General features: G+C 34.6%; 1 protein-coding gene and 1 pseudogene across 2 annotated transcripts; one reads left to right on the top strand and one right to left on the bottom strand.

Annotated features, from left to right (window-relative positions):
* Positions 1-12,871: 12,871 nt before the first annotated feature.
* Positions 12,872-214,142, bottom strand: COL11A1 (collagen type XI alpha 1 chain). 2 transcript variants are annotated; one of them, XM_044238784.1, is made up of 67 exons: positions 213,730-214,142; positions 191,249-191,416; positions 185,472-185,685; positions 180,025-180,187; positions 149,299-149,427; positions 143,793-143,945; positions 143,512-143,604; positions 141,423-141,677; positions 140,425-140,487; positions 138,937-138,978; positions 137,131-137,193; positions 136,277-136,351; positions 135,113-135,196; positions 132,952-133,008; positions 129,602-129,655; positions 126,801-126,854; positions 126,629-126,682; positions 126,397-126,450; positions 125,131-125,184; positions 124,974-125,018; positions 123,691-123,744; positions 122,720-122,764; positions 122,415-122,468; positions 121,913-121,957; positions 116,454-116,507; positions 114,832-114,876; positions 114,589-114,642; positions 114,464-114,508; positions 109,415-109,468; positions 107,764-107,871; positions 104,696-104,749; positions 99,776-99,829; positions 99,599-99,643; positions 99,396-99,449; positions 99,225-99,269; positions 95,061-95,114; positions 88,698-88,751; positions 83,919-83,972; positions 80,784-80,891; positions 80,295-80,384; positions 79,989-80,042; positions 65,048-65,155; positions 59,106-59,213; positions 58,129-58,182; positions 56,801-56,854; positions 56,202-56,309; positions 51,267-51,320; positions 49,570-49,623; positions 48,513-48,566; positions 45,040-45,093; positions 44,344-44,451; positions 43,997-44,050; positions 43,326-43,379; positions 42,275-42,328; positions 35,462-35,515; positions 35,234-35,341; positions 34,719-34,772; positions 26,842-26,895; positions 25,853-25,960; positions 25,290-25,343; positions 25,149-25,184; positions 24,995-25,048; positions 23,289-23,538; positions 19,650-19,762; positions 18,139-18,207; positions 15,823-16,056; positions 12,872-14,583 (listed from the first exon to the last, which is right to left on the bottom strand). In XM_044238784.1, exons 1-67 carry the CDS (start codon positions 213,833-213,835, stop codon positions 14,437-14,439), a joined length of 5,457 nt encoding a protein of 1,818 aa, XP_044094719.1. In that variant the 5' UTR covers positions 213,836-214,142; the 3' UTR covers positions 12,872-14,436. The 2 variants fall into 2 exon arrangements, with proteins under 2 accessions (XP_044094719.1, XP_044094718.1); XM_044238783.1 differs by lacking the exon at positions 143,793-143,945 and adding an exon at positions 144,213-144,329 and having other exon boundaries at positions 213,730-214,141.
* On the top strand, positions 62,015-62,196 carry LOC122901463 (annotated as a pseudogene).
* Positions 214,143-288,358: the final 74,216 nt, after the last annotated feature.

Consider the following 288,358-nt stretch of genomic DNA (forward strand, 5'->3'; position numbering starts at 1 on the left):
ATGTGGACTGACCTCTTTCAGTCTGCTGAGGGTCTAAACAGAATAAGAAAGCAGGGAGGGGAGAATTCTTTCTCTTGGCCTGACTGCATGAGCTGAAACACGGATCTCTTGGCATTGGAGTAGGAGTTAATACCATCTAAACTCTTGCTTCTCAAACCTTTGGTCTTGGACTAGAACTTATGCCAATGGTTCTTCTGGTTCTATTCCTCTAGAGAACACTGAGGAATGCAGTTTTTTATTATAATGCCATTATCATGTGGGGTTAAGCAGGAGAGGATAGCTTTGTAAGGATAGCTTTGATGGGGACTATTATAAAAGGAATGGCCCACTCTCTAAATTCATATGTTGAAGTCTCAACTCCCCAATGTGTATTTGGGGATGGAACGTTGGAGAGGCAACTAAGGAGTGCTGAGGTCAAGAAAAATGAGGCCCTTATGGGAGGGCTGCTGGCCTAATAAGAAGAGACCACCAGAGGGCGCCCGGGAGGCTGTCTTCCACTCACCTCATGATTCTGGGTCCTGGAATGGAGCCCTGGTCAGTGGGAAGCCCACTTCTTCCCTTCTCTCGACCCCTCCCCACTGCTCGTGATTCTCTCGCTCTTCCTCTCTCCCACTCTCCCTCTTGTGAGCGCTCTCTCTCTCAGATAATTAAAATATTTTTAGAAAAAGAGACACCAGAGAGCTTCAGCATGTAAAGGTCCAGTGAGGCAGCAGCAGCAAGACAGAAAGAGGGCCCTCACAGGAAACCAAACATGGTGGCATCCTGATCTTAGACTTCCTACTTCCAGAGCTGTGAAAAAATAAATTTCCGTTGTTTAAGTCACAGTCTGTGATATTTTGCTGACTAATTATTAGAGCTAACTAATGCAGAGACTTTTACTCTGATAAGTTCTTTCTAGGTTCTTGGATGCCTTCTTTCTGGTTGAAAGAGTATAAATCATCCCATAATATAGCCCATTTTAGCTCCTTGCTTTATGTCTTACCTCTCATGACATCTGATTCCCTTTCCGTGATACCTGGGTAATCTTTCCAGTTTCTCCAGAATTAATTAATATAACTGTGTTAGACCTTTGCTTCTTGTCTGGACAATGAATTCCCTCTCTGGTCAATATTTCCTAATCGCCATCCTCCTTCGCCTCTTCTTGTTCAGAGTGTTGGTAGTAGGTTTAGGACTCAAATGAGTAGGAGGGCCAGCCCACAGGAAGCGAATGACATAGAAACAAAATAACGGTGCCTGCTAGCAAAGGAGAGAATGCGTGCCCCTGTTGAAAAGATGCAGTTGGCACTGATTCACATTCCATCAGATCCTCTTATTTTCAAGAGCATACAGAAATTCAAGTTTTTAAAGGTTAGCAACTAATTTTTTTAAAAAGCTACAAAGGATGGATGTAGGCCAACGTTATTCAGGCCAAACAACAACATAGGTCTGAGCAACCAGGTTTGGTGCTTTGGCGCCCAGTTGAGGACTTCTAATCGCTTTAATGATTTCTCCCAGGGGTACTAGGGCTTAGTATGTAAATAGTTCTCCTGGTGGCTCCTCGTAATATCCCTTAGCTGGCTCTGGAGATCAGGCCAATTGAAGGCCTGCTTGTGGTGGAATCCTGGTGTATGTCTTTTTTTAGCTCCGTCTGGCAAACAGTTCCCTCTGACTCAAAGAATCGCTGCCCAGCTGACTGCTGGCAGTAGAGCAGGGTTCCTCCGAAGGACAGGACCCAGGATAACTACCCAAATGTCTCTGTCCTGGGGATGAGTCTGTCCATATCGAATAGTTTATGACACCGCCGCCACCCCTGCTGAGCGGGCGAGGGCATCTGTCGCGCAGAGCCTGCAGACATCAATACTATTGTTATCTTAGGAACCAGGATTTTATTTTCTTCAATACTTTATTTACTTCATTGAACACTATTGACTTTTCTTCTGCCCGAGTTAGGCTCTGAGACTAAATCATCAGCAGGTGCTTTAAATCGTTCTCTTGATGATTGCTTGTTTCTATTTCTGGTATCGTTTTATCTCTGAAGTAGATTTTCAATTGAAGATTTTCAATTTTGGTGGTCAGACCCGTGTTACTCTTCACTGCAGAAGTTTCTGCAAGTCTCTGAGGCATGTCTTACTATTTTAGTGCACGTTTCTAGTGTGTCAGATTGGGCAGCCGCCTGCGGGAGGTGCTGTCCGGAAGAAAGTTGCAGAACCACATGGAAGAACTTGATGGTATGGGAAAGGGAAGAAGAAAAAGAGATCAGTTTAACCCCTCTCCAAAGGAAAAAGAATCATGCTTAGGTTTTTTGGTCTTTCAAGATTTTCTTTTTTGCCCAGATTCACGATACAATCATTCTAGTTCCTTTAGTTAACACACTTCCTCTCTTTCACTGTCATTGAAATGGATGATTTCTATACATTCTTTGGGTTTCATTTGCTCACAGATACTTTCCTGGGTTCCTAATCAAGGTTAGAACCCCTGCCATAGATGACCTCACTTCCCTACATTTTGCCTATTGCAAAATTAATTACCCATTGTTATTATTATCAATATTACAATATTTAATTTTGTTAATATATGGCATACTTTTAAGGTCTCAAAGGAGGTTATGTTGGTCTCATTCACTGTATCTCCACAAGAAGAAATGAGTAGTATATGTCTCAGCTGAATCTATTCCACATTCATAGAACTTTATTCATATTCAATTTTTAATTTCACACAGCTTAGTAACATTCAGATTCTGTTTGCCAACTATTATTCCATAGTTATACAGAGCAAAACAGCCCACTCTACTTTCCAATGCATTTCCATCTATTTGTGTTTCTTCTTGTATATGAAATATAAGGTAGAGAATTTAGTTTAACAATCAAAAGTTTAATGTTGGGTGATGCACTCTAAAAACAAAACCCCTTGCTTTGTCTATTGTGCATGTGTGATCCAGAAATTTTAAGTTCCTAGGAATTCAGTCAAATTTCTCTTGTTCAAGAACATAGAATTAATAGTTTATACTTATGAGCCTATCATCTATTCAATCAGACAAATTATTCATTTAATATCTCATTTTGGTTTACTATGCCTATTCTAACAAAGTGCCACAAACTGAGTGGTATAAATAACAGAAGCTTATTTTCTGAGAGCTGGGAGGGAAGGATCTGTTCTAGGCCTCCTGCCTCAGCTTGGTTATCTTCTCCTGTGTCTCTTCACATTGTCTTTCCTCTCTATCTGTCTCTCTGTGTCCAAGTTTCTCCTTTTTATAAGGATAATGGTGATAACTAGATTAAGGCCCACCCTAATAACTTCATTTCAACTTGATCACCTTATCTCTAAATAGGATTACATTCTAATGAACTTTGGTCAGGAGTCCAAGGTATGAATTTTTGGAGGACACTATTCAACCCATAACATACCTATTATATGATTAGAATTAATTTTTAGACTCTAAGAAATATGCATTTCATACTCTTGTGGGGTAGAACAAACCAATGCACATTAAGAAAAAATGTGTGATACAAAGAACTATGTAACCAGGGCCAAAACTGTGTGGAAAGTAAGTTTATGCTGTAGGAGTTAAAAAATAAATAAATAAAAATAGCAGAGTGTACTGAAGTAATCAGGAAACATCTAAAACTCTAATAAAAATAAAGGTTCAGTTTAAAAAAAAGCTGGACTTTAATAAAACAGAATTTAGATGAGTATAAGAGATGGAAAATAGCATGTAAGGCAGGAGATAAGGATAATCTACTAACTCACCCACCTGAGTTAGGAGATCAAAAGTGAGCAAGAGTGCAGGACATATTCATGTCATAGTTAATAGATGAGCTGGGGCTGGTGGAGAAAGCATGTTGAAGAAAAATAGAAAAGAAAGTTAAGTGGGAAATGAAGGTTAGGCTAAATGGAGGAACTTAGTGTATTTGAAATCTTAGGATCAGAGTTTACAGTTGATCAGTTATGAAACAGGTAGTCACTGAATGTTTTTGAGCCGTAGAGTGACAGTGATTGTGATAGAATGAAGAAATCTTCACAATCTTCTACTCTTTTCCACATTCATGAACTTTCTTGTGTAACTTTGCAGGGCCTTCCATTAGGAGATGGGTGAAGACTTTTTTCTCTTTACAATGAATATGCTGGTCTGTGATTTACTTTCACTAATAAGATGTGGCCCAATTATACCATAACAGTTTTGACCATGGCCTCAAATTAGTGGCTGTGTAGTCTTCCTCTCTGTCTCTTTCTGTCCCACTGTCTCTATCTCTTCCTTGTGATCACCTGTGAAGAAGCTTAGTGTAGTCTCCTAGAGGATGCCGTGTGAAGGGGGCCTTCCACAGACAAGGTCATTTTCGATCACTAGCCCTCAGAAGACCATTCAGTTGCCTGCAGAACATGCAGGACCTCGCAAGCAAGATCAGCCTAGCCAGATCTAGCAGGCCAGAAAATCCTTCCATCTAACCCATAGACTCATGAGCAATAATAAATACGTAATAAGTAGAGGTGGGCAATTAGAATAAAGAGTAAAAGTTAAGGGATTGATCTAAGAAGGAGCTCACACTAGGATACTAGTAACTGAGTTGTATAGTTAAAGGAGTCATGAAAAACATTTTGAGGAGAAAACTGGCAAGGTTTGTGAATTTTTAAAAAAAAGAGGGAAGAATTAAGGAATTTTCTTTGACTTTCTGATGAATACTTAGATAAACTTTGCCATTTCCTTTAAAAATAGTTCTAAAGTGATTTTCTGTGGCTCACATGAGAATTTCCCTCAGGCTATTTCTTTCATCAGTTTGTCAAAATAAACGTAGTCATTTTGGGGTTCTAAAAATGGTAAACTCTATCAAATATATGGCCACTATTAGACATTTTACTAAAAGAAAGTCTTTGGTGGGGGTGATGGGTTTAAAATATAAACACTGAAGATACCCTGCTTCTAGGAGAGAAACTTGACTTTTTGTTATGGCAAAAGCTAAGAGGTTGCAGAAGAAAACTTCGGTCTTTCAGTTAGTAAGATTTCCACATGCTCCAGTCCCAGAGCATGTTCAAAGATAAAGCCAGATGAAACAGTCACTCAGTCAGTTAAGGACTGCCTTCGGCTCAGGTCATAATCCCAGGGTCCTGGGATTGAGCCCCACCTCATGCTGGTGGGGAGTCTACCTCTCCCTCTTCTCCCTCTGCACCTCCCTTCACCCCTACTTGTGCTCACTCTCAAATAAATAAATAAAAATCTTTTAAAAAATTTAAAAAAAGAGAGAAAAACATTACACTTGGGTAAAAATTAGTGAGTGAAGAGAACAGTTAAAGAAGAAACCATGTCTTCTCTGTTTTCCTTTGGTTCTTTAATTCTTGGAGTTTTTTAAAGATCTATATCCGTACATCGGCTTTACTTTTGTTTAACAGATGTGTTGCTTAATGGTGACAACAACGTGGAGACATGAGGAATCCTTGTGTTTCAGATGATGATGCATATGACAGATACAAATTTGCATCACTGTGAAGGATTCTTGCTGAGAAGCCTCATATCCTTAGGAACAGATGCCAGGGTACATACTAACCTAGCACCGAGCCTGCCTCCACATGCTCTATTTGAATGAAGTCACTAGAATTAGCTCGAAGATCTTCTGTTTTTAACTTTGGGTGTTTATGATTCATCTTTCCTTTTTGTTACAAATGAGAATTTTATGTGAAAATAAATACTTGCCATGCCCTTTCCTGATGACAGGACCAGGATATCTGTGCAGATTGTTCCCAACATGTGACAATTAAAAAAAGAAAAACAGGAAGAGCAGAAGCTCCATTTACCTCCAAAATGGGAAAAATCATCTATCAAAGCTCATACTTTCTAGACTCTTGATTTTTTTTTTTTAAAGAAATGGGGACACCTGGGTGGCTCAGTTGGTGAAGTGTCTGCCTTCTGCTCAGTTCATAATCTCAGGGTCCTGGGGTCCACCTCAACAGAGGGTCCCCTGCTCAGCAGGGAGTGTCTCTCTCTCTCCTTGTGGGCTTGCTCTGTCTCTCACCCTCTCTCAAATAGATAAATAAGTCTTTTTTCTTAAAAAGAAATACATTAGAAACAACATCTCTGGTGTCATTAAATCTTCAAACAATGACCTTAACAAATGTATCATTTAATCTACAAATGTATTATTAACTTAAAAAAAAATCCCTAACAGTGTTCATTTAGATTTTTTCTCACTTTTCCACTGATATTGGATGGAGTATTGCAGTGAACATGCTTTTAGGTAAAACCTTGGTATATGTAACAGGATTATAAAATTTAGCTTATATGGTGTTGTCAAGTCAGAATGTCCTTAAACAGGTGAAAATAGAGTGAACCGCTCTGGACAAAGCCCAACTATCTTGGTCTCTCTATGCTCAGGTCTTACAGAATGTGGCTCTTTAATGTGAACTTGTCCAAGGATGAGTGTAGAAAAATAGGGCAGCATCTTATAGGGTCTTGCTCAACGATATAAGATGTTTGACCTTTATACTATTGACCAGTATTTTTAAGAGTAAATAATTTATCAACCTAATGGATATAACTGATATTTTCTGAGATGAAATAAAATACCATAAAATAGAATATTACAATCAGGGTTCATCAATATAAGTTTGCAAAATGTTGTTTCAGTTTTATGTGAGATGCCTGTGGGTAAAAGAGAGGGGGGGGGGAGTTGGAAATGTGTTTTTCATGTGTAGTAAAATAAAACAAAATAAAATAAAAAAGAAAGGCAATATTATAGGCCATGGAAAGCCATAGAGAAATTTTACAACTGGGAGTGATCTGTCTGTCTCATAAGACTTTTTCTCAGTAAGGATATTAGATATTAGTAAGGATATTCCAGTAAGGTTATCTGGAAATAGGGAATTATACCAACCTATTAAAATTTTGCACTAAAAAAACATTACTACGTGAATTTAGACAGTGGTAATGAAGATGAAGGTGATCCACAGGTGTGAATGATATTTAGGAAGGAGGATTGACAGAAATAGATGACTGACTAGACAGAACAGCAAACAATTCATTATGATTCTGAATGTCTTTGGCCCAGGTGACTGTGTGAACAGAGATGTTATTAACTGAGATTAGGAGCACTGGAAAGAGAGCCAGTTCTGACCCAAAGAATTGTCATTTCTGGAAAAAAATACGTCCAAATGCCAATACACACAAATCCAATAGGATTTGATGAATATTCTAGTCTTTGTGATGTTAGAAGTTTCAACATGGCTCAGGCTATGACTTCAGTTGTGCATCCTCTGTGTTGAAAAGTAAATGCCAGATAAGAAAGTGGAAATTTAGTGTTTACAATTCACCTATAAGAATTTCCACCTTGAGGGGCACCTGAGTGGCTCAGTCGGTGAAGCATCTGCCTTCAGCTCAGGTCCTGGGATCGGGGTCCCGGGATCAAGCCCATGTCCGGCTCCTTGCTCAGCAGGGAGTCTCCTTGTTCTTCTACTTCTGATCCTCCCCTCACTCATGCACTCTCTCTTTCTCAAATAAATAAATAAAATCTTTTTTAAAAAGTTCCACTTTGAAGGGCAGGCAACAGAGGACATATAGATATGATTTCTTCATTGGTCTATTTATCTGTTTAAAGATATATTGTGTGCCTCCAATGCCCTCATCTTTTTACAGCTAGATAACATTTTTCATATGACTTTATATAATTATTTCCGTATTACTTATTCTTTACGTCCAATGTTTACTTAAGAAAATTTCAACATCAGAAGACACAACTATACAATAAGTTTTAGCGGTTGATTTCTCTGTAAATGTATGTTTTCTGTGGTTGATAAAGTACATGATAAAGTACATGAAGTTTTATTTATGTAGGATACAGGTGCTTGCCTGTTGTATTGTAGGCATGTATTGTTTAAGCAATAACAAGTTATTTTGATATGTATTCTGCAATAGTATATGAGATATGATAGGAGATACAAAGCCAATTGATAGAGTTGTGCCAGATGTCATTTGTTTCACAGGGACCAATTTTGGCTCTTCAGATTTTAGTAAATATAACTTCTCTTTTCTCTGATTTTATGATTTATGTTCTTAAAGGCGAGGCAAGTATAGCTTATTTTAAGATGTATCCAGCAAATAAATGAATTGGGAAAAAAAAAGATGTATCCAGTAAATGGTTCTAGAATATTTTAAAATAGTAAAATATAGTAATTTCTTCTTTTCAATTATTTTATACTGACCCTTCCTTTTAAATCATGCTGGTGTTATTATTGTAATCCAAATCTGTATTATTGCTCACTTAAATTTCAGCAACAGTCTTATGGCACTGGGTCCCTATCATCTGACCCAATTTACAGATCCATCCAGCATAAAATGCCCTCTATGCAACTATGCAGTTCCAAGAAACTGCCAAAAGAGACATTCTAAGCAAGACTTTCATTATGACTTTGCCTTACTCAACAACCAGCATTCATTCTTTATTACCTACTGCATAATATGCAGACTCTTCTGTCTGATTATAACCCAACCCTAAATAAAGGACTCAGCATTACACCATGCCATTTGGGCTGTACCAGACTCCTTGTCCTCTTCATTTTCCACACTCCTGTATGCTTCTGGAATTCTCTCCTGGATTTCCTCCATAACGTGGTCTTTCTTCTCTCCCTCATACACACACATCCAGACTCTACAGACATTTTGTGGACCTACCATCTTTCTCATGAAGCGTACTTACAAACCAACATTTATTGTTCCTTCAGTTCTCCAAACATCTCTGTGTAGTCAGAAACTTGATAATAAATTGTTCTTTTAGGTGTGATGGTTTTCTTTCTCTTATTAAACTGTAAATAGGACATAGTACCAACACTTCATGACATAATTCTTTCATAATATTGACATATATCTTTGGTAGAGACCTGTCCTTAGCATGGTGCTGGATTATATACTTGGTCATTGCTTAATTGATAATTATATGGCTCAAGATTTCTGATATCAGTATTTCATGGTTTAAAACCACTTGACTTTATCTTTAGAAAATATCTACTTGCAAATTCTACCCCTGTGTCCTTCTTGGCCAACTCCCTCTTACCCTGTCATGTTCCCCCTCCCTCCTCCCACTCTCTTCCTGGGTTGGGGGTTGAAGGGCCAGAGTGGGGGTGGCAGGGTCTGGAAGTTCGGGGGTCCCTGCACAGGGAAAAAAATCTGGTGAGACTTTCAATTCTTTCATCAAAAATCTAAAATAAAATATTAACTTACCTAGTCATATCTATTTTCTACTTTTAGTTAAATAGTTAATACCTTTAAAGTTTTTGTTGCTGTTGTTATTACTGATTTTCTTTTTCCACTCTTATTTTTCTCAGTAGTGACGTAAAAATCTCTACAGCTATGTAAAAACAACTGGTAATATTTTATCTAACATACAAACTTTGTTTTTTTATAGCTAAGAAATTTTACTTACTTAAAAATACAATTCAAGCTTTTTAAATTACATTTTACCTTATAGAATATTAGCTATGATAATTTTTACTCAGTAATTTCATCTTCCTGAAATAGATAAGATGCCAAAACTCATGATATTAAAGAATTGGTTACAAAGACTTTTCCACCATGCTGGTCTGAGGGACCTGCAAATTTATTTTCCTTAGAAGACTTGTTAATTTCATTTAATTCAATCTGACCATCCCACATAAGGTAAGCACAGAAATGTATGTTGCTTCAGGAGAAAGTGTCTTTCTTTCTTTCTTTTTTTTTTTTTTAAGAATTATTTATTTATTTATTTGACAGACAGATTGCAAGTAGGCAGAGAGGCAGGCAGAGAGAGGGAGGAGGAAGCAGGCTCCCTACTGAGCAGAGAGCCCAATGAGGGGCTTGATCCCAGGATCCTGGGATCATGACCTGAGCCAAAGGCAGAGGCTTTAACCCACTGAGCCACCTAGGCACCCCTGGGAGAAAGTGTCTTTTTGCCTTGGACCTACTCTTGAGCTGAAAAAAGAGCAGGCAGACATTTTATTTATACTAAAGACCCTAAAGTGGTTAATCAAGCTGGAAGACTCAGCCTATTTCATGCCCTAGGCTGTCACTAGAATAAGATCTGCTTCTAGGACATACAGTTTGCTCTTCAAAATCTTTCCATTCTGAAAAAAAAAAAAGCCCACTTCTTTATTTCTTTATAGACATTTATAGGTAATTTAAAAGTAGGAATGTATTCTTCAGTGTTTTTGTGTAACTTCATATAAATAATATTAGAGGTAGAAATGCCATCATAAGGTTAATATAAAATAAGTCTTTGTTGTTACATAAAACATTTCTGATGTTATTTCAGTTTGCTTTTATAAAAGATTTTGTTTATTCATTTGAGAGAGAGAGACAGAGAGACAGAGAGACAGAGAGCATGAGCAGGGTAGGAGAGGCAGAGGGAGAGGGAGAAGCAGACTCCCCGCTCAGCCTGGCGCTCTATCTGAATCTGGGATCATGATCTGAGCCGCAGGCAGATGCCTAACCAACTGAACCACCGAGGTTCCTCTCAATTTATACTTTTAAAAAGAAAGCATAACCGTGGTTCTGTAACTCTTTTCTACTTCTGCTTTGATCCTGACCAATCTCCTTATAAATACTGACCACGGATTTACTTGCTAGAAGGTAAATGAGGATTCTGCAAGGGTTGCTATATACTGATTCTGAACATGAAATGCTTCTAGCAGAACATACTTCTGCAAGATTTTCCATTGTAAATAATCCTGTCATCTCTGGATCTCTGAGAAGCAGCTGCATGATGAATTATTACTTATATGACCATTATAGCCATAGAGACCTAGCAATGGGTAAAATTTTGGGAGACTCTAAAACCTACTCAACTCATCCTTCTGGAGAGCAAAACACATGCTGGTAAAGGAGGATTTGAGAAGTTCTGTCTGATGGATGTGCCTGGGTATTTACATGGTTTATGTTGCCGCTCCTGTTTTGTATCTTTTGTGACTCGTTTGTAAGGCTTGGATTTCACAGGATCCTATTTGCTACTTTGAGCCTCTGTGATCATGCAATTTGTGTAATGTTTTCCATTTTTAAAAATAAATCTTTATAAAAGTTATGCGATGTAAATAGTGCATGTGTTATTAGCTATGATTTAGAAAGGAGCTTACGCTAGGGTGATGACAGTAGCAATAGGAAATCCAGAGCAGTAGCAACTATTTATTTAGCTGTTAGTGTGTATCAGTGTGCCAGGCCCTTCATTAATTTATGTCACAATTACCCAGCATGCAGAAGACCAAGCTTCAGGATCGTTGTCTTTCATGGACCCCATCTAAGCCCTTGAGAGATATGCTGGAAATAGATTCTCAAGGTCATGTCATTGGTGAAATCTGCCCAAGTAAGATCCTTTAACTGTGATCTGTTAAGAATATTATCTTTCCACTCCAACTTCTCTTTGGCATTTTTTCTTGCATTGTGTGGTGTGAAAGGAGGCAGCAAGGAGGAACTTCAATTAGGGATTCATTTATCCAGCGTTTATAGATTTACATGGTAGGGTGTAATTACATGGCTTATAGTTCATATTTATGTAAAATTGTTGCCAGTAATCCTAGTGTAGGAATGGTTTTCTGGAATAATCCTCTCACCCACTGTGTTATAACATAACAAGTAGGAAGACAGAGTTTGCATGATGGCATGCATCTGTCTTACGGCACCCAGAGACTGAAATCTATTGGTAGTAGTAAGAAAACAAGGTATAAAAAGTACAGAAATCAGAAGCTAGCCTGTGAAAAATTCTCACAAAATTATAGTACATATATGAGACAAATGTATAGAGCTTTTCTTAAATTTAAAATAACTTAAAATTTTAAAGTACTTACCAATAACAAGAAGTGAAATTGAAAGAAACAGCTCTAAGCTATTGACAATAAGAATTATTTTTAATCTAACATGTTAGAGAAACTTGTTCTTTCTACTAGAAATTATAAAATTCTCATTTGAAGAGGCACTCAAAGACTGAAGCCAAAAATAAACACACAGAATAAAAGTATTACAAAGACACTTAAGAGAATTAAAGAAAACATTGATTTTTCCCTCTCCCAGATTATCTGATACTTTTGGTATGGGTTCACTTATAATTAAAAATTTCTTATAATGCCTTTATTCACTTAAAAATGTAAATTTTGTAATTTTTTTTGTTATTTGTAATTTTGTATTCTGTTTTTTTAAAGAGTAAAGCCAAATTTTGTGTGCATCTGGCCCAGGATCCATCCATGCCAGGATCCATCTGGGGTCAACATTGTTCTCTAGAGTTTACACTGCTTGGGCCAAGACTAGAACGTCATATGCTTTTTCCTTTCCACTAAGCTTCTTTTTGTTCATATTAAATCAGATGTAAGAGAGAGGAAAAAAATCCAAAGCAATAGAGAAGACCATATCCATATGTGCAAGGAATAGAAAAGGATAAGTAATTCAGTTATTTGTTCATTAATTCTATGGAGTGCCAAATTTGAAGCTGTTTTGTTTAAATGGGCAAATAATACAGCTTTCCCAAGGCAGGTCAATATGCAAAATATTCTCTTGTATTGCTATATATTCATTAAATTGCCTGAGGTATGGAATTTCTCTTGGCAAAAAATATTAATTTATGTATAATTAGAGACTATGTAAAAGTTCTGGAAATATTTCCAATGCTGAAATTGTGAACATATGTTTGAAATTTTGCAAAATGTTTAATTATGAAAAATATCTTTCTGAAATTTTAAATATAGCATACCTTAATCTTGTAAATAGAGCATTACCATGTGGTGATTTTATTTTAGACACGTGGGGAATTCAAACAACTTCTCTCTGAAGGAAAATATTCCTTTCCAAAAGTATGAAACTATTCTAATCTGGATGGTCAAGAAACAGAATGGAAAGCCTTTTCTGCAATAGAGAGTAAACTGGAACCTATTTAAGAAAGAGAATGACCAATCCAGGTAGACAAGACTTGAGTTTATTTATACGATTCATATCTCCCTTCTTGAAAGGACATTTACAAACTTGATTTCAAAATAAAAGAACTTCTGAATGACAAGTGTTCACGTTTTAATTCCAGTATTACAGGTATGGTCTTTTGTGATAAATTAATCAGTTGCAAATGTTCCAGTGAAATCTGGTATCAATTAATTTAACACTTCATATAAGAAATAAAACATTTATTTCCAAGTCTTACATATATTACTTAAAATAGATACAAAGTTCAATTTGTAACTTTAAAATTTTATTGCTGTATCAAGCTACCTGGAAGAAAATTCCTTAGTGGAAAAATGTTTTGATTTTTTTAATAAGTATGACTTTCAAAACAAGCACTGTTAGTAACGATCCACCCATATACTATTTAGAAATTAGGCAGGTCAAATAATGTTTGATATTAATTTGAAAGAAAAGATATAGTATTTGTTGGAAAGGTGCAGGTAAAATAGTATTTGAAGACTATTATAATATGCAATGTGGAATCAAATTCAAGAAATTGATTGATTAAAAAGTATAACATTGAACAAATTCATAAACAATTGCTTTGTTCCCATCTTTTAATATTAATCTGGATGACTGAAGCACACTGAAAACAATGAGATGAGATAAGGTAGTAAAAAATTTGTACATCTAATTGTTTGCTTGATGGAGGCATCGATTTGTTAAAATAGATTCTCATACATATTTTCCTGTCCAAAAATATAAACTTGCTTATTTTCCATATATACAAGGATCCTGTGAAATCCTGGACTCTGAAAAGAAGAAGCTGAGGTATAGCATTGAATGAAGCATCAAAATGCATGATATTTTTGGCTGAAATTCACCAAAGTTACTGTCAGTAGAGAAGAGTGGATCCAGTGTGCTTCCGTGAGTCTTCTAGGTTTTTGCCCCTCTGAGAAATTTGTTGGCGACATCAAATAATCGAACTCTTCAACATCAATATATACAAAGGCATTTTATTATTCATCAAAGAAAGGGAATTAGAGTCATCAGAAATTACAACTTTATTTTTTCATAATACATATATTTATTGCCATCATAGTTCTGCAATTGTCATAAAATTAGAGTCAGATGGAATCCAGAGACACGTGCAAGTTTTGGAAATGGACACATAGATAACAGTATAGAACTGTACATAAAATAATTACAATTTATTAAACACACTGCTTTAGTACATCCTTGATGGATGGGAATGAGCACCATATCTTTTATGAAATATATACCGTTCTCTTCTTTTTTCTACAGCACCAAAGAAATCCAAATAGGAAAAGGAGAGATGAAAATTGGGAATCAAGAATAAGGCCTGTTTCCATCTCAGCCACACTAGCTTGTATTTTTATGATTTTTGAAGCTTTTGTCATGCAAAGATTCTGTCCCCTGCAAGGGCATCGATATTTCTAATCGGTACAAATATACGTAGCAAGTTGTTTTCTCTACCATCCTTATTCAAAACTTGCATGTGGCATAAAATGGGTTGGTGGCACCAAGGTATTTTTTTCTGTTGATTTTGTATGTTCTTCATCCTAATCTTAGCCAAGGAAACAAACAGGACCAACTTCAAATCCAAACTTCTGATTCTGATCACCAAAGTCATTGATCATTACATCAACAATAGGAACTTGATCAATTTTCGGGGTATTGATTTCAATCACAGTTTTTTCATAGCCTTTTCTGGACTGTAAAATTGAGCAGAAATACCAAGTTACACAATCATTTCATAGTTTTAACATACATGTTATTTTTTTCTTAAGCCTCTGAATGGAGGTGAGAAAGTAAGAAAGAAGAGAGCAAGAAAGAAATTTGTCATTATCTTTGTGTGATTCCCTCTTGCTGGTGTTACTGATGTCGTATGTAGTTTTAAATTTTGAATGTTTAATATTTAGCTGTTATTACCCAACTATAATATTCAGATATATTGCACAGTTGAAGAGAATCTTATTGAATTGACAAATACAGTTTAATATGAAAACTGATAATAAAATTGGGTCAGGCTCCTTCATAATAATCTATTCTTACCACTGTAATCATACTACATATATATCAAGATTTTAAGATACAGTATAGAAATTATAGTGCACAAAGTCAGAAGTTAAAGCATGTCTGCTGCTATATCTTAATTTTGTGAATGATTATCAGTATAATACTACTGGGAAATCCAGACACTTGCTACTTTTAATGTGTTTTATTTTCTCTTCTTTGATCTGTGAGTACCCTACCTACTTGGTTGAAGGCATGGGCCTCTTTCTTTGTAACTATGACTTCTTTAATCATCAGCGAAATCAATGAGGTTTTCAGTGTGGTCTCTGGGCCATTTTCTTAAATCAAATTCCCATTGTGTGAAAAGGATAGTTCCAGAAGATAGAAATAACAACAACAACAAAAAATGATAATAACTGCCTAAACAGGTGGTAATACAGAAGCAACGAGAAGCACCTTACAAACAAAATACAAGGGTAAGAATTATCTATGGTATAAATGGTACAATGCCAATCCCTTTATCTTTCATTTTAGAATAATGCTGATTCCTTTATCTGTCATTTTAGAATCATGGATGAAGGAGACAAATTAAATAAAGTTTTTTGGTTTTTTTTTTAAATTTCAAGAATAATGAGCCACAGTAGTTTTCAATGATCAGGAATAATTCCATAGAAATAGCATATGGTCTAAGATTACCTTCTGTTATGGCTTTTAGATTATATGTCTATTTGTATGTTTCAAGTTTGTGTGTGTGTGTGTGTGTGTGCATGTGTATGTATCAGTGGCTTCTAAGATACTGTGTTTTAATGCCAGTGTTGAACATCAGATCTTAATAAAAAATGACATCCAATTCATGAAAGAAACGTGGCTTAAGGCCAAACTGAGGTGGTTACACACTGCCTCCCACCCTGAGAAAGAAGGCAAGTGATTATACTCACCGCACAGCCATCATATAGTGCTTTGATGTAAGGGTTGTTGTCATAGGACATCTCCTCATCATTTGACCCCAGGAACCGAAGTGCTTTGTCGTAACTTCCCGATGACACATCGTACCAGGCTGCTGACTGATGGCATGTGTAGGTGAAATTCTGCCGCGCAGAGGCAGTCAGCAGTTTCAAGAATGTCATTTGCACCATATTAATGGAATTTCCTTCAACATCCAAATAGGAAAGCTGGGAATAAAGAATAAAAAGACACATGAAGATTCTTTGGCTCTTTTATGTTATAAAGGGATAAAAATCACTGCTGACAGTGAACTGTGATCCCAGAAGCACGCGGATGCATCGAGTGACCCATTTTCACGTAGGGGAAGAAAGTAGGCACGGAGAGGCAGAAGACCCAGAGTCAGGATTTTATGAAATCGTTCATGTACTCCCACCTGAGTTACTGCAAGCACTATTTATCTTTGAAAAGAGTCACTTCATTTCTATGCTTCATTGTCCTAACCATTAAAAATTTCCCCCCAAAAACGCTTTTGTTTCCAAGAGATCTTTCATTATATTAGTGTACCTTTTAAAGTAATTTAAATAAGTTTAAATTATAGATTATGAACTCTCATTGTGTTTGTGTATCTTTTTAAATAGCGAAACAGTGGGAACTGAGAATCTTGGTGCAATGCAAAGGTTACCTATCTTGATTTTTTTTTTTTTTTTAGAAAGAGTGCATGTGAGTGGGAGGGGAGGAGCACATGTGGAGGGGGAGGGAGGGAGAAGACTCTCCAGTAGACTCCCATCTCTGCTAAGCACAGAGCCCATGGTAGCTGGATCTCTTGACTCTGAGATCCTGACCTGAGCTGAAACCAAGAGTCCTCAACTAACCCACTGAGCCACCCAGGCAGCCCCTCCCCCATTTTTTAAAAATTTCACCTACTTTTTTAAAAAATTTCATAGTACATCCCACCTGGCCCAAATTTTAAACAAGTTCTTGCAGTTTTTATTTTGGGGCCATAGTTTTCTAAGGTGTTTGGTCTTCTCTTTACTTCACAGACCGAGACCTACCTCTTTGTTCATTCTTAGATGATATACTTACTCACCACTGTGTCACCACCACTAAACATAACGCCTGAGGTGATGAAAGTGAGTATTTGTTGAGTCAGTAAATACTTATTTTGTATTTAGAGCAGGAAGATAATTGAAAATTATTAAAACCCTTTATTAAATTAATAAATTGTTTTATTGGGTACAATCGAAATACTGAGGACTACTGAAACATAGAAACCTAGTTTTTTTTTTAAACATGGAGTAGGAAAGTTACCTAGAATATAGATTTAGCCCATGTAAAGATAGTTACCTATGACTTTCTTCCTTATTGTTGAATTTATTCACTTTTTACTGACTAACGGCCCAGATAGTGAGGAACCTTGTTTGGTTGAAGAAAAAGAAGGAAAACAAACCAAAACAACAAAAAAATGACACCACACACACTGTTCTGTGTATGTATTTTTAACTTCTACACATGTGGTTAAGATGTCACATGGATATTTAATGTAACTTTAAGACTGCAGTGAAGAATTATGTGGAGAACTTCACTAATGTTGTTAATTAATTTGTGTATATTCCCATAGGATAACTACAAAATAGCCATCACTGGAAAATAATAGCTTTTTTAAGAACATCAAACAATTGAATAATTACCTGGATAAATGAGAAACTTTCATTTAAATACATTCTTATTAATATTTTAAACACACATATATTTTTAAACACCTTTTATTATGTCAATTTAGTTTTGGCACCTATCTTAAAATACCTGTAACAAATTATTACTAGTGAACTGGTCATTGTATGAGAAATATATACAAGAAATACCTACGTGAACTTGTGCTCCAATCCAAATAAAAGGTCAAGTCAGTCAGTTCACTTTATAGCCACATGTAGCAATCAGAAAAAACATCACACTTTCCAAAAGTTTTCATTGATATAGAGAACAAAAAATAATTTATGTATTCTCTATACCTGACATTTCTAACATAATCTATTTTTATGATGTCTAGCAGGTACTCAGTGAAATGTATACTTTATCTGATCACATTATTTTGGTAAGTATAGCATATTTCCATGTATTCTGATACAAAACATTTAGACTTCTCTAAAATACCACAGCAGTCTAAGAGATATAGTTGGAGAAAGCTGGAGAACACACGGAATCCTGGACACTACAATTTAGACTTTCACAGTCAGGACCTAGAGATACATAATTTGAGCTTTATTAATGAAGTGTAAGATAAACCATTTCATGCGGAGGTAATAACATACCAGTTTTCCTCTCTTAAACTCACTAAACCAGCTTCCTGGTTTCTCTTTTGGCCATGATGATATTCTTACCTGTTGCAAAGGAACAGGAAGTTAGAAAATAGGTAAAAATTATGAACAATATTGTTTATGTACATACCAGTAATTTTCAGTAAGACTAAAATGCCATAGAAGTTTTAAAATAGTCTATCCTAAACTATAGGCAATGAGATAAAGAGCAAAATTTGAGAGTGATCCTGTGAATTCCCACTTAGTGAAAACGGATTCATTTTCTTCCTGTTTTTTGTTTTTGGGTTTTTTTTTTTTAATTGCTCAAAAAAAGTCAGAGGGGGGCATAACCTACTGACAGTATATTAAGAGCTGAGGGGACACTGGTGGAACTCTTAGGCAAAACCCCTTCGTAAAGGAATGCCTCATAATACCAGCTGGTATCAGCCATCAAGACAAGTACCATCAGTATTTCCTAGTGAAGGGAAGCATCCTGAAAGCATTCAGCCAGTAACTGAGGGTGCCATGCTCTGGAAAAGTCCTTGGCAAGAAGCAAGCCTAATCATCTCCTGCTGGGAAGAATGTTTAGAATCTTTAATAGATCTGCATTTATTGTTTTGCTTTGCAAACATCAGCAAAACATACGGGTATCTAAGTCCTCACTGTAGGGAATTTGAGTTATCAGCGTAAGGGGAGGCATTTTCCATGTTCCCTGGTTTCTTGGGGGGCTACAGGAATTTTATTATGCTTCGCCACAGGCCACGTTTGGTTGGGAATCAGAAGTTGCTTTGCCTCCTGCCACTGCTACCCACCCTTTTCTCACAAACTTCACTTCTCTCAAGAGATTAGACACACCTAAAGCTACTTGTCATGCCTTCACGACTTTCTGTGCCTCTGTATGCCTATACCATTTACTAAGAAGAACGTGATTTATTACAAGATTACAAACAAAGGCAGCATCTATCACCAGAAACTGGAGAATACAATTATGCTAGTGAGAGATCTTTCCCTATATTAGTAATTTGTCTTCATAGCTTTAAAGATAGAACTCAAATGTATGGATACTGCTCGGTAAAAATCAAGAAATGTTTTTGAAAAGACTAAACATTTAAAAAATATGCAAATGCAGACAATACTTTTACTTTATGTAAGATTATAAATTGTGTATTTTGAACATCATGTACAGCTGCGAGTTCTATCGTGCGGTAATTGGGATGAAGAATCCTATGCACGCACTAAAATTTGAGAATCAGCTGTGCTGTGTCATGGAAAAGCCATAGAATTTTAGAGCACAAGCAGGTGCATAAAGAATACATCTGGGTAAAAGATAAAGGAGAGAAGTATTTGTTAACTCTGTGCATCACTTTGGTGTCTTATTCATGCTTATGCAAATGAAATGCTCTAATTACCCTGTAAGAAAAGCAGATAAATGAAAATATGACAGTATAATTTTCCTGTTTAGTTCAATATTGCAAAAACATGGCAAGAACTGTCAACAGTCACCACCAAAACAGACTGGTACTTACTCCCTCAGATTTTTTGTCTGGATAAATGCAAGTCTCACCACCAGACGTGAAATTACAGTAAACTTTGAAGGAATCTCCTGAGCATCCTTGGTTAGGATCAATCCAATATTCACCTAGAGGTAGAAAAAAATATGTCATATAAAAATACATGCATCAGAAAAATGATTGCATTAAATATCAAAGTTTCTCAGCGAAATAAAGAATAGTTAATATTGTTGGGGATCTTTTCCCATGAGAATCACTTTATGTTCCTGGTCATATTGGGGTATGCATTTGAATAGTTCAAGAGTGACCCTTTGCCTTGCCTGAATCAAAGCTTTGCCCGTACAGTCTGCCCGGAACACTCTGGTTCCTAGCACGTTTGTTACTTTTAGATTTCAGCTTAAATGTCACCTCCTCAAATATTAACATTCAGTTTAGCCATTGTAAGTAAATTGCATGCATATTGGAATCAGCTAACTTAACCCTAAATCTCATATGTTTTATTTACTACTTAAATAGTCTGAGTATAATAATCACTGTATTTTTCCTTGGTTTATTCATCTGTAACAATGGAGCTGATAGTATCTACGTAGCCTCAGGGATCATACTTTTGCATTACTTTTATAGCATAAACTTCTTGTAGTAAATGTACCTCTCTTTGAATTAGATGCTAAAAAGTAGGTCTATTTTTATATACTTAAATGTAGCTTGCTATTAATGTCATCATCTAAATGGTGCAGAGCAGATTTTATTGTGTGAATGACGGTGACCATTAAATTAGTAGTAGATGAGTAAAGATGGTAAGTAGTAGGAATAACAAAATTGTTTTAAAATAATTGACAATATGGTTTTTGTTGCTAACAGCTATTGAGAGATAGCATTGAAGTACATCTGATGACACTTTGCTTCCCTCCTACCATTTTCTATGCTGCCACATCATTTTAAATATTACTCTGAATTATGTGAATCTACTGGTTATTAACTTTTCACATTCCAAAATCTCTTACTGCTTAGCTTGTACTAGAACTCTTAAAAACCTAATACCAACCACTTTATCTTTTACTACTACTGTATATAAACAGGGAGAGTACTCTTAATAGTTAATTAGCTTCTACTGTATGTCAGATCACTTGAAATATTTATTTAACAAAAAACATTTAAATTTTTTCTGATTGCACCATTTATAGATTCGCATCTGGAACCAATTGAAATCCTCAGGAAAAAAAAATATATATAAAAAAGGTTAAAATCCATCAGGATTTTACTCATCAGGATAACCACTCTTAATGTTTGATACATTTTACAGTTTTTAGAAATTCTGTGGTATTTTTTTTATGTTCTGTTACCTTTTTTTTTTTTAATTTTATTTTTTCAGTGTTCCAAGATTCATCAGTGGTATTTTTTCTCTTGATTTAATCTGCTAGTATTGCCATTAAGTGTTCTTCAAATAACATAATAATAACTTAATTACCAAGACACCTTTGTTCAATAAATTCTGTATACTATGGATACCATGTACAATTTATCTCAAATTTATTCATCTATTTTTACTATCAGGTCCCTAAATCAAGTCACCACAATTTCTTGCCTAGATTATTCCAACAGCTCCTTAACCAGCTTCTTTGGATTCTACCTTGCTTTTTTCCAAATTACTTCAAAGTCATTTTCCGCTTTGCTCACTACTTTTTAGACATGGAGACATTCGGTTTCTCGAACACACCAGAACCTTGTCTTCTTCAAGGCTTTCAAACTACCCATATCCTCTGCCCAGAACACCCTTTCCATTCTTTGCATAACTGGCTACCTCTTTATAGGTTTCAGCTTAAATGTTACCTCCTTAAATATTAACATCTTATTTATCCAAAATCGAATCATCCCTTACTTATCTACTCATTTTTTCCACAATATCTGTCATAATATGCTATAAATACTACTTATGATTTTTATGTCTCCATTGTTTGATAATAGTAGCTCAAAGGCATTATTCCTTCCGCATTATCTATGAATCTCTGTCTGAAGAACAGTGTCTGGCACTGTTTAATTAATTAACTAATATTTAATTGCAATTAATTAACACATTGAAGATAATAATACTCGTTATTATATGGAAACCACAGGGAACTATAGCTCACGGTGAACTCTCCATTTTCCAAAATTTACAAAAATTTTTCTTGACTTCTCAGATTCTAATTAATCATATCATGTTTTATAACTCAGTACATGTTGTAATCTTTTATATTTGAATTTCTTTTTTATTTTTAAAGTTTTTATTTGTTTATTTGACACATCAGAAGTAGGCAGAGAGGCAGGCAGAGAGAGAGAGAGCGAGAGGAGGAGGAAGCAGGCTCCCTGCAGAGCAGAGAGCCCGATGCGGGGCCCGATCCCAGGACCCTGGGATCATGACCTGAGCCAAAGGCAGAGGCTTTAAACACTGAGCCACCCAGGCACCCCTTCTATTTGAATTTCAATAAAGTATGATTATCTTAGCTAGATCAAAGTCTGAATCATTCTTATAAATCACTGCTTTATTACTGAACTGAATATATCTTTTTCACATACACATATTATACATTTGAAGACCTTGGTTATTAGTCTATATGGAACCCTTAGTAGCTACCTGTGTTTTAGTTTCAACAGGTTATTCTTGATTAAGAAAAAATTTTATGACATTCTTCCTTTATGGTGGTGGCTGTTTCTGAATCACATTGAAATTTTCTGTCTGTATTGAATTATTTAGATCTCAGTTACAGCATTCTTATATGATTGACAGAGAAAAATAATATTGTCCCAACAGTAAAAAGAGTGATAAAATATTTACACGTAAAGTGGGAGATTTAAGATGACCTTGTTAGTTTAATAATTAGGTGAGTTTCTTAACTAACTCAAGATACTTGAAACTATTGTCCTCCTAGGATGGGTATGTAAATGTTTATGTTAAATGGTAGGTATAGGGGCACCTGGGTGGCTCAGTGGGCTAAAGGCTCTGCCTTCGGCTCAGGTCATGATCCTAGTGTCCTGGGATAGAGCCCCGCATCGGGCTCTCTGCTCTACGGAGAGCCTGGTTCCTCCTCTCTCTGCCTGCCTCCCTGCCTGCCTCCTTTATTTTTTAAAAAATAAAATCTTTTTAAAAAATGGTAAGTATAATAAAATATCTAGATTATTATTACAAATAAATTGTTCACAGCTCAATTATTTGTGGATCCATTACACAAATTTTTGCCCCAAGCTATCTGAATTCTTAAATATTCTATTAACCAAATGACTGCTAAACTGATAGGTCAAATACCATTCAGTTGAGCTCTTAATCATGTTAACTTTATTCATATCAATGTAAAATAACTTAGGTTATAGGATATAAATAATTATATACTAATGTACACATGCATGCACACAAAAAACCTGTTCTATGTTAGTACAGGGAAAATGCATTTATGTTATCTATAATCATCCAAAAATGGCAAAGGACTCTCTGAAGCAGATCTTAAATTGCACAGTGTAAATGACTTTTTCTGTCTACAAGATTGGAATGAATAATCATTTGCTTTAGTTTTATTTAGATTCTATATTAAACATTTAACTAGAATTAAAGAGCTGACAATGCATCGTCATAACTTAGAGGTTCAGTACATTTGCTGTGTCATTGTATTATTAACATACCATCTGGGAAGTCAGGATGGCTGAGTTGCAGGTCTTTGCAAGTTCGGGCTGGGTTAGTCTGAGTACCCATTGGAAACTTCATATGTTCGATGTCTTGTTTCAGGGAATTGAGGGAACCGAATATTTCCTCCATTCCATCTGAGTAATCAAGAATATTATCACCTGCATCTGCTTGCATGTTTTCAACATGTCTTCTTGTTTTTTTGGGTGACAAGATTGGTAAAGGCTGAATGACTTCGCCAGGTGGACCCTGGGAAAGAGATAACGTGCATGTAATTGCTTCTGAAGATAGAATATTCTGCATAATTATCACTAGTTATGTCACTGTTATAAGAAATTACAGTTGGTTTAGATTTTCAATGTTTTTCCTATTTTCAATGTTTTCTCTAATTGCTAATATAGATAGATAGATAGATAGATAGATATGTAAACTTGGTAAGTTTTTTAAAAATAATCTAGTAGGGATACTAAAGTAGACACCAACTCTGATGATATCTGGAACTTTTTCTACATAAGTAATGTAGCAAAAGATTTGTGTGAACATATGTGCATTACCTGATTATTTATTAATTAGTCCTCATTTACCTGTCTTATCTCCACAACTAGATTTTAGTCTCTGAAGATTAAAACACCATTTTTAGGGTTCTTATGCTACTTAATGAGTTGTCTATTGTGCTTGATAATAATTTATATTATGAAATGTTAAACTTTTAAAAATGCACATTAACTTATTACAAATAGAAGTTAAAACTGCATAAATTTTTTAAAAAGCTTAGAAAATGCAACCAGACTTGAATTTGCATTTATGGCAAGAGTAGAACTACAGCAAATAGTTAAATCCATACTGGTATGGATTGTGTCACAAAAAGTTCTCTGTAGAAGTCCTAAGCACCAGTACCATAGAATAAGACCTCATTTTGAAATGAGGTCTCTGTAGATATAATTAGTTAAGTAAATATAAGGGCATTAGGGTGGATCCTAGCTCAATATGACTGGTATCCTTATAAGAGGAAATTTATGGGACACACATAGAAGATGATAGGAAAAGATAGGAGAAGACGGCCATTTATGAGCCAAGGAGAGGACCATGGAACAGACCTTCAGTTCCACAGTCCTCAGAAGGAACCGATGCTTCCCACAGTCTGATCTAGGACTTGTGGCTGTTAGAACTGTCAGACAGTACATTTATATTATTTAAGTCACCTTGTTTGTGGTGCCCGTTATGGCAGCCCTAGTAAGGTGGATCTCTCACTTAGTAGTAATGTGAAGCCTGGAAAATGTCAGCATTAATAAATGTTACAAATTGCTATTGCTTTTTGGTTGATCATTATATACAGTAGGAAAACAAATGCCAAGTATCTAAACTCTTGTCTTTATTCCTAGTGTGGTCAGACATATATATATATATATTTGTGGCATACAATCAATTGCTTTCATAAAAATGTGACATAAAAAAGTATGTCATTTTCTTGAAAAACAAATAAAAACAAGATTATCATAATATATAGTTAATGTATCTTTATATATTCAATTAAAAGAAAACCTTGGCATGGCGACCTGATTACGTAATATAGTTGCTATTTCCTAGAAAAATCAGCACTTTGAGAAAATGTCTTTTTTTCCATCCTTCTTATAAATTCAGAGAAATCACTGGCAGTCTCAGGATGCTAACTGCCGGGACATCAGTCTTGTTACTCTGCACTTACCGGAGGCCCAGGAGGCCCTGGAAGACCACTGTCACCCTTCTGGCCGGCAGGTCCCTGTGGGGGGTGGGGTGGGCAAAGGAACAAGATAAATGAAGAACAAGGCATTTGAGTGGACTTCCCTGAAAAATGAAAACCCAAATGCAAAAGTACTTACAGCAGAGCCTTTGGTACCCTTTGGACCTTGAGGGCCCTAGAAAAAAGCAAAGGCAAAAGGGCAGATAAAAATCTGGAGAATTCATGACTCTTTGGTCTATTTATAAGTTTACTTTACAAAATTCTTTTGTCTCATACTTACTGGTAAGCCTGGGGGACCAGGCGGACCTATGGGACCAGCAGGACCTGGAATTCCCTGCAGAGAGAAGCATCCAAATTAGAGTTTTCCTCAGCTAGTTTATGCATAAGATTAGTGCATAACACCACAACTGCAGGGTTTCGATTCTGCAGAAATATGTAAGAATAGCCTAAAACTTTTCATTGTGAATCTAAGAAATAACCTTTGCAAGGTAATCTGTACTTTTTTCCCCATTTGCTTCAATGTCTGTATCTTTATAGATATAAAGCAGCCTTCAGAATAATAACTTGTATGTTTTGGAAATTCGATAAATTTTTGTGTAATTAACTACTGAACTATAATTTTTGGATTTCTAACTTATCATGTTTTTAATTTATTACTTTAAGATTAAGCAAATTTCTTTTTGAAAACATCACTGACTTAAAGAGATTAAAGATACTCTAAATCACCCCCTTGGTCATGTTTATTGGAATGTGCACATGTGCGAGTGTGTGTGTGTGTGTGTGTGTGTGTGTGTGTGTATACGACTGGAAAGGAGTAGGAGAATAATTTATATCTTTACTCACTCCATCCCCCTTTGCTCCTGGAGATCCTTGAGTTCCAGGGAGTCCTCTGTCACCCTTTTCACCTTGTTCGCCTGGAGGACCAATCAGGCCAATTAAACCCGGATGTCCCTTTAGAAGGCAGAGAAAAGAAATTTAACAATATATAAATTACAACCATCTACTAAACTACAGTCATAAAATAATTGCACACGAAGTTTACAAAACATAAAAGTAAAAAAAAAAAATAGAAACTTTAACCCTTTCTGAATGATATAAAGGATTAAGAACCTGCTTTTCTCTTACCTAACAGGATCATTTACTGCTTATATCAAGGAAGAATTCTATTGGTGGGGAGGAATTTTAGGAAACAGAATGCTTTCTAAAAATATCATCTTTAGTGTTTCATTTACTTAAAATGAATTCAACACTAAGAATTATTTCATTGATGAAATAACTGAAAAGTCATTATTTTAGTAAGCATATTTTATATGAAATTATTTCTACTTTTCAGAAATTCTATAGTCCTTAAGAGACATTTGGAAATTTAAAAGTAATCCAAAAAACATTAATGGCCTTCTAAAAAGGCGTATTTTCTTTAATTATTTGGTGCAACTGAGCATACATTCTGGAAGATCAAATTACTACTTCAAAGGTATTATAGCTTAAATTTTTCATTTTCATGTTTAAAAACATGAAAATGGGCATTTTGTTATTCCATCTGTTTATTTTCTGAAGGGTTATTTTAGTATAACCATATGCTTTCTCCATATGGTTCCAACAAGGGGACATTGAAAAAACATAACACTGAATTCTGATACATTTTTCACTATGACTTTGTATATTTTCTCTCCTCTAAATTCATCTGGGAAACAGAGGATTGGCAGCTTTTTCCTTGGTTAGAAGGACAAAGATATTCTTTGAAATTTCCTTTTGAGTGATTTTCATATGAAAAATTATTGTCTCTGCTATTGGGATATCAAAATTGTAGTAACATGTGTTTTTACTCTCACCTTCTCACCCTTGGAACCAGGGTCACCTTTGAGACCAGGTAAACCAGGAGGTCCCTAAATAATAAGAAATAATAAACATACATAGAATAGGTATGAGTTAGAGAATCATATTACTACCCACAGGGCAAGTCTGGTTTTGGTAATATGACAGAGTTCAAAAACAATTAATAATGATTAGTGCTTACTCTTCAGGATTCAAAATAATTTTGCTTGTTTAAAACTCTATGGTTTAATATTTAACCACAATTATAAAGCATCCTATCGACAAGTTGGACCACAGAAATGTGAAATTAGAAACAAGGCATGGTTTGTATGGTCTTTAAACTAAAAAAGGATAAATTTTTAAATAATTTTAGAAGAAGGGATTTCCAAATTATACATCAAATCAAATATTTCGCTTGTCAAATACATTACAAAGTCAAATACATTAGAGTATTTCCTGAAAAATTAAAAAAAATTCCCCAAATATTTTTGACAGTCAACTGACCTTTGATAACCACTTTTCCTAAGCAAACTCAAACAGTATTTTTAACCGTAATTCCTGCAGAATCTTTTATATAAATGTTTGTAAATTAAATAATAAAACAATTAGCTTTTTCATATAAACATCTCTATTTTACCAGTTAACTATTTTATGGTCCAAGGATAACACATTTATCCATTTATGCTAAATTATATTTTTATGAAAATCATGGCATGCCTTCATCAACTAATTCTTAGTTCTGACCCCTGCCCATGGAATTATTCATAAATGACTTTGTAACAAACATTTTTATATAAAAATCAGTGTATCCCATATTGAAGGTAATACAAAGTATGACCCTTGTTTTGAAACTAATGACAAATGAAACTGGCAAGTGTTTCTGTCAGAAGAAGTGGAACTGACACTAAAAGATGGTTAGTAAGGATGTGATTGATGAAATCAGAGTCAAGATAAGGCTACAAAATGTAGGTCACTACTACCTGCAGTAGTAAGTCTGCCAGAAAAACAAAGCAAAATATTTCTACAGTTTCTCTATGAATTTGAATTATTTATATTGAATTGAATTTTAAAATTATAGTTTCAGTAACGTTTTTTAACATGGCACTTAGGAAGCGAATTGTTTTAACTTTTACCAAACTATACCATTGTATATAGATACTATTGGATCTTCTTCAAGGCTACCATCAGCAATTTTTTTTCTCTCTACCCAGACACTTTGAATCTTCCATGTGAAAGAGCACGTTAAGTCTCAGTTCATCATCTTTGTGAATTTAAAGTATTAAGAGCCATGGATCTGACCCAAGTAGTTTGATGTAATTTAAAAAGTATGGGCTCAGAATAGGATAGACTTGGGATAGAAGCCAGCCTCTCTTATTAGCAATTTAAATCAGCTAACCAAAAAGAGCTTCAGTTTTCTCATCTATAAATCGAGGATTGTAATTCCTGTCTCCTTAGATTGAATAGATGAGCCTTTTGGATTCCTTAATTACTCACATCTGTACCTTAAACCAAATCCCTGATCATCAGGGGAAAATAAGAACAGGATTCGTACAATTAGTACTGTGTAACAATAGTATTTAGGACTAATATTTATTATATATATTTGTATTTGTTTTAATTTATGGAAGATTTGAAATTCTCTAAGTATATTGATATAGAAGTGGGCAATTTCCATACCTCATCCCATTACCTATAGATACAAATTATTTTCATGTGCAATCTTAAATGTGAATGTGCCTAATAGTGATCTTTTTAAAAAAGATGTTATTTATTTATTTGACAGAGGAAGAGAGAGCACAAGCAGGGGGAACAGCAGAGAGAGAGGGAGAAGCAGTCTCCCCACTGAGCAAGGAGCCCTACGTGGAGCTCGACCCCAGTACCCTGAGACCATGACCCGAGTCGAAGGCAGAGGCTTAGCCCAGTGAGCCACCCAGGCGTCCCTAATAATAATTCTTCTAACAAGGAGAAAATTATTAATCCTCAGACATAAATTTATACTAATTCAGTTTAGACTTTCTTTTGTATAAAAATAATCATGCCACTTTGTTAAATCCCTTACAGACAAAAAGTAGATGACAAAGATATTACCAAATTTACCTACAAGTATATTCCAAGGCTGGGTTTGAAAACCGAACTTTCATCGTATTTACTAACACCCTATCATAGTGGACCTCAAAGTGTCGTCCTCAGAACAGCAGCATTAGCATCATCTGTGAACTTTGTACAAGAAAAACAAATTCTTGGGCCTCACTCGGACCAACTGAATCTGAGATTCTCCAGTTAAGAGACCAGGGATCTGTTTCGTAAGTTTGATACTCATTACGCTTTGGGAGAGATGGTTCTGTGGTGTTAGGTCCCAAACAGGTTAAATCAATATGCAAATCAGAATAGCATAAAAAATCTCATTTATGTTCAAATAAAAGCATTACATATTTAGTTCTACTAGTTTAATAAATTTTAAGTTAAGGGAATATATTTTACGACTACTATTTTCTGATTTTATCAGAAATGCATGATGAATCATGAGGAAAATAATGTTTCCCTATAACACATTTTAAAAGGCATAATATCAATGAGTAATGGAATCACTTAAATAATTACTTGAGACCATGTCACCCTTGGGATAAATGCCAAAGACTCTACATGTTAGAACAAGGTGGCATAAAAAAGTATGAAAAAAATGGTTCTAGTAAAAACATAGCTGCATGAAAGAACCATGTGCTTGTACCAGTAGTAGAAACCTTTTAAGAATATTGGTTTAACCTGACATAATGTCAATTAAAAGTAAATATATTCTCCAGACTAAAAATACAAAACTATGTACAGGCTAGATTTTTTTCTTTCTTCACTTCTCATTCTACACTCAAACTTTTTTTGGGTGTATGATATACTTTACAGAAATTTTGCTCTAAGTGGGAGATCTGGTAGGGATGCTGCTTGCCAAACATCAATATTCTAATCACTGCTTCATTCAGAGTCTCAGGTCTAACCACACATTAGTTGGGTGACCTTGGAGCTATCACTTATTATCTCTGAGCTTCACTTATGAAGATACTCTAATAGTAATAACTGAATCACAGTATTGTAATAATGAAAGAGAAATCAGACCTACAAAAATACTGTATAAACAATGCAGTGGAGCATTTTTTGAAAAATTACAGTTATCAATCAGGCTTCTCTCCACATTCTTCTAGTATAAGCTAAAATGGCAAAAAAGGAGAAGGAAAAGGAAAAGGAGAAGAGGAGGGAGAAGAGAAAGAGGATAAGGATGAAGGTGAAGAAGTACTGGGATTCTAATTACTCAGGCTTAATGTGAAATATACCAGACATTGTGTTCACGCATTTTAAATCATTTCTATAAATGTACATAAAAGAGCTAGAGGAAATGAGGATTAATTCCTCTAAGCTAATAATTTCTTATGAACTTGCAAACATTATCTGAGGGCAAATGTACCAAGCAAAATAAGTTTCCTATCATTTTCATCAGGTGGAAATAGAAATTGGTAAAGTTATGATATTGATAGCAGTTATAAATAAGGCTCTGAACTTGGAATATATAAAAAATATCAATTCTGCATATAAAAATGCTATTCCAAGTACATATTTTCTATTTCCTATTTAGGATATTGCAAATTGAAAAACCCTAGGGAAATGCATAATTCATAAGTAATAAGTGAAAAGGAAAACAAGGATAATACATTCTTAAGTGTCTAGAATATACAATCAAACATTTTCCCCTGCAGTATTATGCTTTACAGAATATTTGCTTTGATATGCATCTCAAAACTCTAATGCATTGAAGTTTAAAGAAACTGTAGATCCCACACTATATTTAGAATGCAATATCGTGAAATAATATTTAATTTGGTGAAAAGCAAATGCTTTACTATTTAAACCAGGTGAATCATTTTGGAATGCTACGTATCTCAACCCTGCCTACAGAAAATTCAAAGGTAGCATAAAAAAAAAAAATCAAACTGCATTCAGTAAGCCATCCGACCAGTTTTTCAGGCACTTATGGTTTGAAAAATAATGCTATCAGATATTTTATTTATCAGTATGTGAATAGAAGGAATGTCTGATTATATTATGGTAATTTTTCATCTCTTTTGCTTGTTAACTACCTGAAAATTTGATTCAACTTAAAAAATGCTTTTATTATTCTTTATATAATCTCATCATTGTCCTTAGCTTTCTGTTAGCTCTCATATGTACTAGTTAATCTATCCTCGGTTCCATATGGTGATTCTAAATATATATGTACATAAATTCATGCATTTATAGAAGTTTAATTTTTACTATGAGAAATGTCTAACTTTTAAAGTGAAAAATAAATACTGTACCATATCTGAACTCTAGTAGAGCTGATTACAGAGTAGGCAAGGACCAAACACGTAACATTTTAAAAGTTTTAAAAGATCTGTTTCACTCTCACCCCGAAGAATTTCCATTTTAAAGGTTAACATAAATTTGTATATAAAATACCTATAAAATACCACTTTAAGTAAAGTCAGTGTATAAGGAAGTGTATAAATGCTCTCTGATAAAACAAAAAGCCAGAGGAAAAGGCATGGCATCCATACTGCTGAACGCTCTGTTAAAGCACGATCATCTACCTGGGTAGATGGCTATCTGGAGTGATGAAGGCACATTAAGTCCTACTTACTGAACAGCTAAGTTGTATTTAAAAGTTGGGGAAAGGGGAATGTTGGGTGGTATTGTCTGACTAGTGGACCCTACAGCAGGAAGTTTCAGGCAGCTTCTAGAAGGGCAAAAGAGACCCAACAGGTAGCTGCGGAAATACGGTGATAAACAGGCTTCTGAAACGTGTGCAGACTGGGATGTGCATGTGAATATATTTATAACTGTAATGAGGAAAAACACATTATGGAGAGAATATTCAGATGAATTTCACATGGATTAATTTCAGAGATGAATGCAAATTTGTAAGAGTTTTGAAATCTCTTATTTTTACCTCCCACATTTTTAAGCCTTCCATATACACATTTAAGCCTCTTTTTTTCCTCCTTTAATAGTCTTACCATACTTCTGAGGAGGGAAAGGTCCCCAGAGGAAAGGGCATTTTAACAGTCCTACTCTGAATACAGTTAGCATTCTCTACTTGATTCTATTATAGTACTTACCTACTTTATACTCTAACTGCTGTAAGCACAATTTATTTATTGGTCCTTTTCATTTGTTTAACAATCAGTGTCTTTCAAACAAATTTAGTTAACTTTTTTTAAGTAAACTCTACTCCCAATGTGGGGCCCGAACATAGAACCCCAAGATAAACAGTCACATTCTGTACAGACTGAGCCATCCAGGCACCCCAAATTTAGTTACTTTTCACAAAAACATGAAATTGTTTATTTTCAAAACATCATTTCGTTCTATTAATAACTCTTTATCTGGTGCTCCTAGCGCCAATTAATGGTTTAAGTGTTTTATGTATAACTTATTTAATTAACATAAGAATCCTATGGGGTAGGAGATATTAATATCCATATTTAATTCATTTAAACGTCATAATATCCCATAAGATAGATGTTATGATATTCTAATTTTACAGATGAGGAAACTAAAGCTAAATAAATAAATAAATAAGTAGCTTTCCTAAAGTCCAGCACGTAAGTGGTAGTGTTTGTTCTTGAAACTAGGGAGCTTGCTTGAGAGTCCATGACCTTAACCATTAACCATAATCAAAAATATACACTAAAATAATTTGTTCTTAGCTGAGTTGAAAAGCTCAATAAATTGCCATAAAAAGCATCCTGAAGATGGTTTCTCCGCCCATCCTCACTTCATGAGAACCAACTAATTTTCATTAAAATTAAATATCGTCAAACTAATTGATGAAATTAAAACTTTAATTTTCATTAAAATTAAATATTGTCAAACTAATTGATGCTATGAACAAGCTAAGGTCTATTCACATTATAAGTCCTCTCTGGTTAAAAAAAAAAAAAAAAAAAAGGAGCCAGAGAGAGGCATGGTACCCATACTGTTAAATTCAGATATTTTTCACTTCACTCTGCCTAAAAGGGTTTGCGTTGTTCTGCCCCTTGCTCAGTAAACTCACATTTACCTAAGAGTCAAAAATATAAATAAACTTTTACAAGCTGGAGTCAGGTGGTATGTCTGATGGTTTTATTTTTAATATTATCGGAAGGAAATCTTCAGCATGATGTTTTTTATTTCATCTGGAGAAAGGTCAGAATACTTATTGGAAAATCTGAAATAACAAGAAAAAAAATCTCTGGCAAATTTTAAGGTGACATTAAGGTGAATTATTTTTTTTCCAGGCTCTGACTCTTCAGTTAGGAGTTTACCATATCTAAGGAGAATATTCCCTATATAGTGGCACAGATATGGAGCCCACTGGGCTTCAGCCAGGTCCCTGTTCTGATGCTAATGGGGTCATGTGCAGATTTGATAATCTCCTGCCTGAGGTCACTCAAAATTTGATAACTTTTATCCTCATGCAAAAATAAATGATCTTTAACTTTTCAGTGAAAGTTTAAAAAGTTATCTCTGTAACATGAAATATTTGCTTTATTTTGTGACATTTTTACTAAAAGGAATGGCCAAAATTCCTCCACAATAATTAAGATTAGGAATCCCAGTTTTGATGGCATTCTGGGTATGTAATATATTTATGATAAGAGGTATTTTTGTAAAATGTAAATTGCTCTACAGAAGCATTTGACTATTTGAACCAATACGCATCATGTTTGCATAATGCTGTAGGTATTATTAGCTATTTTGATTAATCCCTTTACATACAACTATTTTGGGACAATGAATTTCAAATGCCTCTACGATAAAATAGAATCTGTCACTAGAAAAAATGATTTTTTTTTAAAGATTTTATTTATTTATTTGACAGAGAGATCACAAGTAGGCTGAGAGGCAGGCAGAGAGAGAGAAGGAGGAAGCAGGCTCCCTGCTGAGCAGAGCACCCGATGCGGGGCTCGATCCCAGAACCCTGGGATCATGACCTGAGCTGAAGGCAGAGGCTTTAACCCACTGAGCCACCCAGGCACCCCGAAAAAATGATTTTTTATTACAGTTTTTATTTGTTTATTAGAGAGAGAGAGAGCACAAGGAGGCAGACTGGCAGGCAGAGGAAGAGGGAGAAGCAGACTCCCCACTGAGCAGGGAGCCTGATGTAAGGCTCGATCCCAGAACCCTGGGATCATGACCTAAGCTGAAGGCAGACTCTTACCAACTGAACCACCCAAATGTCCCCAGAAAACAATGACTTTAAAGGCAAGACTTAGATTCTCACTTCCGCCTAGGTTCGGTAGCAGCTTTAGCCTTGGCACCTATAATGAACTCCTATCTATGAACAGTGTATGCTGGTCAGATAAATGCTCTGTTGCATAGCTCAAGCATTTTTGCACATAGGGTTTATGATAGTAACCAAACTTCAGTTGTAATAATTATGCCTTTCTTCACTAATGGAGGTTAATGTTTTATCTTTCAGCCTGTTTCAGAACAATTTATTTGGTGAAGGAATCACTATGTGCCTGTGCCAATGTCATTCTTTTAAATGAAGTGCCAGGAAACGAAGTGTAATTGCACGCATTTGGGGAACTGTCCGCATTTGGAAAAGAACTGGCTGGACCATTAGTGGCATTTTATTCAGAGTGGAAATATATTTTTTTTTATCCAAAGGACATAAGAAAGGAAAGATCTGATCAAGTGGCATATTTTCCAAATAATCTATCATTGAGGATTACTTTCCCCTTTTTAAGTCTAAGTAGTACACTTCCTTGAATATTGTACAAAATATAAACTAATTTATAATATAAAACATCAGAAATTCTAGCTTATAAACAATTTTGTTTCTGGATTTCTCCCTTTCTAAATAACAAAAGATCAGACTTACCATGGGACCAGGAGGCCCATCTTGGCCGGCAGCTCCAGGGAGACCTTGTTCTCCCTATAGAAAATAAACATAATTGATTTTTTTAATTAACAAAAGCATAGATTTATTTTTAATTTCAGTTTTGGAAATCCAAAAAGAGAGAAAGCAAAAACATCACTTATGCATCCCATCACATGCAGAACATCTACAAATGTTATAAGCAATTTTGAGTCTTTTTACTTTGTGTATGTCTATACAGATGTATGTATAGAAACTGTACATCTTTGAATTCTTAGGGTTCAGTTTCTATTCTGCCTTTCTGTGTTGGAATTTCACATTGCACTTATTAAATAAATGACATATTTAGGTATTTGAAAAGTATCTGGCTTTAATTCCTGCATAATATTTACTGAATTCCCATAAAACAGCCACACAATACCTTACGAAATGATGCTGACATGCACATTTTCATTTGTAATTTTTTGGGGGGGAAATAAAGTATTTCCAAAATGGCATCTTTTAGCAGAGATGCTCACCACTGGGCCAGGGATGCCCCGAAGACCCTCTGGACCAGGTTTTCCAGCAGGTCCCTGAGGGCCAACTGGGCCAGTTTTTCCGGGAGGACCTTCGGCACCTGCTTCTCCCTGTTAGAAAATGAAATGTGTGAACATGTTGATAATGAGAAAAGATTTTTTTATATTATTAAAAGTACTGAAATAGATGTTGTTCAATGTGTCCATAAGACGTTCAAACACATATTTTACCTTAGCACCTTTTTCACCTTGTCTTCCCTCTGCACCTGCAGCTCCGGGAGGACCCTATAAACAGAAAATCGCACTTAAAACTCATATTGCATGTAAAACTAACATAACTGAAGACTTATTCACAAATACTCCAGTTTAAACTGTAACAGAGTCTAATAAATTGTGGCTGTCTACAGCTATTTAGTTTAAAACACAAGGAGAAAAATCAAAACCCTTTTATATAAAAACTTGCAGTTAGAATATTAAATGATTAACAGATAATCACATCATATCAATGTAAAGAAACAGTAATTTTTTTAAGAAATACTGTTGGCTTAGTCACCCTTACTGTGTTAAATACTCAGGTATCATTTTTTTATATTGTATAATTTAGAATTAGTTGCATGTATTAGATTTCCCTTCCATCCTTAAATGTGTTTTAAGATTGGCTCCTTTCTCAATCTTAGAACATCCATATGTTATGTATTCTTATAGGATCTTGTTCAGACTAGGGAAGTGCACATTTAAAATCTTGACTGTCAGCAGAAATTTTATTTTCATTTTCCAGAACTATGCAATTCACATAAATGAGTGACATAAAAATACTTATCACCACTTTTTAAAATCTAGTATTAGAGCAAGAGCAGAAATAAATATCTTCATACTCCATATGTCATCCAACAGCTCAAGAGAATATTCTGGTGTTTGCCTGACTTCTGCATAGCTGCATAGATTGCTATGGAGAGATGCTAATTACTAATTTGTTTAAAGCTATTTGTAATATTACTCCTCGACTATATATGCATCTTTGTAAGAAAGCTGTCAAAGTTGGATAGTTCTTTTTTTGTTAGCTTTGTGACTTTTAACAATTTATTAGTATTCCTGAATTTCCATCCTTTCATCCATAAAATATTACCAATAAAAATCCTCTTGCTCGGGGCACCTGGGTGGCTCAGTGGGTTAAGCTGCTGCCTTCAACCCAGGTCATAATCCCAGGGTCCTGGGATCGAGTTCCGCATCAGGCTCTCTGCTCAGCGGGGAGCCTGCTTCCCCCGCCCCCTCTGCCTGCCTCTCTGTCTACTTGTGATTTCTGTCAAATAAATAAATAAAATCTTTTTTTAAAAAATCCTCTTGCTACAGAATTGTTGTTAAATTTAAATGAGATAACACATGTAAAAGTATTTTTCAAGCTTTCCGGTGTAGCGGTATCAAATAGAGATATGGAATCTGGTGCTTAAGAGCATAAAGCCTGGACCCAGACTGTCTGGCCTCAAATCCTGGCTCTGCCACTAATTAGTTCTGTGATCTTTAGAAAGTTATATACCATGTCAGAGGTTCAGTTTACTTCTCTGTAAAAGGCACAGAATAATAAGAACTATTTCCCAGAGTCATCATAAGAACTCAGAGAGCTGAGAAATGTAAATGGCGTATAACAGCACCTGGGACATAAAGACACACTGAGCAAACACTGGCTCTTGTTACTTTTGTTATTAAGATTATTAAATTTTTTTATAAAGTATTTCCTATATTTTTCACCATGTTGGCAACCTGAGACTCAGATCAAATAAAATAAAACAAATTACTTTTTCCATACATGCTGATTATAATACCTGAAAAATATAAATTCCATGTTTGAAACTACTTGTTTTTTTTTTAAACTACTTGTTTTAATTGGATAATTGTGAGTTGGCTAAAAAATAGATTTACCATGATCCTGTAATATAAAATCAGATTTTGACATCTGATATTCATATTTCCTTCTTACATTTACATAATCATCTGTGAAATACAAAGCATGATATTTCTAAATCTTATAATAAAATGAGAAAAGAATCATTTATAATACAAACATAACATTCAAGGTATCAAAGAAATCATCAATTTTTCAAGCTAAATACGAGATGTTATAATTATCATTATATCTCAATTTTGTTTCTATTAATTACATTGCCTCCTCACACCATTTCTTAGTAACTTCCAAATCAACAAAAGCCGGACACTTGGGTTAACAGCCCAGTAAGAACACAATACAATGCTTTTGACCTCTAGAACTACCCCCAATACATTTGCAATAATTTATTCTAAGACACATAAAATTTACAATTTTATTATAAAGTATTTCATGTCCACTAATCAACTGAATTTTTACCATTACTTAACAAGCATTAAGATTCAATCTAATTTTGAAATTTTCTGCACAAATTCAAACATACATACAGTCTGAAAGAGAAACTCTATGATCTCTAAGAAATTACATTTCATTTTCTCCCAGACTCTCTTGTTTTCTATCTGTTTACTTCAATTTTTGCAATGAATTGTACTCAAAATCAGCAACCGAGATTGAGGTTGGAGGTTGGGGAGAAGAGTGGAGATGGTGTTAATTGTTGAAAATAAGGTTAGGTAGAAGGATGACTTTCTCTTCTCCAGAAGCCATATTAATATGCTAATGGTGAGCACTTGCTAGCCTTTCAAACGGTCTTTTAAATCCACGTTTGAAATGAGTATCAGGCACTTCATCAAAATCAGAGTATTCTGTGAATTCATTTATCTTAGAAAGAATCAATGAACACAACATTGGTTATTATTTTCTCAATATCGTCACTGTAACGCCATACATGATCAGGCACATATTGTGCCTCAGTCCAAAGAAGAAATGTACAAATTCTGAAACAGTCTCTTGAGGCAGCAGTATTATGTTAACAATAATATATTCTTAAAACTTAAGTTCTTCTAGGGTTGCCTGGTTGGCTCAGTCATTAAGCATCTGCCTTGGGCTCAGGTCATGATCCCAGGGTCCTGGAATCCAGCCCCACATCGGGCTGTCTGCTCAGCAGGAAACTGCTTCTCCTTCTCCCACTCCCTCTGTTTGTGTTTCTTCTCTATCTGTGTCTCTCTCTTTCAAATAAATAAATTAAATTAAAAAAAAAAACCCTAAGTGCTTCTTTTTAATTTCATGTTATTTATGCAAGAGGATTTCTGCATGTAAGCAAGCATCAGCTTCAAATAACTCCTAGTGTTAAAATGTTGTCATAAATTATTTTAGTATGATATTTAAAATATTAGCATATGCAAACCTAAACAACCATAACGACTGCGATTTTGTAAATAGAAATTATTTTCCTTATTCTATGAAGGTTTTCCTTAAACTAGTGACATCCGGGTATGCAGTCTTCTCAAAGGATCGCATTTACACACATCAACATTATAGAAGATTTATAAATATCTAGATCTTTAAAAAAGCAAATCATCAGCTCTCTAAAAATGTAACAAAAATAGTGCTTTTACTGCAAGAGAGAAAAGAAAATCTGAGTCTGAAGAGCTTAGAGAATCTAAACACAAGTAAACTACAACACACACACAAAATTGCAATTCAAATAGTTTCTCCATCCCAAAAGAATTTCTTCCCTCTTTGAATGAATACCTGACATCTGTCATGGTGGAAATCCATATTAAATGGATTTTCTCTGTTCTTTATCTCATTTTTCCCATTTCCTTTTTTCTCTCTCTCTCTTTCTCTTTTTTTTTTTTTCCTAAGGATTTTATTTATTTGTCAGAGAGAGAGAGAGAACACAACCAGCAGAAGAGGCAGGCAGAGGCAGTCTCCCCTCTAAGCAAGGAGCCTGATTCGGGACTTGGATGCAGGAGTCGATCCTAGGATCATGACCTGAGCTGAAGAAAGATACAACTGACAGAGCCATCCAGACATCCCTGTTTCTTATATTTTTTTCCAGATGGCACAGATTCTTTGTTAAAAAAGACATGGATAAAAACAGATAAACACACTTTTTCTAGAATAGAAAAAAATTAATAATGCGTAAAGACAAATTCTCATCTTAGTCATTTATTTCTCATATATTTACATAAACAGATGGTCAAAGACTTAATCTAGCAAACTACTGGCTGTAATTTCATAAACTAATGACTGTTCTTATTGGAAAATGCCTCCTAGAACATGAGACAATAAAACAGACTCCAGTTAATTTTCTACCAGTAAACACTGTTACACGGAATTTTTTCACCATGAGAAATATACTTTATATAAAATACATAGCTTAAGCCTCTCCCCACTAGTCACATTTTATAATATTAATCTATAATTTATCTATTCTTCCATTCATGTAAAGAATATTTAAATTGTCTTTATGTGACAGAAATGTGCTGTGTGTGGATAATACACAAAAAACAAAAACAGAAAAACCCCTGCGAAATCCTAAGGAGTTCATGAAGTTTAGTTATGAAGATAGACATCAAAATTAACAAAGACAGTACATTACAAAATATGCTAAAATGAAGTAGGTGTATAAAGTAGGCATAATGTTCTAGTTTGACAGTAGGGAAGGCTTTCCTAAGAATCTAATCTTTGATTTGAATCTTTGTGTGGGTAAATATGGGACGGATGTTTCCTTCTAACACTTTATCTTTTGACCATCCACATTCATGCATAAAAGCATAGGGGTGGAAAGAATATATAATAAGAATATATGCACATATATAATAAGAATATATATACATTATACAGGGTGTGTGTGTGTGTATACACAAATATATATATATATATATATATATTTCTCTGTATTTCTACCAATTAATAATTCAATTATTTTAATTTTTTATTGTGAACTTTCCTATGGCAATATGAGCTAGAGTCTTTAAAATTCCATTTAAGGGGCGCCTGGGTGGCTCAGTGGGTTAAAGCCTCTGCCTTCGACTCAGGTCATGATCCCAGGGTCCTGGGATCAAGCCCCGCATCAGGCTCTCTGCTCAGCAGGGAGTCTGCTTTCCCCCCACCGGCCTGCCTCTCTGCCTGCTTGTCATTCTCTGTCTGTCAAATAAATAAATAAAATCTTTAAAAAAAATAAAATTCCATTTAACAGGTAAATTTTGTGCATTTTATAATGTTTCAATTATTTTAGTGACTTCTTGGAGTTTTTTCAATAAAAGAGCATGGAACTAGCTCTTGGTTTCAAATAGCTATAATGATAGCTTGAGATTAAAATTCCATGGTTTATTGACATAAACTGTACAATCTTCCAGTGCCTTAAGGAAATGTACATTTATTCTCCCGTATTACAAATACATGACAGAATGTACATGTACTACAAATGACAACTTAATTTTCCTACTTGTTCAATAACAGTTAGAATCTTGTTTCTCAGTATCACTGCCACTTGCAACACTCTGATCAATATTCTATTAGGAAGGTTTATTATCATTTACTCATCCATCTAGAAAGTTTTAATGGCATTCAGACTGCAGGCAAAAATAGGCAAGAGATCTCAAAAATCATGTTACATTTTGTAATTACTTTCTAAGAATAACAGCCCAATGGTTGTTTTGTAATACATTTTTTTTCTACCAAGATCATGCTTTGGGGCTGCCAATGACAACAATAAAAGCAAAACAAAATAATAAGAATCTTATCTAGGATGTTGTTAGAATATAAGAAGGGGGAAGGAGGAAGGCAAAAAAATCACTTGGTCAGTGAAGAGAAAATCATACTCAGAAAAGGTGTTTAATATAGACTAAATTCATTTCTGGCAAAGACAAATGTTTGTAAATATTGACTCAAATTCATATCGCCCAGGGACAAAATTAAAATCTGTTAGTACAATATGTAAATGAGGATGTGTAGTATGAAAATCCTCCTAAAACAAACCTACCATTAGAAAACAACAGTGAGGGGCGCCTGGGTGGCTCAGTGGGTTAAGCCACTGCCTTCAGCTCAGGTCATGATCTCAGGGTCCTGAAATCGAGTCCCGAATCGGGCTCTCTGCTCAGCAGGGAGCCTGCTTCCCTCTCTCTCTCTCTGCCTGCCTCTCTGTCTACTTGTGATCTCTGTCTGTCAAATAAACAAATAAAATCTTAAAAAAAAAAAAGAAAACAACAGTGATCCCTGGTCTCTGTGCCCTTGCATTAATTACTGAAAGGGGGATGAACCTAAGAAATCTATTTTGTTTGCAGAGAGGTCAGAAAATAGACTAAAGGTGATGCAGGGGACAATGTATGTTGATATAAATGCTGGGAGAAGCAGGTCAATAGACATAGTTTTATTATGAAAATAGTACAGTCATAAGAAAAAGACAGTTCAAGTGAATCTCCTAGGATCTACTGGAGGCAGTATTTTTTTTTTCAAGATTTTATTTATTCATTTGACAGAGAGAGATTACAAGTAGGCAGAGAGGCAGGTAGAGAGAGAAGAAGGAGGAAGCAGGCTCCCTGCTTAGCAGAGAGCCCGACGTGGGACTCGATCCCAGGACCCCGAGATCATGACCGGAGCCAAAGGCAGCGGCTTAACCCACTGAGCCACCCAGCCGCCCTGGAGGCAGTATTTTTTAAAAAATCTCTTTATTTCCATTTTCCTGTCATCTTTTGTTAAAATCCGGCCATGTTCCCAAATCAGAGAAGCTTGATAAGGTAAAGCAAGCTAACAGGACTTGCGGACTGATTCCTGAGCTCTCTCTAATGATATCTGCATTCAGGTTTTTACCATGTTTTTAGCTAGTATTAGGCTTTGGCATTCCATCTCCCTCTACTGCCCCAAGAGTTGAAGTTCAGGGTTCCATCCATCTTTTGTAACAGCCTCCGTTTGTACAGAGGGGAGACCTTAGCAAAGAGAAGTAGGAAACTACTTCTTATTGTGACAGATTAAATCTGTTGAAGTGTATTCTATTTTAATAAGAATTTTGACAATTGTAAAAAATTACCCTGTTCTCCATGACTTACATCTTTCAGCATCATTGTAATGTGCTGCCTACAGCTTAAGAATACTATGTAAGTTTATATACACAGTAGATAATGAGTGGATGTTTCAAATAAAGAATTTTAAAAACTTACTCTTTTTCCAGGAGGACCTGGTGGGCCAGCCTCACCAGATGGGCCAGGAGGACCCTACAAAATGTGAAAAATACTTTTTAAGCAATTAAGCATCATTTTAGGGCTCACAACATTTTTCTACATTTGGACTGAAACCAAACTTCTTTCTTCATCTCCCTACATCTACCTTCCCTGGTACCTAGGCTTTCTCTAGATATCTATTATTAGAGCTAGTAAATTCAGATGGAAAACCTTTCTACAGCTGGAAGAAAGTGAATCAAACTCCTTCTTCAAATTGTTCCTTTAAAAAGTGCTAACTTCTATCTGACAAACATTCAGTAGACATACTAATGAAGAGAATCGTATGATTAATAACTTTACTCATATTACATACATTTATGAAACCATAAAGCTGTTACCTCTCAATTTCTTCTTGTACAGAACTAGCATTTCTATGCCAAGGAGTACTCCGCACATTGGAATAGGTAAGTCCTATCTACACAGAATAAGCCTACAAATATCCAGTGGAGACGGCTCTAGAGACACAGTTGTGTTAGGGGTGAGATTTGTTTGGTTCTTACTTAACTTAGTGCCTTCCTTTACCTCTCTCTAAATTACCATAAGTGGCCAAAGCCTCTACTGAGTCATTCTCAAATTAAAAAAAAAAAAAATAGTAATAGTCCAATACAATGCTGAATTCATTTAGATTGGTAATTGCAATACAATCATGCTAAGGATAAGCTGATAACATAGCTGTCTTCATTTCAGGCTTATTTGTGTTTTTAAAATAACTTTTTATTTAATACAAATAGATAGCTATATTTGACATTGTATGACAAAATCATTGCTATGATATTACCACATTTTTTATTATGAAGGATACTTACATTTTTAAAATCACATCAAGTAAGAAACTCTATTTAAGTTTGACTTTGAACTGAAATTCACATATAATTGATAATCCTTTTGGAAAAATGTATACCCACATAGCTATGTTTTTGAAAGGCTGATTGTTTTTTTAAAATGTCTTGAGACTATGTAAAGATCTAATAAAAACAGTGTGCTTACTTACCGGCTGACCAGGATCTCCATCTTCACCCTTGTCACCACCAACGCCATCTTGACCCTATCATAGGCAATAGAAAGTGATCCCAGATATTTCTCACTGTGAGTTCACTTTTATTAAAACAAAAGGTATGATATATTCTCTGACTCCTTGAGATAAATTATTACGAAATGGACAAATAGAAGTATTGCTAAAATCTTTCAGTTATATTTTAAGGATTGTGGTATCTCTCACTCTTTCGATAAAGATTTGTGAAACTGCCACCACATTAAGTTTAAAATACATTATGCTGTTAATATAAGAAAAGAAAGAGGATGTAATTAGCATACAAGGCCAGTGCATCCTTGCACCATGAACAAATACGGCACACTTTGAGATAGGATTTACAGCATAGGAGAAACTGAAATAATAGCAATGCTGCTATTCAGATAGTTTGTACAACCCAGCAAAGTGAGGAAAACTAACCCAAATGAAGAAAATAATCATGCAACAGAGGTCTAATTGCCTTCAGCTATAAGGATTTAATTGTTGTAGCTGTGACTGTAGTTTACATTTTGTTTTCTTTTCTGTTTTTGGGGGATCTACTGAAGGAATCAAGAACTTTCTTTAATTATTAATAATAGAGACACTGAAACCACCATATCAAAATAATTCCTTTCTTTTCCCATAATACTTACTGCAGGGCCAGGTTCCCCAGGAGGACCAGGATCTCCAGGAAAACCAACAGGACCCTAGTACGATGTTTTTAAAAGAAAGAAGATAAATAAAAATATTTTTTAAAAAGTCATGATATTCTGATGTTTAAGAGCTAAGTCATGGCAAAACCATATGCAAATATTTCCCTTCTTCCACTAGAAAAATCTTTAAAAATAAAATTGATGGACAATGCTAATGGATATATGAAATGACGAAGAGTCAGCTTCACCAGATATGGGCCAGAGTTTCATGATTTCTAACCTTTCTATAAAAGCTCCTACATGACTTTGACATAGATGCCACTGTAAGGGGGACCAAGCTCACTTACCGGGTTACCCTTTGGGCCATCGTCACCTGGTGGTCCCTTAGCACCAGGAGGTCCGGCAGCACCAGGTGGGCCAGCTTCTCCTTTCTCTCCTCTTTCTCCTTTGGGGCCCTACAACCAAGTTAGAAAAAGAATAATTATCTTATAAGCTTTAAATCAGAATTTCTTAGCCTCAGCATATTGGAGCAGGCAGCAGAGGAGGGGCCGTCCTGTGCTTTGCAAGACGTTCAACTGGTCTCCACTAATTTGATCCCAGGGAGTGACATCAACAGTGACATTCCACCATCTGTGATGTCCAAGAATATCTCCAGACATTGCCAAATGTGTCCAGGGACCAAATTCACTCCAGGTTTGAACCAATCTACATTAGAATGAATACTATTCTAATACAATTCATCCATGTTTCTTTGATGTAGCACAGTTTGTTTCTTTTGTGAAAGGGCCCACCAAAAAAGGGCCACCAAAAACTATAAACAGCTTATAGTTTTTATGTTCTAACTTATGTCTAACAAATGTCATATTTTTTTCAATTTCCATGTAAGTCAAAAAATGCAATTTTTTTGTTTATTAAACAAAAAGGTTCTGCATTTGTGATTATTTTTAATGGAAAGGGAAAAGCAAATAACTGAATTACAGCTAGGAGTTAAGTTACATGTTTAATATGTTAACACCCTACATTGATAATAAGCTAGCACTTACGCCTGTGCCTGCTTCCCCAGGAGGCCCTGGGTTCCCTGCTTCTCCAGGTTCACCCTATAAAGAGAAAAGCAAATGAACTTCAAAACATAAAAATGACAAACACAACAACAACACAGAAATGATAATTTCACATTGTAAAACTGCCTTCTATTATAACCATGACATTTTAAACTAGACCTTATACTGGTTAAAAGGCAGTAGAATACTCTATTAAAAGGAAGGAGTGTATCTTATTACTGACCTCAGTATTTCAGTGAGGAGGCACAACTGGGTAGACTGAAAGCTACAATTCTCATCAGTTTGTCAAAAGAGCATTAACCTCAAGTTACCACCAAGCCATACAAAACAGAGACCTGCATGTTTCCTAACAAATTTTGTATTTGTGTTGTATCAGTATTCATATTACAACTTAGTTTGATTAACGAACTTTCATTTCTTATTAAAATATTAGCTCATTTTACCTTTATAATAACAATTAAGCAAATCATGTGGTAGTATTTTGATAATCCTATAAAATTTATTTAGTAGAAATCTAAGAACATAGAAAAATACTGTATTGTAAGATAGATAAAGATACTTAGATACTAATTAAAATTACTCCTTTTGAGGATATGTGTATTATAAATTCATTAGCTTCTTTGTTCTCCCTGTATAACTCTAGATGGCTATTTTCTAGTTCAGCAGACAATAAATAAACCTCCTAGACTAGTAGGTTTTAGTTATGGAAGTCTGTTACTAATGTAACAGACTTGACTTTACTGAGAAAAGCATAGTATTTTCTCAAGTACTCATCTAAGTGAAATAATACAGTATATTCATGTGCCATGTTTCTACACAAAATCAGTGGAACTAGAATTCTGAAGTGGAAATTGTTTTAAATTTTTAAAAAAATGGCAGGTCTGAATTCCCTTTAATTTTTAACTCTATTATTCCCAATAATACTGCTTTAAACCCATCTCTCATTAATTGGTTTGAAGTGCATTATATTAAATATAAACATAACTCCAGGGGGTAGGTTATTCAGTGTACCTAATTTCTGATTCTTTGAGAATATGCACATATTTTAACTTCTTGAATTATCTGCATAATGATGGAAGATATCAAGTATTTTGTAGGAATTTATTAGTAGTAGTATTGTGTATAAATTATTTTCTCTCAAGATGAGAAGCAAATACTACCTGTTATTTTAGATAAACCTTACAAATAAAATATTACCTTTACATTATTTACAAAGTAACAAATCGACCATCTATCTAGATTGATGGAATAATATATAATATTTTTATGACCTATTATTCATATCTCTGAAATTAGACTAAAGCAGTTTGCCACTCAAATCAACTATAAAATGTCCAATTTAAATGTTTTTATTTAAATATACACAATATACTTCATGATCTCACTTATATGTGGAATTTAAAATAGCCAAACTCATGTAATATGAGAATGCTGGTCACCAGGGGCTGAAGTGTGGGGGACATGGGGAAATGTTCTTCTTAGTTTACACAGTTTCAGAGACAAAAGATTAATAAGATCTGAAGATCTCATATACAACAATGTGAATGTAGTTAACAATATTGTATTCTCTTAAGACTCAAAGTTAGCCAGGTGTTACCAGATAGCCTTTAAACAAATGAAAATAATATGGAAGAAGAGTTTCCCAAACTCCAAACCTCTGGCATCCATGTTTACCTTCAAGAATAACACAAGATGAAACCACAGCAGTAACTGAAGTACTTATACTTGTTCCTACTGAACCCGAAAGCTTTAGGAAGCCATAAGAGAAGCTGGAAAGGCTTTCAAACTTAGAATTTATTTATTAAGAATTATTTCAGAATTTTCTAGGTGGACAAAACTAAAACTAAAGACTAGTTCTCACAACTATCTAGTCAACATTACAGCCAAAGGGGGATGACGCCAAGGGTAGAGGAAAGTTGAGAGTCTGTCTTCATGTGTCTCCTACAGTTTTGCCATCAGAGACCCGTTATCTCTACTGCTATTTTTCCTATGACAACTGTACTCAATGAAAAATGTTCTTTAAATTCCACCCCAACTCACTTGCACGTTTTCACCACAAAACATTAAATTTAAAAATATAAACAAAGAGTCAGTAAAAAATACTTGACTTTATGCAGTAAGAATTCGATAATTTTTAAATGCTTCTAATTTAGTAAGGAAGAAACTCTTTACATGGTTGACCATATAGAATTAATTATAATAAAAATGGCAGCATGTGTTCAGCAGATATATACATCAAAATACTATATTCTAATCCTCTCACATTTCTTTTTTCTGAGGGTTAAATCGTCTACTTAAATTAAATGCAATATATGATATGTCAACAATCTTTCAGACTAAACAATAGAATCATTCTTATATCATTTAATTAATAACTAAAAAACCTATATTTTTTCACTATATAATATTTTATGGTATGAAATTTAATTCTTATTCCTCAAAACTGGCAAATAACTTATTTTTTTTAAATAAAGCAAATACCAATGTTAATTTTCTTAAAAATTCTATTAAGAAATGAGCATGAAGGCATAAATAAGAATTCAGAGAATCATTTTGACATTTTCACACACACAAAAAAGATGTTTTAAGTGAAATCACTTTCATGAGAAAACAAAGCTACTCTGAGCCCAGATATTATGGCACATGGCAAGTATTTTGAAAAGTGCCAAAGATGGGTCATATTATTAGCAATGAAAATGTAACTCCAAATATGACAAAATGAAAGATTAATTCTTTTGTAATTTGAAGGATTCCTTTTTCCTGTTTAAGTCAGTTACATCAACCAATCTCTTTTTTTCAGGAATGAGTGTTATTAGAGACACTTAGTCTAGTCAGACATACATGGGAATAGATCCTGACTTAGTTTCTAATGACAAAACTTTGATGAAATTATTTAAATTCTTTAAACTTCAGTTGTTTCAGCTTAAAAATGTGGATAATAATACCATCATCAGAGGTGACTGTGTTGATTAAAGGAAATAACCTATGTCCACTAATCACAATACATAGCAATAAAAAACACAGTATCTCAAAATCATATTACCACTAATTATTTAACTACTAAAATAGATGGGCTGCAATTCATATAACTATATGTAAAATACTTAGAAAGACAGAACTGTTAGAAGCACTTAAAGTATCAGTCAATATCATCAAAGTCCTCAATTCTTGATGTGTCAAACTGGTACATCACTACATTCCTCACCTCTTTTTGAAGATTTAAATTATTTATTTATTTATTTATTTGAGAGAGGGATAGAGAGAGTGGAAACAAGCAGTGTGGAGGGACAGAGTGGGGGAGAGTGAGAGCTTGAGAGAGGCAGACGCCCTGCTGAGCAGAACCCCCCCCCTCCCCAAACCGATTGAACAGAGCTGGATCCAGACCCCGAGATCATGATCTGAGCTAAGGGCAGATGCTTAACCTACTGAGCCACCCAGGTACCCCCATTCTTCACCTTTTCTCCAACACCACCAACTGAACCAATGGATCCTGGGGGTCCTTGTGGTCCCTGCAATGTAGGAAAAGGAGTATACAGTTATCCTTATTCTTATAATAAAAATAACAAATTCATAAATATATATCTAGTAGTTCTCAAAGAAGGAGGAATATAGGCAAGAATATTCCAAGTCAGTTGAAGGATGGGCCAAAATGATGCCTTTTATTGGGCTGCCAGATTTACTGGACAGCAAATAATTTAAGTATATTAAATTGATTTTCAAATTCACCAGAACTTTGAAGATATGACAGAAGATTTTCCAACTCTAGTCATGCTGGTTGATACTCGGAACATAATTTCAATCTCTTTGTCCATCAAATAGGCCAGAATAAAGGATAATTTTATAGATTTTTGGAGTACATCAAAGTATGACTCTGGTTAAGAATTATGGAATCCTTGCAAAAACAGTATGAACCATCTCTTAGCCTTTATATTAATTAAGGGGAATTAAAACCCAAAAACTCTTAGTACATCTGCTCCTAGTCGATTTTACCCAGTTCCGGCCTGACCAAATTAAAAGCAGGCATAACAGAAAAGCAACCAAAAACAAGAATAAAATACTTTTTCATTGTGAAAAGGTGAAATCAGAAGAGAGAGATCAAATTTTATACATCTGTTAATGGTAACAGTAAGATAAATATGACATTGCATTTCAAATTCTGTAATATTGGAACAGTGGGTCAATTACTAAGCATGGAGGAGACTGTCTTTGTGTAATTGAGAGGAAACATTTTACACGGTAAAAGGTGCACATATTATCATGCACATAATTCTCTAACATATCAAATGTGAACTTTGAACTTCTATAATATTTGTGGTGACTAGTTCCCTATAAAACCTGTTTATTTCCCTGTGAAATGAAATGTAATGAGTAGATTATTTTTGAGCTCTTGTCCATTTACACATTTAACAATAGTGCAATCATACCCATTGTGTTTTAGATACCATCTGCCATTACATGATACTGACACTTAAATAACTTCACAATGATTAACATATATTTCACAGTTCTTACATCAGCTCCATTGGGACCTTGAGGGCCTCTTGGGCCTGGAGGACCAGGTGGACCCTGTAAGAGATGAATATTAAGGTGTATGAGGCCCAAACACAACTGCATTTCTGGTATTTTCATTTTGAGATCAAGAAAACTAAAAGAAGTTTCGTGCTATAAAATCATAATCAGTGATTTGATTTTGGATACAACATCATGTTAGCAAATGATTCTCTATATATAGCTATGGAGAAATTAGGACTGCAGGCAAACAATTTTATTAAAAATTAGAAAATTAGGCTATTACTACTGTCTAGTACAATGAGTTCATAATACAACAGAAATATGTTATACTAGAATATGCAAGAATGTTAAATTAAAAAAGGAACACAAAGTTGCAATAAGAAATGGTGCTTGAGTAGATTTAGAATTTATTAATTTTATAAAAGTATTTTTTATCTGTATATTCTTTTTGTGTGTGTGTCAACTTTTATGTTCTACATGATAGAATTGAAATAAGATTAACTATTTAGTTGTCTTCCTAAAACAAATGTTCTTCTCCCTGGTTGTGCATTAAAATTACCTTCAGGTACTTTTTATAAAATACTGATGGTCAGAACACCTTACCTCAAGGTTGTGATTAAATTAGTCTATAGTGAACACCAGGGCATTAGAATTATTTCTAAAGGTCACAGCTTGTTCTAATGTCATTGCTGAAAACTTCCTTAATAATAGCTATTACTAATATGTCAGAGAGAAATGTATTAATAACTCAAGGAACCTTAGCAATCATATCTAGAAAGGAGTTCTCAGTGTACCTGATGCTGCTTAGAGAATTAGTCAGTTCTTTGAGTCAGCATTATTTATTATGTTCCCTGCTTTTTAGTTTAATGTGATAAAAAGAATGATTCCTTATTTGAAGAAAATAAAATCTAAAATGCAAGTGCAAAAATATCAAAATATATATTCTGAAGGAAATAAGAACGGGGGGCAATGTTTATTGAAAGGAAGGAATGATTAGGAAATATATTCATTACACTTCATTATAGATTTCAATTACCTTGGATAATTGTTTCCTTATCCAAGGTAAGGCTCAATAAACAAATATACATATATATATTTCAAAGTTTCAGTGAACTCTTAGATTTATACTTAGAGCAGAAAGCCAGAATCAATAAGTGCAAATTATTTGGTTGTAACATTCTAATTCAGATAGAATTCCTTATTAAACTAAGAATTTGCTACAAAGAACAACTAAAATTTAATACCATGTTAATGTTAACATTTGCTAATTATCCAAATCATGGGTGACTATTATCTACTCTTTACCTGGTACACTTCAAAGTCTGGAGCTAAAAACGCATAAATAACTTAAGTTTGGCAGGTTATCTACATGTCAATAATATATACACTTAGAAATAAAAATATGGGTAACAACATATCAACCAGTAATGCCAGGTATGCACATAACCTTACTCCGAAGTGAGAAAGAGAACAGGAGAGAGATGTTTGCTGAGAGAGGCTCCAACGGTCACAGATACCGGTTGGGCAGGGAAAGGGGAAAGCATCGATGTGAAAAGTCATGGCCTTTAGGACTACTTTGTTCATCTTACTAAACCTGAAGAAAGATATCAGTCAAGAATATGAAATATTCTTGTGAAATATTGTGAATATTGTGAAAATTCACAATATCCATAATATCCTAAAAGATATAAACTTACCATGGGACCAACATCCCCATTTTCCCCTTTTTCACCAGGTGGGCCCGGCAGACCCTAAGAAAAAATGATAAGAAGACAGTAAAAGTCATGCATGTATTTGAAAAGAAACTTTTGGCCAATTTCTAGTATAAAACCAAAATCAGATATTAAGCCAAATAAAAACATGAAATTAAGATTCAGAAACTGTCATCTGTTAAAATCTTACAATGCAAGTACTAGCTACATTTAATAAAATCTTATACCTATATTTACAAAAAAAATTTATGCTTTGTAAAATGTTATGCTGTTTGATTTTAGTTAAAAGAACTAAATATATAATTTAATCTGGTAATTTTTGGACACTTAATCATTTGCTCCACCTTTTATGAATAGTGTATAAGACTGCCATTGTACGGATTTTCTGAAAAATCTTGCCCCAGATTATTTTTGAACACCCTATCCAAGTGAGGTTTTTATAGTTATATAGCAATTTGGCAAAACTCTTTTGAAAATAAATATTCCAGGAGCACCTGGGTGGTGTAGTCAGTTGAGCAGCTGACTTGATTTCCACTCAGGTCATGATCATGGGGTGCTAGGATCCAGCCTCACGGGCTCCCTGCTTAGCCAGAAGTCTGCTTCTCATTCTCTCTCTGCCTCTCCCCCTGCTCTTATGCACTCTCTCTCTCTCTAATAAATAAATAAATCTTTTTTTTTTTAAAGAAAACAAATATTCCAGGGTTATTCCAATACATTTCCGGGGCTACAAATGCCTTCTGAATTTTTAACCTGTTACTCTGACTTCTAGTTCTAGAAATCTACAAGGTCATAAAACCTAGTGTATTGTACTTCCTTTTTTCTCTCAAATTCATTTCCTTTATATCTAGTTGCAGTGTCAACACTTTAGGAAGTGTTCTGTGCTACAGAACAAACTCACAGAGCAGGTGACACTCAAAATTCATCTATGTCTTTATGGAAAAATTATTTTACTTCATCTTAGTCTTCTTAATAGTTCTTTCATGCAGAATTGTTTATATTTCTTGTTTCATATCTCAACAATACATTGCACATATTTGAGTTGTATACCTAAAAACACAATGAGGTCACTTATTTCTGTACTTAAATCATAAGCTTTGGCGTAGGTGTCAATTTTATCTCTAGCAATTAGCTAAGGATCAGGTAAAAACTAGGATTTCAATAAAATGTTTAATAAATGATGAATAAATGAATTCTAAGAAAGTAAATCAATAGGAAAAACTATAAGTAATAAAGTGTTTATTACAACAGGAGCTATGACAATTAAAATTCTCGATTATTCCAAAAGTTTAATCATAGAAAACACAGCTAAATTAATTTGGTTACATAAACTAAAGGAATATATTTTTTTAAGATATGATTTATTTATTTGAGAAAGAGAGAGAGTATGAAAAGGGGGAAGGTCAGAGAGAGAAGTAGACTCCCTCCCGAGCAGGGAGCCTGATGCAGGACTCCACCCATGACTCCAGGATCATGACCTAAGCCAAAGGCCGTCACTTAACCAACTGAGCCACCTAGGCACCCAAGTTAAAGGAATATTATAGGACTATTAATAAGATACTAATACTCTAAATATTGAACATATATAAATGACTAATAAAGTACAAATTTAAGTAAATATGCATAGTATAAATTTATCTGTGAAATACGTGTTTAAAATAGGTAAGGTACTTATTGGACAGAAATAGTGAAAGTGGCAACAGTTTTTAATATGGTAAGATTACAGATTGTTTTATACCATTATTTATTTATACCTTATACACTCTACATGTATTTTATTTTTATTATTTGTACAATAGTATTTCAGATATAGTCTAAGAAATAAAAATACACAGAACAAAAGCTCTAAATCTGTCCTGGTATTTTAGTAAAATTATTGACGTGGCACTACACTGCAATGGTTGCAAATTATTTGACCATGACCCACAGTAATAAATATATTTCACCTATTATCCCCTAACTGTGCCCATGCAAAATGGCTGAAAGATGAGTTTCAAAAAATAATACCTTTAATGCACAGATGATGAACTTTGATATTTTTATTTTGTTTTACCTTATCCTGTTATATTTCATTTTTTTAACCCTGGTAATAACCCATTAAATTGTTTTTATGACCTACTAATTTCACAAGACTCTCAGTTTGGGTGCCTTCTCAGAGAGGATACTTTACTGAGTATACCTGTAAACATTTTTTTAAAATGTGGCATATACTTATTTTTATGACAAAATCTTAATAACTGTTTTGTAATGGACAACATACACCAGTATATCATTTCTTTTTTCTCACATGTCACTGGGACGTCTAGGAAAAGACTCAGTTGTATGTACTTCCCAAATGGTTAATATCATCGAATAGCAGCTTCTAGAGTCACTAGAGAAGTTCCTGGGAGGACACAGCCAGGCAGTAATTTAGATTTTAGCCTGCCTAAATACTACCTGGGAAAGATGGCTAAAATTTCAGATTCCAAGATGCACAACCTCAGAAATTATAATTCATTGATAGAGCACACAAACTTAGATTATTGAATAGGCAAGTAGATTTTAACATTCAATATTTCATTTTAAATAAATTTTCTTAAGTATCATGCATTACAACTTACACATATGTTTAAGTTCCTATAAAGTTTGTAAATTCTAAGTATTTGTAAGTTTTTTTTAAAGATTTTATTTATTTATTTGACAGAGAAAGAGAGAGTGCACAAATAGGCAGAGCGGCAGGCAGAGGGAGAGGGAGAAGCAGGCTCCCCCCTGAGCAGGGAGCTGGATTCGGGACTCAATCGCAGAACCCCAGGATCATGACCCGAGCCAAAGGCAGCAGCTTAACCAACTGAGCCACCCAGGAGTTCCTTTATGAGTATTCCCGATATTAGCTCAATAGAGACCTCTCAATAGAAAAACACTGAAATATTTCTTTCTTTCTGATGAAGTCTGGTTATAGTTTAAGCTGATTAAGACAGAATGTTCTTATCATTAAAATTAATAGAGACATAATGAGTCAAATTCTTTTGTTGCTGGAAACCAAATGCGCTAAGTGGCACTACAGTGTTAATCAGTTTTCATATGCCCCAACTTTCTCCTAAGGAATAATTTATGCATGGAGATATTCTCTTTAAAGGTCTGTCAATTGAAAATCATTTGCCACTTAAGTGATAAAATATAAAAAATGAATTTAAGCCAAAAATGAGCATTCTATATGTCTCCTTCATATGCAGATAAATTATAAACATCAAATTGAAAAATCAAGTCACTCACCAAGAATATTAGATTATTATTATTTATGTATTATAACTGCTAATATCTATTCTGCCATGAAGACTCAATTAAAGGATGCAGATGCAATAGTGAGCATGTTAATTACATTAGCATCTTTTCAGATTCCTGATTTAAAGAGGTAGCTGTGGGAAAATATAATCAATTTTGCAGTGAACTAATTTCTTGAGTCACCCTCATCAAAGAGCACATTTCTTACATTGTGGAAATGAAGGTAATTTTTCATTTAATATTTTATAAATATAAGCTACAAGGCATCTTCTTTAATCATGAGAACTAAACCCCTAAATTACAACCTTATAGAATCAGAGTAATCAGTTAAATGAGAAAGCAGAAAATGAATGGTAATATATCCACTGGTAATCTGATTTTGAATGCCTTGTTGTTGTTTTCAAATATGTGTTTCTCACATATGTTGATATTTTGTACTCATGATTGCTCATTTATTTTTGTCTAATAAATATAAAAGAAGTAAACAAATATGATCACAAAGTTTTTGCATTTCCCAAGTCTATAAAGAATTACTTTGGCATTAAAATAAAAGCAGAAAATTATAATATCACGTTCACTGGGAAACATCCTTTAAGTGTTATAACAATAGTAACTATGTAACTATGATAATTGTAACTAGTAATTATGATATGATAATATATAACTAGTAACTGTGATAATAACTATGATTAATAGTAACTATGATAATATAATTAATTATATTACAGTATAATCTGTATCTTACATATATAATAAAACTATTTAATATTAAAAACAGTATTCTGTGACTTATGAAAACAGAGATAAAATTAAATTTATATTTAAATTTAAATTTACATAAATTCAACTTTCATTTGCTCTTCTACAATTTCATAAATGCTTAAGGAGAGTGAACTGGATGGTTTAATTTAATCATTTCTAAAATTGCTAATGTGGCATCACTCATATCCATATGGTACCACTTAAAACAAAATTTCGTAACCTTCCAGAGGATCACTAGTAGGTATAGAAAGAAGAAAACCAGGTGTTTCCAAAGTTTTTAGGAAGCAGTGAACATCACGTGGAAGAGTGGAAAACAACTGAGAATAGGGGTTGTCTGCTGTGCACATGGCTGCTTAAAGGTCTAGTTGTAAGACGTAGTTGAAAGAAAATTTGAATGATTTGCAACTTCATATTTCTATTCCTGAATATGCTTCATGAAATGCAATCATAATTTAAAACAAGTTATTTTAAATGATCGAGCCATTGTTAATTATGTATTTTACCTATTATTGTTTAACATTTGCTCTTGGCAGTGTCTGTTGGTAGTTGTGATGGGCAGTTTGCTCTTTCTTAAAGAAAGAGAAGTTTTTAATTGTTGCTAGCCATCTGAAGTACTAATTTTCTTGCTATGAGACCTACAAAAGCACCCTTCTAACCTCTCACTTTTAATGATCAGCCTTAAATTAGGTTGTAGTTCATTTTTAAGCAAAATGAGAATGAAGAAAGGAGGCATGATACCTAAAGTGGGGCTAACAATGAAGTAAAACATCATTATGGTTAAACATCTTATTCAAGTTCCTACACAGAATAAGGAAGGCTACTTGGTTTTATATCCACCAGAAAAGCTGATGTGAGAAGTAGGTGGACATGACTAAGTACACGATACAGGGAGCATCTTACCTGAAGACCTATGGGACCAGGAGGTCCTGGGAAACCTCTGGCACCCTCGTCACCTTTTTGTCCAAACATCCCTTGCTGACCTCTGGGACCTGGCTCACCATCACCTCCCTAGAGTAGAACAATGAAAATGATTGGAAAAATCAAGATTCTGATATGTCATCATAAAAATATAGCTATTTCTAATTTAATCAAAGCTGGTCTATTTAAAAGTAACCAAGTAAAAGGATTAAATTTCCATTGTCTACTATAAATACACCATTGTTTGCGGACTTTACATTCTTTGTTTCTGGAGTATGGTTGATTTTTATTTTCTCATGTATGCCAAAGGATGTAAAAACTGTCTAACGAAGGAGAAATGATGTTCAGAATTTATTACAAATTAAGTACTTTCAACTGGTTATTAATTTTTTTCAGATGAAGTCATAACATCTTTTGTTTACAAAGATCAGCTTGGTTAGCTATAATAGATTATTTAAACTTGATTCAATGTTAAATATACAAACTCATCACTGCACAACATCAACTGGTTATATGACAGTTCATAAATTTAATCAGGCAACTGTGAGTATATAAATTTGCTGAACAAGAGGAGTACTTACAGCAATTCCAGGGGCACCAACGGGACCCTGAAGACCTGGAGGACCAGGAGGACCCTGGGGTGATATAAAAATCAGTAATTTTGCAAGTGAAGACAGAAGAGCCTCAGCTATAATAGCACAGATCATTTGGTTGATCAAAATCTATTATGCATCTTTACACTTCTATGGAGAAGAAAAGAAGCCTTTTGCATTTAGTGCAGTCAACCATTATTTGTTTTACTTCTTGAGACTCAGGCTTGCGTATTTGCAATCAACTTTAAATTGCTAGTTATTACTTAAAGCACTCTCATCTGTAATGTGGATATTTAAAAATGGATTTTTATGCTAAGATACTGAAATTTCACATTTGAATCTTTTCAAAATGCCATATTTCTTTACTGAGATGAGCATGAGTCAGAAAGAGCACTTAAAAGATTTGTCTAGGGTGCCTGGGTGGCTCAGTGGGTTAAGCCTCTGCCTTCAGCTCAGGTCATGATCCCAGGGATCTGGGATCGAGCCCCATATGGGGCTCTCTGCTCAGCAGGGAGACTGCTTCCCTCTCTCTCTCTGCCTGCCTCTCTGCCTACTTGTGATCTCTGCCTGTCAAATAAATAAATTTTAAAAATCTTTAAAAAAAAAAGATTTGTCTAAACACTATCTTGTAAATGAATATTGGGATTGGGGGATTCTATATAGACAGAATGTATATGATATATGAAAATCTGCATCTCCTTCCTAGGAAAACACATGCAAACTTAGTTTATATATTAAGTATATCAGACGCCTTTTTTGAGCAATAGATTTCAATATGATTATGAGTCTTACATGCATAAATATTTCTTCTTAACTGCCTTTCTTTACATAAATAACTCATCAGTCACTATAAAAGATCAGAGCACTGAAGAAAAACAGTCATTGTTGGTAATATCTGCCACCTGTTGGGAAGAGTACTTAAAAGATTCTGAAAGCAGGCTTCATAGACCATCAGGGTACCTGAGCCACGCTCAGGTTTCCACCAGGTCAAAATCCTTTTCATAACCACACTAAGACATGGTTTTTCTTTAAACCACAGGGATATATAAACTCATGATGCAAAAGTGTTGGAGGGTAAACTTGCTGGTGACTTAGCCTCACTGTGAGGCTTTCAGGGTTGGAATTATTACATACCTTAAATATCACATCAGAAAGAGGTTTAATAGAATTGACTGAATCTCAACTGTTAGTTGCCGAAGAGGTAATATAGTATAGATATTACAAGTACGAAGTACTATGGAAAAATATCCGTGGTTAACAGCAACAACAAAAGGGTTGAATGTATAATGCCCCTCAGTAAGAACTAGGAAACTCACATTTTCTCCTTTGTCACCCTTGCTGCCCTTCTGTCCCGGTTCACCAATTTCACCCTGTATTGGAAAGATTTAAGTTAAAGTTTGTTTCTAAGATGTTGTGCCTGCATTGTAACTGTCATCACTATTATCCCATTATTAAATCTTACTTTAACGTACGTATGTGCTTGTGTTTAATGTCATTGTTTAAAATGTAAAATCCTGGGTTTTCTCTGCTTCTCTTTCTTAGTGTTGACTAGTATACAGACAACCAAAGTCAACTGAACTTTGAGGAAAAGCGCAACTGGGTTTTTAATTCACAAAATCAATTTTGTCAAAAATACCATCACTATAAACTGATAATGGAAGTACACTGATTTATACAAATATATAATTATGCATTAATCAAAAATTACTTAATTTTTTTCTCCTGGTCTTCAAAATGCTAAAATGTCGCACATTATCGGATTTCTGGTTCATAAATTGTGTTGTGGCATTTCACAATATCAGAGGACATTAAATTCATACACATAACAACACAGCCCTACATTCAGACTCAAGAGTTTAGAATCTTTATTTACATGTTGGCTAAAAGAAAAGTACTGTTAGCAAACAGGTATGTGACTCATTCTTAAGTCTTCCTTTGCAATATCCACGACATAAGTCCTAAGTATATACAAATAATTAATTTAATTAGTTTCACATTTATTTCAGAAGCTATATATTTGAAAATAAATAAGCAATTTTGGCACCTGCTATTCCCCCAACCCCCACGATTGTTTTTGTGTTCCCTTTTTTGTTTAGATCTGACATACTATTTCGTGGATAGATAGTATTACTCACACTAAACTGAAATCTTCTGGCACATGGAACATGTATGAAACTTTGTAAAAGCCATCTTAAGATTTGTTATCTAATCTTCAGAAGCATTAAATCTAGGATTCTTGAGAAAAAAAAATAAATTTTCACAGGAGGTACTAATATGAATAAAGAATACCAACCTTGTCTCCATCTTCTCCAGGGGAGCCCGCAGGCCCAGCAGGTCCTGGGAGACCCACAGGGCCTTGAACTCCATCTCTCCCAGCGGGACCTTGGGGACCTTTTTCTCCCTGTATTGAAAACCCAGCAGACCATTACTTCGCTGTAAGAAACCTATAAATTAGCTATTTATTACAATTTTTGAGTGCAACAGTCATACTCTGGGTTTCATATTAGAGAAAGAAATTAATGTTACCAAGAAAAAGTATTGTCAAGTAGCAAATGATGACACAAAAGATCCCTACATTCTTTCCTGATTAAGAATACCATCCTTGTTAACATTTTATAAATCTCAGGCTATGGTCCACAAAATTAACATTCAACTTGGAATTTTTCCTTCAAACACATACTTTCTAATCAAGTATTGTATATCGATAAATCAGATGCTTGATGTTGATGAAAACTCACTGAGCTTTTATTCTTCTTTGGTGAGGTTACTGAAATAGCTGGGCCAAAAAAAGCCATAAATCAGAAATCACGTATTTGCTCATATTCCCGGCTTTATAATATGCTTTATGCATCAGCTTTTTCTCTTTTTTAACAAATGTGTCATAGATTTTCCTAGATTCTTATATTTTAATTCATTGCTGCTTTTACTGATTCAAAATGACAAAGCCATTATTTTTTGACAATGGCGTTATTTTCCCGTTTTTAAATTTACTTCTATCGTGTAATTAAAGAAAATAACGCCTAGATAATGATGACATTATTTTCCATTAACAGCTCTTTCAGGATTTAAAATAAATTATTTCCTGAAAGTTAAGATTTCCTCAGTTTTGCCTAAGGTATATATATACCTGATTGCTCTCAGTGACTCATTCTTCTAGTTCCAGGGTTTGGGAATCTACAAGTCATTAGCTTCTGGCTTTGTCTTCCGCTTCTCCCAACACCCCCCTTCCCTCATCACTTACTATCCCATCACAAGGATTAAGTTTTATCTGTTTTATCTCTTGAATGTAGTTACTTCACTTTATCTCTACCACTAACACCTTATCCCAAAATACCAGTAGCCTTCTTTTGAAGGGTTGAAATAAACTTTTTTTTTCCTTTCTCACATCTATTCTTATCTCCAAACTATTCCCCCTGCCGTAACCAGGGAGACAATCAGATCGTCTTACCAACATTCTTCAGTCAATTTACTTGTTTACCATTCCAAAGATAAAGACCACACTGCTAGTGGGGCCTGCCCTGCCTCCTACTACCTGCCCAGCAGCATCTAGCCTCTCCCTGCACTTGCTCTCTGCATTCCAACCCCTCTAGAACTTTTTTCAGTGAAAGCTGATTCCATGACCCTCTTGTTACTTGGCCGGAGGATGCCTAGGAGGACCCTTCACCTATTATTTATCTTCATCTTTTACATTCCATCATCCGTGTGCTGTCCAAAGAAAAGACCCGATTCCAGCTCAGTTCCCTCCGTTGAACAAGCTTACATACACCAGTACATTCCTTTCGTATCACTAACCTGCGCTTGTAATTATACATGTAGTGATTCTTTGCTTATTATCGAATTGCCCCATCAGACAATAAATCGTATGAGGGCAGAAACGATGTCTGTTTTTGCATTCCATTGCATCCCTTTGTCCTGTGACCCAGAGTAGGCACTTCGGGAATATTTGTTGAGTGATTAATGGCAACAGAAATAACAACATATCCATAAAACAAAGTTAACTTATAAACTCTGATTTATTCATTTCCTAGATTCCACAGGCTCTTCTTTCAACACTATGCCCTAATTATCATTTAAGACGTACCCCTGATGTTACCTTGTAGACTTTTTATTTCCTTTAAATCAAATATTGCAATATCTCAAACCTATTTATACTCATAAAATGTGCTGTGTTACTCATAGTGAATTTCATCATTTTAAACACATCAGCTGATTCAGGTACTTTTCCTTAAATTTGGATTTCCTTTAGAGTCTAAACTCCAAAAATCGATTGTCTTATACAAGAGCACTCGTAAATAAGACAGATTAGTTCCCATCTGCCTTCATTACAGTATACACGATCTCTAGCCAAAACCACCTGCCATTTATTTTTTCTGATTCTGGTCTGCGTGGAGTCAGGAAAAATCTTTCAACTGCTCTGCACCCCACTAAATTTAGATTCTTCATTTACAGCTCTGCGAGATGACAAAGTCTTCCTCTATTATGTATGCATCTCTCGGCCTGCAATCCACAGGACTATCAGAAACATCATCCATCTTTCTTTAAGCACTCTTTATTTCATTCCTTCTACCTTTTTCACTAATGTTAATGGCTGAAACTCAGCTTAAAATTTTGATAGAAGCAGCTACTCATCCCCATATCCTATGTTTGACTTGGCATGATCTTGCATTTTGCCTGCATCCTTACCCTCAACTTTTATTATAATACACCAAATCCATCCCTCCTTATTCAAAGCCAATTTATGCATCTATCCATCCTTTTTTATGACAACTCTTGTCCAGACTTAAGATTATGGTGGTTCACTGAAGACTTATTATCACAATTTTACAAAGTAATTTAGGACTTCAATTTCATCTAATCCTCACAAAACACTGTGGTTAACTTCTTTTCAGAGACATTGGGGTGTTAAATAACTTCGTCAAAATCATGAAGTAAACAAATAATAGACTTGAATTCCCAGTCCAATTCCGACTGGCTGAAGCTGACAACCCTAGTTTACTCTGACACCCTTAACTTCCATAATTCTCACTGACACTTTTATTATTTTCTTACTATTAGTTAAGCAGACAAATGTGCATCATCATCATAAGAGGAAATGCATTCAATTCTCCTTGTACTTTTACCTACTGCCCCTCTATTTTTAAGCCACATGGCCTACTGGGTTGCTCCACATGTACCGATCCCATTCCTTTATCACTAGTCTTCTTTTGAACGCAGTGGCAGTATCGTAGCCAATGAGGTTTATCCGAGGCGCGATTATTGCTAATTGAATCCCACTGAAATTACCCAGAGGTCACAAATGGCCAACAGGCCAAGTACCCATCCCTCTTTTTGCTTTTACTCAACTTTCAGTATTCTTGATCTTTTACATCATTCAACAAAGAAGAGTCTTCACTCTCAGGCCTATATGATGGTGTGCCCTGGATATATTTTCTATCACTCATGGGTGCTTTCTTTTTTTTTTAGAGTTTTTATTTAAATCCCAGTTAGTTAACATACAGTATAACATAAAGTGTAATATTAGCTTCAGGTGCACAGTATAGTGATTCAGCATTTCCATACATCACCCAGTGCTCATCATGACGTTGCCCTCCTTAATTCTCATCACCTGTTTAACTCATCTGCCCCCACCTACCCTCTGGTAACCAACAGTTTGTTCTCTGCAGTTAAGAGTCTGTTTCTCGGTCATGGGCTTTTACTCTATCTCTCTTACTTGAGTCTTTCAAAATGCCCACCATTATGATTTCCCCTAAAGGACAGTCCAAACCTTTAATCCCCTCCCTCAAGATTGCACCACATGGGAATTCAGCAATATACCTCCTAACTTTGCTCTTATTCTTTTTTTTTTTTTTTTTTTAACATTGCTCTTATTCTAAATAACTCAGATTCACAATCCTGACACTGATTGATTAATTTGGAGATAGAGATTAGAGCACAGTTATTGCCATAAGTAAGTCATGTGGATATTTCCGGCTCTTGTTTTTTATTTTCTTCCTTCTAGGAAGGTGGATTGGTGGTTAAGTTAGCCAAGGAGTTGCCTTCCACAGACCCTCATCTTATCTTTTTTTTTTTTTAAATGCACGACTTAGCTTACTAATAATTATATAATATTTTCATAACACAAGTTGCTCAGAGGAGTTAAGATCCCAAACTTATATTTGGATTTAGGAAGAAGTAAAAGACTGCACTTAACATATCAACATATTAACTGCACAAAACATAACTTAACATATTAGCCAACATTTTCATCAGTTTCATCAGTTTTTTAGACCTCTGCATGGAGGTCTATGGGTACCCCTAACACTTGTATAAACATTTTATGCTACTATCTCTAAATAGAGAACTCCTTCAAAAATATTAACTATTAACTAATACAGTGCACTGCACTTAGTTCTTAATAACTATTTATTGAACAACAACAAAAAAAGAATAAACATCTTGGAATTTTTGTTGGTGGAGGGAATAATTGAGAGAGGACAAATGGGCAGAGGATCTCTTTCCCCTTCTTAGTCATTGTGTCATCAATCACCAGTGAAATTCAAGCCCAAATCTTAGCTCTTACGAGGAAGGCCTTTTGTTACTAACATCTCCTCTATTTCACAAAACTAATTTCTTATGATCACTTCCAGAACTTTTCCATATTCTTTTCTTTGATTCAAAATTTTCCATTTTTCTTCATAAAACCAAGGTATTAAACCACTTTAAAACGCAGCATTTCAATATATTATCTTACAAAATCCTTGACTTCTCTAATTGGTATATTTCCAGTTTGTATAAGAAGAAATGTGTATCTTTTTATTCTATATGCATTCTTCACTATGTTGTGCCAAGATATGGGTACCCTGGATTTTTGAGTGAACTTGTATGAGAAGGCCTAAGTCTGTCTCTTCCATCCCTTTCTCATGCATGTCATACTAGAAAAGTTGGTGGGAAGTTTGTATGAAGGGGCAAAGAATAATTTTTTCATAGTTGTTAACATCTCAGAAAATAATGTCTACATTTGCAACATACTTACTAAGTTGGAAACATATTGCTTTAAAATTTCTCTCAGAAGGGGTGCCTGGGTGGCTCAGTGGGTTAAAGCCTCTGCCTTCTGCTCAGGTCATGATTCCAAGGTTCTGGGATCAAGCCCCGCATCTGGCTCTCTGCTTAGCGGGGAGCCTGTTTCCCTTCCTCTCTCTCTGCCTGCCTCTCTGCCTACTTGTGGTCTCTGTCTGTCAAATAAATAAATAAAATCTTTAAAAAAAAAAAAAAATTTTTTCTCAGCAATTAAATGTGTTTTCTTTTTGCACCAAAAAAATCTATCTACAGGTGGTATGGCCCCATTCTAATATTTCTGAAAGGTAATAGATCACAGAGAACAAGCATTTTAATTGGGAAACATTTATATAATATCACAAACGGTAATGAGAGAAAATGCATGGACAATGAAAGCAAGCTGCTAAAACTAAAGTCTTAGTAATGAATCAATATTTTATAAATTATAGCTTTAAATTAGGTTATATCTATTAAGACTTAAATGTATAAAAAGTATTGAACTCCTATTTTTATGTATTATGGTCAACCATTTCATCCACATTCATTGAGTGAGTTTGTGTTTTAACCTTGGAGGATGAGAATTTTTAAAGAAAATTAACATGACTAAATCAAAAGCAGAAACAGAAACTTAGAAGAAATCTTGACAAAGAGACATAAGCCTAATGAATACAATATAGCCTACAATCATTTAAAAATAAAATTTTTAAATCCAATAGATGTAAGATAAAATAACTGGTTAGATGTTTCCCATCTCACTCACTGTAGATCAAAACTCAAATTACATGAGAAGGGCAGCCACTTTCTGTGGGTTTCATTTACAGACTTTGGAAATACTGGATATGATGTTGTAATACAAGAGGAGTGAAAAGTGCACACTTTTCTAATATAAAGCAGCAAAGTATAGTTTTAATCAAAACTCCAATTTTATTTTTTAAAAGGAGCAAAATCAGAAGCCTTTTACATTAATAATATCCAACTCCCTCACAGGTCTTAGAGTTTCATAAAGTGTGGGGAAAATGTCATCTTATTTAATTGAATTTGAAATTTTCTCTATTATAAATATAAAAAAATGTGTGTTTATATGCCCGGCACATATGCAGAGAGAAGGCAGTGGAGTATGAAGAGCTAATATCCTTGAATAAAAAGTAATAACTTGTGCAGAATGGCAGTATAATATATTTTCTCCTTGAAATTACTTACAGGAGCACCTTTTTCCCCAGCTGGACCAGGAGGACCCTGGGGGCCTGGACGTCCTGGCAAACCAATTGGGCCAGCGGTGCCTGCTGATCCACGTTCTCCTGGTGAACCCTAATACATAAGAAAAAGTATTTTGTTATTAGTGTCGGGAAAAAAGTGATACTGGCTTAAGAATCACTTATTTCATAGTGGAATCTTAAAGCATAGTAAATAACGTAAAAGTCACTTTCAGACAATTGGGAGATCTCAACTGGAAAAAGGTGTGCTCATTATTTGAATGATTAATTTGTAGCCCCAACATTAAGCAAAGATACTGAAGTTAGGAAAATATTGATAAGATGAATAATTTTAATTTGTATATCCTTAATATTTTACAGATATCATTCTATATTAAGTGTTCGCAACTGTTCACAATGCTTTGTAAGACATGAATCCAATAAATTACTTATATGATTTTCTCCCTATATTATTACAGATTGGCAGAAAAATTTTCTAGACTAGTTTTTCTCAAAGCAATTTCTGGGACTCACTTTAAACTTGCTGAATAACAATTTCAAAGTCCTAAAAATGAGTTCAGAAATTGTCACCGCATTAGACTATAAATATAATTTTTTTTACAAAATAAAGTTTGATAATCAACTTTCTCCCAGAAAAATGGTCCCTAAGTTTATCTTAGAGTCTGACAGGGGTCATTGGGTTTTATTACGAACACTGCCAATATAATTCAAATAATTAGGTATGTCCAATTGAGTTTCAAAGAAGATGCCATATATTTTCAACTAATTTGCTTTAAAAAATAGCTAATATGCAAAATTAAAAAAATAAGTGTGGATACTGCCTTCATGTTAATTCCATCTATGAATAATTTAAGAAATCATTATTTAAAGGAAGAATAAAAGAAATGCAAACACATTTACTAAGTCATGTAAAGCTCAGTTATAACCTATTTAATATGTCCACTTTTATTTAATAAAAAATAACAAGAATTTTGTCTTTGAATTTGAATTAGATTCCTAGATGGGTGGTTAAGTTACAATTTAACATTTTCTTTCATGATTGACCTAAATCTGAAATATTAGAAAATAGGATTATTAATAGTTCACCTATAGTTCTTTTATATATAGAAAACACCATTTCAAAACTCATAGTAGAAATGACTTATAAAAGCTGGAAAATAGAATATCTTAACTTTTACTTTCTAAAATTATACTTCGCACATAATTGGAAATCTTTTTATTATACAAATATGAATTACTGACTTTGTTCTCACTTATATTTTATGAAGTAGAGAACAAATTACGTATAAACACAAGAACTATGATAATAATGACAATTCATACTAGCATAGTGCTTGACAATTTACAAATCCATTTCACATTCATTTTGTTACTTTATTCCCAGAAATGCTCCATAGAGTTGATAGTGCAGTTGTAGCCCATTGTTTGTAAAGGTGAGAAACCTGTAGCTGGTCATAATCATGTAGCCAGTCAAAAGAAACTTTGCCCTTGGGCTCCTCTTAGTGCTTTCTCTACAAAGCCACTGCTTCTCTTTAATGGAGACATCAATGGCTCTGGGGGTGTATGTGGGGGTGTTATTTAATCAGAAATTCTTTAAATTCAATTTTATTGAAATATTCATTGATTACAAAAATATTTATTACTCAATTTCCTGATATCATTTTCTCCCGGCTAAATACACAAGGTACATAGAATAGCTTTTATTTAACCAGGTATCTGAATGCTTACGCAATTAAAATGAATTAAGAGAGTACAGATTCAAGACTACTGGTAATTTAAAAGTGACACTAGAAAGAGTGATTTTGTATTTCATTCTTTTTATTTTGCAACCACTGTTGTAACTGTTTAAATTTTAGGGTATCTTAAACTTAAGAGAGAGAAATAATTTGGAGAAACTTTACTAAAAATATGTTTAAAGAAATATGAAATTTAAACTTGATATAAACAAAAGTGGCATTTAGTACTATAATAAGTATATATCTAAAAACAAACCCAGGAATTGCTCCTCATGTTGCATAATAATTAACCAAGAACTGTGTGAAAATTAAATTTTTACCAATTACATATTTCAAATACTAAAGAACAAACAAAGGGCAGTTGCCTGAGTGTCTCAGTGGTTTAAGCCTCAGCCCTAGGCTCTGGTCATGATCTCAGGGTCCTAAAATTGAGTCTTGCATAGGCTCTCTGCTCAGCGGGGAGCCTGCTTCCCATCCCCCACCCCACCCCGCTTGCCTCTCTGCCTACTTGTGATCTCTCTCTGTCAAATAAATAAATAACAACTTTCAAAAATAATTCAAAAAAGAACAAAGGAAAATTGTAGTTAGTATTTTTTTAGGTAATAAACATCTACCTGTTGTCAAAAATTTTTTTGAAGCCTAATCAAATATTTTTATGGAAAAAAGTCAGCTACAAGTAGTGTAAATGTTAACCAGGTAAAGACTGGATGAATGATTTCAGAAGCCAGTGCAGAAGAAAAAAATAATAGAGTACTCAAGTGTTTTTGCATTCAAGAGGAACTGCCATAAAAGTAAAAGGAATGTAAAGATTTATCTCCATTTATTAGAGAGAGGGAGGTCAGAAGGGAGCCTAGAGGTTGAGGTTGAAGGCAAGGAGAAGGGAGGGAGAGAGAGGTGGGTTAAAGTAAGGAGCAGCAGAGACAGAAGAGAGGAGGAGGAAGAAGAGGGAGAACAAGAGGAATAAGAACAAGGACCCCTGAAATTGAGAGAAATGCAAAGGTGTTTCCTTAATTACAAAGAAAAAAAAAGGTTCAGTAAATAAAGCACTTTTTTCTGGTAATAGAAAAATATCAACAATAAACAGTATACGATGTGACATCCCTAAATAGAAATCTCTACTTATCTGAAAAACTGGTGTATACATGATTGCATTACATTTCCGTTTTAACATTTTACTTGTAAAATCTCAGAAAAGGATTACTACCCATTAGTGTTATCAAATCTAAACTAAGCATCCAATTTAAGAGCTGAGATACTTTATTTGTAATTGACTATACAAAAAGAGATGCAATTTTGATTTGTCAGGCCGTGAAATCTTTCTCTTTAATTCTGTGTTACATTTAAACCCCAACTGTTGGAAGACTACCAGAGGAAGATGTCACATTAGACTGTGTTAAGGTCAACAGCTAGGAAGCCGAAATGTATATTAAAAAACTTATTATTTTCCAATTATCAAGCCTATTAAACAATTATTGTCTAAGTACTCTGTGGATGCAATATAATCTATTTCTAATAGAGTTTGCTTTTTTTTCAGATAGAGGCCATAAGGGCCTGATGTGCCATGATCCATACAAAGATTTTTTTCCTAAGCACTGAGTATTTCATAAATAAATGGTGAGAAAAAAAGAATCCCTGATTGTTCGTGCCATTATAATTCGTATTTATTGTTCTAAATTTTAGTAAGTGGAGAAACATAGCCATTTAAGACCACGTCTCTCAGAATGAGCTCCTATTTATTGAACACCCTCTAAAATAAGAAAACCTGAATTTATGGCAAGAGGTAGGTCCTTTGTCCAAATAGTCATTCTCTATCATTGATATCGTTCATTTAAACTTCATTAAACAATTCATTAGAATCTTTGCTTTTTATCACTATTGCTTACAAGTTGACTTTTAATTTTCAACAACAAAGAATTGTTTTCAGTTTTGAGACTTTTTCATTATGTTCCACCTTTGGTTTTAGAAGCTCACTCATCTTTCTTATGTACAGAATGCGAAGCAGTTTGGGTTAATGGTTCTTTTTGAGAATGTATTTATCCTTGAAATTCCCACCAAAATACTCATATATACACACACTAGGAATTTTTTTTACTTCATATTTTAGTATGTAATGTGCAAGTTATTTTCTCTTAATACATCATATCTCCCATTGTCCCTTTAATACAATATGCCTGCTGTTACCTCTTAGTGATGGTTCACTTTTACATTCTCTCTTGGGAAGTCTTTGGTCTTTTCCGGTACTATTAAACGTTTAGCCATTCTTTAAGCCCTGTATAATAACCATCTTTTCTAAAAGTTGCATTATTCTGAGAATTTAAATCATGAGACATCCTTCTAAATATTCCTTACACAACTTACCATAGTATGCTAGATTTTCTACCATTATTTTCTGAAGGAATTAATGTAAGATTTGGCCTGAATTTTGTCCTGTAAATATCACCATGCTTTCTTCATTGATATTTCCAAAGCATAAAATATTTATTATATGCATCAAATAATAATAAATAGTAGTAATAAATATAAGAGCATGATAATAGAATTAGAGATATGCACTGGTCTTTCTACAAAATATATGAACATGATAGATATGTTAAAAAATTTAAGATCTAAATGTATTTATGTGTAGTCAATACAAATTTCCCAAATCTGTGGGAGAAAGAGCATCATTTGAATGTATTTCCCTAGAAAATGTGGTGTAAGAATTGACAGAAATATGTATTTCCTTAGCTGGAAACACTATGCTTGACAAGTTATATGAAAATAACTAATAGCTTTTACTTAAGTAAGGAATGCTTATTAATTTTCCAGCAAAGTATGTTTAATATTTAAAATTAATTAAAGTGTTCTTGTATATCAAATAGAATAAGAATGCTGATGTGAATCAATGACAATGTTTATAGTTTGAAGATATTATATGCTATTTTTTATGGCAAAGCTTAACTATTTTAATTACTCCCTTGGAGCATTCATAAGATTAAATTTTAGATTGTCATCTTACTTGTGGAAACTGCATTAAAATTAACAATAAAAACATATTACTTTCCTGCAGTTAAAATATTGCTCATGATCTTGTCACAGCTCATTAACTTTGAAACAGTGGATGAAAACAATAAGAAGAGACTTTTTGGATGTATATTTGTGGCCTAAAGTATAACTGTGATTTCTTTTTCCATTAGTTATTTCAAACATTCTGTAAGTCTAGATATTTTTAATAACAGCATGGTCTGCAATGATCTTCTTTTATACTTCTAAAAATGAAAAGTGAAAATCTCCCCACCTATTAAGCGAATGATCTTGCAAACACGCAAATCTTTTAAAAATATTCCTAGGCCAACTTTTAAAAGAATAAGTCTTGTGAATTCTTTAGTTCTCAACTGAACCACTAGAGAAATCTCATTTAAAAAAAAAATTTAAAGCCTGTATAAAAAAGAGAACCCATCTGCACATTCCACAAAAAATATAGTTAAAATCTATTTTCTTGTGACACTGACTGGGAATACAAAATATATTGTGGTAGGTAGGAACCCTGACAGACTCATGGTGGACATGCATTTTTTCCCCATAAGGGTAGACATTTACAGTGATAGAAAGTATTGCATAGCTCTATAGCTGACTATAGTAAAGAGCAGAGAGCTTTACAATTGTCAGATAAATAAATATTTACATTTTAAACAAATACATTTGAATTTACACACAGATTAAATGGATAATGATCAGCTCCACAAGGCTAGGATTTTTGCTTACTTTTTTCACTGACCTCCAGAACTTTTGAGTAGTTACTCAAACATAGCAGACCCTAATAAATGTGTCCATAATATGTGTGATATTTCCAGAACCACTAATTCTCATCTTGAGCAAATTGACTAACCACTCAAAGGCTCACATTTCTCACCAATAAAATGGGGACAGAAATAGTCTGTCCCCAGGTTTTTGTGGTATTTAATGTGGTAATACCTCCAAAGTTCTTTGAACTATGTCTATTTTAAAAGTATGAAAGCAACATATCTTAGAGAACTGTGCATGAACATCCATATATGTCAAAAATAGATATGCAATTTCAAATGAGTATAGAAGTAAATTTTTTTTTTAAAGATTTTATTTATTTATTTGACAGACAGAGATCACAAGTAGGCAGAGAGGCAGGCAGAGGGAGAGAGGAGAGAGCATACTCCCCGAGGAGCAGAGAGCCCGATGTGGGGCTCAATCCTAGGACCTGGGATCATGACCAGAGCCGAAGGCAGAGGCTTAACCCACTGAGCCACCCAGGCGCCCCGAAGTAAAATTTTATAGAAGAGAAAACTAAAGTCTAGAAGTTTACATGGTATATCTAAGGTTATACTGTTAAAAGAAGGGTAGAGAGTTTTCCACAGAGTATCTTTAATCCTAATTTAAACTGTTGGTATATTCACCTTTTACACCAATGACGAATATTTTACATATCAGAAGTGCTAACTGGAAAAAACTCACAGAAAAATAGAACCCATAGAAATAGCATTTTCCCACCCCGTGATTTAAATAACAATGGGGACATGGCAAATTAAACGTTTTCCAAAGGCATTCAGTAGGTTGTCTTTTTGTTTTATTTTTTCTTTGCCGTGCAAAAGCAAAGGCAGTAGTATATGTTGACTTGAGTGAATTATTTGGACTATGATATCATAAAATCCTGTTATTCATTCATTCATTCATTCATTCTGTTATTTTAAAACTAAATATTAACCACTACAGGTTACGTGTTTTCAACTGAAAGGTAGAAACATAGCTGCTTCTAAAAGGGAGAAATTAGCATTTCTCTCTATCATTAAGTAACTATATTAACTTTATCTTAGCTTAATCCTCTTCTACAGCCTCTTCCTCTAAACTTTACAGTGAAAATACAAGAAGGAATAGCATCAGTTTATGTTCTTGGAGCAAAGAGAACAGCGTGGTTATTTCTTTAACTCTTCTCACACAGAAGAGCAAACAGATGAATAGTTCCTGTTATTTTCACTAGGTGTTTCATATTCTGAAGAGCATTTGTAAAGTAAATGAAAGTGGTAAACAGAGGAATCATCTCATCAACATTCAGTTAAAAGGCAGCCCACAAAAAGAGAAGTTTTATAGAAGAGAAAACAAAGATCCAGGTTATATGGTATATCTAAAGTCCTACTGTTAAAAGAAGGGTGGAGATTTTTTCCCACCCTTTTTGTATTTAGAAGCATAAACAGTAGTTTTTAAAAACAAGAGCTATTCAAGTAGAAGGAGAAAAAAAAATCTGCCCTTTCTTTTAAAGCCAACTTAACCTTCATGACAAAACAAATTGAGGAAATTCACACTCCCCAGATTACATATATTTTAGATCATACAAGCCAAAAAGTCTGATAAAATTATCAAGCATTACAATAATTTAAATTATAAATACTGAATAATTAAGTCTAACTCCTATAATATCTCAATCTTTGGTCATTGATCCCCACCGCCTCTATACTTTGCTCATCCCTGGTTGGATGTCTTAACCTGGATTCCAACAGAGAAAATGTGCTCTGTCTTAAAGAGGATAGTATAATGAATTAGTCAGGAGACATAATCCTGCTTAGAATTTATCTATTTCCTGGATCAAGGACTAGGTAAAAGCCAGTAAAAGAAGGTACTTTGGAATAGGGTATAAAAACAAAACTAGAAAAAAAAAGAAATTTTGAGAGGAAAGACATATAAACTCCTAAGAAAGAAGTGACAAGAAAAAATAATAGCACATAAAGAGGAAAAGAGTCAGAACAATCTGGACATAGTCGTGAAACAAGTCATAGCATAAGGGTAGAGTATGTAAGTCACAATTTTAAAATCTTGGACATTTCCTTTTAGAAGCGAGATGTCTGGCCCCCTCTCATACATTTTCTCCATATCAACTCCTACCACTCTCAGGGAAAAAAAATGTGTAAGAAAAGGGGTTGTAAGAAAAGGTAGGTGTTTTTACTAAATGCACCATTCTATTTTAATCTCCTTATTTTTAGAGAAAGAACTATTGGCAAGAAGGTGGTTTCATATCAGAAAAAAATACACAGAGGAGAGATTATTTAGGGAATGCATTTTCCTTGATCTTGTTTCATGAAAACGTAGGTGGTAGGCACAATCTGAGAATTTGTTTGCATCATATGTTTATATATATTTTGTGTTTACATAAATACAAAAAGTTTACTCGTTTATGTTCAACATGTGAGAAAAATGTTTCACTGTCTTCCTTTCTTTTTTTTTCAGTCCTTTGTTGCTTTCTGCTTTGTGTGTGTGCATCGAGACATCCACTTAGTGAGTAAACCCCCTAAGATCAGAAAACATGCCTGTGCTTCGATTGGCATCTATTACCAGCTCTTGTGTACAACATCATGCATACAGTGAGCACTTGATTTTTGCCAAACTTTAAAAGCCCAAAGTCACAGCATCCTGTTGGGTTCATTTTGTTTGTATTCAGTGGGAGCACGAGACACTGTTTCTTAATACACACTCACTTCAAGTAGCACAACTTTAGAAAACTTGCTTTTCACAGATAAAACTGATTTTTATTTATAGCTAAAATCAGAACATTAAAAAAAAGTCATTGTTCCCATCTTGTCTTCTTTGTGCTATATTTTAATGTATTACTGTTTATTTATTGGGTTATTTTATCTACTTCATATCTGTCTTCCTCAGATATCATAAGCTCTTTTAAGGAAAATTTAATGAATCTATATAACTCGAACTTAATAGACTGGTATAGTCAGGTATTTATTTATTTATTTTAGATTTTTAAGTTTGTTTAGTTGATAGAGAGAGAAACAGTGAGAGAAGGAACACAAGTAGGGAGAGTGGGACAGGGAGAAGCAGGCTTTCCGCAGAGCGGGAGCCCAATGTGGGGCTCAACTCCATGAGATCATGACCTGAGCTGAAGGCAGAGGCTTAACTACTGAGCCGCCCAGGTCCCCCCAGATATTTATTAAATTATAGTTTTTCTGTAAGAAAAGATTTTGGCAGCTTACGGGGAAGACATAAAATATAAGATAATACAAATAAAAAATAGACAAGAAAAAAAGGGATAGACAAGAAAAGTAGATAAGCAAGTAACTTTTTATTGGCAAAAGATAGAAGCAACAATATTAGTAATCAAAAATGCATACAACAGGGGCGCCTGGGTGGCTCAGTGGGTTAAAGCCTCTGCCTTCGGCTCAGGTCATGATCCCCGGGTCCTGGGATCGAGCCCCGCATCGGGCTCTCTGCTCAACAGGGAGCCTGCTTCCTCCTCTCTCTCTGCCTGCCTCTCTGCCTACTTGTGACCCCATCTGTCAATTAAATAAATAAAATCTTTAAAAAAAAAAAAAAAACTTACAACAGACCAAGGTTTTTTCTAACTTCAGGCCATGATCTACTCATGGATTATGAAATCAATTTAATGGGTCCTGTCCATTTTTTATTTAAAAAATTATCTATTTAAATAAATAATACATAAATACATAAATAAATTATTTATAAATTTATAAATTATTTATAATTATTTATAAATTATTTATTTATGTATTTATTTAAAATTATTTATTTAAAAATAGTTGTAATAAGATAATAGGTAATAATAAAGTACATCACATGTATTTTTTGATAAAGTTGAATTCAGAAAGTTACAAAAAACAGTCATAAACCGAAACAGAGGGTTTTTTTTCTCTTTTTTTCAATTGGATCTCAGTTTTAACTCCGCGATTTTTGTAAGTCAAAGTCAAAAGAGAAATGGGTTTCACAATTCATAACAGTTGAAAAGAAAAAAAAAAAAAAGCTAGCTAACTGCTCAAGAAATTACAAAGATTTTTAAAGCCATGATTAGTAAGAGATTTCTTCTAAGGATATTCATAACAAGGGCTCTGCATCAGGCAATCTCCCACATCCTCCAAGAACAGAAATTCTGTTCCTTTTGCTTTGTATAACACTACATATCATTGTTTCTTCAAACATAAGCCAATGACATCACAGCTGGACCTAGCAGAGTTTCAGTAAGCCCACTTCTGTAGGATGTCACAGCAATGCGACAAAGCCAGCCTGAAGTATATTTCTACTAAATGGATTATGAATAAAGAGGATGGATGTCAAAAATATTTATAAATAAAGATAGGCCCAAGGATGGATGGATGACTGAGATACTATATTTTGCTTTGTATGGATCAGAATATGTAAAAAATAGTGTACAAGGTACATAATTGTGACATATACAAACTTTAAAAATCTCACAGTGAACAAGAACTGTTAATTGATAAAAGCCCTACTTCGAGCTTTTAGTTTTAGTTCGTCAATATCCTGTGCAATGAAGGAATTTATTTCTCTAGTAATCCAGAAACACACAGTACACCTAGGCTCCTTCAAAACTGTATTCTAGGATTAGGAAGCTGAAGATTCAATAGTGTACTGAAGAAACATCTATAGTCATTAAAGATTCAACTGTACATCTGTTTAAGCAGTTTGAACTTCCATTCATTTAAATTAAACTACGGTTATAAAAACCACATATAGGAATACAAATGCTAAAGTCAGTTAGCTGTGATATTAACTCCTGTAACTTTCTTCCTTTTGAAAAAACACTGTTCACAGCAATAGAGAAAGATCAAGAGGACTTGGGAAAAATGCAGCTGGGGGGAGTGAAAAAGTAAAGAGGTAGAGAGAGGGAGAGGTAGGGAGAAAGAGGGAGAGGGAGAAGAAGAACACTTAAGCAGATTCTGCAGAGGGAGAGAGGTATAAATATCTGGAAATGAGTTTGTGTAACGTATCATGACTTTTTGTCTCCAAAGGACTATGAACTCAGGTAAGTTGTTTACCTTCTCCAAGCTCCAGATCCTTTGCCTTTAAAAAATGGAATGATAATATCTACTGAGTCTGGCAACCAATAATAAAATCAAATAAAGATTATAAAGTTCCTAGCATTAAGAGTTGAAAGAATAAACACTTCTAACATTACTTCATTTCCCTTTCCTATTTCCTTTACCCTTCACATTCTTTATTTATTCACATTCTTCCTGCAGAGAATCCATCACCTTAATATTTTCTTTAATGTGAATAGCCAAAATCTCTATCCCTCTCTGTTCTTAAGAATTTCAGTCCTACACTTACCATGGCTTGGTCAATATCTCAAAGGCAAAGTTAATATAGATGGATATAAACTCAAACCCATCCACTAAAGAATCAAGAAGTTTTACAGGATATTTTTGTATAACTTTATCCCTTATGACTTGGAATTTCATTATCTCTCACTGAGTGACTAGGTATATTCCTCTGATATTTGATGTCACTCTTTGTTCATTACAAAATATTCTATTTTGTTATCTTTCATGCCAAACACACCATTCCTGATTCCTTGTGTTTACTATCAACTGGAAGGTAAAACCATACAAAGTCTTGAATCCCAAAAGATAAGAAATAACATGAACAGCTTTCTGGGTAAGTTATGGTTTACACTTAGAAAATCAACAGTTTTTCTTTTAAACTTTTCATTTGGAATAAAACTTTCCTAATCAACCTTCACATGCACATAATTGCTTTAGATGGAGTAAACCAAGGTTTGTTTAAAACTTGTTACCAGGTAAAACAAAACAAAACAAAACACTTGTTACCAGGGGTGCTTGGGTGGCTCAGTCAGTTAAGCATCTGACTCTTTATTTTAGCTCAGGTCATGATCTCAGGATTGTGAGATCAAGCCCCATGTGGGACTCCACATTGGATGTGGAACCTGCTTAAGATTCTTTCTCTCTCCCTCTTTCTCCCTCACCCTCTGCCCCCACCACACAAAAATAAAAAGATAAAAAACTTGATATACACTGTAAGACATCACCATATAATTCTTTACTATAATTTATAGCAATTAAAGCAATAGCAAAAGGAACCAATACATATGAATGATGTCTTTAGTTGTTTCTTTTGCATCAGCTTTAAGGAGAATTTCAATTAGTTGATGCATACAGAACTGGATATGTGAATTTATTATAACAAGGGTACTAACTCAAAATAAATGAACTCACAGTGAGCCTCTGTGGAACATTTCTATTAGCAAAGTAGAAAAGCCTGTTAAAATCTCTTGTGACGGCTGAGAGGTTTTGGGTTTCCATGTGGGGAGAGTGTTTTGTCTTTGTTGTCGCTGCTCCTGACCAGGTAAAATTGCTCCAGGCATGGAAGGCATCAATAAACTGTCACTCTCACAAGGACACAAGCTTGAGGTCATCAGTCAGCTTTCATCTTTCCTCACTGCCCACATCTAATCTTAGTAATAAATCCTCCTATCCTGCCTTCCTCATGTTTGTTACATCCACACCGTCCTTCGACTTCCCATGAGCCTCATCGCTGGCTCACTCCCATCAAGACAGTGAGCACTGAGCTTTTATGCTCATCGAGTCTCTCTCATTTCTGTTATATGTTACACCATAATAATGTTATTTTCCCTAAAATTAAGTTTTACTCCAAAAGATTGCATTTCATTTTTTTCTCCACTTGCTTCAAAAACTTCAAATCTTCAAATGACTTCAACTTACCATTTTAGAACTTCAATAATCATATGCCATATAATATATCTGCTTTAGCTTTAAATTACGTAAATGCATAACGGAGTGCCTGGATCCTAGCAAGAATTCATCCAATTTTAGTCCTTCTCCCAATGTACTCCGCTTTGGTATGATCAGATACTCCCTAATACCTTTTTTTTTTTTCTTGCCCTTAAATGATCTTACAATCTTCTGCCCTCTGTGAAGCCACCTCCTGCAAGACCTTTTCTGCTGCTTTCTCTTCTTTTTCTCCCTCTCTTGCAGAATTGATATTTATTGTGTGTATGTCATTAGGGATTTAATCATCAACTGTCCTTATAGTGTCGTTTAAGTTCTGGTGTTTTTCTTTCGAAATGGTTTATCTTAAAGCCACTTAAAGGGATATATTCCATGGAACTTAATTGCATATAGGGAGGTAAGTGGCAACTGCCAAATAAGTGGTGTTGGAGCCAACTAAATAAACACTGGATTTTCATAACATATTTAATATGTCATTTTCATGCGGTCAGATAATTGCTGATTACCATTCTGTTGAGTGTATCTCTTATATATACTGTGCACCTTACAAATATACAGATATGAACTGCTGCAAACACCTGGAATAGCATTATTTGATTGGACCCTAAAAGATAAGTTTAAACAGTATAATCCTTGTAGTCATGATTCAGTTTTCACAGATACAATAACTTGATCTTAAAGTATACATACAAGTTCTTAAAATGAACGCACTTTAGATACTGAAGTTCTGATTAAATGGATTGCATTGTGCTGAACAGTTTGAAAAGTCTATGCTCAAATGAAAAATTCTGTCATATTCAGCTGTTGTTTCTGCTAGTGCTACCAACCCTAACTTATGAGGATGTTTTTAAACATTCTACAAAATTTTATGCAGATAGAAGGTCAAATATAGCTGCTGAACTGCTTATTTTTCCTTCTAAAAAATGTCTACTATATGTCCATACCTACCTTATTCATTGTAACATGACATTTACATGATTTGCAGATTAAATATGTTATTCAATCTGCCAAAGTTTATCATGCCATGTTCTCAGTATTAGTTATGCTATATACACTTAACTCCAGTATCAGGCATTTGGATAATTCAAATAGATAGATGTGGAAGGATTCCTGTCTGTCAGGCACTGTGCCTTGAGGTACTAAAATAACATAGAAGCTCACATTCTACTGAGAGAGACAACTGTTATATTCCAATGTAATTTCTAAAATACAAACCACAACAAAAATCACTAAAGGTGAAGAAATTTCACCCATAAATGAAATGGAGGCAAATTGTCCAGAGATGAATTTACAAAGATTTAACATTTCAGCCTTATCTTTTTGGAGTGAGTAGAATTTTGGTGAAGTAGAGAAAGGGAAAATTGAGGAAAGGGAAAAGTAAGTAGTATTCTCTCTGCAAAATATAAAAGATAGTGGCAGTTTGAGAAGGATGAAGTTCAATGCATTAAACTGGGTAGAATTAGAAGGAGTCAACAAGGCAAGTAAAAGACTATGGTGAATGGGACCAAGCTGTGAAGACGACTCATTAATCATTATATGGAATGTATTTCTGAAGGCAATGTGGGATCATGAGCTGCCGAAAAGCAGAAGGAGGGCATAGATAAGGATGTGTGCCTGTATTCTCAAATCAGTGGGCAAAACTGGAGAAGCTAAGGAAATGGAATCAGGAGCATGAGGTAAGACACTACTGAGCAAGGAGAGAGTCTGAACAAATGTGGCAGCAGTGGCAATCAAGAAAGCGGGACACAGGGGCGCATGGGTGGCTCAGTGGGTTAAAGCCTCTGCCTGCGGCTCAGGTCATGATTCCAGGACCCTGGATCAAGTCCCACATTGGGCTCTCTGCTCAGCAGGGAGCCTGCTTCCTCCTCTCTCTCTGTGCCTGCCTCTCTGTCTACTTGTGATCTCTGTCTGTCAAATAAATAAAATCTTTAAAAAAGAAAGAAAAAAGAAAGCGGGACACATTAAAAAAATACTTTGGAGGGGGTGGAATATGACGTAAACATTTCTTATAAGGATTTAAAGCCACTTTCAGCTTTTCAGCTAGATGAAATATGAATGAGAAGAGAATGAGATGAGGCCACTAAACCTGGAAGTTTGGCTGTTATTGGTAACCTTTCCGAGTAAAGGTAAGAACAAAGGTGAACTCATGGGCAAAAATGAAGGCTGTGTTCAACTGCTTTCAGAGGGATTGATCTATATCTCTAAAAGGAAAAGGTGAAGTAAAAATCTGGTATTTGCTCATTTGCTAATTACTTCGTAAGGTTACATTAACTAAATAAAGCAATCTGGATAACACAGAAATGAATATATACCTTTCCCACTTAGGAGATTTTTTTTAAAAGCATTGACAAAATTCAAGTCTCATCAAGTACTTACAATAAGACAAATTATGATTTATTTCCTTGGGTATTTAAGAAGCAAGCTAGCTCCTTTTACCTTCTGACAGCAACGGTGGAGTAAATATTTCCAATCGTCTAAACTCCTCTGTTTCTGCACTCATTAGTGCATGCAATTAGTAGAAGCCAGGCATTGACTGATTTGATTGACGTGTGTTTATTTTCTCTCCTACACACCGTGGGATCACAGCATGAGAGTGATGAAAGAAGAGCTATAATCTGCAACCAAGGGTAGCATGGCTATTTATTATAATCATACTTACAACTGGACCCGGTGGGCCCTGGGGACCTTCCCCTCCTTTCAGCCCAGGTGCACCCTGGGAAATGAGAATAAAAACAAAGAAAATGAATCAATGTGACTTGAATATAAATAGGAGGTGTATGATTGATAAAATGGAGATGGTAAGAAGTGTTTTAGGCACAAATATACATTGTCATATATATTAGGATAATCAATGCTTATGCTGACGCATCTCCCCTTAATGACTTATGCATATTTAGTTAAGTCTGAGAAACAGGCTTCTGAAAAGTAATCTCATTTACATGCTTTATCTATATGCTGAGTATACCTGAGCTCCCGGAAGACCTCTTTCACCTGGGAAACCACGTAGTCCCGCTGGTCCGTCCTTCCCTGAGACACCTTGAGGACCTGGGTCACCCTAAGGAATATAATACACATCAGTCATAGAGGGTAATTTCTACATGTTTCTATACGCAAAGCTGTGACTGCCTCTAACCTGTGAGTGAAACCTAAAGGTCATTCAATAATGAGAATATTGTGTGGAATGCTGTAGACATTAAAATGAACTGACCACTACCTATGTTTAAGACTGTGTATAAATGCACAGCTTCATGGCCAATGGACCCAAGTGGTCTTATGCTATTGTTCAGTCACACCTTAAAGTACAATAAGCTGGATATTTTACTGATATATTTTTCTGATCTATTTAAAAACTATGCTAATCTGTAGAGACCCTATGGACAAGTGAGGAGAAGCCAGAGTGAAAAGTAAATGGATGTTTTCAGCCAAGACGTTCGTTTCCTTGAGTGTGTCATACCTTTGCACCTTCTTTTCCGGCAGCACCGGGAAGACCTTGCTCACCAGGGGGCCCCGGAGGGCCAGGATGTCCTCGTTCACCTATTGGACCAGTCTCACCCGTCGGTCCCTAAATTGAATCAGCGAAATCTCATTAGATTGCTCTTTTACTTTTGATAAGGATAACACAAATCCCAAAGAAATAGCGCTCCTTTTCACAGAAGGTCATCATTTTCACTTATTTCGATGCTTTCGTACAAAACAGAAAAGCACCGTATGTGGGAGGAGTCTGAAGAGAAATAAGTGTCATCCTTCGTTAGGACCTGATTTACGCAGGTAAATTCACAAAGCTATTTTCTTTGTTCCATACCAGGAGTGTTTCAGAGCGAGGCCAAAGTATTGTTTAAAACTCTGGTTTTGGGGCACCTGGGTGGCTCAGGGGGTTAAAGCCCCTGTCTTCAGCTCACGTCATGATCCCAGAGTCCTGGGATAGAGGCTTGTGTCTGGCTCTCTGCTCAGCAGGGAGCCTGCTTCCCCCTCTCTCTCTGCCTGCTTCTCCTCCTACTTGTGATCTCTCTCTCTCTCTGTGTCAAATAAATAAATAAAATTAAGAAAAAAAAAAAAACAACAACAACTGTGGTTTTAACTAGTTTCATCCTATTCCCTCTTTTTATATAAGAAGTTGAATGAGTTTAGGACTAAAAGAGCCATCAGTACCACATCGGTAGCTACTCAATGAATCACTGCTTGATAATAAGCCTCCGTCCCCTGGAACCCAAACAGCCAAAGAGGTTCTCCTTGGAATTTCCATGACTGGAGATCTCTCTACAGTTAATCTATATTCATTTGACAAAGTCTAGGGAATGTAGCAGGGAGATCCTGCAGGCCTCGAGTTTGGGCTGGCAGCTCCTTCCGGCCAAAGGCTGTAACAAACAGCCCTCTCCCTTAAATTGCTGCAAATGCCAAAGTGAAAAATGTCAGGTCATTTATGTGTCCCCTGAGTGGTGCTGTTCTGTGGTGCTAAAGTTTAATGAGCTTTCAAGTGTAAATAGAGAATGGTGACCAGTTGCTCTGTATTTCCACTTAGAATAAAGCAAAATGAAGGATTTAAGTTAAAGACATATAAAGGGAAAGTTTCCAGATGCTAAGGCTGTTAAACAGTGGAATGTGTTGCTGAAGGTGTTTATGCATTATCATTCCCTGTTGTTTCTCTAAAAATGCAACAGATTCTTAGCCTTTAGTATAGGATAAAGAATGCATCTGCCTTATATTTGAGTGTAAATTTCTAGGTTTAAATTCTTTTAATTGTATGTTGCTGAAAGTCCCCAATTTATCATTAATGTACAAACATACACTCCACAGAGGAATTTTTCTTGAATATCTGATCACTGGAATTTCAGTAGCAAGCAATATAAATTGATCCAAATTTAATGGCTATCGCCATTGAGACAAAAATGAGCAGTAATTCACATGACTATAAAAAAAACAGAATAAATATGAAATATCACAATCAATATTGTTCCTATTAAATCACTTCTTTTGTCTTAACCTGAAAATTAGGTTACTGAAATCAGGAATTGGATTTTCTCTCTTAAAAGAACCAATGAAGAAAACTAACCCAATGGAAATGCATCCCCAGTAAAACACCTGATATTTTAACAACAACAACAAAGATCTCAGAAGCCAGGTGTCTACATTAGGTAGAGATGAATTTTCAAAAGGGGTAAGGTCCTGAAATAATCAGTTAAGCCCCTTGATGTTTGCATGCTAGTTGGACTTTGATTTCATTTCTATTCACGGATATTGAATGTAATAGGAATCATTCTTTAAGTTATATCTTTTCACAGAAAACTGCCCCGAAGTTGCTTATAATGAAAAAAAAATAGTAAGAGTAGCTAATTATTGAGGGAGTATTTTTTTTTTTTTAATTAGAACTGATAAGCAGTTAAGGATTTTTCAGTACAGAGTTACGTGGGTGGCTCAGTAGGTTCAACAACCAATTCTAGACTTTGGCTCAGGTCCTAATCTCAAGGTTGTGAGGTGTCGCCCCGCATGGGGCTCCATGCTCAGTGCAGTCTGCATGAGTTTCTCTTCCTATATCCCTTCCTCCACTCACATGCATGCTGTCTCTCTAAACAAATACATAAAAGAATAAACAGCATTTCCCTTGCTTCAGGATTCATCTCTGGAATTAAATGATTAATCATTTCAAGAATTCTTCATTTTTGCTTCTGTTACACATATTCCTAGAAAGAAGATGCGGTTTTTTGTTTCTCTGCTTATCGTTTGTGTGTTTGTGTGTGTGAGTATGTGTGTGGGTGGATCTGAGTTACAAAGTCTTAAGAACTAATTATAGGCTGAGAAAAAAACTATTTAAAGCAATTAAATAATTAAAACACTTATTCAACTGCTCTTGCTCTTTTGCTATTATTTGTTATTAGCAGGGGTAAAATTCCGCTGAGTAAACTAAATGTGTCCTTTTCATTCAATGACACTTTTCCAGAATAAATATTTCCTATTCTCCAAATTATTCTATAATTCAACATATTGCATCAATTTTTGAGACTCTTCTTGCCACCTATGTTGAACAAACTGTCTTTGTCATTATTTAGGCATATTCAAAGATTGCAACTATTTTATCATTGATGGAAATCATTGTTATAAAGACAAAAATCTTAAGAAACATGCAATATACTACAAATATTACAATTTAAGGGAAAAATCTGTGTTCAAAGCTTTATATTATATTTCTAATGTATTATACATCTAAATCTAATTTCTACTCAGAAATCTGAAGTCATTTTGTAATTTGAAACACGGGGAAAACATGATGGTCAACCTTTCTAATAAACCATTTTGGTGGTTTTAGCAGATTGGTACTGTGTTCGGGGTTTCATGTTAACTTCTTTGTGAATTTTCTGACTTAATCTTCATTATTTGTTTTATTCTCTTTTATTTTTGCAGCCAACTGAAAAAAAAAAAATCTCTCCAGCTAAGATTGCAACTATTTTAAGGTCAGTTGCATTTATTTAAATGTGATGTAAAATCTCAAATACACCATTTTGGATCATAATAAAATGGGCAGATTTTAATAGAAAAGATGAAAATATAAACAGGAAAATAAATCTTATTAGAAAAATAAAGTAAAGGGACATACCTGTGGTCCAACGACACCCCCTGGCCCAGGGGGGCCAGTCTTGCCTTGAAATCCCTAAGGAAAGAAAACATAATCTGTTATGAAAAACATGAAAAAACATAAATTAAAATTTGGTTAAGATGACTCGCATTAAAAGTCACTTTTTGGCTAAAAATACTTATTTTAAAATTTATTTTATTTTATTACTTTTCTTTCTTTCTTTCTTTCTTTTGGGGGGAGATGAGCAGAAGAAGAGGGAGAGAGAGAGAATCCCAAGCACGAACTGAGCATGCAGCTGGACACGGGGCTCAATCTCACAACCTTGAGATCAGGCCTTGAGCCAAAATCAAGCCAGATGCTTAACTGACTGAGCCACCCAGGTGCCCCTAAAAATACTTATTTTTAAATGCTTAAATATCAGTTATTATATTCTAGTTTTCTTTAAAATTCTAAATTTACCACCCTCATTATTTCACATTATAGTCCAAGAATTACTTTCAATAAACTTAAAAAAGAAAAGAAGACCATTGGATGAAGATGGAGGGAGAATGTATTCTGAGCCTTTTCTACCTGGTCAAACAATAGTGAGAATTTTAACATAGCAATGTTTGTGGATAAAATAAATGATGATTTAGACATTCTTGAAACAGTCCACTGGTTCTATATACAGACATAAATCTATGGTTTGTGATACTAATGCATTTTCCTTTCCTGCATTCCAACATAAAGCAAAGTAAGAACAGAATAAAAAAACAAAAACAAAAACAAAAACAAAAAAACAGGATGTAGAGTACATTTATAAAAAGAACACTGCATGATTGGTAATCATGTCAGCATTTTATCAGTATTCTTTCTTAAAGTTCCCCCAAATACAGTTACAAATGTACCTTGTAAATAATGCAGCCATTAAGATAAAATCTGCGAGATGTAAGCAGCGGGTAGTCACTAAACAAAGCCTTTGAGCATATCTTTCGGTGTCTTTATTTCTCTAGACTCCTGGGTTAGTCATTCTGTATGACTGTTCCATAACTGGCAAATTTCCTTCTCATGTAAGTTAATTTACATTTAACAGGTGGACAAGTAGCTTCAAAATATGGGGAGAAAAACCTTCAGAACTGAATTAAAACAAATGGCCTTTGCCGAAGTATCGACGGCAACATGAGACTGAAAATAATAAGACTGAAAAGCGTAGGGCAGAAACTGTAGTCCTGTGTTTATACAGCAACCACCCAGATAACGGATTGAATTAATATTAATTCAGTAACTGAACAGAATAGTAACATAATTTTTATAGTAAGGAAAAGGAAAATAACCTATATTTGTAATTACTTGAATTGACATTTCAGGGAAAGAAAACATTTCTTTTACTTTTTAAAATCCATTAATTCTTAAGATCAACAGGGTTTCTCTTGAGATCCCACTTTCAATAGCAAAACAGGGGCATCTGGGAAGCTCAATCAGTTTAAGTGCCTGCTTTCAGCTCAGGTCATGATCCAGGGTTCTGGGATCGAGTCCCACATCGGGATCCCTGCTCAATGAGGAGCCTGCTTCTCCCTCTCTCTCTGCCTGACACTTCCCCTGCTTGTACTCTCTGTCAAATAAATGAGTAAAGTCTTTTTTAAAAAATCTTTAAAAAATAGCAAAACAAACTAATACAAGGGGACTATATCATAGAATATGTTTTACATTCTTAGCCATGCTGATTTTCTAACACTTCTCTGAATATAGCCATACACCACGTACTTGCATAGCCTGTTCCTTCTGTCTGGATTACCCTTCTCCTAATTTCTGATCGCTAAGTTTGACATGAAGATATAAATGCAATACTGAATGTGAAAAAAAAAATTAAAGTCTTAATTTTTTTTCCTTAGTAACTGTAAGAGCAAGAACAGCACACAAAAAAATGCTTATAATAATAATTAATGAAAATCAACTGATTAAAAATCAATGCTTAATTGAGGAAATTCTGTGAAAAATGTGGAAAGAGAAAACCTTGGGTGCTAGCACATCTGACTAGGTGACTGATTCGGGAGGAACTGGAGGTCAGCTTATTTATGTTTGCTCCTCTAATACATTCAGAGTATTTGCGAATATCCAATAAATGTAACAAAGACCTAGAACAAGAAAATTATATAGTTCACAGTGGAGTGTGCTTGTTAAATACTGTCATGTAATAAGACTACACTTGCCATTTAATTTTAGAATAATAAGTTAAATTGTGTTTTTCAAAGTCCCTGAAAATGGCGATAGCTTTGCTATGTTGGGTCTGCTGTAAGACCCAGTAAAAATGTTAACTTCTATTCTGATAATCTGTAGGAGACTAAGTTAATTTTAGGATGACTGTAGGATTTGGTCAGTGTGTTCCTGAGACAAATTTGGGTTGTTTCAGTATAACAGAAATTATTTTGAATTATTGCGAGTGACTTAAAAAACTTTGAATTGTAAAACGGGAGAATGACACTTCAAGGAATTCTCACTGGGGATGAATCTCAAATATAACAAAAGAATTTTCTCCTTGAAAATAAGGTGACACATATATAGCAGCATATGGCTGCTCTAGATTCTGGTTCTTTCTGCACAAGGCAATCCTTTGAATCCCAGTCAGCACAGAACAAAGCGGGAAAGAAAAGTTCCTGACTGCAGGATGATGCACTCTTGCTCTTCAACGTGGATTTGAGGGGCGCCTGGGTAGCTCATTCGGTTAAACGGCTGCCTTCGGCTCAGGTCATGATCCCAGGGTCCTCGGATCGAGCCCCACAACGAGCTCCCTGCTCAGGCAGAAGCCTGTTTCTCCCTCTCCCTCTGCCTGCCTCTCTGCCTATTTGTGCTCTCTATCACTCTGTCAAATAAATAAATGAAATCTTTAAGAAAAAAAAAAAAGTGGATTTGAATCAGAAATACAATTTTCCATTTTTCTATGAGAAACTACTGAAGGAGAATATCTATCTTAGAATCACTAGTTAATACGCTATTTTAATATGCTTTGTTTAAATTTAAATGTTATATATAATATAGTTCCTCTGGGTAGAAACAGAAGATCTTGATTAAATTGAAGACAAAAGGGATTTTATAATGCCTATTCTCTAGGTACCCCCTTTTCAAAAGACAGTTTGAAAATATTCTAGAGTTACCCCCACAAAACTACACAAAGACTTAGTTAAAAATGATTGACTGCAAGATTTGAATGAGAGTACATTTGCAAATCGGAGTATGGATTCTCCACTAAAGAGTTTATTTTATGCTCCTCATGCAGATGTAATTCCCGGGAGGAAACCCAAACAATTTTACTCTTTGGTCTCACTAAATCATATTTGATTCTGCTTTTGAAATCCAAGACTTTGAAGTTTACAATCTGACTAAAACGAAGAAGCTGTTACACTAAGCATCATCACATGGTTAGCAAAACAGGAATTGAGTTGTTGCTGATAGACTGTTTATCCTACGCAAAAAGATCATCCTGTTTTCAGATTTGTTGCTGTGTGTGCACTACAGTGCAACTCCAAATGTGTCTTCATGCTGGCTGTGTGCCCTAAAATGACTTCGAAACACATCATCAAAGCTAGTCTGTGTTGTGATTTCCTTAGGAAATCTGGATAAAATTAATCAATGGTGAGATCCAAGAATTGAGTCCAAGAAAATGTGCTAAACTATGGTAACTTCTGATGAAACTAACATCACCCTGGAAAAGCCAGACACATGGTTTGGTAACACTGGCAGAATAAATAAACAAACCCACTGGGATTTTTAAACCATACTTAAAGTGCCAGTTTCCCCCTTGCCCAAATCACTATTATTCATAGAAGGTATTCAGACAAATTATTTAATGTTATAGTCTCATAATTTTAAAATAAAATTCAGGGGCGCCTGGGTGGCTCAGTGGGTTAAGCCACTGTCTTTGGCTCAGGTCATGATCTCCGGGCCCTGGGATCGAGCCCCGCATCGGGCTCTCTGCTCAGCAGGGAGCCTGCTTCCCTGCTCTCTCTGCCTGCCTCTCTGTCTATTAATGATCTCTGTCTGTAAAGTAAACAAATAAAATTTTTAAAATAAAATTCAGTTACATTTTTCATTTTTATTTTCTCACTTGAGGCGAGAGGATGCATTCAACACAGTTATAGATTGATGTTGATGATGTTCCAACACCAGGAAATATTTCATCCTTTTGTTCTGGATAGAAGAATGTATTAAATGCACAGCCTAGTGTACATGTTTCCTTTAGAGAGTGGACGTGTGACAGGGTTGGACAGAATATATCCTTAAATAAATACTTCTTTGAAAAGGTCAAGGTTGACAACCTTGGAGAGGTGTCCAAAAGATAATGGGCTCTTCTCTGTCAGCTCAACCCTCAAGTGCTGTTCTTGACAGTAAAGACAGTAAAATCAACCCCATATCCTCAAGTATATTCATTTGTGGTGGGATACAGATTTAGGTCAATTTATGTATTTTATATATACATTTTTTAAATAAAAGTTTCTATGAGAGGGCGCCTGGGTGGCTCAGTGGGTTAGGCCACTGCCTTCGGCTCAGGTCATGATCTCAGGGTCCTGGGATCGAGTCCCACATCGGGCTCTCTGCTCAGCAGGGAGCCTGCTTCCCTCTGTCTCCCTCTCTGCCTGCCTCTCCATCTGCTTGTGATCTCTCTGTCAAATAAATAAATAAAATCTTTAAAAAAAAAAAAAAGTTTCAATGAGATTAATTTCTCCATTGTCCAAAACCTAGTAACCCTCATAATAAAGTAGCTTTTTGTGAAATGATGAGGTACTAGAGATGGAAAATTTCAGGCAAAAGGGTGGGGTCGCTTACAGTCTCTCCACGTTGTCCAGGGTGTCCTGGCAGGCCATCCTTCCCAGGTGGTCCCTGAAATCACAAATATTAAATACCACAGGTCATAAATATTCCTTGAAATTGTTTATACTTTAAACGTTATCTGTTAGACAATTTTCTCATCATATTTTCATTACGTATCATATTTTGATGTTCTGTTGATTTTATATACAATAGTGGTATGTGTCTATAATCTCTTTAGGATAATTCTATCTGTAACTGTGACCAAGAGAAAATTGTTATTACTCCCTTATGAACATTTTACATTTATAAATGATTTCACTAACATCTATTTTTAAAAAACACATTCATACAGATCTGTGTTTTTAATTTTACAAAAAGGTTTAATTCTTCGGTAGTTGACAAAGGAGTGTTTTTCCCCTCTTTTTTGGTGATCTGTTCCTAACTCAATTTCCTGTGCATCAAGATTTGGATAGCAGAAAGATGGTGTCCTCTAGTGGTGGTCTGAGCTTCTAACTGATAAGAATGAAAAGAAATACAAACTTAGAAACAAGGGCAATTCGTCTTTCAATTGCTTCAAATAAAGGGAAAAAGGTCAGGTCTATGTTCAATTTTAGAAGTCGTCAGGGCCAGATTTTCCCAGCTGGTTTTCTTAAATATCCTCTTGGACACATAATGTTTGTTAAGCCCTGGACAGCCGCTCTACTATGTACCGCTTTCTCTAAAGGATGCTGTCTGTGTCATGACTGAAGAAATAAATGAAGCAATTAACTGAGTACTTAAAGTAAACAACTCCGTGTGGTTCCTGTGTTTTAGATACTTAGTAGAACTATAGATTGCTTCTTTAGTCTGCACTATGGATTAGTCATCCTACTCAGAAACCATTAAGTATTGGGGTCAGATTTCAAAACAGGTTTAATAAGTAGATGCAGAAATATTATTACCCTCCAGATAAACAAAGAGAAATGATCATTTTAGTAATATTTTTAACCATAACAGATACACCTCTCACACCCTGTTAATCATTTAAATCTACTTATTTTAAAAATACATTATTTACAAAAATCTATTTTCAAATATCAATTATTATTATACTAAGTTAGAAAATAAGGCTTTCTTTCAAAAGAAGATTATTTTCACTGACTGCTTTGTTTCACTGGAGTAAGGTTTTTTGACTTTGGCTTCAAAAGCTCAGGAGAAAGGCCTGACTCCAGTCCCAGCTCTGTTCACTGATCTCATCTCATCCCGGGCTACCATGTGAACTAACAGCTCTGAATTAATGACTATTCTTATGACTCTTCACAAGATTATCGCTTACTCAGTGATCTGCTCATGGTTCCCATGATCACCTCAGTGAGTCTAGTGTCAGCCTCTGAAAAGACCAAAACTGGAGTGTTTTTAATCAAGGCCCCCAAACATTTCTTCTTTCTTAATCACATATTACATATTTTTATATATTAGGCACTAGATAAGCAGTCATATAAGAGTTAGCTCTGCTCTCAGTTTAAAGGGGAAGCACAGAAATAAGTAGTTAATTGATAGCAGACTTCATGTAAGTTCAGTAATTCAAAACAGTAAACAAGAAGTCTATACTGTATTATTATTTTGATACATATAGGAATAAATGTATTATTTTGATACATATTGGAATAAATGTACTGTCAATCGAGGGCAGGAGTTTTAACTATAAACACAGAGTGGCAGCTAAAGGATAGTAAACAGGAATGGGGCATTCCCCCCACCCCCAGTACTAAAAGGCCTCTCAAATTATGTGTTTTGCCATCAGCATAAACCATTTACACATTTTCTAACAATCTGTAAATATATATTTCAATATCTCATTACATTTGCTGATTTGAGAAGCACAGGTTACACTTTTATTGCAAAATATCATAATCCTTTAAAATGGTGATCTTAGGAGTGCGTGGGTGGCTCAGTGGGTTAAAGCCTCTGCCTTCGGCTCAGGTCATGATCCCAGGGTCCTGGGATCGAGCCCCGCATCAGGCTTTCTGCTCAGTGGGGATCCTGCTTCCTCCTCTCTCTCTCTCTCTCTCTGCCTACTTGTGATCTCTGTCTGTCAAATAAATAAATTTTTTAAAAAATCTTTAAAAAAATGGTGGTCTTAAATCAAAACAATGTCATCTTGGTATAAATACAATGTGATTTTTAATGACTTTCCCACATATCGTGAGGGAACAGCATTAATAGACTACATAAAGAATTCATATCATTATCATTTTTTGATTTAAGTATATATTTCAAATATTAAGTGATTAATTCTAAATAATTATAATGCTCCCACACTACTATCCAATAAAATAAAGCAGAATGATTACCAAATAATTTCACAGCATTAATTTTAAAATAATTTTATTGGTCAAAATAGAATGCATCTTTGATGTTGTTGAAGGGTAGTGGCAACAAATTTACCAAAATGAGAGTGTACAAGGCAATCTGTGAAAAAGACACTTATAAATAAGTGTTAAGGATATTTTTTTCACTTCCCACTAGAACTGAATTTTTATTTTTCCTCTTCTATAAATAGAATGTATCTCATAATAGTTGTGTTATAAATCTCAATCATCTCGAGTTAAAATTCTTCTTCATGGGGTAACTATATCCTGACACTGGCATGAGATTAAAAGACTCTAAACATGAACATTCCAAGCATTCGATACATAATCCATTTGTGCATGTGTATAGGTGTGAATTTATATATAAAAACATACACACACGCATGCACACACACATTTTCTGATTACAAGGAAGATGAGCCGATTTATTGGTAGGAAAAGGAGTTTGGCTCTATCCCTCCAACTGAATTGCTTCTTTCCATATGAAAGAGATGAAGGCATTTCTGTCCTAAATGTTATAAAACTGCATACCAGAGAAATAATAGGTACTTTTAGTTCATGCTCTGATGTTTCACTTGTCACAGAAACAGAGTACTAAAATCATTTTGTTTAGCAGTGAAAGCAATGTTCCTTAACAGTGTCCTGCCTCTCCAACTAGTCTGCTTGCTTCTCAAATGTAGGCACTTATTGTGCTTCTAATACTTCTTAGAGACAAAATGCATGCATGATTAATGGCTCAAAACTTGTTGAAAGATACATGAGAGAATGGACTGAAAAAGTCTGAGGAAAAATGGGTCAAGCGGTTTTCCTTGACAATAAAATTACATTACATGAAGAAAACAATTCTTAGCAATATGTACAATATGTACAAATATAAATGATATGATAATGTGGTACTTAATATATATCACTGGATTTTATGTTCCTAAACAATGATCTATGCACACAGCTTCAAAATACTTATGAAAAATGTCTTATGGGGGCGCCTGGGTGGCTCAGTGAGTTAAGCCTCTGCCTTCAGCTCAGGTCATCTCAGGGTCCTGGAATCAAGCCCCGCATCGAGCTCTCTGCTCAGCAGGGAGCCTGCTTCCCCCTTGCTCTCTGCCTACTTGTGATCTCTCTCTCTCTCTCTGTTAAATAAATAAAATCTTTTTTTAAAAAATGTCTTATGAATACATTTTTGGAACTGTGTTTTCACTTCACTACATGTGTAACTTTGTGTGACTATATTACATTTTGAAGGGAACTGAGATGGTGGGTAAACAACACTAAATACAAGTAGTACTGATACTATCCTATATTTAATACTAACTATTTGTTAGTTATTTTAAAATACTATAATATAGATAACAATTCTTTTTTTATATGTTTGCAGTAATAAAGCAAAATATTGTTGAAAATAATATTTTAAACACAGTGTCTAAAAATCGTTGCCAGGGCACCTGGGTGGCTCAGTGGGTTAAAGCCTCTGCCTTCGGCTCAGGTCATGATTTCAGGGTTCTGGGATGGAGCCCCATATCGGACTCTCTGTTCAGCAGGGAGCCTGCTTCCTCCTCTCTCTCTGCCTGCCTCTCTGCCTACTTGTGATCTCTGTCTGTCAAATAAATAAATAAAATCTTTTAAAAAAAAATAAATAAATAAAATAAAAATTGTTGCCAAAAGAGATGGTGTCAACATTTAATATTTACTATAAGTCAGTATTTCATGATAAATAATTCATATTTTGAAGATGTGAGCTAAAGTCACACTTGAAAGTTATCAGTAAAATTGAGAATTATTCACTTCAATAAAAAATTGGATGGATGCCCATATTCATTTAGTTATAAATTGTTTTTGACATATTTAAAAGTATAATGTAATCAGATGTAATATTTATTTAAAATTTTAACATCCTAGTTCAGAATTTTCTGAATTGTTTCTTTATGTGAGATTGTTACAGGGCTATATTTGGTTAACTATAATAATTTGAAAATAGAGAACTGGGATATACAATTTTTGAAATACTGGCATATATAAAAAGTCCCATATAACCTCCTCATACAAGGTGAATGTTGTGGTTTTGTCAAAAAGATTCAGTTCAAAATCAATTTAGAATATTCAGTTGAAAAATGTATATCAATGAGCCCCCAAAAGAAAATATCCAGAATGTGAATAAAACTACTAGTAATGATTTAGTTATCTGTATTATTGCAGTGAAAAAACATTTGGTTCTCAAATTATTGACTGAAAATTTTAACTATACTTAGCTTCCTGCTGAGTTGATAATAGCCAAACTACATTGGTTTTATTTTTGGTCAAAATGTTTTTTATCTTTGGGACGCCTGGGTGGCTCAGTTGGTTAAGCGGCTGCCTTCGGCTCAGGTCATGATCCCAGCTTCCTGGGGTCGAGTCCCACATCGGGCTCCTTGCTTGGCAGGGAGCCTGCTTCTCCCTCTGCCTCTGCCTGCCACTCTGTCTGCCTGTGCTTGCTCTCGCTTCTCTCTCTATGACAAATAGATGGATAAAATCTTAAAAAAAAAAAAAAAAATGTTTTTTATCTTTGTTACTTAAAGTATGGCCCATGGAGCAAGCAGTAGCATTGACATCACCTGGACCATTGTCAGTAAGGTCAAGACTCAAGACTCACCCCAGACCTATTAAATCCAATCTACATTTTTAACAAGGTGCCCACACAATTTGTATGCACATTAAAGTTTGCACAGCATTATCTGGTGTAGACTGGAAGAGTGGCTCCAAATTTTAGCGTGCATCAGAACTATCTGGAGAATTTACTAAACACATGGGCCACTCTCTTGGAGTTCTGACTAGCTGAGCAAGGTAGCATGTCTAAGAAATCTCCAGTGGTACTACGATGCTCTGACCCAAAGAGCACACTTTGAGAACAACTTCCTTAGACACATGGGTGTTACAGCCTGAAACTGTGTTGAAATGCATGTAGAAATCCTAAGTTATACGTTGAAATTCATATACTGAAATCCTAACCTCAGAGGCGATGTTATTAGTCCCTTGGGCCTTCGGGAGGTGCTTACCTCACGAAGATGAGAACTTCAGGAATGAAATCAGGGACATGAAAGCGGCCCGGGAGAGCTCCCTAACCCCTTCTGCCACGTTAAGATACCATAAGAAGTCTGTTACTTGAAAGGGGGCCCTCACCTGACCACACTGGTATGCTGATCTAGGACCTCCAGCCTCCAGAACTGTGAGAAATAAATTTCTGTTGTTTATAAGTAGCTGGTCTCTGTGTGTGTTTTTTTGTGTGGTTGGTTTTGGCAGTTTTTTTTGTTATTGGAGCCAGAATGGACTAAAACAGTGGGTAAGTTGATTCTAGTTCTCATAAATAAACTGAGTAGACTGCTAAGAAAAGAAGCAGAAAACAACTGAGCGCTGAGCATGTCCTATGTTTCCATGAATATTTAAGTATGAGAATAAAGGATTTCAGTTAACTTTGTGAAGCTCTTTGAATATCTCAGCAAATTATATAAAAAGGGGGTATAAATCAAGAAGGGTTAGCATTACATTGTTTAAAAGAATGCATTATGGAGACAAAAATAATAAATACAAATAAACAAATTATAATGAGATGTAAGTAATGTCAGAATGCTAGAGAATATTTAGGAAGTGACATTTTGACAAATACATTGGGTGATGGAAAACAAAAGAGAAATACTGATAAAATAAATATTTAACAATCAGTAGCAAATTTTAAAGCCATCAGTAATATTCATTGCAGGAGAGGAGTATTGGAGAGAATAACAGCCATGCATGTTTTTTCCATCTTTAATATACTTTTAAAGGATATTTACTAAGATATTTTTGTATTACATCAGAAACACTCAATAAACTGAAACTGAATAAGTTAAACAAATTGAAAAATGTACATTCTTTGACACTATGAATTGCAATTTTGTTTTTATTAGAATTTTCATCAAAATTTATATCTAAAAATTATTTAAAATAAAACCATGACTCTCAAAAATTTGGAAACATTGTCCAATGGAGAAAGATAAAGAAAACCTATGGCACTTACAGGAGGGCCTTTTGGTCCAGGGAATCCAACTGGACCCTGAGGTCCTTGAGGGCCCTGAAAAGAAAAAGCAGTGAAGAAATTTAGGAATATGCATTGAAAGATACATCTTTATACTTACTGTTTATTTCTACAGATGAGCCAAAACATAACATATAGCTTCTTCACCGTAATGACAGAACTGAGGCAGTGCAACAGGCTATGCTAATCTAAAAGCTAAATGCATGATCCTTCACATTATTCAGTACGTAAAAGCACACACATCAATGGTCTTAAATCAAGAAAACTGTAAACATTTATATTTTATTTACAATTCATATTAAAAGTGAACTGAGGGGCACCTGGGTGGCTCAGTGGGTTAAGCCTCTGCCTTCAGCTCAGGTCATGAGTTCAGGGTCCTGGGATTGAGCCCTGCATTGGGCTCTGCTCAGCGGCAGGCCTGCTTTCCCCTCTCTCTCTGCCTGCCTCTCTGCCTACTTGTGACCTCTCTCTCTGTGTCAAATAAATAAATAAATAAACTTTAAAAAGCTTTAAAAGAACATAGATGAACATAGATGTATCAAGAAGTTCCACAGATGCTGGACGTTTTCCCCCCAATTTTATTTTATTTCTTTTCAGTGTTCCAAAATTCATTATTTATGCACTACACCCAGTGTTCCATGCAATACATGCCCTCCATAATACCCAACACTAGACTCACCCAACTCCCCACCGCCTTCCCCTCCAAAACCCTCAGTTTATTTCTCAGAGTCCACAATATCTCATGGTTTGCTGGGCTTTTAACATTAGTTGGAAACATCCCCAAACAGAGAGTATTTCGATTCCATAGCCCTCCCCCAAAAAGTTATTTTTAAAATTGACTCTATAAATGTTCTGACTCCAGACAAACAAAACTAAAAGAAAGAAACAAGTGGCTAATTCAGAAAGACCTTTAATTCATTTCTATATTTAAAATTTATTTTCTGAAAATGTGAATATCTCATTTTACTCACATATAAACTTCTTTGTAGACAAGATAAAAACATATTGCATCATCATTCCCATTAACATTCAATCCAAGTATACGTTTATAATATTGTTCTTAACTTGATGTTTAATTAACTATATTATTCAACACTCATATTTACACATCTTTAAAATGCAAAAAGTAAACTTTACTAAAGAGACAGCAAAATAATTGCTAAAATAATCCTTTCTGTTCCCAGAACATAATAATTATATTCCTAAAATAAATATATATAAAATGGAAGAAAATATAAATAAGATTTAATCAACTCAACTAGAATAGGATTTATTTATATTTAAATAAAAAATAAAGATCAATAAAATTAGTGTTTAATAGAATTTATTCTTTTCAATTTATCAGTTTAGTTCTTCCAAGGGAAATATTACCATTTTTAAGCCAACACTAGTTCAGAAATCATCACAAATTATTGTTATTACCAGCATCTCATCTTAAAATCAAAAAGGAAGTTCAAATTTAGACATGTCATTAAATAAATAGATATCAATGTGTTTCCTCAAAATGCTGGGCAACTTTTGGGACTCACAGATTTTGGTATTCTTATTAAAGTACCAAACTATAATTCTTCAGTATCTATCATAATAGCTTAAGAATATTATAAACACAATTTTATTTTAAATACAAAATTTTAAAAGTATTATTTTTTTAGGTCATGTAGCACGCTCAATTTTTCTAATTTCTTAAAATGTCATTTCTTTGCTTTCCATATTTTGGTTCCTTTTCAAATAAAATTTGATTTTGAATTTAAATTTTTTTAATGAAAAAGCTTTCAAAAACCACTTCTCTAGAGAATATAAAGAGAAAGTTGGTCTTTATAAAATTCCACAAAAACTATTTATATGTTCTGTCTGTATTAATCAAAATAGTTTCCAGTTGAAGTGGAAAATACATACTCAGTATAAAGATACTATTGGAACTCAATCAGGGTTGCCAGATAAAATACCTAGTGTCAGTGAGATTTGAATTTTAGATAAGTCTATCGCCATACCACCCTGAATGCACCCGATCTCATCTGAATTTTAGATAAATAAGGAATAATTTTAATATGTCCTAAATATTGCAAGGGACATGCTTAAACCCAAACTATTCTGTTATTCATGTAAAAACTGAGTTTCTTAGTTCTTTTCTTTGTTTTTGTTTTGCTTTTGCTTAATTTGGTGATCTAGACCCAAATAAAAGCTATGAGCTAAATCTTTAATAACAGACATCCACGATCTGCAAATCATGAGTACGAGGAATTATATTAAATTGCAGAGTATCCTAATAAGTGTGTGTGTGTGTGTGTGTGTGTGTATTCCAATATATATATAAAATATCCTAAGCCATGTATATAATATGTACATATAATACTATGTATATTTATAAACAAATATATTATTAAAGAAGTTATGGGCAAAAATAGGTATTTCCATTTCTAGTCTAGTTTCGAGGTACTACAAAACCCCTCTCTCTAAACTTCCCAAGTCATATATTTTGATGATGTTATTTCTATCATTTATCAACTATGCCTAAGACATAACTAAATAGTTTATGACAGGTAAAATCCTTTGCAGAAAATTAGGATATATTAGGGATAAAATGTTGCATCAACTACACAGAACACAGGAAATATGTTCTGTATATTTAAAATGTATGAATGCTATCGAAAATGGTTACCAGCTTAAATTTTTTTTATACTAACCTTTACTTTCATCCTCAAAATACACTTTTCTTATTCTCAAAGTATTTTTACAATTACAAATAATCATGCTTTTGGGTGGTGCCTGGGTGGCTCAGTAGTTAAGCGTCTGCCTTCGGCTCAGGTCATGATCCCAGGGTCCTGGACTCGAACCCCATGTCAGGATTTCTGCTCAGCAGAGAGTCTGCTTCTCCCTCTCCCACTTCCGCTGCTTGTTTTCCCTCTCTCTCTGTCTCTGTTTCTATCAAATATGTTAATTAATTTTTAAACAATCAGGCTCTTGGGCCACAGTGTTTTGTTACAAAATTGTAAATACATATGGTTGCTCGTGATATTTTGGAATGCATAAGCAAGATACGAGCATAAAAATTTGCTATAATTTATAAAATAATTCTATTCCATTTAATGATTTAGCCATTTTAACTAAACTACATCTTCTTATTAAGATGACTTTGGCCATAAAATTTTTCAAATGTATATATTATTTATGAACTCAAAATATACAGAACTGAATCAATTTGGGAATAGTTTATCAACAGTGAGAAATATTTAGTAGAAGTTTAATTAAATTAAATATGAACTAAAGCCTTGAAACAACCGTAATTAAATGTTTATTTTTGTGTCATACCTACTGACACTTCTATTACAAATAGAAACTATGTCCCCTGCAAAATTACTTATTCTCAGTTTTCTTTGTATAAATATCACAAGATGTTTCTATTTTTCTTTTTGTGAAACACCTATTACCAATTTCAAACAATAATATACAAAAAATATCACTATGACTGTATAATCCCGAACATTGCTATAGAATATAAATAAGTGAATCTAATTTCTTTAAAAGTGACACAGAATTAATATTTAAAATTATTTAAAGAAGATAGCTTTCAAAAACTCTGGCTACAAAAATGCTGTATTTTGCCAAAAGAAAACAAATAAAGGGCATGCTTCCTCATGTATATTTAGCTTTATTTTATATCAATTGAAAATCAATTTACTAAATAGTTTTTCTATTTACTGGAATAGATGTTTTATCTTGATTTGAATGTGTATCGATTGTGACTTAATGGCTACTGGGAGCTTGCATTTTACCAGCACAATGCCGCTTCCAGAGCTATGGACAAAATGAATATCAATAAGGAAAGCAAGGGGAGTGAAGTAGAAGGTGCAGGTGTTCTACAGATACCTTAAAAAAAAAATTGTTTTGGCTTGAGTTTAAAAGTGACATCATAGGGTAATTATGCACAATATTACTCTCATTTCGATAACAAAATTAGTAGTACATAACGGATTCTGTTTTTCTTAAAAAGAAGTCAAAGAAAAACAGAGGAATTTTTAAACTCTGACTAGATTTTGCAAATCACTGTGCTCATCCATTTGCAGACACGAGTACCTTTTCCCAGAAATGTAAACACTTGCAAACTATTAATATTAATTTTATATTATGTTACTGTGTCATACTTACTCTTTCACCAGGAGGGCCTGGAGGGCCATCACCGCCTGAAGTGCCCTAGCAACAACAACAACACCAAAAAAAAAAAAAGAAAGAAAAATCAGTTTTGATTACTTCTCCTAGCTTTCGTCCTCTGGAAGAGGAACGGAGAACAAACCCGAATGGAAGGAGTACTCAGAATACCTTTGGGCCAGGTTTCCCAGTGGGACCTCTCGCGCCTCTGGAACCTCGAGGACCCTGCCCGGGAGAGCAAAAGATGAAAACTGATCCGGTGCCAAGTACAACCAAAAGCAGAGGACCCGTGTGTATTTTTGAAGAGAATTATCTTGGAAAATTAAATCCAGACCGAAAAATGAAAAGCATGATTTTTAAATCAAGGCACCCACCGTTGGACCACGCTGACCCCGAGGGCCTGGTTTGCCAGCAACACCCTGCCAAAGACAATTTAAACAGTTTCAGTATGTAGCAAATCACAGTCCACTGTGAGTCGAGTGCCGAGTGATAGGTACTCATGTGAGATCATTAAATTCCACAGTTTAAGGGAATATGCTTATATATCATACCCGTGCACCTTTCTCTCCATTGGCACCTGGAAACCCAGGAAATCCAGTGGAACCCTACAAGAATAAAAGCAAGAAACCATGAGCATGGTAACTAACATTTTTAGCCATAGGCTGCAAACCTCTTGGAACACACTGAGTCTCACAAGCTGGTAATATTTAAATGAGACACAGAATTTTAAGATACTATACAACTTCTATGAATCTATTTGAAAATGAACTTACAGTGACATCTGAGATCCTAGAAGCATTGAAAGCATGAATTGATAAAAAAAAATTTCAGTTTTTAACTTTAAAATAATTATTCAGATATCATTTCTCATATTAGAAAATAGCAATTAAAGGACATTTTAGATAGAATAATTTTGACTTACAATTCCGTATCATGATCATGAATAATTAGATGTTAAAATAGGATTTTTATAAAAGTTTTCCTGAATTAACATTATTGTATTTGCATACTTATCACTTTTTAGTTTATTTTTAATACCTTTAGAACTAAATAAAATCATAAAGACTAACAATCTTCTTCCACCTTTTCCGTTTGATGTTTGACTGTGGTTAGATCTAGCTGAGAGTCTAAGTCAGGAAGCCTAGCATTAAAATCCTGTTTTTGAAATTCCAAAGATATAACTTCAAGACTTATGTTTATCATACATTCACCTATGTAAGCTGGGTATATTACTTATCCTCTTTGAGCATAGTCTTTTATCATGCAAAATGAGGGCACTTACCCACATCTTATAGGCACTTTGAATTTGTGGGAGGTTGGGATAAATGAAGGCAAGGTATAAAAATGATAATAGTAGATAACAATAAATACTGGTTATTTAGAGATGTAATAAGCACAGTAAAGGCATCATGTCATTTCATCCACAAACAGCCACATTTTACAGATGGATTATAATTCTCCCATTTCACCTAGTGCCTATGTCCAGATTTTCATCTGTTTTCAGAGATTCCTTTGAACATGACTGTAATTGGTTTGCCCCATCACTGAATCATGAAATAGAACAGATTAAGGGTCAGATCCTTTCTCCTCAACTTGCTAACTCTGAGATTCTGGAAAGGGTGAGAGGGCTTCCAAATACTCACGTTTCCTGTTCAGACCACTACACAAATTAAATGCAATAACGTGTAAAGTATCTAGCAAAGAGTAGTAGACACTTCCTCACATGTTAAGGGAGATGTAACAAAGCTTTTTTTGACTTGAATCCATTCCCTGCATTTTTATCCTTCCATTCATTTGGATTGAATTACACCTAAAATAATATTTCTCCAAGGGACATGTGGCCCCTCCATAACAGAATAATCCAGAGTGATTCCATACTATCAGGATCTATCTCTCTGGCAGTAGGATCCAGAAACCTGCATTTTAAACCGTTTCTCAAGGTGATATATACAACAGATACCAATTGTATTTCCTCCACAAGTCAGGAAAATCGTATGTGAAGGCTTATGGGAGCTGATGATCAAAACAATAACCCCTGGTAGTCACTGCTAACCTTCTTCTTATGACCCATTGCCCAATATATTCTAATTCATGTCTATAGAGATTACTATGTGATTCACCTGAGGACAATTGTTAGGACATGTAATGTTCACATAATGGGGAAATAATATCTGCAAATTATATTTTTTAAAGGGCTTTCAAAGCCATTGCTCTTTCTCTACGGAGAATCAGAAAGTTAGATCTGGTAGAGCATTACTGTGTGCCTACTCTAAGAACCTGACAAACGACTATAATCCAACATGGAAATAATCTATTCTATCAGATTTTATTTGAGAACAAATACTCATTTCTGTCTTGAGTAGAATAGATAACTAATCATATTTATAGAGACTCAAAACAAATTGCTCTATGCATCAATTTTATTTTTTTTAAGATTTTATTTATTTATTTGACAGACAGAGATCACAAGTAGGCAGAGAGGCAGGCAGAGAGAGAGAGAGAGAGAGAAGCAGGCTCCCTGCTGAGCAGAGAGCCCGATGCGGGGCTCGATCCCAGGACTCTGGGATCATGACCTGAGCCGAAAGCAGAGGCTTTAACGCACTGAGCCACCCAGGCGCCCCCATCAATTTTATTTTTAATAAATTTATTTTCTTACACAGTTTCTGCTCTAAGCGACTTATAGGAAAAGAATAAAAATGCCCAAACCACCAACTAAACAGTTTATAATATATGGGCATATTCTTCCTCTTTTCTCACATAAGGGGTTACCACCAAAATATACAATTCCCATGAAAAGGCATTATCATGCTTTTAAATGGAAAGAACAAACACAAACAAATGCCCAAAAATCAAAGGTTAATGACGAAATTGGCCCACCAACTGTGAAGCTTTCAAAGTTATTTGAATGCTGTTTTAAATATAAAGAATCCTAAAAATAAATAAAATAAAATAAAATAAAATCCTAAAATAAATAAAAAGTTAAACTAGATTTTACTTTTTGAAGTAACTATCCTTTTAAAGTACTTACAGAGGCGCAACTCTCAAATACCCATTGTGATTTATATTGTTAGAAAGTTATCAAATAAGTTATATTGTCTAATTATAGTCCTTAAATCGCCTAAAAGAGATTAGCAGCCAAATTTCACTTTTAGTACAATACAGATTTAAATCTATTCAAAATTCATTAGTTTCCACATAGGAAAAAAATGTAAAGCTATCTTTGATCTTTGATGACCCCATTATTTTTTGTTTTGGGACCAAGAAACATAAATCATTTTTTGATAAGAAAGCTGTTATAGTGAAAAGTAATATTAAAAAAATAAAAACCAAAGTTTCAGACATTTTGGCTAAAGAGTAAAGAAAAATGTTTGATTCCTCTAGGAAGAAACATTTCTCTCCAGTTATTCTGTTGCACTATGTTAATAACAATAACTCAAAGAATATTGAACAGAGTATTGTCTTAGGAAAAAAAAACAGAAGAAAATAAGAATGTCAAATAAAGGAATATTGTGTTCATTCAAGTAATATGACTGTTTTCTGTTTTTAAATCAAAACTCCACAACTGCAGTTCAACGTGGTAATTAGATCAAGAACTCTTCAAGCAATCTAAGGATAGGTTAAGGTTGTGGATTTTGCAGGGAATGTCTTTTTTTACAGAATACTTTTGAAAATGCTTGACATTTGAGAGGAAAGAAACTAGGAAACAGAGTAGTGTATTAGAGACAATATTTAAAAGGTAAAACTTACTAATCAATGTTCTAAATGTAGCTAGAAACCTTTAAATGATGCTCCTGTTATTCTTAAATCACAAATGAATTGACTCTCATTTTAGAAGAGCTCAAGTATATGTTTACTTCTTACTCTACAAGGAAATGCATATTTTCTAGAAACCCAATGGAAAAATTATAAAACAAAGCCACACACAGCAAGCCTAATATATTGTCATCAAAGACAACGAGCAAACACAAATATTATGCAGTTCACATTTGTCAAGAGGAAAGACATTCTGGTTTCCCAATGACTATCTGTGAAACTTATTAATAAATATGTTTGGGGATTATTATATAAATAGGATTTATCCTTATGTACTATACCTGTCATGCATAAATGGGTCAAACAGAGAGAGGAAAAGGAAATAGATAGAAAGATAGAAATAGATAGATGATAGATAGGTAATAATCTCATGGGCATTTATCCATCTTAACAGTAATAACCAAAATGTATGTATTAATTTATTTATTTAACCACTTTTTTTGTTTAAGATTTTATTTATTTATTTGACAGATGGAGATCACAAGTAGGCAGAGAAGCAGGCAGAGAGAGACAAAGAAGCAGGCTCCCTGCTGAGCAGAGAGCCCGATGCGGGACTCGATCCCAGGACCCCGGGATCATGACCTCAGCCAAAGGCAGAGGCTTTAACCCACTGAGCCACCCAGGAGCCCTTTATTTGACCACTTTAATTAACTAGTCAATACATGAAGTGCAGCCTTGACAAAGTTTTAGGATTAGCTTGAGGATAAGTAGTACACCAAAGTAAACCTATTTTTAAAACCATCCATCTTTATGCTTAAAATATGTATATTTCAAATAGTTAAAAGTAATGCTTGAGTTCTGTCATAGATTGAATGGTGGTCCCCAAATCAATATATCCAATATTCAAATCTCTGGGACTTGAATATTGCCTTATTTGGAAAAAGAGGTCTTCATAGGTGTAAATTAAGTGAAGGATCTTGAAATGAGATCATCCTGGATTATCCAGGTGCTCCCTAAGTATAAGGACAAGTGTCTTTATAAGAGACAGAAGAAAAGACATAGAGAGAAAAAAAAAAGGTTATGTGAAGGCAATAGAGATTACAGATATGCAGACACAAACCAAGGACCACCCTGGGCTACCAGAAACTAGAAGAGGCAAAGACAGACTCTCCCCTAGAGCTTTTGGAGGGGCTGGGGACCCTGCTGACACCTTGATTTTAGGCTTCCGGTCGCAGGAACTGTAAGAGAGTAAATCTCCATTTTTTAAGTCACCAAGTCTACAGAGATTTGTTACAGTAGCCTAGGAAACAAATACTGTGGAAATGAGGCAAAATAAAGATGATGAAACATGTACTGCAATTCTTTTTTTTTTTTTAAAGCTACAAGTGGAAATTCCAACCCTTAGGGTACTGGAAATGAAATCAAAAGCTATTCTGCATCACCTATCATCCCCATTATAACTTTTAGATATACTAAGGATGTCACCCTGGAAGTAACTGACTATGCTTTCCTTTCATGACCCTGCATGCTAAAATCCTCCAATCCTCCAATCCATAATCACCTAGGCTCTCTGAGCTCCCTGCACACCCACATACCCCATGTCTTTCCCTTATGAAATTATATTTTAAGGATTTATCATCTTTAGGTTACAAACTGAAAGGTAATTACGTGTGATTAATTTCTACAAACTTGGAAAAAAATCAAGCTAATTGTTTTACCTTTGGACCTTGTCTCCCTGGATATCCTGGTAATCCTGGAACGCCGAGTTTCCCCTAAAGTTAAAAAAAAAATAATAATGACAAATAAAAATTCTAAGTTGAATTAAGTTCCAATTATGAGTTTAGCGATTTTTCTAAAAGTCAGAACCACATATATGAATATCAGAAAGGAAGGTTTACAAGTTATCGCCATAGTTTACTTGCATTATATTTTCTCATTTGAATAGGGAAAAATTGCTTTGGACATATTTCTAATTCTATACTGTTTGCTAACTTAACTTCTGTGTAAGTGACTGTGCCTTCTTTGGGGACACAGAACCCTGAGATAAAGAGAATTCTAGGGCTCTTTCTGAACTCTCAAGCAGGAATAAAGAAAAAGTTTTTCAACTTGAGTTTTTCAACTCAAGCAGGAATAAAGAAGAAGTTTTTCTTTTTTTTTTTTTTTTTTTAAAGATTTTATTTATTTATTTGAGAGAGAGAGACAGTGAGAGAGAGCACGAGCGAGGAGAAGGTCAGAGAGCGAAGCAGACTCCCCATGGAGCTGGGAGCCTGATGTGGGACTCGATCCCGGGACTCCAGGATCACGCCCTGAGCCGAAGGCAGTCGTCCAACCAACTGCGCCACCCAGGCGTCCCAAGAAGAAGTTTTTCAACTAAGTTTTTCAACATTAAAACTATTTTAAAATTAGTTGATGTAGTTAGAACTACATTTAGATTTTATCATTTCAATTAAAGTGAATCTTCTTGATAAAATTATTTCATTTCTCATTGTAAATATAAAGCAAGCAATCATGAGTTATTTAATTATTTCTCACTGAGTAATTTAAATAACTACAAGAAATTCTGACCTAATTTTTGAGCAACGTTTCTTCTTTTATTAAAAATTTTGGATAAATCTGGGTTAATAGATATATCAAATGTTGCAAATTACAGCTAAATAATGATGACTTTTGTCGAGCATTAATTCGTGCAGGTGAGGACTTAAATGAACCAAAATTTTGTTCCAGTTCAATACTGCTTTTCAATCTAAAAGTGCTAAAACAAATGGTGAATTACAGCAAATTCCAAAGAGGTGTAACAAATACTAAGAGGTTTAAAGTGTTACACTAAGAAAATTGCTCCTAGAACAAAGCATTAATTTCAAAATATAGGCAGAGAGAAAAATGAATTAAATTGAATGACTTGAATCAAATATGTTTGTGGAATTTTACTGTGATTTATTTTCCTCAAGATTTTATAAAAGCGCAGTTCATATATAAAATATTATTTACCAAACTCTTAGACATTAGTAAGCACATAGTATCACTATTTCCAATATATATTTAAACAAAATAAGAACAAAAACAAAAATCCGGATAACTACAGATAATGATAAAAGATGAACAGTAACTTTATAAACAATAAATATTTTACTAGATGCATCAAGGCAAGAAAACAGGAATATAGTTTATAATCCTGTTACTAGAGATTGAACTAAAGAGTTGTCTGATTCAAGATCAACATTGCATAGGTAAGAAGACTTCAGATGGAAAATATGCAAACAAGCCTGAAAAATCTTGCTTATAATGATGTCCCTTTGGATATATTAAGTTATCATATCTGTTTTATGTCACTGATTTCAAGGTTAATGAAATTCTCTAATTACGATCACAAAGGCTTTGTGTCCTATGTTAATTACTGTATTATAATATAAACTCTTATTCACTTCAGAGTCATTTCAAAATAAATCCAGACAGAAAATTTGTTTGCATTTTCAATATGGTGACAGGCAACTTCAATAAAGGGAAAATAATAATGAAATACTAAAAATAAAGAACTGTGGGATAAAGTCCTGATGCTGCTGAAGAGATGGGGAATCATTTACACAGAATAAAGTAGAGCAAGGATGAGAGGAAGGTTCAGAATAATCTACAGCAATTGGCACGGGAGTACTTGAAGTGGAAGGGTCATCGGGCTTTGTAAGCCCCTATTTTTGCCCACTCTTTCCTTCCCCTGCCTAAACGCAATAACATTATGCAGCAGTTCACAGCTGGCAGTTGGGAGGGTAAAACTGCAGAAGAACCACTACATCAGGAGTCCTAATGACATGAGGAAATGTTTTCTTACTTTTCTAATCACAGTGTGTGAATAATTTTTTCTTCATACATTTTTTTCATACATTTTTCTTCTGAGACACGATGGCAAGAAGGGAAATTAAAATCTTCTTAAGTGGCATGGAATTTCCGTATTTTATAGAATAATGAAGGGCTCGATACAGAAAATTTGGAAAGTAGATATACATATTATAAGAAAGGAAATCATCTGAATTACACCACCAAAAAATAATTATTATTTATATTTTTCTTTAGTGTATGCAATACGATAACACTTGCCACAGACATTTCTTGTTCTTTCTTAATTTAACGTCATAGTTACATTTATAAGGTGTTCACATTAATAAATACACTATGAAGGCAAAATTTCAATGTTGTGTAATATTAAATGTAAATATAAATGTAATGGTTGAAAATATTTTTTGACAAATTACTTACAGCACCATGGCTATGAAACCAATGAGTATTAGAATTATCTGGGGATGTTTTTTAAAACATAGCAATGCTTATGTTAACCCCAGACTAAAATTAAAGTCTTCTGAAGTTGGGCTTGGACAACAGCATTTTTTAAAATCACTTGCTCTGTGAAATGCAAGTTTATGTGAAAAAAATAGAAAGTGTACATTTTGGCTTGAGGAGCAAAGATCATTCTACTTCTTCCGAAACCATAAGCTGCCCATCTTTCATTAATTTTTTGATTCTTTGTTAATCAAACTCAAATTCTTAGTCTCTAATGTGGAAGAGCTTGAATTGCTGCTGATTCTACATGGCCAAGGAGAACAGAAGGGAGGGACAACAAGGGAGAGTAAAAAAGGATAATGGACCCATTTCGTGGTTATACTCCTAACAGTAAATGGATATGCTTGAAATGTCATTGAATCCTCTAGATTTCTGACATGGATGACTAAAAATATTTTTAAATGACAATGAAACATCATCTGCAAGAGCACCTGGGAATTTAAAGTTGTTCACTGACCTTTTCTCCTGCTTGACCAGAAGGACCAGGGTCTCCAGTTGGACCTGCTCGACCTTTGGGTCCTTCAGGGCCATCTTCTCCTCTTGGACCTACTTGACCAACTTCTCCCTGAAAAACAGAGGAACATTCTTATAATTTAAAATACATTGGAGACTGAATAATAGAAATTATAGTGTATCAAAAAGTCATATTTTCCAACTCCTCATTTGTTGACTCATTTTTTTATTTAGGACAAAGAGGTGTGAAAATCTTTGATTTCATCAATCTTTCCATTAGTAAGTAAACAACTTAATATAATCTGACATTTGAAAACCTACAGAACTCCAGTGTTACCATGTTTCATAGTAAAGTAATTTTAATGCATCTGTGTTGCAGAAAGAAAGAAAAAAGTAAAAATCATGGTTAGATTGTGGAGGGTGACAGAATAATCAACCCCAAAATATGCCACTTGGGCAAGAAGATTATTTTGAGTTGAAGGCAATTGAGAAGCAGCAGAAGTCAAAGAAGATGCTAAAAGCAAGATATAAATTTGCAAAGGAGCCATCCCTTCCCTCTCTACAACAAAGGTCAAAAGTTAATCACTGGAGACTGCTAGACACCAGAGGAGTCTACATGACAAATTCTATTAATTAGCCTTTATCTAATTGCTCTTCCATATATCTACCTTCCTTCAATTTGCAGTCCTGCAAACTCAAAGTCCTTTTCCTTGTCATGTCTCTAAAAATGCATTCGTGCTTTGCTAAAATGCCAGATAAGCCCACATTCTAACCACCTGCTTCGAATTAATTATGGAGTGCTTCCACGTGTAAGCATGAGGCACATGCTAGAAACCTTCTGTTTGTTGTTCTCTTGTAAATCTGTCTTTTGTCAATCTAATTTTACAGGGCCCCAGACTAAGAACCTAGCAGGTTAGGAGGAAAAAGTAATTTTCCTTTCTAACAATAGCAGTTTTGGAAATCACTGTTTGGAACACAAGAAAAATGTCTCCATTTTAGACTTTGGTTGTCACCTTGAAATGTGTAAGTTATTACCCCCATTCAGGAAACAGACGTTATGTATTTTTTAGCGAAACAAAAATATTCTGAAGTATGCTTCTTTGATATTAGGTATTATTGTGTTAGATATAAAATAATTCTTCCCAATAAAACACAGCTTCGTTTCCTTTGGGGAACTCACATTTTTGTTTCTTTTCTAGACACTCACTACCAGAAAAAAAGTATACCACTTTTTCAATCAAAAATTCAAGATCACTAATAATGGAAGTTCAAGAAAGTTGCAGATATATGGTTTCCAAGCAACACATCTCACTACAAAATTTAGAAGAAACCTACAAAACTACACCTTTTAAGCAATTTGAGCATCAATTTAGAAAAAAAAATTATAAACAATACTACTCAACTTTATACACACACATGCGTATAGGCTACAGAACATATGGAAATTTAATATAATATCTGAAAGACCATATTGCTTCCATAAAAACTAACATGTTTAATTTTCATATAAAACCAAAGAAGCAAAGTCTCAGATAGAATGAATATCTTTATTTATCCTGTGCTTGCTATATTTAAATATAAGATTATACATACACACAGCACACATACATACACACATAAGTTTATGTTCTGGTATGAATTTTCTTCTTACTTACTCTATCACCTTTAAGACCCATGTCACCTTTGAATCCTGGAAAACCATCTTCACCCTAAAAATAGAAGTAATAAAACACATGTTGAATGATTTGTTCGAATTAAACTAAAATATGGCTATATAAAATATGAACAATGATAATTTAGGGAAAATTGTTCTAAGAAATGTGAATCATGTTGTGAAACTTCCTTCTGCCTATTTTAACCTTTATCACCCATATCCTCTCATTTTCTATTGTTACATGGATCTAAGTAACTCTAGGAAATTTTTCTCAAATGTGTCCATTAAATCTTCTTTATCTTATGGGAAAAATAACCATTCTATTTATAACAGCATATATCCTATGCCATTTGAACAAAGAAAGAGTAAATATTTAAATAATTTAAAAATTATCATTTTAACTTTGGAATACAAGAACATTTGATGACCAAATAAAATGTCTTTACCTTTAGGTTTACTAATTCATACCAAAAAATATTATATCATATATTTTGTATCACATCCTTTAGATAAGTGCCTTCTAGCTCAACTTGTGATTACAATCTCTTTCAGATAAAAAATAAGCAAACCGTTATTATCTTTTACATATACACTGAAAATGCTCATTATCACAACAGACGAGTAATACTGAAAATTGGGCCTTCTTTAATTAAAGAAAGCAGATATTTTGACTCTGGCAATATTTCATACCATTCTTATGAAATCTAGACTTTTAAAACTAAGCTTTATGAACAAACTTGCTATCTCTTCATTTCAAGAAAATTAAATAAAAAAATAAATTGCTAAGGAATAACCATTCAATTTTTCAATAGTATTAATTGAGCATTACTCTGTTCAGAGTACTACGGAGTATTTTGAATATTCGTTTTAACAATAAAAACTGAAGGTATAACATTTGCATTAATTTTGGTACAAATGGAGTAGAATGGTGTTCAGAGAAGAAAGAAATGATGATGTTGATGATGATGATGATGATGGTGGTTCCTGTTTTCGGAGTGAGGCAAGAAGTTAAGTGAAGAAGGTTTGACAGAGAAGTTAGCATCTTAATTAGGAATTAGAAAATGATGTGACTTGCAGAGTTTGGGGAAAAGACATGTCAGGTCAAGTTGTGAACAGAGATAGCAAGATTGGCACATTTACTTCCACATCCTGCTGCCAAACGAAGTCTATAAAAAAACAAAATTGATCACATCAATTTTTACTTTAAAGCACCTTAATGGTTCCAAACTGCTAATTATGAATATAAGCTGCCAACCTCGCTCCCTCCTAACCATGATCTACCCTTGTTTGTTCATTTTGGCAGTCTTATCTTTGGTCTCGAATGTCCCTTTCACCCCCACCCGACAACACCCTGGCATTGAGTACGAGAAAAAACTTAATTACCTATATTTCCATTTGTAATTTTTTTTTTAGATTTTATTTATTTATTTGGGGGGGCAGAGACAGAAGCAGACTCCTCACTGAGGAGGGAGCCACGCACAGGGCTAGACCCCAGGATCCTGAGACATTTAATGGACTGAGCCACCCAAGCGCTCCTCCACTTGTAATTCTTGCACTGGTGGCCATTATCATATACACACCCCCAAATCCTTTATCTCCTCTATCTACCTCTGTTTACTTTCACTCTTCTTTCAAGACTCAGTTCATAATTCTGCTATGAAATTTTTCAAGACTTCAATCTCTACCCAACCCTCACCCTAAAATTAATCCCTCTATCCTGTGGGCTCCCTCTGAGCATTTACTATTTTAACAACATCCCATTCTGCACTTAGTAGATCATAGTTCTTTCTTTTATTAAATGGTAGAAATAAAGATTTCTGTCTAATTAGCCTCTACACGTCCAGTGCCTAGTACATTTTTGATCCTTTATAACCATGATATTTAATAAACGTTAACTAAATGGACATTTACTAAATAAACACACCTTAGTGTGTGTTTAGCAAGGTATGTTAAGGTCCATAAAATGTCAGATAATTATGAATATATGAGACCTAAACCTAGAAAAGGGATTCAATCTGGTATTTTGCCTAGACTTAAAAATTCTAACAGGTCTAGAACTTTCCTTTAAGACAAAGGCATGAGGTTTTCAACATTCTGGCTATAAGTAGCCATGTATGTAGGATCCTCTCTATACTGAATGCAACTGGGCAGTAATAGAGGCTTAAAAGCTGAAAATGACCATTTAACTTCCTATTGACTATTGTGTTCATTACCTTCTCCCTAGAGAGAAAGGTAATTACACAGTTGCCAAATTTAGTTTAAAGAACACTGCAATGGAAGTAAAAAAATCAATAACAGTTTTTGGGATTTTTCCAGGCAGAAATTTTTGTATCAGGAGAAAAAATAGTGGACTAGATGCTATTTCTGTGACACTTTTGTTTTCAATACATTCACAATTAGAAAATAAAGTAGAGAAGCAAGTAAGAAATAAATTAGATGACTTAAATGTTAGGTATATCCTTACAACAAGTGGTGTTTTAAAAAACAAGTGACACTATCAAGTTATTACGTTTTCCAGTCCTAAAACTGTTTCCTTCCAAAAGAAAAAAGGAAACAGTTTTAGAATATGCGTAAAAGAGGAATTCATCTATGCCATTTGGTTCATTGGATTATGTTGCTTAAGTTCTAAGGAACACATCTATCTGAACAACGGAGAATTTTAATCCTAATTAGGGTACTTACTATTTCACCTTTAGTTAACAATTAATGTTGTTATGTGTAGAAAGAAAAAAAAATTCAACTTCCTTATCTCTTTAAAGATAGTCCATTATAATATGTACTCAGGAGACAAAATAAACAATAGGTATTAAAATTCATAAAGATTTAATGATTCTTCAGAGCCTAAAAATAGGGAGAACTCATTCTTAGGGAAAAGTTTCCACTAACTTTTATATAAAATTTCTCTAAACTAGATTGGATAAAATAACAGATGTAAATAAAATAAAGGATAAAATAAAAGGTATAGCTGAAAAATACCTGAGCGATTTTTTTAGGAAAAAGTTCTCATTTTACAGATTTAAAATACGATGTAGAGAAACGAGACAATGTGCCTGAGCTTACCAGTCCAGTTAGTATGAGAACTATCATTGGGACTCAGAAATTCCACTCTCAACTTAAAATTTCAATTCTTTTTCTCTATATCTACTTGTTGCTTTTGAGACTATACACCATTCAAAACCCACCAATAATCTCAAGTCGTTTTTCTACACATAAGCAGTACACATTTTCTTTTTCCTGGCTGTTTCTCTTCACATGTATCTCGTCATCTGTAATTTTATTTACCTCTGTCATTTTGCCACTACCCCTTTTTCCACCAAGCTCACAACTTTCCCATCCCAATTAAACTCCTTTCCTTTAAACACTGGCTTTCCTAAAAAAAGGTTGAAAAAATGAGACACTTATTCCAGAGACAAATTTGAATTGATACTTAAATGTCTTAACAAGAAAAATTCCAGGGATGCCTGGATGACTCAATCCTTTAAACGTCTGCCTTCGACTCAGGTCACGATCCCGGGGTCGTGGGATTGATCCCTGAGTAGGGCTCCCTGCTTGGCGAGGAGCCCGCTTCTCCCTCTCCTTCCAATTCCTGCTCTCTCTATCAGTTTCTCTCTCTCTCAGATAAATAAACAAAATATTTTTTAAAAATCAAGAAAAATTCCAGAGGTGATACATATATGTGTACACAGGCCACCTGTAAATAATTACAAGTTCAACCCTGTTTGATCAGTCATTGTGCTCAGCAAGACATTCTATCCTCAAGTTCTTCTGTGATGGTAAGAATGAATTGGGATTCCCATTAAAGTAGCTGAGTTCATTTCAAACGCATGACATTTTTCATACAATAGAACTGAATATAACTGCATAACTTGACAATGTGTCAGTTACTTTTTTTTTTAGAAAAATAAAATACAATGGATAGAAGTCCATCCTTTCTTGTCATCCATTCCTTATTGATGTCAAATCCACACAAGGTGCTGTGTGTGTGTGTGTGTCTGTGTCTGTGTCTGTGTGTATGTGTGTGTGTCTGTGTCTGTGTGTATGTCTGTGTCTGTGTTTGTAACATTATGCCTATGGGAATAAAGTTATCCTTAAAACCAAATTTACATTCCATAATTTTTCAACAAAGCTACAAATATTTTATTTTAAACTCTAACTTTTAAATGTAATATTATAGTAAGCATTAACAATACTGACTGTGATTAATACCATTTTATTTTAACATAATCACTGAAGGATTTGGGGGTTCTACACTGACATTAAGCATCTATGTAAAAAACAAAATCTCAATTTCGGTTTCTTTGTCCAAAAACAAACTACGGGCACCTGGGTGGCTCGGTCGTTAAGCATTTGCCTTCGGCTCAGGTCATGATCCCAGGACCCTGGGACTGAGTCCTACTTCGGGTTCCCTGCTCAGCAGGAAGCCTGTTTCTCCCTCTCCCACTCCCCCTGCTTGTGTCCCCTCTCTTGCTCTCTTTCTCTCTCTCTCTTTCTGTCAAACAAAGACAAACTACAAATGCTCTACAAAAAATCCCACATTCTTTTATCCACTTCTGCCCAGTTTTAATGTTTATTTCCTTCCCATTAATACTTTTGCCTTGCATACAGTATAATGTATAAAGACTTCCTCTTCCTCCAATTGAGTTAGGGTACTTCTAACTTTTGTACTGCATTCCAGCTTAAGAATTTGGAGGATTTTAGCAAAGAAAGAAAGGAATAAATATTCCTCTGTTATGCATACAACTGGATATTGTGTAAATCCTGTAATTAATTTATTCATAAAACAACTCTGTTTTATAAAAGATAAACACATGTAAGAAAAAAAGGATATAGGATTAATTCTGTTTATGACATATCTTTGCTTCTGTTCTATAATTTAGTCCTCACCCCAAGGTATAATCTTTTTTTCAAAAAAGAAAATCAGGCTTTCATTGTCTGGTATCAAGTAATTATTTAATATATTGGGAAAGGAAATATCTGTTGAATAAATTTAAATTTGGGGGGGCTAATAGATATATAGCAATTAAAATCACCTAAATAAATTATATTTTACCTTTTCACCTTTAGAGCCTTTGAGACCTCTGACACCATCTGCTCCCTATGGAATAAATTAGAAAACTTAAATGATTATAATATTTTACATTCAAATTAAATGGTGTGAAAAAAAATAACATTTACCTTTACTCCCCGGGGACCAGGGTAACCAATAGGACCCTGTGGGCCAGGAGGACCCTAAAAAAAGACCCATTGTTATTTAAATATATAATACATTGAAAGTGCTGTTCATTCACACACTATAATTTTACCAAATAATCTACAAGAATATGGCATTTTTCTACTGTTGGTAGAGATGACCAAAGTAAGAAATTTTCTCTTAGACATAAGGTGACAGAGCATTTACATGGATACTTTGTAACATACCAGAGCACCCTTTTCTCCAGACTGGCCTTCTTTTCCAGGATGACCCTATATTTAGTAAAACATAATACTGTTAAGATTCAATATTAATGGTATTCTATAACATTCTGAAGTTTTTCCTTTTTTTTTAAATTTTTCTAATCTAATGTTGCAAATGATACTGAACCTTTTGCATCGGGGCATATGGCTTTAAATGACATTGGAAATTGTAGCATTTTGAAGGAAACATAACAAGGTTATATTTCATAGATATGTTTCACCAACTACATAATGTATTTAAAAGTCTGGAAAAAGTACATGGAACAATACAGAATGTTCATCAACAATTCAACCCCAGTATCAATTAGTTCTTACACAAAGGCACGTGTTTCAATATAACTTCTATTTTGCATATTGATCAAATAATCAAACATGCATCTTTAAAAGGCAGCTTAGGCATATGAATGGGACATTAGAAAACATAGCAAGATCACAAATACTGAAGTGTTAATAACAAAATTATTGAGAGTCAGTAAACAAAAATGTTTAACTCCATCACAATTATATCCAGTAAAAATTTTGGATCTCACCTAAATATATAAGTAGTTTGAGGAGAAAAAAAATAAGTGTAAATAACAAATTTTTAAAAATAACAATTGCTGGAATGTTGAGGTGGTTCAGTCAGGTGGACATTTGGTTCAGGTCATGATCCCAGAGTCCTGGGATCCAGACCTATGTCTGGCTTCCTGCTCAGTGGGGAGCCTGCTTCTCCCTCTCCTACTGCCTGTACTCTCTCTCAGTATCTCTGTCACTATCTCTGTCTTTCTCTCTCAAACAAACAAACAAATAAAATCTTTAAAGAAAATAAGTTACAGATATTATATAATTACACATTTTTTATTATTATGCATTGGGGTACATATACCACTGCTATATGGTATAATTTCTACCATATAGAAATCTCTGAAGGTTGAGGAATTTTTATGGAAGATGGTTAAGGAAATTTACAAATGGTGAGAAATTACTCTGGACCCTCAGGAAACATGGACTTTAAGAGAGAATGGGAAAATGCTTTCCATGGGGAAAAAAAAAAAAACCACAAGAAATGTATACCAATAAAGACATTTCAAGCATACTGACAGAAAAGGGAGTAGATCTATTTGCCTGGAACTTATGGTTCATGAGGAAGTAGGACAATCTTGAGATTCTGGCATCAGAGTACTAGAATGAGTTTTTCCAAGGACTACTGAATGATCCTTAAAGATTTTGTAATATGGAAGTGACATGATGAAATGGCATTTTAGAGGGATCAATGTTTCATTACTGGTTCAATTTGTTTTTATCACTGACTTCAGAAAATCTACTTCTAAAATATATGTGAAACCGGGGTGCCTGGGTGGCTCAGTGGGTTAAAGCCTCTGCTTTCGACTCAGGTCATGATCCCAGGATCCTAGGATCGAGCCCCGCATCGGGCTCTCTGCTCAGCAGAGAGCCTGCTTCCTCCTCTCTCTGCCTGCTTCTCTGCCTACTTGTGATCTTTGTCTGTCAAATAAATAAATTAAAAAAAAAAAACCTTTAAAATACATGTAAAATCTATTTTTGAAGATAATTTATAGAAATTTTAATGACAAGTAACTATTACTTACAGGAGGACCATCAGCTCCAGGAAGTCCTGCAAGGCCTGGTTTTCCTTGTGGACCCTTTCAGATAGAAAAAGAGAATATTCTATTTTAAAAAATGAGAATAATGAAAAGTCTGACTTTTACATAGGAATATACTATTAATAAAATTCTTAACAAGTCTCTAGCTTTTATCTATAAGCCATAAACATTTAAATGACTTTTAGATATATGAAGAAAACATTGTATTGAGATAAATGAAAACTAAATCTGACATATGCCAAAAGCATGCTAGTTTTTCACCTGCTTTGTAGTCCTAAATGTATCTTTTTTTAAATTTACAAATTAGTTTTTGCCTACCATAGTAAACTAGAACTTAGAGAATAAAAAGAAAAACAATATAGGTCAGGAATATATGGATTTATACCACTGAAGAAGTAAACATTGCATATTTCCATCAAAGAAATTAATAAGTGCTAATTTAAATAATGATACAGTAACACTGATGGAACATAACTATTCAAATGTGTTAAGAAATATATCATAATGTGACACTTATTCATAGGACACAAAGAAAAACAAATCTAATATTTTGATGTCAAGGGACATAACCTAATGTGCAACTATTAACCCCAAGTAACTATCCAACTCATTATTCTAGTTTCTTTTTGACCATGGATGGTTTCAAATGTCTTAGAACATGCCATTACTACAGTAGGAACATGGTAAGAATGACTACCACAAGAAGTAAACTTTTCTTGATAGGAAGACATCCATTCTGCTGAGAATAATTAACTTCTCAGGTCTCCAGAACTCAAACAATTATTGCTTACTGGTCAAGTAATTGGGCAGAATTTAGAAACAATTAAAAGGGAAAAGCTATATAAGCAAGCCTAGGTACTGGACACAATATCCTTTTCCATTCCTAGAGAGTATTTAGGAAACGTGTTATATTTATACAGACTGATAATCTAGAGTTTACAAGAGGTGTAACTTAAATCACAACAGAACAACAAAAAAATTGACAATAACCTTTAAACTGAACAATTTATATTTTCTAACCGAAGATAACTGCATCTCACTTAAAGATTTAAATGTTTCCATTTACCACTCTTCAAAGTCAGTTTTAGTCAAGTAATCTAACATGTAATAAATATTGTAAACCATTATATTTTTAATGCTAATATTCTATCACATAAATTACCTTTTGCTCTCAAGACAGTGGTCCTATTTCTTCAAAATGAGATGTAAAGTACAAATGCAGAACTATTTCATTAATTATTCTTATCAGCAACTGTGATATTTTATGACAATGAACTATAAGAAATACTACATGGATTTTCTATTGTTGCTATATTTAAGGAACTAGAAATATTAAAAATCTTGAGCTATAAAGTGATTTTTTAAAAAAAATTAAGTTATCTATTTTGACTGGTGTGAAGTGTTATCTCACTGTAGTTTTGATTTGTAGTTCCCTGATGATGAGTGATGTTTTCATGTGTCTCTTTGCCATCTGGAATCTTCTTTGGGAAAGTCTCTATTCATGCCTTTTGCCCATTTCTTAACTGGATTATTTGAGTTTTGGGGGGAGTCGAGTTGGTAAGTTCTTTATATTTTTGGGATACTAACATTTCATCAAATATGTCATTTGTAAATATCTTTTCCCATTCTGTAGGTTGCCTTTTAGTTTTGTTGACTGTTTCTTTTTACTGTGCAGAAGCTTTTAATTTTGATGAAGTATCAATAGTTTATTTTTGCCTGTGCTTCCCTTGCTTTAGGAGACATAGTTAGTAAGAACCTGATGTTGATAGCAGCATTATCAACATTAGCCAAATTATGGAAAGAGCCCAAATGTCCATCGACTGAAGAATGGATAAAGAAAATGTGGTATATATATCTATATCTATATATATACCTATATATATGTATATGTACACCACATCTATACATGTGTATACATATGTGTGTATGTATATGTATATATAAAACACACATATACACATATATAAAAATACATAAATACATATATAAATATATATGTGGAATATTAACCATAAAGAAGGATGAAATCTTGCCACTTTCAATAACATGCATGGATGGAGCTAGAGAGTATTAAGCTAAGTGAAAAAAGTAATTTGCTCAGAGAAAGACAAATACCATGTGATTTCACTCACATGGTAGAATTTAAGAAACAAAAGAGATGAACATGAGGGAAAAAAGGAAACAGAGGCAAACCAAGAAACAGACTCTTAACTATGGAGCACAAACTGATAATTACTGGAGGGCAGCTTAGTGGGCAGATGAGATAAACAGGTGAGGAGGGGATGAAGGAGTGGACTTGTCACAGTGAGTACCAGGTGTTGTATTGTACATTGCACTGTATGTTAACTAGCTGGAATTTAAATGAAAACTCGGAGAAAAAAAGTTAAAATCAATCCACCTCTTTCAGAATGGAAGCTCCGTGATAGCACAACATTTTGTCTTTTCTCAACTACCTGTTGTTTCCTTGGAGGGCTGGGACTTAAGTTGAATGAATGAATATCACATTATATTTTTTAGATTCTAATAAAATTATGAAAATTTATTGTGTTTCTATGCATTATGTTAAACAATTTATAGGTAGATAGGTAGGTAGATACACAGTCTTTTTTTTTTTAATGGATATACAGTCCATTTTAAGCCTCAAACAATTTCATGAAGTATCATTGTCTAAAGAGTTTGGGTAAATTAGCCAATGTTAATATGTGACAGAGCTGCAGTATAAGTGAACACAGATCATATCATGCTTCAAAGGCCTTGCCTTTGAAATTTACTTTATGTCTTGTTATTTCATTCTTAACTCATAGAGTTACATAATACTATTTGTTTTCTCTAAAGCAATTAATGTATGGGCGATATAAATACTGACATCAATCAAACTATAGAAAATATTCAGTATATTCATGTTATCAAAATGTTAGAATAAAGAATATAGTTGTTTTATAATTTAACACATTTATAAAACATTTTATCACAAATATAATAAAAGCAGAGGCTATAATAATTTATGACAAAAATATAAAAGTTAGGGGAAGTTTAAAACATATGACCATATTTACATTTTATTTGTCAGATTAGACCATGGTCCAGTTGGAAACAGCATTTACCAAGATTTGGGAGATAAGCTCTCAAGCCAGAATGAATAGAATACAGTGTATCATAAAGAAAATAAAACTAATATAGATGCAAAATAAAAATATATATGCGGTATAAATAGAACATGTTTCTCTCATGTTCTTGAGTTCCTTTCTTTTTTTGATGAAAAGAGTCTGTCTTTGAACCCACAAGCTGGATACATTCCAACTGGAAAAAGAAGCTGCTTGGGCTGAAGATAGCTGTCTTCCCACAAGTACAGTGAACCAGTTGCTATATTTTACCTTTGGCTCAACAAACATAATGCAGGTATACTATTTTATCTTAAAAGCAAATTCCTCTTAGGAATCCAATGCATGGTAGATAATTTAATAGACATGCTCAAACACAATTTATTAGAAATACAGTAGACTCGTGATGAGCTAATCTAAAATATGGTAAAAGATGCCCAAGTTAAAATTTCTGGTCTAAAGTAAAAATCTGAAATCACTTTTGGCACATCTTTGATTCATGGGGCACATTCCAACAGATCTCTTTGCTATATAGGAAATATGCATAAAAAAGTAGCTTAAAGATCCCTTAAAGTTGATGTTAACTCTCACAACATAATAATAATATAAGTAACTCAATTAAAATATTATCAAAGTATTTGAATTGGTATTTTACCAAAGAAGATATAGAAATAGCCAATAAGCACATGAAAAGATGCTCTACATCACTAGTGATTAGGGGAATGAAACTAATGCCACAATAGGATACCATTTCATGCTGAGAAGAGTGACCATAGTTAAGAAGGAAAGCAAACATCCATGAAGATCTGGAAAAACTAGAACTCTCCTACATTGCTAAAAGGAAGGAAACAGTGGTGCAATTACTTGGAAAATAGTTTGGAAGCTTCTTCAAATGTTAAGCATTAAATTTACCATATAGCCCAGAAATTCCATTTCTAGATGCCTACCCAAGAGAAATCAAAATATGTCCACACAAAGACCTATATGCAAATATTCATAGCAGCACTGTTCATAACAGCTCAAAAGCGTAAACAACTCATAAGTCCATCAGCTGCTAAATAAGTAACAAAATGTAGTATATTCCATTAATGGAATACATTTGGCAATAAAAAGGAGCAAAAGTATTGATGTATGCCACAACATGAGTAAACCTTGAAAACTTTAGGCCAAATGAAAGAAGCCAAACACAAAGGTCACATATTACATCCATTTATGTGATTAAATTCATATTTTAAATTCATTCATATGTTTCATTCATATTAAATGTCCAGAAAAGGCAAATCTACAGAGACAGAAAGCAAATTAGGGGTTGTCTAAATCTGTGCATTGGACAGAGAGTGCAAATAGACATAAGGTTTCTCTGAGGTGGTATAAATATCTAAAATTTTGATTGTGACTGAGGGTTACGGAAGGGAGTGGAGTGAAGGGTCGGGGTAACTGGGTGATGGGTATTGAGGAGAACATGTGTGGTGGTGAGCACTGAGAGTTCTAAGCAACTAATGAATCATTGAACACTGCATCAAAAACTAATGATGTACTATATGCTGGCTAATTAAACAAAATAATAAAAAATAAATAAAATAAAAAGATTCATGAAAAAAATTTGATTGTGGCACAGTTCTGTAAATTTACTAAAACCTACTGACAAGTACACAGAATGAGTGAAATTTTATGATGTGAAATTATACCCCAATAAAGCTGCTTATTTAATAAAAAATAACATGTTCACAGAAATCAATGAATAAGGGGAAAAATTATTAAAAAGAACCAGCTAACAATATACTGTACCTACAGGGGACAGGAACTATTACTTAAGGAATCCAGCAGAAGAAATCAGGGAGAAAGACATCTCTTTAATTAAAGATTTATTCTTGTTTTGGTCTAGACATAGAGTTATTAACAAGAACATCCTTTGCCATTTATACATGAAAAATGGTGAGAATGATAACTTCACAATTTACCCTTAATCAGATCTTGCTAGAAACCCTTTGTCGCAGGCAAACCGAATGACATTTTTTTAAATAATGAGAAAGAAAAGGAGAACCAAAATGAAGAGAAAACACTCCATTCATACTACTGCATTTCTAAAATTAATATAGCTGAGAATGTCACATTTGGAAGTTATCCAAATGGAACTATGTGAATTTTATCATTTATAGTTCAGAGATGTATGAATGACTTCCCCCCTCCCATGGTACTCTCAAGGTTTTACTCCATATGAATTTCTTATGTGCTGAGCCATCTTGACATCTTATCAAAAACAGAAGGCAGGCTTTGCTTCTGCCTAAGGTTGACAACACAAAATTGGTGACCAGGCATTACCAGAACCACAGAGTAACTTACTTTTTCACCAGGAGGACCAATTGGACCTTGTGGACCAGGAAGACCCTATGTGAAAAGAATTTATTTCATATGTCAGGAACTGCATCATAAGAATACCTTTTTTAAATAGAAAAATAACTTTCTACTTCCCATGAAATGAGTCCTGAGAATCTATATACATTCCCCACATTTCCCAGAAAGTTTTGGAACACTGTGAGGCATTTTACACAGGCTACCCTTCTGGCAGTGGGACTGTAATACGATCCTAGTCAGAACACTTCTGCAGGTGTGGCTATTCGTGCTGGCATTTCATGAACACTGAATGACTCATTTTATTCTTGGAAAAAAGGGGCCTCTGCAAATTTGCTCAAATTTTTCAAAAAGGATAAAAAGAATTATCTTCCTTCTTTCACGTTGCAAACATTTTTAACCCCATCCAGGAATACTAAGGCTGTCCATGCTCTCATGAAAAGAAACCATCCTACCACAATATCTTAAAGGAGCTGAGGTGGCTTGGACTTACCTGAGGTCCTGGATTTCCTTGCTGACCTGGAGGCCCAGGCTCTCCTTGGGGACCCTGCCAGAGAAAAATAGAGTCTTTAATAGGGTTATTTCACATAGTTCTTTTTTTTTTCTTCTCAATTGAAAAACAGTCCCCAAATCAGCTTTCCCAATGGAGAATCTGGAAAATCTCATAAATATTAATGCTAGCAGAAGCTAATGGACTTAGCAAACTGTCGTAAGAACTTTTTCAGATTTAGCAACAAAAGTGGTTTGTTAGTACCTAGATTGCAGAAAAGAGTTATTTTACAGATGGTTTCTACATACCATGTTTCCTTTTGGTCCTGGGGGGCCATCTACACCTGCAATACCCTTTAATAAAGAAAAAAAAATTTTTTGTATACATATTTACATATATGCAAATATTTTATATAAGTAATTACATACTTAATATATATGGATATTTATACATTTAAATGCTACAACAGAAAATTTTTTTAAAAAATTAACCTAATACTATGACAACCACTAGCCTAGAGTAACTAAAAATCATTTTAGGATTTAGAGATGAGGAAAAAGGCAAGATCTATACTCTTCTATCCAAGTCCCCATGGTATTCATAACAGCATTTTCCATTGTATGTTGGAAATTTAACATGAAACAAATAAAGTAGATAAACTAAAAAGAAGAGAAAAGAAAGAAGGAGTATGGGGGGAGAATATAATACATTTAACTGATAGGCAGCATCTTAGAATATAACAAAGCAGTAAATACCTTGCTCTCCACTGAAAGCTTTTGTGGTCTTAAGCTTTAAAATGTCCGAAAACAAGCTTTTCCTAGAAAATCTGGAATATTTGGGGGTGCCTGGGTGGTTCAGTGTGTTAAGTACCTGCCTTTGGCTTAGGTCATGATCTCAGGGTCCTGGGATGGAGCTCTGCATTGGGCTCTCTGCTCAGCGGGAGCCTGCTTCCCACCCCTCCCTCTCCCGCCTGCCCCTCCGCCTTGTGATCTCTGTCTGTCAAATAATTAAATAAATAAGATCTTTAAAAAAGGGGCGCCTGGGTGGCTCAGTGGATTAAGCCTCTGCCTTCGGCTCAGGTCATGATCTCAGTGTCCTGGGATCGAGCCCCGCATCGGGCTCTTTGCTGAGCGGGAGCCTGCTTCTCTCTCTCTCTCTCTCTCTTCCTGACTCTCTGCCTACTTGTGATCTCTCTCTCTGTCAAATAAATAAATTAAATATTTTAAAAAAAAAAAAGATCTTTAAAAAAATTTGTTTTAATATTTCCAACAATACATACAGGCTGTCCAGTAGGTCCTGGAGTTCCCCTTGGTCCCAGCAGACCTCGTGGACCCTAGAAGGAAAAAAAAAATGTCCTCATAAGAAATGCCCTCAAAATACATTTCTTCATCCAAAGAAATTTTAATGTAATGTTTAGAGTAAAAATACCTCTACATCTTCTATTAACACACTGCCTGTGGTGTTTAAAATACCTTTTTTATATAAGACAAATATCTCATATTTGACTCTCATATCTGACTGATATGATATCTCATATCTGACTGATCTAAAAGTCAGAATGGGTAACAGGGAGTTTTAGCACATACACTGTATATCTTTGAATCTATAAATTTAGATATGAGTCACTTGGAAAATTTTAAAAATGGAAATAGCTTAATATTTTTTGTCACTTTTGTGTCATTTTTTAATTTAAATGGCAACACTGAATCTTATTAAATCTTGTTATTCAATCAGATAGACTATACAAATCGAAAAATCCTAATTTACTTGTTTTATATTAGGTAAATTTCTTCTTGAGATAATATTCTTAAAGGGAAAGATACAAAGAGGTGTTTAAACAAACTACCTATGTGGATAATAAAAATCATTTTCTTAAGAGATTTTTTTAAATTATTATTCTTGAAACATAATCAGTTTCTTCTCTTCTTTTTCCCCCCTCCACCATCTGCTCCACCTTCTTTTCTTTCCTTAGAAAATGGATATAGTAATTTACTGCCTCTCCTATTCCCTTGAGCTATTATGCCTTTAAGTTGACAGGCTCTATAATGTGACAAGCTGGGACTGAAATTAAGAGGCCTGGCTCTAGTCTAGTCTTTTGATTAACTTGCTTTGGGTAAACCTTCCCAAATCAGTTTCCTCATTTGTACAATTCAATGGAAAAACAATATAATCTAGCACATTTTATCCCTATATCTGATATATATTAGGCACCTAAGGTTTTGTTTCTTCTGGTTGTAAGATCCATTTATCCTAAATACATAAATAAATTCTAGATTTATTGATGATATTAAAAAATAAGATAAAACAAAGAAACAGCAACAAAAACTAGGTAAGATTTTTGGCTGAAAAGATGTTCTATTCCACATTTCTTTCAATTGACTAAGACTTTTTCTATAACAAAGCTCTAAGCACCTTCTTTGAAATTGTTTTCCCATAACAATTACCTGGTTGGTTAGCTTACATAAGACTGTATTTTCACCTGAGTTTATTATTGACTTGGTAACACCAGTCACTATTCTTCCAAAACAGAGTATTATTTTAAAAAGAAAGGAAGTTGCTTACAGCTTCACCTGGAAGACCCCTTGGTCCTATTTCTCCATCTTCTCCCTGTCATTGACAAAATAAATGGGAGGGTAAAACAATTAGACAATGTATCGACTCTTTGTTCTCTTACATTTTCACTTCAAATATTTACTAAAAGAAATTAAGTTTAATATACCCTCATTCCATCTTCTCCAGGAGGACCAGGAGGACCTTGGGGACCCCGTTCACCCTATTAAATAAATATAAATATGATTAGAAAATGAAATAAAGCCGAATGTTTAGAAGTCTATCCTACAGCTATCCTGCTGAATGTACAGACAATTTGGCAGGAAAATGTATACTTTCTTTGTCCTTCTCAGAACACTGCAGAGATTAATCATAATTTTACATTAACTGACTTTATATATGACTTTGCTAGAAAAAAAAAGTTCCTTCAATTTTAAAAACAAAAAGGTTTGGAAAAAAAAACCTAAAACGATTTTCACACAATTGTTACAAACTATATCATGTAGAAAATTATTTTGCTGAAGATGGTTTTAAACAGAGATACACTTAAGTGATTTTAATTTAATTTAAATTTTTTATGCTTCTAAGATTCATAATAAATCAGCACAATTAGAGACAGCTAAAGAAATTTTGGATTTTTTAAGAAACAAAATTGAGTATTTCTCTTGACATGGGGTAGGTATACACTAAATATCTCGCTAGACATCCTTAGCGTTCTCTTTTCTTTTTTACTTTTCTTTTAATATTCTGCAGTTGACATAAGGTTTGTCTTATCTTTATTCCTAACTTCTGGAGAAGAAAAATGTGAAGGTCCAAAGTTTTTCTTTGTCTGAGAGACTGCCTTTTTGCTTAACTTCCCACTAAAAATATCCACTGAATTCCTGTTCAGCATGGTGGTTTGTTTACCTTTTGCAAATTATAAGCTCTTGTGCCGGACTGTAAGCCTGTATTATCACTCGAACTAGCTTGTGGTGTCTATCTATGGGTACCATGTAACTTAGGATAATAAAATACAGTGCCCAGTATATTGTTATATTAATGATAGACTGCCTAAAGTAGATTCTATTAAGAATATTTCCGCTAATGAAATATAAGAGGGAAGTTAGGGAGAGTAGCAAAAAATTAGAGGCAAAGTTAAATCTCCATACTGTCTTTCTATAAATACAGTATTTTCCACATACATGTAAAGATTCTACCTGAATTTATATTTGCATGGTTAATGTTTAAAAATAATTGAAGAACTTATATTGATATTGCCTGTGTAATTCTATTTATCTTTCATCAAGTATGTAGTGGATATAATAATGTACTAAATTACTGATGCACAAATATTTAATTTTCTGTTTTTGATTTCTTCAAGTCTGTAGATTGTAAAAAAATTTGTAAAATTGCCGTATTATCCCTGTATACAGAGTAACAGAATGGTTTATCTTACCCTGTGACCTTTGTCACCTGGCAGACCTGGAAGTCCATCAAATCCCCGATCCCCCTGTAAAATCATAATCGTCATCATTATCATCATCAACATCACATTCCCACCCTAATTCTATACTGTAATGTAAATGTGAAATATTTGTTCATATCAAGAAACTTTATTTTAAAATATAAAATTTTTAGGGGTGAACTGACATACAAGATCTGAATATACAAATGTATGAGCTCCTGACCTTTGCCCCAGGTTCTCCCGGCATTCCTCTTCCTCCATCAGCACCTGGACGACCCTGAAAATGCCAAGCACATGACTAAGCTAAAAGGATTCCTCCTGGCACAGAGTAAAAGGGAACAAGATAACTGATAATTTCAGATGCCCTCAAAATACACAATGAAAACCAGTCCTACCCTTTTTCCAGGTTTTCCCGTTGGACCAGGCGGACCTTGAACACCACGGGGGCCCTATATCAAAACACCGCAATTTATTCATTTTATGGAATTCTTGATCAATAAACTGAATCACACCGAGAGAGATGGTTTTAGAAATTTATAACTTCTTAGGTTTACCTCAATTGTTTTAACTTAAGAAAATTATTTCTTATGTAAAAGCTCAGATAAAACAGAAGAGAATCAATTTTTCTAATAATCTTCTTGCAAAAAAAAGTCATATTATTTTATTAAGTTTACAATCAATTACAATTAACTATAATTTTAATCAATTACAATTGATTAAAATTAAACAAAAGAAATACAAAGTGATATTTTAACCTTTTAAAAAAATCCTTACTCACTTTATTCTCAAAATCTTAGGGTTTTACATTTCCCTTAACTGAAAACACTCTTAACCATCTATCTCATTCCTCTTTTCTTTCCAAACCCTTTTTTCTTCACCTTTCCCTTTATTTTTTGGAGATCCTCTTCCACATTCTTTTATTCAATTATCACACGGAATATAATTGCCTTTTTTCATATTTGAATCTCCTATTAAATTGTTAATTCTGTGGTTTTAGACTAAATCAGTCATTTCTCCATTATACTCCTACAACTTAGCATAGTGCCTGGTACATATTTCTTTTCATCATCTACAAAATGCTGGAAGATGATTTGGTGATCCCAGATGCAAATTACTGCCTGGTAGCATGCCATGTCAGATTAAAGGTTAAAGATTCTCAGTATGTTTCTTTCTTTAAGCAATACGATATAATGTTATGTCAACAAACAATCTTAAGTGGGGCTTGATACATACATTTTTTATTTTTTATTTATTTATTTATTTTTTAAAGATTTTATTTATTTATTTGACAGAGAGAGATCACAAGCAGGCAGAGATGCAGGCAGAGGGAGAGAGAAGGAAACAGGCTCCCTGCTGAGCAGAGAGCCCGATGCGGGCCTTGATCTCAGGACCCTGAGATCATGACCTGAGCCGAAGGCAGCGGCTTAACCCACTGAGCCACCCAGGCGCCCCGTACATTTTTTAAAAATAAAATTACACAGCTAATAATAGATCAAATGTAGCTCTGGTATATATATTTATATTTAATTAACTATATCCTTTTTAAAGTTAAACAGTATGCCTACAATGAATGTGGTAGCAAATGCAACACACATTTAAAATTGTGAATAATTTTTATCATCACTGTACAATGCTGATTATAGAAATGTGAAATTAAAGTTGTCTAATAATTAGAGTTTAAAAGAATATAGTCTTTTAGAAAATTATTCTGAGATGACTTTATTCTTTCTCCCAGCTGGAAGGCAAGGGGTGATCCTAGTAACAGAAATCTTAGTTTTTAATGAAAATATCCTTCATTTAAAAATAAATATATTTTTAGGGGCGCCTGGGTGGCTCAGTGGGTTAAGCCTCTGCCTTTGGCTCAGGTCATGATCTCAAGGCCCTGGGATCAGTCCCATATCGGGTTCTCTGCTCAGCGGGGAGCCTGATTTCCTTCCTCTCTCCCCGCCTGCCTCTCTGCCTACTTGTGATCTCTGTCTGTCAAATAAATAAATAAAATCTTAAAAAAAAAAAAAAAAAAGGTGTCTTGTAAATAAATACATAAATAAAAATAAAAATAAATATATTTTTACGGGCACCTGGTGACTCTGTTGGTTAAACTTCCAATTCTTGATTTCAGCTCAGGTCATGATCTCATGGTCCTGGGATAGAGCCTTGCACAGAGCTCCATGCTCAGTGCAGAGTCTGCTTGGGATTATCTCTCTCTCTCTTTCCTACTGCCCCTCTCCCTGACTGCACTCTCCCTCCCTCTCTCTCTCTCTCTAAAATAAATAAATAAAATCTTATAAATAAATAAATGTTTTTAAATGTCACATTTTGTTTTTCTGATTTCTAGAATAAGTAGACTTCATAATGTGCTTATATTGAATATTTCTACCTACTTACTATTCATTAAAGTAAAGTAATACTTTTAATTTGGTACCATGTAAATCTAAGATCTTTTTAAAATTTTCAGCTCAGATGTTCTCAATTCTCATAATTTCCTCAATTCTACAAAAGGTTTGAAGTTAACGTCTTTTAAGTATGTTAAATATTCTTTCGGGAAGTATATGCTAGATTTACACTCCACAGAAAATATCATGGGTTTGGGGCGCCTGGGTGGCTCAGTGGGTTAAGCCTCTGCCTTTGGCTCAGGTCATGGTCTCAGGATCCTGAGACTGAGCCTGCATTGGCTTTTCTCCCCCACTCTCTCTGCCTGCCTCTCTGCCAACTTGTGATCTCTCTCTCTAATTAATTAATTAATTAATTAATCTTAAAAAAAAACCAACAACAACAAAGTAAGGGACACTTTCAGCATCAAATAGTAATTGTGATAGATTAAAGCAAATAAATATGTTTTTTTAAAAAAAGAAAATATCATGGGTTTGAGGCAAGCCCCCTAAAAAGTACAGCTATACTAGTTGTGCTCTGCTCTGTACAATCTCAAGCCAATTTAATAGTCTGAAGGCCTATTACTATCAAGCCTTTTCCATCCTAGCTTATTATCTTCTTTTAATATTGTTTAAATTAATCAAGTTATTGGCAGTCAACTGGCCCCTAGGGATTTTTCAATTAAAGGAGGTGATATGAACTTAAAAGTAATTTAAGTAATTTCTTTACTCATAAAACAGATGACAGATACTTCATTTACCCTACAGGATAAAATGAAGTCAAAAATAAAATAAGTGAAATAGACTATTTTTTTTTCTTTTTTTACCTGAGGACCTGGATCACCACTCTCACCTTTGGCACCAGATGAACCAGGCCCCCCCTATAGAGAAAAAGAAAGAATAAAATCATTTAATTGACTAAAAATTCCCTAACTACTGTTATCCTACCATTTTCTTGTAATAGAGTCAAGCACCATTCAAAACAGTTTTCATCAAATTGGTATAATTTTATTAATTAATACAATAAAATTTTCAAGCCCTTTGAAATATATCTCTTCTCAGATTTATTGCATTCCAGTGTGTAAACGATCTTTAAGTCTCTATTTTATACATAACTACCAATTTCACCAAATCACATTGAAATTCTCTTTAATGTACATGCCATCACAGTACTTACGACAATACACAAGGCACTATTTATTATACTGTGATGTAGTTCTATACCACAGTATACCTGATTCACATTTTTACTGAATCAGGTATACACTGAATCCATTTATACAGCAAGGACTTGGCAAAATGTTATTGCATTTACACTCAGAAATTTCCCAGACACTGAATTCTATAGCAATAAAATGTCAAGAACAGATGTTACAACCATCATTATAATTGTCCTGAAATAATGTCAAAGAATTTTTCCCAAAGTGGTTTTTTTATTTCGTACAAGAAAAAGTCCTTATGACAAAAGCCTCTTAAAAATGTTTACGTAACTCAAAAAGTGCAATAAAAACCTGGCACATTAACCAGAAAAATATAAAATCACTTTATAAAAGTGTTGCTTTAAAAATAAATACTAGGCTGTTCATTCCCTTAAAAAGCTTTAGGATATTAACATTGAACATGGTGATAACAGTTACTTCATATGGAAGAAGTATATGTTGGGTGTTTAAGAAGTTTCTGATATATTTAAATCAATATATATTCAAATAATGGTGTATTGAATCATTATACAAAAAGATCAAAATTGCGCGGTCTGGAAATCTTAGCTATCTAGAGCCTCCTGGTGGCTCTAAAGGAAAATAACTATTAATCTGACTCCTAGGAAATAGGGGAAGTCAAGTAACCTGAATATTCTAACCTGGAAAATTAAACAATAATAGCCTTAATGCTTCTAATTAAGAATTCTTGCAACTAAATTTTTTCAAGAGAAAACCTGGGGTTCTATATTAAATTAAATTATTAATCACTGAATTGAACACCTTTATAAGACAGTCAATTTGTTTTTAATTAATTTACTGCATTATATTCTCTGTATATAAGCACTACCTATTCAACAAATTATAATTATTTTGTCCAAATACTTACTCCAAAAATTATCATGCAATAACTGACAGTAACAGAATAGAAAAAAATAACCACAGTATTTTCTATGTTTCCTCTATGTTTTATACTGTAAGCCTCTATTTGTCTAGGAAAGCAATCAGAGAAAACAACTGAATGAAGAATTTTTCATTGGAAGAATGTTTATGTTTGTATCTCAATATATTAATGTAGACTTTTTTTATATAAAATAGTTTTAGACTCTAGGATCAACAGATATCTGAAAGTCTATCATAATTTGAAGTTTTGGAGCAAAGAATAATAGAAGAGAAAATGCTGAAAAGAAACAAAATGATGTTTTTATCTCAACATTTTTAATACTTAAGGAAGATAAAGATTCCCATAACAAAGACTTAAGTAGTGAAATCCATTAATCTTGTGTCCAGTGTATGACACTGAGAATGTGTATGTGGTTGCCAATTTTTTCTCCTTGCCAACACGTTGTGCATGACTGACCCTCAGTAATTGTTTGGTGAAAACAGCAACTGCTACTTGAACATGCTTACATTGCTTCTGCTATTCACTACCCTGACCCTCTACAAACCCACTAAGGTTTATGCTTGTCAGGATGATATGAAGGAAAATTCCTTTGGAAAATACAGTTTTAGAGACCCTGGAGTGATAATTATAAATTAGGTAATATATGGCGGTATTTCCCAAACATGCTTAGAATCAGCCTGGTACACTCATTAAAAATATATTTTGCCACACCAATCCTGAATGACAGAATCTCAAGTTTGGGGCCCCAGGAACTGTTATTTTTAATAAAATATACAGATAATTCTTCTGTCCCCAGATTTATAAAGTTTTAGCATACTTCTGGCTTTCCTCAGTCATGTGAATTTGCGTTATCACTAACAAACTGTTAAATATTAACTGTTTCTTCATTTGTTAAGGAACATAGACTCTTCCATGTTTCTTATTATTTTGCCAGAACATATGTTCAACATGAGCCCATATCATTGAGTATATATACCTGACTGTATAACCTTCAAAATATATAACCTGTACAAATTTTAAAGACTGAACTAAGAGAACCAAAAACTTATGTAAACTACATAACAAATCTTTTAATAAAATACATGAAAATAACTACTGAACATCCTAATTAATAAGATCAGTAAAACAGATTAAATAATTAGGAGACATTAGCTTGATTCGAACTTGAATAAATTATTTTGCTGTGTCTACAAAGTAACTAAAATGTAAGATTTTAATGTTCACAGTAATGCTTTCTATAAACACCACTATTTCTGTAAAATACATTGAAAACACATAAAATCATATGAAAGAACAGGAGGAATGGCTTGTTTTTACAGAAAAAGAAATACTTTAAAATAGAAATTATTTATTCAATTAACTCTAAAATCAATCAGAGCTGAGGTTGGACTCCTATGATTTTCTTTTCTCTTATGAAAAAATATGACTTGAAAAGAATCTTTGTGCTTTTTTGTGAATTGCTACATTGCTTAACATTTGGTAAAGGTTTCAAAATATTTGAACATATTTTTTAAAAACCACTTGGAAAATATTAGCTTATTAGCAAGGTGGTTACATGGAAAAATAAAACACTGTCATTTTCCAACAGTTTCCAAAAGACAAAATAATTTTTCTAATATCTGAAGCACTTTGTGGAATACTGAAGGCAAACTCAAGTTTAAGCCAAGTATCCTACTTGCTTCCCAGATTATGGAATAATTTAACTGACCTCAAATACTTTTTTTCCTTAATGAAAATTCTATTTAACATAATAATTTAATGTCCAATTAAATTTTAATAACTTGGAATATTATGCAAATAAATTACATTTATGATTTGAAAAATTAATAGATATATGACTCAATTATATTTTTCATTGTATTTATTTGATTTTAAAATTCTTCATTGAAATTTTTTTATCAAAACTTACTGAGGACTGGATTGAAATAGACTTTTAAAATGGAAACAAAATCAAGCATAAGTAGGTGTATGTATCCTTTTTTTATCAGCTAGAAATATGAACAATGCTTGGCCAAAGCTGCACAAGGAATTACTAATATGTGGATTTAAACATACGTTATCTTATTGAGTAACATACCACAGGACCCGGTCTTCCAGTTAGACCCATCGGGCCAGGTGGGCCTCGCAGAGCAATCTAGAAAATAAAGAAGATCAAACTCAGGGATGCTCTCCTGGATAAGCATATTAAACCATAATATTCATTTGCACAAGCTACCTCTAAGTAACAGATGATCAACACAGGTATAATAGCTACATGCTAGAAAGAGTGCCTGATTACTGAAGAACTGCAAGTTTCTAGAATGACAAATGAACTAAACAAGTATCAATTTTCTTTAAACTGTTGTATCTTGTATACAGTCTTGTACCATATATTATTATGATGATATTATAATGACATATATTCAACTATAGAAGTTAAAATAGATTTTAGTATAGCTAATATTTTATAATTTTTCTACTCTGAAGCCAATTTCAGAATAACATATAGACTTCTCTTAAACATGCTGGCACACTTATCATTGAAAATCCTTTTAGAGGTGAACAATTTGAGGTGCTTTAAGTAAAAAGTTTCTAGTAATATTTTAGGAAAAACTATAACAGTTAAAGCCAGATAGCAAGCAAAATTGATCAGAAAATATGCTAATACACTTCTTTTTACCAAATCCCAAATTTAACATTACAAGAAAGATACATTCATTTTGTATAATAATAGGCATGATAGATTGATTACATGCACTATTGATACTGAGTATTAGAAATGTGAAATTAGGAAACTTGAAAAGCTGGAACAAGTGGAGTACACAGGGTAAATATTTGATAGATGTTAAATTAGTATGGTGAGCTATTTTTTAATATTAGTGATTCCAAAGATGAATATTTAGATTATCAAAACATATATAAAAAATAATACTGTAACAGAAATAATATGTAAAATCATATTAGAAAAGTGCATGAGATGAAAACAGTAGTATCTTCAAAGTTCCACTACTGACTCACCATGAGATTTTTGACAATACACTTCTTAATCCTTGAGATTAAATATCTGAAAAATTGGAATTATAATGCTTGCTACCTATTTCCAAATAGGTTAAAAGGTCTAATAAAATGAGGAATTCAATGGCCTCATAAAACATTTAAGCTCAAATAATTACCTTAAATTTGTGGAAAGTAATATAATTTATAAGATGAATTGTAGGAATCATTAGCAAATTATTTTAAATACTTTAAGGTAAGTGTTAAGCCAAGGTCTAGTAAACAAATTCTTAAATGTCTGTCTTTATACATGATGGCATAATAATATACCAAATAATGGCATTTTTTTCAGATTGACAGATTTAACAAATATGTAAATAAATAGAGTAAATTATACTCTTTACTTATGTTTTCAGATATTTTATACACTCATAAATGTATGATAGACATAAAAATGTTAAATTTTATATACTCATAAATTTATCCAAAGTTATCACAGAAATGATTTATATCACCTAGAAAGTGGGTACATATCCATACCAAATGCAAGCCCTTTATTTCCTTTTTCCTTAAAGAAAAATCCTATACTAGGAATAAAAGTATTATATGACTTTCAACTCTTCCCTAGTGCATTCTTTAGACTTTTTAATTGAGGTGAGTTTAAAAAATAAATATAATTATAGGTCTTATAAGATAGAGATAGTCGAAACTTTCAGCTAATGAATGACTATAAATAATGGATTTTGTAAAAACATTATAGATTGTGATTAGAACTTAAATATATATTTGAAGGTTTCTTATATGAGAATGCTTACAAAAACTTAATTTGATGGATTATTTGAGCTATCCTGAATAATTTATTAGATTAGCAGGAAAAAAAAATATTTCAAACCTTATTCTTTTACTTTTATAAATCATCAACTTCTGTCTTAACAGAAGCTGTATGTGAGCAATAGAGAGTATTAGGTGTAAATCAGTCAGTACTCTTCAAAAAAAATTAGAAAATATGTGTTATGGTTTGTGTGTTCTTACCAGAATTATAAATGGCAATACTGCAAAGGTCAGTCATTTAACTTTAATATTCAATTAAAGAAAATATTCTTACTGGAAAAAATAGGTTATAACCTCAGCATTTTTTCTGTCCAAATTCAGTGTACTATCCAGAAGTATTTTGTTTATAATAGTAGCATCTTCCAGATGCAGGCACACACACACACACACACACACACAATCAGCTTATGGGAATACATCTCATTCTTTCTTACCCGGGCCTGCTGAAGAATTGCCTGGGCCTGAGCTTCCTGAGCAGAGATGGTTGGTCCTTTGGAGCTATCACCACCGTAACGAAACTAAGGAAAGGGAACGTAAAGAAGCTCAAAATTAGCCTTTGTCAAATAGTGCCTTAATTACTAATTAAAAACTATTTACTGAAAATGGTTGGATTTTACAAAAGTACTAGGTCACTTATATGAATCAAGATACTTAGATTTCTTTTTTAAAATTCTTCTGCCCATATTGGAATTTCTCTGGATCATGTTTATCATTTGTAGAAGAGACTAGAGATTTCCAATTTTAAATTCCATAATCTCTGAAAAATCTGGAATAAGTCATCCTATATTTTTTACCTGTACAAATGCTACCTCCCTCTATTTACTCATTTTTAAAAATTCCAAATGTACTCAGTTCAGTGGCGGTTATAGATCAATTGCTATATTGTTGAGCAAAACTTTTGGAATCTCTATGAATACAGTGGAAATCATCCTGGAGATAAATTCGTTTTGTTATTTTTTTGTTAAGTAATTATAATAGGAAACTCACCCTCCCCAGTATCCTTCCATAAAATTCTAAAATCCTAAAGCTACCTTTTAAATTTTAATTCGAAATGCAGCAGGAGTCAATTTCTTACTCTGATTATTACTTGAAATTTTATTGCATTTAAACAAATTAAAGTGGGGTTTTTTTGGTTTTTTTTGTTTGTTTGTTTGTTTCTCCCAGAGAACAAGGGCAACTTTAAAAAGCAATCTTACGGTAAAACAATTTTTGAGCAATGAATAATGACAATATAAATATATCTTCTTTAAAAAGCATCAACTGTTATCTCTGTGGTGATAAATAGCATATTAATTCTATGTTAAGTAATACATGAAATGCATGTTAATCATATGACTCAGGATAAAGCACATGGTTGGAAATATTAAGAACAACCTCTAAGCTTCGCAAAGTCTAATCAATTAACAAAACCTTAGTTCCAATACAGAGATTGATATTTACCAAATTTTTGCTCTAATAAAATTTCTGCTTGACTTCAAGTATTTCTACCTCATACAATGGTTTTTAGTTAACTGATCTGTAATACAGTTCAGCAATATTTTTCAACAATAAGATGATGAGTTATTAAATTATCTTTATAGCAGTAAGAAAACCCATACCGGTAACATTAACATGGTACCAGGAGGACCAGGCAGACCATCAGCCCCTGGTAAGCCAGGACGTCCTGGGGGACCCTAGGAAAGTAAATCATCAAAATTAATAAATAAATTAAAAAGCCAAATTTATTAGAAATAGAATATCAGTTAATAAAATTAGTCCACATTAACTAATCTGCATTTGTTCTCCCCTCCTTGGTTCATCTCCTTTCAGTATGTACCTAGAAAGGGTTTTAGTTTTTGTTTTTAAGCGCTGAGCATGGAGCCCAATGTGGGGCTTGAAATGAAGACCTGAGCTGAGATTAAGAGTTGGAGGCTCAACTGACTGAGCCACCCAGGTGCCCTGGAAGGGTTGTTTTTCATTGCACTAGTTCTACAGGATTTTAATAATGCACAAAGTTATTGGCTACTCAAGGATGGATGAAAAACAGGGAGAGATTTTTTAAAAGAGTTTGGACTGACTTAAGAGAAGTGGTCTATCTTAACATGCGATCTAGGACATGCTTTTCAAATTAGAATTCAGGCTTATTAACTCAGTCTATCAGAATCCAACTAAATATTCATCAGAGTTCATGGAAAACCTGTCTCAACTGAGACTAAAGAACTGAATCTAATGTAGCAGGTTCATCTCAATGTGGAAATTTGTTGAAAATGAAAGTTTTCCTACTAATTATAACATAGGTAAATGCACAGTCTCCTCACTTCTAAAATTATAGTTAGGAAAGTTAACCAAAATGTTAGACAATGAATTCAATGGTTTCTCTGTCTTTCAGTGAGGAGGATAATATGTTAAGCTTGTAGAATATTTTATAATTATTTTAATCTATTTTTTTTTAATAAAGAATCTCTTCACTCACCCTCTCTCCAGGGTCACCAGGAGGTCCAGTGGGGCCCTGTAGACCAGGGGGACCCATAAGACCCTACAAAGAAATAAACCATGATCTGAGTCAGTTCTTATTATCATTCAGGAAAATTCATCCTACCAAAATCAAGAGCTCATTTTATATTTCCATAAATATACACTTGTCACCCAAACAATTGCCTTATTTACCTTCCTATGAAAAGACAACATATAGGAAACCACTCTGTCACTAATTCAGCGATTCCTCTATGAAGCTGCTCTCAGGGTTGAAGCAGACATTCCAAGGAAAAACAGGAAAGGAAACTATGCCAATATAAAGTCCCTGAAGTAGAAGTTGGTTTCCAATTCTTATTGAAGCAATGTTATACTCGGACAATTAGACCTCAGAAATGTGATAGCAAAGTTGAAATGTAGAAATCATTTAGCTTGGAGCCATTTTTACATTTTCCTTTATGGATAAAAGTATTTAAAGGCATCAGTACAACATATCTATTTCAGATGACAAGAACTTAATTAATTCCACAAAAGACAGTGATTTCTCACAAAGTCAGATCAGTACAAGTACCTGAGAATAAAGACACACTGAGTGACATCAGCCTCACTAGGAAGTGACAATGGAAACTGACAATCACTCCATTCAGAAGCACAGATAAAGCAGCTACTGTCTACTTAGAATTCTCAACTCCATCTATTGAGGTATACCCATACTTCTTTAATAAAAACAAAGATGACTTTTTTCCACTATCATAATTTTCAGATGAAACTTGGTTGGCCTGAGAGAGCCATTTCATTGTGGGCTTGGGTTGACCCTGCCCCTCCGGAGGAACTTGCTTGCAGGCCCCTGATATGGGAGCGGGCCAGCCAGATGGAGACATCCAATCAGTGGGGCGCGCATATATTTACTATGGTAAATTGAAATTCAATTGGTCACCGAACTGCCAAACTAGCATGAATGTGCAGTTTTCCCTGTATATTGCAATTTCATTGGCCACCTGTGTATGGGCCGGGCTCAACCACCTCTATAAAGGTTAGTCTCTGAGGCAGGGAAGTAGTAGCGATAGCGTCTGGGTAGTTGGGAGTGGGAGCGTCAGGGTCCTTGGGAGCGTCAGGAGTCTCGCTGGGGAGCGGCACCGCCGGGAGTGTTTTGTCAGGTAGAGAGAGGGTTGTCGTCGGGGGTAAGGGAAGTAATCGGGGTTGGTGTCCTGGTCCTCATCGCCTCTTTGTAAGAGACCGCCGGACTGGTCTGTTTGATTTTCAATGTTTGGTGGGAAATAAAGCTTTGCTTGACTTTCGCTTTGTTTCAGTCTCGTTCCTTTGATCATGGACCCTAACAAAAATGAGCTTAAAGGATACAGAGATATTTAAGCAAAGGAAGGAAGGAAGGAGGGAAGGAAGGAAAGAAAATTAAAATTTAATTCCACGGCTCTCAAAAGAGTAACATTTGGAAAGCCAAATCAATAATTCAAGGCTACCAGGCCCTCAGAAAAGCTGTTTGCCTCTATCATTCAATACTCAAATTAATATAAAATACATAAATTCAATAATGTAGTAGAAATTATAAATATTTTATTTTTTAAAAAATATTTTATTTATTTATTTGACAGAGAGATCACAAGTAGGCAGAGAGGCAGGCAGAGAGAGAAGGGGAAGCAGGCTTGCAGGGCTCTATCCCAGGACCCTGAGATGATGACCTGAGCCGAAGGCAGAGAGAGGCTTAACCCACTGGGCCACCCAGGGGCCCCTAAATATCTGATTATTTTTAAAAAATAAATACAAAAATAATCTTGACACAGTTACATACCGCAGGTCCTGCTGGTCCTGGGGGTCCTTCGATAAGCATCCCCTACAATAAAAAAAAAAAAAGACAGAGACTCACCACTAGTGAAATGGAACCCCAGACCTCTCACCTAAGAAGTTCTAACAAAGCACCACATCACTGCATTTCAAAAATTCTCTGTTTCTACCATGTAAAACCCATTACAAATAGTTTTGCATGCAGAAGGGAGAGAGTTTAAAATGGTAAGAAAATATAGTCCCTGTCCTCAGAGAATTGGTGAACTAATTAGAAAAGAAATAAATATTCAGGAAAGTAATATTAAAAGGAGAATATGCAATATGCTCCAAAGAAGGACGAAGCTATGAATTTGACCAAGTTTTCCCTAGCACTCAGAATAATGCCTGGTGCAAAGCTGGAATTTTATAATATCTACCGCGTGAATGAAAGAGTGGAGGTTAAGTGGCACCTATGCACTTTAATTCAGGGAAAGGAGAAAAAAGTCCAAGCAAAACAATTGGGGATAAATATGAGATAAGCTCTTCAATAGACAAGAGGATAAAGTACTGTTTCAGGAAAAGAAACTCATTCCACAAAGTTTATGATTCTACTGCCGGAAGTTGTTTAAATTGTTTAATCATTTAGAAGGCTGGTTGTAAATTTTCAAAATCAGGGCATATTTATTCTGAAAAAAAATTTTTTCAGGCACGATTTCTCAGGTTTTGGAGTAATACAGTTAATAGCCGGCAGTGTCCTTCTAGACATATCATTTTGACCTTTGACTCTCCCCTGTCCTTGCAACTTTTGAAATGATTTTCATGATCTTGAGGCAAACAATTAAGCATATTACCTTTAGTTCTAGTGCAACAATTTCCCCAAGTTGGTGAATAGGGAGAACAATAGTAAAATTGCTTTCTGGTAACAATTTGCTTTTTACCAATATCTTGAGTAGTAATAATATTAACATAAATTTTAAAAATCGCTTTTGGAGTGAATTTGTTAGTAGGGAGAAAAGGAAGTGAATTTTAAAAGTAATATTTTCATATCATGACAATATGATATTATCTGGATGTGAAATATGATTATATTAACATGATATTATTTGGATATGAAACAAGAAAATATCTAGATCAAATAATATATTTCTAATAATGTTAAGTTAGAGAAATTGAAGAAAGTTAGAAAAGCTAACATCTGGTTATGTCTCAACCACAAACACGTGAATCTCAGCAGAGCTCAGGTTCCTTTGTTGTAAAACAAGAGAATTGGACTAGACAAATTTCAGCTACTTTCAAATTCCAAAATTCATGTCTCTATGTTTTTTAGTTAATTAAAATTTCACTTGCCAGAAATGGCCTCACTAACTCACTTATTCATGGCATATTTTAAACACTTGGACATTAGAATTTTTAATGGAAATATACAAACATATATAATACTGTAGGGTGATGATGGCCCAAAATCTAAATTAATTAATTGTACCAACCTTTACAATGTATTCGCACCAATACTTACAGGTTCAACTACTGCTGGTTCTCCTTTCTGCCCTTTTTCTCCATATCCACCATGGCCATTTATCTGTTGAGTGAAAAATTCAAGCAACCTGTCTTTAAGTAATTAAGGCCATTTAAGTACTTTTTAAGAAAATTTAATTATCTGAGTGCATTTAAAAACAACCTATTAAAATGTGGTTTTTTTTCAACAAAAACCTATTGAATGTTTAGATACTGAAAACATGAAAAGGAAAGCATAATGAGCATTAACGCAATTCTTGAATGAGATGAAACAATTGTTTGTTAAAGACCTATTACAGAAAGATAAAGACATATGTAGACTTCACTTACTATTCCAAGGCATTATGCAAAAAGTGTCATCAAATTAAATTTAACGAAATATAGGTGAGGGGTGAGCGGTGGGAGAAATGGGTGATGGGGGTCACAAAAATAACATATATGGTTCTGTACTGAGCATCACCAGAAAATTCTTCTTTCAAAATTAAAAAATAAAATAATCTGGGACTACTGGGTGGCTCAGTTCGTTAAGCCGCTGCCTTCGGCCCAGGTCATGATCCCAAGGTGTTGGGATCCAGTCCCACATCTGGCTCCTTGGCTCAGCAGATAGCCTGTTTCTTCCTCCCACTCTGCTGGCTGCTCTTCCTGCTTGTGTTCTCCCTCTCTGATAAATGAATAAATAAAATCTTTTTTTAAAAATCTAAAAAGTCAGACTTACTATCCAGAATAATAACTATTTTAATCTTATCAATGACAAAACAATTTGGATACGATTCTATCCAAGACTATACTTTCAATTGAAGACTCTGGTAGTATAGGCAGAGCTACAATGGCTGAAGATTTCCATGAGGAAGAATCTATCAAGATGTCCTGGGAGGAATAAATATTCACAATTTACATAAGAACACAACTTGTACTTTATACTTGAAAAAACATCAAGATAAATGTGAAAATACTCCAAAAATAAGACATACAATGACGCAGGGCATAACACTGACTTACGCTTGTTTCTGTGATATCTGTTTCTGCTGGAACACCTGGACCAAAGTCTTCATTAGTGGGACTTGTTGGTTTATCTTCATATTCTTTATATTCATAAAAATCATATTCGCCTAAATCTCCATCTACCAGCAGGTCAGAGTCCCTGCCGTCTATTTCTTTGTTTTCATATAGTGTATCCTTGGAATTTTTCCTCTGGGAATCATAATCCTCTCCAGTTAGATATTCTTCAGTAAATACTTCTTCAACTGGATTTGGCTATTAATTTAAGTTGCAAGGAGTTGAAGAACATGAAGTTTACTATTAGTAAAGCAAGGAAAGCATTTGCAATTACAGTTTGATGGAATGTGACGGGAAGCAATTTAAATGTTACCCAAGCAAGGCTGAAGGCCGAGAAAGATAGCCTTTCAGTATCATTGAAAGAAATATTTTTGTACATTGGTATGTACAAGGAAATATTGCTTTCAAAGTACTTTTCCCAATAAACTGCAAATAGTCACATGGATTCAGCATGTGTATTTGCTTGTTAGTCAATTTTATATTTACTTTATAGTTTGAGACTTGGACAATGAAATATGCACTAAATTAAAGCTTTGCTTAATTTTCAAAGCTCACAGATCATCATTATGAAATATAACTGCTACCAGAAAAAACATGTAAATTTGACTCTCAATCACAAAAATAAAATATTAATGCCAATAGTGAGACTTACCATTGTGATTTTTACAGAGTATCTAGTATATAAGGAAGTATTATATCACCAAAGGGTTCTTTAAAGCAAGTAAAATATAAATTATAGCCTTCAAAATTCAAGACAATGAAACAGACTATGTCATTGTATGATCTCATAAAGAGCAGAGAATAAATATACATTTACAAGTAAATTTTATATCAATAAATACTCCCTCAGAGATAAAAAATAAACCTAGTATAATTTTCTTTTTCACATAATTAATTATTTATCAATGGCATAAATCTGCATCATAGTTCTCATGTAATTTTAGCTATATTATGATTTTGATGAGATTCAAATTAAATAATTTATCTTGCTCCTTTTTGAATTTCATTTTAAGTAACTTGATTTCTATAACAGTGAATCTAGATGACAGAACAGTATTGAATAAATAAGTAGTAGTATGCAAAATCATGAGAGTAAAAAGTGGCTAAATGATTAATTTAGCAATTATTAACTAAAATAAAATGTCCAATAACCATAATACTTTTGTATTCTTAGACAAGGAGGGCATACTATCTATAAGGGATGAATATTATTCAAAATCCAAATTTGCTATGTTCATAGCTCTGATCTAAAAAAGCTAGATAAATTTGGTTAGATAAATAGACATCTTAACTCAAGATAGCCATTTCTGGAAAACGATCATTTTGGACCAGATGAAACCTAAAATCTGTTATTATTCTAAAGTATGTGTTTGCATGTAACACACCACTGGGTTTTTTTGCCTCACTGAGACACTTGTCATCTTTTCATGATAAGGTTGTATGTCTAGTTTGAAATTCAGGAACATTGATTTATACCTGTACGTGCTTAAACATTTTCATAGGAAAGAATGAAAAAGAGTAAGGTATATTAATTTAATTGTAAACATCACACTCCTAACAAGTTTGGAAATGTAAAAAGCTACTAAAATCCACGAAGTCTACATTTTGTCAAGAAGTCTGCTGTCATGAAAATGCATGATTTTTGGTCAGATGAACTAAATTCTAATTGTATCATTTCATGATACAATTTTCACTTTAGAGGAGTCTCCTCACAGAAAAATCATGTTGTGAATACCTTTCATCACAGCATGTTGAGAAGCTTACTCAATCCCAGGAACAATCAAGAAAATGATAGCAGCCAATTCAGTTTAATTAATTTGTGCTTGCATGAAGCAGAGAATCATGCAAAACCTGAATTGACTGATTTTAAATGACCTGTTTCTAGTAAGAGTGAACCAATGTTGTTGTTCAGGAAAGGGAAAAAAAGATGGAACTTCCCACGAATTATGGATTCTTCCAGAGTGAAATGTATTAAGAAATATTACACACTTAAAAAATTTGAACTGTGATTTAACAATGTCAATGAGCTTACCTCATTTGGTCCAGATACATGCCTAGGAGCTTCTGTCTGATAACTTTCTTCTGTTCCATAGTTGTATTCTTGAAAATCATCAACAATATTTGCCTAGTGATAAATTCCAAAGAAAAGCAATTATAAAAATATAAGGCAATCCCAAATTTAGGGGAATCATGATTTAACTGGGTTATCGGATTAGCCAATGAGCATTTATCTAGTTGGGTTAGGACAATGACTCATCATCAGAGATCTTCCAGTTTATCTAGGAGAGATCTTGATTGTTTTTTCTTTGCTACCTTTACCCCTAGTTTGGCTTTTGCTGCTGCTTGATAACTTTTCTTCTTCTTGGATGCAAATTTTTCAGATTTAGGGGGTGTAAACTTTTGGGACTTTTCCTTTGAGTTAGTGGCCACTGTTCTCGTCTTCTTTTTGAAATTGGATTTCTTTTTCTGTAAAATGTGGTGAAAGATGGAATGGGAAACATAAATAAAGTGAAAAAGGAAATGAAGAGCATGGACGAAAGGAAGGACAAGCAAAGCAAAATGAGCATCATTCCTTCAGGACAGCTACTGTCAAATAAAAATCACAGTTATTGGTTCATAGAAATCGGGGGAGTGAAAGGCTTATGATGAGTTCAAGGAACAGCAGACGTAAGAAACCAGGGAATGACAAACAGCAGCAGGACACCATTCACAAAGGCACTACTTTGTTTTTACCTCCGTCTGTGCTATTGTCTCCTCAGTTACAGTGGGTGTCTCTGTTACAAATTCAGCCTCCTTATACTCTGCTTCCCCATACTCATAGTCATATTCCATTATATCCTCAGGTGCATACTACATCGCAAAGGAAAAAATATCAGGCGATTTTGTTAGTTGCAGGTAATACTAACAACAAAGTGGTAACTGCCTTAACTTTTACTTACAGTAAAGGTTAAGAGGCAAGGAAATGTTGTTATTTAAATGTTTTTTTTAATTACAAAAAGTGTTATACCATCCTATATAGAGTACAATAACACAGGAATGACAAAGCAGGTTTTCTAAGAGCAGAATCGTGGTTAGGGCTGTGAGGAAACTAAAAATTTTGAACTTTAATTCAAACTTAATTAATATTCAAAACTTTTAGTTAATGGCTTTTTTTCAACACAGCAAATATGTGCTTGGTCACAGTTGTTAAATATTCATGTTAATCTTTATTTGTAAAAATTGCTACATAAGAATTTGTTAAAATTCCTTAAGGATTTTGCTGTAATGTCAATGGGTACTTTTTTTTTTTTTCATTAAACTACATGCTTAAAATTTAAAATATGGACAGTAGTCTTTCCAAGTATGATAGAATGTTTATGTTGTGAATCATAAAGGGGAGAGGAGGAAAGGAAATGCAAGGAGCATAAAATTAGTCTAAACAGAACGCTGGAACTAATGAAAAAATAAAATCTAAAATTTATTTAGAAATCTCTAATTTGCTATAGACAAGGTCAAAATGAGCACAAAATACTTGTGAAACATTACAGATTCAAAAGTTAGATCTATTTCTAGTTAATACATTATTTCTGCTTTTAAAGATACTGCTTTTTTCTCTATCAAAAAAGCACAGTACCTAGACCTCATAAACTACTTAAACCTAACTCACATTGGAAAATAGTATTTTATACTAGATTCTTCTGTATTAAAATAACTTAGTTGGAAAGAGATATGTTTCTTAATAGAGGCATGTACAAGACAATCATACATATTAAGTGACAAGGAAAATAATGTATTAATCTTCAAAGCCAACTATCTCTATCAAAACTTTAATTTGTAAATAAGAATATAGTTATCATGAAACATATTAATCATTGGTTTTAATCAAAATAAATGTAAATATACTAAGGTCATATATATATAATATATTAAGTAGTAAACTCAACAAACTGAATAGTTAATATAAATTATTTATATTAATATATATTAGATATATATCTTATCTATAACATAGATATAGATATTATATATATATGTATACATACATATATATATACGCTAAAAGCAACCTATTTGGAATTCCTCAGCTTTATATTTGGTAAAATTCCAATTTACTCCAACTGGATTTCAAAAATGCCACAAAAGCCTTTTTGATCTGCCAATAAATAACTGTTGACCATATGTCATTTAGAAAATTGTGATCACTGTACCTTCTAATAAGCTCTATTAACTACAGCAATGCAAATGAGTGCAAATTTCACAGACCTATAATGAGACGTGTCTAAATCTGATCCTCTAGCAACATTATACATTTCGCCTTTTATGAAACATGCTCACTACAGTAAACTTTCTAGATGGTTCAACTGAAGGTCATATTGAAATATAAACATAAACTTATCTTTAGTTTTCTTTACGGCTGTCAAAACTCTGATTTGATTAAATTAACTGAAATGCATTCATAATTCTATCTACTCAGTAACAGTTTGATTATCAATGAATATACAAAGTACTTCAACAAAGCTTTATTCTAATTGAATTTGTACAGAATTTGGTAAATTAGAAAAATGCATGTATAGAACACTGAACACTTGTTTCTTCATGCCTCTGCAATCAAGATATAATACCAACTACTTCTAAGAAAGTTAATGTAAACATTGTTAATAATATCATTAAATAGGGGCACCTGGGTGGCTCAGTGGGTTAAGCCTCTGCCTTCAGCTCAGGTCATGTTCTCAGCATCCTGGGATCGAGCCCGATGGGGCTCTCTGTCAGCAGGGAGCCTGCTTCCCCCCCTTCTCTCTGCCTGTCTCTCTGCCTATTTGTGATCTCTCTCTCTCTGTCAAATAAATAAAAAATTTTAAAAAAATCATTAAATAAATAGAATGATTAAATATTGAATTTAGATACATATTAAAAAGACATAAATGCTGACTGAATATTGTATAATGAATAATTTTTTGTAGTTATGGCCAATCATGTTGGAATAAGAAATATTAGATTTATACAGCTACCAGCTGCCAACTTCAAGTAAAACATAAAAAAGAAAAGATTTAATAGTCTATGTTGTAGAGTTTTAAATTAAGGCAGACTTTTCAAAATCAGGTGCATCTATAACGAGTTTTAAAAACATAAGACAATAAACAAAGACACAAAGGGCTGATTTTTCAAATGCATAGTTTAATGCATCTTACATGAAGCACGGTATTCAGAAATATATCAATATATACCAACTTATGTCACTTTTTGTTGTTGTTGTTCTTGTAAGAGGAAACATCTAATCTCCGTAAATTTCTCCTCTTTTTCAATTCCTTCCAAATAATGACCAAGCAGACTAGTTGTGATTATGGCATACTGGAACACTTCCCTAGACACTAAAGCACATCTTTTTCTTAGAGTCTTTCAGGAGTGAGTGAAGATCACCACTTCTATTCTTACCTCTCTTTTTTTTAAAAGATGTATTTATTTATTTATTTTAGAGAGGTGGGGGAGGGGTGAAGGGAGAGGGAGAGATCTCAAACAGACTCCCCACTGACCATGGAAACGAGGTAGAGCTTGATCTCATAACCCTGAGATCACAACCTGAGCCAAAATCATGAGTTAGACCCTCACAACTGAGCTACCCAGACACCCCTGCTCTTATTTCTTTATCTAAATAACACCCCCTTCGTGGTGGTATTGAGTATACTTGGCGCTAGTGTACATGAAGCTTTATAACCTATTTTTGGAGATGACCATCTATACTTATTATGGAATTTTGGGCTGCCTTGAAAACAGAGAGAACTGGCTGTGATCAATGAGATGAATATATGTAAAAAGACATGCAATGATGGAATGCTTTCAGGTTTGATATGTGAGTAGCCTAGCATTATTTATATTGCATGAGGAGAGAGGAGAGACACATTTCATTGTAACACATTCAATATAGAAACTGGTAAGTAATGCTATATTTATTATAGCATCACCCAACTGGATTTCCACACAGTTCGTGTTACAGCAATACATTGTTTTTCTTCTCAAACTCTCCTAGTAAAAACACGTTTGACTTCTTAAATATACATTATCAACAACTAACGTAGAAAAGGGCAAATTTATTTTAAATTTTACTTTTTTATCTAGATAAAAATGTATAAAAACTATTTTGCTTTAAAATAACTCAGTTTAACTGACATGATAGCATTAAAATATAGTAATAAAATACCTCAAGGTGACATTTTAAGAAAGCATACCTTCATTCTTCCAAAAATCAGAGCCATATCTGTTGCTAAAAAGAACAAAACTTATCTTTCTTAAAACAGGAGCAAAATAAATCTCAGCAATCTCAAACATGTATACCATGTATAAATAATATAAATTTTAATACTGAATCATCACATAATCTCTAAGGTATAAAAGCCCTAAACCTGATGATATTTAACTATCCTCTTGGAATTCACAAAAAAAAAACCAAACCAAAACAACAACAACAAAAAAAAACCTTTTAAATAAATCTTGAGGGAATTAAAAGACTGAGACACAGGAAAACTGTGAAAAAATCAATCACAACTACCCAAGCAATTTCTTTTTTCTCTCTCCTATTTGCTTTTCTGTCAGCTTCTTAAGACTTTATCCTGTTTTAAAAAGAACATTAATATTAAGTTATGGAAAAGATCAGTGCAACAGAATTCACTATCGTACTTTAAAAAGAAAAATGATGTCAACAAATCTATCTCAAGCACTTAGATGGTAAAATTCTAACGGAACTCACATGCAAAAATAGTAATACATTAAAATAAAAAAGATCCTAACCTTTTCTAAGTAGTCAAGCTCAAAAGATGGAAACAAATAATACATTTAGAAAGTAAGAATGCTATATGAGCTATTTTTAGACATTAAGGCAGCCTTGATGTTTTCAAACTTCCAACCCCCTCTCTTAACTCTTCACCTTGAGAAAAAAAGAATCTAAAAAAATTGTTTTGCTGCCAACTAAAGACTAAATTCCTTCCAGTTTGCTTGTTTTTTTAATTTCCAGAAGATCCACATCAAAGGATTTTACCAAAAATCTGGATAAGGGTACATTGTACTGTATTTTTTGTTTTGGGGAATATTCAATTCTGCCAAAATTGTTATGGCTATGCAAACTTACTTTTTGGTCTGAAAGAGAATAGGGTTAAATTTCATTATGGTAAATTTTCTTGCAAAAATGGCCTGGAAGAAGGGTTTCACATTTGAATTTCAAATTAAGTGACATAATAAGAATCAAAGTACATGAATAGTTTTAGTTACTGCATTCAGATCATACTGCTTTTCATTTTATTACTCTTTATGTCAAATTTTGTGGAAGACAAAGAAAACATACATATCAGTGTAGCCATGCCCAATAAGAAACAGAAAAAAAAAATCTCTCTAAATACTCAACACAGCCTGAAACTTTAAGGTAGCTCTAATGTCACTTTCTCATCTACCTGAATTGCCAAAGGCAAGTGCACCGGAGTATATGTCACCGTTATATGGAGGCTGTGTCAATTATCTAACTGCCAAGGGCAGATATACAGCTTTTAGATATTTATGTAGCAGAAATATAGCTTTTAGATAAGTATCTTTTTCTCACCTCCCCCAGAATAAAATATGCTCATATACACACATACAAGTGAGGTATCTCTATTTATCAGAAGTTTAAGTAACAGGGTACTTGAAAGGAAAAACACCCAAAATCTTTAAATCACTCTTCCTAGAAATGGTAAAACACTATTAAATGCAAAGTATACGTTAATTAAAACTGAATAATAGCGATAAGCCTCAAAACTACAGGAGTAGGTCTATACCATTAAAATGAGAAAACGTGCCCTGATGTTACGGTCCTCACCTCATCAACCTGCGGTTCCTGAGCCTGAGCAGCCTTGGGCACTGAAGAGTCACAGTCTGGACTATAATGCTCACAGTAGTCATATGCAGCTTTGGGGTCACCTATGATCAACAGCTGCTGGATGTCCCCCTGTCAAGAAATAACCATGGATGTAGTCAGCATATTCGGATATACATAGATCAGAGCAAGATTTACTCTCGGAAACAATGTGTAGTTTATTGTTTAATACCTGAAGAATTATCACTTACATTCAATGTTAAAAACAGTCTTACAGCACAAAACAAAAAAGCAAGGGAAAAAGAGAAAGACAGACAAAGAAACCAAGAAACAGACTCTTAACTATAAATAATAAACCGATAGTTACCAGAGGAGAGGTGAAAGCAGTATGGGTAAAATAGGAGATGGGGAGTGAAAAGCGAGCTTGTCGTGATGAGCACAGAGTAATGGAATTGTGGAAACACCATATTGCACACTTGACACTAATGTAACACTGTATGCTAGCTACACTGGAATTAAACCAAAAAGCTTAAATAAAAAATAGTCTGATAGGATTAAAGAAAAACTCACACCTGTCTTACAAATCAGCTATTAATATTAAGCTGTTATTCTATTATTCTGTGGTTTAGACAATCTTTACTATAGGCATCCATTTGTTAAAACTTGATTTTACTGCATCCAGAGCTTACACTGTATAAAATAAGACAAAGAAAATATAAGTAATAAGCTGATGAAACAGTAAGTAAAATTTAAAACCTGTAGATATATAAAGATAGTAATATATTGTCAACATAAACTACAGAGTTCAATCAAATCAAAGGGAATTATTATTATTAGACAAATTTATATGAGAATTTTTAAAAGAAAATATAGATCCTACTATTGTGTTCTCATAAAGGAGTTGGTATCAAAAGGAATTCCTATTTACAAAGATGGGTAAGAAATGTAGAGACCAGAAAATTTCAAATTATGAATAAAAAGCCAGAAATTTGAGATATTTTTATAAAGAAGTAATGGAGCATCTAAGCATACATTAAAACTCTCTTATTTTGAATTCCACATAATTCTAATTTAAAAAATTACAAAAAAATAATTACAAATAATTAGTAACAGGATTATCTAAAGAGTTTAATTTCAGGAGATTCTGGAAACTGGTTCTGAAAACTGTCTAAGCAAGAGAAAAACTGTAATATTCTGCTCCTGAAGCAATCTATTTCCACAGGGTCTAATTCAACATGTAACTAGTTTCATATAAAGCCATGGGTCATGGCCATATCAATTTATAATTATACTCAGGCCCAGAAGAATTTTTGAGTCAATAGTCATTTGACTTGATGATTAAAGTCCTTGTAATTTTGAGCACATAAGTCTGATCCATAGAAGTCCTGATTCCAATTTGAATAATTTCAAAGTTATTCTAGCTTTTCTGCATGTTGTTAACAGGAGTGACATAATAAGAATCAAAGTATAGCCTAATGAAAATATAGAAAATATAGACATTAAATTTTAAAAGTCTCTTACAAAGAATCCCAGGAGAGAATTTCATCATTTCATTTAGTCATTTCATTCAATCATTCATTCAAACAGTGCTTTAATAAACCATAAGAGACTATGAACTATTGAGAACAACCTGAGGGTCGCTGGAAGAAGATGGCCTGAGGTGGTCTATATGGGTGATAGATATTAAGGAGGGTCCTTGTGTTGAGCACTGGACTTTATAGATAAGTGATGAATCACTAAATTCTACTCCTGAAACCAATATTACACTCTATGTTTAACTAGAATTTAAGTAAAAATTTGGAAAAAAAGAACAGTCTTTAATATGGTCAAGTAACACCCAAGTAACAAAACATCTACTTTACTTCCCAGTAAAATATAAAAAGAAAGCAGAATTAGCAAATACTCATCTAAAAACTACAATGTTTATAATAGTAATACTATTTTAGTGTTCCAACTTGAAAATTATTTCCATGTCATGAGTCAATATAATCAATCAATCAAATTAGATTGTTTCTGAGATTTTTTTTTCAGGATTCTTTTTTGTAAATAGATAGAAAAATCCCTAATATTTCTTTTATGCCCATTGATTTTAAATATGCTTACATATTTAACTAATATAAGTTCTTAAAATTTATTGATAGCATCTCTCAAATATTAGCTGATCAATTCAGAACACTGAGTAGCCACAACTAAATTATATACAAATAATTATATAGTTATATAAATTAATAATAATAAGTAACAAACAGAACTCTGAATACACAGTTTTTCATTCTGTTGTTAAGATAATAATGAGGCATCACTGAGAACATCTTTAGTGCTGCCATAACTGAGGGTTTCAAGTAGAAATCCTGACGCTTAGATTTTCTCCCAACTTTGCCATTAACTATGTGGAATTATGCAAGTCCCCTCATTCATCTTTGGTAAAATGAATACATGTAGAGATCATATCTAAGGTCCTCTCCAGAACTCCAGAATTCATATTTAAGTATATGAAATATAATGAATCAAGTGAAGCTGTTGCTAATACAGAAAAAAAAAGTTGCTATCTTATAAGCATATGGTATTTTTAAAATAGTATATTTTTGAGAAGAATTCTGGTTTTCTAAGTCCTTACTTGACTTCATTAAATGGAATCCTGCCAATCTTTCCACTATAAATTCCTATTTCAGGTATTTAATATTTAGCCATAAAATACATTACTGGAAAGAAACTGAAAAATTCAGTTAAAAAGCTACAGTATAATTTTCCCCAGAAGGTGTTTTACGGTATTTTATGTTAATCATAGGACATGCCGTGAGACAGTCTGCAGATAAACAGAAGCACCCTGACAGGATGAATAAACTGTAAATATTTAGATTCAATAGTCACAAAAAGTTCCACAGCTGGAAAAGGGTGAAGTTACCAAGTAATATTGGCATCTGCAGCACATGAACCATGAAAAAGACATCCTCCTCCTCTGATGACCTACAAAGCCAGACTTGGAGTTGATGCAATTACCTTGCTATCTACAGCTGTGTCAACTAGGTCTCCACGGTAGAATTTGCATATAGACAGGATGAGACTAAGGTGGAAAGCAAAGCAAATGTAAAAAAACCAAATGGTACCCATCTATAAAGATGAGGTTCTTCTAAACGTCACATGCAGTGAAAACAATACTGCCATCGTTTTATCAGGACCAATTAATAAGTAATAGCATATTTTCCTTTGACAACTATAATATAATGCACATATTCTGATAATTTTTGTTCGGTTTGTTTTCTCTTTTGTTTATGTGTTTTGTTTTTTTTATGCATGTGTGTGTGTGTTTATAAAGCCTAGCTACTTCAAATTTTGATGCAATGAATAAACTACATCGTGCTCTATAACATACATAAGTAAGACACATTTAGCTTTTTCCCATGTATAAAATCAGTTTAATTTAAAAAAATGTGATATAAGAGATTGGACTGATGTTTCAAGGTCAAATGTCAATATGCCACTGTTAAGTGTCTGAATTTCCAAATTCAACTGCTCATCCTATGTGAAGTCAACCAGTGTTTAGTTGGTCAGTTCCCAGTCTAAGTATCCACTGAACTGAACATCACAGCAGCTGATTCCTGGAATGTGCAATGGAAACTATGCTCTGATCAGCTGTCATGTTCAATTCAATGTGACCTGAGAATGGATTATATGCTTGGAACAAAATCAAATCACAAGAATGGCAAGGAAACTCAGATATAACCAAAACAGCAAATGGAGAGGCTGGATCAATGTTCAACTACCGCTGTTCAAATAAAGAGTTCATTTTTAACCGGTTTATGTATAAATAGTCTCTCTTGAATGTCAGTCTAGCAACTAGTATCTGTATATATATATATATATATATATATGTGTCTGTATAGTGTTTATTTTTCTATTTTTCTGAAAATTTATTTATTTATTTGTGAGAGAGAGAGCGCACAGAGGGAGAGGGAGAAGCAGACTCCTTGCTGAGCAGGGAGCCTGAAAGGGTCTTGACTCCAGGACCCTGGGATCATGACCTTAGCCGAAGGCAGATGCCTAACCGAGACACCCAGGCTTCCCACCATGAAGCTTTTAATTCCACTTGTAATCTTGGATGACTCAAACTTTTCATATTAAAACTTGGATGTTACTTATATTCTAAGAGAATAATTCACTTTTTTAAAAAAGATTTTATTTATTATTTGACAGAGATCACAAGTAGGTGGAGAGGCAAGCAGAGAGAGAGGGGGAAGAGGGCTCCTCCCTGAGCAGAGAGCCCCGATGTGGGGCTCGACCCCAGAACCCCGAGATCATGACCTGAGCCGAAGGCAGAGGCTTAACCCACTGAGCCACCCTGGTGTCCTGAGAATAATTTATTTTTGATAACATCAGAAAAAATAGATTTCAAGTATCTATAGATGATGTCCTCACTGAATTTCATAAATTTCTAGAATTAAAAATTTCATTTCCATTAATACTAAAGTAAATGACACAGCTGCAATTGTGTTCTATAATGTCATCTAAACTGCAAATTTCCCATAACACATTCTTGTCCCCGTTATTTACAACAGGTAGATATTTCAGTGGGAATGAATGTTTTTATGAAATGCTTCTTGGAAAAACCTTAATGACATGTTATGAGCACACATGAGTTAGTTTGATGAAGAAGATGCAGAGGGAAATAGCACTAAATAGAAAAAGCATCTTAACCAAAGTTTTGGAGGTGTTAAACAGCATGAGGAAGTCAGAGAAGTAACCACAGTGCCCCGTAGTTGAAAGGAAGGCCCTATGTGATGATAATGAGTAGTGAGGGTTGAGAGTGGTAAAGGGGCGACAGGAGGAACAATTAAAAAAAAAAAATCCTTGTTATATGAACTAATTCTAGAAGTTATGGAGTGTCATTCAAGGATTTTGAACAATGGAACAAATTGATCAATGCTGTATTTCAATTAAATCATTGACAACATAGGGAAGGATGATTTGGATGCAGCCAGTTTGGAAGCGTGGGAATCGGTTAGGAATCCACGTAGTTAAGTGCTGAGAAATTAAACTAAGCCAAAGCACAAATGAACAAAGGAGACATTGAGCTGACATATTAGGGAAAAATAACTGCAGGGTTCAGAGACTGGGCGCTAATAATGGAGTGGGTTGAAAATGGCAGGAAAAATGAAGAAAAGTGCATTAGAGAGGAATGGAAAGCAATTCTTTAGTTTCTGGAGTGAGCAACAGCAGGATGGCAAAAAAATCATTTACTCAGTTAAGAGACATAATAAATAAAAGGAAATATTTGGGGATGAGCCTCTTAGGTCTACAAAATGGAATGGTAATTAATGATGGTTTCCAGAATAAGTTCAGTTTTTCTTCCAAGAAAATTGTCTTCATTTACTTTTGAATTGTGTCCCTCTACTTGCAGATTGTAAGGTTTATTACTGAAGCCAAAGCGAGCTACAGGAATCAGTAAGAATCAGGAAAAATTTCCCTTTATCTGACAGTACATACTTCTCTTTCTTGTAGCAATTTATGTGCATTTTCTCATTGCTAATCAAAGATAAAATGAATTTGCCCAGACTTAGTGTTTCGGGCTCAATTGTGTGCCCCTCAACCAACCCAGATTTATATAGTTTTTTTTAAATCTTAACCTCATTGTGTAAACTTATTTGGAGACAGAACCTATAGAGAGATAATTAAGGTAAAATGAAGTCATTATGGTGGGTCCTAATTAAATACAACCAGTCCCTTTGTAAGGAGATTAGGACACAGACACAACCAAAAAAAGACTACATGAAGACAGAAGGAGAAGCAAGTCACCTACAACATATGGAGAGAGGTCTCAGAAGAAATCAAAATCAAACCTGCTAACATTTTGATCACAGTTTTAGCATCCAGAACTGTGAAAAAAAATAAGGTTCTGTTGTTTAAGACAGTTAGTCTGTGATATTTTGTTATGGCAGCCCTAAAATACTAATACAGACTGAATTAATACTCGTTTGTTTTCAGGGTCGCCTGGGTGGCCCAGTGGGTTAAAGCCTCTGCCTTCGGCTCAGGTCATGATCCCAGGGTCCATATCCATTTATATGACTATGTCAAAATGCATTTCAATTCTTAAGTGAAAGGTAAAAAATTAATCTACAGATGTGATGGAATTCCTATAAAAGTATCAGTGGCATTATGGAATCACAAAAGACCCCAAATGGAATAGATTAACAGAATAGAATAGAGAGCCCTGAAGTAAACGCATGCTTTTAGGGTTAATTAGCCTACAACAGAGAAGGCAAGAATATACACAATGGAGAAAAGACAGTATCTTCAATACATGGTGCTGGGAAAACTACACAGCTACATGCAGAAGAATGAAACTGGGCCACTTTCTTACTTCTCGTACAAAAGTGAACTCCAAATGGATTAAAGACTTAAATGTAAGACCTAAAACAACAAAACTAGAAGAAAACAGAAGCAGTAAACTCTCTGACACTGGGCTTGGCAATATTTGGCGGGGGGGGGGGGGGTGGTGGTGGTAATCTCTATCTCCTCAGGCAAGGAGAACAAAAGGAAAAAAAAAACAAATGAGACCACATCAAAATAAGAAGTTTTTGCACTGTGAAGGAAAACAACAAAACAAAAAGGCAAGGTACTAAATAGAAGCAGATCTTTGCGAATGACGTATCTGATAGAGATTAACATCCAAAATATATAAAGAACTTATACAATTAAATATCAATGAACAAAAAAACAATCTGATTAAAAATGAGCAGAGAAATAGACATTTTTTCCAAAGAAGATATACAGATGGTCAAAGACACATGAAAAGATGTTCATTATCACTAATCACTAGGGAAATCAAATCAAATCCATAGTGGGATGTTACCTCTTACTAGCTAGAATGGCTTAAAAAGTATTGCGCGCACACACACACATATACACACAAAAGGAATAACAAGTGCTAATTATGGTATGGAGAAAAGAGAACCCTCATGCACTGGTGGTAGGAATGCAAATAGGCATAGCCACTATGGAAAACGCCATGGAGGGCCCTCAAAAAATTAAAACTAGAACTATCATATGATCTTGCAATATCACTTGTGGGTATTTATTCAAAGAAAATAAAAATGCTAAGATATACAAAGAACATATGGTGTTGTGTGTTTATGTGTGTGTGTGCATGCACGTGTGATAGATTATTACTCAGCCATAAAAAAAGAATGAAATATTGTCATTTGCAACCACACGGAGACCTAGGGATAAGGGAAACAAGTCAGGCAGAGAAACACAAATACCTTGTGATTTACTTGCATGTGGAATATAAAAAGCACATCAAATAAACAAACACAACAAAACAGAAGCTGACTTACAGATACAGAGAACAAAATGATGTTTGCCCAGGGGTGGAGGGTGAAAGGCAATTGATGAAATAGGAGAAGGGGATTAAGAGATACAATCTTCCAGTTATAAATTAAATAGGCATTGGGATATAATGTATATCACAAAGAATACATTAAAAAACCTATATATGGTGACAAATGGTAACTAGGCTTATTGTAGTAATGATTTCATAATGTATACAAATACCAAACAATATGTGGTATATTATAACTAATATAATATTATATGGTAACTGTACTTCAATAAAAAACAATTCCTGGTTCTATCTCTTAACTCCATATCAATGAAATTATATTCAAGTCCATCTTCCTGTCAACAATGGAAAAAAGAACAGAAAAACATATTCCCATCAGAATTATATATGTGGGGGCACCTGGGTGGCTCAGTGGGTTAAGCTGCTGCCTTCAGCTCAGGTCATTGTCTCAGGGTCCTGGGATCGAGTTCCGCATCGGGCTCTCTGCTCGGCAGGGAGCCTGCTTCCTCCTCTCTGTCTGCCTACCTCTCTGCCTACTTGTGATCTCTGTCTGTCAAATAAATAAATAAATAAATAAATCTTAAAAAAAAAAAAAAGAATTATACATGTGTATTTGTATTTACATCAAAATTACATCTTCTGTAGTTTGCATTTCATTTTGTCAAACTAATGCAAATCAACAATAAATAACACATTTAGTTTTTTCTCAATTTAAGAAAACACATGTAAAAATTTAAATTACAAGTTTGAAAAATACTGAGATGATTCTCAGATCACAACAGGATTTTTCATTTTAAAATTTCATTTAAAAATGAACATTAAATATGCATCACCAGAACTTAATTCCTCTCCCTAAATAAATTTATCTGATACTTTATACAAAGATCTATTTTCTTAAAAATATAATCGAAAGTAATATTTAAAAATCTAAAAGTGGAATTTTAAAATAAAATGGAAATCATCTTGAGACTTATTTTTAAAAATAATTTTAGAAAAAATCATCTGGATAAAAAAACAGCAGACATTATTTAATATATTTAACTTGTTTTTCAACACAGACTTAAAGGACAAGTTCTTATAACTCATGTCAGCATAAAGGTCAAATATGGTCTTTGCATGTAGGTACGATTTTCACTGCCTGACTCATAAAGTTAAGAGCAGAATTTGACATTTACTTTCTATTTCATAGCTTTTGACTTGGCAGTAAATTTTGGACTTATTTTTAAAGTAAGTATCAAGTTTTGAATATGAAAAAACATGATAGACTATTTTCATCATTCCATAAAGAGTTTAATAGTTGAACTGGCACATATCTAAGCAAATAAGCAAATAAGCCTGATATTTGGAAATGACTTTTTAACATACCAATTTAGCATCCCGTTCTTTTATTGCTTATTGCTAGAGAAAATATCTCTCAGTGGATGAAGTGAAATCACTGACTGTAGCATCTCTATGCATTCATTATTCTCATCCTATATACAGTGATACTGTCCAGAAATAATATAACTTAAAAAAAAATATTTCCTTATACTTACTATGTTCCACTCCTCTACCATGTAACAATGAATGATACATTTCCTTTAGTGAATTGAAGTTTTATGAAATCAAACTGGCCATTTTATAAGATACATAAGGCTAAGAGGATTTTTTAAATATGCATATAAATATATAAAACAATAAATATACCTTTTATTCTATTTTAATTTTGAAAAAAAAATTTTTTTCCATGTCAGTGTGAAAACTTCTTAGCTCATGACAGGATATAGCCAATCTGTACATCTGTCTATTAAACAGTGAAACACAAGGGTCATGCTTGCAAAGAACTATATTTTTCTTAGATGCAAAAGCAAACTTGCTATGCAAACTTCCTAATCTTAGGAGGTAATGTGTACCTCGCAATCTTAGGATAAGTTACATTTTTTCCCAAGACAAATTTTATATATTAGCATATGTGATAATTTTTGTTAACAGGCAGAGATAAATTATTAATTATGAATTACATATTCATAATGTATATACATTCAATATACATAATGAATTACACATTCATTGTAACTGACACAGGAATTTAACAGCCAGATAACTTTGAGAATCTTTTTCCTTGGCTGTTTACTAATCATTCATCTATGCATTCAGTCAGCAAATATTAAAGCAAAGTAACATGTTAGCTCTCTGGATAGAAGGAAGAGGAATAAAAAGGGAAAACAGACTCAGAGCCCATTCTTAGATAGCTGACACCCTGATAAAGAAGATTAATAATACATGAAACATAACATATAAGAAACATATTTCTTTAGCACATACCATATTCCACTTATAAGGAAGAAAGAAATTGGGCAGCTAGGGGTTAGGGAGAGTGGGACAACTTCTGTATGGGAAAATTAAAGGAACAGTCCAGAAAGGCTTGGCATAAATGACACAATTTATGGTAAAGTATCCAGTTTCTCTTTTAAATATAGAAGTGCTTGGTACTGGGTGCCTGGGTGGCTCATTCAGTTAAGCATCTCCCTTGGGCTCTGATTATGACTCTAGCGTCCTGGGACTGAATCCCACATAAGCAGGGAGCTTCCCTTCCCTCTCTTGCTCCTGCTTGTGTTCTCCCTCTCTCTCTGTCAAATAAACAAAAATCTTAAGGGAAAAAAATAAAATAAAATAAGAAAGAAGTGCTCGGTATTCTTTGTTGTCCCCTAAATCCTAATTAGTTGTATTTCTCTCTCCTACTGTGTGACCCCAAAATCCGACCTTTAGAGCCCACATTATGAGACTACCTCTTGCAGATTCCAATTCAGACAATGGAAGTTACTACTTAGAGTTTGAAAATCAGGGAAAGAAGGAGGTCAGATGATTTTCCTCATACTTCCCAGACTTATCACAGCAGTTTGGCCCCCTTATTACTATTACCATTTCTGGAAAACCCTTCTGCATGGCCGCAGCTTTCAATGAACTCTTTACCACTGTTTCTGCCATTGCCTGTTGAGCCCTAGGAAAATAATGCTCATCACCAGTTTCCCCAGCCTCCTCGTTCGCACCTCTGTAATCCCCTCAATAGAGACTGTTTTTCGCTGAAACACAGTGTGGACTACAGGGAATGTGAGAAGTTAGAGAAAGACCATATACTTAAAGGCCTTAAAACAGTAACTGACATCTTCTTTTTATGGAGGTACTCAGTTTAAGGGTTTAAACAATCAAGACAAAAGGCACAGTTTATAGTCTAGGCGCCTCCACTTAATCAGCTAATCTATATTGTTCAATTAAAGCCACTCAATAGGCGCGCATGGGTGGCTCAGTGGGTTAAAGTCTCTGCCTTCGGCTCAGGTCATGATCCCAGGTTCCTGGGATAGAGCACCGCATCGGGCCCTCTGCTCAGCAGGGAGCCTGCTTCCCTTCCTCTCTCTCTGCCTGCCTCTCTGCCTACCTGTGATCTCTGTCTGTCAAATAAATAAATAAAATCTTTTAAAAAAATAAAGCCACTGAATATAAACTTCAGGAGAGCAAGAACTTGTCTGTTTTGTTCTCTAGGATTTCCATAGCTCCTAGATAAACCTAGACATCATGGATACACAATAAATATTTGTTCAGTAAATGGATCTCTGGCATATTTGTTCATCATTACAAGACTTGAGTTCAACATCTGTAAATTGAGAATACTATTACTTGTCCGTATTTCCCACAGATTCTTTAAAAAATAAGATGTACTTAAACAGTTTTTAAAATGTAACATGTTAATAAATATAAGGTATGATTATTACAGGATTTGAAGACAATTAAAGGAGAACACATCTTTGAATGGCAAACTTCTAGACAACGTGTCTATCAACACTATAAAATCTAAGAAATGCTGCTGGAGAGTCCTTTTATAATTGTTTCAATAAAAAATTCCAAAAAGAATTGAGTTTCAGGAGACTAAAAGTCATTATTCTATAAGTAAAGTCCATCAGGAAAAAACATAATAGAAGAAAAAGCAAATACATTTAGCTAAGCAGTTTCCAGCATGTGCCACTGTAAAAGCAATAGTTTAACAAAATTATACAATGTTGGGGTGCCTGGGTGGCTCAATCGTTGTCTCTGCCTTCAGCTCAGGTCATGATCCCAGAGACCTAGGATCAAGCCCCGAATCGGGATCCCTGCTTGGCGGGAAGCCTGCTTACCCTTCTGCCTCTCTGCTTCCTCCCCTCTTGCTTATGTTCCCTCTCTCTCTGTGTCTCTCTGTCAAATAAATAAATATTTTTAAAAATTATACAATGTTTTCATAAGATACACCCTGAATCCTGAAACTTCTGTTCACATTTGATACTAGAGCTTTATTATGAGGTATGAACTGTCTTTGTAGAGGTTTTTGATTGTATATCCAGGAATAAAACTGACATTAACTCTCAAACACAGCATATAATTCCCAAGAAGTAACTACCATTATGAGAAAATTAATTGAAAAACTAGGCTTCTGGTCTGTCAAAGCATTAACTCTCATCATGTATTTTTTTCAAACATGCCATACAGTTAATGACTCTTTCTCAACTATTTTGTGTGGAAAAGGAAAGCTGCCAAAATGTTTAGAATTTTAGTGTAATTGAAAAATGGATCAGAAATCACATCTGAGCTATAATTCAAAGGAAAGAATGAGGGAAACCACATAATCACAGACAGAACTGCCACCCACACGGGACTTTACATTTTTTGGTGTCCCAACAGCATAAGAAATCAGTTTTTAAGAAAATGAGTAGTGTTCTTATGTTACTAGAATGTACCACTATTTGCTAATTACCAAGTAATACAGAAAATGCCTAAAATTGTATGAAACACAAACATAGAAAGTGCATATTTATCTTATACTTTCTTCCTTTTTTTTTAGATTATTTATTTATTTGACAGAGCAAGAGATCACAAGTAAGCAGAGAGACAGACAGAGAGAGAGAGGGAAGCAGGTTCCCTGCTGAGCAGAGACACCACCCCCCAACCCCCACACCGATGCGGGTCTTGGTATCACTTTCTGATGTACTATAGTTTATTTTCTCTTCTCTGGAACATAAGCTCCAAATGGGTAGGGGCAGGGGTTTTGCACTATATCCACAGGGTCTAGAATAATACCTGAAACTTAATATTTTTTAGTGAATGAAATAAGTGTCCTTTCTAGTGTGTATTAATTTAAGAGATAAAGATCAAATATATCAAACAAAGAAGCAGGAGGCAAGGTCTCTTATCTTTTTTCCTAACAATTTTATATTTTTATTCATTATTTTATCTTGAACAGAGCTATTGGTAGTTATCTTTTAGTAAGAAACCTTGTTAGAAAGTGTAAGATAGTGGCGCCTGGGTGGCTCAGCGGGTTAAGCCTCTGCCTTCTGCTCAGGTCATGATCTCAAGGTCCTGGGATCGAGCTGAGCATGGGGGGTGGGAGTCTCTGCTCAGAGGGAGCCTGCTTCCCCCTTTCTCTCTGCCTCCTGTTCTGCCTACTTGTGATTTCCATCTCTCTGTTAGAGGAAAAAAAAAAAAAAGATTTGTTTATTTTTAAAATTTTATTTATTTGTCTGTCAGAGAGAGCGAGCAGAGGGACTGGCAGGCAGAAGCAGGGAGCCCAATGCAGGGCTTGATCCTAGGACTCTGGGATCATGACCTCAGCCAAAGGCAGACACTTAACCCACTGAGCCACCCACGTACCCCTGTGTTTAAGGTTTAGAAAACAGGCTAACAGATGGGCAGGACAAAAGTAGGGAGATCAGTTGAAAGGCTCTTGTAATTATCCAAGGAACAGGTAACACTAATAATTATAGTACTAAATAATACTTCGTTGACACTTGCTGTATCCTTGTCACATTTCTAAGAACTAAGTCATATTCTAAACAGAAATGAACTAGGTCATGCCTTAAAAAGATCTCATTTCTAAAATATTTACTTAAAACATAATTTAATAGTCCATATATTCTTATATTCCTTCAAGTGAATAATAATCTTATATTAACGCTGTGTTTACTCTAATGCTTGAGAAAAGTAGAAATATGGTAAGACAAGATTATTTTGTCTACAGGATAATCCTATGGCCATTTAGCCAATTTAAAGCTTTATTTAAAGTACATAATTCATAAATCACAAAAAAGAAAATGAAAGACTTCTAAACTTAGCTAAGATTCGAAATAGCTCATGTTTGCCAGAAGGAAACACCAACTATTTACTATCTATGTAAGACTTAAAGTATTTCTCCTCTCTCCCTTAATTAACTTCACATAATCCATTGGTCCCCAAGCCCTGTCAGTTCTACTTCATATTAACATCCTGAAGCAAGGCCCTTCCTTCTGTTTCTTCTGTCACAGCTTTATTTTTACTCTAATATCTTTCATGTGAACTGATGTTTCAACGTATCAGGGTTTTTTTTTTTATTCTCTATACCATGGTCTCCTGATTCTACCCTAACTCCTTCACTAACACACACACACATACACACGTTTTTAAAAAACAAATCTGAATTCCTCCACTTAAAGAGATATTTCATGATCTATGGTTTAAAGTTCAGCCCACTCAGCATGGTGTAAAACATTGTCCACAAACGGGCCCGAACACATTCAACCAGGTCATGTCCCAAATGCCCCCAAACCAAATTGTATTTCTCAGATCTGCTGTGCTCATTCCAAACTTTCATCTTTTGCTCGTATCCCCTCATCTTTAAGTATCTCTTTATTTTTCAACACTTTGAATATAGTTGTTATTCCCTCACATGAACGTTTCTATGTCTTTATTATGAACTCAATCATATCTTATTACAAGTATTTATTTATGTCTCTATATCAATTATTTAAGCACAATGTTTGGCAAACGATGTTTATTCTGCTTCAACAGGGAATAGTCCACTACTTAATAAACAACTAACTTCCAAATGGCATATGTTAGCCTACAGCTATCCCTGCCCCTTTTCCTCCCAGACACTTCTAAAGAAGTCTTCACCACCACCAGGGGCAACACTCATTCATATATTTACTAATATTCAGTGGCTCTAAACACTGTGTCAAACTCTGTGCTGGTGCTGCTGCTGGAATATCTAAATTAATAGACTATAAATCTTGCTTTCAAGGAATTTATAGTCTAATGAGAAAGCTATACAGTAATAGGTAATTATAAAACAACATGGTAACAGAGAGATGACAAGAACAAAATTCAAAATGGTTTCTTCTTTGAGAAGTTAATAAAATGCTGCAGACTGATAATAAAACTTAAAAGGGAAAATGATAAGGAAGACAAGTATCACTTTCACCAGGGTAATCAGAGATAAAACTTTTAAAAGGAATAAAATAAAATGTGACATTTTATTGTTCACGGTGGGCAGTGATGCACTAATCAAAAAGTAAAACACTGAACCAAAATGGCAATGTTCCTTTTAGAAGAAAAAAAAATACCCTGTGTAACTGGTACTCTGGATATTCTACAGAGCTCTGAAATCTAAATCCACCATCAAATAAATGCTACATTGAATTTCTTAAAATGCTTTCAACCACAAATCCTGCTAAATATAAAATTATACTAAACTATCAATAAGTCCCCAAATGTAGCCTGTCATGTTCCTATCACACTACAATGGTACAGATCAAATCACAGCTTGAATGGCAACAGTGTACCACATGACTGTTGTATAATAAAATGCAGTGATGTCTAGAGAAGACTGCCAACACTTTCTACAGCATCACTGAAGCTTGCTCATAACTAATGTGGCACATTTTTGTGTGTTGACCCTCACCACACTTGTCATACCAACTCAAAGTGCAGCAAAAAAGAATGTAATTATACATCAAACAGCCAAAAACAGATGTTCCTTTCAGACTTAGCTATGGATAACTCTCTTAAAAAAAAAAAAAAAAGGATTAACCCAATGTTGGATTTTGATCTACTGGTATACGTGGTGAGTATTAGACTCAAATATTTCCTAAAAAATGAAAAGCTAAAAGGTGAATATCTTACTTGTCAACACAACTTTGTAAATAATAATTAGCACCAAGTATAAATAAATCTGACCACTTCTAAATTCGTTCAAGTAGCAAAAATTTGCTTTATAAAACTGCTAGTATAAGATATTGCCATTCAAATTCATTGGACTCTTTCTGGATGAGAGCCATAAGATCCCTTTTTAGAAATTACTGCATGTGTATTTAGTTTTTCTATATATTAGAGAAATTCAATATGTCTATGAATACAGTGCATCTTTAAAGCAGTGTTATTGCTGAATCCTAATATTATATGGGTGTTTAGTGCATGCCTTGGGATTTTTTGCTATAATTTGCATTGAATGTGGGTTTGTTACAACCAAGTTTTACTTGGACTGTGTTTGAATATCAACCCTAACAGATTTGTACCTCATGTTTGGTATCCACATTAGGTATTTCTCTTAAAAGTGTCCATAATCCCTGAAATTTATAAAATAATTTTTATGTCTTACTACACTGAACAAAACATTAATCACAAAGCAGATTCCAGACAATGTTCTCAACAATTAAAAGAGCCACAGTTACATTCCCAAATATACATGTTAACTGAGGATTCACAGAACAAGAACAAAGCTAAATAACTGTGGTAAATTCAAAGCTTTGTTATTTTTCTGTTTTGCTGACTCTGTGCTATTTTGACAGAGTAAGAAATACAATTCCATTCCAGAATGACATTTCATTCTTTCTTTCAGTTTTTGAAGTCTTCTTTAAAATAATATACCAGAAGCTGCAGTTCTTTACAATGCCAAATGTAGCTGCTATGCTAGTTATGTATTTGCTGTTTTCACCTAATTTCAGAAAAAATCAACAGAAGGAATTTTTTTTTCGCTTGTAAAACACTAAGTATTACAAGACACAGCTATAAATGTTTTATACATGTTAATTCACTTAATCCTCCAATGTCTCTATGAAAGAAGTGCCCCAGGTATCCCATTTTACAGATGAGGAAAAAGACACAGAGAGGTTGGTTATCTTGCCCATCATGTCCAATGTGATTAAATTCCAAATCCAAAAATCAAACAAGGGCTATCTGGCTCCACAGTCAATACTGCTAAGTACTGTGAATGTGGTTAAGAGAGCAAAAACTTGGGGAACCTGGGTGGCTAAGGTAATGATCTCTGAGTCTGGGGATCAAGCCCCACATTGGGGTCCTTGCTCAGCAAGGAATCTGCTTCTCCCTCTCCCTCTGTCCCTTCCCCTGCTCATGTTCTCTTTGTAGCACACACTCTCTCATCCTCTAAAATAAAGAAATAAAATCTTCAAAAAAGGGCATAAACTTCAATGTCATTCTCACCTTTTTCATTTAACCGTTTCTGCACTTTTTAGTTGCTGAATGATAACTGTGCCTTCATCTTTCATTCCCCAAATGGAACAATGGAAATGACTTTATCATCTGGATTCACTCACATTCACTTTTCTGTTCCTAAAATTTGTATTATATGAAAGATCTTCTAAATATATACAAAGTAAGAATAAGATTTAAAGAAATAAAATGTAAAGAATATAGCTTTCTGTTTAGAACCTAGGTTGAGAGCATATAATGATAATTTTTAAATACAGTGATAGTTTACTTTTTTCTTCCTTAATAAAAGAAGATCCATACAGAATTAGAGAAAGGGAAGTACACAGCTCTAGCCCCCTTCCATGTGACATCTAAAGCCATATTTAGCTATCCTGCCCCATCTAGTGGGGAAAAAGAACTGAAAAGCATTAGTATACTTCACAATGCAGGGTATTAACAGGTTCAGTGAAAGACAGAGCTATTCATAGGACTATAAAATGCTTCCCCTCCCCTTGCACGTTACCAGTATATTACTGAGGTCTTTACCAAATCTCTCTTATCCAATATATAACGTCCATTTTTCAACAAAAGTTTAAAAGGCATACCAAAAAGCTAAATTCACAGTTTGAAGAGACAGAACAAACATCAGAACCACAAGATTTGACAAGATTTTGGAATTGCCCAACTAGCAATTTTTATGAACTACTACTAATATTCTAAAGCCATTATGGAATAATAATTTTAAAAAAAGACACTATTCAAGAACAGATAGATAATGTAAGGAGAGGATGAAATTTCTAAGTATGAATCAAAAAGAAATGCTAATGGAGCACCTGGGTGGCTCAGTTGTTAAGCATCTGCCTTCAGCTCAGGTCATGATCCCAGGGTCCTGGGATCAAGCCCTGCATGGGGCTCCCTGCTCTGGACAGGAGGCCTGCTTCTCCCTCTTCCACTCTCCCTGCTTGTGTTCCCTCTCTTGCTATGTCTCTCTCTGTCAAATAAATAGATAAAATTCTTTAAAAAAAAAAAAATGAATGGCTAGAGTTTGAAAATGAAGAATGTCTTTGATGGACTTATTAGTAGACTGCACATGGGTAAGGAAAGAACCTCTGAGCTTGAGGACATGATAATAGAAACTTCCAAAAATGAAAGCAAAGAGAAAAGAAATTGGGGGAAAAAAGAACAGATATCCAAGGAGTGTGAGACACCTACAAAAGATATAACATACATGTAATGGGAATATCCGGAGGAAGAGAGTGAGTAACAAAGAAATAATAGAACCAATAATGATTGAGAATTTGTACATATTAATGTCATACACCAAGCCAAATATCCAGGAAGCCCAGAGAACCTCAAGCAGCATAAATACCAAAGAAAAACTACTTCAACTTCAGAAAATCAATAATAAAGAAAAATCTTGAAAGAACCCAGAGTAAGACACCTAAACTATAGAGGAACAAAGATCACAATTACATTTAACTTCTCTTCAGAAGCTGCATAGCAAGAGAATGGAATAAAATATTTCAAGTGTTGAGGAAAAAAACCCACCAATCTAGAAATGTGTATCCTGCAAAATAACCCTTCAAAGTGAAAGAGAAATAAATATTTTCTAAGAAAAACAAATACTGAGAGAATTTGTTGGTGACAGGTCTATCTTTTAAGCAATTTAATAAAAAAGTTCTTTCAAGAGAAGAAAAATTATAGAGATCAGAGTTTCAAATATAGATAATGAAAGGAAGAGTACTTGAAAATAAATAAGTAAAAGTAAAATAAGAAATTGTATTTTTCGTACTCTTAATTGATCTAACAGATCACAGTTTGTTTAAAATAATAATAAAATGTATTCAAACACATATGCATAAATATATATATACTTATAAAAAATGAAATGAATGAAAATAATGATACAAGGTGCAGGAGGGAGGAATTAGAAATATTCTGTTATTAAAAGGTAATTGCCCTACCTATGAAATAGTATTGTGTTATTTAAAGGGGGACTTGGATTAATCAAAAATTACTGCTGGGATGCCTGGCTTGCTCAGTCAGAAGAGTGTATGACTCTTGATCTTGGGGTTGTAAGTTCAAGGCCCACGTTGGGTGTAGAGATTACTAAAATAAATAAATAAACTTTTTAAAAAATGTATATTGCCAACACCAAGGCATCAACTAAAATAAGTTTAAAAAGAAGTAGAATTAATACGCAAAGAGTGAAATGTAATCATATAAAATGCCCAATTTAAACAAAAAAATGCAGAATTGTAGAAGACAAAAGATGAGCAAAACATAAAGTCAACAAACAGAAAACAGTGCCAAATATGGTGCATATAAATTCAATTATACCTATAATCATTTTAAATATCAGTCCAAATATACCTATTAAAAGACAGATTGTCAGAGTGGATCAAAACACAATGCCCAACCATATGTTCTCTAAGAGAAACCTACTTTAAGTATAAAGACAAATATCGATTAAAAGTAAAGCGCAGACAAAGATATACCATGCCATCACTAGTCGAAAGAAAACAAGAATATCTCTATTAATTTCAGACAAAGTAGACTTCAGATCAAGGAAAGAAATATATAGAGAGATAAAAAGAGTGATAAAAAAGAGATATATAACGAGAGAGAGATATATACCAGAATCAATTGTCAAAAAGAGGTGACAGTCCTTAATGTGTATGTGCCTAATAACAGAGCATCAAAATACGTGAGGCAAAACCTGACACAACTGTAAGAAGACATAGATTAATCCAATATTATAGTTGGAAATTTTAACACCCTTCACCAGAAATGGAAAGATCCAGCTGCCAAATATTAATAAATACATAGTTGAACTGAACAGACTATCAATCAACTGGATATAGAGTTGGCCCTTGAAAAACATGGGAGTGAGGAGTGCTGACTTTCCACACAGTTGAAAATCCATGTATAATTTTGACTCCTTCAAAACAGCTATTAATAGCTTACTGTTGACCAAAATTCTGAATAACATAAAAAGTTCATTAACACATATTTTGTAAGCTATATTATATACTGTATTCCTAAGAATAAAGTAAGGTAAAAAAAATGTTATTAAGAAATTCATAAGGAAGAGAAAATACATTTAAAGTACTGTATATATGAAAAAAAATTGCATATAACTGGACCCATGTAGTTCAAATATGTGTTGTTCAAGGATCAACTGTAATTGAAATCTATGCACTACTTCATCCAAAAACAACAGACTACACATTCTTCACAAGCTCACCCTGGAACATTCATCAAGATAGACCACATTCTGGGCCATAAAACATTAGCAATTTTTAAACGATAGAATCATAAAGCATAGTATCTGCTCTTAGAACACAGTGGAATTAAACGAAGAATCAGTAACATAAATGTACCTGGAAGTTTCAAAATTCCTGAAGAATAAGCAACACAATTCTACATAACACATGAGTCAAAGCTGATATCTCAAAGGAAATGTAAAAGTATCTTTGAACTAAATGAAAACAAAAACACAATTTGCAAAATGTGTGGAATACAGCAAAACTATTTCTCAGAGAAATTTATAACATTGAATACATATATTAGAATAAGAGAAAAATCTAAAATCAATCACCTAAGCTTCCAAAGAAGAACAAATAAATCCAAAATAAGCAGAAGAAAAGAAATAAAAATTAGAGCAGATAGCAGTAAAATGACAGCAGTGTATGTTTATGTGTGTGTGTGTGTGTGTGTGTGTGTGTGTGTATTTCAAATAAAATCACTGCATCTCTAGCTAGGCTAAGAAAATAAGAGAGAAAATGTAACTGATTTTAAAAATGAAAGAGGGACATCACTGTGTATCCCATGGATATAAAAGGATAATACAGGAAAACTATGAAAAACTCTATGATCACAAATGTGATGAACTAGAAGAAATAAACAAATTTCCTGAAAGACACAATCTGCAAAAATTCATATAACAAGAACTAGATCATTTGAATAGGCTTATATCTATTCAATAAATCAAGTCAATAATTAATAGCTTTCCAAAACAGAAAGCCTTGGGCCCTGAATAGTTCACTGGTGAGTTCTACAAAACATTTATGCAAGCAATTATACCAACCTTCAACATTCTCTTTCAGAGAACAGAAGCAAAGGGAATACTTCCTACCTCATTATATAAAGACACTATTTCCTAAACCAAAGCCAGACAGAGACTTTACATGAAAACTACAGACCAATGTATCTCATGAACACAGATGCAAAAATTCTCAGCAAAATATTAGCAAAGTGAAAATGTATAAACCAACAATATATAAAAAGATCTATCACCAAGTGAAATATATCCCCAGTATATAAGCCTGAGCCAACATCTGAAAATCAGTTAATGTAATCTATCACATCAATAGGCTGAAAGAGAAAAACAATATGATCATAGAGATAGATGCAGAAAAAAGCATTTGCCAAAATTAAACATCTATTTATGATTTAAAAAAAACTCTCAGCAAACTGGAAATAGAGGGAAACTTACTTAATTTGATAAATTTTTAAAAATCTATGTAAAACCTAAAACTAACATCATACTTACTGGTGAGACTTGAAGCTTTCCCACTAAAATCAGGAAGAAGGCAAGGCTGTCCCCTCTCACCACTGCTTTTCAATATTGTACTGGAAGTCCTAGCTAATGCAATAAGACAAGAAAAGGAAATAAAAGATACAGATATGGAAGGAAGAAATAAAACTATCTTTGTTCATAGATGACATGACTGTCTATATAGAAAATCCAAAAGAATAAACAAACAAACAAAAACTCCTGGAACTAATTATGAATTAGAGCAAGGTTGCAGGATATAAGGTTAATATACACAAGCCAGTTGCTTTCCGATATACAACCAATGAACAAGTGAATTTGAGATTAAAAACACAAAACTATTCGCATTACCCTTAAAAAATGAAATAAGTTAACCTAAGAATATATTTATAACATCCATATGAGGAAAATGGCAAAAATTTGATGAAAGATATCAAAGAAAAACTAAATAATTGAGAGATATTCCATATTCATGGATAAGAAAATCAATATTGTCAAGATGTCAGTTTTCCCAACTTATCTAGAGATTCAACATTCTCGGTCAAAATCCCAGGAAACTACTTTTGTATATGGTAAAATTGATTCTAAAGTTTCTAACAAAAGCAAAAAGACCCAGAATAGCCAACTCAATATTGAATGAGTAGAACAAAGTTGGGTGGACTAACATTACTTCACTTCCAGATTAAAGTGACAGTAATCAAGACAGTGTGGTATTGTTGGAAAAAATCAAATAGTCAATGGAACAAAAACAGACCCATGTAAGTATAGTTAACTGATCTTTAACAAAGAAGCAAGGCAATACAATGGAGCAAAGTTAGTCTAGTCAACAAATGGTGCTGGAAAGACTGGACACCCCACATGTAAAAAAGTGAATCTAAACACAAACCCTTCACAAAAATTAACTCAAAATGGATCACTGATCTAAATGTAAAATGCGAAACCTAAAACCCCTAGAAGATAACATACAAGAAAAACCTACATGACCTTGGGGATAGTGATGGTTTTTTAGATGCACCATCGAAAATATAATTCATGAAAGAAATAATTGATAAGCTGGATCTCATTAAAATTAAAAACTTCATCTCTGTGAAAGACAATACTAAGCAAATGAGAAAACAATTCAGACTGTCAGAAAGTACTTGCAAAAGACATATCTGATGAAGCACAGTTATCTAAATATATAAAAAACAGTTATAACAATAAGAAAATTAACAACCTGATTAAAAATTGGACAGAAGACCTTAACAGATAGCTTACCAAAGACACAAAGATGGCAAGTAAGCATATGAAAAAATGTTCAACATGTAGTCAGGGAAATGCAGACTAAAAAAATGAGATGCTACTACATGCCTATTAGAATGGTCAATATCTAAAATGGCCGAAGTGCCAAAATGTTGAACAGGAACTTTCATTCATTGCTGGTGGGAATGCAAAATTGTTAGCTCTTTTGGAAGACAGTGACAGTTTCTCAAAAAACTAAGCATATTCTTACCATATCAGCAATCATACATTTTGGTATTTACCCAAAGGAGTTGAAAACTGTCCACACAAACACCTGCACACAGATGTTTATGGAAGCTTTATTCAAAATTACTGAACACTTGAAAGCTACTTGAAAGATATCTTTCAGTAGGTGAATGGATAAATAAATTGTGTTACATTCAGATAATGGAATATTATTGAGCACCAAAAAGTAAAGAGCTATCAAGGACATGGAAGAAACATAAATGCATATTATTAAGTGAAAGAAGTCAACCTGAAAAGACTACACCTGTATGACTCCAACTATACGACATTTTGGAAAAGGCAAAACTTTGGAAACACTGAAAGGATTAGTGGTTGTCAGGATTTAGAAGAGAGGTAAGCATGAATAGGTGGAGCACAGAAGATTTTTAGGGCATGAAATTATTTCACAAGATACTACACCGGTGAATACGTGCTATGATACATTAGCCAAGATTCACAGAATGTACAACCCAAGAATGAACCCTAATGTGAACTCTGGACTTCAAATGACAATGATATGTTAATATAGGTTCACCCATTACAACAAATATACTGGGATGGTGAGGACTTTGATAGTCGAAGAGGCCGTGTGTGTGTGTGTGTGTTTATGTGTGCACATGTGTATACCCACAGGAGGACTTGGAAACTGTCTACTTTCCATTCAATTTTGCTCTGAACCTGTAACAGCTCTAAAAAAATAAAGTGTATTAATGAATAATTTTAAAAAGACAATAAACAGATAACCCAAATGTTAAAACTCTTAGAGATTTTAAAACATCTGTTGGAACTATGAAACACTCGATCCAACAATTTCGTGACACACTTTCTTTTTAAGACATATGTTACATTCACCAAGATAACTAAATGCTGGGCCATAAAATAACTGTCAATAAATATACATGCAGTGAGATGATATCAAGTTCATTTTCAGAGGAAAACAGACATCTACACTGGAAACTAGGAAATGTTGTGAGAAGAATCAAAGAAAAGCAAAATAAATGGAAAATTATACCATTCAGGAAATGGAAAACAATGTTTGTTAAAACATAGACTCTCTTCATTTTGATCTGGAGCTTAAATGAAATTCCAATTAAAACCAAATTCCCTTTAAATGAAAACTCAATTTTATTTTAAAAATTGACAAACTTATTCCAAAATTCATATAGAATGCCAATAACCTAAAGGAGCTAACACAATGTTTACAACGAATAAAAAGTAAGGGCATTTACCCCACCTAATATCAAAATTTTCTATTAAACTACAGTAATCAAGGTATTTTGGTATTAGTAAAAAAGATAGACAAATCAATAGAATAGGATAATAGTTGAGTAATAGATCTACTCGTATGTAGTCAACTGATTTTTGACACAGAAATCACAGCAATCCAATCCATGACTGGCAAGTCTTCTTTGTAAAGGATGAAGTGGATATCCTTGTCTAAAAACAATCAACATTGACTTTTACCTCATACCATACACAAATATTAACTCAAAATGTGGTATAACCTATGTGTAAAACCTAATACTACAATATATCTGGTAACAGGAGAACATTTTTGTAATTTTGGTGTAAGTAAATGTCTCTTAGAACACAAAAAGTATAAAACATAACAACAAAATTGACAAACTTTATCAAAATGAAAAGCATTCACTCTTTATAAGACACTATTAACAAAATTAAAAGGTAAGCCACATGCTGGAAAAGTATATACAAAACTCTACCAGACAGGGGCGCCTGGGTGGCTCAGTGGGTTAAAGCCTCTGCCTTCGGTCGGCCCGGGTCATGATTCCAGGGTCCTGGGTTCGAGCCCCATATCGGGCTCTCTGCTCAGCGGGGAGCCTGCTTCCTTCTCTCTCTCTCTCTGCCTGTCTCTCTGCCTACTTGTGATCTCTCTCAGTCAAATAAATAAGTAAATTTAAAAAAAAGACTCTATCAGACAAAGTATGAAGGATTTATTAAAAGAAAAACTCTTAAAACTCCATAATCAAAATATAGCAACCATTTTTTTTTTAAATGGGCTAAAGACACCTCAGAGAAGAAGATCCAGAAATGGCCAATGAGCACCTGAAAAAAATGCTTGTCTTCATCAGCTATGAGGGAAATGTAAACTAATACCACAGTGAAATACTATTATATAACCACTGAGAGTGGCTAAAATTTAGAAGACTAACCATATCAAGGGTTGGCAAGGACACAGAGCAACTGAAATTTTCATTCACTACTGGAAAGAGTGTAAAAATTACTTAATGCCACTTTGGATGTTCATTAATTAATGCCACAGTTAAATAGTTTCTTTGATTTTTAAAGTTAAATATGCACTACCAAATAACCAAAGCATTCCATTTCTCGGTATTCAGCTAAGACAAACAAAAATAAATGCCAACACAAAATGTATGCATGAATGTTCATAGCAGCTTTATATGCAGTAGCCAAAATCTAGAAATGACTCAAATGCCCACTAGTAGAATGAATGGATGAACAAACTGTGGGTTTACTCATACATTAGAATGCTGTTCAGCAATTTTTAAATAAGCAAAATAATGATATATATGAGACACGGATAAGAGTTAAAAACATTATGCTGAGTGATAAAAGCCGAGCTAAAAAGAGTATACTCACTATCATCCTGTTTATTAAATTTTTAGAAAAAATAAATTTGCTATAGTGATTAAAAAGTGAATTAGTGATTACTTGAGAGAAGAAGACAGGAATTACAAAATCCATAAGGAAATTTTGGGTGTGATGGCCATGTTTATTTTCTTGATGATGATGGTGGTTTCAGAGGTATAAACACATTTCACAATTGATCAGATGGTATACTTCTAATATTTGAAATTTATTGCACTTCAGTTATATCTCAATAAATAGATCTTTAAAAATCTCAAGTGTTATTATAGCTAAATGCATCTAGACTAGAAAAAGTGGGTAAATGGGAAAGCTACCTCCATCCTGTTTTGTTGTTCTATAGAAAAACCATGTCTACTAACATTGCTTTTTAAAAAGCATATGCTCAGGAAATATACAAAGTATAAAGATACACAAGCATCACAAAGTGATAATCAAATTCTTACTAGAATATTAGAGATAGTTATTGATATAGATATATAGATAAAGATAGATATAGATATACAGATAAATATAAAGATATAGATAATAGCTATTAAAACCTTAAGATAAGTTTTCTGGACTTGTAAAACTACTGAAATTGTGTAGCTTTTATAAATTATTATTCATTGATTTCTCCTAAGAAAAATGAATGCCAAAATCATTCTGAGAAGTTTGAAAAAAATGAAAAATTTCATCAACAAGCTTTTCCACTTGAATTGTCATTATATTCTTCTCATTGCTTCAAAAGAAATAATCTGCCCAAACATAGAAAATTGTTGGAAATATAATAGACTTGTAATAACCTGCTTTTATAATTAAAAAAGAAAAAAGATTGAAATAGCAATGTTTTGAAAACTTGAGTTATAATGTCTACAACTTGATATTTAGTAAAGAAATTTCCCTGTTTAATTTTATTGATAAAGAATACAGGCAATGTAGTTATTTTTTTAATTTAGCTTTTCCTCACATCTTTGAAGTGTATTATCAAGCTAGGAAAAAAAAAAACCAAGGTTATGGATTAGTGTTGGTTATATATTTTGTGCCTGCTTGAAAGTATTCACATGCCCAGACCATGTTTTCCCTGCTGGGTTCTGTACCCAGGTGCTACCTGCTTAGAGAGGGAAAATTTATCTAATCTTCACAAGATACCTAGTACACAAGCACTAGCCTAGGAACCAAGTACTCCATTTATAAGACAGAAAGATCACATAAAACCTTGGACTGCTACATGGATCATAGTTGCTCCCTCATATCAAAAATGTGTAAGAATATTTGACATGTCATAGTTGTAAGATGATAAAAAAGAACATATATATAATAAGAAGAAAATTATATAGTAATACATAATTAAACTGACATATAATATATAACTTTATATATATATAATTAATACTAGTATTATAAGCACTTTACATTCATGAGCTTTTTTTTTAATATAAATACTTACTAAGGAGATTACATTCCTATTCCCACTTGATGATTGAGAAATTAAAACTTACATAAAGTAAAAATATATAAATAAATAAATAATGAAACTTAAGAGTAATTACATAGAGAAATGTAGTTAAGCCATTCTGGAATTCAAAATCAGATTTTTCTGATTCTATAATCCATTTTTTTATTCATTCCACTATGCTGAAATTAAGTGATCTGAATTATGACTCTGTATATTGATTTTGGCATTTTCATATAAACTAACTTGTTAGTTAGTTAGTTTCATATAAACTAACTAACTTTCATATAAACTAACTTTAATTTTTTAAGTAAAAATTTTTCTTAGATTTTCTTTTATCCATTTGATGTTGAATTCTTAGAAGTCTTCAGACTGTAATTCAAATATGGCCACATTTAGCATTTTTTGCCACAACAGTACCATTCCATAGATGTAGGATAATACAGAGATTACAGAAATGAAACTTCATACTGAACAGATTTGCATCTAAATTGGAATGACACTATTTCCAAAGAAGGGATATTTTCAATTTTTGGAATAATGTATCACTGATCTTTTTATATCATTTTCATCATTACAACTGTTTATCAAGCACTAAAACAATGTATATATGGCACCATTCCTATCTCTTATCATTTTTAGTTTAATTTCTACACATTCACTTGCAGAGATTCAAAAGTCTAGATAAATGGAATACAAAATGATAATGGAAAACAAAATGAAAAGAAAATATATGAGTAAATTTTTAGAGAAAGATACATTAACATCATATTCAGATAAGATGAACTAATTTCACAAAAGGAGGCAGAAAGTTTTACTGTGATTTTAAAATCTGTTTGAGGGGCGCCTGGGTGGCTCAGTTGGTTAAAGCCTCTGCCTTCTGCTCAGGACATAATCTCAGGGTCCTGGGATTGAGTCCCCCATTGAGCTCTCTGCTCAGCAGCAAGCCTGCTTCCTCCTCTCTCTCTCTCTGCCTGCCTCGCCTACTTGTGATCTGCCTGTCAAATAAATAAATAAAATCTTTTAAAAATAATAAAATAAAATAAAATCTGTGTTTGAATTCCTTCTTTTCCTCATATTCTGTTTTCAAGTGGGAAAGACTGAATTGTTTTTGAAATTTATATACCCATGCAATAATATAATTTAGGAAGTAAGATGAGTTTTATATATGGCTATTATTTGGATAGACTGATAAAGATAAACCTTATAGTGAAATATCTGCATTTATTTACTTTTTCAAAACTAATTACATATCATATTGAAGAAATGTTCTTTTTAAAGCTCCATAGGGTTTCATGAAACTCCAAGATGTAAAACAGCATAATAAACTTATTTTTGCTACTCACTGTCACATTCACTAAAGAATTCATTAATGAGTCTTCTAAAATTATTTTTCTTAATAGTTTAGCAGTTTTTCCAAATAAACAGCTAGAGTTACTCCAGGATTTAGAATGTGGCTTATGGATTAGAAAATTAAGAATTAATCAAGGAATATATATGGTAATCTTTTCTCCTAGTACATCTGTCCTTGGTAATTTACTCGAAGCCCCTTGGCCAGAAAGTTTCTGGTTAGCAGTTGTGAAAACATATGGAAATATTTTAGGGAAATCATTTTTATATATTCTAGGGATTGATACTGTAATCAGCCTATGAAACACAGAGGCTATTATTACATACTTTAAAATATGTAACATTAGATTCGATGATTTGTTTTGAAAAAAGAACATATTGTGATAGTCTAAAACTGTAATTCAAAAACTCTAAACTGCACCCCAGTGAGCATGAGTGTAGTATATGGGAAAGAAAGTGGAGTAGAGTCTGTGCATGGGGATGGTATGGGGATGACAAAGGAAACCCTGTATGAAAAAGGCATTTAATCAACATGTACATGTAACAAATATCTCTCAGGGTGGTAAATTTTGTGAGTATTAATAATTAATAAGATATATTAATGAATGTTAATTTTTTCTCTTCTGTATTTTTTTTAAAGAATTATTTTATTTATTTATTTGAGAGAGAGTGTATATACAAACCTGAGGAGAGGGGCGGGGCAGAGGGAGATCTCAAGCAGACTCCATGCTGCACTGAGCCTGGAGCCAGACACGGGGGCTCGATCCCATGACCTCGAGATCATGACCTGAGCCAATATCAGGACTCAGATGTTCAACCAACGAGCCACCCAGGCACCCCTTCTGTATTTCCTCTTTATATATTCTTACCACTTATGATTAACAAATTTCCATTGCTTAAGTTCCAGAAGGCCTATAACTATGTATAGCAATAGACTAAATGAATATATGAAATGAAACCATCCACTGATATAGTTCATCCATATTACTCATTTATGTTGCCAGAAAATAAGGTTGTGTGTATTACAAAAACAAATTTAGTCTATGAAACTGATGTTTTGTAGTTTAATTTTAAAATAGAACTGGGTGGCTCAGTGGGTTAAGCCTCTGTCTTCGGTTCAAGTCATGATCTCAAGGTCCTGGGTTCGAGTCTTGCATCGGATCTCTGCTCAGCGGGGAGCCTGCTTCCCCCCACCTCCCCACCTGCCTCTCTGCCTACTGTGATCTCTCTCTGTGTGCCAAATAAATAAATAAAATCTTTCAAAAAATAAAAATAAAATAGAACTTTGCTAGACTCGAAATTAAGTTTTCTTTACAATATTCATAGAATAAATAAATATTTATCATTTGTGTGTAATCAATACATGATATTGGAAGATCTGAGAGTATATTATTATGTTTATTATTATTGCTGAATGAGTTTATCATTTAATTTAGTATAATATAATGTGTTAGAAACATTTTGTATTGAGTCAAAGGCTTAGGTATACACAGGTTGAAAACAGTCAGAAACAGAATCTCAACTGAAAGTGTGACAAATGTTAATTATATTTAAAATTGTGCCACAGTTTATGTATATAAGTACAGGAATGTAATATCTTTCTGCATCAAATGTACATTGTTCTTTCTATGAAAAATACTGTCTGTGTCTATGTGTTATATTCACTAACAACCAAATACAGAAAATTTTCCATGTTAATCTTGCCTATTAATTTGTAATATAATACAGAGCTTTATTATACTTTGAAAAATAAATTACACAGAAATTATATAAAAGCAGATCACAGTACAGAATATTATCTCAGGAGTGTATCCTTTTTTTTTTTTTTTTTTTTTTTTTAAAGATTTTATTTATTTATTTGAGAGAGATAGACAGTGAGAGAGAGCATGAGCGAGGAGAAGGTCAGAGAGCGAAGCAGACTTCCCATGGAGCTGGGAGCCTGATGTGGGACTCGATCCCGGGACTCCAGGATCACGCCCTGAGCCGGAGGCAGTCGTCCAACCAACTGCGCCACCCAGGCATCCCCAGGAGTGTATCCTTTTATGGGGTCAGGATTCAGGTCTGTTTGTTCTGTTAATAACTGACTAAATGAAAATTAAAGGACAAACTATCAAATCCAATGATGGAAGGATTAAAAGAAAGAATGTGATTATCATTAATTGGTGAATTATTATTGGAAGGAAACTTTTTACTACAACCTTCATATTATTAAAAAAGTGATTTTTAAAAACATACATTCAGCTTTCGCAATATGAACTCTATTTTACACCTTGGAAACATTAACAAAGAACAGAGAAAGGCAGAATATCTGACTTGTACATTTCCCTAAATTAATCTCCCAGAAAAGGAAGTGAAGAAAATGTTCTTTTCTCCAAAGAAAATAATGCAAAGTACCAAGAGTAAAGCCATTTGCCCTTCGCAGGAGAATAGCCTGCCTGTGTTCAAATCAACCAATCTCTATAATGTTTCCCAGTCCTTACAGCCATCATTGTCTACTCATTCTCTTAACGAACAATAAAAAACATCACCACTACACCCGCAGGAGAAGAAAGTAGGTCACCCTTTCGTTTTCAACGTTGCTCTATCACGTATATTGATTGTAACTGTTATTAACACAGTTCATCTGATTTAACGATATTCAACGTCAAATAAACTTTGATTTATTTTTACCTCAAAAACTTCTTCATCCAGAATCCTTGTTCCAAAAACCGTGATTCCATTGGTGTCAACGATTGCTCTCTCACTTCTATCAAGTGGTTTTGTGGTTTTCTTCTTACAATCAACAATCATTGTCACAGTTTTCTTCTCCACGCTGATTGCTACTCGATGCCACCTAAAAAAGCCAAGTTATTCTTTTGTAGGCTTCAAAGACATTGTTGTCATCATTATTCAGGTTAAAAATACGATGTACTTTAAATTGTGAAAGTGAGCTGAAATTGTACAAAATGTAGGCTCATTTTTTAATCAATCCGTTAACAGGTGACTACTTACTATTTACCCAGAAGAGTATTAGGTAGTAAAAAGGACACAAACAGTATAAAATTCACATCAGGGGAGGCTGTCTATGCTGATAAGGAAGTACCCATCCTTTGGTTCACTTTGTGTGGTTGTAACAAAAGCTTAATCTCATCATGTCCTGATGAGTGTATTTGATAGAGATCAGGGGTGGGATACACGGTAAGTAATAGTTTCTATGTACGTAAATGCTTTCTTCCGAATGGAATTCCACTTAATTTTTTTTTTTCTCTAGAGATCCCCTGAGATGAACTGTAAAAGGGTATGTCTACTAACTGAATGACTGCTCCATCTGGAACAACTGAACGTCCTAATTGTACAACACAATGTGCTTCTCTGTCCTTATTCACATTTATTTCAAGTGCTTTCGTTTTCTTTTTCCACTTTAATTTCAAGACAGTTATAGATCACTCCTGTGGGCAGGATCCAAAACTGAGACACAATATCTCTCCTTCTTTCCAGGGTTGGCAGGAAGTGGGAGCACTGAAAGAAAGCATAGTCAGCGCATGTGTGGAGTGAGAGTCTCCATTCACGGGGAAGCTACTGCTTCAGCTAATTCAGGGCGGCGATGACAGGCTTCAGGGGTAGACATGGTCAGCCCTTTGGAAACATATAAACCCTAATCTTACTGTAAAATGGTGGGTTTTATTAACAATATCTGGTGCTAACATAAACCACTGAGTGAGGCTCACTTGGATTTTGCAAGCCACTCTGGTTTATATTTTATTTTTTTTCCAAATGAAAAATTCTAGATTAATATTGCAGAAGTGTCTAGGACTACATCCATAAAATAAAATACCCCAAAAATTGCAGGAGCCTTCCTAAATGCCTTTCATGTGACTTGGCATGGCTACTGATGAGGACCAAGTATATTTCCATATATACTTAATCTTTGGTCTTTCCATAGCACATTCAACTAGCATAGGCGTCTGCTTAGTTTGAATTGCGCAAAGATTTATTTTGGAGCCACCTAATACTGTGAGAGTAAAATTTACACGTATTTCTGCCAAGAAGACTGTGTCTTAACTTAAACCATCTCTACCGTTGTACATATGTGCTTTTCATTAGCAGAAAATAAAAATGATTTCCACTGTTAAAAGCTGATTAGGACTCTGAACTTGATCTTACTGTTGATTAATTTCAGCTCGGATGATAATGATACATCATAATCATGGTATTAAAATACTAAACCACCCCTAAGTTTTAGAGTCAGTCTTAATCCCTTTTTCATATACTTTACACTCACATTATCAGAAAATCCTTATATTCAATGTATATACAGAATCCAGTGTCTCTTGACTACCCAATCTGCAAGTTCTCTCATCTAGACTCCTAATTAGTCTCTGCCTCCACGTTCATACAACCAGAGTAACCATTTATTTTATCTTTTTTTTTCCTTACCTATGGTGTTCATTTTTAAAAACTTTTTAACATCTTAATTTTATTTTTTTCAGTGCTCCAAGATTGTTTATGCACCATGCCCAGTGCTCCTCGCAATATGCGCCCTCCTTAATACCATGAGGCTCATCCATCCCCCATACCCCTCCCTTCCAAAACCCTGAGTTCATTTCTTAGAGTCCACAGTCTCTCATGCTTCGTTTCTCCCTCTGACTTCCCCAATTTACTTTTCCTTTCCTTCTCCTAATGTCCTCCATGTTATTCCTTATGTTCCACAAATAAGGAAAACCATGTGGAGATTCCACAAAAAATTAAAAATGGAGTGACCATTTTAAAATACAACTCCAGGGAAGCTTGGGTGGCTCAGTGGTTAAAGCCTCTGCCTTCAGCTCAGGTCATGATCTCAGGGTCCTGGGATCGAGTTCCGCATCGGGCTCTCTGCTCAGCAGGGAGCCTGCATCCTCCTCCTCTCTCTCTCTGCCTGCCTTTCTGCCTACTTGTGATCTGTCTGTCAAATAAAAAATTAAAAAAAAAATACAACTCCAGCAATTGCGCTACTGGGTATTTACCCCAAAGATACAGATGTAGTAAAAAGAAGGGGCACATGTACCCCAATGTTCATAGCAGCAGTGTCCACAATAGCCAAACTGAGGAAAGAGCTGAGATGCCCTTCAACAGATGAATGGATAAAGATGTGGTTCATATATACAATGGAATATTACTCAGCCATCAGAAAGGATGAATACCCACCATTTGCATCAACATGGATGGAAATGAAGGAGATTATGATGAGTGAAATAAGTCAAGCAAGAAAGACAATTATCATATGATTTCACTCATTTGTGGAACATAAGGAATAGTGCAGAAGACATTAGGAGAAGGAAGGGAAAAATGAAAGGGGTGAAATCAAAGTGGGGAGATGGACCATGAGAGACTATGAACCCCAGGAAGCGTACTTAGGGTTTTAGAGGGAGGGGGTGGAGGGATGGGTGAGCCTGGTGGTGGCTATTAAGGAGGGCATGTATTACATGGAGCACTGGGTATTATATGCAAAGAATGAATCATGGAACACTACATCAAAAACTAATGATGTATTGACAATGGAATACTATGCAGCCATCAAAAGAAATGAAATCTTGCCATTTGCGATGACGTGGATGGAACTAGAGGGTACCATGCTTAGTGACATAAGTCAATCGGAGAAAGACAACTATCATATGATCTCCCTGATATGAGGAAGTGGAGATGCAACATGGGGGGTTTGGGGGGTAGGAAAAGAATAAATGAAACAAGAAGGGGGGAGGGGGGAGGGAGAGGGTGGTGGGGTTATGGACATTAGGGAGGGTATGTGCTATGGTGAGTGCTGTGAAGTGTAAACCTGGCGATTCACAGACCTGTACCACTGGGGATAAAAATACATTATATGTTTATAAAAATATTAAAAATTTAAAATTAAAAAAAAACTAATGATGTATTGTACAGTGACATACAGTAGATAACATAATAAAATAAAAAGAATGCAAGTCAGATCAAGTCTCTGCCTTGCTAAAAAAACATCTGATATTCTTAGTAAAAAGCTTAAGTCCTTACTCTGCTTCACAGGGGTGTGCCCTGGCTCTCTGACCTCACACCCAATTTTTGCTTTCTCGCTGCCTGCACAAGAGCCACACTGCTGCGTCTTAACCATTCTTTGCATGTGTTCTTCACTCTGCTGGAAACATTCTTTCTCCATAACCCCACATAGTCCACTCCTTCACATCCAACATGCCTTTGCTCAATGCAACCATATCAAAGAGATATTCTTGTTTTTTTTTAAAGATTTTATTTATTTATTTGACAGAGAGAGATCACAAGTAGGCAGAGAGGCAGGCAGAGTGAGAGAGGAGGAAGCAGGCTCCCCGCTGAGCAGAGAGCCCGATGCGGGACTTGATCCCAGGACCCTGAGATCATGACCTGAGCCGAAGGCAGCGGCTTAACCCACTGAGCCACCCAGGCGCCCCTCAAAGAGATATTCTATTGAAAACAGTATACCCTTAAATTCCTTACCCTGATATTTTCATATCATCACTTTTCATATTAACTAATAAGGACAGTATGTAAATTGCTCATAAATCTTAGTTTTTCCTGCCACAGAGGTGAAGTTTTCTCCATGGTCCTGACAAGGATACACTGAGTGTGGATATACATTTTTTTTTTCATCTGCACTGCTATTTCCTTCTTACACCTATAACTAAGTGTCATATTTCAGATAAGGCTAGATTTAGGAGCCTAGATTCAGCAATAAAATACCAAGTAAAATTTTTTTTAGATTTTATTTATTTATTTCTGAGAGAGAAATAGCAAGAGAGAGCAAAAGCAGGAAGGAGAGGAAGACGCAAGTCCCCTCCGAGCAGGGGGCCCAATGCGGAGCTCAACCTTAGGACCCTGAGTCGAAGGCCGATGATTAACTGAGTCACCTAGGCGCCCCACCAGGTAAATTTAATACACATTTATTTGTATTTAGCTGCTCCCAAAGTGAAAGGTAATATTCTCAATGCAGAATTTAGAATCCAGCATGGTTTTCAGAAGAGTATGATGATTACTAGGTAGTCTAACTATCTAAGTTCAAATCCTATTTCTGGCACTTTGGAAATATATCACCTCAGGAAAGTCACTTAAACTTTCTGTACCTCAGTCCACTTTTCTATAAAATGGGTTTATTAACATTATTTTCTTCAAAGAGTGAAAAATTAAATGAATTGACTATGTATAAAGTGCTTCAAACAGTATATAGCATAGATCAAGCATTATAAAAAGCTTCTTATGATTGTCAGTATTAACATGCTTAATAATAAGTAAATCAAAGCAGGTCATTCCTCTGCTTAAAAAGTCTGCAGTGACTTGCATTTTACTCCAGATGGAATACAGAATGCTTATAGCCATCTACAAAGTGTTATACCCTTTGGCCTTCCATGGCTTCTCCATCCTCATCATTCCACTCTGCTCCTGCCATGCTGGTATCCTTGACATTGCTTAGACCAAATCAGTCACACCTGGAACCAGAGGCTGTGTATTTGCTTCCCCTCCTCCTGGAATAGCATATACTTTTAGTTATCTGTAGGGCATGCACCCCAGATTCGTCACCAGTCACCTCCTTCTATCCCTTCTATCTTTTTTTTTTTAAAGGTCAGAGTTGGGAAGTGACCTTTTTTTTTTTTTAAAGATTTTTATTAATTTATTTGACAGAAAGAGACACACAGCAAGAGAGAGAACACAGCAGGGGGAATGGGAGGGAGAGAAGCAGGCTTTCCACTGAGCAGGTAGATGGGATCATGACCTGAGCTGAAGGCAGATGCTTCATGACTGAGACACTCAGGCACCCCATTCACCAGTCACCATCTTAGTGAGATTTTCCCTGATCTCATTCCTTAAAATTGCACCCTCCACCACGATTCCCTATCCTCTCCACTGCTCTATTTCTTTCTCTCTCACTTATCACCACCTGATATGCTCTTTATTCATATATATATATTTTTTTAATTGGACATCATTTGTCTACCCAGACTGCAAAAGAAACTATGTAAATTACGTATGTTATGTTTCATTCATTTATGTGTCTCCAAGCTCTAGAAAAACTGCATCACACTTTATGAATATTTCTTGAATGGTTAAATGAAATAATTGCTTTCAATACAGTTATAACATTGGATTATTATATTACTTACTTCCCATCAGCAATGTTAACAGTTCTGAAGAGGGGATAGTCTTCTGGGGCAGGTTTTCCAGTGTGGTCTTCAAACAGGAAAACAGGTGATCTCCCAACCTCAACACCAATTTGCTGAATACCGTGCTCATTATATATAGATAAAAGGAAAGACTGAATTCCTTTTTTGGGTTTTATTGTAAATAATATTGAAAAATCTTCTGGAAAATTTCCTCCTGAGAAGAGAAAGTCAAAGGGTCAAAAATTACAAATTCTCAAATTATTCCTGGATCACCCTATTTTTTTTTAAATTTTGTAGGCGGCCATAATAAGTCATGTAAATTGAAACAGTCATAACGATTAAGGTTAAAAAAACAAATGGGAAGGAGATGATAATAAGCTTTCTCTGCTATAATTGCCCAAGCTAAGTTCAAACTTTAAAGCCACTCATTTAAAGCACAATGATTATGTAAAGTTAAATTCAAAGTTAGGAAACAAGATTGACCATGGTGCTAGTGCAATATTAAATATACAAGAAGAACTTTTAAAATAGGAAAGTACCACTTTTTGTATAAGATTTGTATTTTCATCCTTGTCTGATCTGTGGCACCCTCTCTTTAAAGAAAGTGCTCTAAGGACACAATATATGAAGGTACTTAAGTCATCCCTCAAAAGTTAAAGAGTTTCTGATCAGTTTTTCCTATCACACAAAGGCAGTTGCACTAATAAAAAGCTTATGTCATTATACATCATAATTGTTAGACACTTGCTTAATTTTATTCTAAATTCAAGAGGATTATCTCTTTATTTTTTTCTTTTTTTTCTCCTCTTACCATCATACTCTAAATATCCAGAATGGGGCCAAATCTACATAAGTGCTTAGTAAGTATTTATTAAATAAATATGTAAGCTAAATGATTATCACAAATATATCTCAGATAGTTAAACAATGACTACTCATGTATTTTTATAAAAACATTGCATATTAAATTCCACATTTTATTCTTCAAAAATACTTTTACATATATATCTTACTATCCTGGAATGTAAGCAGGCATTATTGTTTGAAGAAGGAGATTATTTCAGTTAGAAAGTTTTCCATATACAGAAGTGGACTATCTGTGCATGTGTGATCAGAGATATCTGGGCCAGGAACATCCATATTCAAGCCATTCATTCTAAATTCTATTCTACATGGTAAAAATACTATGAATATGATTTCCATAGAGTCAAATTCAAAAGATTATATTAGACAAGCAATTCCACTTCTAAGAATTTATTGAAATAGGAATAATGCTTAGGTGTAAAGATATGTCAATCCAACAGAACACGACTTATAATCCTAAAATATTAAAATGGCCTACAATGGTTGGGACTGGCTAAATAAAATATAAAACACTTATATAGCATAAGTAGCCACTTAAAGTATTAGGAAACATTTTATGAAATTGAAATTATTTAAAATGTGGAAATTAAATAAGAGTATGTCATAGAGAAAGCAGTCACTTAATGTTAACTACTTAGTTCAGTAATATCTATTTATATCTGTATCTATATCTATATCTTTATCCATATCTATCTATATCTAGATAAATAGATTTATCCAAACTAAAAAGTGTTTATGTTTACTTAAAACTCTTATTTTTAATTTTTAAAATAATTTATCAAAAACTTTGGTATATCACAAATAGGTCATACAAATTTTGCTATCACAGGAAAAAATAAGAACTATACATATATATATTGTTTTGTTTCATTTAAGTGTCATAAAGACATCTAATTTTGTATTTCTGTAAATCAACAGAAGGCAAATAATCATATAAATAAAATGAAAAGGTAATAAAGCACATAAATTAATACAGCAAGTTTTACCTGCTTATACTATAAATAAAAATCTAGGTAGGTAATTTAGCCTGTTATTGAAGAAGTCCATAGAAAATAAACTTTTTCTTTAAATAGGTAACTCAGAGTGTTGAAAATCACAGGAGTTTCCCTAGGGAATAATGTACATTCCCTAGATGTACATTATTCAAGTATCTCTACACTGAAAAAAAAAAGATGCTAAAATATTGTGAGTTACGGGAAAACAATGTTTTTTCATTTTTGCAAAAACATGATGAATTAACGTCTGCATAGAGACATTTAAGGAAAAAGTAATTTTCAGAAAGAATATATTCCTATAAGACTAAATAGATTATAGAAAATTCTAATCAATCATGCAATTTGTACAGCACAACTTTTGAAATGATCAGCTGCTAACCACACTAATGAGCAAAGTCTTTCAATTACAGAAGTATTTTCCAATTTAAAATTAGGCAATAAGATTTTAATTATGATCTTTAAGTTATGACCTTTAAAAAAGAAAACTTAGTTACCTAAAGAATCATGACTTGATGTCAAAATATTCAGTCTAATCTAGGCATCCCACCTTAGTTTCTTCCCTATAAGACATTAAACAAAGTTGTCCATACTGACTAAATGTCTCAGAAAGGATTCACTATGATCTTAATTCAACAACAGAAATGCAACCACTTACTATAAGAAATGTTATCTAAAATAACAGTGATCAATATACATGATAAAGTAAAATTGAAATATTTCAACTTAAATATGTTTTGAAATATACAAATGCAAACTAAAAATAAAGCATCTCTCTGTTGGATGCTTTTGTTAAAGAAAAAAATGCTATTAATACTTTTGATACACATGTATACATAAATTATATACATGCAATAATCATAATTCACACTGAATGTATCAAGTTCAATAGTGATTCTTAAAATGGTCTGTAGTATCAATAGTAATGCATGCATGAATTAATTTTATATGAAAAAGGCACAAAACTTAATTATTTGATTTTCTTTTTTTTTTAGATGTGGTTACTAGATTTCCATGTGGTATATGTCTCCCTTTAACTAAAATCCTTTTTGGATATAGCTTGGTGATCAGCAAGTTTTGAAAATGAGGAGGGAAGGTCATTTTTGCATAGTAGGAAAGCTCACCTTAGTTTAAAAAGGCAGGACTGTCTCTCAGCCTCACATCATTTACTGGTTCTGTGATTATATTCAAATACTTCACATTTCTAACCTTTAATCTATAATTTGGGATTAAATATTCTTCTTTCCAGATGGATATGAAGACAGAGATCAATATACACTAAGTTCCTTATATAGTATCTGTCCTGCAGCAGGTGCTCTGAAGAGTGCAGATAGAATTTGCAAACTACAGGGGCAACTGGATGGCTCAATGGGTTAAGCCTCTGCCCTTGGCTCAAGTCAGGATCTCAGGCTCTTTGCTCAGCAGGGGGCCTAGTTCCACCTCCACCTCCCCTTCCCCTCTCCCTCTGCCTGCTTCTCTGCCTACCTGTGATCTCTCTCTTTCTGTCAAATAAATTTTTTAAAGATCTTTAAAAATTAAAAAAAAAAGAATTTGAAAATTATAGATTCTATTCAGGTCACATGCACAACGTTCTCAGACAGTTAAATTAAAGGTCTCAGGTTAGGACTTTAGAGGACACATACCTTAATTAGACAGAATTTCACAGTGGCTATCTGATAATTCTCCACTCCTAACAGTGCTGAAGTTTCCACTACCACTGCTTACCTTTTTCATTAGAAAAGAAGTTGCTATTATGTTCCCATAATGGAAGAAAGACTATTTCAAGTAATTTTTCAAAGATCTTTTTTACTAATTTGATAAAGAATAATACTTGCTTTGGATTTTTTTTAACTTTAAAAATGTCTTTGATCTGGGGCACCTGGGTGGCTCAGTGGGTTAAGCCTCTGCCTTCGGCCCAGGTCATGATCCCAGGGTCCTGGGATGGAGCCCCGCGTCAGGGTCTCTGCTCAGCAGGGAACCTGCTTCTCTTCTTCTCTCTCTACCTGCCTCTCTGCTTACTTGTGATCTCTGTCTGTCAAATAAATAAATAAAATCTTAAAAAAAAAAAGTCTTTGATCGTTTTTATTAACTGCCATTTTGCATTATTTGACAAGAAGCTCTACCCTGGAGGAAGATCAAGTTTAAATTCATTTGTGTGGGAGGAAAAATAAGGTCCGTATCAGAGGTGTCTCCTCATATCTGAAATACTCATTATTAGAATTATATGCCTAAGGCACAATGTTATTAGAAGGTGAAAAAAAAAAGAAACTGATATAAGGGAATTTTGTTAACTCTCATGGAAGGAGATTCCAAAGGCATACATCGCATTCTTTTACTCTGAGTAGCACAACAGAAGTGATTGAACTAATCAAACTACCACCAATTTGGAAGGCAGAAAAACTAACTCTGATAGGATGAACCAAAGTATAAAAGATTTAAAACTAACTTTCTAAAAACAAAACAAAAAAAAAAAACCCTAACTTTCTGAGTATTTCCAGAACTTTTCCATGAGTGTATTTTTCACTGTTTTTTTTTCCTCTTGAAAATTCCCATCCCTTTTCTTATTTCTGCATTAGAGTGAAGATACATAGAAAAGCAACATAATTTTTACATGTGCAACTTTTAAACTTGATTTTTTAAAAAAATATTTTATGGACTTAACTATTCTAACATTTTATTTTCAAAGTCAGAAAAATTAATGCATTGATATTCTTTGTATTTTCAGTTTGTTACTTTTGTCTAGCAAAACAAGAAAAATTAGGGGGAAAAACAGTTTAATAAAAATAAATGTGTTTTCAAAAACACTTTAAAATGTCCATCCATGAAAAATGCACTACCTTGTTTTGTAATTCTTTAGTTACTTCATTTTTAATTTTTCTGTTGTCAGGAAATAGTTTTATGTGAAAATAGGGAATTCAAATCCCTTCAGATAAAGGTAGTAGAGAGGATAATATGAAGAGTTTAAATGATAAATGATTTCTGAGGATCCCAACAAGAAACTCCTGAGAATATAGGGAATAATGGTCTTGGCAATAGACAAGACCTGGATTAAATACTGACCCCTCGTAATTTGAACAAGTCCAAGAACTTCAGTGAAACTATTCCCTCTCTGTTAAGTAAGGATGAGGACATTCAATTTAGTATAGTTATAAGAAAAAATAATTGACATGTATCCAATTGCAGACTTGTAAGGAGTTGCTTGCCTTCACAATGTGATGCTCAAAAATTGTCGTTTTATCACTCAACTCCCTTTCCCTACATTACCATGATTAGATAACTAGTGTTATTAAGTCAGTCTTAGAAAGAAAGATAGAAATAGTCACCAGGTATTTTCCAATATCATTACAAAAACTTTTCAGGTAAAGATTTACAAAATCTCTAGTCCCAGATCTCCTTATAACTATGAGATATGACTAACTTTTACTATATTTGAGATAAGAACAGGATCTAAAAATAACACAGAATAATCTGTTTTATAATATCTGCTGAAGAATTTCAATTGTAAATTATATTAATTTTAGAAAGAAAATCACTAAGTATGTCTAAACCACATGACCATTCAATCCACATGGGTAGTCATTAAGGGTAAAGTTGTCATGATCCCCCTAATAAATAAATTCTACATGGTTATATGCAAAAATAAGCTAGATAAAATATTGTCTTCACATTTTGTCATCTTGCAATAAATAATAAATTATTAAATTTTCAAATGAGTATATCTTCTGTGATTGTGCTGAGTTAAAATTGGCAATCATTAAATTATTAGTTATTTTCAATAAGTCACCTTAGTGACCACAATGTATTCAGCAACCCATATATGAAAGAACTATATCTGTCCCAATAATTTTGCATTATAGAGCATGACAAGAAGAAACAATAATAATTTGTAAAGTAGTAGTTGTAGTAATCAAGTGAACATACCTGAAAATAACTGCTTTGTTGGAGCACTGAGTTGTGCTTGCTTTGAAACTCTGTAAGCAGTATCCGAACCTTGTGAATTCTTTCTGTTTGTGCAAAAGCCCGTTGTTTTTGATATTCCCTCTGGAGAGTTGTGAAAATCTAGAGCTTTCAGAACATCAACTGGAGCAGCTGAAAATAAATTAAAAGTAAAAAAAAAAAATTGAACAAATAATCCAATATAAAAATGAGAATTTTTAACAGGTAAAACAGTTTGTTATTCTACTTCTCAAATCTGCTACTTGCCATACTTCCCTAACATTTGGGTGGGAAATTGAGGAGTGGAACAGCAGATAAATTATAGACTATGAAATCCTCAAATACAAAATATGTCAAATCAAGAATAAAATTATGGAAAAGCAAACAGAAAATATTCATGTGTGGGGAAAATATGTAGATTTAGAATCAAATATATAGAATATATATGTTTTATATATATGTAATATAATACATATTATATATAATATATAATTTAATATATGTGAATTTACATCCTGTCTGATGCATCTCAGTTACAATTTATAAAGTCTTTAATCATTCTAAATAATTGCATTATTTGGAATTAAAGTGAAAGCCAGGATCTGGACATATTCCATTAATTTCTAATAGATCTATTATTCAACTATTCATAATCTAAATAAAGGTGATTTTGAAGGTTCAAATTCAAAATATTATACATAATTATTACAAAATGTAATTTCGTATACACAAAGAAGTTTGTATACACAAAGAAGTTATAAAGAATAGGTAACAGGGACGCCTGGGTGGCGCAGTTGGTTAAACGACTGCCTCTGGCTCAGGGCGTGATCCTGGAGTCCCGGGATCGAGTCCCACATCAGGCTCCCAGCTCCATGGGGAGTCTGCTTCTCCCTCTGACCTTCTCCTCGCTCATGCTCTCTCTCACTGTCTCTCTCTCTCAAATAAATAAAATAAAATCTCAAAAAAAAAAAAAAAAAAGAATAGGTAACAAAACATAATACTCTTGTCTTGAATGCATCTCTATGTTAGTTATCCACAAATTATATATAAGCATATAGCCGTGTGAATAGTGTGTACTGTGTATGTATGTATATCTATGTATCTTTGCATGTATATGCATATTGAGGTATAATTTGTTGATTTTTACTCTCTAAATTTGCCAGGGTATTTCATGGACGTTGCTTCATGCTTCATGATTCAGATTGAAAGTCCTGGGAGACTTTGGATAAAAGTGTAATCTTTGGATAAAAATTTAATAAAGTGCAATCCATTTGGATAAACTTGATGTTTTAAACAGCTTCTTTGGAATATAATTCACTTGTCATGTAATTCACCCATTTAAAATGTATAATTCATTGATTTTGGTATATTATACTATTCACTTTTTTAATTGGGGTAAAATACATACAACATAAAATTTGCCATTTTAACCGTTTCGTGTACAGCAGCATAATTACATTCACAATGCTGTGCAACCTTCACCACTATCTGTTTCCAAGACATTTTCATCACCCGAAACGGAAACTGTAACCACTGAGGGGTAACTCCCAATTCACCACCTCTGCCCAGGCTCTGGTAACTGATAATATATATTCTGTCTCTATAAAGCCGACTGTTCTAGAAATTTCATAAAAGTGGAATTATACAATATTCCTCAGAACACTGAACATGAAATTACCATATGACCAAGTGATTCCACTCCTACGTATATACCCAAAAGAACTGAAAGCTGTCACTTAAATTGATACCTGTGTGCCAACGCTCACTGAAATGTTACTCACAATAGCCAAAAGGTGGAAACAAACCAAATTTCTATGAATACATGAACAGATTAACAAAATGCAGTACATGCATACAATGGAATAGAATTCAGTAATAAATAGCAATGATGTTCTGATACATACTACTACATGGATGAACCTTCAAAATGATACACTATATGAAATAAAGCAGACATAAAAGGACAATGTTTTAGATCATCAGACCCCCTGATCCACAACTTAATATGTGCTTAATTCATTAAGCCAGCCAAACCATGAATCATGTGGTATAAGCATTGTTATAAAAACAGACTTCAGGCTGCGTATCACTCAATAGACCTGTGTTCTATTGATTTTTTTTCTCCTTATTCAAAAATAAAAACATTCAGAGAAGGCCATGCATTGTCCATTGTATTACTGAGCATGTTTGAGACAGATGTCCTTACTGCAAGTTTTTAGATTCCCATTCAGAAAGAAAAGAGATCACTTCTGCCTGAAAGTGAACCAGTATTACTGATTTGAAAAGTTCAGGTGTTAGTTAAAAAAACAAAACAGAATAGAATTGCGATCAAATTTCAAAACACGTTGTGTTTTGTAGATATACTGTTTCTGGGAGGACTTAATGAGAATGGAAAAAGGACTTTGATTTCAGAATCAAAAGATACCATCACAATTTACCACATTTCATAGAGGATGTTATTTTTTGAAAATTATAATTTCAACTAGTAACTTTTTTACAACTAACAGTTCATTTTAGAATGAATGAATGAATGAATGAATGAGTGCTTGTGAGCAATGCATATTTGGTCATTTCCTTAGTTAATTAAGATTTAGGAGTATTGACTTCCATACGTACAAACACATGTGGATGAAGCTTTACGGGTTTCCTTTTTAGAGTATGGTAAGCATACTTCCTTTAACAATACTCCACCTGCCTATTTCATCAAGCCTCTGAATGAAAATCAATATATTATTCAATATAGTATATATGGTTCCAAATTATTAAAAAGAAATAAAAAAACTTTTTCTTTATAGAAATCAGACACTTCAAAGGAATCCTTAACTCTATCAAATATGATTCTCTCTAGTTCAGCCTTAGAATATTTAAAAGAATCATTGCATTCAAGAGCCTTTTTGCGGGAGTTCTGCTCATGATGGTCAATTTTTTTAGGCCAGTAGGAACCCCTGACCATTCTTAACTTTCTTTCTCTTATCATAAAGTACAGAAAGAAAGTAATAACTATAATGGCTTCTATGTCTAGAAAGCCTAGTATGTGCCAGTCACTAGGCTAAGCTCTTGACGCTTTTCAGGGCATATGTTCTGATCCCCACTGTACAGAGGAAGGAACTGAGAATCAGAAAGCAAACTTGGGACACTCCTAAGATCTGGGCAAATATCAAATCCAGGCTCCTGCCACTTTGCAACCTTCATTGCTATACCCCGTAAAAGAAACTTAAAACATCAACAATATACTAAGATTATCTTGAGACACTTAATTGATTCCCGATGTTTATATTTGTTTTAAATTACACTCAATTTATGTTTCAGGGTATAAATGACTCTGAAAGAGACTGTTTCTCAAAGTCACAGCATCTTATCTGCTTATTTCATCTTATCTTCTTCCTCTGAGGCCATTAGCAAAAGCATAGCAGGGTCAAGACTCAAGGACCGACTGAACCGAGTTAGGAAAGCTGTAACTCTTTAGCAGAAAAGGACGCAGTCTCGTGGTCACGGTCCCAAGTGCTCATGGGTAAATAATACGTAAAATAAATCACACGTCCCTTCTCTCCAGAATATCTTTTCACAGGATGACCTTTTCCAAGAGCACAGATTTTTGTCACATTTGTTCCTTCTTCCTTTGAAAGTAATGTGATAAAAACACATTCCCTCTACAGGATTCAAAATAAGGACTCTATTTTTAAAGCCTCACAAAATTCTTTGTAGAGACACATTATATGAAATAATTCACTCTTCAAAAACCAATTTAAAAATAGGGACACAAGGTAAAAATTTCAACTAGTTTTTTTTTCCTTTTCTAGAAAAGCATATCAAGTTATAAAAATGCAAAACTTAGTTAATCAAGTTTTAAAGTTTTTTCCTTCAAATAAACTAAGTAATAAATTAAGCGACTTTGAAGTCTGCCTGTTATTTGATCTCATAATTGTAGCATTTAACAAATTCTCCTAATATGGATTCTATGATTTTATACATACACACACATACATTATACGCACACGGGAAAGTTATTCTTCATATTTTATTAACTGAACTGCAACCGTTTAAAGATTAAAAGCAGTAATTGTTGTAGCTTAACTCAATACATCTAAAAAAGTGAAATTTCCATTTTCAAAGCAATTCTTAAATGCCCTTAATACTGGAATCATTTCCATGTTGCCAATAACTGATGCCACAAACCATGATTAGAATTTCAGATGTATCCTATTAGCACGTTATTTTGTTCAACAGTATTTCTTCGTGCTTTTTACTACATACTGTTAAGTTTATTAAATGGGAGAATAAGATACCAGAGCCCAGTGCATTACTCTAATAGTCATTTAACTGGCTTCTACATCTCTTCTCATCAGTCAGCACACCACAGCTTGAACAAGCTTCCAAAACTCCAGGCTTTATGGCACCTTGCTGCTTAAATTCCTCCAGTGAACCCACTGACTTCTGGACGGTACGCACAGACCCCGCACATAAAATATCTTAGGTCTGAACACACCTGTTTGTCTGCCCGGTACCACCCAACTGCACCTGCACCATTTTCGTTTCTTTGTCTTTTCCCCTAACTCCATCCTCAGTGCTCTAGTCATACTGGACTTAGTCTTCCCACAACCCCCACATCCATCTTCTTTCTCCTGCCTCTGGGCCTTTATAAATCCTATTTTCCCTATCTGAAACATTTAGCTCCACAGTACCTTGGGAAACAGAGGATATAAGTGATGTGTAATCTGCTCCAGAAAGCATTTCCTATCTCCCAAAGCTGGGTGTGATATACTCACCTCTACTATAACACTCTACACATTTGGTTTTAATTATTTACCTATGCTTGAATTTTTCCCTAACCAGAATAGAACAGGTATGCACACACACACACCTACCCACATGAGCTATATAAAATACTGACTGAGTGTGAAATACAATAATGTGAAAGCACTACAAACAACTTTCTCTGTAGCTCACAGGGCCCTCTTATCTTAAAACAAAAATTTCGAGGGCCTAATATGTCTTTTCCTTATGTTTTGCTGATCTCTTGGACACCTCAACTCCTTTACTGATTGGTTCGTCCCAGGTCTTTAATCCTTTCCTTCTGTTGCTTTCGGTGTCCACATGGATTACGGATCTAAAGTTTCATCTCTAATGAATTCCTCCTTTCAACTTCTTCACACACTCCCATGACCAATAAGGAGTAAATGACACCAATACATAGCGTGGAAGACGGGGAATGAGTCCAAATCCCATCCCAGGCACTAGCATCTGTGTGATTTGGACTGCTTTGCCCCTCAGTTTCTACATCTGTAAAATGAAAATAATAAAAAGTATTTACCTAAGAGTGTTTTTGCGAGTTGGTATTTGTGACAATGCTTTAGAACAGTGGCAGGAAAAACTATGCCTATGAGTTAAGCATTTCTATTATTGTAATGGTACAAGAGATACAAATGGTTCTATTTTTACATGGTTAAAAAATCAAAAGCAGTGTGGTATTTTGTGACATACGGAAGATATACGAAATTTAAATTTCAGCATCCACAAATGATGTTTGTACTAGACCACCTCCACATCCATTCATTTATATATTGTCCATAGCTGCTTTCACCCTACAACAGAGTTGCATCGCTGTGATACAGATCGTAGGCTTCACAAAGGCTGAAATATCTAACATGCGGTTTCTTTTAAGCTGAGTCCTGAAGGATGGGTAGAAGTGTATAAGCTAAGAGGAAGGTGACAGAAATATCAGATATGCAGCACGGATACAAGACAGCACAGTGTACAAGGAAATGAAAGTAATCAGGTTGCCTGACAAGACATCAACACTGAATAATTATTAAGTGTCCAAACTCTCCCTGAGTGCATCACGGCTTCTGAGGACCTCTTGAGGAAAATCAGACCTCCACTATGGAGATTCATAGCCACAATCTCCAAGTGAAACACTGACACTAACTCCTATCTATTTCCCCAACCCCAAATGTAATGCTCCAGCTGATATAAACTCTGAGTTTCTAAAATATCCTGTGCTCCCTTTATTGGGGAATTTTTCAATCCTTTCTCAGTTGTCTAAGGATAAAGTGACTGTTTTTCAATCCTGCCTTTAGAATCTCCCAGAGAATTTTTACAACATAAGAATGCCTGAGTCCTGTGTAAGAACTAATGACTAGAATGAAGCGGGGAGCAGGGAGTGGGGGTTGGGGGGCCTCCATGTTTTAGAAGTTTCCTAGATGAATCTAATGGGTGGCCAGGATTAAAGCCAGGTGATCTGAGACCTCATCAACCTTTTGATCTCAACTCAATCATGACGTCCTTCAGGAAATCATTACTTATCTCCACCAGGCTGGGTTCTGTGATCCAGTCATGTGATCCCAAGTACCCTATATTCCCCTTGGATAACTTCACATTCTATTTCGTTTACTTGCTTCATTATCTCATTCTCACTCAGGCACAGTGTGTGTCTAAACTCCCTGTTACGGACTCATACCACCTAATCTCCCTCCTCCTCGCTCTGCTAAGCGTGTAACGTACTGTTTGATGTCTGCCTTCCCTGATAGACGGTAAACCCTCTGACAGCAAACATCAGCGCTGTTGATGTTCACTGTAGTCTTCATAAATAACATAGCGGCCGACACATAGTAAATAATCAACAGAAATATATTTAATGAATGAATGAATACATGAATCGAAGAGCAGCTACACCCTGCCTCAGAGCCAGAGTTTCTTTCCCATCAGTCTGAGAAGGAAAATGAATGTTAGAAATGGCCTTTATAAACAGCACCTTCGAGAGCTCCCCAAATCGGATTCTTTCCCTTTGATTCAAGCGTGGCAAGAACACAGTTCTTCAGTTGCCTTTCTAAAGTGATCCTTCCCCATTTCTAGGGACTCACTTGTCCTCATATTATACCTCACATCACAGGCCGCATATGAAACATACCATTGTAGGGAGACGTAAAAGTAAACTAAAACACAGATATAAACCATCTCCTGGGATACCTGGGTGGCTCAGTCATTTAAGGGTCCGATTCTTGGTTTTGGCTTACTTCATGATCTCAGGGTGGTGAGATCGAGCCCTGTACCAGGCCCCAAGCTCAGTGGGGAATCTGTTTGTCCCTCTCCCTCTGCTCCTCTCCCCACTTGCACACACACACACTCTCTCTCTCAAATAAATAAATAAAGTCCTTAAAAAAATATATTGGGGCACCTGGGTGGCTCAGTTAGTTAACATCTGCCTTCGACTCAGGTCATGATCCCAGCGTCCTGGGATGGAGCCCCACATCAGGCACTGCTCAGCAGAAGCTTGCTTCTCCCTTTTCCTGCTGCACCCCTGCTTGTATTCTCTCTCTCTCTCAACTAATTAAATAAAATCTTAAAAAAGAAAAAAAAAAACTTAAAAAAATGAATCAAAAAAAAAAAAAATCTCCTACCCCATCATTAAATGCTTTGCTGCTCTAGATAAATATCAAAAAACCAGGAGTGCTACCATGTTCATGTGGTGGTGGGATGTAGGACAAACAAAAGAAAAAGTGAGAGTGAAGTGACTATTATTATAATTTAACTATTACCAATACCTTGCTATATTTAAAATCACAAGAGCTCTTAATAAAATCTCAAATGGACTCCTTAGGATAGGATATGATAAGTGGATATGACAAGTGACTAGGCAACAATTAATAACTCCATTTCTATACTTAGAACTGCCCAACTTCTAATCCATGTTTGCCCAACTTCTAATTCAATTTCTATCCAAGCACTTACTATCTGCATGACTTCGGGTAACCTACTTACCCACTCTCTAACTTGGTTTCTTCAACTTAGTCTCATTTTGAGAATTCAAGAAAATAAGGCATTTTAACCTCTTCCAATACACAGTAAACACTCAGTAAAAATACTATCTAAAAGCACTATGTCCTTAAGTTTTCAACCATCTTGAACATCTTTAATAGTTCCAATGAGCATCACCCATGTTTCCCTCCAGAGTTATAATTCATGTGATTCTTGCTATCCATTTCCCTGACTACTTCGGGAAATCTCCTTACAGATGAGTAGAAGACTAAACGGGTTTCCATCTCTAAAGGTCCATCAGGTATGGACCATGACCATTATGTAGTGCTGAGCAATCTCTCCAGCATGTTCTTACATCTTCCCAAGTACATACAACTCCAGGAAATTGCCTGGAACATTGGTAGCTTATGCAACCGGATAGGTCTCAAATCCCCATCTTCATGTTCACTGCTCCATCACTGCTCTGCAGCACAACCTGACATCCATATGCTATCATTAGCATTTTCTCCTTTTAATAATTTTTTTGTATTGCATAGACATTAACATAACTCTAGATTAAATAAAGCAACTGTGATATTAGCTATTTATTAAAATATTTTAAAAACTGATATTTTCGGGGTGCCTAGGTGGCTCAGTCAGCTAAGCATCTGACTCTTGATTTCAGCTCAGGTCATGATCTCAGGACCATGGAATCAAGCGACATGTATAGAGCTCCATGCTCAACAGAAAATTTTCTGTTCTTTTTTTCCCTCTGCCCTTCCCTCCCCCACACTCATGTGCTCTGTCTCTCTCTCTAAAATAAATAAATAAATCTTTTTAAAAAAACTAATACTTTAGTGTCTTACCTCGGGTACTATTTCTTCATTTATTTCAAACATGTGTATGCTATACACCAATCTTTTTTTTTTCAATTTATTTATTTTCAGAAAAACATTATTCATTATTTTTTCACCACACCCAGTGCTCCATGCAAGCCGTGCCCTCTATAATACCAATCTTGTATTACAAACATGAATATTAAAAAAAAACACATAAACCTAAATTCTTTCATGTTATAAAAAAAGAAGTATGAAAGTTCATCTTTAAGTGACTGTGTGGCACAAATAATGTCAATAGAAAACACATAAATTTCCTGTCCCAACACAACTCCTTATAGCTGAATAATTAGACTTTTTGTCTGTATTCTGTAATCTAAAGTTTGTACTCAAAAAAAGTGTAAAATGGGAGAGGTGAACTGCTTGAAAACATTAATAAATTTTAAGCTTATAAGATTATAGTTGCAAAATTTACACTAACTACTCCCAGGCATGGGTAGTGTTTAAGGTTCATTTTACCCCCATGGGATTCTATAATAAACCTACATGTTTTGTCATTTTTAAACCTATTTTTTTTTCACCAGTACTTCAATTCATCAATTTATTATTTTTTTAAATTTCTTTGTTAACACATAATGTGTTATTTGTCCCAGAGGTACAGGTCTGTGAATCATCAGGCTTACATACTTCACAGCACTCACCATAGCACATACCCTCCCCAATGTCCATAACCCAACAACCTACTCCATAGCCCCTCCCCCCGGCAATCTTCAGTTTGTTTTGTGAGATTAAGAGTCTCTTATAGTTAAACCTATTTTTTAGAGAGTATATTTTCCTTCAGGAAAAAAATGAATAAAATAAACTTAAGTATCTCAAGGCTTAAGTTTTTTATGGATATCTTACAAAAACTGGGTATTTGATACTCAAACCAAGAACAGCATCAAATTGAGAATAACATGGACAAAGACATGGACAAAGACATGTGTAAAAGAATAGCCTGCAGTTTCAGGAATATTGTAGTTAATGTCATCAATACCAGGCACCTAACAAGCCTAATGGTAATACCACTTCAGAAAACAGACATCCAATGACCAAATGTAAAGGTACTTCCATACAATCCCATGAAAATATCAGCTTAAAAAGAAGTCACTTAACACAGTGACATTCAAGATTGGAACGATCAGGGTAAAAGAAATACACAATGAAACATTCTGAAGTAGAAGTAATTGAAAAATTGTGACTCACACCACAATCCACTATCTCCACATCTCACTATTGACTGTTTATTCTAATTCTGACCTGCCCAGTGGTTGAGAGATATGTGTGAACTCTGTGATCCTAGTTGAGATTTAGTATTGATTGCAAATAACAAATAGATCTGCTTTGAGTATCAGCATTTGTGTACATTTCCTTAACAATATTATTCTGTAGTTGCTTTTATGTCTTCAACTTTAAATATCTCCCATCTACTTTTTAAGTAACCACAAGTCCCACATTATTCCCCTGTTAAACCAGCTGAACAAACTCCCATTATTACGTCTATACAACTATAATCTCTTAGAACGACTGAATCGATGGGCATGATGTTCATCAAATAAGTAAAATGCTTTTCTATGTGGAATTTTGACTTTGACTATGTCTATACGTAAAATCAAGTTAAAAACTATGGCAAATATGTGGATAAAAATGGCCTAGAAGCTGCCCAAACGCTTTAAGGCAATATTTGTACTCCTTGTACTTTAACAACATCTAATTCTACATTTGATAGAATGCCTTAAAATAAAATCTCCACCTTAAATTTAAGTAAGTCATTACTTTTTATAAATGATGAATATTTGAACAGTACTAAAAAAAAAAAATCCTAAATAAGGGTTGAGGAGGTATGGATTTTAGTATCAAATTAGAAAAACAGGAAAGGCCTCAATAAGGAAATAATGTTTGAACAGTCTAGCAAGGCATAAGAGGCTTTTCTGTCCAGATATTTTAATAGCAAAGCATTCTAAGCAGAAGGAATAGCAAGTGCAAAGTACCAAAGATAGGAGTCACCCCAGAGGGGAAAAGTTGGAGGAAATGCAAGGAAACACTTATGTCTCCAGTAGAGGAAATAAAAGGGGTAAAAGAGATGAGGTCAGAGAAATAAGGGGAGGAAGGCTGAAGGCAGATTGTACAGGTCCTGTGGGATGTACAAAAAGTTTAGATTGTATTGCAGGTGAGATGGAAAACTACTGGAAGTTAAGGGAGAGAAGTAACATGAACCAACGAATTTTCCAGACCACTGTGGCTGCTGCGTTGAGAACGGACTTTAGGGGCACTAGAGTGGAACAGAGCACGGAGGAAGCAATTGTGTTCCTCGAGGTCTAAAATTTTGTCAATTTTGGAATGCTGAACTGAGAGATGAAGTACTAGGTCAGATTCTGGATATATTCTGAAAACATAGCAGATAGGGTTGCTGATGGGTTGGATACAGAGTATGAGAAAAGAGGAGTGAAAGCTATTCTTGAATATTTTAGTTCAAACATCTGACTGTGTTTTCATCAGTTGAGCTGGAAAGATTGTGAGCAGAACAGGCTTCAGGAAGAGTTCTAATACTGAGGTTTGGGAATGCTAATTTTGAGACAATGTAATACATTCCACTGGAAATGGCTGAATGGCAGTTGAGTATATGAGTCTGGAATTCAGGGAAAAGATATGGGATAAAAATAAAACTTTGAGAGTTGACAGCCCATTAACATTATCTAAAACTATAACATTATCTAAAACTATAGATAATTAACATTATCTAAAGCTATACAGCCTATTAACATTATCTAAAGCTATAATTAGTTAATTACACTTATTTGAAAACTCTGATATAAATTTCTGTGAAAGAAATCATTATGACTTAAAAAAGATTATAATAAATATTTTGCTTTCTCAAGCAATCAACATATGGGGCGCCTGGGTGGCTCAGTGGGTTAAGGCCTCTGCCTTCAGCTCAGGTCATGATCTCAGGGTCCAGGGATCGAGCCCCACATTGGGCTCTCTGCTCAGCGGGGAGCCTGCTTCTCCTCTCTCTCTGCCTGCCTCTCTGCCTCCTTGGGATCTCTGTCTCTTGAATAAATAAATAAAATCCTCAAAAACAAAACAAAACAATCAACATAGAGATCTTTGTCCCACATATGAATCCCCAGAAACAAACAAAACTACTTATAATTTATGTCCTAAAAACATGCTACAAGCTGGATAATGCAAGAATGATCACATATAAGGCTTAAAATGTTGGGCTACATCTTTTATAAACATGTGTACACATTTTGTTTAATGTACTCCTTATAAGACAGGAAGATTATGCATTCATACATTTTTCAATTCCATAATGGCCATAACCCTGCATCAAGTGTGACTTAAATGTACTAATTGTCTTGGAGAATCCCAGGTGATTTTACAGTGGGCTGGCTAGTCCAGAAAAAGCAGTATGGCTTCAGTTCCCTTGTTACTTGTCAGAAGATCCAGTGGTTGCAATCAAAGGGAACCACCTAGTATGCATAGATAGCAAAGTAGGTATTGACTCTGCCAACTTAGCAGCATGCCTGTATTTTTTAATTAGTCCCATGATTCTGTACCATGCAGAAAAAAAATATCCATACAGTCTTCTGGCCTCAGCCTGTTCTCCTAACCCAGCGCTCTTCTGATAACACACATACCAGAGTCCATGTCAGTAGACACGGACATACTCTTTCTGTAGTCAGGACACCTAACACCGACTGCACATAGAAGAGAGTCATTTAATCTTCACGGTTATTGAACGGCCTCAATCCTGAACTCTCTTGTATCATAAAAAGCTTCTATGAGCTGAAAACTGAATGGAGAAATAATATCACAACTCTGAGGATGGTGAAGGAAAGAACAAATGCCAGTTGAGGGTGTGATACTTAAAAAGCTTGGCATTCAGGTTTACAAGTGGCCAAAGCTATTAAAATGTTTATTATAAAACTCAAAACTCAAGTTTCAATACAAGCATTTGACTTTAATGTTGAGAAAAACAATATTTGTTGGCATTTACTTTATTACATGGTTTAGAGAAAAGGATTTAAAAACAAAGCATGATCTCTATCATAAGCAGTTGATCTATCCAAATCAGTTTTACAGAGTCACTCCTCTTGGGTAATTGGGTATTTATCCAATGATTTGCACACAACAGATAAATAATCTTTTACTTAACTTCCAGTGACCTGTTCTACAAGCTAGACATGTTCCCATCTTTGGGTGTATTTATTTCCTGATACAAAATATTCATAAACCCTTGGATGTACATCAAAATTATCTGTGAGGTTTATAAAGCACCTATGCTTGTATTCTGTATAAAATCTACTCAATCAAAATCCACAGAGATGGGACTGGAAATGATTGTGATAGCAAGCCAAGGCTGACTGCCCCTGTCTTCTTGACTTTAGTATAATCCCTTGCTTATGAGGTCATTTATCCATATGATAAATATTTATTGGCCATCTATTCTACTCCAGGTATAGTGCTAGAAGCCTGATTGAAAAAGATGCATTCCCTGTTTTAATTTTAGCATCACAAATATTCGGTGATAAATATTGAGGTTTGGAGTAAATACAGTGTGCTTCAGAATGTTATGCATGGTCAACTACCTCAGTCTTTATGGTTGAGGAAAGGTATTCCTTTAGAAGATAATATCTAAATCCTAAGTAAAAAGCTATGGTAAGTGGTTTGGAAGTGTTCAAGGTGGAGATTGTAGCTTGCTCAGAGGCAAAGCAGAGACTGACATTTTCAGGAAATCACAATAATATCAGCAAAAGTCTGTTTGATACATTTCTGTAGACACTGGCAATAACAGATATATACCAGCTTATATCTCAGGTTGTTAGGGTACTGAAGAGCAACTCGTTAGAGCTTCAGCCAACACTTTCACTTCATTCAACAAAGATTTATCCAATACTATGTGACAGGCTCTGTTCTATGTGCTTGGGACACACTAAAACAGATAAAGATACCTATCTTAATGACTTTAGCGTAACTAAAATATACAATGGATAGGAATAGAATCTAAAAAATATGTTATATTCTTCTAAAACAATTCTACAACTACTATCTCTTATCAGGCACTTGAAACTTTACATACTCCTTGCTTAAAGATGGCATTTCATAATATAATAATTATAATACATGTATAATATGCAAATTATTTTCTAGAATGAGTTTACTAAAATAATCATAAAGTAAAAATATAGATAGGCTGCTCTTTCTAATATTATTAAGCAAAATCAGAAATCCCTAACAACATACAAAACAGATAAAAGTTTCAAAATGAATATATGCCAGAATTTTCCCAATTAATACTTCAACAGATTGATACCACTCTTGCCTTAAACTTTCTTGTTCACCAGCAGACAGTGAAATGATGATTTATGTTGCTGTCAAAACAAAAATATGGCTTCATATGGTGTTTTTCTCTATGAGATTATTATGTTAAAGCAAACTACAATTTTAGAGGTAATATAGGCAATTAGTAGCTTCAAATATTTAGAAGTGTCTTTGAAGAGAATGTGCAAAATCTGTTCTCCAAATGAGGAAAGCTCGAGGGATATCCCAATTCATTCACTTATAGAGAAAAAGTGAAGAAAGAGGGAGGGATGTAATTACTGCTAACGACAAGACGAGTAGGTCCCTTCACACCACTCCCAAGTTAACTAAGTTTAACCATGTTCCAGTCCACTGGGCAAAGTTAAGAAGATAGTTTGCAATCTAAATAGTGACTGTATTATATCCTGTGCATTCTGGCATTCTTGGTAGACCCTGAGGACAGAAATAAAACCAAATCATAGTTACTATCTCCCAGTAACTCCTACAGGAAGACTAACAGATAAATGAGTAATTTTTAAAATAATGGTATTTTTTTTGCAAACTATGTATCTTTTAGTTAATAATCTCCCAGTTGATTATATTCCAAACAGCTTTTAGATAACCAGATCTGACACTTCTGTACTGAAAGTAATAGGTATACTGCCATGTATCGGTCTCCCAGAGTGGAATAAGACCTGTGGTTTCTGGGGTGCCTGGGTGGCTCAGTGGGTTAAAGCCTCTGTCTTCGGCTCAGGTCATGATCCCAGGGTCCTGGGATCGAGCCCCACATCGGGCTCTGCTCAGCAGGGAGCCTGCTTCCTTCTCTCTCTCTGTCTGCTTCTCTGCCTGCTTGTGATCTCTGTCTGTCAAATAAATAAATAAAATCTTAAAAAAACAAAAACAAAAAAACCTGTGGTTCCTTGCAATGGATCCTGATTAGAACAGGCAGCAATTTGTAAGTGTCCTTGTTACTTAATGAAACCAAGTCAACCCCAATCTAAAACTTGAATGCTAACAGATACAGCTGTCAACTTCTCCTTAAATAAGTCAGAGGAAACAAAGTAACATTTATTGGCTTCCAGCAACAGCCCTTAGCATTCTTCACCATCATCAGGGTTTAGGTTTGTTCTTAAAATGGTAAGACCATTACCGCCTCCACCACAGAAACTAATGCAGGCTGAAGAGATACCTGAATTGTAACAATGCCTTTTGCCAAGTCCTCTTTAAATTTCTCCTTGGTAGCTTTCAAGTTACTCACACAATTGACATGGTGCTTACTGTGGTGCCTTTGCATGATCTGTCCATTACTGTTAAGCCCCAGGGCACTATAATCATAAGTCAGGGGGGCTGTGTAGAAACAGAACACAACATAAAATAAACATGAACAAACGATCAAAAACACAGGCTCTGGAACAAGACTGTCTAAATTAAAATCCTAGGTCTACACATAGAAGCTGTGTGACCTTAGACATAGTAATTAACTTCTCTGTTTTTTGGTTCCTTTATGGATAAAGTGTATATTTTAAATATTAGCGTACTTCCAGGGCAATTGTCAGAATGAAGTGAGATTCTACGTGAAAAGTGCTAACAACAGGACGTGGCACATAATAATAAGCGTACATTTAGGGTTAGATCTTACTATTCTATCTGCCTGGAGATATGAAGCCTGATCTAAATCTTGAAGTAGGTAAAGACAATTCCTAGATGGACGAGAAGGGAACAGATATTGGAGGGAAAGAGAATAGTGTGTTCTAGGACAAGGGAGAATACTGGCAAGAGGTTTAACATGGCTGAAGGGCAAGGTAAATGGGGCCAGGTCTGTGGCAGGTGGGAAATAGCTGGTCATCAGTCGGGACATACAAAGGGGTCCCGTCCTAAAGGCCACTCTACATCATGCTAACCCATTTGCAGAATATATTTATTCCTGAAACCAGTGAAGTATTCTGAAGACTCATCAGCGTTCAGAAAGAAGAGTGACAGGAGGGTGTACTCCACGGTCGACACTAGCCTAAGGAGAGAAGTCAGGGAAAATAGTGGTACAATATGCATGGCTCTTCCTTCTCCGCAGAGCTAATAGGAGCACAAAGTGCAAAGTGCTTTCAGAGTTTCTTATTAGTTTTGTCAGGAATTGCAACCTCTGCCCTTTCTGGCAGTCATCCTTTTGGGAAGTTGTTTGCGAAGAGCTGAGTGGGGAAGGAAAGCCAACCATCTCACACAGTGCAAGGTTCACGCCTGTAAGACCGGATGCCAGTTTACCAGTCAGACAGAGGAAGGAAGCTTCCACTGACACTCTATGCGCTCCAGTTCTATGAATAGGGACCTTCATTTGCCTGTACAGTACAGGGCCATTCAAGCGCAATTAAATTTGTTTAAAATAAGAAAGAAATGCTTTTTACGGAAAAAAAAAGAAGGTTTGAAGGGATTGCAAAAGTTGATTGTGCTAAAGCACTTTTACACAGGTTTGTTTTAGTTCTCAATTGTCAAGTCGTATTTAAGCTGGTCTCTTACTCTGAAATATGATAACCTTTCTTTTCTCTGAGTTCTTTCTCCTAAATTAATAGCACTGTCTCTAATTCCATGCGCAGCAAGTAAAGAGTTTATTTTACCAGATAACAGTAGGTCTGGTGATCAGCCAATGTCTAAAGAACCAGTAGCCAAGTCAGTAGTAGGCCAAAGACTGCAACCAACAGACACTGCTCACTAAATCACATTAAAATCGGCTTTCACCTTCTCTACCAGCTAGAGAAGTCAAGTTTTGAGACAACAGAAAGTACAAAAAAATGCCTACAAAAATAAAATTCTATTAGGGTTTTGCAAGAAAAAGAAATATATATAGTAGACACATTATAATACAGAAGACAGGTTAAAATGAAAAAAAAAAGTTTATATAATGAATTAAATTGCAAGAGATTAGAAGAAAAAAGTCCAAATTTAGGGACGTCATTAGAGTATACCAAAAGCTAAACTGAAATTTGTATCTAAAGTTGCCTCTACAGGCAGAGAATTTAGGGAACACTGCAACTTTTTATAACATCCGTGCATACCTCTCTTTCTTCTTTGCTAAGGAGCAAAACTTCAATGATCAAAAACAAAGTTTGGTTTCCTCTCACCACTCCCAGCTCAGGTCACATTTCCCCAGTATCAAATGAGGGAGGTGGAGGAGTAAAAGCAGAAATGCAGATCGCTCTCAGCCCCCACTCTGTAGTTGCCTTGAATTCCTAATGATTACACCAACTGCCCTTAATTATTTCTCCAAAGGTAGGAGGAAAGAAAAGTGTGTTTAGGGTACAATGGAATTCTGGCTTTTGAATAGCTAAGTATAATAATTAAAAATGATATAAAATGATGGGGATAGCTCAGTACCTATAAAACCCTGTACTCATATAAATTGCTAGCATTGTTCATGAATATAAACATTAGATTAGATTCCACAGTATCTTCTCCAGGATCCTAAAGACATATACTGTTTTCCCTGAAGATAGGAAAAGACTTCATTTGGTGGAAATACTAGATCTACCATTGTTGTTGTCAGCACAACAAATATGTAATCTCTTAGGAGTGTCTACTTCCCTACAGATTAATGTTCCATTTATTTTTGAGGTAGAAGTTGTATATGTAGTCTCAGATGCTTTAAAAACAATCCAAAAGAAAAATTAATTGGAATTTGCATTACTAAATGCTCTCCTATATTTTCCCAGAGTTTGCCACTTGTTTGTGAAAAGATTATCTATTCAACAAACAAACCATATCATGTAATAATCAATTCATTATCTGGTTTAGGACTAAAACCATACATATGTATAGTATATACCATCCAATCAAACTAAAATGAACTTGGAAAGCATAGAAATTTGACATCATTTATAATAAACTCATAGGTATATTATTAAATGAGTATATTATTTGAAATAAGTAATTTATAATAAATTTATATTATATAAATGTATAATTTCTTAGCTTCTTGAAAATTCGAAGTGTGCCCAGATCTCCATAACAACTTTAGAGTACGTAAAAAATACATTTCTAATCCAGCAACAAACACAGACAAAAAATATTTTACAAACTATTATGCTTTCTTCTCTAATACCGATAATCCTAAGATCACATAATTAGGTATATTAACAAAATAAATGATCAAAAATCACTGTTCTCCAAAATTGGGAAATTGAGGAATTTTTCAACACATTCTACAACTCGGTTTCCTGTCTGATTTTCTTTAACTCAATCATTTTCACTTAATTCATCTTCTCACTAAACTCCAACATGTACAGTTAGGCAATATTTGGTCATTCCATAAAGTCTCAGACCCACCATTATTTGCAGATATTTTTACCACTATTGCAGACCTTCACTATACTTACTTAGAAAAACACTGAATATTATAGAAATATTTTTTATGTTTTCATGAGAAAAACCATTCAGCTAATAACTTTTCTGTGCCTTGATTTCCTCATTAGTGAAGTGAGAAGACAGTAAAGGGAAACAATCTCTACAATAATTCCCATCTCTAGTATTCTCTTAAAAAAATCTAAACACCTTTCTTCCTTTGAAAAATTCAACTTTTTATTACACACTCAGCCAAGCTTGATTTGAGTCCATTCATTAACATTCACTACCAAACAGGCAATGCTTCAATAAATTAACCAGAGTGAGGAGAGTTTTTTTCAGAAAAGAAGCAAGTTTTAAAAAAGAAAGATAACTGTTTAGTTTGGGGGTTTGTTTTGTGCTTTGTTTTTTATTTTTATTTTTTGTCAGAAATCCTACCCAAGAATATAAAAAGAGATTCATGTTTGCCTTGCTATATTTTAGGCATAACTTAATTTGAATAATATGCTCTGTTAGTCACATTGAGGCAAAAACAGAACCTAAAATATTAATTAAATAAATTGTAAGCCATTATACTACCTAGGTATATACATTTCTCATTTGCAACTTCACAATTTTGTTAAAAAATATGAGAATACCTCTTAGAAAGTAATTTTTATAGCGTCTCAGTTCAGTATTTATTATGAAGCAAATTGTCACTTTGAGATATTAAGAAACTTAATTTTAAAACCAGTAGACAATTCTGGGAAAGTTTCTATTATTTAATCGAATATATATGTGACACCTAAGTCTGTGTAAAACAAACAGGAAGATGCTTCTCCTAAGATAGCTGGTTTTCGTTACTGTTTTTCTATTAGGCTGTGTCAATTTTTATTTAAAAAATAAGAGGAAAGACAATACAGATAACCCTAGTAGACACTGCATTTGTTATCAGAAGTGTATCTGACCTTTTAACTGATTCATGGTTAAGTAAGCGCAGGGACAAACTTGATCTCTTTGCAAAGCTGGATTAGCACATACTCTGGAAGCCAGCACCATTTCACCTGCTGATCCTGGGCACTCAAAACACTCCAGCAAGGCTCACTACCAATTGCTGAGAAACTCTGAAAGGTGCTCATAAAATTAATCAGCTTTTTGCAAGGCACGCTATTGGCTTAACCACCAAAGGTTGAATACCATTTTAACTAGTAAAAAATGATTCAATTAGGTACTATTTTTCTTAGTATTCAATTATAGCTTAACTTATTTTTAGAAGTCTTAAAACTATCACTCTGAATACAATCACAACACAGTCACTATAAATTTCAGGTAAATCTCAGGTTCTGTCTATAATAAGCAATTGCCAAGTTGATAAATCCAAAAATTTCTGAGATAAAATATTTATGTTAACCACAGGAAAACAAATGAAACATAATTTTGAAGTTAATGCAAATGAATATATTATAAAAATAACACTTTTATACTAAATCATAATAAATACTAAAAAAATTTTAATAGGTATATTAAAGATGACCAAGTTATGGAGTTTGGATTTGCACAGTAAAATAATATGATTCTGTGTGAGAGTATAAATTTTCTTTTAATTCATTCACTCCAAAAACTATGCTTTGTAAGGTAGATGTTTTAGGATTCTAACTACACTTTTTTTAGAATCTGATTTATTACGAACCCAGAACTCCTTACGACTTTAATGTCTTAAATCTAAGAAATACAAATTTTAGATGAAAATAGGCTTTTTTAAATTACCTTTCGATTTAGCAACCAAATCACACCCTACATCTCACCGACATCATAAATTATAGTACATAATCCCTTTATTTAGGAACTGGAATGAAATTATATCCATTGTTAATTCAACTGCAAATCGACTGGCTACCCTAAGAACTGAACACTGGATTTATTTTTTCCTTGTGTGATGATTCAGACCAGTGTTTCCTTTTTAAGCACTAGTATACTATTACTTCCTTTTTAAAAGTTTATTAAGTGGCAAAAATGCCAACAAGAGTAGATTTGTAAATATTACTCAGTGGGAAATAATAAGCACCTAGCAAGTTGATGACGCGAATACCGGATCGTACAGTCTGATCATCCAAATACTCTTGAAGGTTTAAGACATTTCGTCAGAAATGACAAACAAAAACAACATATGATCTTTAAATTTTGCTATTTCCCACATTATTTGCCCTTAAAATAATAAGCGGTGTTCTTTTTCCAGCATTTACTTCATGTGGTACTGGGATAATTGTTTCAGGTCTGAAGCTAGATTGAAAAGAGACAATTTAAGCACTACAAGTGTAGAAATTTGACCTTTCTGATATCCTTAGAGTTTTAAGGAAGGCCAAATGTGGAAAAGGAACAAAAATTTTCACTGAAATAATCCCTGAATGTCTACAATGGTGCCTCTTGAGTTTATATTTCATCCATCTTCATTGAAGAAAGTTTGGTTTCTATACTTTTAAATTAAGAGCTGGCATTGTGATACATTTGTCAATATGTGTATGTAACAAGCTGAAAAAGAAACGGCAGATCTGTACTTTCTTAACGGAGTGTCCTTTTCCAGCATCATTGTAGGATTTTTAAGAGGCCCTAGGTTCTAAGGGAGATGCTTAAATTCCAAATAATAAATAATACCAGCAGAGGGCAGAACTGCTGACAGAAATGACCAACCCAGCTGGTGACCAGGTACCAAAGGTAAAAAGCAAACTTTTGATGGATTCCACTTTCAAAGACTCTACCATTTATCCTTGAAAATATTGAGATGAATAAATTAAAATAATGAGCACAACTTGTATCCACATAGAAGCAAAATTTAAATTTGAGGCTCTGATTGTATTTACCAGGGAAAGCCAGGAGGAAGACGAATCCAGCACTGCCTGCTACTCAGGAAGGCGAGCACCACTAAGCTTGGGGAAGGAATACAGACCTGGTTTCCCAGAGTTCGGCCTCCGGGAGCGCTAATTCCCATTAGGGAGAACTCAGATCTGGGCATCTACCAGGGCCAGACTCAGGTTTCGGCTAAAGCCTGCGCATTTGGAATTGACAACTTATTTCTCCCTCAGCCAATCCTCGCCACCCTCCTTCCTACCCCCCACTTCTCTGTGCACTCGCGACAAATCTCGTTTTTCTACTCTAAACTGTTTGGACTCCGTTAACTCCAAAGGCCTTTGCCCGCCAGTCGTGTCTACGGCACCTAACGGACCGCTCCAGCCACATGCCTTTGCGGGAAAGGGCGGGGAAGGGGAGGGAGGAGGCCGAGGGGAGGAGTGAAGTCGCTCTCCCTTCTTGGGTACTGACAGGGCTGCAGTCTTCTGAGCAGGTCTGGTCATTGAATATTTGGTGGTGCCACGTAGGAACTTTTCCTTACCTCTCCCCTCCCACCCCATCGCAGGCCCCCTCCTCTCCCCTCCCAATCCCTAGTCCTCCTCCCCACCCCGTTTGCTTGGCGAGTTTCATCATTCTCCAAGAGAACTGCACGTCCAACCTGCAAGAAGAAGTGGGGGTTGGGGGTGGGGGTCACAGTGGAGAGGAGTGGACTGAAATTCAGGGAGCCGTGTTCTCCCTATCTTCCACCCGTTCTTTATAAGCTGCCAATTTTTTTTTCCACTTAAAATCTCTTCAAAATGCCACACACACACACACACACACACACACACACTTCTCAAGTCTTCTAGATTCATCACCTCTGCTTTCTCTTATATCCCGAAAAGTAAAAGAGCCTGTTTCTCACTTTGTTTCACACAAAGAACTTTATCAAGGTTCATTTTATACCCTTTCTCTATATTTTCTCCTCAGCTCACCCTTAAAAAGATATTTCCATTAGTTAGAATCTGAAGAAACCAGAAGATGTGTTCAAAGGGCAGTCTAGGGACTATTCCTCAAACAAAAGCTTTGTACAACTGCCCTTGTGCTCAAGGTAATATTTTTCCTCTTTTCAAAAAGGCTGAAAAGTGGTGAAGGGCATTTCAGCAGGCTCTGTGCCTGACAGATCTTTTTTTCCTGCTACCTCTTCTCCCATTACTGTCCCGCCTACATCCATCTCTCTCTCTCCAGCCTTCACTTCAACCTGGTGGCAGCGACAATCTGGATTTCATTTAAGAGAATTGTTTTGGGGTTTTGGGGGGGTGGGGGTAGGGCGGGGGAGGAAGCGTAAAGAGGGGGAGGGGCGCAGAATGACAAAGACCGACGGCACTCTCCCACCTCCCCAAAACCATTTTTTTTTCTTACCTCCTCTGACCTCTCTAGCCTGGAAGAGGAAAGTCAGTGCGAGGGTTGTTATGGTGAAATTCCAGAGCCACCGTTTCGTTTTCCACCTAGAGGACCACCGCTCCATCTCCGGGCCCCGCACTCAACTGTGAACTCAACCCACGAAACTGCGATTGCAGACCAACTTCGTCCCTTCCAAGGTATCGTCGGGGGTGTTTGCTACACAGCCATTGAGGTGGGAGAGGGGGGAAAAGTCAAAGGGCTTTTTCTTTAAAATTGGATGGTTTGCTTCCTTCCTGTGTCTCGCCCCCTCCTCTCCCTCTCGGTTGGCCCCGCCGGCCGGGACCCTCCGATCCGTCCTCTGCGGGGCCCTGCCTTCAGACTGAAGGCAGATGAGGGGCTTCGACCGAAAATCTGAGAGGACTGCGTGCCCCTAAAGGCTTCATGCCGTCAGTGGGCCGGACGAGAGGCTCTGGGCAGCCCCCTCCTCCGCCCACTCCCCTCCCGCGCCCCCCTTACCCCGAGAGAAACTGACAAGCCGGCAGAGGGTCAGACCCAATCACACGCCTCTCGGGCGGCCGCAAGCCCGCCCCCCTCTCCCTCTGCCCAAGAATCAGGACTCTGGGCAAGCCCAGCCCACCAACCACCCCCCATCTCCCCTCTCCTCTCCTCCCTCCTCTCCTACCCAAATCCCCGAGAAGAAATGGGAGGGAGTTACGCGGGACGCGTGCTTGGCTCCAGCACTTTGGGAATGAAAGGAATTGCAGGAGAGCCCCGGAGCCCACAGAGTTTTCAAGGAGCTTCTGTATTCAATAAAAACAGCTACTTGTCTACTTGCACCCGTCTGTTAGCCTCTCGTTCGTCGGCGGGGGAGGGGAGGAGCCCAGCGTCTGATTTGCCACACCGCTGGAGTTCTGGGCTGGCAGCCGTAACCTTATCCTTGTGCAAAAATCTGCTTCTTATAGCAGACCTGGAACCAGAGGACTCATTGCTCTGCCTGCTCCGAAAAGTATTTTTATTTTAATTTATTTTATTTATTTATTTTATTTTTGAACTGAGAATTACAAGGGACGAAGGTGAGATGGAGGGACCTAAAAGGTCAAAACCCCTGATCTTTTAGTGAAGCTGTCCTTCGAGTTCTGAAACTGACAAGTTTCTGTCTTAAATGTTTAAATTCTGCACTACCTTCATTCAGAGTCTCATCTCTTAAAGAGCTGAACGGTACTCTTGAGGCGGGAGGAGAAAGAGATGTATGGGAGCTGACATTGAGGGGGTGAGTAATTTAATTTTCCAGCTGATTCTGACTTGATCTCAAATGAGGGGGCAAAAGGGGAGGAGAAAAGACAAGGAAGGCAACTAGCTGAGATCTCCAAGCATTTAGGCCCACAGCTTCTGTAAATGGTCTCAGAGGAGCTGAAAGCATGGGCATTCTACCGAGAAAATAATAAAGGGCATGTTTCTAAATTCCTCCTATTTACCCTTCCTCGAAGTGATAAACTTAAACCTGGAATATAGATTCCCTGGTCATGTTTTCCAAGCTTAAATCACTCCCTCTTGTTGGCTCCTTTTTGTTCCTTAATATTTCCTGAGATGTCTCTTTCAAGAATTTGCTAGAACAGAGCCCAATAAGGCAGCCTGCATACATTAGGCACTCAGTAGAGATGGACTGAGTTAATGAATACATTTTTCTGTTGACGAAGACTGGACACTTTGACCAGAGCCTATGCTGAGTGTTTAAGATGTTTCAATGCTTAAGGATTCTGAGCTAAGTTTATGAGGCACGTATGTCCATTAATCTCTAGGAACCTAGCTTTCTGTTAGTTATCAATATATACCTCATGATCCATTAATTGATCAGATAATCCATGTATGTGGTTTAGAAGTTGGAAGGAAGGTTTTCAGAGACAGGATGGAGGCCCAAGATGGAATTGTTTAACAACATAGATGATCATGGCATATAAAATGGAGAAAGTAATTACTACTAAAGCAAAAAATACCTACAACATGACTGTCACCATCTGTGACAAAGAACCATTCCCACATCAAGAAGTTTTACCTCTTAGATAACAGTTTAAAACAAATAAATGAAAACCCCACTCTATGTTGGAAATGCTATTGGCAGACTCTTTGGGATGCCTTATACTAGCTGCAGAGAAATATCACCAACTAGCTTTTCAGATTCCAACTCAAGTTGCTAATATAATTTCATAAAATGATTACATATTATATTGTGTTTAAATGTTGAAAGTACAATTATAAATTAAGAACCTTATGATGAGGGGGGGCGCCTGGGTGGCTCAGTGGCTTAAAGCCTCTGCCTTCAGCTCAGGTCATGATCCCAGGGTCCTGGAATCGAGCCCCACAATGGGCTCTCTGCTCAGCAAGGAGCCTGCTTCCTCCTCTCTCTCTGCCTGCCTCTCTGCCTACTTGTGATCTCTGTCTATCAAATAAAATTTTTTAAAAAAAGAACCTTATGAGGGAAATAAAGGTCAATTTACCTTCTTAATTATCCTTCTCAAAATGAAAAATTTATATGCATTTTCAGTTACTATACTTCCTGAAACATGATTTTTCTGTTTAATTCTTTGTAACTTTCTGAGCTTGTTTTACAGGTCTTCTCCTGGATGTAAAAGAGCAAAATAAATACAAAGTTTAAAATATGTATCTGTGAGGCTGCCAGATTCCTGAATCAACTCAATAGCCAGAGATAGTTAACAAGGCATGCAGCAACATGTAAGAGTGATATTCCAAATTGTTTCTCATTAGCTCTCCTGATTTACCGAGAATTCCATGGCCTGATACCATTCTAGAAGGTGAGAAATGATGCAGTCGGTCTAGCATGCCCCACTTTCTGGTCACATCTCAGGCCTACTCACTGGGGTGAAAGGGTCCTTTCAGGCAAAATATCTTGGGTGAATAGAGTTATTACTACCTTATGCTTTCTGTACTCTGTGGTCTAAATTCCTCTGGCCACTGCCCAGCTAGGCATAACCTAGGTCTGAATTAATGCCTCTGGAAGGAACTATAGTAGATTCATGGAAAGGAGTAGGTAATTATGTCTAACTCTGGCAGTCTGTAGGCAGCTCCCAGACCTAGAGCCTCCCCAGAGCCAACTCATGGATTTACAGGTAGTGAATTCAGCAAAAGGAAAGGTAACATTAAGCAACAAAGGGAACAGAGGGAAGCTGGAAGGCACATGCCTCACCACCTTCAAATTCTGAAGGTGTAACTGCCAGGGGCATGACTTCCTAGGTCACCTTTTAGTCAGTCCTTGGTGTTCATATATAGATTCAGAGTGTAACAAAATATGACAGTTTCCTTGACATAGGTCTTTAATTTGGAGCACAATTAGCTATATGACATTCCTATCTTGTCACTTTAAAAGCAATGTTTGGAGATATTTGCTCAACTTTGTAGAATTCATTCGATTGTTAGCCTTTCAAAACCAAGATGAAAATGGCTTAGAGAAAAAAATAGTCCTTTCTTTTGCAACAGTATTTTAGATTGACTGTCCATATTGGCTTCTCAGGGAAACTAAGATAATAATTTGATAATTGACTTGGAGGTCAGATTAGGGGAATTTAAATGTTCTAGACAATCTTCAGAGTTCATGGAGCTTTAGTGGACATTATGAAAAGTTCATAGATCTCTTTTAATCTCTTCACGTATGTCTAGGCATCAGGGGACGCAAATTGAAAATGAATGTTTTAAATATGAAGACCTCAATAACCAACCTCGGAATGAAGAAACCTGGTCCAGAGCTGGTTGCCCATAATACAAATAGTAATGAAGTATTGGAAATAAAGAGAACTCTCCATAATAAGACCTAAATCACTACAGGTAGAATTAAGGGAAAGAAGAAATAAATTAAGTGGCAAGATTTTTAGAAAAGATACGTCATCTTTTGAATCATTTCACATTCATTCTTCTTTTCTCATACTGATGTTTTATCCTCTTATTTTCGTTACATATAACATAGATATTGATATATATGATATGCATATTATATATAAAGTATACACATATATGCCTAGTATATGTATATACATTTTCTCCAGACATTTTACTGTAAGTAAAACTATTGCACAGAATTTGACTTACTGAATGAGAAATTATTATGGGGGTGGGAAACTCTTGCACACATCAGAAATACTTAAAATGTTTAAAAGAAAATTGCTGTTGAATATAATCCCTCTCTTACTGTGCCTAATGGTTTGTCTTTCTTGCCCTTTTCTGAACTTAGGTCAATTATTTTAAGAAAGAAATGACTAAGCGGTTTGACATTCATTTTACAGTTTTTCTAATACATGAGAGGCTAAAAATTAGGCTCTGTTTAAAAATGGTGTTAGCCCCTCTTACCTCACAGATGGCCTATTGTACTGTGAAAAGGTGGGGTGGGGAGAGGACAGAAAAGTTTATTTCCATAGTCCGTCCTAGCTCACAAGTACCCCATAGTGATGACTGGGTATTTTTTGGCACATTTTCCTGTGAAACAACTTACAGAACTTCAGAGAAATCCAAATTTAGCCCAACTTCCATGATAAAACAGACTCTTCAGATGAAAAGATTGGTCTGTTGGAGTGTTAAAGGCACCAACTCAGAAATGACTGACCCATCCTGTTTAAAATAACCTAAAGAAAACAAAATATAAGTGAACACACAACAAGCAAGGAATATCGCCCTGTACATGCATGTAAACCTCTCTGAAAATATACTTCACTTATCTATATTCATTATTCTAGTTCTTTTTCATAATTGTCCAAAGTAGAAAAGAGGAGCCAGAACAGAATGATTCAGGTTAAAAATTTGGATTTTTTTTTTTTTTTACATTTGTCAAGATATTTTTACTCTCTGTATCTTTTTTTTCTTCTTAATTGAATAGATTTGGCATTTACTAAACTCCTGTGTGTTAGCAAAAATATAACACTTTTTAACAAAGTGGCACAGGACAGCATCAACATCTCTACCAGTGGAAGTTAGGATTGGATTTTAAATATTTCAATGAGCCTCATGTCATAACCAAAAGAAGTACCACATCAATGAGATACCCCAATGATGTTTCACTGTATATGGCTATCACTAGAGTAGTATTCATTTTGATTCACACTGGCTGTTCCTAATTAAAAAAAAAAAAAAAAGGTTGCTGAGGCACCTGGGTGTCTCAGTGGGTTAAGCCTCTGCCTTCAGCTCAGGTCATGATCTCAGGATCCTAGGATCCAGCCCCATATCAGGCTCTCTGTTCAGCGGGGAGCCTGCTTCCCCCTATCTCTCTCTGCCTGCCTCTCTGCCTACTTGTGATCTCTCTCCCTCTCTCTGTCATATAAATAAATAAAATAATTTTTTTAAAAAAAAGGTTGCTGAAGGTAAAGATTTCAACTTCTTTAAAGGGATTACTTGCTCTTAAGAATTTACTCATACAGTCATGGGGGAAAAAAAGAAGAATTTACTCATACAAATAGTTGTGGGTTTTTTTGGTTTTTTTTTTGGACACATCGTTTCATAATATAAATAATAAGAAGAACCAAGGTGACCAAATGTATCATTGCACCTTCTCAAATATGTAGACTCCTTTTTTTCCACCTCTATCCTGCCTTTACAGAGTCCTCACTGGCATTTGTCAGTATTTTTTTTTTAAGGTTTTATTTATTTATTCGACAGAGAGAGAACACAAGTAGGCAGAGAGGCAGGCAGAGAAAGAGAGAGAGAGAAGCAGGCTCTGCACTGAGCAGAGAGCCCGATGCGGGGCTCAATCCCTGGGCACTGGGATCATGACCTGAGCCGAAGGCCGAGGCTTTAACTCACTGAGCCACCCAGGCGCCCCTGTCAGTATTTTTGCCTTAAGATGATTATTATTTCCAGACAGCCATATGTAATCTGTTTTGTGCCTCTACCATTTGTACCAATTCATTTCATTCTGGAGCCAAATGCATGTGCTTTGGAAACTGAAGACTCACATAAAATGGATTTCTGAATTATAGACAGTATTGCTGTTGTTTTTCTATGACAGTCTCATACATTCTCTTGATGCAACAACAAATGCCAAATACAAGATTTAAGGGTGGTGAATATGGTTAAATATCAAACTAGATCTGATTTATAAAACATCTGTGATGAATAACTCCAACTTAATTTGTTTTGCAGATTCTCAGCATTTAATAATCCTCCCAATATTATATTTTTTGCCAGTACTGGTATGGTCAAATTATTGCACATTCAAATGCTGGACAAACAATAGATCTTATTTCAAAAGTTTTCACAGTGTAATCGGTTAAGACTGGAAAATCACATACGGATTTAAATGGTTGTGAAACAAGCAATATGTGATATGAAGGTGCACTTTTAAATGCAAAACACTTTTGTCACTATAATAATTTTTTATTCAAAATTCTTATTTTGTTGTTGTTGGTCTTCCAAATATCTTCATTAGGCAAGAATGTGGCAATTTTAATAGTTTCATTTTAAGGATGAGGTTAGGCATACTCAGAGATCAAACTAGGAATACAGAACCAGAATATGTAACAAAAATTTCATTTCACACTTCTGTTTTCATTACTAATTCTTTCCTTATAAATAATGCATTTTTAGATTTTTTTGGTATTTTATAATAGGCACATCATTTTTCTTATAGATTAAGTATTAAAATGAATAAACTCCCCAGTCCTACACATCTTAAAATAAAGGTAATGTTACTGACCTTATTTATAACCTTAAAAAAACTTATAAATCTAACTAAAGAGTTAGATCTTTAAATATATTTCTAAGAAACAAAAAGCTTGTTCTTAAAGGTAAAGGAAGATAAATTCTGATTATCTCAATGCCAAATCTCAAGTTTCATTCTCTTCTGGAATTTAAAAATCACATTATGACTTTATACACTTCTGCAGACAGGAAACACTACTGACACTAACCTTAAGTAATTTTATACTTTCTAACAAGACAAAGGAAAAAGGCATTCAATATGTTAAACAGAAGAAATATCAGAATTACATTAATATTTTGCAAATGCATGGAACATCTTGAAAATTACAAGTATTATGTAAGAACTTCTAGTTCAGGTTGCCTGGTGACTTAGTTAGAGCATCTGCTTTGGCTGGTCATGACCCCAGGGTCCTGGGATCCCTGCTTAGTGTGGAGACTGTTTCTTCCTCTCCCTCTGCCCCTCCCCCTGCTTGTGCTCTCTCTCTCTCTTAAATAAATAAAATCTTAAAAAAAAAAAAAAACTTCTAGTTCAAAATTTTAAAACTTTGAGCAGAAGATATATCAAGCCTTCTAGACTACACATTTTCTTCTAAACTATATATACATTCATTTTATTTTGTATCTTGAATGTCTTGGTTTCCTCTCCTCATTGATCTCTGTATGCTTTTGTTGATACTTAACTGTGCACTTTAATGCAGGTTTAAAACACAAAAAACAGCCTGTTTATGGGTGCCTGGGTGGCTCAGTTCGTTAAGCTACTGCCTTCAGCTCAGGTCATTATCCTGGAGTCCCGGGATCCAGTCCCTCATCGGACTCCCTACTCGCCAGGAGTCTGCTTCTCCTACTGACTTCTCTCCTCTCATGCTCTCTCCCTCATTCTCTTTCTTTCTCTCAAATAAATAAATAAAATCTTAACACACACACACACACACACACACACACTCACGCACAAAAGAGCCTGTTTAAATGATTTTGTCCATTATTTTAAAGCAGTGAAACTCAGATATAGGGTCATTCCATTCCTGAGACCCAAGATGAGATTGGAACCTGCCAGGAAGACACTGGCAATACCATGGGAGTCTTACCAACCTGGAAGGAAGGCTGAACATCAGCAGCACTGATAAAACAAGATTTGTGAGGTGTGGACAATCAAGACAAATTACAACATACTCCTTGAGGCACAGTTTACTGGAATATTTTACTGTATCAGTGTTCAAACTTCAGACAGATCCGTTCTGCTTCTACAGTCCCATCAAGTTTAGGTCTCCTCATCTGTACCATTTCATGATAATAAGAATCCTATGTGTTTTTGTCTAACGTCCTATGAACGTTGATCATGATAACCAACCAGCACTGCTTCCTCTAGTCTCCATTGCCTTCTCTTATTATTCCTACCCAAAAATTCTGAAGCAGAATATCTGAGTAAATTTTATTGAATGGGTAGCAATGAAAGGAGAAACACGTCAGGGAATTTGCATAAAGGTTTCAAGTCATTGGTGACAAATAAAATTTTTTAATTCATATATAAACATATTCATATTATACCTAAAATATAGACCATGGCAAAAATAGTGCCATGAGTTATTCACAAAATTATGTCCTATATATGGACAGTGATTTCATAAATATTTGGATGGGATCTTAGCCAAAATCCTAGAACCTTAACATTCAGGTAAAGTAAGAAAAGTCAACTAATTAGGAAATAAAGAATCCCACTTTGGGAATAGCTGTTATTACTTATAGAAAGGGATTTTTTAAAAATAAAATTTGTATTCTACATAGTCCTGTTTATTTGAGATTATAACTTAAATAAAATTTCATCATGTAATATGTGTATATTTTAAATATACACATAAATACACACATACATACCTTGGTAGCTCAAATAAATAACTTAATGAAATGTAAACATTATCCAGAGATTTTGTGATGGATATTATAGTTCTCTGAACAAGTATGTACTTATTTTGTCTCTGACTATAGACCAAGAAAGATACATCTTACTATTTATTGAAAACCTGACTCGGTCTTTACCACACTTGTCTTTAGCAATATTCCTGGGGAATATTTAAAAGGAGTGCCCATCCAGCCTATTATTTTCGTAGCCTGTGAACATCTTTGAGTCCATTTACATTCCAAATCTATTACTAAGACATTTTCCTGAATCTTGCATTGCCAGAGAATTTTATTTTTCAGAATTTCAGGGACTAGAACAGGGATAAATTATTGAATATTTTTGCAAGAAAAACAGTCAGCATGGGAGAAAATTTCATATCTTAAGGGAGAATTCCAGGGTACTAGAAGAAAAAGATGAGGAGAGAACACAATGGAAACTGGAAAAAAAAATGGGCTTTTAGCAGTAATTGTGAGAAATGTTGAAGCAAGGGTGGGTGGTCTAAAAACATGTTGGAGGGGCGCCTGGGTGGCTCAGTGGGTTAAGCCGCTGCCTTCCGCTCAGGTCATGATCTCAGGGTCCTGGAATCAAGTCCCGCATCGGGCTCTCTGCTCAGCAGGGAGCCTGCTTCCTCCTTTCTCTCTCTGCCTGCCTCTCTGCCTACTTGTGATCTCTCTCCGTCAAATAAATAAATAAAATCTTTAAAAAAAATAAAAATAAAAAAATAAAAACATGTTGGAAGAAGTTATTCCATGATGTATTTTCTTACACACTATTTTCTCCTTTCTTTTTTTTTTTAATTTTTAAGGATTTTTTTTTTAAGTAATCTCTACACCCAGTATGGGACTTGAACTCTGAACCCCAAGATCAAGAGTTACACATACTTCACTGACTGAGTCAGCCACGTGCCCTACCTACCCTCGTTCTCCTGCTTCAAGGACAAACATTTGGCTGGGCTATCTTAGCTCAACTCATTGTCTCTTTCTCTATGACTGAGATTTACACTGTTGGCTTTCCTGGTTATTGGCCTTTGGATTCCAACTGAATTATATCACTTGGATCTCCAGCTTCCAGAAGACAAATCATGGTACTTCTCAGCCTCCATGACCACATAAGTCAACTCACAATGAATGAATGAATGAATGAACAAATACATAAAGTTTATTTTATACATAAATATATATATATATATATATATATATATATATAGACTTCATTTTATTGTTTTGGACTGCTCAACTTTCTTGAAGCTCCTTCAGAGAGATTTTAGATATTCTTATCATACTATCCAAAATATTTGTTTTTAGAAGACTGTTATATATAAACAATACTTGTAAATAATGTAAAAAAAATGAATCAAAGAGTACATGTAGAGAAATCAAGATTTATATAATAAATATTAAAATCAAGAATGGTTTCTCCTCCCTATATTTCAATTATAATAACAGTAGAATCTAGAGAAAATATTATCACACAGGCAAATTCTCAAGTGGTATTTTGGGAGTGATACACAGCTGTAGGATATAAATATACCAAATATGTCTTTCTATCAGTAACAAAAAAAGTAACAACAAGACAACTTCGGTGACAAGAACATTTTTTATTTACAACTATAAGAAGCAGGGATGTGTAAATAGCTTCAAGCAGGACAGCAATAGTCTGCTTCTATTGATCAGAATTAAGATACTTTTGAAAGAAAGATATTTTGGTCTGTGTGGGTTGTTAAAACAAAAAACTACTATAGATTGGGTAACTTATAAACAGAAACTTATTTCTCACAGTTCTGGGAGCTGGAAAGTATAAGATCAAGATGCCATCGGATTTGGTGTCTAGTGAGGACCCACTTCCTCATTCATAGATGACTATCTTCCCACTATAACCTTACATGATGCTTCAAAGGGACAAGGAAGTTCTCTGAAACCTCTATTAAAAGAGCACTAATTCCACTCACCAAGATAGGTGAAATGAATGACATTTGCTGTAGACCGAATGTGCCCCAATTCATATATTGGAATCTAATCCCTGATGTGATGGTATTTGGAGGTAGGGTCTTTGTGAGGTAATTAGGTTATAAGGTAGAACATTGGTGAGTGGTTAGATATGGTAGGTACCAGAGAATATTATGAGGACAAACTTGAAATGAAACAACTTAAGGATTATATTAAAAGAGGGATCAGTTTAATGCAAGTCTCTATCTCACTTTGCTTCTTAGGAGTGCAGAGCATTTACAACACCCAGTTGTCAGACAAGCAAACCCATATATGACCATATACGCAACTATCACAAAACCATAGAAGTTACCAGGGATTAAACCAGAAATAGCATTCAAAAAATTGAGCTACAAGTCCCACTCTTTAACCACTAACACCACTCCCTTCCTACAGTACATTTAGTGTGAAATAGTTTTTTGGTTTCTTTTCATACTGTAGTCAACTGAAGTAGGGTGGAAAAAATTAAAAACAGCCCATGCACTAGTAAAAACGCATTTTTCTTCCCATTTAAGGACCTTGATTTTTTTAAGTGATTTAAGAAATTTTATGAAAATTAGAAACCCAAAATGTCATTTTCTACTATTTTAGTAGTTTTCTTCTATTTTTTCATACTGGAGCTCTTAAACAAATAAGACACTTTTCATCTGTGCATGAAATTAGACTATTTTCAGAGAAGATCTCTGAGAATAGCATCTTTTAGAGAGGGACTACTAAGAAGAAGATTATTTTCTTCAGATTCTTTGGCCAAACTTTGACAAGGAAAAATTATCAAAAAGATAAAAGTAACTTCCACACTTTAAGTCATATCAGACTATTAATTTATAGCATATTTTTTAATTTCTTCCAGAGTGATGGTAAATTAGCATTTTACAAGCAGAAAATTCAGAGGTAAAAGCAGTTTGGTGTCTAGAGAGTCAGTAATTCATGAAAGAGCCTCTTTTTTCCCTTTCATTTCCTGTTTTTGAACTCTCTCCACCAGCACCATTCAAGCAAAAAGCAGCAATGTGCCTCAGCACAAATGACTAAAAGTGACATTCATTATTTTATTTATTTACTTCTTGTTTGTTTGGGCAATCTGCCTGCAGACAGTGGGACTTGGCAAGCTGCACTGCCTTGCAGATGTGCTAACTTTAACTTTTTTCTGACAGAGATGATAGCTTTAATGATGCTGATTTAAATTAGACAGGAGATTTGACTCCTGGAACACTAATTGAAAATATTTGTCTGACTCCAGGCTGAGCATTAGAAATAAAGTTCTCTATGGTCATATATTTATCACATTTTTAATACTTCGGTGGAAAACAAGTAATTAAATATATTTTTAAATTTCAACAAAAAACCCCATACCAACAAATTTATTGTGGTGTTCAAAAAGACAATGGTATTGTTAAATGCTCTTCATTGCTTATTGCTGCTTTTATTCTTGAAATGTTTATAATGTTCCTGTAAGAATACTTAATGCTAATACTAAATAAGGATCAAGAGTTTTGTTAAGAATAAATTGTAATGAATTCATTTTTTGAAAAATAATGAAGTTGTTTCAAACTAAATATGTTCATCCAGAAAGGATTTAGTATAAATACTAAATACTAAATACTAAATAAGTTTAATAGTCATAAAAGGTAATATTCTATAAATCCTGACCCTAAAAAGGGTCATTCTAGGGTATGGTCCTTGATTTCCCAGAGTTCAATCCTAGAGTAATTTACTTGGGTGTTTCAAACCCCACATTCTTCTCCTCACCTCAGACCAGCAGAGCTTTCAACCCTTTGAATTCCTCTTTCATAATTTCAGCTTTTCGTGGTGCTTTGAAATGCATATTTTCCAGGAATAGAGTATTAGTCACAAAGAAAGGAGTCAGTTTGGTTTCATGATTGGACTTTTCCCCCCATATTTAGGTTGTCCCATAATAACTGATCTTTGAAGCAATGGAACTGGATTTCTAGACTCACTTTAATCTGGATGGAATTTTCCACATCCCATTACCTGCTCAAATTCTATAGCTTTTGATAACAACTTCATTATTAATTTTGTCTTACCTGTTCACAAGGACATATTTTATTTTCAGATCAAATACTTTTTTCCACTGCAATTTATAATTTTATAATATTTTCCCCTGTGACTTTTGATGAGGATTTTCTGAAAATGGTAAAATCAATTTACCAAGCAGGATATCAAGAAACTGAACTCATCAATGGCAAACATTTTGTTTTCCTGCTCTTTTTATCTCCAGGACCTAATTTGATGTGTACATTAAGTCTTCAGTGAAAATTTGCTGAGTGCATGGATGAATAATGAATCAAAACATTTTCTATATATATATTTTTATATACACATTCCCTGGAATGCAGTAATTGACCATAACTGTGTTGTGCTTTTGGAAACACAGACTTATTTAATTTTTACAGAGCATTAAATTTGAACAACAAAAAAAAATCAACATACCAACAAAATTCATTTTGGTGTTGAAAAAGACTGTAATATTTTAAAATGTTCTTTTTTACATATTGTTTCAAAGAATATGAGACCTAAAAGGAATATTGAAGAGTTTGAAAATTCAGTCAACTTATTTTATAAATGAGGAGCTAAGGATAGATTAGTTAATGGTGTTGCCTGAATTCACATATGTAACAACCGATGTTGGTGAACTTGCTTTAGAATACAAATCTCTTTCACCACGTTAGTGTACCTTCTATAATGGGAAAAATAATTGCCTTTCATACCATCCAGCAAAGTAAATATTAAATTATCTCAGACACACATACACACACACACACATTTATAAGAAAAGTAGTTAAATATATTTATTTTATTTAAATCATATTTTCCTAGTGACTGTATGAGAACAAAAATTTTAAGGGAATATAGTTACTTTTAGTTAAATCATATTTTCCTATGTGTGTAAATCACTGTTTTTCAATCATTTCAGCCCAAGATATGTTTACGAACTTGCCAAGGTAAATATGAGAGTGAGGGTACCTTTATTCTTTAATATCATTAAAAGATAACTATGGCATTTGTAGCCCCAGTTATAAATGTTTTGTACATTCATGATCACATACCATATCTCTCCTTACCTGTCTCCACCACAACTTACAGCTGTTTTCCCTTTTTCTATTACATATTAGCAAAGGGATGGGAAGAATCCATAATGTTACTGTACACAGGTTAATTTAAGATTTTCCTTAAATGTAGTTAGGAAGCACTGACATCAGTTATTAACCTGGAGATGTATTCTGATCGAAAGGAAAAAGATGACCCCAAGTTGTACCATAAGAATGCAATAAATATTTAAATATTAATAATTTTATTTAAATATTTAAAATTAATTAAATATTTCCCTCATGAGAGGGAATATTTCTCAAAAATATGATTAAGATTCCCTAAATTTGCTAGTATTATGCAAGAAACTAACCTCTTTTAGCCTGAAATTACAGGGAAGACTTGACTTTCAATGAACTCTTTGTATATCCTGTAAATATAATTTTATTCTGCTTCTTCTCTAAAAAATTAGATGAGATTTAACCCTTCCAAATATTAATTTTTTAAAAAAATGAGCCTTCAGCTGAAATTTGTTATTCATTTAACATAGAATTGTCCATGTGTTATAACATCACTGATAGTATTTTAGAGGGTGTTTGATACTATTGGTTTATCTAAAAGAGTCAGAATTCTTTCTTGTGTACTCACACTGTTAGCTTCTCATTTAAGTTACAACTAGTATGTTCTCTCTCAAGTAGTTAATAAAAGTCGGTATGAATAGTTTTGTATTTTATTTGTTTAAAGACTTTTGTAGATACATTAGGACCTTATTTTTTTATTTAATTTTATTTATTTATTTGACAGAGACACAACAAGAGAGGGAATATAAGTAGGGGTAGTGGGAGAGAAAGAAGCAGACTACCTGCTGAGCAAGGAGCCCTATGTGGGGCTCAATCCCAGAACCCTGGGATCATGACCTGAGCTGAAGGTAGATGCTTAACCACTGAGCCACCCAGGCGCCCCTCATTATGACCTTATTATACTTGAAGTTTAACATAATCAAGATGACTTTTGGTAATCCAAAATCCTCAAGTCTTCCAGTAGTGATGTTATATTTAAATATTAAAATACAAGGATTACCATCTTGCTTGCACATATAGTGGAGAGCTTAGGTACTCTCCAGTATCTTTGCATGGACAGGGGTGGAATGTGGGTGGGACCTTTGGTTTATCTAGTCTTTCCAGTCAATCTTCTTTCAAAGCTTCCTGTATTCTCATCAGTCCTTAAAGTTCTGTGACTTTTTTTCCTATCCAGATTATTTTCCCACACCAGATATTCCCTGATTGCCTTCTACAATCAGCAATTTTCTATGGAATACAGGGTTTTTCAAATCAAAGTTGAATACTAGATATCCAGGTCTTTTTAAAAGTTCCTGAACCATTTCCTGCCTGCCATTATGTCACTAAGACTTCTCCACTTCCTTCTTACAGCTGTCAACTCCAGCCTCAAATCTGTACCCAACAGATATCTGGGGAAGACCTACTACTTCATTCTGTGGATTTATTAAAGAGAGGAAATTAACTCTGTCTGAACTTCTTTGATCTAAGCTATGTTCAGGGGACCTTGACCTCCAAAACTAAATGTGCTCTTTATTGTTTCTTCCTCAAGGAAGGAAATAATTTTATAAATAAAAACAAACCTGTAAACTTATCACCCCAAACTTTCCTTATTATAAATATGATTAGTTGAAAGATTTAGTTGAATTTTTAATGGCAAATTAAAAGAAAGCAAACACTAAAAAGTAATGAAATCCTAACTTAGATACAGTGAAAAAGCCATTGACAGTCCATTGATTTGCATTCTGTCCTAGTATGTCCAAATCATTTCAGAAATGTAGTTGTTAAACCAATGCTTAATGAGCCCAGAAAACATTTTATATATTTTCAATGTATTGTAGTGTTTCACAACTTTTATGTACAGTTTCCTCTAACTTTAAATCTTGTTTTGTCTTGTAGTTTGTGAAAGTGGAGAATAATTGCTCACCAATATTGATAAAATGCTTCCTAAACCACTTGATCCTTTAGAAGGTTGAATTTTACAGAGTAGATTAGATCAGTGGGTTTCTGTTAACATTATTTTTCCCCCACACATGGACGAAATACTTATCACTTAACTACTCTTTTCTGTGTTTACAAAATACTCACCTGGCTTATGAATCTTTATGAATTATATTTAGGGTGATTTGTTGATATATGTGTGTGTGTGTGTGTGTGCATGTGTGTGTGTATGTGTATACGATATATATATATATATGATAGATCTATAGATATATGATAGATATATGATAGATCTATATAGATATATATCTCCCATATCATTACCTATATGATATATACATATAATATGATATATTATATATATACGATCATTACCTATATAGGCTATTGACATTATTAAGAGTTAAATACTACCTGATATTTTACTAGGTTTTTGTTATTGTTGTTGTTATAAAGTTATAAAGTTAGAATGGAAATTCCCAAGGACTAGAATATTGTTTCTTTGGTTCACTGATGTATCTTAAGCTCCTAGAATAGTGCCTGTTACATAGTAGGCACTTAATTTATATTTGAAGAATAAATGAATAAATGAATGAATGAAACTTTAGGGAAAGAGTGAGTGGCTCAGGAGTAAAAATATGTAATAAAACTATATAAAGTCTCAAATACAGCTACTTTTTAAATAACAGTTATCTGAAAATTATGTTAGTAAAGTGTCTGCTTTATAATTATGAGGAATTATTACCAAATCTATAGAGTTAACGATGACTTCTATGGTGTACGGCACTGAGTAATTTTATATTATTTGGATTACGTGCAATTCCTGTATGAAAGTTGTTTTACCTTGCTGATGGTTTTATCTTCCAAATAAGAGTAAGCTGTGGATTTCATCAACAGCTCTTTACTCTTTACTTATGGAAAGATTTTAGTCACATATACATGAAATTTGAATAGAATTCCTCAACTCTATTTTTTTAAAATCATATATTTATAATTTCTGAGTCACTTATAGCATAATTGAAATTATTTAGTTTTAAGTAAAATTTAACACATTTCATGACTGGTTTGACAGGTACGTATTAAAACTTTTTAAAGAAGTGTTTTCATTCACACTTAAAAAACGATGTCTTTTGATTCATATCTTGCCTATTTCTAAAAAGGATTGTGATACTCAATGCATCCCTAAATATTTATTCATTTCCCTTAAATTTTCTGTAAACTCAGCATGGATAGAATTTTATTTGTCAGTATAGATGTTGATATGGAAATCAGTATAATTTGTAAAATGTTCAAAGATTTCTAGCCAAAATAATAATGCACTAAATCAGGATCCAACTGGTAAGACAGAACCTTTTTAAGCTTCTAAAACTGAGATAATTTAATTCAGAAAATGATTACATGAAGGATGGAGGACGTATGACGCTAAATAGTTACCCTACGATTGGCAGCCAAACAGGGTGCCAGTCCTTAGGGTTAAAGGAAAAGTGGCCTGACCTGATCATCCAGTGAACGAGAATGAAAGTAGTTGGCACCACGGAGGAGAAATTGCTAATGCCAGGGATATCAGCAGAGAGGAAAGAATGATTTCTTAGTTTCTCTCCGTATTTTATCCTCCAAGTTTGGCTGATACCTTCCATTGCCCATACACGAAGATGGCTGACACAGCAATGTAGGGAATAACTCTTGCAAGAGTTGTTTGTCCTGTGAAACAAAGAAGAGTCAACGAAATGGTCCTGCGGGCCAGCAAGCCAGAACCGGCACAGACAGAATGAATTCTAGCTTAGGAAATGATGCAACAATGCTACATCTTTAGAAAAACCAAGATATTTGCTGAAAAATCATTAGAACTCATAAAGAAGGTTTTTCTTTTTGAAATTGTACTGACAAAGGTTAATGACTTTGTTAGCTAATACCAGTTAAAAAAATAGGAAGTGAGAGGAAATCCCATTCACATGGCAACAATTCCTACTGCTGCCCCTACATTATTTCTAGCGAAGAGTACTAATTCCTACCCAACTCCTACTTCTACTTCTATTTCTTCTTTTAACATCACCACCATGATTGCTCCTTCTATTAGACCATGTCAATAATAACTACCCAGGGGTGGACATACTGATAAGTGGGAAAGGCTCCGTGAGGAAAACAGAACATCTGAAAGTCAGGAAAAATAAAACTTTCATTGAAGACATACTATGTTCTGATATTTGAAAATATGAATTATGCAAAGAAACCTATTCATACTATATTAAAGATATATAATTTCAATCAAATGGGCAAAATGATCTTGAAGTTCATCTGGAAAAATATGAGTAAAAAATATCAGATATACTTATTTTAATTGAAGAAGTATGATGGAGACTTACGCTACCTGTTGTTATCAATGGAGTGTTTATTCATTCATTTATAAAATATTTAATGAACCCCTTACTATGTGACAGGCATAGTCACATAGTGCCTGGGATTATGACGTACCAGAAAACAGGGAAATCTCTTTGACAAGATAGAAAATAGACAAACACATAAGTGAATAATATAATTATAGATTATGGCAATTTCTCTGAAGTGGATTATTGGAATCCACAATAGATGGAATGACCAGGAAATGTCCTTTTGAAGAAGTAACATTTGATCAGAGCTTCAAGATGAAAATCAGCCAGTTTCTTGCGCAAATGAGGGAACGACATTCCTAGTTCAACAGGCTGTGTGACCTCAGGCAAGTCCTTTAATCTCTCTTTCTTGTTCTTCATCTGGAAAATGGGAATGCTATAGTATCTACCTTATTTAAGTGTTAAAAAAAGGAGTTATGATGTTTGAAGTACATACAGTGATGTCAGAAACACAATAACCATCCAATATATGTTGACAAGCTTTTTTTAAAAAAATATTTTATTTATTTATTTGACAGAGTTCACAAACAGGCAGAGAGCCAGGCAAGGGGCGGGTGGGTGGGGGGGGAAGCAGGCTCTCCACCAAGCAAAGAACCTGATGCAGGGCTCGATCCCAGGACTCTGGAATCATGACCAGAGCCGAAGGCAGAGGCTTTAACCCACTGAGCCATCCAGGTGCCTTGACAAGCTTTTGATAATGCCTGAAACTCTGCTAAAAATGGATAGACATGAGCAGAAAATCTAGCCAAAAAGAAATAAAAATTGAATAATAATCACACTTTATGTACAATTTATTCTTATCAGCAATGCAAAAATAAATGAGGGGGTCTATAATTTTGTTCATTATACACATTTAAGATCATTCTATTTAAAATAATGTTAAAGAGTAGACTTACATGGGCACCTGGGTGGCTCAGTGGGTTAAAGCCTCTGCCTTAGGCTCAGGTCGTGATCCTGGGGTCCTGGGATCGAGTCATGCATGGGGGGGGTCTCTGCTCAGCGGGGAGCCTGCTTCCTCCTCTCTCTCTGCCTGCTTCTGCTAGCTTGTGATCTCTGTCTGTCAAATAAATAAATAAAATCTTTAAAAAAAACTATAAAAAATAAAAATAAAAAAAGAGTAGACTTACAGAATTCAAAATCATTAACTTTTAATTTCAAATATTATCAGAATGATTGAAGACATTTATCCTAGAATCTTGGAGAAATTTGTATATTTAAATTGAATTTAATGCTTAAGATGTGGTGGAAAGCAAAGAAATTCAGTTATGGAACTCGTACTCAGGAAACAAGAAGTCTGGGTTCCATTATGAACCTTTACACCAAATTACTCCACCTGCCACCTTGAAGCACACTGAAGCTTTCATTTTCTTTTCACTATTTCATTTTTCTATTTCATTTTCATTTTCTCTATTTTTTTCATTTCATGTTAAAAAAAACTGAAAGGGGAAGGGTATACCTGGGTGGCTCAGCCAGTTAAATGTCTGGCTTAGGCTCAGGTCATGATCACAGATTCCTGGGATTGAGCCATGTATAAGGCTCCCTGCTTCTCCCTCTCCCTCTATCACTCCCCTTTTTTTGTGCTCTCTCACTGTCTCTGTCAAATAAATAAATAAATAAAATCTTTAAAAAAAAAACACAAAAAACTAACGTGGGAAAGAAGTCTTAAAAACTTGTAACACTTCTCAGTATGAAATATTTTTGTGTACCCCAAATCTGAATATGTATCTCAGTTATCAATAATATATGGCATGGCTCTCTGAAAAGGAATTATGGTATATACTTTTGGGGATAACGTAACAGGCTAATGTCGTGACAGAAGCTCGACAAAGAAATGTCAATGTGCTATAAGGAATTCCCAGTTGCTATCACTCTCCAGTGATTTTGACTTTTTTTGCCTTTGAAAGTCCTTTTCTTTAAGATTGATTTATTTGAGGGAGAGAGAGCACATGTGCAGGAGAGAGGTAAAGGGAGAGGGAGAGAGAATTTCAGGCCGACTCTTTGCTGGCAAGAAGCCCAAAGTAGGGCTCAATCTCATGATCTTAAGATCATGACCTGCGCTGAAATCAAGGGTCAGATGCTTAATTGACTGAGCCACCAGGCACTCCACCTTCGAAATTTCTAAAATAATGATAATAATAGGGCTATAATAATAATAATTACAAAAATAAATCTCCTTTTCAGGTGTACCTGATATATCAAAAACACCAAAAGGAAGATACATACAACCTATATATTATTTGGAATTTCCAACATGCTAGGATCCAGAATGGGGTCTTAAGGCATACCCTGTGAAAATCACATGTTCTTTGAAAGATTTCTGCCAGTTCTTTAGGGTTGCCACTCTTGTGATCTAATACCAGGAAAAGATCTCCTTCTTCCCATGGACAACGTACATCCAATGATGCAACAGAAGTGTGAATACCACAGTCTTCCAATCCCAATCAATTCTTCAGGTCTATCCCAGCTCTAGAACTCCCTAGATTGCAGTTTAACAACTCTGTTAGCCCAGTCTTACTTCCTTCACTCTATCACAGGTATTTATCTTGAAGGCGGTCTCCAATAAATATTGTACAAGCAAATCTCTGTTTAAATCTGTTTCCTGGAAACATTACCTGAGAGGGTTGATGTCAAAACTAGGTTAAGGAAGCAGGAACTATAACGGGATTTTGCAGTTGAATCATCAGTTGGTTATCTGGCAATGAGGACCTCCTTACTGGTAGTAACCCCTTGCATCACATAAATGTGCTATTGTTAAACCTTCACCCATGATAAACTATAACGGGATACTGATGAAAACAAACAAACTAAGAGATGCAATGTTTCAGTCATATAAACAGCTCAGAAAAAGTAAGAGCCATGAAACTGGATGGCTGCTGTTGGAGGTAATTGAGAAATGAATGGAAATTCTAAGTATGAGATGTTTAACCACCAATTAAAGACTATACATAGAAGCCAGAATGCCATCCCGGTAGTTAATACAATAACTTACTTTCTTTTACTTTGTTTTCTTTTTCTTTGTTTTCTTTTCTTTCCTTTCCTTTCTTTTTTCTTTTTCTTTTTCTTTTTCTTTCTTTTTCTTTTTGTGAATGATTGGCAATAAAAAACAGCATCAGGCCCAGCACATAATTATAACAGATTTCCAGAGGAGATTGAATACTCAATCTGGGAAATTCTGGACCAGCAAGAGCCCTGACTGGAAAAATATGAAGGGTTAAGACATAATGGATAGATCTGACTCAGTGTTCCAGAAAAACTTGAATCAAATAAGATTCCTCTGAATCCTTTAGAAATGTAAAATTACCTTACTCTATTATGCTTCACTCTAGAGTATTTATTTTCTTGAAGATGATGCAGAGTTCTCCCCCAAGCAAGAAAACATATGCACTGCTCTGTTCCTTTTTTGGGCACAACATATATTCCATTATAACCCAGTCAGGAAGTGGTGGTCCTGCTAACAGAGGAAGGAGATGATAACTTCTTTGAAGTGGCTTCAGGACCTGGTAAGATCAAAGCTGGAAGAGTATGCATGAGACTAGAGTTTGCTATATAAAGGAGGCAGAGCATAAAGTTGAGGGAGAGAAAGTTTACCCATTTAGGAGCACTCTCTTGTATTACAGGATTTAACCCTGGCAAGAATTCAAGGAACATTGTAGAATAGAGCCTGGATGCATCGAGAAAGCTACAATTCATAGTAAAGGAAGTAAAAAGGCTAGATCTTCTGTGGAAGCCAATAGAAGGCAATGGAAGAATGCATCAAGTAACTCAGAGAAATAGGCATACAAAAATGGGGGTGGGGTGCAGCCTGGCTCTTTATCTAGTTATGTGTCTTGCAAAGTGTTTATTCAAAACAAGCATTGTTGAAGTGGGTGTCTCTGCAATCAAAACTTAAATCAGTTAATTGCATTATAAAAAAGAGGAAAACCCAGTTGTCATGGAATGCTACAACTTTCCTTTCCTTTGCTGTGCAGAATTTTTTTTTTTTTTTTTTACTTTAATGTAGTCCCACAGGTCAATTTTTTTTTTTAAAGATTTTATTTATTTATTTGAAAGAGAGAGATCACAAGTAGGCAGACAGGCAGGCAGAGAGAGATAGGAGGAAGCAGGCTCCCTGCCGAGCAGAGAGCCCCACGCGAGACTCGATCCCAGGACCCTGAGATCATGACCGGAGCCGAAGGCAGTGGCTTAACCCACTGAGCCACCCAGGGGCCCCCACAGGTCAAATTTTGAGTTTGATGCTTATCCTTTAGGTGTCATACCCATGAAATCATTGCTAAGATCAATGTAATGAAAGCTCCCCACCTATGTTTTCTTCTAAGAGTTTATATTTTCAGATTTTTCTTTGAAATCTTTAATCTATTTTTAATTGATTTCTATGTATAATGGAAGATAGAGGTCCAATTTCATCTTTTTGCATGTGGATATTTAGGGCCCAACCACATTTGTTAAAGAGATGATCAATTTCCCCATTGTGTATTCTTTCTACTCTTGTGGAAGAACAGTTGTCCATATATCCATGGGTTTGTTTCTGTGCTCTCTATGCTGTCCTATTGGTCTATGACTGTCTTTGTGCCAGTACTATGAAAGAAAAGAAGGCTGGTTGAGGAAAAAGCATACCACACCTTTCCCCCAACCCCACTCTGGGGTGGGACTTTTGTGACATTCTTTAGGAATCTCCCAACTATCTTAAATGTTAAGATCTTTCTAAGAAGGAAAAAACTGATCTTGACAATGGCAGGGCGTCTAATATCTGGTATATTTAGGTCCTCTTTAGCATATGAAAGTCCTATTGAAATCTCCCTTTTCCTGACCTCCTCCAACCCCATTGTACATAACTTATCACGCCTCACAACCCCAGGGCAGGTAGCTCTTTCTGCCCATAGGTCCTGTCCCGGTGCTTTAATACATGTTTTTGCACCAGAGACATCTTAAGAATTCTTTCTTGGCTGTCAGCTCCGGACCTCACTTACATTCTAAAATTTCATCATTTGGTGCCCAAATGTGGAGGTTTGAGTCTTTACGTCTGGACTCTGAGCTTCGGTGCAAAGTGGTGAGTACATTCTCTCCTCTTCCTTGACTCTCATTTCAGGAGGCCTTCAAGGACTATAGTCTTAAGAAATACTTTTTTTATGTTGATTGCTCAGGGTGTAATCCTCTAGCCCTTGGCTGCTCTATGGGGAGGAGAAAGCCTTCCTTTTGGCTGGAAGTCAATACCCTGGCCAGAATGGTGATAAGACCCAAATAATTTAGTGCCCTCTCTTTATTCCTCTTCTTATACAAAGTTGTCTGTCTTGGCCACAGGACAGCCACCTAAGTCACCAGGATGGCTGCCAATCTTAAGACTCCTATGTGCGGTTTCCTCCTGATTGATCTAATGTGATCCCCTCCACATCCCAGTCTAGCTGCTTCTGGCTGTGTGACCTCCACTGGGAGGTGGCTGAAACCAGTACTCGAATTAAAACCCAACTGGGACCGTTTCCTAGGGAAGTTGGCTGTAGGGACCTCGTGTGTTGGAATGTCGCTTAGACCATGATGGATTTTAATCTTTACTGTTTCTTGTCGGTGTCCTCTTACTAACTACTTAAAGCTACAGAATTCGGTAATTTCCCCTTTTCAAAATTTTCTGTATTTTCCATGGGTTAAAATGGCAGGGCAATAACACAGCTTCCAGAGTATAGGATGGAATAGTTATCTTAGTCTATTCACCAGGCACCCATCTGTAGCTTAGGATGCAGTGGGGAAGAGGAGGGATGCCAGCACCCTCCAGGGCTTCAACGGCAGGAATGACTTCATGAGAAGGTAGAATGGTGATCAATACCGATTTTCATTGAGGGATGCCTCCTGTCTCTTTTGACACCTGGAACCTCTGATATATCCTGTGTGGGACATCAGGATTTTGGTAATGGACCTTCTATACTTTTATAGGAGCATGGGATCCTCTTCTTCTGTTCTCGAGGATTCTTTCTCGGGATGCCTTTTAGCCCACCGGAATCAATTCATACTGCAAGATTTAAGAAAGAAAAAAATGATCTTCTGTAACATTGAATGGCCTCAATACTCCTTAGGAGATGAGGAAGAGTGGCCCATAAATGAGACATTAAGTTTCAAGTCAATCTATCAGTGAGACCTCTTTTGCAGGGAGAAGGGCAAATGGACTGATGTCCTATACATCCAAGCCTTTATGGCCGTAAATTGGGATCTGGATCTATGGACCTCTTGTAGAGTGTGTCTCACCCTCACCCAGGTTAAGAGACCCCGTCCCCTCTGGATGTGTTGGTTGTTGATTTTCTAAATGGGCCTATTCTTCTTAATAAACCTGGGATGTTGGAGGAATTGCCAGCCAGTATAAAGAAAGAGGACACTGGCTCTGTTGCTGTCCCTCCTCCTTATAAACCTCAAGAGCCCTCTACTCCCACCCCAGCTGGACATAGCAGGAGTGGGACTCTTTATCTTCCAGGAGCTCCATCTAAGTATGGGATGCAACTGCCTAGGAAAGTTGCTAATGGAGAAGTGGGCACAAATAGGGTCCCTGTCCCATTCTCCGTGGCAGACCTGGCTAAGGTAAGATAACAATTAGGATGATATTCTGAAAATCCCTCTCAATTTATTGAAGGCTTACAAGAAGTATCTATTATGTTTGATTTGACCTGGAAGGATATATGTATCATTTTAACTCATTGTTGCACCCCTGAGGAAAAGAAACAGATCTGGGAGGCAGCACAAGAGTTCGCTGATGAACGGGCGATGAGAGATAGGGAACGTGACCCAGCTGGGGGTGCTGCTGTCCCTAGCACTGAACAATACTGGAACTATCAGGAGGATAGTCCAGGGAGAGAAAAACGAGACCATATGATCACTTCTTTAATAGAAGGAATGAAAAAAGGATTTTTTAAAACCTGTAAACTTTGATAAGCTTCAGGAAGTTACACAAGAAACTGGCGAAAATCCAGCTTTATTTCAGGGGTGATTGATAGAGGTCATCTGTAAATATACAAATTTGGACCCAGCCTCACCCAAGGGAGTAACCATACTAAATATGCGTTTTATAAGCCAGTCGGCACCTGACATCCATGGAAAACTAACTAAAACGGCTTTTGGTCCTCAAACTCCTATTCAGCACCTACTAGAAATAGCAACTGAAGTCTTTAATAATAGAGATATGGCCTTAAGGCAAGAAAAGGACCGGGTAACTAAATTACAGGGTAATATACAGGCTCCAATAGTGGCTGCTGTTATTGCGGATTCTCCACAGCACCAGACTAACCAGGGTCAAAAGAAAAGGCTGGTAACAGACAGAAAACTGGGTAAATTCCCATGCTATAAATGTGGCCAGATCAGACACTGGAGCAGAGAATGTCCAAACAAGCGCTCTCCACCAGGGCCATGTCCTGTCTGTAAAGAAACCGGACATTGGATGAGAGAGACTGTCTTCCTCTCCAGAGAGAGGGGAAGACAGGAACTCACTTCCCCACCTGAGTGTCGAAGCTGGAGCAACTGGCATGACGGTGCCCTGAGGCTGGTCCACCTCCTTTTGACATCAAGATGCCTGAGCCTTGGCTTATCCTGGCTGTGGGAGTAAGTTTATCGATTTTCTTATTGATACAAGAGACACTCACTCTGTCCTTATTCAGGACTCCAGCCCTCCTTGTTTTTCTAACCTTAAGGTTGTTGGCATAGAAGGGGAAACCAAAACATGCCATCAGATAATGCCCTTAACCTGTAAAGACAAAAGCCAATTGGTCATTGATGTTTTTCTAGTCCTTCCATATTGTCCCACTCCATGACTCTGATGAGACTTAATGTATAAACAAGGTAGCCGATTTGCTCTTACTGTAGAGGGGGATGGCTTGTTCTCTTTAACTTCTGGAGAGCTAAAACTATACCTTACTATCCCTTCCAATGTCTGGAAGGAAGTAAATCCACAGGTATGGGATTGTGATATCCCAGGATGGGTTCTTACAGCCCAACCAGTCAAGGTGACCTTGAAAGATCCAATGAGTATACCTCATAAAAAACAATATCCTCTAAAACCTGAGGCCAAAGCTGGGTTGCAACCACTTATTGATAAATTTTTGAGACCTGGTATATTGACCTTGTCAATCTCCTTATAACACCCCAATTTTACCAGTAAAAAAGCCAAATGGGGAATATTGGATGGTACAAGACTTAAGAGCTATAAATGAGACAGTAACACCTATTCATCCCATAGTGCCACATCTATACACTACTTTCACCCACGTCCCTGGTGACATCAGCTGGTTTACAGTACTTGACTCAAAAGATGCTTTTTTTTTTTTTTTTTTAAGATTTTATGTATTTATTTGACAGAGAGAAATCACAAGTAGATGGAGAGGCAGGCAGAGAGAGAGAGAGGGAAGCAGGCTCCCTGCTGAGCAGAGAGCCCGATGTGGGACTCGATCCCAGGACCTGAGATCATGACCTGAGCCGAAGGCAGCGGCTTAACCCACTGAGCCACCCAGGCGCCCCACCCCCTTTTTTTTTTTAACATTCCACTGAGTGAGGAAATGCAGCCGCTTGCCTTTGAACGGAACTCACCTTCAAGCCCATAGGCTGCTCAGTTAACCTGGACAGTCTTGCCACAAGGATTTAAAACCAGTCCTCATATAGTTTGAGCTGCACTTAGCAAAGATCTCTGTAATACATCCGTGTCTGAGGGGACAATAATTCAATACGTAGATGACATTCTAATCTGTAGTCCCACGAAGGAGACATCTGATAAAAATTCTATAACTTTACTTAAGATAGTGGGTATCCTGTATCCCCTAAAGAGGCACAAATATCTCAACAAAAGGCATACTATTTAGGATATGAACTGACACCAGGCCACCGTATTCTAGCTACTGACAGAAAAAAGTCCATACTGGATCTTGAGCCTCTGACTACAAAAACAAAGCAAAGCAAAAAACAAAAAACAACTCTGCACTTTTCTAGGTATGACAGGTTTTTGCCACCTGTGGATTCCGGGATTTGGACTCTTAGCCAAACCATTGTATGGTTCTGTTAAAAGTCCGGATGAGAAAACTTTGCTCTGGACTAAAGCTCAGCAAACGGCCTTTCAAACATTAAAAGCTAAACTTCTGTCATTTCCAGCTTTGGTGTTGCCAAATTTAGAAAAACCTTTCACTCTATGCGTAGCAGAAAAGCAAAGCCAAGCCTTGGGAGTTCTCACCCAAAAATTAGGGAAGGAAACAAGACCAGTGAGCTATTTTTCAAAGTCACTTGACAATGTAGCCCAAGGGTGGCCCACTTGTCTTTGAGCGGTGACTGCCACAGCCCTCCTGGTAGAAGAAGCCTAAAAGCTCATGATGGGACAGTCTCTGACTGTAATGACTTCACGTCAGGTCTAGAGTGTCTTAGAGACCAAGGGCCACCAAGGGATGATGCAAAGTCACCTTCCTAGGTACCTGGCTATGCTTTTAGATACATCTGAAGTAATACTTAAAACCTGTCAGCCTTTAAACTGAGCTACTCTTATGCCTGGACCTGATCATCGTATCTCTCTAGAACATAGCTATTCAGAAGTCATTGATCTTGTCTATTCTAGCAGGCCAGACTTAAAAGACTCCCCTATTAAAAATGCAGATGATAATTAGTTTACTGATGGTAGTAACTTCATGGATAAGGGAGAAAAAAGGGCTGGATATGCTAGTTAGTCTGATTAAAACTATTGAGGCAAGGGGCGCCTGGGTGACTCAGTTGTTAAGCATCTGCCTTTGGCTCAGGTCATGATCCCAGGGTCCTAGGATTAAGCCCTACGTCAGGCTCTCTGGTCAGCTGGGAGCCTGCTTCCCCCTCTCTCTCTGCCTGCCTCTGCCTACTTGTGATTTCTCTGTGTCAAATTAAAAAATAAAATCTTAAAAAAAAAAAAAAAAACTATTGAGGCAAAACCCCTTCCAATAAATATTTCTGCCATAAAAGCTGAAATGATAACACTCACTTATGCTCTTCAATTAGCAAAAGGTCTAAAAATTAACATTATACTGAATCCAAATATGCCTTTCTGGTACTGCATGCTCATGGATCTATTTGAAAGGAAAGGGGATTGCTATCAAACCATAACTCCCCAATCTAATCTGGGCCTGAAATCATTACCCCTCTTGAGGCTGCACATCTGCCCAAGGAGGTAGCTGTGATTCACCTCAAAGGACATCAAAAGGATATGACCTTAGAATCTACAAGAAACAATTTAGCAGACTGTGCAGCCAAAGAGGCAGCAAACAGTAAACAGATACCAGTCTTAACTCCAATGGGGTCCATAACTCCCGTCTATTCAGACCAAGAAATTCACATTGCTTAGGAGTAAGGATAAACTAAAACGACACAGGACTGGCTCGTTAACAACGAGGGAAAATTTTTTATACCCAAAAAGCGTCAATGGAAGATAACACAGGGCCCACACTAGGCTACTCATTTGGGCAAAGATGCTTTAAAACATTTAATTAAAAATATATTCAATGGAGTAAATTTGACAGGCACAATAAAACAGGTTTGCTGATCCTGTATTATCGGTGCCCAAGTAAATCTGGGAAGTGCAGCTCACCCTTCCCCTCTTTTAAAACCAGTCCAAATGTGTAGAACCTATCCAGGAGAGGACTGACAACTTGATTTCACATAAATGCCATCTTGCAAAGTCTGTAAGTATCTATATCTCCACCAGATGGGTCAAGGCCTTTCCAAGTAAAACTGAAAGAGCCCAAGAAATCACTAAGATTTTCCTGTGAGAAATTATCCCCAGATATGGCCTTCCTTGATCTCTTCAGAGTGACAATGGCCCTTCTTTTACTGCTCAAATAACTCAACAAATAGCCCAAACCTTAAAATTAAATATTTCTTGCATCCAGCCTGGCACCCACAATCCTCTGGGAAAGTAGAAAAAACTAATCATACTTTAAAATGCCATCTTGCCAAGCTTAGTCTAGAAACCCAGGAAAATTGGGTTACTCTCTTACCAATAGGACTTCTCAGGGTAAGAACTGCGCAAAAACAACCTCTAGGACTCAGCCCTTTTGAGTTATTATATGATAAACCATTTCTTTCTGTAGATCTGTTATTAGATGCAATTATAATTTATTAAATTATTCACTGGGAGCTGGTTTAACTCATAAGTTACTCAATGAATATACTAATCATATACCCCCCAATCCTGATTTAACTATAAATGAAAACCCACCCCATATAAATCCCAGACATATGATTTATTTAAAAAATTGGAGGTCAGATACAGCAGAAAACCTAAATCCAAAATGGAAAGGTCCATAACAGGTCATACTAGGTACTCCCACTGCAGTAAAATTAGGACACTTTTCATGGATCTATAGATCTAGAATAAAACCTGTACTTCCTTCACAGGAACCCAGTGAGCAAACTAACATGCTTTCTTACTCCTGTGAACCCACAGAAGACCTCAAACTCCTCTTCAAACCAAATGAACGTTGTATATATTCTCTTTATTTTCCTTTCACCTATCTTAACTGACAGTTCCTTTCTACAGTGGACTAGCCTTATGCTGAACTACAAAATCAAATGGGTTGTTGGACATGTGGAATTTTGTCCATGTCAAGTACGTCTGGGTTACCCTGGTGGGTTTCCCCTTTCCAACCCCATTGTACATAACCTACCACCCCTCATGACCCGGGGGTAGCATGCTGCTCTTTCTGCCCACGGGCCCTGTCCCCATGCTTTAATAAATCACCTTTTTGCACCAGAGACATCTTAAGAATTCTTTCTTGGCCGGCAGCTCTGGACCTCACTTACATTCTAAAACTTCATCAGTACCATACCATTCTAAATATTAAGCTGTGTAATATATTTCAAAATCAGGAAGTATAATATCTTCAGCTTTGTTTTTCAAGATCACTTTGGCTATTTGGGTCTTGTAGTTCTATATGAATTTTAAGTCTATTTTTTTCTATTTCAGTAAAAATGCCATTGGAATTTTGATGGAAATACCATTGAACCTGTAGATTGCTTTGGCTTGTATGGCATTTTAACAATCATAAACATGGATGTCTTTCCATTATTTGTGTTTTCCTTAATTTCTTACATCAATGTATTATAACTTAGCTTAAAAATGTTGTATCTCCAGTAAAAAAAAAAAAAAAAATGTTGTATCTCTTTGGTTAAGTTTATTTCTAAGTATTTAATTGTGTTTGATGCTACTTTAAATAGGATTGTTTCTTAATTTCTTTTTGGATAGTTCATTGTTAGTGTGTAGAAACAACTAATTTTAGTATGTTGATTCTATATGCTCCAACTTTACTGAATTAGCTTATTAGTTCTGACAGACTTTGAACGGAGTTTTTAGAGTTTTCTATTTATGATATATTGTCTACAAACAGACAATTTTACTTCCTCCTTTCTGATTTGGATGACCCCCCCCTTTTTTTTTAGATGTTTTTTAAGATTTTATTTATTTATTTAACAGCGATCACAAGTAGGTAGAGAGGCAGGCAGAGAGAGGGGGGGGGGAAGCATGCTCCCTGCAGAGCAGAGAGCTTGATGTGGGGCTCTATCTCAGGACCTTGGGATCATGACCCAAGATGAAGGCAGAGGCTTTAACCCCTGAGCCACCCAGGCGCCCCCCCCTCCCGTTTTTTTCTTAAAAATTGCTCTGGCTATGACTCTCAGTCTGAATAGAAGCTGACTTGAATAGAAGTGACGATAGTGGACATCTTTGTCTTGTTCTTGATCTTAGAGGAAAAGGTATCAGCTTTTCACTACTGACTCTGGTGTAAGCTGTGAACTGGTCATATATGACCTTTAATATGTTGAGCTAAGTACCCTGTGTTCTCAATATGTTGAGAGTTCTTAATCATGGATGGGTGTTGAATTTTGTCAGATGCTTTATACACATCTCTGAGATGATCATATGGTTTATATCTTTGATTCTTTTAATGCAGTGCATCACATTTATTCATTTGGATATGTTGAACCATCATTTCATCCAAGGGATAAATTCCACGTGATCATGGTGTATGAGCCTTTTACTGTGCTGTTGAATTTGGTTGCTAGAATTTTGTTGAGTATTTTTCGATCTATATTGAGCAGGAATTGGCTTATAATTTTCTTTTCTTGTATTATTGTCTGACTTCGGTATCAGGGTAATGGCAGTTTTATGAATTCCTTCCTTTTAATTTTTTGGAAAGACTGGCATTTATTTTTCTTTAAATGTTTGCTTCATATTCCCCAGTATAGCTACCTGTTGCTATCTGTAGCTAGCTTGCTTTGTTGGTATGTTTTTGATTACTGATTCAAACTCCTTACTTGTTACAAGTCTGTTCTTTTTTTTTTTTTTTAAAGATTTTATTTATTTATTTGACAGACAGAGATCACAAGTAGGCAGAGAGGCAGGCAGAGAGAGAGAGAGGAGGAAGCAGGCTCCCTGCTGAACAGAGAGCCTGATGTGTGGCTCCATCCCAGGACCCTGGGATTATGACCTGAGCCAAAGGCAGAGGCTTTAACCCACTGAGCCACCCAGGCGCCCCTTATCTTGTACTTCAAAATGGTTCACTCATGGCTGATTGTATGTTTCTAGGAATTTATCCTCTCTTTCTAAGTTAACCTAATTTGTTGGCATATAATTGTTCATTGTATTCTCTCATGAATTTTTGTTATATCAGTTGTTCTCTGTCATTTATAATTTTACTTCAGTCTTCTTTTTTCCCCGTTTTGTTGATTTTCCTATTGTCCTTCTAGTCTGTTTTTCATTTATTTCTGCTCTTTTATTATTTCCTTCCTTCTACAAACTTTGGGCTTAGTTTGTTCTTTTTCTTGTTCCTTGAGATGTAGATTTTTTATTTGACATCTTTTTCTTTCTTAATATAGGCATTTATCATTACAAACTTCCCTCTTAGTACCAATTTTGCTGAATCCCATAAATTTTAGTAGGGTGTTTTTCATTTGAATTTGTCTAAAAATATTTATCTCCCTTTTAATTTTTTCTTTGACCAGTTGGTTCTTCAGAGATTTTTTTTTTAAAGATTTTATTTATTTATTTGTTAGAGTGAGAGAGAGAGCATAGGCAGGTGGAGTGGCAGACAGAGGCAGAAGGAGAGGCAGGCTCCCCACAGAGCAAGAAACCTGATGCGGGACTCGATCCCAGGACTCTGGGATCATGACCTGAGCTGAAGGCAGCTGCTTAACCGACTGAGCCACCCAGGTGTCCCTCTTCAGAAATGTGTTATTTAACTTCCACATATTTGTGAATTTACCAATTTTTCTCCTGCTACTGCTTTCTACTTCATCTGTTGTGGTTGGAAAAGATACTTGATATGACTTCAATTTTCTTAAACATTTTAAGACTTGTTTTATGGCTTAATATGTGAGCTATCCTTGATAAAGTTCTGTGTGTACTCAAGGAGAATGTGCATTATAATGTTGAATGGAATAGTCTGTATTTGTCTGTTATGTTTATTTGGTCTAAAATGTTGTTTGACCCTGCAGTTCCTTTTTGATTTTCTATCTGGTTAATCTATCCATTGTTGAGTGTGGGATATTGAAGTCTCCTTCAATAATTTTTTAAATAGTTTTATTATAATATAAAATAACACAAAAATAATGTTATTGTTAGTAATAAAAATACGATTATTGTATTCCTGTTTATTTCTCTCTCCAGTTCTGTTACTATTTGCCTTATATGTTAGATGCTCAGAAACTGGGTGCATATGTATTTACAATTTTAATATCTTTCTGGTAAGTTGACTCATTATGTAATGACTTTCTTGATCTCTTGTGACAGTTTTTTTTACTTAAGATCTATTTTTTTCCTGTATTAAATATAGCCACCCTATACTTGGGGTGTAAGTGGGTGGGGGAGGGTTTCCACATATCCACAAGATATTTTCTGACACCAGCTCAAGGTTTTATAATTTAGTTAAATTCTGACATTACCTGGAAATAGCATCAGATCCTACAAGTTAAAGGCTTTGTCCTCTAAGATTTCACCCAGCTCCCCTCACTTCAGGTGCCAGTCACACATCCAGGTTATTACCTGTGCTTTTGGCTGACTGGCTATGGACTGGAGGTTCCAACGACCCCCTGCTTTGGTTTAATTAATTTGCTAAAGCAACTCAGAACTCACAGTAATTTTTTTTTTTTTAACTTACAAGATCACCAATTTATTACAAAGAATATAACTCAGGAACAGACAAATGGGGAGGATATACAGGGCAAAGTTTGGGTAAGAGTGTGGAGTTTCCAGGCCCTCTCCAGGTGTACCACTCTCCAGTACTGCCACGTGTTGATAAGCCTAGAAGCTCTCTTCCGTGCTTAGGTTTTGGATTTTTATGGAAGCTTCATTAGGCATGCATGACTGTTTAAATCATTAACCACTGGTGACTGGACTAAATCTACAGCCCCTCTCCCTTCCCAGAGGGTGGGGAGTGGGATTAAAGTTCCAACCCTCTAATCACATAGTTAACTCCCCTGACAATGAGCCCCCATCCTTAGGTGAGTTCTAAAAGTCATCTCATTAGCACAACAAAGGGTACCTTTATGGTGCTCCTCACTTTAGGAAATCCCAAGGGGTTTATGAGCTTTGTAACAGAAATGGGGATCAAGATAAAATATACACTTATTGGGGGGCCTGGGTGGCTCAGTGGATTAAGCCGCTGCCTTCGGCTCAGGTCATGATCTCAGTCTCCTGGGATCAAGCCCTGCATCGGGCTCTCTGCTCAGCGGGGAGCCTGCTTCCCCTTCTCTCTCGGCCTGCCTCTCTGCCTACTTGTGATCTCTCTCTGTCAAATAAATAAATAAAATCTTAAAAAAAAAAAGATAAAATATACACTTATTATCCATCACAATATCACACATGGAAATTACATGAATCTCATATTTAGAACAGCATTTTTAAGCCAGTAACAACTTAAATTCACTCACATACAAAAATTCTATTCTTTTATTCCCCAACCGTACTTTGTTATTGATGTTGCTATTTGCATATTTTATATTTTTCCATTAACTAGGTATCGTTATAGCTATTATTTTGTCTTTTAACTTTTATACTAGAGTTAAAGGTGAGTTAGAGCATTCTGACTTGATTATATATTTGTATATATTTGTCTTCACTAGTGACTTTATCCTTTCATATTCATGTTAATAATTAATGTCTTTTTGTTTGAATTTGAAGAAATCTCTTTATCATTTAATGTAAGGTAGATCAGTGGTGATGAACTCCTTCAACTTTTGTTTGGGAAAATTTTTATTTCTTCTTCATTTCTGAAGAACAGCATTACCAGGTATTGTAACCCTAGCTGCAAGTTTTTTCCTGTCAGCACTTGGAAGGTATCATCCACTTTCTCCTGGCCTGTAAGATTTCTGCCAAGAAAGCTGCCAATAAGCTTATGGGGACTTCCTTGTATATAATGAATCACTTTTCTCTTGCTGCTTTAAAAATTCTCTCTGATTTCTGACAACGTGATTAAATGTGTTTTGGTGTATGTAACCTCTTTAATTCAGTCTGTCTGAACTTCATAAATCTGGATGTTTATTTCCCTCCCCAGATTTGGGGAGTTTCTATCTATTATTTCTCTAAACAGCCTTTTTCCCCCTTCCTCTTTCTCTCTTTTCCCTTTGGGTATCCGATAATGTATATATTGGTTTACTTATTGATCTTATGACCCTCTTGGGATTTCTTCACTTCTTTTCATTGGTGTTTTGTTTTGTTTTGTTTTTTGCTCCTCTGACTGAATAACTTTAATGACTTGCCTTCAAGCTTGTTGATTTTTTCTTCTGCCTGTACAGTCTGTTGAAATCCTCAGTGAATTTCAGTTATTGTATTTTTCGACTCCACTATTTTTGTTTGCTTTTTTATTAGAGTTTACATCTCTTTGCTGGTATCCTCATTTTGTTCATGTATCATTTTCCTGATTATTATTTTAATTGTCTATCCGTGTTTTCCTGTAACTCACTAAACTACTTTTAGGCCATCAACTTGAATTATTTATCTAGTAATTCATAAATCTTCATTTACTTTAGGTCAGTTATAGGAGACTGATTTTTTCCCCTTTGATTGTGGTCTATTTTCCCGATTCTTCGTGTTTCTTGTAGAGTTGTACTGGCATCTGCTCATTTGAAGACACAGCACCCATTCCCAAACTCTCAGAGCCCTGCCAGCTGTAGGAGGAAACAATTTCTTTTCCTTTGTTGCTAGCTGTCCCACGTGTTCCAGTTCTGCTAGTCCTTCAGCACTTACAATGAAGTGAGATCAAAACCAGCCCCTGAAGGAGCAGACTAAAAGGCTGGGACAGAATCATTTTACTTTCTCCCTGCCTTTGAGAGGGAAGGCCTCAAATGCTTTGCAGCTTTACCCAGTTTTACTGAGCAGTGTTTGCTGTATGGGGAAACCCACTTCTTTCTCTTTGTTCCTAGCTCTCCCTGGTATCGAGGCTCTGCTGACTTTTCGATGCTCAGTATTGAGGTAAAATAGAAACCAGGCCTTCAGAGAAGCACATCACAAAGCCAGGAGACCAGACAGTCAGAAACGCATGCGACTCTCACTTTATCCTTGAGGGAGAGGTCACAGGCCAAGGAGACCTTCTTGGAACAGAACTAACTGGTTTGAGAGAAGAGCTAATTCAGGCAAAGTGAATTTGCTCTTCTTATATATCTTGGTGTGACTTTTTACAACCTTAGGTTCTAGAGGTGCTGCAACTTCTTACCTGTATTCTGGATTTCACTTAAAGCCATTTTGGCCCAAATATAATTGTTGTATCAGTGTTTCTGTGGAGGAATAAGGGTTGGGACTTCTTGTTCTATTAACCTGCTAATGTCACCTCATTACTATTATCTTGGTATTTGGTCTCTCTAAAGTATAAAATATCAATAATATTGTCAATGGGAGGCATATGATAGAAATGAATTCATTATTTTTTAAAATGTTGACTTGATAGGTTGCTTCATAAAATATGAGATATATGGTTCTACATTTAATTTATCTTGATACTTTAATTGCTGTGAGTGGAAAGAGTCTAAGTATTAATGATATTTACTCTTCCACTCTACCCATGACTTAGGTGAATGTTTTTCTTGAACTCAGCGATGTTCTTGCCCCACAGTGGTGGGCTCCCTACACCCCTCCCCCCCCCAGCTTGTGCATTTTCTCTCTCAAATAAATAAACAAAATCTTTAAAAAAGAAGTTCAGCAAATCTAAACTTTAGCAGAGATAAAAGAAAAAATGTGTTATTGTGTTCACAGTTCTTTCAAATACTTTGCCACCAGATATTTTTATGATTGTTCCCCCTCACATATTAAGTATTACAGTAAGTCAACTATATTTTTGTATGTGTTATAATAAAATCTTATTTATAAAAATAGGTGAGCTGTAGTTTTCTTACCTTTCCATGTTTAGATGAATTAAAATATTTGCTTTGCATACATTGTAAACAAAAGAGGGAAAGAGATGGTATACTTTACAGTTGACTCTATTTTAAAAGACTTTTTAATTGAAATTAACTGCATTGATGACCTCTTTGTGTCTTTTCAGCTACAATGCTTTACTGCAGTGGTTTGTGAATGATTTTGAAAATGAATATTTCATATAGTAATATTGCTGAACATAACTTCAAAATTATCTTGTCTTTATTGCTTTCAAATCAGGTTACTATATTGGTTATGCTTAAACTGTTTTTCCAAGAAACTTTATTTTTATTAAAGATTCTTTTAAATAATCTCCAGTGCATCTTTCTTTTACTGACCACACACAAAAAATTTGCTTTTCAGTTTTATTATTGAGGCAGATTGTACCATCATCATAACCTGAGAAATGTTAGAAACATCTGAACTTTCCTTCAACAGAAACCCTGGTGCTGTGCAGTTTGTTTGAATTTCTTCTCCAAATTTTTGGCACTATTTCATGTTTCTTCTAAAGTACTTTCTGGTAAGTATTTGAGACATATTGTTTTACTAGTATAATCTAAGCCATCTTACTACAGCAAGAAGAAAGGAAAAAATAAAAGTCTTATTAAATGGTGTGAAATTATTTTAAATTGAGGTGAAATTTCTATAACGCAGAATTGACCATTTTAAACTGAACAATTCAGTGATATTTAGTACACAGTGTTGCGCAACCACCACTTCCATATAGCTCCAAACTATTTTCTTCATTCCAAAAGGACAGCCCACACTGATTAAGCATGTCCTCTAATCTTCCCAACTCATGGCAAACACAAAAATGCTTTCTTTCTATAGATTTAACTCTTCTAGATATTTTATATAAATAAATCATACAAGATCTTGTATGTCTAGTTTCTTTCACTTAGCATAATATTTTAAGGTTTACCCACATTGCAGTATGTATCAGTATTTCATTTGTTTTTATGGCCAAATAATGTGTACATTACAATCTGTTTATCCATTCATCTCTTGATAGACATTTGGGATATTTCCACCTTTTGGCTATTGTAAATAGTGCTGCTATGAACATGTGTGTACATTTATTTGTTGTAGTACCTGTTTCAAATCTTTTGGATATGTATTTAGGCACAGAATTGTGGGGTTATATAAGAATTCTGTGTTTTTCTTTCTGAGAACTACCAAACTATTTTCTATAGCAGCTAAAATGTTAACATTCCCACCAACAAAGTATGAGACTTGGTTCTAATTACTCCACCTTATCACCATACTTGTTTTCATTTTTTATTATCATATCCATTCTAGTAGTTAAGGAGTGAGATCTCACTGTAGTTTTGATTTAAATTTACCTAATGACTGATGATGTTGAGCATTTTTCATGTATCTCTTGGCAATTTGTAGTCTTAGAAGGATTGCTTACTTAAGCCATTCACCAATTTTTAAATGGTTTGTCTTTGTTGTTGAGGAATAAGAGCTCCTTATACATTCTATACATTGTCAGATATATGATTTATGAATATTTTCTTTTATTCTATAGGTTGTCTTTTCACTTCTTTATAATGCATCTTTTGAGACAGAACTTTTTGTTCTCATGAAGTCTAATTTATCTAGGTTTCCTTTTGTTCTTAATGATTTTGGTGTCATATCTAAGAATTCATTGGCAAAATCATACAGATTTATCCTCATGTTTTTATCTAAGATCTTTGTAATTTTAGCTCCTTTAATCTATTTTTGAATTAATGTTTGTATATGATATGGGGTAGGATCCCAACTTTATTTTTTGCATGTGGGTATCCGGTTGTTTCAGCACCATTTTTTTTTTTTTTAAAGATTTTATTTATTTGTCAGAGAGAGGGGGAGAGAGCGAGCACAGGCAGACAGAGTGGCAGGCAGAGGCAGAGGGAGAAGCAGGCTCCCTGCCGAGCAAGGAGCCCGATGTGGGACTCGGTCCCAGGATGCTGGGATCATGACCTGAGCCGAAGGCAGCTGCTTAACCAACTGAGCCACCCAGGCGTCCCTCAGCACCATTTGTTGAAGAGACTTTTATTTCCTCATGAAGCGTCTTGTCTTCTTTGTCAAAATCAATTTGCCATAGATATATGGGTTTATTTCTGTATTTCAGTTTTATTCCACTGGTCAATATGTCTATGCCTTCGCCAGTAGTACATTGCTTTGTTTACTGTAGCTTTGTATTGTTTTGAAGTTGAAAACTATATGAGTCTTCCAACTTTGTTTTTTCAGTATCATTTTGGCTATTTATGGCCACCTGCAATACTATATGAATCAGAGGTCCAACTTTTCCATTTGGCAAAGAGACTATTGCCATTGATAAGGATTGAACTGTATCTGTAGATCACTTTGGGAAACATTACTACCTTAAAAATGTTAAGATCCATGGACATGGTATACCTTTCTACTTATGTAGGTTTTCTTTAACCTCTCATAAAATTACAATATTGAAAATAGAGTATTTTGTAGTTTTTAGTATTCAACTCTATCATCTTCTTGGTTAAATTATTCATGGATATTTTATTATTTTGGATGTCATTGTAAATGGAATTTATTTGTTAATTTCCTTTTTGGATTGTTCTTAGCTGGTGTGTACAATTACAACTGATATTTGTGTGCTGATCATGGACCTTGCAAATATTTCTTTTTTTTTTTAAGATTTTACTCATTTATCTGACACAGAGAGAAAGAGATCACAAGTGGGCAGAGAGGCAGGCAAAGGGAGAGGGTGAAGCAGGCTCCCCACTGAGTGGAGAGCCCTATGTGGGGCTTGATCCCAGGACCCTGAGATCATGACCTGAGCTGAAGGCAGATGCTTAACCACCAACTGAGCCACCCAGGTGGCCTTGCAAATTCTTTAAATTCACTTATTAGTTCTAGTAGTTTCTATGTAGATAGAACTATGTTATTTGTGGATAGAGTTAGTTTTACTTCTTGCTTTCCAATTTGGATGTCTTTTATTTTTATGTCACTTTTTTACTGCCTAGTTGCTCTGGCTATAACTTCCAGTAAAATGTGTAAAATCAGGCATCTTTGTCTTGTTCCTGATGTTAGGTAGAAAGTTTTCAGTCTTTCACTATTGAACTATGTTTTTATATAAATGCCCTTAATCATGTTGAAGAAATTCTCCATTTTTAGTTTTCTGATTTTTTTATAATAAAATTATGAATTTTATTGAATGGTTCCTCTGTCAGTTGAGATGATCATGTGATTTTTAAAATTTTGATCTATTAATATGGGGATAACTCCCCCATATTCTTGGGATAAAGTCCATTTGGTAATTGTGCATAATCTTTTTAGTACACTATAGGATTAGGTTTGCTAGCATTTTGATGTTTTTGCATCTGTATTTTTAAGGACTAGTTTTCTTATGGTGTCTTTGTCTGGCTTTGGTATCAGGATAATGCTTGCCTTGTAAAATAAGTTATACAGTGTTCCCTTCTAAGTTTTTAAACAGTAGAGAAAAATTACTGTGTACTCTTTAAATATTTGATGACTTAACCATCAAAGCCATAGATCATTGACTTTTCTTTCTTGAATGCTTTCATTACTGATTCAAACTTTTTACTTTTTATGGGTCTGTTCAGATTTTCTGTTTGTTTAGATAATTTGTGTGTCTCTAAGAATTTATCTATTTCATTTAGATTGTTTAATTCATTGGCATAATTTTTCTTATACTCTTATATTATAAGCCTTTTTCTTTTTGTAAGAATAGTACTAATATTCCTGGTTTCATCTCTGATTTAGTTATTTGCATCTCTTCCCCCATCCCCCCCTCCCCGTCATTCTGGCTAAAGTCTGTCTATTTTGTCGACCTTTCCAAAGAACCAACTTTTGGTTCCACTGATTCTTTCTTCTGTTTTTCTATTCTCGATCATATCCATTTCAGTCTTTATTATTTCCTTCCTTCTGCTAGCTTTTGGTTTAGTTCACCTTTTTTTTTCCTTAATTCTTTAATGTGTTATGCTATCAGATTTGCAATCTTCTTTTATAAAGTATGCTCTTTAGTGCTATAAATTTCACTCAGAGTGTCGTTTTCACTCTATCCCACAAATATTGGAATATTCTGTTTTGTTTTGATAAGTTTATAAGTATTTTCTTATTTTCCCCATGATTTCTTCTTTTGACACAATTGTTAAGAATATGTTGTTTAGGGGTGCCTGGGTGGCTCAGTGGGTAAAGCCTCTGTCTTCGGCTCAGGTCATGATCTCAGGGTGCTGGGATCGAGCCCCACATAGTCTCTCTGCTCAACAGGGAGCCTGCTTCCCCCCCTTTCTCTCTTCCTATCTCTCTGCCTACTTGTGATCTTTGTCTGTCAAGTAAATAAATAAAATCTTTAAAAAAAAAAAAAAAGAGTATGTTGTTTAGGGGCACCTGAGTGGCTCAGTAGGTTAAGTGACCAACACAGGATTTTGGCTCAGGTCAAGATCTCATGGATACTGAGATCTATCATGATACTCCAGTATCGTGGATACTGAGTATCAGACTGCGTGTGTAGAGGGGAGTCTGCTTGAGATTCTCTCTCTGCCCTTTCCCCTACTTTCTCTCTCTCTCAGATAAACAAATCTTTTTTTTTTTTTTTTGTAAAGAATGTATTATTTAATTTCCACATATCTGTATAGTTTTCCTTCTGTTGTTGAATTCTAGCTTCATCATTTGTGTTCTAAGAAAATACTTTATATGCCGTAAATCTTCTAAAATTTATTGAGTTCTCTTTTGTGGTCTAAAAAGTGTTTTATCCTGAAGAATGTTTCATGTGCATTTGAGAAGAGTATGTACTGTGGTTTGTTGAGCAGAATGCTTTTTATGTCTTTTAGGCTTAGTCAATTCATAATGTTGGTCAAGTCTCTATTTTCTTTAGTCTTTTGTTTAGATGCTCTGTTCATTATTGAAAGTGGATTATTAAGGTCTCCCAACTCTTATTGCAGGACTGTATATTTCCTCTTTCAATTATGTTAATATTTGTGTCATTTATTTTGAGACTCTACTGTTTGGCGAAACCAGGAAGTAGGACCTCACCAGACGCCAGATTTGCCAACAACTTGATTTTGAAAATTTCAGATTCTAGAACTGTGAGAAATAACTGTTGTTTAAACCACCCAGTCAGTAGTAATGTCTTATAGCAGTCTAAGCTGACTACCATTGTTTCATTTATTTTTTTATTTATTTTTTTTTCATTGTTTCATTTTCAACCTACTTGTGTATTTGGATTTAAAGTGAGTCTCTTGTAGACAACATTAGTTGAATCTTCTAAAAAAAAAATCATTCTGTCAATTTCAGTGTTTTGATAGGTAAATTATATCATTTACATTTAAAGTAATTACTGATAAAGAAATTCGTATCTTTCTGAATCCAAGAGAAAGTGATCAAGCAAGCAGTAGGACACGTGGTAATTAGAGTAAATTCTGGTCCTTAGCAAAACAAAACAAAACAAATAAAACAAAAACAACAACAAAAATATTACTTGTACCACTGAGGTATTGTCAATAGTAGGATACTGCTTCCATGACTCTTAGTTCTGTATTCCAAATGCCCAGGAAAAGGCACAGTAATGTGGAGAACCCCATCTCTGAATCAGTCTTTTGCAAACTGGCATCAAGGTTTTTTTTTTCTTTTTTCCTTTAGATTTAGAAAAATGAGTGACCATGTATGTATGAAAGCAAAGGCAGTTCCCAGATTTGATTCTTGGGCAGATAAAACTATAGGTTTCCACTAGATCCACCATTCATCTCTTACTTAACGTTATCTATTAACTTTCCTTATGTAACAGATATTGTGAGAAGAACTTACAACACAAGTATAAACATAAGGGCATTTTTGCCCTCAAAATATGTCCAATTTATGTGAGAAGAAGATAAATAACAATATGGGTGTAAAATAAATTATACATTGTGAAAAAGTACAAAGAGAAGCAATTAATTCTCCCTGAGAAGAGCATGGAAGTTACAGCAGACAGAATTGCCTCAGGCTGCAAATAACAGAAAACTGAACTACAACCACTTAAATAACGACTGAGCCACCCAGGCACTACAACCACTTAAATAAAAGAAAAGAATTTCTTGTTTATTTATCACATGGCAAAGGTAGGTGACTGTTGAGATTAGGTCAGCAGTTCAGTGAAGGATGGCAAGTTCTTTCCTTCTAAGTCACAATATAGCTGCTGGAATTTAGCCTGGAAGTCACTAAAATTTGTTTCTTTTTATTAAAAAAAGAAAAGAGGAAAAGAAAAGAAAAAAGTTTTCCCAAACACCCCAAGCTGACACATGATTAGTTCTCACAGGATAAATCATAAGGATAAAGGAAGCTTTGAAAAAGTGTTTGTCTTCCCCAAGACCTTTAGAGAGACCTTGACACTGATACCCCCATACACCAGGGGATCACTGAAACTGTTTCTTCTAAAATCTTGCAGGTGTCTACAAATCTTAGACTGTCTGCACTTCATATTCCCTGTATCCTCTCCTCATTTTCCAGTCTGTACTCACAGTCACCTGTGAACACTATACATATCTTTGCATAACCTCTAATGGCTCTTCTTCATAATCTGCACTATGCTCTTATGAACTCTGAATCAGGATAAAGGAACTCCCCTTCATTCTCAAGTTCACAACATATCCATTTCTCTGCTTGACTGAAATTGAGTCTCAGAGCTTTCCACACTTTAGGGTCAGTAGGTGAAGTTCATTTTCTCTTTGTTTCACAGCTTAGAGATCATTAACTTGCCATCCTTGCATAAAAACTCAGGCCCTTTTGAGGCATTTCACATTTTAGCTATTTGGTCCTCTACCCTTCCTCACTGTTTTGCTGCTATGCACCCTGATTTTGCGATTAATTTAGGGTTTTTCTGTCCACTTTAACTTCTGTTATTGTCCTGAAAGGATTATAAGATCCAAATGAATTGCAAAACCAACACCTTGCTCTTCTCCCAGGTCAGTGGTAGGTTAGTTTCTGATAAAACCCCCAAAGATTGGGCTCTGGTAAAACAGTGTCTCAAGGGAGCACACTTCATTAAGAATGGGATACTGTTGTATGTTTTAGTGTGGTTCCTTCTCCTCTCTCCCTGTCAGAAGCATGGATGGATTTTTCTCTAATATTCACTATGAGAATCTGGTTGGGCTACTATAGCTAAAAATTACAAGCTTGATTTTTTTTTTTGACTGACTCACCCTGGAGTTTTTGACTCAGAATTCCCCACACTGAGCCTATAGCAATTCATTATAGCTTAGATTTTCCTCTGCTGGTACTACTAGTTCCTGCAGGGATATCTGCTCATGGGCTCTGCTCATGGGTATCTGCTACAGTAAGTTGTGATTCTCTGTATCTTCCTGTCTGCCTCTCTAATTTTGGGGGTGGCAGTTTGCTGTGAACTTACTTCTCCAATGGACTTAAGGGCTGTTGATTTTTCATCTTTTTACACGTCTGTTAAGATGATTTTCTACGTCCTTTACATACGGAAACCCCAAGCCTGTAACTCTAATTTTTAGTGGCCTACCTCATGCTAGAAATCGCTCTCTATAGCCCAAGCTCTGGAAATTCTTAAAGTGCTCTCTTCTTATTTTTTTTTTTACATTGATATTTGGAATTTCTGGGTATAAGATTTCAAAAGATAAAGATGGCCAACAATGTCTATATTTAATAAAATATTCCTCCATATTCCTTCAAAGGTTCTCTAAATTTCGTTCAGTATCTACTAAGAGCTAAGACTAGGGCACTGGTAATGTAATAGAAAAACAAAACGAAACAGACAAGGATATCTGGATTTTCCTTTCTAGGATAGGAGACTAAAAATTAACAAAATAAATATGTACTAATTTCACCCACCTCACTTTATTGCAATCTGCAGATAACTGCGTTTTTTACAAATTGAAGGTCTGTGGCAACCTTTCACTGAGCAATCACCATCGTTTTTTCCAACAGCATTTGCTCACTTTGTGTCTCTGTGTCACATTTTGGTAATTCTTATAAAATTTCCAACTTTTTCATTATTATTACATTTGAATTGCTGCAATCTTATAATATGTTAATGGTTGAGGAGTCTTTTTTTTATGAATGAGGGAAAAAAAAGGTAGTTTCTTTAGATGGAGTCTACTCCTGTTGAAGATGCTGTGAAGATTGTTGACATGACAACAAAGGATTTAGAATACTACGTATACTTTGTTGATAAAGCAGTAGCATGGTTTGAGGGAACTGACTCCAATTTTGGAAAAAGTTCTACTATGAACAAAATGCTATCAAACAGCATTGCACACAGCAGATAAATCATTTGTGGGGAAAAAATCAATGCAGCAAATTTCATTGCTTTCTTATATGAGAAATTGCCACAGCCACTCCAGCCTTATGCTGCCACCGCCCTGATCAGTCAGCAGCCATCAGCATCATGATAAATCCTACACCAGTAAAAAAGATTAGAATTCACTGAAAGCTTAAATGACGGTTAAAGCATTTTTTAGTGATTAAGCATTTAAAATCAAAGTACGTACATTGTTTTTTAAACATAATACGGTTGCACATTTAAAAGATTATAGCATAGTATAAACATAGCTTGTATAGACATTGGGAAACCAAAAACTAATCTGATTCACTTTATCGTGATATTCATTTTATTGCAGTAGTGGGAAATTGAATCTGTAATATCTCCAGGGTAGGCCTGTGTGTTAGATAATGAAATTGCTACAAAGGAAAAATACATCTGGAAAAGGGGTTGTCAAATGGGATGTGTTTGTGAGATTTCAGTTGGCAAGATAAAGAAAAGCTTCATTGGGAAAGTATATTTAACACAAGAAAAAAGTGAGGGAGCAAGCAAATAATGTGAGCAAAGTATTCCAAGCTAGGCCAACAAGTGCTAAGTCCCTGAGGCAAGATTATGTATCACAGTTAGAGAAACAACGAAACCAGTGTGGCTAGTGTGAAGAGAACCATGAGATCTTGAGGGTTTTAGTAAGTACTTTGATTTTTAATCTGGGCAAGATGGAATGCCATGGAGAATTTTGAGCTGGACAATGACATGATTTATGTATGTTTTCACAAACATTCTGACTTCTTTGTTGGGAATGGACGAAGGGGGCTAGGGATAAAAATAAGAAAGACCAGGAGGAGCAGGCACTGTAAAATTCCAGGTAAGAGGTGATGGAATGTTGGGCTGGGATGGTGGCAATGGATGAGAGCACTGGTCAAACTGGGAAACATTTTCAAGATAAACAGGATTCTTAAAAGATTCTAAAATTATTATAACATTATATTAGAGGGTGTTGCTTTGATCCATTAATCCAATTTTGGTGAGTTTTGAAATAGTTTATTTGAAAACCTATTCATATTGATACTCACACAATAATACTCTATTTCTCTTTTTGGTAACTGTAATGCTCATTTAATAGATTCATTAACTTTTACTAAGTTGAGGAAAAAACAGCAATTTGTTTTTTGAACAAAGGAGCCCCAGTCTCCACATGAGGAAAATACTTAGGGAAAATAAATTTTGCATTTACCAAATAACACTGGTGGATATAAAAGCAGTGGAACTTTTTGTCATTTTTTTTTAAAATTAAAGTATAGCATATGTGCAATACAAACCAAAACAACAACAACAACAAAAAAGTACACCTCCAAGAATTTTTACAATGTAAGCACGACCATGTAACCTAAACTCAGATAAAGAATTATAACATTCGGAAAAAGGAGATTGTTTCCTTGTGAAAAGAGCCATCTGGTGACCCTTCTGATTATTTCTCTCCCTTAAGGGATAACCATTATTCTAACTTCTAACAATATAAGTCAGTTTCACCTATTTTTTTACTTTATAGAAATGGAATTGTACATTGTGAATTTGTTATCTTCTTCACTCAACAGTATATTTGTGAGATTCACCAAGGTTATTTGCATATAATTGGAGTTTGTTATTTTCATTGTTGAATATGGCATTCCGTTATGAATCTACCACAATGTATCCATCCTAAGATTGCTGGGGATTTAGGTTATTTACATTTCAGCTATTATAAACATGTTCATATATTTTGATCATAACTAAGAGTTCTGTTGAGTAGATACTTAAGAGTATACAGGGCGTGCATATGTTCAATTTAATAAATAGTATCCCCCTCCACAGTGATTTCATCAGGTTACACTTCCACCGGCAGTGGGGGTCTATTTCTGGGCATTCTAGTCCATATTACTGATGTATGTATCTACTCTCTCACCAACACCACATGTTCTTGATAAGTGTAGCTTTTAAGAAAGACTTAAAATTAAGTAGTGTGACTTCTCAGACTGTATTCTTATTCAGTATTATTTAGGGCCTTTTCTTTTCCATATAAGTTATAGACTCAATTTATTAATATGTATAAAATGGCTAGATGGAATTTCTATTGATACTATGTTGATCATATAGATCAAGTTGGGTAGAATTGGTATCAAGACAATTTTGATTCTTCTGATCCTTGGACATGAAATATCTTTATATTTATTTAGATCTTCTTTGATATTTTCATCATAGTTTTATATTTTTCTGCATATTGATTATTTTGTCAGAAAAGTATTTTGGGGAGGGAGAAGAAGAGATGATATAGTAAATGGTATTGCTTATTTTAACTTCTGAGTTAAATTTTTTATTGCTAGTATATAGAAACCATTGCCTTTTGTATACTGGCCTTATATCCTGGAATCTGTAATGCATTTTTACTATTAGTTCAGGATTATTTTATGGATTGCTTGAGATTCTCTACAAAGGCAATCATCTTGCTTATATATAAAGACAACATTTTCATTTCTTTATTTACAATCTGTATTATCCTTTATTTATTTTTTCTTATTGTACTAGCTAGGGTAATCAATACAATGTTGAATATGAATGGTAAAATCAGACATTCCTTCTTTGTGCTTGATCTTATGGGAAAATGTGTTAAGTCTCTCACCAATAAGCACCACATTAGCTGTAGGTTTTTCATATATACACTTTATTAGGTTACAGAAACTCCCCTTTTTAATTCCTAGTTTTTTGAGAATTTTTTTTGTTTTTTTTTTTTAAATAAACGGATGTTGAATTTTATTCAATACTTTTATACATCTATTTATATAACTGTTTTTCTTATTAATGTGTTAATATAATAAATTATATTGATGTGCAAATATTGGGTCAACCTTCCACTCCTGCAATGACCCCATTGGTTATGAGTTATTATTCTTTTTATTTATTGCTGGATTAAATTGGTAATATTTTCTTTTTCTTTTTCTTAAAGATATATTTATTTATTTATTTGACTGAGAGAGACACAGGGAGAGGGAACACAAGCAGGGGGAGTGGGAGAGGGAGAAGCAGACTAACCATGGAGCAGGGAGCCCGATGCGGGGCTTGATTCCAGGATCCTGGGATCATGACTCCAGCCAAAGGTAGACACCCATTGACTGCCATCCAGGTGCCCCTAAATTGGTAATATTTTCTTGAGGATGTTCCTGAAGGCTACTGGTCTGTTATTTTCTTTCCTTGTAAAGTCTTTATCAGGTTTTGGTATTAAGATAATGCTAAGCTGATGAAATGGGTCAAGAAGTGTTTCATAGCTTCTTTTTTTGGGGAAGATTGTGAAAAATTAGTATTATCTTCCCCCTAAATATTTGGTTGAATTTGTCTGGGCCTAGCGCTTCCCTCTTTTTCTTTGTTTATTTCTTCTTTTCTTATTTTGTATTTTTTTTTCCTTCCTTCCTTCCTTCCTTCTTTCCTTTTTTTCTTCCTTCTTTCCTCACTCTCTTCCTCCCTCCCTCCCTCCCTCTCTCCTTGTCTTTCTTTCAAAGGTTCTAAATTATTAACTCAGTTATTATTATTAACTTCTTTAATAGGCATATGGCTATTCATCTTACCTGTTTTTAATTGAGTAAATATATAAACTTACAAAAAAAGTTCTATTTCATCTAAGTTATAAAATTTGTGAGCATAGAGTTTTTAAAATATTCTATCATTTTTAATGCCGATCAGTAAAAATTTTTTTTCTTGGTTAACATAGCTAGAGGTTTATCAGTTTTATTGATCATTAAATAAAATAGCTTTTAGTTTCATTAGTGTTCTCTATTTTTATTCCTGCTTTCAAGTTCATTTATTTCTGCTGTTATTTCATTTCTTTTCTCTTGCTAGCTTTTTATTTAATTTTCTCTTCTTTTTCTACTTTTCTAAAGTAAGAACTCAGATTATTAATTTTATATATTTTTTATTCTCTGGTATATGCATTTAATGCTATATTAAATGCTAAATTTTCCTCTTAGCACCACATCCCTAAGGATTTTGGGATTCTGCTATACCTTGCAATCTTTGATAAATTGTATTTTTATTTTCATTTAATTCAAAATACTTTTAAAGTTCTCTTAAAAGACTTTTTTGATCCTTGTATTATTTAAAAGACTGTTGTTTACTTTCCAAACATTGGGGAATTTTCTAGCTATCTTTATGTTTTTGGTCTCCTAATTTAATGTCATTATTGTATAAGAACATATTTTATGTAATTCATATTCTTTTAACATAAATCTTGGTTTAGCTTGATGAGTGTTACATGTAAACCTGAGAAGTATATTCTATTGTTGGATGGAGTATTCTATACATATCAATTAGATAATATTGATCTAATTAATGCTGTTAAAGTAGTTCTTACTGTTTTTCTAACTGCTTGACCCACCAGTTACTAACAGAGGAGGATTGAAGTCTCCAACTGTAACAATTTTTTTGATATATCAGTTATTTCTTCATGTGTTTTTATTCTTTATTATTTGGCATGTACATGTTTGGGATTGTTACATATTCCTGGAAAGTGAACCTGTCAGTGCATAATGCCCTTCTTTAACCCTGATGGTTTCCTTGTTCTTAAATCTGATTCCTCTGAAATTAGTAAACCTACTCTAGTTTTCATTAACCAGAGTTTGCATCGTGTATATCTCTCTCTCTCCATACTTTTACCTTTAACTTATCAAAGTTTTTATATTAAAGTAGTTTTCTTATAGAAAACATATAGTCATATTTTATTTTTTTAAACACCATTGACAATCTTTCTGTAATTAGTACGTTTAAAACATTCTCAACTAAAGTGTTGATGTAGTTGAATTAATATTTATCATCCTTGTAACTGTATTGGTAACTGTTTTCCATTCATTGCATTAGCTCTTTTCTTCTCCCTCTACTTTTTTTTTTGCTTTCTTTCATTTTAAGTAAACTTTTAATATAATCCTTTTTCTCTCCTCTTACTGTATTTTTACTTTGAAGAAGATTTTAGTGGTTGTTTAGAGCAATTTGACTGTTGGTTTTAAGATCTGTTGTAACAAAGTGCCATGAAAGATAGCTTTAGGCAAAAGAAATTTATTTCCTCATAGTTCTGGAGCCCCAGAATTCTAAAAGCAAAATACACAGGTCCACGCTTCCTCTAAAGACTTTAGGGAATAACCATTCCTCACCTCTTGCTAGCTTTTGGTAGTTGCTAGCAGCTCTCTGTGTTTCCAGGTTTGCAACTGTATCACTTCTAAAATCTGCTTCTGGTGTCTCATGGTATTCTCCTGTGTTTCCGCTGTCTCCGTATGACAGCCTTCTCTGTGTGTGTGTTTGTGTGCTCAAATTTCCCTTAATTAACAAGGACACCATTTACTTCATTAAGGCCCATCTTGATCCAATAAGACTTCATTTTAATATGATTACATCAACAAAGGCGTTATTTCCAAATAAGACTATATTCACAGGTACTGGGATTAGGACTTATGTCATTTGGGGGAACACAATTCAACCCAAAATCAATGTAATGTGCCTAAGTATGGGTTTCTCTCAACATTTATCTTCCTTGATGTGCTTTGAGCTTCCTAGACCTGTGGTTTTATGTCTGTCATTAGTTTTTGGAAACTTCTCAGCTACTTTTCCTTCAAATATCCCTTCTGTTCCTTCCTCCATGTCTTCTCCTTTAGGTATTCAAATTGAGTGTATGTAACAACTTTTAATTCGTTCCTAATATCCATAGTTCTTAGAAAATGTGTTATTCTTTTTTCAGTATTCTTTTTTTCTGAGAATTTTAGTTTGGAAAGTCTCTACCAAATGACCTTCAAGCTCATTGATTCTTTCTCAGCTATGGCTGGTCTACTGAGGAGACCATCAAAGGCATTCTTTATTTCTGTTACTATTTTTGGTTTCTAGAATTTCTTCAAGAATGTCTATGTCTCTGCTTATATTGCCCATCTGTTCTTGCATACTATCTATTTTTTTCATTAAAGCCTTTAACATAACAGTTATTTTACACTTCCTGTCTAATAATTCTAACATCTGTGTTGTGTATTTGAGTGACTCTGATGATTACTTTGTCTCTTTAGCCTTTTTTTCTCACCTTTTGTCATACTTTCTATGTTTTTGTTAAAAGTTGGAAATACTGTATTAGCTCATAAAAACTGAGGTGAATAGGCCTTTACTATAAGGATTTATGTTAGTCTGGCTGGAAGTTGGGCTGAGTTTAATGTTTATTGTGATTATAGGTGTGAGAGTCTTCAAACCAGTCTACTTTCTTTGTTTTTATCTCCTCTTTTGGCTTTACAGCCTTTCTATGTATAACACCTTGGAAAGAGTTTTTGTCTCACTCTTCAGCTGTAATTCCCTGTTATTCTACTGGAGTTTTGGTGTGGCAGTCGGTTGTGAGGGACAGTGTGTGTTCAATGAACTTCTAGGTAAACTAATATTTTAGGCGGCTTTCCATTCATGCCTGTGGCTTTTGCATGTGTGTCTGTCCTGCTTCCAGTGGTATAACTTTAATCTTTTCTCTGGATCCTGCTTTTCCCCTTATCTGCTGGGTTTCCATCTTATTTTCTTGGAGACTAATTTCCTGTTTATTCTATTTTCTTAATTTAGGAAAGACCAGAAGACTGGAGGGGATTGAAGGGAGGAGGAGTTCCCTTCTTTCAGCTGATACAAAGTTTTAGAATTATACCTTGCTGAAGTCTTTTCCCTTTAAGAGTAGGCCTTTGTGTTGGAGAAGGCGGTAGATGTGTTTGCCAGTGCTTACTTTCCCCTCCTCCTGCCAGGGCTTCAGGGATTATTTTGCAAATATTCACTGTAACAACCTGATAGAACTCTCAGTCCACAACCCAGTATGGTTGATCACTCTATGACTACTGAGATAAGGTACTCTTAAGTAATCCACCCCATGCTCCATGAATATAGGTTTTCCACTCTGGCTAGTGGAAACAAGTACTTTCTCTCTGAATGTACCATAAATTCTAGCATTACGTTCTCTGAGGACTTTTGGCTTTTTCTGCCCCATAAAGCCTGGCTTTACTCTTCTATTACACTGCTTGCAAATACTTCAAACAATTATAAGGGCCATCTTAACCCACACCTCATTTGTTTTCCTTCTTTCAGGGATCACTATCCTTTGTTGTCCTGAGCCTTGAAAATTTTTGCTTCATGTATTTTCCTAGTTTTTAATTATTTTGGTAGGAGAATAAACATGATCCTTGTTACACTATGTTGGTTGGAAGCAGAAATCACTCTATTTCTTTTTAATCTGATATTTAGGAGGCTTGTTCATATTGATATTCATTGTCAAACAAAATAAAATCCTATTTTTGAGCATAATTTCAAATATATATCAAATTGAAATATTTTTATTTGTGCTCATTCCATTGGATTGCTTTTATAAGCTTCTCAAGCCACCACTGATAATGTCACTCAGGCAGGCTCAGGACTAAGGTGAGGCCAGTGAAGCATCTAGAGTGCAAAATTTAATAATGTACTTACTCTTAGGGTAATGCAAATCCCTGACCTTGAGAGTTTATACCTTTTTAAGGGTGGATACGGGAGAATGAATTCTGTTATCATTTCCTATTATGCGAACATACAACAAATATCTATTCACTAGACATTCCAAAAGTGCTTAAGTACCATATGTAAATACCATATAGTGTTCTGTTTTTCAGTGTAAATTGGGTATATTTTTTTCCAAAATTATGACCTGCACAGTGGAGTAATATTCTTTATTTAATCTCTACAAATTCAGATTAAGATTTTTCCAGAATTCTAGGATTGTTATTTTTTAAAATTATTGTTATTATTGGTACTTGTTATTCATTCAAGCATGCAGTCACAGTAGAGAGATGAAGAATAGTTTAATACTTGGGATAGGCAACTTCATCTTCCACTCCTCTCAAAATAAAGGAATGCCTGACATAACTGACCTGGCCTTGGTGTGATGTAACTTGGAATGAACTATAGGCTTTCCATACACTGGATATGCTAGATGTTGGGAATTGTGTAATTAGACTACTGTCTAGTATAAAACATCTCTGAGAGTTTGAGTCCGAGCCTCTAAAAGGAGCTAATTCTGGAAGAAATTCCCTATCTTGTCTTTTTCTCTAACTCCAAAGATTACAGAAGTAATTTATTAAATGTTAAAAATCAAAAACATGTCATGCATATAATTAGAACTTCACAGCATTTTTAAACAATAGCTAAATAATAAGTGTTTCTTTTAACATTTATATAATGACATAAATTTCTTTCTTTCTTTCTTTCTTTCTTTCGTTTCTTTGTTTCACTTATAACCTTTCCATGAGGTTGGAATCAGTATACCCAATAAGCAATATGAATATTTTTAGCAAATAGTTCCTACTCTGAGGTGCACACCCAGCCAGGCTCTAGGTGTCCAACAATGTGCAAGAGAGACACTGTCAATGCCCTCATGGAGTTTACAGATTTCAGAGAAGAAAGATCCTAAACAAACAAAGAAACAAAAAACCTCACAATAAATGCAAACATATTGGTATATTGTGCTATGTAAGAGAGGTGAAAATAGAGACGTTTAAAAGGGCCAGGGCAAGTGACCCTAGGTAGTGATACTTGACATGGAATCTAAAATGAGTCCGAGTTACCTAAGCAAAATAAACATGAAAGAGAATTAAGTGACTGGAGGGAGTAAAGACAGTCTAAAGGACTGAAATGAAACTGGTTTATATCTCAAGTTAAAAGAAAAAGAAGGAATATGGAGCCAATATGGCTTTGTTGATACCTGGGGGCTGAACTATATGAAAACCTCTTGGTCAAGTTATTTTAAGAACAATGGAAAACAACAAAAGATTTTAGACAGGGTATAAAAATGATCATATTTGCATTTCAAAAACTTCCCTGGCTGTGCAATGAAGAACAGACTGAAAGTGTGCCAGAGTGGATGTCTGGAGACCATTGAAGGAACAACCCAAGTATCCATGTCAGGCATAATGTGAGCTTAAATTTGAGTGGTGGTGAAACCAGGTTAAATATAGACTTAGGAAATGTTTCAAAGGCAAAATTGACATTTAAACTTATTTTCGTATTCATAAATTAGTCAAGCTGTTGACAGAAGTCTTGCACATATAATTTAACCCTATAGGGTGAATCTTTGTGGGAATATGTATTTCCCAGAATGTATTGCTTTCAGTCCTTCATGGGGAACTAGGATTTTATGTATGAAATTTAGGATAATATGAAGCATATATCATAACAAATTCATGTGTATTTTGGGAGATATATCAAAAAACACCTGGAAAAAGGTCGATGGGAGAATGAACAAAAGACATTTTTGAAGTGGTTTAAAAAACATTAAAAAGCAGGTGATTTAAATCCAGAGAACTCAGAATCAAGTTGTCCCTGCTACCACATTATGGCTCTTAGGTTGGGAACAAGTTACCTAATGCCTGGATCTTAACTCACTGGTACCACAGAGCAGAGGTTCAGGACATGAAGTCAGTGAGTCTGGGATCAGTTTCCTTCCCCAATAATGTTTAGCTAATAGAAAGGCAAGGAAGAAGTCTTTAAATCTGTTTATTGTGAAAAATTATAAGAACGTTATATTGATCTTAGCAAATTGTCTGTCTTGTCCAATTTTAAGATTGGTGAGCAATTGAGGTGCAAACTCTTGCTTTTTAGGAAAGATTTAACTGGTTTAAATTGGTATAGACATTGGTGTGTTAGAGCACAAGGTTTAAAAATGCAGGTTCAGAATAGGTGATGGGCAGTAAGAAGTGCACTTGTGTTGAGCACAAGGTGTTGTATGTAAGTGTTGCATGACAAAATTTTACACTTGAAACTAATACTACTTTGTATGTTAACTAACTGGAATTTAAATAAAAACAAACAAAAAAAGAATACAGGTTCAGAGAAAAGTGTATTTTGTTTAAATTCCTTATTACTACTTCTAACTAAATGTTGTTGAAAGAAATACTTAAACTCTCTTGGCCTCAGTTAACTCATCTACAAAATGAATAAAATAATGCCACCTCATATGGTTGTTTAAAAATTTAATGAGTTAATAGATATAAAGCATTGAAAAGACTGCATATATATTATATATATATATACATAAATATATATATATAAAAATATATATGGCCCAATTAACATTTACTTTTACTTTTGTTATTTTTCTTCATTATTTATAATGTTGATACAATATACCCATTTATAGATAGAGTGAGGTTTAACTCATGTCATGTGTTTTCAATCTCCAAAATGCTAGTAGTTCCATAGTAGGACATAACTATGTTTCTCCTGAAATAGGTATTCTTAGAATGTATATTCTTAGAAATGATGTTAATGATGATAGCGTAAGCTATATATCGAGGTAACTTGCTATGTGTTTAGTAGTCAGAATTCCTGTGCATGTCATTGTTCATATTCACCTGGTAATTTACATTGTGGACTGATCCTTGATAAATGGTTGCTCAGTTTTAGTTGGGGTCTCTTAAAAAATAATCACCTCTTATTCACTCTGTAAGTATAAAATTTACTTGGGAATTCCCTTACTAAATTTGTCTCTTAACGAAGATAGCTGAGTAATTTCAGTTGAATATTTTTCACTTCTAAATGAGCATTTCTACCTCATTTATTTAATATAAACTGTGTAATTGTCTAGCTACAATTATAAGCCACTGCAAAAGATATAAAAGACATCTAGTTTTTTAAAAATCATATTTGACACAGATATTAGTTTAAAAAAACATGTCAAAGAAAAAGATAAGCATAATTTGAGAGAAGCATTCTGGGTGTAAAGAATATTATGCCTTATGAGTATTCATAAAAATTGGGAGCTAGATATGAGAAAAAAATAAAGGGGAAAAGACTGTGAGCAAGGAGGACTTTATAAATTAAAAATGGCACATAAGAGACCAAACAACACCAATAGTTAGGATACATTCCTGGGACCATCTCCCAACACAAACTTGCCATCTCTAACCCTAACTTTGTGTACTTTTTTGCTTTTTAAAAAAATTATTTATTTATATATAGAGAGAGAGTGAGAGCAAGAGAGAGAGAGAGTGAGCACGAGCGAGGGGAGGGGGTGGGGAAACAAGCTCCACTGAGCAGGCAGCTGAACGCAGAGCTCTGGATCATGACCTGAGCAGAAGGCAGAAGCTTAGCCAACTGAGCTCCTAGGCACCCTGCTTGCTTGTTTTTTAAAGATTTATTTATTTGATTTAGATAGAGAGAAAGAGTGAGAGAGTGGGGAGTAGAGTTGGGTAGGGATGGAGGGAGATAGAGAAGGAAAGAACCTCAAGCAGGCTCTCTGCTGAGCATGGAGCCCAAATCACTACCTGAGATCAGGACCTAAGCCAAATCAGGAGTCAGGTGCTCAGCCAACTGAGCCATCCAGGCTTCTTTGAAATTTACTTAGTAAGTAATACATGATTATCTATGTTACAAATTCTGATATATTTGTATTCTATTATCTGTGAATATAACTTATTTCACACATCAGAAATGTACATATAATTCTAAGAGTCTAAATTTTTAAAAAAAGTATCAAATGTGGGGTGCCTGGGTGTCTCAGTGGGTTAAAGCCTCTGCCTTCAGCTGAGGTCATTATCCCAGGGTCGTGGCATTGAGCCCCGCATTGGGATCTCTGCTCATTGGGGAGCCTGCTTCCTCCCTCTCTCTTTCTGCCTGCCTCTCTGCCTGCTTGTGATCTCTGTCACATAAATAAAATAAAAATTTAAAAAATCTTAAAAAAATAAAAAGATAAAAAAATAAAAAAGTATAACGTGTGCTTATATAAAGCAAAAAAAAAAAATGATGTCCAATATATTTATTAGTAAACACTATAGCATTAGCATGGGTCGATTTCAAAAGATATTTTGTTATGTTTCTCTTGGCTTTTGCAAAGTGACTGATTCAATAATTGTTCACTGCTATTTTTAATTTTAGGTAGCAAAGAATGAAACTCTTTCAAGATCATTGCTGATTTAAGATTAGATGTATATCTACTGCAGCAAAATAAACCATCCGAAGTTTAGAGGCATAAAACATGAATCAGTTTATTATACATATAGCTTTGGAGATCAGAAACTTGGATTGGACACAGTTTGGATGCCTTGTCTCTGTTCCATGATGTCTAGGGTCTCAGATGATAAGATTGAAATTGTTGGAGGTAACTTGAGTAGCTGGGCACTAGAATCATATAGATGTATTTTCAACTGATTATTTCATGCCAGGGTTGGGATGACTCAAATTTGGGTTTAGCTGGAACTGTCAACCAGAATGTCTATGGTATTTTTATGAACATGAGTTTTCTCATGGCACTGCCTCAGGCTAGTAAGATAACTTTCATGATGACACAGGGCTCTAAGAAAGAGTGCTTCAGATAACAAGATGAAACTGTATGACCTTTTATGAGCTAGTTTTAAAGTCACATGCCATCATTTGCACCATATTCTGCTAGTTGAAGCAGTCACTAGCTTGCCCAGATTCAAGGAGAGGTGACAGACACCGTATAGCATGATGGAATAAGTGTCAAAGATTTTGTGACCATGTTTCAAAACTGATATAGACATGAATAGTGACACAGAGTAGCTATCCTCACCACTTTTGAGATGTGGCACATTTGCAACAGAAAAGCTATTGTGAAACTCTCAACACTTAGAAGTTCGATTTTGATTTCCTCAAAGATTCAGTTTCTAAATCCAGATTCATCCTCTTTGAATTGCCAATATTTGTGACCCTCTCAACCCTCTTAGCAAATTTGCTGCCATAGTCATACAGATTATATAAGTATATATTTTAATCTAAATAATTCAAAATATAGAATATTAAATAGCAACTCACTCTCTTCAATTATCTGCTATACCTAATACTTAAAGGATACAATCTACATTTAAAATATCACTTGGTAGACAAGGATTTCTGAATATGTTTTGAAGAGCATTTTTCATTTAATACAGATTGCTGTATCCAAGTTAGTAAAATAGTATTTGAACTGTCATACTCTATTTTCATGTGTTTGGGAACATAGAAATATTCTCTTTTGGAGAACTGGACATTGCAATGGTATTTTTTAAGTGGAATTCCACATATATTTCAAAAACTGACAAAATGCTGGAATTTAGCATGTTAATGGAATGAATGAAAACATAGAGCAATGTATTTCACATGGGTAAGTTTCTTTTAAAGATATTACATTTAAGATGGAACATTATACTTTAAGAAGAATATCAAAGCATTGGAGAGTATACAGAAAAATCAATCAAACTGAGGATTCAGTAAAAACAGCATTTTTAAACTTAAATTATGGAGAATATTTTATTTTAAGTAATCATATATTTATATATTTGCTGTATTCAAATAATTTTAATATGTGAAATGGTACACTGGATTTTCACAAAAGTACCAAGATTTCTTCCATATAGGGGAAATGAAATCAGACTATGCAGCCAATTAGTGGAAGAGTCAGAAGAATTTTACATAAGATCACATGACATTGACTTTTCTCTGAAGATGAAATCATTAACGATTCTTTTAAGGATTCAGAAAAATTGTGTTTGTGTCATAAGCTTTTGTGTTTGTCTATGTAAACTATTAACTTGGGACTCAACAGAGTATAAAACACTTGTAATATCTCAGAATAGAGACTTCTAAAAGAAGAGTTGTTTGAGTATTTTATTAAGTTGTGCTTCCTCCTGAAAATTGATTTAAGTGAGAGTAATGAAACAAAATAGCATTAATCTACGAGGACAAAGAAAAAGGATGCAGATATGGCAACATAACGTATCAATTAAATTTCTAGAAGTGAGAAAATGGATGGGAAATGGTGATTGATTTAGAAAACTGGGTAAAAATAAAACTGAGGTCTACGAGAAGAAGCCCATAAGTAAGGTTTTATTGCCACGAAATCCACTAAGGTTTAGGGCTCAAAGGCACCAGGAACCTTTAGAGAAGGGGGTGTTGGCCAGTTTGGAAGTCTATAAAAATATTGAGACCCTCTAAAATTTCCCGTTTGAAGAAATAGGTAAATCCCCTGACTAATTCTGGCATATATATATATTTTTTTCTCTCTCTCTATTTATATATAGAGATATATATCTATATATGTAAATCTAGACAGTCTCTCTATTTAGAAAAAAATAAATTCAGAAATAAAAATAAAAACTGAGTAGGAATAAAGTACTATTCTTTAAAAGTACTTGCTGATCCCTCCTCAGTAACAGTCTCGGTTCCCAACTCTCTTTACAGATATGAAAACTGAGTCTTCTAGACATTTAGGTGGAAAGACATACATTTATGTGGCATACTCCAGAGTCAAACCCAGGTGCTCACTTTGGCAGCACATATACTAAAATTGGAACGATACAGAGTCAAACCCAGTAGGCCCTAAACTCCAAATTGCAGCATTTCTATTTTTTTTTTTCTTGCTTTCCACTGGAAAATGCCATACTGGGGATGAGGACAAAAAATACTAAAATGCAGGGGTGCCTGACTGACTCAGTTGGTTAAGCATCCAACTCTTGGTTTTGGCTCAGGTCATTATCTCAGGAAGGTGGGAATGAGCCCTGCCTTGGGCTCTATGCTCAGCACAAAGTGTGCTTGAGAGATTCTCTCTCTCCCACTCCCCCTGCCCCAGTTCATTCTGGCTCTCTCTTTCTCAAAAAAACAAATAAATAAAATCTTTTAAAAAAACATTAAAATGTAAAAAACTATCAAAACCCATGTTTTCCTTATTTTAAAGTTTTCCATGGTTAGCTCTACACAGTCCCAAAGAAACAAAAGAAGAATAAGAGATAAATTGAAATCACAGATTATTTAAGAGCAAATTAGGACAAAAATCAAAACTTCAATATGACAGTTTCAGTTGAGTTCTTCTTTATTTATTTTATATAGGAAAAGCACTATGAAAATGACTGTAAGAATTATGTCACTACATGCCCATTGGTATATAAGCATCATAAGAGCATGAAAAAAGTATTTAGGTTGTTTACTGGTATATCCTCTGGGCATGGACTGATGTTGGTTATCTAGTAAATTATTAATAAATGTGAGTTAAATATGTGAATAAATGAAAGTATTTAAATCTTTTCTTCTTGTCTTTAAATTCAATTTCAGATAATTTAATCTGTGGATTCACCCCCACCAAAGTTTGTGGGCCAATCCATATCACATTTGGAAGTGGATTAGAAACTCTATCTTTATCAGTGGTAAGATCTTGAATTAATCTTGTGGCCTTATCTAGATGCACAATGAGGTCACACTTTGCTTTTAAGCTACTTTGAGCCAGCTAAGCAGCAAGTTTCTAATTTAACTTCATTGTATAAGTCAAGCCTATATGAATAGGTATCTTCTAGGATCAGCTATCTCTCCTCTTGGATAAGCTCTGATCTTCAGTCTAGTCCTATCTTCTTTCCACAAAAGCTGGACTGATCTTGTATTCCAACAACTGACTTGTTGGCCACCTTCCTATAGATACCAGCTATTAGCCCTCACCCATCATATCAGACCTATTAGGTAACATGCAATGATTTACATTACTTAATGTATTTAAACTTTTCCCTAAGTTGTACCTTCTTAAAAAAAAAAAAAAAGACTTGATTTGCTCAAAAAGTGTATTGAATACTTTGCTATGGCTCTAATAGATATTCAACAAATTCTTGTTCATGGACTAAACAAATTTTGTCTGAGAGACAATCTGTAGAACTCATATGGCTGAGAGAGAGAGAGAGAGGAAGTGAACTCTTTTGTGTCTATTCTTATGAGGATATTAACCCCATCATGAGGCTCTATCCTCATGACATAATCACCACTCAAAGGCCCCATCTCCAAATCTCACTGCATTGAGAATTAGGGTTTCAATCTATGATTTTGGGTCAAAACACAAACATTCAGTACCCAAATCAGAGGGTCAGTGTAGACTAGCGGGGATAGAAAGATTTCTGAGAACATGGAAGTGAACTCCAAGCCTTAAAAAGAGTGGGGAGAGTATTTATTCAGGGGAACAGATACTCTAGCATATATACGATAAATGCAAATACGAATATTTTCTGAAAAATCCTAACACAGATTGTAGTACAGTCCAAATAATGTCAGTGTTGCAATGTGGTCTACTGAATGTGTATCAAGAGTTAGATAAAGGAAGAGAGAGACATAGAGATGAGAATGATCTGGAATTAGTGCTAAGTAAAAACACTGTGCTTACTAGATATATAAGTCATCTTCCAAAAAGGTGTAGCTTTAACAGAGTTTAATTAGAGAGTGAGTAGATAAAGAATCATCAAAGGCCAGTGAATCTTCCAAGGACTGGCAACAGTGGGAAGTCATTACCACCCCTAGACCTGAGGTGGCAAAGAGAGGGGATGTTGTCACTGTTATGAAAACCCAGAGAGAAACACAGCCTTGAAAAGGGATTTGAGGTAAAAGTCACAAACAGAAGAATTAAGCAACTGGCAAAGTCATTACCTGGTAAGGGCTGGTGTAGCTTTAAGTACACAGACTACTTTTCCTTTCCTTCTTCCATCTCCTATTGCTTCCTCTTGTTAACACAATGGTTCTCAACAGAGGCCATTTTACCCTTCCAACAGGACATCTGACAATGTCTGGAAACATTTTCTGATTGCAGTGATAGAAGGAGGAGGTGCTTCTAGTGGGTAGAGGCAATGGTGTTGCTAAACATCCTACAATGCATGGGACAGACCCCCATAATAACAACAAAAACAACACAAAATGATCCAACCATGTCAATGGTTGAGAAACTCTTAAAATAACCAAATCTAATTGGAAGCCAAAGGTAAGGGGATTAAATGATACAGCCTCTTGGGGCACAAAATAGAACAGAGAAAGGCAGAGAAAGGATCAAGAGGAAGGGAGGTGTCAGAAAATAATGAACAAATATATTCAATCCTTTCTATGTAGTTGCTTTCAAAATACTCAGCTAGTTTGAGGGTAATTTAATAAAAATATGATAAATTTAAAAAAAATTGCTATACAAAATAATATGCCATTTGTTGCAAAATCTTGTAGTTTAAAATGACCATTTTAAAAGATAATATTTATTATTATTATTATTTTTAAAGATTTTATTTATTTATTTGAGAGAGACGGAGATAGCAAGAGAGAGAAGCTGGGAGAAGAGGAGAACCAGACTCCCCAAAGAGCAGGGAGCCCAATGCAAGACATGATCTCAGGACCTTGGGATCATGACCTGAGCCAAAGGCAGATGCTTAGCTGATTGAGCCACCCAGCAGTCCCAAAAGAGAATTTAAAAGGTAACTAAGATAAGTTAACTCTAAAAGCCTTAATTCTATAGTTAGGGTAAAGTAAGAGGAAAACATTATAAAATGTATTTGTTTCCTTAAGGAAATGGATCAATAGTTTGTTGAATTTCAACTTGGAAAATGCATTTAATATATTGAATTATTGAATTCATTTTCCATTGAGAATAACTGTGGTATTAAAAAGGCTGATATTTTTCTTTAAAACAGTACTCTTAGTTAAATATAAAGTAAAAATAATATATGTAGGAAGATGAAGTGAGGTTTCTAACCTATTGAGAATAGCTCTAACAGTACTAGAGGAGAGATTTTATTCCTTAGCTTTTACTACAACATGGTTCCCAAATTCTTTGTTACCAGTTACTTATACCAAAATGATATGGTGTTCTTTTGGTTTGAGTTTTTTATTTTTCTAAGTTGTGTCCAAGTGATACTAAATGAAATGAAATATTTATTTTCTTCATCTTTTTAATAACAAAAATGGGAAGCATCTGGCTATATGGTAACATAAATCATTGATCAAGAGCTTTTGTTTACGTGTAGGTATTTAGAATCACGTGTATACAGTCATTGTGTGATGAAATGTCATGAGAATCAGAATTTTAACTAGCGTATAAAGAGTAAGAACATAATTTCCAAGAATGCATTTTAAAATTTAGGTCAGAAGCTCAGTATTTCACTGGCAGGTGATTGTTGCATAACACAATTTTTGTAACGAGAGAACTCTTGTGTAGCTAAAAAAAAAAAAAGTTCCAGTGTCTACGCCAATCCACGTTATAATATATATATCCAGTTCATGCTGCTTTACAGCCAGCAATTCTACTACATATATTTTTCAGAAGGTTGATTGTTTGACCGCACCTTCACCTCACCTACTTTGATAAATGAAACAGATGGTGCTGACCCAGCAATTCAGTCATTGTAGCCCTGAAATGATTTAGTTTTCACCCTCAAAACAAACCTTTCCAGCTCCTCAATTGTGGTTTACCATGTGTGAATGCATACTCAATGAATGACTAGTGACTACATAATTTAGATGCAAAAGAATAACCATTATGGCATTTAGATCCTTATCATTATGTTGCATTTCCTGTGCTTATTTCACAGTAGTGAGACCTGCTCTTATAACAGCTCATCAAAATAAAACCTTTGAAGGTATCAATCACAAAACCTACATGTTTGGTTTTGTGTGTGGAGATTTTAGAAGTTTATTATAAATCCTTAGCTTTTTGTAAGTCACGTATAGGCCCAGCCTCACGCTCAATTGTTAATTAAACAAAATATGTCTTCATATGATACTGGCAGCTCATTTCTCTCCTGTCTGCATATTCTAAATGGAACATGTTTGCTTGCATACCATGTAAAAGAATTTTGAAATTCTGTACACCCTCTTGTTCATTTTAAATTTGATATAAAAAATGACTATGATTTAAATAATAGTAAAGGATATGTTATCCTGTGTATTGTGTATGTGAGTATTAGTGCTTTAAATGCATTTTACTCTAACTTCAGAGTAATTTAGCTCATTTAGTTTACGAAAAATGTCACCATATAATCTAGTTGGCAGGGCTTATACACCCATGTTCTGGTGGAACTTCCCTTCCCAGTCACCCTTGCCTCAGTCCCAGAGAGGCAGACCTCCCTCCCCCATCCCAAGACTGACCCAAACACCTGCCAATACCACGTCTCCCGACCCGGAAGTTTTGCAAGTCCTCAGATCCAATGGCAGTGACAGTTCTCATTTCACAGGCAGATCAGAGCACAGCTAGTTAAAATGTGTCACATTAAACCCAGGGACTAAACACTGCCCACAACAGGCAAAGAAAGCCTCTGCAAATGACTGGCCTAAAGGATAAAGAGGCCAAGACACAACAGAGCACACACAGCACACACTGGAGACACACCCAGAACTTTCAGGTCCTGGGGAACAGGAGACACTACACTGCATGGCACTACAGGACCTTCATAAAGCCATTACCCTCAAGTGCAAGAGACATAACTGACTTACTTAACACAGAGAAAAAGGCACTTACATAAGTTGAGAAGACAGAACAATTTGTTCTAATAAAAAGAATAGGCCAACATCTTTTGGCCAGAGTTCTAAGTGAAGCAGATATAAGTAACATGCCTGATTGAGAATTTAAAGCAATGATCATAAAGATACTCACTGGATTTGGGAAAAGAGGGGAGGACATCAGTAAGACCATCAGCATAGAGATAAGGAGTAGCAGAGTAGAGATAAAGGACTCAAAAAAAAAAAAGAAAAGAAAAGAAACATGCTTGAGGGAATGAACAGCAGGCTAGGGGAAGAAGGTGAATGAATTAATGATCTAGAAGACAGAGTAATGAAAAGTAATCAAGCTGAACAAATATGAGAAAAAAAAAGTTATAGAAAACAAGAACAAACTTAGGGAACTCAGTGACTCCATCAAACCCAGTAACACTTGTATTATAGGAATCCCAGAAAAAGAAGAGACAGAAAAGGTGGCAGAAAATTTGTTTGAAGAAATTATAGCTGGAAACTTCCTTAATCTGGGGAAAGAAAAAGATACCCACATCCTGGAGACACAGAGAATCTCCCTCTCTCTCTCTCTCTCTCTCTCTCTTTCTCTCTCTCTCACACACACACACACACACACACACACACAAAATCAACAAAAGTCGATCTACACCAAAGTATATTATAATTAAAATGGCAAAATTTAGTAATAAAGAAAAAAAATTAAAAGCAGCAAGACAAAACAAGACAGTTACATACAAAGGCTACCAGTGGATTTTTCAAAAGAAACTTTCCAAGCCAGAAAGGGGTGGCATGATCTATTCAAAGTGTTGAATGGGAAAAACCTACAGCCAAAAATACTCTATCCAGCAAGACTATCATTCAGAATAGAAGAGATAAAGAATTTTCCAGACAAATAAAAACTAAAGGAGTTCATGACCACTAACCCAACCCTGCAAGAAATATTAAAGGGAACCCTTGGGGGGGGGGGTGAAAAATGGCAGTGTGATGGTAGGAAACACAAAATGAATAAAAGTGAATATTCTGTTAAAAAATCAGTCAAGGAACTCACAAAATGAAAGGGATGTAAATTATGATACCATATGCCTAAAACATGGAGAGGGAAGAAGTAAGGATTGGTTCAAACTTAAACAACCAAACTTAAACGATCAATATATCAATTGAATATAGACAGCTATGTACAGAAGACATTATATACAAACTTAATGAGAACAACAAATCAAAAACCACTAATAAGTATGCAAAGAATAAAGAGAGAGAAATCCAAATATATCAGTAAAGAAAACCAACATATTGTGAAAAAGAGAGAGACAAGAAAGGATCAAGGAAAGTCTTCAGAAACAACGATAAAAGAAGTAATAAAATGGCAATAAATACATATCTATCAATAATTACTTTGAATGTAAATGGACTAAATGCTCCAGTCAAGACATAGGGTGACAGAATGGACAGAAAATCAAGACCATCAATATGCTGCCTACAAGAGTCTCATTTCAGACCTAAAGGCACTTATTGAAAGTAAGGAAATGAAGAAATATTTATCATGCAAAAGGATGTCAAAAGAAGCTGGAGTAGCAATACTTATGCCAGACAAAATAGACTTTAAAACAAAGACTATAGCAAGAGACAAAGAAAATCCCTTTATAATAATAAAGGGGACAATATAACAAGAAGATATGACAATTATAAATATGCACACAACATAGGAACACCCAAATACATAAATACATAAAACAGTTAATAACAAACATAAAGAAACTAATTGATTATAATACAATGATTCTAGGGGACTTTAACTTCCCATTTGCATCAGTGGACTAATCATCTAAACAGAACATCAACAAGGAAACAATGGCACTGAATGGCACACTGGACCAGATGGACTTAACAGATATGTTCAAAACATTTCATCTTAAGCAGCAGAATACACATTCTTTTCAAATGCACATGGGACATTCTCCAGAACAGATAACATATTAGGCCACAAAACAGCCCTCAACAAATTAAAAAAGATGGAAGTCATAACATGCATCTTTTCTGAGCACAATGCAATGAAACTAAAAATCAACCACGAGAAAAAAATCTGGAAAGACCACAAATACGTGGAGGTTAAGTAACATGCTACTAAATACTGAGTGAATCAAACAAGAATTAAAAGATGAATTAAAAAGTACATGGAAACAAATGAAAAAGAAAATACAATGTTTCAAAATCTTGTGATGCAGCAGAAGAGGTTCTAAGAGGGAAATTTATAGCAATACAGATCTATCTCAAGAAGCAAGAAAAATCAAATAAAAAAACCTAATCTAACATCCAAAGGAGCTAGAAAAAGAAAAACAAACAAAACCTATATCAGCAGAAAGAAGGAAATAGTAAAAATTAGAGCAGAAATATATGATATAGGAAATAAAACAATAGAGTAGATTGATGAAACCAGGAGTTGTTTCTTCGAAAAAAATCAATAAAACTGATAAATCTCTGGCCAGACCTATCAAGAAAAAGGGAGAAGACCCAAATAAATAAAATCACAAATGAAAGAAGAGAAATAACATCAAACACCACAGAAACACAATTATAAGAGAATATTAAAAAGCTAGGGGTGCCTGGGTGGCTCAGTGGGTTAAGGCCTCTGTTTTCGGCTCAGGTCATGATCTCAGGGTCCTGGGATTGAGCCCCGCATCAGGCTCTCTGCTCAGCAGGGAGCCTGCTTCCTCCTCTCTCTCTGCCTGCTTCTCTGCCTACTTGTGACCTCTGTCAAATAAATAAATAAATAAATAAATCTTAAAAAACAAACAAACAAACAAAAAACTATATGCCAACAAATTGGACAACAGAAGAAATGGATGAATTCCTAGAAATAGATAACCTACCAAAACTGAAATAGTAAGAAATAGAAAACTTGACCAGACCAATCACCAGCAAGGAAGTTAATCAACAATCAATAAACTCCCAACTAACAAAAGTCCAAGATCAGATGGTGGCTCCACAGGTGAATTCTACCAAACATTTAAAGAAAAGTTAATAATTATTTGTCTCAAACTATGCCAAAAAATAGAAAAGGAAGGAAAACTTCCACATTCATTCTATAAGTCCAGCATTACCTCATACCAAAAGCCAGAAAAAGATACCACCAAAAAAAAAAAAAAAAAAAAAATGACACAACAACAAAACTGTAGGCTAATATCTCTGATACACAAAGATGTAAAAATTTTCCAAAAATTTCCAGCAAATCGAATCCAAAAATACCTTAAAAAAATGATTCACCATAATCAAGTGGGATTTATTCCTTGGTTGCCAGGGTGGTTCAATATTCCCAATTAATCACTGTATGATACGTGACTTCAATAAAAGAAAGGGTAAGAACCATATAATCATTTCGGTAGAAACAGAAAACGCATTTGACAAAGTTCACCATCCATCCTGATAAAAACTCTCAACAAAGTACATTCAGAGGGAACATACTTTAGCATAATAAAGGTAATATACGAAAACTCCCCAGTTAATACTCTCAACTGAGAGTCAGGAACAAAGTCAGGAAGGAGCAAGACATGTCCACACCCATCACATTTATTCAACATAGTACTGGAAGTCCTAGCCACAGCAATCAGACAACAAAAAGAAATAAAAGGTATCCAAATCAGCATGGAATGAGTCAAACTGTCACTATTTGTTGATGACATAATATTCTATATAGAAAACCTGAAAGACCACCAAAAAACTGTTAGAACTGATAAACAAATTCAATAAAGACACACACAGAATACAAAATCAACATGCAGAAATCTGTTGCATTTCTATACATCACAGAAAAAGAAACAGGAAGAGAAATTAAGAAATAATACCCAAAATATTTACAAAAATTTTTTCCAAAAATAATGATATCTAGGAATAAACCTAACCAAAGAGGTAAAAGACCTGTACTCTGAAAACTATAAAACACTGATGAAAGAAATTGAAGACAACACAAAGAAATGGAAAAACATTTCATGCTTATGGATTTGAAGAACAAATATTTCTAAAATGCCTTATTGCCCTAAGTAATATTTAATATTTACATATTTAATGCAATATCTATCAAAATCCCAACATTTTTCTCAGAACCAGAATGAACAATTCTAGATTTAGTACAGAACCAATCACAAAAGACCCTAAATAGCCAACACAATCTTGAAAAAGACAAGCAAAACTGGAGTTATAATAATTCTCGACCTTAAGTTATATTACAAAGCTGTAATGATCAAACAGTATGGTATCAGCATAAAAAGAGACATATAAATCAATATAACAGAATAGAAGATCCAGATATAAACCTGCAATTATATGGTCAATTAATCTTTGACAAAGCAGGAAAAAATATACAGTGAGAAAAGGACAGTCTCTTCAACAAATAGTGTTGGGAAAACTGTACAGCAACATGCTAAAGAATGAAACTGGACTACTTTCTGACACCATTCACAAAACAAAGTCAAAACAGATTAAATACTTAAATATGAGACCGGAACACATAAAAATCCTAGAAGAGAACACAGACATTCTCTGGCATTGGCTGTCACAACTTTTCCTAAATTGGTCCTCTGAGGCAAGGGGAAAAAAAGTAAAAATAGACTACTGAAACCACATTAAAATAAAAAGCTTCTGTGCAGCAAAAGGAAACAATTAACAAAACTAATAGGCAACCTACTGAATGGGAGAAGATATTTGCAAATGGCATATCTGATAAAGGGTTAGTATCCAAAATATATAAAGAACTCATCAAACTCAACACCGCAAAAGTAAATAATCCAATTTAAAAATGAGTGGAAGATATGAACAGACATTTCTCCAAGAAGACATAAAGATGGCCAACAGACATATGAAAAGATGCTCAGCATCACTTATCATCATGGATATACAAATCAAAACTACAATGAGATAACCTCTCACACCTATCAGAATGGCTAAAATAAAAACATAAGAAACAACAGATGCTGGTAAGGATGTGGAGAAAAAGTCAAAGCAAACTGGTGCAACAGCTCTGGAAAACAGTATGGAGATTCCTCGAAAAGTTAGTAATAGAACTATCCTATGATCTAGCCATTGCACTACAATGTATTTACTCAAAGTATACAAAAATACTGATTCAAAGGGATCAGTAACTCCTATGGTTATGGCAACATCATTTACAATAGACAAGATATGGATTTACAATAGACAAGATATGGAAACAGCACAAGTCCATCAGTCCATTTTTGAATGAATAAGGATGTGAGATATGTATATATATATGTATATATATATATGAATTCACATATTATATATATAGTGAATTGTTATTCAGAGGTAAAAAAGAATGAAATGTTGCAATTTACAATCATGTGGATGGAACTAGAGAGTATAATCCTGAGGGAAATAAATCAGTCAGAGAAAGACAAATACTATCTGATTTCACTCATATGTGGAATTTAAGAAAAAAAAAAAAAAAAGAAACAAAACACAAAGGAGCAAAGGGTAAAAGAGAAGGAGAGATAAGCCAAGAACACTCTTAACTATAGAGAACAGACTGAGTGTTACCAGAGGGGAGATTTGTGGGGGTATGGATTAAATAGGTGGCAGGGATTAAGGAGTGTACACGTGATGAGCACCAGGTGATTAAAATAAAAATTTAAGAATAAGAAAAAAAAAAGAAAGAAAAACTACTTTTGGGGTGTCTTTCTTTTTTTAAAAAAAATATTTTATTTATTTATTTGACAGAGATCACAAGTAGGCAGAGAGGCAGGCAGAGAGAGAGGGGGAAGCAGGCTCCCCACTGAGCAGAGAGCCCAGTGCAGGGCTCGATCCCAGGACCCTGAGACTATGACCTGAGCCGAAGGCAGAGGCTTAACCCACTAAGCCACTCAGGCAATCCTTGGGTATCTTTTCAAACCTTCAGGAAACAAAACAGTATGTGTATAAGATTAATAGAACTTACACTTCTGATTTCCTTCTACTGATTATACTTCCATTTGAATCAACAGTAACAAAAAAATGTTATTAAACAAATTATTTCACCTTGCAGTGAAGGATAGAATCTTATTTGGAGAAAGAAAAGGAGAAGTTTGAATTGGGCATAAAACCCTTACATAAATGAAAATTAGGAATGAAACCATTAAGCTGAATGGAAACTTTTATAATGTCCTATGCAATGTCCTTTCTTAGAGTGTGAAAGTGTTTAAATCTTAGTCTAGAATTTCCCTTTACACACAAACATTTACCTCCCTTTGTGCCAAAATCCATTTATTCAATTTACACTTATTGGGTATCTTTCATGTGACTGCCACCATTCCTATGGGTTCTGGTTCCTCTTGGAACCATAAGTATCAGTGAGTTTTAAGTGTTTTATATGGTTACCTTTTTAATATATACTTCCTTTTTTTGCAATGGTTTTATGAAGCTCATGTCTCAATCTTAATACCAGAACAAGACATTTCTTTAAATTATGTAAGATTGGTTGAGGGGTGCCTGAGTGGCTCAGTTGGTTAAGCATCTGTCTACCTTCAGCTCAGGTCATGATCCCAGGGTCCTGGGATAGAGCCCCACATCCAACTCTCTGCTCAGTAGGGAGCCTGCTTCTCCCTCTGCTCCCCTCCCATACTTATTCTTTCTAGTGCTCTTTTTCTCAAACAAATACATAAAATATTTTTTAAAATTGGTTGATTTCAACAGAAAATGCACATTGATAGAAATTTTAAAATTAATAATACACATAGGAGTTTAGTTCATGGCTTTTCACTATACAACTGAAAACATCATTGAAAAAGCACATTAGCATGAAGCTGCCCAGTGTAAGGTGTGAAAGTAAATATTGGAGTGTTGCAATGTTATACCTTTTTGATACTTTATATATAGACTTAACTACTTGACACATTACTTTCTTTATACTTTTAACACATATACATGTTCCATAACAATGAATACCTTAGTTTACTTGTGTTTTAACTTAATTTAAGCATATCAGAAAGTATGTATTCTATTACAAGATCTTTATTACACTACATATAATGTTCATAAAATGCAGCTCTGTTGATATATGTAGATGAAGCTAATTTATTATTGCTGTTGCTTTTGCATTATAATGTGTAACTACATCACAACATGTTTACCATTCTCAGTATGATAGATATTTTGATTTGTTTCCAGTGTTTTTATATTATAAACAACTCTATATTTTTGTACATGTCTCCTGGAACATAATCCTGGAGAAACTCATGGTGTATTTCTAGAACTGAAATAGTTTGTAATATGTGTACATGTTTATTTTTAAAAATCATGCCAAATTGTTTTCCAAAGTGAGGGTACTGTGTATATGCCACCAGCAGTACACATGAATTACAGTTATTCACATTTTTATGAATGTGAATTTTTTCTTTTTCTTATTAGCTAATTTTTTTATTTTCTAGTTTTTTCATACCAATAAGTATAAGATGATGGCAGTTGTGGTTTAATTTGAAATTCCATGATTATGTTTATTACACATATTTTTTTCTTCTATGAAAATATTATTCATATTTTATCATTTATTGGAGTTAAATGTATACTATCATGTTCCTCTTTAGCTGTCATTTATATGTTCTGAAAATTAATTATTGGTTATGTGGTTTGCAGTTGATTCCTCCTAGCCTAAGTCTTACCTTTTTCTTGTAATGTTTTAAAGCTTATAAAAAATGTAACTGTATAATTAGTCTTTTCAGTTTTTCAGGCTATTTATATTAGATACAATAATACTGGAGGGATGATATTATTCTAACATTTTACGAAATTTTTGAGGAAGAAGAAATCCACTCAGAGGATAAAAGTACCCTTCCAAAGTCAAATCAGAATGTTTTTGAAGTCTAATTATGTTCTAGACTATGCTTTTTGGTCATGGTTTCGGTTTTAGAACACATCATTTTTAGAACACTTTTCTTTAGAATAAATATACTTTCTTGTATGAGGATTGGATCCAGCTTGTACTTTTTTATTTTACCCTCTTGGGATATTGGACATATTAATTGAGTCTCCTGCCTTTAGATTTTGGATTGAGATGCCCTTAGTCACTTCTATTGTCACTTGAGCAAGTAAAATCAATAATGTTACTTGCAACCAAAATACATTATAGATCAGTGAAATCGATAGTTACAAGTATAATACAAAACTAAAATATTATATAATTTAATGGTTACCTGATCTGTGTCAGAACTATGGAAATAAAGTCCAATTTTAATTTTTTAAAAATGTTGCATGTTCCATGAATACTGGATTATTATTCATTCCAAGTAGTGTCCAATAATCCATTATTTAGTGTAGCATTTTAGTGCAAAATGAATAAAGACTGTGTATAAACTAAGTTGACTCATGTAAAACAAAGAATGTCTACTTTTACTCCAAACTTCTGAACTTTAATAACAAATGCCCTGCAAGAACAATGAAACATTTTTCCATTACTGAAAATATTATTTTAAATAAAAAGAGATGGAACTGCATTATAATTAAGCTCCTCCTGCAAAATTTATTATATGTTCTAAATCAAACAAAATGTTTAAGAATTTGCACTATTGGTAGGTCAATCTCAGAGCACATATATTTTTAATAAAACTCTCTATTTTGTTTGCAATCATTTATGTGTCTTCTTCATATGGTCAGCAGCTGGGAGTTATGTAACATCAAGACCATGAAATGTTCTACATAATTCTCAATATTCTCCTTATGCAAAATCATAACAGTAGCAGAGTCAGGAACTTAAGCCTTAAATAAATAATGCATTTTAATGCATTCTGAGAGAAGTGAACTTAGTGTTCTACAACAGTACCAAAAATAGCCGAGATATTCACAAGGGCTCGAAAACTGAATGACTGAAAGTAAAAGAGTTGGTTCTGGGATATGGGATGACCGTTGACACTGTGGGCTGTACAGAAAAACATGCATTTTAGAAACAGACCAGTTTGTATCTTAACTCATCCCCTTACTAGCAGTGTAATTTATTTTAATGTATAAAATAGAATAGTTAATACTAGTGTAGGTTAGGCTGCAGTAACAAATAACCCCAAAATCTGAGTGGCTTATCAAAAGAAAGGGTTTTTTGTTTGTTATGAATTGACAAACTCTATCATATCTGCTCTCCATCACATCTGCTCTCTCTGTGACACAGTCTGATTGGGAAAACACTACCTCAAAGTTGTGATTAGCTGAAGCCGAGGGAAAGAGCTCCCACGAAATCATAATGCAATCCAGAAATGACACCTGTCACTTCCACTTAACAATATATTGCTAACACTCATCATATAATTCCACCAAGCTATGGTGGAGTCCAAAATCATTCCTACTAGGTGTCTGAGAAGCCAAAATCCAGAAACACTAGGTGCATCATAAAAGATAAGCACAGGGTTGTTGATGATTTACTAATAATCTGCATAACATTTCTAGCATCAACTTTATGAAATATAATGGCAAATATCCAGAAACATTCTTCATTAATACTGAGCACACAACACTGGTATTAAGAAAGAATAAAATAACATCATCTATGAGCCGACCTTGTTTTTGCTTTATAGTTCTTCCTATGTTGTTTCTTTGATGAATATATTTGAAAAATACAAAAAAGGATTTTTTTCATTTTAAACATGTGTAATGGCATTACCTGCCTTGTCAATTATCCAGATAATATGAAATCTAGAAATTTAGCCAGAAAATGAAAGAATTTATGTTTCCAGATATTATTTGAGTCTTTTCCAAATTTATAAAATATTATGCGAAAGTTCATGTAACAAAGCATTAATCAATCTTCAAATGAAGAGAAATCAAATAATAAATTTTGTGATTCAACCCTTTACATGTTTTTTGAGAATTTTCCCATAAAACTAGTTTTTTTTCCCAAGGGCATGCAATTATTTGTTGGTGGGGGTGGAAAATTGTGACCTTCATATTTTCTCACTTTATTATTAGTGAGGGAGATAGAATGACTACAAATATGTTCCAATTTCTAAAAGTTCTGTGCCTTCTAAATCGTCCCACACAGAACAGTATGTATAGTATTAAAATTCCTAAATAAAGAAAATTTACTGCTCCATTTCAACAAGTCTGCAAGACTGTGAAAAGTACAGTTTAACTCTGCCTGTATTCACTGAATATCTATTACAAGCCAAAAATTATATGTTCCTAGAACTTATTTATCTTATAAGTCTGTACTGTACATAGACTTTTTTAAAAATTAGACTTTAAAACTACCAAAAAATGACAAGTTGATATATCTTTCCAAGACATTTTGTTTAAAACCTGAGAAAAAGAGATTTTACAACCATAATCATATTTGATATTTACCTAAAGGTGAAAATTTGCTTACCACTTACCTAAACTGTGCTTATTGCTGTTAACTTAAGATGAACATCTGAAAATTAAAAAAAAATACTTAAACACATATATAGTTATTCTCTAATAAAATTATAAAATTATAAATCTGGTAAATTTAAAGGACTTACAAATATACATAAATATATATAGTACTGGGGATAATTTTTTAGGGCATAGTAATATCATTTATGCTTTTAGAAGTACTTCAGAATGGAGTTTTTTTGTTTTTTTTTCCAGAAGGAAGAGTTATGTTTTCCATTCTCTTACCCTTCAGGATTGGATAAATGCCCTGACTTGGTGTATTCTAATCCTTGTCATATAATATTACTCTGGCAAGGTCAACTTTTGCAAACTTTCTGAGGATAAGAAACTGATTCTTAATTACTGTTGAGACGTAAAACTGGGT

The sequence above is a fragment of the Neovison vison genome, chromosome 2, assembly GCF_020171115.1.
Source record: "Neovison vison isolate M4711 chromosome 2, ASM_NN_V1, whole genome shotgun sequence".
Lineage (NCBI taxonomy): Eukaryota > Metazoa > Chordata > Mammalia > Carnivora > Mustelidae > Neogale > Neogale vison.

Bases quoted from the DNA above. Each gene is read 5' to 3' on its own strand.
- COL11A1 (XM_044238784.1), bottom strand. From the start codon at position 213,835: ATGGAGCGGTGGTCCTCTAGGTGGAAAACGAAACGGTGGCTCTGGAAT. The intron at 58,183-59,105 runs GTTGGTATTCTT...TTTCCAATACAG, and splicing joins CTGGAGAAGATGGAGACAAG to GGTGAAATTGGTGAACCGGG. The intron at 25,344-25,852 runs GTGAGTAAAGAT...TTCTCTCTGCAG, and splicing joins CAGGAGCAAAGGGGGATGGA to GGAATTCCAGGTCCTGCTGG.